Source organism: Oryctolagus cuniculus, chromosome 1 (assembly GCF_964237555.1).
Source record: "Oryctolagus cuniculus chromosome 1, mOryCun1.1, whole genome shotgun sequence".
Taxonomy (NCBI): Eukaryota; Metazoa; Chordata; class Mammalia; order Lagomorpha; family Leporidae; genus Oryctolagus; species Oryctolagus cuniculus.
The window spans coordinates 205,448,428-205,692,634 of NC_091432.1; the positions used below are offsets into that span (position 1 = coordinate 205,448,428).

At 39.8% G+C, this 244,207-nt stretch overlaps 3 protein-coding genes across 3 annotated transcripts in view; 1 reads left to right on the forward strand and 2 right to left on the reverse strand.

Moving 5' to 3' along the window:
- Nucleotides 1-12,464, forward strand: part of RNF20 (ring finger protein 20) — a 27,923-nt gene extending 15,459 nt beyond the window's left edge. Inside the window, exons 14-21 of the mRNA XM_008258916.4 lie at nt 1-360; nt 2,413-2,530; nt 3,452-3,601; nt 7,598-7,810; nt 9,034-9,159; nt 9,331-9,471; nt 11,071-11,172; nt 11,399-12,464. The exon at nt 1-360 is cut by the window's left edge and continues 11 nt beyond it. Coding sequence (XP_008257138.1) covers nt 1-360; nt 2,413-2,530; nt 3,452-3,601; nt 7,598-7,810; nt 9,034-9,159; nt 9,331-9,471; nt 11,071-11,172; nt 11,399-11,575 — 1,387 coding nt within the window. The 3' untranslated portion in view covers nt 11,576-12,464. The remainder of the gene's footprint in view (nt 361-2,412; nt 2,531-3,451; nt 3,602-7,597; nt 7,811-9,033; nt 9,160-9,330; nt 9,472-11,070; nt 11,173-11,398) is intronic.
- A 5,720-nt stretch (nt 12,465-18,184) lies between these two features.
- GRIN3A (glutamate ionotropic receptor NMDA type subunit 3A) lies at nt 18,185-241,402 on the reverse strand. Its single transcript, XM_002708146.5, has 9 exons — nt 240,557-241,402; nt 174,495-175,099; nt 151,444-152,491; nt 87,939-88,084; nt 83,686-83,801; nt 73,851-74,002; nt 29,326-29,490; nt 27,933-28,009; nt 18,185-22,346 (listed from the first exon to the last, which is right to left on the reverse strand). The coding sequence occupies exons 1-9, from the start codon at nt 241,253-241,255 to the stop codon at nt 22,007-22,009; spliced, it is 3,348 nt and encodes a 1,115-aa protein (XP_002708192.2). The 5' UTR covers nt 241,256-241,402; the 3' UTR covers nt 18,185-22,006.
- PPP3R2 (protein phosphatase 3 regulatory subunit B, beta) lies at nt 52,690-53,652 on the reverse strand. Its single transcript, XM_002708148.5, has one exon. The coding sequence runs from the start codon at nt 53,541-53,543 to the stop codon at nt 53,031-53,033; it is 513 nt and encodes a 170-aa protein (XP_002708194.1). The 5' UTR covers nt 53,544-53,652; the 3' UTR covers nt 52,690-53,030.
- Nucleotides 241,403-244,207: the final 2,805 nt, after the last annotated feature.

A 244,207-nucleotide genomic window follows, 5' to 3' on the forward strand; every position in this document is an offset into this window, starting at 1 on the left:
GAGTGGCAGTGCCCTCCTGCAGTCTCAGTCTAGTACTGAGGACTCTAAGGATGAACCTGCAGAGCTAAAACAGGACTCTGAGGACTCAGCTACCCAATCCTCAGCATCAAAATCTTCTCAGGAGGATGTCAATGAGATTAAGTCCAAACGGGATGAGGAGGAGCGAGAACGAGAAAGGAGAGAGAAAGAGAGGGAGCGAGAAAGAGAGCGGGAGAAGGAAAAGGAGAGAGAACGAGAAAAGCAGAAACTAAAAGAATCAGAAAAAGAGAGAGATTCTGCTAAGGATAAAGAGAAAGGGAAACACGATGATGTAAGGAAAAAGGAAGCGGAAATTATCAAACAGTTGAAGATTGAACTCAAGTAAGAACAATATTTAGAATAACTGTTTCTGAGTCAAAAACTAAGGTGAAGACTCCATGCATGAAATGTTTGATCGATGCCATGGCTTGTGTGCTCATTGTCACTACTTGGATGTAACTAAGTGTGCAGTTACTATGTTCTCCATCCTTAATGAAGTGTGCAGAATGACCTGGGTGGCTGTTGTGTACTCAGTGATCAGGTATCACTAAAACCCACGGTCATACCCTTATTCTTTTTTTTTTTTTTTTTTTTTTTAAGATTTATTTATTTATTCGAAAGAGTTACACAGAGAGAGAAGGAAAGGCAGAGAGAGAGAGAGAGAGAGAGGTCCTCCATCCGCTGGTTCACTCCCCAATTGGCCGCAACGGCTGGAGTTGTGCTGATATGAAGCAAGGAGCCAGGAGTTTGCTCCAGGTCTCCCATGTGGGTGCAGGGGCCCAAAGATTTGGGCTATCTTCTGCTTTCCCAGGCCGTAGCAGAGAGCTGGATTGGAAGCTGGGACTAGAACCGGCATCCATATGGGATGCTGGCACTGCAGGCAACAGCTTTACCCACTATGCCACAGTGCTGGTCCCTGCAGTCTTATTCTTTAAAAATAGGATTAAGGGAAGGAATGTCATGATTGAAGTAATACCCTTGAGAATTATTAGAAAATTAGGGGCCAGCAGTGTGGCGTGGTGGGAAAAGCCACTACCTGCAACACTGTCATCCCATATGGGTGCTGTTTTGAGTTCTAGTGGCTCCATTTCTGATCCAGCTTCCTACTAATGGCCTGGGAAAGGCAACAGAGAGTGGCCCAGGTGTTTGGGTCCCTGCTATGCTTATGGGAGACCCAGAAGAAGCTCCTGGTTCCTGGCTTCAGCCTGGAAAAGCCCTAGTCGTTGTGCCCATTTGGAGAGTGAACCAATGCATGGAAGATCTCTTTCTCTCTTCCTCTGTATGACTCTGACTTTCAAATGAATACATCTTTAAAAAAAAAAAAAAAAAAAAACAAGGGGGAAAAAAGTAACTATTAGTCTTCATTGATTTTGGGCAAATTGCTGGCATTAATTGTGATTTAAGTTATACTAAGTGGAGTATGTATCACTATACCTTCACCAAAATCTAATCTATTTGCCAACAGTTAACTGTTGGTGAATATACCAGATCATTTTAAGAGGCTTCTTGGGAAGTTTATTTCTATAGACATTGAAATAGTAAGACCCAGTGAAACATGTGTGTCATAACCTCTTGTTGTCCCTTATCCTGCATAAGCAATGACTTCTCTGATAAAACTGATTATTTCTTGATCCCAATTTTTCCTGGTTTACTCTTGGTTGATATTTGGATGTCATCCTTGGATTTATTCAAAATGCTTAAATCTCTGTGGTGTAAAATTATAGTTAAAAAGTTTAATTTTTTATTAAGAGATGAGGCTTTAATTTTCAGCTGACAGTTAAACTTTCAAAACTAGGATTAGCATATGGTACTTAATGTCTTCAGTTGTTTCCTTTTTTTCTCCTTGATCTGCTTAAGGCAAATATTCTTTTCTCAGATGTGGTGTAAGAATCATTATTCTTCTTCATTTGTGGGATTTTCATACTTCTGAAGGCTTTAGTCTGTTCATCTTAAATTTAGTGTTTAATTTTTTACTATCTTCTAACCTCTCAAAGGCTATTTTAAGATTCTTCACAATGTGGTAAGATACATCAGAATCACCAAAAATAGGAATAGATGTTTCAGACTTTTGTTTAAATGCTTTCCTAGACCCTCTCCCAGACCTACTGAATATCAGTTTCCTAAAAGTGGGGTAATGGAAATTTGCTGTTATAATAAGTGCCACAAAAGTCTGTATTTTATAACTTTTTTAGAAGACTTGGTCTGAAAGGGAATGACCCTTTTCTGTGCTGAGTGTATCCAGAAGTCTATTAATAGTCTGTGTAGAATTTTATCTTTTAAGTGTGATATAAAGTAAAATAAACTTTTTTAAATATTCTGCTCAGTTCAGAATCCCTTTGTTCCTATGCCCTTTGTTTTTTCATCATTCCCGGTCTTCTACCATGTCTGTAATAGGAAGGCACAGGAGAGCCAGAAGGAGATGAAGCTGCTGCTAGACATGTACCGCTCTGCCCCAAAGGAACAGAGAGATAAAGTTCAGCTGATGGCAGCCGAGAAGAAGTCCAAGGCAGAGGTAATCGCATCTCCCATTACCTGTGATTCTGGTTAAAATCTTCATTTGTGGAACTTTTTTTCATACTTGTCAGGAATGTGGTCCCTTTATCTACAACATTAGTGTTGAACTTAGCAACGTATTCTACTCTCTCGGAGATTCTCTAAAGTTGAGGTTTTAAGATTCTCCCTAATGTGGTAGGATATATTCGAATTACCAAGAATAGGAGTATGCTTTTCAGATTTTTTGGTTGCCCACTTTACTGATATAAATCTGTATTGCTGTAGTTACTCTTTTTTTGTTATACTCTTATACGAGTTTGGGACTTAGAAAAAAGTATGAAATGACTATTTTATTATTTTTTTAAAGATTTATTTATCTATTTGAAAGTCTGAGTTATACAGAGAAAGGAGAGAGAGAAAGAGAGAGGTCTTCCATCCGCTGGTTCACTCCCCAGTTGACTGCTGCTGCCAGAGCTGTGCCAATCCGAAGCCAGGAGCCAAGAGCTTCTTCCGGATCTCCCATGTGGGTGTAGGGGCCCAAGGACTTGGGCCATCTTCTGTTTACCCAGGCCATAGCAGAGAACTGGATCGGAAGTGGAGCAGCAGGGACTCGAACTGGCACCCATATGGGATGCCGGCACTGCAGACGGTAGCTTAACCCACTACGCCAGCCACAGCACCAGCCCCAGAAATGACTGTTTTAAAGAAAAGTACATGTGTACTCATGAAAAACATTGCTCATAGAAACATGAGATATTGAACTGGAGTGATATTAAAGCAGTATTATAATATAATGGATTAGTATATCATTTCTCATGTCCCATTAGCATGTAAAGTTCTTTTGGTGTTGTAGGCCCTCATCTGTGTTCAGTATTGATTGATTTTTATAAATGAATTATATTTTCTTTTGTCTTTGCATAATTTCTCTTCCTTCCTATAGTTGGAAGATCTAAGGCAAAGACTCAAGGATCTAGAGGATAAGGAGAAGAAAGAGAACAAGAAAATGGCCGATGAGGATGCCCTGAGGAAGATCCGGGCAGTGGAGGAGCAGATAGAATACCTGCAGAAGAAGCTGGCCATGGCCAAGCAGGTGGGTACACTTTTATTTAATTGACAGGAGACTTTAGTTGTTGACAGGTAAGTTACTGCCATTGAAATTTGCTCTTTCATTCTAGTGTTTATGATGATAGTATTGTTTCTCCTCTATTTTTTTTTTTTGCATTCAAGTTTTTCATTCTTTTGTTATTTGCAGTACAAGAAATTCACTTTTATTTTCAAATGGATAGCATCATGTTAATAAATAAGTAAACATTCTTTATTGAAAATCAGCGGAGACAGTGAATATAAAATTTTTAAAAAGGGATATGTAATTTTATATACATTATGATGAAAAATATAATAAACTAAGAAAAGTATGCTCCCCAAATAGGTTATCAATAAATAACCAATTTGTTGATTATTTCTTGGTCATTGAGCTATAGAGACTACTGCCTTTTCATAATGAACATATATTTCTTCATTTTTTGTTCCAGAGAGTTTTTAGTAACATTCAGTAATAAAGATACCAAAAATGGTGGTTGCAGCAATCATACATTCACTGTCAGGAGCAACATCACTATTTCTTTTTTTTTTTTTTTAAGTTTTTATTTATTTGAGAGGTAGAATTACAGACAGAGAAAGAAAGAGAGAGAGAGAAAGAAAGAAGGGTCTTCTATCACTGGTTCACTTCCCACATGGCTGCAATGGCCAGAACTGAGCCGATCCGAACCCAGGAGCCAGGAGCTTCTTCCAGGTATCCCACGAGGGTTTAGGGGCCCAAGCACTTAGACCATCTTCTACTGCTTTCCCAGGCCACAGCAGAGAGCTGAATCAGAAGAGGAGCAGCCGGAACTAGAACTGGCCACCATATGGTATGCCAGTGCCGCAGGCAGAGAATTAATCTATTGGCTCTGACCTCTTCACTGTTTCTTAAGAAATGACAGAACAAAAATGAGTTGAAGTAATTTTAATTGATCATTAAGTGCCTCAGAAATAAATTTTGTTGGATCTTATACACATTCGTTTTATAAAATGTAGGCCTTTGGCTTTTCTTAAATTTGGTAATTGCCGCCTTTCTTTCTCTTTCTAAAATAATTATTAGGAAATTGTACTGCTGTAGGTTCTAGAATAAGTGGAAGGAAGGCACACTATGTTCTTGTGTAGGTTAATTCATTTTATCTTAAAACTGTTAATCTTTCCTAAATTAATATAAGTTTAATGTGATCCCAATAAAAGTACTCTTTTTCTGTTTTGGTTTTCATTTTGGTATTAGACAAACTGATTTTAAGGTACTTATGGAAAAGTAAACAAGAATTATAAGAAGAACTGAAAAACTAGCAATGGGGTCTCCTCCAGGTATTAAAGTGTCAGTAGGTAAATAGCAGTTACTACAAATGCATAGAAAATCTGGAATTAGATGAAAGTACACATGAAAATTATAAATAAAGTACACTAGAAAATTATAAATAATAGAAAGAAACTATTAAATGTGATGGGACTAAAGAAAATAATGTTGGAAAATTGTTGAATATATACTTGGACATTCTACATTAGAGTGATTTCCAAATGAATCATAGAAAGGGAGACTGGGAAGTATCATTATGTGCTTAAAATTGTATATAGGAAGTATATGAAATCTGTTTTATTTATATACATAAAAATTAAGAATTTAAAAGAATTCTATGACCTATTTAGAAGTCATCCTAGAGTAGAATGTTCAAGTATGTATTCAACATTTTTCCAACTTTTTAAAAATATTTATCCCACTTTTAATAGTCTTCCTTTTCTTGACTGATTTAAAACTGTATTTTTAACATACAATAAGTATGATATAGTATTTTGAAAAATGAATGCTTTATGGAAAGCCAAGACACACTGGCAAAAAAAAAAAAAAAAAAAAAAAAAAAACAAACCCTAAATGAAAGATCTCTGTGAGTGAGATCCCAGTGGAAAGAACAGGTCTTCAAAGAAGGAGGTACCTTTCTCTGAAGGGAGGAGAGAACCTCCACTTTGACTATGACCTTGTCTAAACAAGATAACAATCGGAGAACTCAGAGGGCTTCCATAGCCTTGGAAACTCATGACTGGAGCATAGGGAGATTACTGATGCCATAAACAGGAGTGTCAATTTGTAAAGTCAACAAGAGGAGTCACTGTGCACTTACTCCTCATGTAGGATCTCTGTCCTTAATGTGCTGTACATTGAGACTTAATGCTATAACTAGTACTCAAACAGTATATTTCACTTTGTGTTTCTATGGGGGTGCAAACTGTTGAAATCTTTACTTAATGTATACTAAACTGATCTTCTGTAAAAAAAAAAAAAAAGAAGAAATTATCAATTCCCAACTTGACTCTCACTGGGATTAAACATGACAATAGGTCTGATCTGATTTCATCATCATTTAAAAAATCATCTATTATTTTTCACTTTATGTTTGTGTGGGAGCAAACTGTTGAAATCTTTACTTAATGTATGCTAAACTGATCTTCTGTATATAAAGAGAATCGAAAATGAATCCTCATGTGAATGGAAGGGGAGAGGGAGTGGGAAAGGGGAGGGATGCGGGTGGGAGAGACGATATGGGGGGGAAGCCATTGTAATCCATAAGCCGTACTTTGGAAATTTATATTCATTAAATAAAAGTTAAAAAAAAAATTAAGCATTTGATAAAATAAAAAAAAAATGAATGCTTTAAAGAGCTAGAAAAAAAAACATTGAACTCTTTGATCCATTTGGAGTAGAGAAGACTTTCTAACTATTAAAAGGCCCACCAAAAATGAATAAAAGGTTGGTTATATGAATTATGAAAAGATAAATTTCTATATGACAGAAAAACTATTAGGCAAGCTAAATGATTAAATGATAAAAAGAAAAAAATATTTTTAAGTTTTATCACAAAAGGACTTTTTTCACCTGATTTATAAAATAACTCTAAAAAATATAAAGCCATTTTAAGATTCATTTGTTACCTAGCTGATTGTTATGAAACTGCATGTTTGCAACTGCTGTGGAAATTCTATAGATAAAATTCAACACTTGTTCCTCAGTATGCAAAAGGAATTGTGTTGAGGATTTCCCATGGATACAAAAATCCAAGAACTCATATTCCTTATATAAATAGTGCAATATTTCTACATAACTTACATACCTCCTTCTGTGTACTTTAAATCATCTCTAGGTTACTTACAATACCTAATATAATGCAAGTACTATGTTAATCGTTTTACTGTATTGTTTAGAGGATAATGATAAGGAAAATGTTCATACATGTTCAGTGCAGATATAAATTTTGTGTTTTTTTTTTATTTTTTTAAAGGAATTATTTATGTAATTGAAAGAATATCAGCGAAAGAGGATGAGATAGAAACAAAGAGAAAGAGAGCAAATCTTCTATCCACTGGTTCACTCCTCAAATGGCCTCAACAGCTAGAGCTGGGCCAGGCCAAACCCAGGAGCCAAGAATTCTATTCTGGTCTCCACATGGGTGTCAGGGGCTCAAGTACTTGGGCCATATTCTGCTGCTTTCCTAGGAGCATCAGCAGGAAGCTATCTTGGTAGCAGAGCAGCCAGACTCTTAATAGCCACTGTGATATGGGTTGCTCACATTCACAGCTTTACTTGCTGTGCCACAATGCCGGCCCCTTTTTGTAAATTTTTGACCCATGGTTGGTTGAATCCCCTAATGCATTCCCTGTGGAAACAAAGGACTGACTATTATAATTAATGGAAATGTCTGAGATAATGTGGTACTTTATAATAGAATATTCTTAACTGCTGTGCTAGATTAATGTGTATATAAATATTACACGTTTAACTGAATACAAATCACTTAATAAGTATCATATGAAAAATCGATGCCAGTGACTCCAGATAATAGGTCTTCTGTTTTTCTGGGGCTCATGTAGCTACAAAACTAAGCTTTGTGTGTCTCTATTTTATGTCTAAATGAACAGTAGGACAGTTTGTAGCTTCCTAAAGTTTATAGCTTGCCTGTATGGAGTTAGAAAATTCTACTGAAATGGAAGTTCTTCTTCCTCATTTTAGGAGGAAGAAGCTCTCCTCTCTGAGATGGATGTTACAGGTCAGGCCTTTGAAGATATGCAGGAGCAAAACATCCGTTTGATGCAGCAGTTACGGGAGAAGGATGATGCCAATTTCAAGCTCATGTCAGAGCGTATCAAGTCCAATCAGATCCATAAGTTGCTTAAAGAAGAGAAAGAGGAGCTGGCAGACCAGGTTTTGACTCTGAAGACTCAGGTAATTAGAATAAATATAGCTTTCCATTGTGTTAAAGTAGGATGGGGAAAAAAAACTAAAAACGAAATGTCCACTGTTAGTGTACTGGCAAATAAATTATAAATCCCTACAAAGGAATACAGTGTAGCTGTTAAAGCAAATTTGGATCTGCTACTGTGGAAAAAATATCTAAAAATGTGTGTGCACTTACGTGCATGTGCTGTGTGTTTTTAAAATTTCTGGGAGACTGTATGAAAGATTGTAGTGAGAATGGTTGGTTGCCTATGGTTGTTGGGGTGAGAGTTTGTGAGTGAGGTGTTAGGAAGTGGGTGTGTGATTTTATATTCTACCTTTTAGTATTGTTTGATTCTTCTTTGTTAATTTCTAGAAAATGACTTTAGAACCTCTATGGCCATTCCGAAACAGATGTATTTGAATTTTTTAAGATTTTTAATTTATTTGAAAGGCAGAATTATAGAGGGAGAAACAGAGAGTGATCTTCTGTCCATTGGTTCATTCCCCAAATGACTGCTATGGCCAGGGCTGGGCCAGGCTGAAACCAGGAGCCTAGAGCTTCTTGTAGGTCTCCCACTTGCATGCAGAGCCTAAACACTTGGGCTGTCTTCTGCTGCTTTTCTAGGCACAGTAGCAGGGAGCTGGATTGAAAGTGGAGCAGCTGGGACTTGAACTGACACCCATATGGGATGCCAGCACCGTAGGCAGCAGTTTAACCTGCTGTGCCATAGCCCTTGGCCCCTATAGTTGGATTTTTGTTTGAACCATCATTTATATGTTCTGATATGAATTGCCAAGTTTTCAGAATTAGTATGGCTGGAGAAGAGGTATATATCTGTAATTACAGTTTCCTGTATTTTTGTCAATTTGGAAGAGTCTGAAATCCCAGATTCTTATTTGAATCTTGACGAATATTTTATATGAAAAATGAAGCTTTTAATTATCTCAGACCTGCTGCATGTACAAGGGGTTTTCAAAAAGGTCATGGAAAATGCGTATTATGAAAAAACTGGATTTCAAAATGTTTTTACACAAAAATAAACTTATCTTTTAATTCTATTTTCCACAAATTTTTTTGAAATGCTCTTGTATTTTGAAGAGTTCATGGGGAAAATCAGTGATAGTTGAGATTTCTAACATTTTCTATTTTGTGGGCCTGTTGACTAAGAGATCATAGTCAGTTTTATTTTATTTTCTTCCTGTTGTGTTGAAATCTGTCTTCTTCAAAGGTTGATGCCCAATTACAAGTAGTAAGGAAACTAGAAGAGAAGGAGCATCTGTTACAGAGCAACATTGGCACAGGGGAGAAGGAGCTGGGTCTTAGAACTCAAGCCTTAGAGATGAACAAACGCAAGGTATGATTGATGCCTGATCTAAAGTGATAGTCTCAGAGTAACGAGTAAGAAGAGCATTGATGAAATTATGTATTTTAGTAAAATGTTGTTCACTTTGTTCCTTGAACTTGGTTAACACTTTGCCTCATTGGAAATAAGAGGTAGTACGATGATGTTGTTTCTCCTGTGTAGGCAATGGAGGCAGCCCAGCTTGCAGATGACCTCAAAGCACAGTTGGAGTTGGCTCAGAAGAAGCTACATGATTTTCAGGATGAGATTGTGGAGAACAGTGTCACCAAAGAAAAGGACATGTTCAATTTCAAACGAGCTCAGGTAAGAGCAGTTGCCTTTTTTATATATATATATATATATATATATATATATATATATATATATATAAATTCATTTATTTTATTGGAAAGGCAGAGTTAGAAGGAGAGACAGAGACATCTTCAGTCCTCTGGTTCACCCCCTGAATGGCTGCAACAGACCAAAGCCGGGAGCCAAGACTTTCTTCCAGGTCTCCCACATGGGTGCAAGGGCCCAAGTACTTGGACCATTTTCTGCTTCTTTCCCACGTGCATTAGCAGAGAACTGGATCAGAAGTGGAGCAGCTGGGACTTGAACCAGCATCCATGTGGGATGCCGGTGTCCCAGGGGTGGCTTAACCTGCCAAGCCACAACGCTGGCCCCAAGTTGTCTTTTCTTTACATTTTGCATTTTAGATGTTTTCTGAGGTCTGAAGTAATCCGTGTGATGGAAAAGTCATTAGTCTAATGTGTGTCGTTTCCTATTAGACTGTAAGTTCCCTGTGAGAAGAGACCGAATCTGTTTGCTTTACTGCCATATCTCCCAAGCCTATTATGGTGCCTACCACCTAATTGGCATGAAATAAATATTTATTAAATGAATGAATTAATGAATTGTTAAAGCAGTAGCAGCCCAGTAATTTTAGAGGATTTAAAGTTCCTTTAGGGGACTGGTTTTGTGACACTGGCATACTATATATCAGAACACTGGTTTGAATCCCAGCTGCTCTGCTTCAGTCCAGCTCCCTGCTAATGCACCAAGTACTTGTACCCCTGCCATCCATGTGGGAGACCTAGATGGAGTTCCAGGCTTCTGGCTTTGGCCTGGCCTGACTCTGGATATTATAGCCAGTTGGGGAGTGAACCAACAGATGGGAGATCTCTGTCACTCTGCCTTTCAAATAAATAAAATAAATCTTAAAAGTTTCTCCTTGGCAGGCATGGGGGCATAGCAGATAAGCTGCCATTTAGGATGCCCACATCCATGTCAGAGTGCCCATTTGAGTCCTGGCTATTCCAGGTTTCTGATCCAGCTTTCTGCTAACACACCAGGGAAGCAGCAGATTATGGCTTATGGTCCAAGTGTTTGGGTTATTGCTACCCAGTTGGGACTCCTAGCTGACTCCTAGCTTCATCTTGGCCAAGCCCTGGCTGTTGTGGCCATTTCAGGAGTGAACCAGCAGGTGGACGATAACTCTCTCGGCTGTTTCTCCCTCTCTGTCACTCTGCCTTTCAAATAAATAAAAAGTTCTCAATTTTTGTCATGTCATCTATTTCTATACCTTTCTAAACTTTCCTAACATACATCTGTAACTTTCCAGTCTGCCTTTAGCTTAAAACTGATTACCACAAAATGAAGTGGCCTTTCCTATATATCTTATATTTCCAGAAGATGGAATTGGCAGTAGTTATGTGCAACTTTAATTTAGGGATATGATTGTGGTTGCCTGTTCTGAATCAAAATACCTTGCCATTTACAATTCCCTACATTCCTAAATATAATTGGACATAAAAAGACAGAACATACTTTCCACAATGGAAAATTCAAGTTGCAGCAATTATTTTTCTCCAAAAATGGCAGGTCTGGGGACTTGTGTCTAATGGGTATTCTGTCCTACCACAGGAGGACATCTCTAGACTTCGAAGGAAACTTGAGACCACAAAGAAACCAGACAATGTACCCAAATGTGATGAGATTCTGATGGAGGAGATTAAGGATTACAAGGTTAGCAAAACTGCCTCAGTGATTTCTTTGTGTTTTCTTGTCGGAGCCTGAAATGGTCTGTTAATGTGTTGGGAGGATAAATACTGAACTTTAAATCAAAGTAGCCTCAGAATAGTTTGCATTTTGGGTGAGAAAATAATTTGTCTCACTGCTTATGGTTTTGCTGTAGTTGTTTGCTTATATATAAGAACCGTTTGTACAATCTGATTTATTTCCTTTTTTTTAGGCACGTCTGACCTGTCCATGCTGCAACATGCGTAAAAAGGATGCTGTACTTACCAAGTGTTTTCATGTGTTCTGCTTTGAGTGTGTGAAGACACGCTATGACACCCGCCAGCGCAAATGTCCCAAGTGTAATGCTGCTTTTGGTGCCAATGATTTCCATCGCATCTACATTGGTTGAACCAAGTTATGAGAAGAGAAGCTGACTAGACAGGCACTTATTCATTAACCACCAGACCTCTACCTCTTCTCTCCTTGACAGTTTGTCAACTACGTTTCCTCTATAGACTTTATGTCAAGCTCTCCTCTCCAATAGCTAGATGACTTCAGGGGACAGGACTGGTAAATGCAAGTCTTGGGTTTTAGAATGAATTAGAAACAAACAATTCTTATTTTTCGTCGCTACCAGCTTTGTTTATTTCCGGCTTTTAGACTTTTCAACATTTTCTTCTTCAGGCCCATCATTCCTCCTGAAGAAGTTACGTTGGTATTTTTTTGACATGGAAAGGGAACAAAGTGGAAACAACACTATTTTGGGGGAGTGATCTTTTAGAAGTAAGCTATCTATGGGCACAAACTTTTCTTGATTTGGGTAGTATACTTTTTGTAAACTTAGATTATAAAATAGTATAGTTGTACTACTCTTTCCTGGATGGTTTGAAGCCTTAATGAAATTATGTCCAGGATAATTCAATCCATTTCCCCTTTACTAGCAAAGTAACTTTTAAGGTCAGCTGGCTTCCTTGTTGAAGTTATTTAAGTTTTGAATTCAGCTACTTGACGTCTTTGAATTTCTTGAGGCCAGAATAATGTCAAATGATATAACACCCTTTGTCTTCTGATGAAATCAAGATTGGAGAGGATTGGGGGGAGGGTGCAAAACTAAGAAGGTGAAGAGATTTTTCTGGGTGCTCTTGGAACCCAACACAGAGGCCTCGGGGAGCCATGAATTACTCTCATCCTCTTCTCCACAGGGGTTCTTGCAATCCCTGTTTTCCAGAAGATCCTCTGTAATGTTTTGTGGGACTTTATACTGCACAAGCTTCAATTAAAGCAGGACTCAGTTTGCATTTTGTGTTTGTGGTTTTTCTCTGATTTTTTTTTTTAATTACTCACTGATTTTTACACCTGATATTCTAGGAATGCTCTTGAATGAAATAATCAGCTTAGATTAAGAGACTGGCTGCATTTAAAATATTTAGTTCTTTGATTAATTGAAGCACTTTTCTCCTAGTTGTTTTATTGCATTTGTTCTGAGGAGAGATTATGCCTAAACTACTCAGTTCTCTTCCATAGTTCACTGTTGAGGGTAACAGGTTGTGATTTGTTGTTCTGTGGGTCTAAAGTTGCCTGGCTCTTTGAGAGTTCTTGAATTTTTTTTTAAAGGTTTCCTAGTGTCATTTTTTGTTGGTGGTGTTTTTTTAAAGATTTATTTATATATTTGAGAGGCAGAGTTACAAGAGAGGCAGAGAGAGAGGGAGGGAAGTCGTTCACTTGCTGGTTCAACTCCACAAATGGCCGCAGTGGTTAGAGCTGGGTCAATGTAAAGCCAGAAGCTTCCTCCAGGTCTCCCACATGGGTGCAAGGGGCCCAAGGAGTTAGGCCATCTTGTACTGCTTTTCCAGGCCATAGCAGAGAGCTGGATCGGAAGTGGAGCAGCTGGGACTTGAACTGATGCCCATATGGGATGCAGGCACTGCAGGCGGCAGCTCTACCCACTATGCCATAGCACCAGCCCTATGAATTGTTAAGTTTTGTAATAACTAGCATGTCAGAGAATTTTTATGCCTCTGATAAGGGCAATATTAAGTGGATCCCTGTGGATCATCACTTGCCCTAGAAGCTGGTTAATGGCAAAGTTCTTGTTTTGTGTTTACTAGCAGGGCTAGTAATATATTCCACAAAGTCATCTGATATGACTTAAGAAATAAGTCTGCTTGCAAGGATCGTACAAGGTCTCTGGAGGCCATGGATCCCTTGATTTCCATTCGCCCTGCCAAGCGCACACATGCACACACAATGATAGGATAAGATCCTGCTGAACACACTGTTTGCATTCAGTGAAAAGATGCTTTGGTGCCTGCTCTTAGAAGAAAGGCTTGAGAATAACTTTGTTGGCTGGGGGACAAGTAGACTTCTTGGGCAGCAGGTGCTTTGGGTTTGAATATTATTTTGTGACAGTTGGCTGAGAATGCCAGCTGCCTAGTACCAGGATACCACGGGGTGTGTGCAATATTGTGGAGGAAAATACTAATGCCATGGTATGCTGAATTTAGGGGAAGTTCCTGTAGTTGAGAAGAGCAGAGAGCCCCTGATCCCAACTAGCTTAAGATCTATAAGGTGCTTTCAATGCCCTTTTCAGGTAACGACCCAAAACTGGTGATTTTTATGGCAGTTCAGCCTCTCTCTACAGAAGAGGTGAGTGGGCTTCAGGAATACTTCAAATTGCACAGCAGATTCCATCTGGATTGCATGTGCATTGTTTGTAGGTCTTTTCAGATGCTTAAAGGCATTTTGAAGCTTCATGACCCCCTAGAAATTAGAAATCACAGCTTTAGGAACTTTAAAGGGTGATTTCTTTGAATTGATGCTTTCCATAAATATGCATTGGAGGTGTCTCACCTTGCAGATCTTGTAGGAATGATCTCACTCTTCTTTCTTTCTTTATTTTTGGTCTCTTTTGTTGTTATTTAGCAATGTCATTGTGATTTTCACCAAAATCACATGGCTTGTCAGGCAGGTATATTAACCATGTGACGTGCCTCTTAGTGTCCTACTTACTCCAGGGATTTTTTTTTTTTAGAAGATATTGAGCTGTTTCTGCTACTGTTGTAGTCTTACATGAATTTCCAGTGGATTCTTGTTTTTTCTTAGTCTCTGTGCAAATTTATCACTGTTCTTTAAGAGCATGAGTTCTGTGCCTATGGTATAATGTGCAAACCACTAGAGTGATTTTATGCTGTGAAGACAAACAAATTAGTGTCCATCTGCTTAGACCTTCTGGGATGATAATGCTGGTTTTCATAGGAGCTTGTATACTGGTCTTTATTCCCATGTGTTGTATGGAAAGCCTTTAAATTTTGTTCCTTAACTTTTTTTTTTTTTTTCTGAGAACTGTCAGTTGGCTGATATATCCAAGTCCCAGTGGGTCTGCAGAAAAATTTTGAGTAGTTGCTGCCATAAAAGTCTACCTGACTGTTGGGATAATACAGCTACACTGAGAGCAAATAGAAAATTAATGTGTGGGGTGATCGCTGTGGTGTAGCAAGTAAAGCCGCTGCGTGCAGTGCTGGCATCCTGTACGGGCGCTGGTTCAAGTTCCGGTAGTTCGACTTCTGATCCAGCTCTCTGCTGTGGCATGGGAAAGCAGTGGAAGATGGCCTAAATGCTTGGGGCCCTTTACCCGCGTGGGAACCCAGAACAAGCTCCAGGTTCCTGGCTTCGGATAGGTGTAGCTCTGGCTGTTGAAGCCATTTGGGGAGTGAACCAGAGGATGGAAGACCTCTCTCTCTCTCTGCCTCTCCTTTCTCTGTATAACTCTGCCTTTCAAATAAATAAATAAATAAATCTTAAGAAAAATTAATATGTTGTATGTATGTTAAATTGGATTTACACAGTAGGAAACTCCTGGCATACAGATACTTAAACATTGTCTCAAAGGAAAATTGAACTATACTTTCTGAGAATTTCTGCCCAAATTAAGCTCTTCCTAACATTAACTGTTAAGGTCTTATTAATAGCATACTTCACAGTTATTAAAATTAAGACTTGGAAAGGACAGTGTCTCAACAGCGTAATTCCCAAGATTTAGCAGAGGTGCAGGAAAGGTTTCCATGATGAAGTTACTTCAACTCCATACTTCACTGCCAGATCTCACAAGTCTGCTTTACTAGCTCACTATGTGAATTCAAATCTTATTACATGAAAAACCTCTCCTGACTGCATTTTAAATTTTTTGTGATAATAAAAGGAGGTATTGTGAATTCTGAACATCAGCTCTGTAGATAGCCCATGATAGCTGAGGCTTCTGTTAATGTAGGTAGGTTAACCTTTTTTTTTTTTTTTGAGAGAAGTAGTGGACAAAGTAGGAACCATAGTGTATTCACATTGGTATAATAATGATATATTCTGAAGATCTCAAGTTACTGGAATCTGGAATGGAATAATTTGAAAGTTAGTTTGAGATCTGAAAGGGATCTCAGACCATGTCCTTACTTTGGAGATAAGGAAATAGGTTCTAGGGTCACTTAATTGATCCATAGACTTGAAATGTGACTATCGTTAGAGGAAACCTATATCAAACTATATCATCAGGGATAAATGAAGTAAAAATGGTTTCTGAGTTATTTTAAGTTTTCTGAAGATTATAAACCTAGTATATTTATCCTTGATAGTTCTAATCTATGTAGGCTCTCTGCCAGAGCCTGGATTAGGACTGCATTTTGCTTCTGTATTTCTTGAGTTCTTGTAGTACCTTGTTTTAGAGTAGAATTGAGCCAAAACTTTCTCCCTGCTCTCCCAGGATCTGTTGAGTGCTTATTGTGATTCCAAGCACTATGTTAAGGATATTTCTTTGAAAGTCAGTCTTGCCTGGTATATGGCATTGCCACTTACTAGTATATTATACTAGTATATTATTTTACCTCTCTGCATGAGTTTCTTCTATAAAGTAATAACTGTGTCATAGGTTTGTAATGAGGTTGAAATAAGTCAATATATAGGAGACTTTCAACATAGTGCCTGGCATCTTGTAAATATTCAATAAATTCTAGTTGTTACAAATCAATAGGTAAATTTTTCTTTCCAACTATCTTTCCTTACTGTTTCTAGAAAAGAATAAGAAATCCAGGCCATTTGTATTTAATCTGTGTCTGTCTATCTTTAGTCTGCCTGCTCTGGTTAAGTGTCATCATCCAAGTTATTCCAGAACATCAACAACCACCTAGTGGTAAGAATCCTGATCTTTTCATACAGGCCTCTTCAGCTTAAAATCCTTTTCTTTAATGGTTCTTGTAGTCTTCAGAGAACAAATCAGGCTTAGCACGCTGATCTTGCCTGTAGTTTTGTCTTTCCAGTCCTTATGGCTTGTCAGCTACTTTGTGCTTTATAGTTATATTGACTGTCTGTAATGCCCAGTTCTTCATTTTCATGTTTTCCCAGCTCTGGAGCTCTGCACATGTATATTTTATTTGAGATGCCTGTTTATCCTCAACCTAATCTCTCCACCCCACTTCAGACCAGTAGTCACACACACAAACACCTAGTGTCCTTTTTGCTTGTACAACACCCAGTGTGCATTTCTTTATCAGAGTACAGCTCCATGGGATCAGAATCTTTTCCTAAAAAAGATTTCTTTATTTGAAATGCAGAGTTACACACAGACACACACACACACACACACAAGAGTGAGCGAGCTCTTCATCCGCTGGTTTACTCCCCAAATGGCCACAAAGGCCGGAGCCGGACTGATTTGAAGCCAGGAGCCAGGGGCTTCTTCCGCCTCTCCCATGTTGGTGGCGGGGGCTCAAGGACTTGGGCTATCTTCCACTGCTTTCTTAGGCCATAGCAGAGAGCTGGATTGGAAGTGGAGCAGGTGGGACTGGAACTGGTGCCCATATGGCCAGTACTACAGGTAGCAGCTTTTACCCACTATGCCACAGTGCTGGCCCTCAGGATCTTTATCTCCAGAAACTAACTCAGTGCCTGGCTTACTATAAACATGCAAAAAGTGAGTGACTGAATGATGTCAAACATTCCTGGCAGTTGAATTTGGTTATAATAGATTTATATTTTTATGAGATTTGACTTCAGTATATTCCAAAACAATATGCATCACAAGTGCATTGGGCTAGAGGATTCACAAATGCAAATTTGTAAACAGTTAAAACTGCCTGGATTGTTAGAAATTGCCAACATGTCTGATTCTGGTGGTCTGCCATGTGATTTACACCTATGCTTGTACCAGTTTTTGACTGGACAGCAAGAAATACTGTTGAAACGCTATTTTGGTAAGGTTTAAGAGGCTATAGTTGTGACTTAAATGGACAAATGTAGGTGTGCTTGTATCAGTTTCTGTGTCTTCTGTGGAACTGGGGACCAGGCTGAGGCATGAGCGGGAGGCAGTAACACAAGGGATTAGAGGAGGAAGAGAAAGGCAATGATCAGAATCCTGACAATATTAAGTCATTGCAATGTGTATTTACATCTCTGCTACTACTGTTACTGGCTGTGTGACCTGGGTAAAATTTCTCTGATGTTCAGTTTCTTTATCTATAAACTAGTATGTCTTGTTTACCAACTCTGGAGTATATCTGAAGTATTAGTTTCCTGGGGTTAAGAAGATTGAATGAGGTCATGATTTATAGTAAGTGCCCAGTAAACATTAGCTCTTAGTGTATTGTCTTCAGGTTGTGAAGATACCAGATTGGGAAGAGGTCTCTGAGGTTAGAGACCATACCCATCTTGTCCACTGTGTCTTTAGCGCTTGACACTTAAGTGGAAACTGTTTAGCAAATGTTTGTGGGACTGCTTAATGAGGGCTATTAGGGCAAGGTTGTTAGAGATCTGTGAATACTGTGGTTTTTTCCTGTAGTGCCTCTTCAGATAAAGCTGTTTCAAGTCTACTTCATGATGCCTGGGTCTGAGTTTTCTCAGCATCTCATGTGCTACTTCTTTGAACTATGTCAAGGAAACAAAGCATAAAGCATAGCAGTATTGGGTCTTCTATTAGAAATGAGCTGTTACCATGAGATCTGAGTCCCCAAAGACAATGCAGCAATACATCCGAAAGTGAAGTTTCTATCTGAACATTTATTCCACAGTCATAGAAACTGAAGATGGAAAAGACCTGAGGACATCTAGTCCATCCACATGGTTGTACAAGAAAAGTGGCTGGAGCAAAACAGCCCATTCACTTCATGCTCACAAGACAGCATTTCAGTTCTTGGAGCGGAGCATTTGCAAACACATTAAAATGAAGACACAATGCAAATACTCTTCACAGACCTTAAGAAAATACTTAGAAGTACATTATTTTCATAAAATGATTAGTAACTAAAAATAAGGAGTGAAGGAATTCTGGATTAGATGTGTGGCTTAGGTGGGTAGAGAAAGGAATAATAGTGTGGGTTGAACAGTGGTTTTAATGACTACAAAGTAATTTATTTGAGGACCGGTTGGATTTCCTGACTGACTCATCAAAATATGGTTTGGGAGTAAGAGAGGCTCTAGCATGGTTTCTTCCCCTTTGTTCTTTATTCACACCAAGGAAGTGCTTCTCTTGCTCCAAGGGTAGACACCCAGCACCAGCACTGAGAACTCTCATCAGTTGATAGAACTCCATTCTGCTAGGCACATTATGACTTTGCTTACGACTTCTCTGACTGGAAGGGAAGAAGCAACTCCTGTATAGGGTTTGTGCAACAGGAAGATTCATAAATAATGGAGCATCACCCTTGGCCCACTAAAAACCTCAGCTGATTAGGGCCCTGTGACTTCTTCATTTGGCTGTCCAGTAATTCTTCCAATTTGCTTTTAATTGTTGGAGGAACATTCTTTCTCATCTATCTACATGTACTCTGGGCCCTTACTCTTATCGACACAAACCAAATAACCATATCTGTTCCATCTCATCCAGTCATGCTTTCCTGTGTGCCTCCCATTCCAGGAATTCCGCCTTGGAACATGAGCTTAGGGCATGGGACACTGTCCTCTTCTAGGCTTCCCAGCACCAGAGTTTGTTTATGAGGAGAGAGCACACAAAAGGAGGCAAGGTGGCATCCCTTAGCTCCAATTCACTAAAGTCTCACATTCCACCTGAAGGCTTCTGATTTTTCTTTTTGTTTTTTGAGCCTGAAGAGAGTTGAGAGAACAGAAGTGGAGAACAGAAAGAAGGTTTTCAAGGTCCCACCACTTCATGAAATCTTTTTACAAAGTACAACACTGTTTCACAAGTTGCAAAACACAGTTCAATTACTACCATAAAAATAATCATTGCTACTTAACATGAAGACTGCTTCATTTCACCACAAGCAATTACGGTTTTTCTTTACCCAGAACATTTAAGCGTTTCAAGCAGTATTGACAGCAGTAGGCCTAAACCCTGCTGCTTCTGGCTGCATCCTGGCCACAGTTTTGGCCAGGAAGTTCCTCAGAAGATGCTTGAGGAGCGTGCACTGTTCATCTGCTTTGTGGAAAGGTAGGGTGGTCTGGCATGTGATCACCACTGCCCAGAATGCCTCATAGAGAAGCGTAAGGTAAACCTGATATACAAAAATCCAAACTTACAAAACAGATACATTAAGGGATAATTAATTGCATTACAAAAGGGTTATTTACTTTACAAAAGAATTTACCTCTGGGTTCCCTTAAATAGCCAGCTTCTCAAGTACAGTCAGAATCGGTTGCATTATAAAAAAGTCCATGTACAACATTAGGAGCATGGCTGTTGTGTGAATTGAGGTACAGCTGTACATCAGCCTGTGGGCTGCGCAGAGGTTCAGGGGTGTGCAGAGCATGATGGCAGAGTCTGTAGAGTATCTTTAGCTGTTGCACATGTGTAGGGAGGGCTAAGGGGCGCAACCTTCCAAAGGCAGCTGCAAACCTTACAGGTCTGGGATGAGAATGTGGGGGTAAGGTGTTTCAAAACAAATTGTCCTTGTTCTGCTTTCAGGGCTCACTGTTTTCTCATTGTTGAGCTGTTTGATATGAGGTCAGTGAAGTCCTCCCACCTCCCTTGTTGGTATTTCTGACCTAACCTCCACTCCAGGGGTTTCTCAACTAATTGCTAAGGTGTTACCTATTTAGAACTTAGGGTGTTATCTTTCCCTGCGGGACTGGGTAGCTCATGGTGGAAATGCAGACATGGACCCAAAAGTAGGGGGAGAAATTTTATGATTGAGACACCTTTCCAATTGTCTGCAGTTACTACAGAGCATAGTGCTCGACCCAGCACTGTGAACTCATTGTAGACATTCAAATTAATTGGTTAAGCAAAAAAGATATAGCAAAAAATTGATAAACAGGGAGGTCTAGTCCTAAATGATGCTCTGGGGTAGAGATGGAGTATGGAAGGTGCATCAGATGTGTCCTGATGATAACCACCACCCCACCTTGCATCCCTCCCCCCATCTTTTCACTTGCCCCCATTCCTCGGGGCAGTCAAACTTCCAGAACAGAGTAATTTTTTGACCACCTGTGTCAGCCACCTAAGGGTATTGGTTAAAGTAGGATTTCTGAGCCCACCTCCAGAGCCCCTCCCTTACCCTGTCTGGGGAAGGATCCTGGCAACTGGCATTCTGTGGATGACTCTTCACTACCACTTGGGAACTGTATTCTAAAGTTCCCATATTTCTTTCCCCTTCTGCATGCTAAAGCAGTTGTACAATGGAAAAGGGGTCTCCAGGGCAGAGGGGAAGCTGGACTACTCACCTCTCTTTTCTGGGCATTAGATGCAGCGTGGAGGATGATCAGGATCCAAGATCTGTTCCTGGCTCCTCAGAGATGAATGGGGATGAGGTTGGGAGGGCTGACTTGGTGATTTTACCAGTCTACAAAGCATAGACAGGGCAGATTTCTGAATGTTGAAGTTTGCGATGTGCATAGGCTCATGGTTGAATTTTGGGATTCCTGTGACTAAGGGATAGGTGGCTGCTTTTCTGACAATGGCCTAGTGTGTGGTGTGGAGAACATTTCACTTAATCCACAGTGCCAGCTCCTATACTCTGTTATAGGCAATAAGCAGAGATATTCCCAGGTTCATTCTAAGGCCACAACCTTGCTTTGCTTTTCTCTTTCTTTTCCCTTATAAAAGGCACACACTGTGGTGGAGATGCTTGGATTAGAATTCAAGTCCTATTCGTTTCTCGCCAAATTGCCTGATGTCCCAGAGCTTTTGTTCTAAAAGCAGGATGTGCATTTTAATGCCTCTTCTGCCTGTCCTCTGCTCCCACTCATATCTCTGTCTACTTTCATAGTGTTCTGTAAACATGTTCCTACTAAATGATAACCATGATCAGAGATCTAGAACCTTCTCAATAAATGGCTCTTGCCTGACCCCATCCGTCCTTGCCAACTGTGATGCTGAGCTCAGCTAATTTTTAAGTATGCCTCTCCCCCAAGTTTCTTTCACTCTTAACTTTGCTCCCCATTCAGAATCTGGAAAAAAATTTAGTTTGGGGAGCTGGATCAAAAACTGCAACCCTGGATAATCCTGTGCTAGATTAAGATTAAAACCAACAACCCAATAAAACATAGGTATGTGTAACAATTTTATCTCTTGTGGAAAGTGCAGAGAGGGCTAAAAACCAGAAATTACTGTGGCACCTAGTGAAAAGCTGCTGGGGTTGTCTGGTTACTCACAGATCCCTTACATGGAGTTTCCTCCTGATTTCAAACTCCTGCTATGAAAAAGGCTCTTACCCTGGAGACCTAGGGAGGGAGCGTGGGAAGAGCTGCTGCCATACTGTAGGCGAGGGAGAGCAGACTTGACCTCTAAGAAGACCTCGATCTCAGCTTCCCCACACCTTTGTCAGTAGTTACAAAAGAGCATTACAAAGTGTCTCAGGGGCTCAGAGGAATGCCAGGAACTGAGAGAAGGGAACAGCATGGCCACCTAGGACTCACAAGTCCGATTTGTCCTTTGATACTCTTCCAGCTCCGTTTTCCTGCTCACAGCCAGCTGCAGCTCCTGGCGGATCACCCGAATCTGCTTCTCGAGCTCTGAGAGTTCCTGCATCACTGAGTTCCGGGCTACGTTTACGGAGTCTGCTTTCCCATTGGTGGTCAGAGAGGCAGGGAGCTCTCTTCTCCTTGGAGGGAGAGGGATGTCCTGGGGCGTCCGGATGCCCAGCTGATTTTGTCCTCCCTCATCACTAAAGATGTATTTTCGTTGGTTGTCGTGACTCAGACTGGAAGTATTCCACACCATGAGCTGCCTGGGTGCCACATTGGATCTAAGAAACAGAGACATTTTATTTTAGGTTTACCTCGCATTCTGCAGCACTCAAAGTGCTGTTCCCCATCTGGTAGCCATTTCCTGTGTGAATAATATGGAGCTGAGTATGCAGTTAGCGATGAAGTCAGAAAGCCAGGGAAAAATTGCCTGCTGAATGTCATGGAGACGATAGGAACCATGAACTCCCAAACGACGTTCAGGCTCTTATGAGGTCTTTTGCTGCTCAGAAACTGGAATGAGGTATCATGTGCAGGGCTGATGAAAGAGGGTCTGGCATGTTGTTTTGTGAAGAATCTTACGTGTCTTTTTATTCTGTTCCTGCAGGTGAAGCTCAGGAAACAGGATGGCCTTGAAACATTATGTGGCTATAAAGATGATACTTTTATTAAAGTGAAAATCTGTTTTTCTCAGGTGTTGAACTCTAAGCATCAGCCTGCTGAAAGATATGACAGCATGGCTTCGCCTTGGTCTCACAGGATCACCTGATGTTTACCACTTGATTTGGGGGAGAATCAAAGCATGCAAGCTATAGGTTTGAGCAAAGTATTTTCTACCATAGGAATGGCTTTATGTGGGTTGAGATTGACAGGTCAGTTTTGATGCTTTAAAAAAAATCCCAAGAAAGTACTCAGGTTCTCATTAGGATAATGAAAGCCAAACAGAAACCAATTTGCAATTGCCTTTCAAGCTTCCATTGTGCCACCTACCACCCATCAAGAAAGTTATTTCTAGCTAGGCACAGGAGCAGAGGGATCTCATTTCTGAAATGCACTTCAACAGTTTAGGTGCAATGACAAGTTTTTCAGTACAAGAACAGATTTGAGCCCTTAGCAGCATAGCTGCTGATTTCTTCTACCCTAGGAGAAGAAGGAGAAAGAGGAGGGTTATGGCCAATTTTGCAGTCTATCACAGGGCAAAGCAAAACACCCCCCTAGGTTCTTGTGTTTTTGTTCCCATTATCCATATAACTGAATCCACTTCATTCCTGGAGTCTTGCCAGGAGAAGAGTAAGGACAGTGAAATGAAGTCATGCTGCAGATGTACGGTTGAGAATAGAAACAGTGACTTGTTAGGATGGTTCCACGTTGCTTTGTCCTGTGGCAGGTTGCAAAGCTGGTCACATTCCTTGTTCCTCCTTTCATCTATGTCCCTCTAGAATGTGAGGGATGCTGAATATGCTTCTCGTGAATTAGGACTGGTCTCCTAAATTGTTTTGACCAATCCTAATTGGCAGATGGCAGTTCCAAGCCTAAGCTTTAGAGAAGCCTTGCACGCTTCCACTCTCAGAACCCTGCAGCTGCAATGTGAACTATCCCTGACTAGCCAGCTGGGTGATGACAGGCCACGTGGAGAGAGTCCCCAGTATTTCCAGGTGCCCCAGCTGAGGCCATCATAAACCAGACAGCCCTCAGCTTCCTCCTCTGTTCTTCCCAGGTTGGCTGAAGACAAATGAGCAAACCCAGGTGAAATCAACCAATCTGGCTCAGATCAGCAAACTGTAGAGTTGACTCACAGATTAGTAAGAAACTCACTGTTGTGTGTTTTTTTTTGTTTTTTGTTTGTTTTTTGTTTTGTTTTGTTTTGTTTTTTTTTTTTTTTTTTTTTTGACAGGCAGAGTGGATAGTGAGAGAGAGACAGAGAGAAAGGTCTTCTTTTGCCGTTGGTTCACCCTCCAATGGCCACCACGGCTGGTGCGCTGTGGCCGGCGCATCGCGCTGATCCGAAGCCAGGAGCCAGGTGCTTTTCCTGGTCTCCCATGTAGGTGCAGGGCCCAAGCACTTGGGCCATCCTCCACTGCACTCCTGGGCCATAGCAGAGAGCTGGCCTGGAAGAGGGGCAACCGGGACAGAATCCGGCGCCCCGACTGGGACTAGAACCCGGTGTGCCGGCGCCGCTAGGTGGAGGATTAGCCTATTGAGCCGAAGCACCGGCAGAAACTCACTGTTTTTCAAAACATTAACTATTGGGATAATTTCTCACACAGCAAAACCCAACTGATACATGCCCCATGCTATTAAAACACATAAACAGGGGCTGGTGCTGTGGCTGTGGTGTAGCAGGTTAAATCCACAGCCTGCAGCACTGACATCCCTATGGGCACCCATTTAAGTCCCGGCTGCTCAACTTCCGATCCAGCTCCCTGCTAAAGTGTCTGGGAAAGCAGTGGAAGATGACCCAAGTACTTGGTCTCTGCACCCATGTAGGAGACCCAGAAGAAGCTCCTAGTTCCTGGCTTCGGCCTGACCCAGCCCCATGCATTGCATCTGTTTGGAGAGTAAACCAGCAGATGGAAGATCTCTATCTGTCCTTTCTCTAATTCTACCTTTCAAATAAATAAGTCTTTCAAAACAAAACACACAAACACACTCCAAACCCTGTCCTCCCCCCCCCTTTTTTTTAATAATTTCTCATAAGTGAAATAACTTAGAAATGAGCAGAGGGCACCAGAGCTCAGTTTTCTGGTGTCCTGGCTAGGACATACGAACTCAGACATAGCTCCACTGGCTTTAGACCACAATCAGAAGATACAGTTGTAATTTTCCTTCCAATAAAACAGTCCTTTTACTTTTCTCCTCAAATTTTTCCATATTGATTTTGAATAATTTTGAGGTAATATTGTTTGTGGTGCTGGCTATATTGTTTGCAATTTCTGTGTGTCTTAGAGTAAGAGAAAAGGGAAAAATTGGGGGTGTATATCAGGAACCTACTGAGCTGTAGGATAGACCAAAACCTAAATGAAATCATGTGCTGAATGATTCAAGGACATTGAATCAATGTCTCTTTCAATATCCACAGTTCCCGCTTCTACATTAAGTACAAAAGAAGCTACATCTGCTTCCATACCATGGCCCTAAATCTTTCTAAGCCTTTCTTAAAACTTGTGTGTCAGCAGTTTATTCATTCTTTTACTCTTTAAATAGATAGAGATCACAGAGACAGGGTGTCAAGTTACAGCGGTTATGAGCATTTGAGTAGATAGTTTTCCAAGGGAAGATGGAGAGAACTTTCCAAGCCAGCTGACCTAAGTCTAGCACAATAGACTGATTCATTGCAGGGAAGACTTGGGAGTAGAGTGTCAACACATTTTCTTGGACTGACCAAGCACCCACAATGATCAGGTAAGTTGATATAGTTGAAAAGGCCTTGGAAGTTTGCATATCTATCTGGGAATATAATGTAGAAAAAGAAGCAAAAACGATTCCTAAGCAAGCTCTCATTGCTAGCATCATCAGTGCTCTGATAATTGGTGTAGCTCTGGAGTACCTATGAATACTCAGTGACAGATGCTGAATGTAAGATTTGGTGTATGTTTAGAAGGAATACGTTTTATATTCTTGGCTTCAGTAATTTTTAGGTTGTGTTGGTATCAAGTCTCAGAGTATAATATGAATAGTGAGAGAGCTTTGTTTAACATTAAACATGATAAAAATAGGCTTCCACAGATCATTCACATCATGTTGAGGCTCACTACTCGTTGGACTATTCAAAAGAGACATGAGAGCTATGAGACCCCAAACATTCATTGTGTTTTGAAGGTTGCAGGTGTTGGGTTGTAGGGATTTAGGACATAGGAAATATGGGCCCAAGACACTTACCCTCTTATCTATAACAAAAAAAAATGTGGACAACATGATTCTTTTTTCATTGTTCGTCTCTCTTCTGGGCATTCTCCCCAGTTTTTACTTAGTTTGTTAGTCATTTCCATAATCCCTGACAGCCTCTCTCTGCAGTCACTGTGCACTCCCTCACCCCCCCCACTCTCAAGCTGTTTGTGGTATCCTTGTATCATATTGCTGGTCCACTAGTGACAAGCTGTAGATAAATCAGGTCACATCCATGAAGGCATATTCTGCTGTAGCTCCTCAAAATAATGGGTTCAGGAAGGGAATCTATCCAGAAAAGTGGGTAAGTTGAGTGAAAGACACATCTGATACTCAGTTTAGGTGAAGAAGATGTGAATACGAATCAGATCACAATTGAAGATGGGATCACTAGGCTCCCTGTTTCTATCAGCATTGGAAAGGCAGTGTTTTGCTGTTGCAATATGGTATCTTTGCTGTTATGTCTTCTTGTGTTAAAAATCTATGCTAAAAAGCCAGCACCGCGGCTCACTAGGCTAATCCTCCACCTTGCGGCGCCGGCACACCGGGTTCTAGTCCCGGTTGGGGCACCGGATTCTGTCCTGGTTGCCCCTCTTCCAGGCCAGCTCTCTGCTGTGGCCAGGGAGGGCAGTGGAGGATGGCCCAAGTCCTTGGGCCCTGCACCCCATGGGAGACCAGGATAAGCACCTGGCTCCTGCCATCAGATCAGCGCAGCGCGCCAGCCGCGGCAGCCATTGGAGGGTGAACCAACGGCAAAGGAAGACCTTTCTCTCTGTCTCTCTCTCTCTCTCTCTGTCCACTCTGCCTGTCAAAAAAAATATCTATGCTAAAAGTAATTATATAAAAATATGTGTAACATGACATGGTATAGCTGTAACCTAATTTAGTTTACAGCTTGGTCACTAGTCAAGTTGCAATACGATACAGGAATATCGCAGACTAGGGATAGTGCTCAGTGACTGGAAACAGAATCTTTAAGGGAAAATGGAAATGATTCTGACAAGCTAAATGAAAACTGGGGAGAAGGGGACGTCAGCAATCCCAGAGGAGATACAAACAGTGAAAAAGAATCATGTTTTCCACCTCTTTCTTTTGCTATGCAGGGGAGTGGTGAATGTTAGATTTCAAAACTACCTAGAGAGCCAAGATTTGAGGTGAGGATACACTACAGATGGCAATTTTGCTTGGAGCTGATGCCAACATCTGAGACCTTGGGGCATATGAAGGAACCACTTGGACTACCTTAGGCAGATGACAAAGGCCACCAGGAGCCAGACCCAAGTGCTTTTGACATTGTTAGTCACGGGTGTGGAGTTTCACTTTTCAAGTGTTTTTAATGTTTGCTGCTTCCTATTATTGAGATGTTCTTTTATTTAGAGTGTGTAGAAGAGAACCAGAACTAGGCAGAATATGTCTGCTGCATGGAGAAGGGTGGGGAGTGGAGACATGGTGAAAAGTATCTCATGCACTTAACTGCCTGCAGTTCTCATGATAAGCTTTACATGAATTTTGCACATAACCATAGCTAGTATTTATTATACATTTGCTTTGTTTTTAGGGCTTTACATGTATTATCTCATTTAGGTATTATTTTTATCTCCCACTTCACAGATGAGGAACCTGAGGCTCAGGGAGGTTGAGTAAGTGATCTGCCCAAGTTCATGCATATTTTAAATGACAGAGACAGGATTTGGATGCAGAGGCTTGACTGTAGAAACCACATCTGCACATCTAACCATGATAGTATATTGCCTGTACTGTATTTCACTGTCCTTATAGGTATATATAAGTATTTATTTATATTTGCTTCTTTATTTGTATCTGAAACCACATGCATTTATATTGATTTTGTTTTTTAACAAATTGTCCTGATTTCACCTGAATAGATAGTTATAACTTCGCTTTTGAGTATGGAGTCTCAGTTACATGTCCAAATATTTATTTTAGCAAAAGAAAGTTGGCTAGCTTTGGCCTTTTATTACCTCTTTTCCACACGTTTGGTCTTGAAACGCTGTTGCTTTTCCTCTCCAAATGATGTGTTTAATGCTCTATGCAATCTCTGTTGGAAAGAACAAATTCACAGGTAGACATTAGAAACACATGGGTCAAGGGACAAAGTACTGCTTGAAATTTAATGGTGTATCTATTAATTGCAAACCTTGGCCTCTTTAAATTTCCAGGGATGCCTGAAAATAGATCAATATTCAGCCTCAAGTCGCAAGAGGACAAGAAATCTAATTATAAGTCATTACTCTATCTGGAAAAAAAAAAAAAGATCTGCAAGCTTAGAAATACTCTGTATTGTAGAATGGTATGTGATATATAAGATACAATTATATAATGTGTAGCAAAGGACCTTGTACAATTACTAAAGATGAGCCAAAAAGTTAAGTCTGAATTTCTTGGAGGCCAAAACAAAGAGGGAGAGTACTTTTGAGATTAAACCAGTTATATTCATTACAACAGAAATCAATTGTCTTCTCAAGATAAAAGGAAGAAGAATTGTGTTCAACTATAACCAAACCAATAATCATAACCTATACATGGAAAAAAAACAGTCCTGTATTAACAACAACAAATGTGGAGTTAAGCATGAGAATAGATAAATGAGGCAAAAATGACAGAACTGGAAGCCTCCCTGTTGAGAGCTGAGCCAAAGCCGTGGTGCAGTAGGAGACAGGAGGGATCCCAGCACTGAGGAAGCCAGGATAGCTCATCCAGCTTCATGGGGGTCAGGTGAAACTGCTCCTTTTGCTAGAGCACCTCCATCATTATAAAGACTTCTGACTACTTTTTACCTCTCCATGCCAATTTCCTTCAGGGAGAGATGTGCAAATGAGTGTGTTGAAATGGTTGGTCTGCTCAACAGTTCCACTTCTCCATGAAGATCAATTTGTTGGTGTCTGTATTACATTGAAAAGTACTGCAGTATTATGAGGCTTGGTATTGGCACCAGCAGGCCACAAACCTCTGGACTAGGGGAAAAGCAGAACAGGGAAAGTGGAGTGACCTAAAAGGGGAACTAATAGGTTTCAATTTTGATAAGAAAATAATCTGTAGGAAAAAAATCTTTCAAATCATCTCATCATGTTGTCATTCTTAAGTAAAATCTGGTTAAAGACAGTTCTATTGTGTTTATTTTGAACAACAGTGGAGGGTTATAGGAAAGGAAGGTGTACTGTGGGACACCTTAATATATGGGGAAAGTGAAATATGGGATAGAGGGAACTCCATCTTCTCCACTGAGAGCACCTACACCACCTTCATTCTCATGGTAATGTGTCATTTGTTAGTGTGGCACAGGCCTATGGATTCCCCCATCATTGGGAATTCTAAAGCCTAAGAATTTTAGAGTCAGGCACCTGCAGCACTCACCTGGCTGGTGTGGAGCCAGTACTGTAGCTTGGATTTGTTTTTGATTCGTGGTAGCAGCAGCCTGTACACTATGTGTTCACCAATGGTTGTCAAGATGGACAAACCAAATCCAATGCACAGCAGCACAAAGAGTCCCGAGAAGTGTTTGATGCCCATTTGCAAAGTCTGTGACAGAACAGGAAAGGAAAGGCCATGAATGCATAATCTACCTGCCCAAATGCCTGTTCATCCTTTTCCTTTTTTAGTCTCAGATTTTTTTTCTAGACCCAAGAAAACATGGAGACTATTCCTCCCTGCGTGCTGGGCAACCTTTTACTGTGAAAAAGGTTGACCTGCAGTGGGCTGAGAGCTGCCATGGAGCAATCATATGTTAAACCCATTGTCTGAAGGGTCCTGGGATTGCACCAAGGCCTTGGGTCTGGACCACCCAATAGTCACTTAGGGAGAGATTGACAAAGAGACAGAACGGAAACAATTTAATATATCAAAACATCAAATAGTTGTCGGGGAGGAATGGGGGCTTACAGCATTTACCAGTGCTAGGAGACTGAGACCCAAGGCAGGAAAATTGGGCAGACTACCCTGGGATGCAGGCAGAAGCCCAGCTGTAGGAAACAAGGACTGCTGGTCCAGGAAGGGGTCTGGTGGAGAGGTGCAGTGGGCCTGTAGCCACACAGGTACTTAGGCTATCTCTACAGTTGTATAACCTTGACCTCCAAAGCTACAAAAAATGTTTGAAAGTTATCCTTGAATCCTTGGCCTGGGTCTACTAGAATGTGTGCAGGATATGGATATTAGAAAGACTCAAGAAGTTATTACTATGGATGAAGAAAAGACTGGGAGAATTCACTTTGGACATTAACATTAACAGAAACATTCAGCAAAGCTCTAAACATAAGGACATTACTTTATTTCCTTTTTAAAAATATTTATTTACTTATTTGAAAGAGTGACACACACACACACACACACACAGAAGGAGAGATGAGAGACAGAGAGAGAGAGAAAGAGAGAGAGAGAGAGAAGGAGAGAAAATTTTCTTTCTTCTTGTTCATTCTCCAGATGGTTACGATGGCCAAGGCTGGGCCAGGTCAGAACAAGGAGCTTCGTTCAGGTCTCCCACATGGGTGGCAGGGACCCAGATACCTGGACCATCTTCAACTACTTTTCCCAGGCCATTAGCGGGGAGCTGGATCAGAAGTGGACAAACCTGGACACAAACTGGTGCCTATATGGGATGCTGGCATTGCAGGCAGCAGCTTTACCTGCTATACCACAATGCCAGCCCCTAGGGCGCTGCTTTCTTATAAGACACTGCCACAATGAGGAAGAAAAATGTAAATTACAGTGAGTCATCTTGCCTTTAAGCACATGGCTTCTCCCTCTGTTTTCTTGTTCAAAACAATAATTAGCTTCATTTTTCTCTGATTGTCTCACTAGCAAACAGTCTACATTCATACTATTTTCTATATTTTTCCTTAAACTTCTGTGGTTTACATTTACATAACCAATAGTTATTCTTTTTTTTTTTATTTTTTTGACAGGCAGAGTGGACAGTGAGAGAGAGAAACAGAGAGAAAGGTCTTCCTTTGCCGTTGGTTCACCCTCCAATGGCCGCCGTGGCTGGCGCGCTGTGGCCGGCGCTTCGCGCTGATCCGAAGCCAGGAGCCAGGTGCTTATCCTGGTCTCCCATGCGGGTGCAGGGCCCAAGCACTTGGGCCATCCTCCACTGCACTCCCAGGCCATAGCAGAGGGCTGGCCTGGAAGAGGGGCAACCGGGACAGAATCCAGCACCCCGACCGGGACTAGAACCTGGTGTGCTGGCGCCGCAAGGCGGAGGATTAGCCTATTGAGCCACGGCCGGCCACCAATAGTTATTCTGAAAATTTTAATATAGTTATCTAAAAAATTAAGCATGTAATGTTTCTGTCAGACACTAAGTGTATATATCATTATCTTAAAATAAACCCTTCAAGTATTATTATCTCCATTTTATATTTGAGGGAACGGAGGCTAATTGAAATTAGTTACATCACCCTTGATTGGACAAGTGAACAGGTCGGGGAGCCAGGCTCTGAGCCTAGGGTCATCTGATACCACAGGCTATACTACCTCCCAAACAAATGGCTTTTATAGGTATCCTATGCTGCCTGAATTCTGTCTATTCACTGTAACAACTTGGCAAAAATTTTCTCTCAAAACTCACCATCTGACTTGAAAACCCGCCATAATCTGCCTATGTGCACCAACTGAGAGGTTTAGTTTGTGTCTGAGCCTGAGTGATAAGATGTGCACCTGCAGCTGTAATTCAACTGTTCTTCCCATAGGACCACACTGTTCAAATGTGCTGTTTCTTAGATATGTGTATCTACCCCCACATTATCAAGTAAAAAATTCTTTTTCTAATGAAGTGGAGCTTGTTCAACTTGACACTCATCATTGGTCAGAGGAAGCAGAAGAGGAGCAATGAATATTCAATGTCAAATCTTTAACATAAATGCAGGCGATGCAGACAAAATGATAATTGCGGTTTCAAGTGATGTGTGTGGAAGCAAGTTTGCAAGTGCAATCACAAGCTCTGCTTCATGTTATCAAGAGCTGAATAAATGAAAGCAAAAAGAATGGAAAAAAGTTTTGAAGGTTTGTTTTTTTCATCTCATTGCTTCGATGGCAGCTTCATTCAACAGCTCATGGCCACACATTTCCGTAGACTCATATGTCTAGGAGAGAGGACTGTTCCAGTGTGTAGCGATACATGAATCTCAGGTTATTTGTGGCTCCACTTAGCCCTTTACAAGTTTACTTCAGCTCACTCCTGCTCACTTAAGCAGTTCTCCAATTAGTGAGTAGCTATTCATAATATTGCCTTGCTTTTTTTTTTTTTGCTGTTGCTTAACTTGTTATGTTTCTTTAATATTTACTTTATTGTTAATTTACATTAGTGTAGATTCATTGCACTGTGGAGGGTAAACATAGTTTGTGTCTGATACTACACTCTGCACAATGCATCCAGGAATCTTCACTAATTCAGCATTTAAAAATTGAGGTTTTAAATGTTTTATGGTTTGCAGTAATCCTAGGTGGACTGTCATATTTAACAATCCATGCATTGTGCACTAAATATTAAACACCTATAGATAGATGCCCATGAGTCTTTGATTTACATTTAGGGAGATTGGTTGGGGTTTTTGGAGGAAGAGGGAATGCTTTATTATTTTTCCCATTTGAAGCAATGGAAATGTCTCCTACTCCCTAGCTAACATATTTCAAGCAGCAGACAAGACTTCAATAAAGAGAGATTTCTGTACTATCACATGAGTGGTTTCTGCCCAGAACATCAGTGCTTCGAGTAAAGCCTGGAGGCCAAGACTACTGATTTTGTTGCCACTCAAACCCGGCTGTGCATCTTGCTCAGATGTGTACAAGTGGATTATCTGACAGCTAGCTAGATGAATGACTTGTTCTCAAGCCTTCAGCAAGAAACACAGTTAAAGTGTTTCACTCATCCTTTGCCTTAGATGTTACCAACCAAGCTCCATGCAACTATTTCTCCTTTGCTTCAGATTCATATCTCAACACACAGCAGAGTTGAGATTTCTCTGGTTCTCTGTAAAGTTACTGACACTCACTGTTTCTAACTCCTCTCCTCTCATTCTCTCTTGGACCCACTCCAGTGAGACTTTTGTCACCCCCATCACCTGTTAATTAGCTCCTGTTGAAGTCAAGAATGACCTCCACATGGTCACATCTGATGGTTACCTTTTACTAATTCATTTGCTGACACTGTTGATTATTTGATCCTCTCTGAGTATTTTCTTCAATCTGTTTTCGGGCTACCCTGTGGTGCAATGAGAAGGCTGTGCCAAGATGGCCACCGGCAAGCGAGTGTCAGTTACTCAGGAAATGGCTTTGGAACCCACCTGGCAAAGGAGCCTGCCAGGCAACAGGCAGTGATTGGTTAGGGCATAAACTGCCCCTTGACTGGATTGACTGCCTCGGCTATATGAGCTGCTGTACTAACTGAAATAAATGAGTCTGTGGGTTGCTCGCCTCTGGCCCGCTTTCACCCGGGATCTGTGGTGACTCTGCGCCTCTTGCCCCCACTGTGCTCCTCCTCTCAGAACAAATCAACCTCAACACTACCCCCTTACTCTTTGATGCATTTCAGTATCCTTTGCTGATCCTCCTCATTTTTCTGACTATAAACACTGGCATTTATTCCATTCTTTAGCTACACTCACTTTCTTATCCAATATCACCAATATATCAATGACTCCCAAGAATTGCGGATTTTTCCTCTACACCTCCCTGACCAGCCTCTCTATTTCAGTATCTAATAACTATTTCAAACAACACATCAAAGCAGACTCCTAATTTGCCCCCGAAACCTGCACCTTGTATCATACTTCTCATTTCCACGAGCCTGAGTCTGTTTCACTGCACTTGTCCAGCTCAAAAAACCTTAGAGTCATCTTTGACATCTTTCTCCTTCTAGCATCTTACACTTCATGAGTCTGCAAATGTGGAGGACCCGACCTTTGGAGTAGATTCAGAATCTGACGTCTTGTTACCACCTCCACCAACTATCCTGGTCTGAACTGCCATTATCTTTCACCAAGTTGTTCAGATAGCCTCCTAATTGCTTTCCTGGCTCCCCTTCACTCTGTCTTCTGTTCAGCAGCCTGAATGACCTCTCAGAATGTTATGTCGGTTTATGCTCAAGGCCCAGCGTTGACATTCTGTCTAATGCAGAGTAAATGTCACAGTCCCTCCAGTGGGCTATGAGGCCTTATATGATCCAGTCCCTTATGCCTCTCCCACTTGTTCACTCTGCTTAGCCTTCTGCACTTTTCTCTGCTTCCTTAAGTCTATGGAGCAAGTTGGGTCTTTTCACTGTTCTTTGCCTATAAACTCTTCTGCCAGAAATCAGTATTATTCCTTCCCTCTGCTCAAGCCTCACTTATTAGTGAAGTCTACCCGGACTACCATGTTAAAAAGGCAAATCCTACCTTTTTCTCCCTCCTCTCTCCATCTATCTCCTTTACTCTGCTTTATTTTTCTTCTGACATAATATATATTTGTTGTTTTCTTCCCAAGTAGAATGTAAGTTCAGTGAGGCCAAGGGTTGTCTAGAACAAGGCCTAATACATACTAGGCATTCAATGAATATTATTTAAGTGAATAGATAAAATCATATGAAACCTAGAATTTCTTTTTATATAATGTAAATTTGTATTACACTCCCCCCAACCATCAAATAATTTCATATATCCCTGATCTGATAGTCAACCTGAGGGTCTGATGTAGGAGCTGGGATAAAAAATATGTTTAGGATTAACAAAGTGAAGCATTGGAGATTGAATGAAATAATTTCAGCTGGTTTGTAGTAGATCACATTGCTTTTATGTGTGTAGGATTCTTCCCTTGGGGAATTATCTTTCTCCTCTTCACATGGTTTTGGTGTGTCTAGCTACCAATCTCAGACTCCCTGGCCATGGTGCCAAGAGTGTGATCCATGGCAGGACGGTTTGAATCCGAAGCAGAGGTATTTTGGCATCAAAAATGGCTGAAGCTGACTAATTTCCAGGTCTATATTCCAAAGACATGAGCCTCTGGTTCCTGCCACTAACACCCCTGGAGTCCAGTGTTTTCTGAGGTCTCATCTGTTACTCTCCTTCGTCCTTCAAAACACTGAGCTTGGTTCAGAGACTGGTTAAGAAGACACTGGTTAAGATGTCACACCCATATGGGAGTGCCTGCATTCACTACCCAGCTCCAGTTTCTGATTTCCATTTTCTGCTAAAGCATGATACGGGAGGCAGCAAACAGTTGGGTTCTTGCCACCCACGTGGGAGATCTGGATTGAGCTCCTATTATTAACCTGGCCTAGTCCAGATTGGATGTCATAGGTGTTTGGGGTGTGATCCAGTGGGTGGGAAATCTCTCTGCCTCTGTCTTTTTGTCTGTATGCCTCTCAAATTTAAAAAAAAAATTTTTTTTGGGACTGGCACGGTGGCATAGTAGGCCAAGCCTCTGCCTGCGGTGCCAGCATCCCATATGGGTGCCAGTTTGTGTCCTGGCTGTTCCTCTTCCGATCTAGCTCTCTGTGGCCTGGAAAAGCAGTGGAAGATGGCCCAAGTGCTTGGGCCCCTGCACTTACACGAGAAGAAGCTCCTGACTCCTGGCTGTGGATTGGCCCAATTCTAGATGCTGCGGCCAGTTGTGGGGTGAACCAGTGCGTGTAGTACATATCTCTCTGTCTCTCTCTCTTCCTCTCTGTAACTTTCCCTCTCAAATAAATAAATGAAATCTTTTAAAAAAATTCTCATTATTACAATTTTCTTGGTTAAAATAATGTATTGTTTACAACCAAGGAGTCTGATCTCATGTATTCCTTAAATGATTAAGCTCCTCTATCTCTGAGATGTGAATATAGTCTTTTTTGATATGAATAGGTGGAGCCTATTCTAGGAAGATTTTTCTTACAGGGTGAGGCTGTGTCTTTGTGTGCCTTGGAAGCCTGGTGTGCAGTAGGCACTCAGTGAATGCTAGTTGAATTTATTACATACCTAAAAAGGAACTTAATTACAATTATTCTCAAGATTTCCCATTAAATCCTTTTTTTCCCAGAGCAAAATTGACTATAATTTCCTGGGGAAGTAATTTATTTTTTCAGTAATTGAGTGCATTAAATATTGCATAATCTCTCTTCAGTTTGTAAAGTCAAATCCTGATGTTCAAGAAAGAGTTTTGTCTTTAATAAGAGAGTTGGGAGTGGAGGACAAATAATGATTTTAGCGAGAGGTAAAGAAAAGAAAGGCTATTGTGCTTCTGAAACAATAATGACTGGCAGACACTAGAATCATAAAAAAGAGAAAACGAGTTTCCAATTCTGAAGATGTAATTTCTTTTTTTTTTTTTTTCTTTTTCTTTTTTTTTTTTTTGACAGGCAGAGTGGACAGTGAGAGAGAGAGACAGACAGAAAGGTCTTCCTTTGCCGTTGGTTCACCCTCCAATGGCCGCCGCGGCCGGCGCGCTGCGGCCGGTGCACCGCGCTGATCCGATGGCAGGAGCCAGGAGCCAGGTGCTTTTCCTGGTCTCCCATGGGGTGCAGGGCCCAAGCACCTGGGCCATCCTCCACTGCACTCCCTGGCCACAGCAGAGAGCTGGCCTGGAAGAGGGGCAACCGGGACAGAACCCTGCGCCCCAACCGGGACTAGAATCTGGTGTGCCGGCGCCGCTAGGCGGAGGATTAGCCTAGTGAGCCGCGGCGCCGGCCTGAAGATGTAATTTCTTTTATTTTTTTCTTCCTCCTTACTTTTTTGGCCAGAAGAACTGTAGCTCAAATAAATTTGACAGTCATCATTGTATTCCTACAGGTGGCCCTTCGTGGGGGAGGGGTGGGAGGTGTGTGTCTGTAGGAAGTGTGGGCTCCATAGGTACAAGGACAGAGTTTCCCATGGGGTGGGGTGGAAAAGAAATTTTGCCTGGCTGGAGAGGATGAGATAGGATTGTGGAATGCCATCCCTTGGAATTTCTAAATAGCTTAATTTGATAACAATCATGAAGAGAGAGAAAGAAGAGACACATTCGGAAAGTCTGGAATTTGCCCATGAAGAAGACAGTGAAAATTCACACTACAAAAGAAACAGAAGGGGAGATGACTTTCAAAATCCAGGGTGACACTGCATGAACCCATTAGCAGTGCTCACCCATTTGGATAAGCTAAAGATTTTGAGAGCAACCAGGTTTATCAGAGTTTGCCATCACTTCCAGGGCCCTGGGAATGGGGCATCTCTGCCTTCTCTAACCCAGGAGCTGCTAAGTGGCTCCTCAAGAGCCCGCCCTTGTTTCTGAAGCATTGTTCCTTGGGCTCCTCCATCCCAGATCCCTTGTAGGCTTCATCTCAAAATTTCACACTTGGTACTAGTATTTAATTTGCTACCTGAGATACATTGTGCATTTTGATTTATTATTAAAACTTAGAAAAATATTTTTAAAAGCTAAAGTTGAGATTACTCATAATCGCTTTACTATAAAAAGTTTCATATCTCCATTTTATCCTCTGAAGTATGATCATATGCATATATGTTTTCCAGGATTGTAAACACTAGATATAACAATTATGTTTTTATTTTTTAAAAGATTTATTATTTATTTATTTATTATTTTTATTTATTATTTATTTATTTATTTTTAAAGATCTGTTTTATTTATTTGAAAGTCAGAGTGCAGAAAGAGGTAGAACTCTTGGGGTTCACTCCCCAAATGGCTGCAATGAGCAGAGCTGAGCTGATCCAAAGCCAGGAGCCAGGAGCTTCCTCTGGGTCTCCCATGCGCATGCAGGGGCCCAAGCACTTGGGCCATCTTCTACTGATTTCCCAGGCCATAGCAGAGAGCTGGATAGGAAGTGGAGCATCTGGGACTAGAACTGGCATCCATATGGGATGCTGGCGCTGCAGACCAGGGCTTTAACCTGCTGTGCCACAGCGCCGGCCCCCACAATTATGTTTTTAAAAAACTCTAATATAGGGGGTTGACATAGTGGTGCCATGGGTAAAACTGCTACCTGTGATGCCAGCATCCAATGTGACAGTGGCAGTTTGAGTCCAGTTTCACTTCTGATACTGCTAATGCACCTGGGAAAGCAGAAGAAGATGGCCAAGTACTTGGGTCCCTGTTACCCCTGTGGGATACTCAGATGCAGTTCCAGCCTCCTGGCTTCAGCCTGGTTCAGCCTATTTGTTGTGGCCATTTGGGAAGTGAACCAGTAGATCTCTCTCTGTTTTTGACAAAGGAGCTAAAATCAATCCTTGGAACAAGGACAGTCTCTTCAGCAACTGGTGCTGGGAAAACTTGATCTGTACGCAGAAGTTGGAAAGAAGACCCCTACTTTACACTTTACACAAAAATCCACTCAAAATGAACCAAAGACCTAAATCTACAATCCGATACCATCAAATTACTAGAGAACATTGGGGAAACTCTGCAAGACATTGGCATAGGCAAAGACTTCGTGGAAAAGACCCCAGAAGCACAGGCAATCAAAGCCAAAATAGACAAATGGGATTATATCAAATTTCTGCACTACGAAAGAAACACTCAGCAAAGTGAATGGGAGAAATTATTTGCAAACTATGCAACTGATAAAGGGTTAACATCTAAAATCTATAAAGAGCTCAGGAAATTCAACAATAAAACAATCCAGTTAAGAAATGAACAAAGGACTGGAACAGGCATTTTTCAAGAGAGAAAATTCAAATGGCCAACAAACACTTGAAAAAATGCTCAGGATAACTAGCCATGAGGGAAATGCAAATCAAAGCCAAAATGAAGTTTCACCTCACTCCAGTGAGAATGGTTCTCATACAGAAATCAACAAACAACAAATACTGGTGAAAATATGGGGAAAAAAGTACCCTAATTCATTGTTTGTGGGAATGTAAACTGGTATAGCCATTGTGGAAACAGTATGGAGATACTTCAGAAATCTGAATATGGACCTACCATATGATCTACTCCTACCATATGATCCAGCCATCCCAGTCCTGAGAATTTACCCAAACCAAAAGAAATCAGCATGTGAAAGAGTTATCTGTATCTCCATGTTCATTGCAGCACAATTCACAATAACTATGTTATGGAATCAACCCAGATGTCCATCAACTGTTGACTGGATGAAGAAATCATGGTGTGTATATATATATATACACACATAGTATATATATTATGGTATATATTATATATTATAGTATATGTACTCTCTCTCTCTCTCTCTCTCTATATATATATACACACATACATACATACATACATACTATGGGGAACTACTCAGCTGTAAAAAAAAATGAAATCCAAGTCCTTTGCAACAAGATAGACACAACTGGAAACCATTATACTTAGTGAAATAAACCGGTCCCAAAAAGACAGATACTATATGTTTTCCCTGATCCAAGGTAACTAATAGAGTACCTAAAATGGAGTGAAGTGGACATTTTGAGATTTGATAATTGTTTACAGTCTCTTCTGTTGAGGAACAATGGTTTTTTTTTCTTTCTTTCTTCATACTGTTTGTTGAACTCTTTTATTTAATGTAGGGTTAACTTTATGATCATTAAGTCAACTGAAAGTAAATGTTTGTAAAAATTAAGAGTGGGAATGAGAGAGGGAGGAGGAAGAAAGGTGGGAGCATGGGTGGGAGGGAGGGTAGGATATGAAGTATACTATGTTCCTAAATCTGTACATATGAAATATATGCAACGTGTATAACTTAATTAAAATTTATAAAATTTTTTAAAAAGTGTTAAAAAACAAAAAGCTGTTAATTTCTTCCTTAACATGTTATCAAATTTTTTCCATTTTTTCCTGTTTTTTTCTTCTGTTAGATTTTAGTATATAGAAGTTTCAAGTTTTACACTGCTATATTTATTTCAGTTATATTCTCTTCCATTGTTCTAGTTGTTAGAAAATGTTGGCTGTTGGGATACATGTTTTGTGTCCAGTGCTGAGCTTTTATGCTAAAGACTGACACTGTTAACTTTCCTTCATTGAGACTTTTGATTTTGCCCCCACACTTCTGAAGCTCTTTAGGTCTTCTTCAACCTATGGCAGCCATCATTGCTTTATGCTAATTTTAATTTTTACTTAAAATCTGTAGATTTTAAGCCGGCGCCGTGGCTCAATAGGCTAATCCTCCACCTTGCGGCGCCGGCAAACCGGGTTCTAGTCCCGGTTGGGGCGCCGGATTCTGTCCCGGTTGCCCCTCTTCCAGGCCAGCTCTCTGCTATGGCCAGGGAGTGCAGTGGAGGATGGCCCAGGTGCTTGGGCCCTGCACCCCATGGGAGACCAGGAAAAGCACCTGGCTCCTGGCTCCTGCCAGGATCAGCGCGGTGCGCCGGCTGCAGCGGCGGCCATTGGAGGGTGAACCAGCGGCAAAGGAAGACCTTTCTCTCTCTGTCTCTCTCTCTCACTGTCCACTCTGCCTGTCAAAAAAAAAAAAAAAAATCTGTAGATTTTTAAAGTGTTGATAATTTTTTTTAAAAGTATATAAGAACAAACTATGCAAAACCAAATAACGAAGAATAACATTTGGGGGTCAGATTGAGTCTATGAACTTTGAAATTGTACATGGCTTTATTGCCGCTAGTATGTCTATTCAATGTTATGCTTATCCATTTAAAGATCAGTGAATTCTTTCAAAGGAAGTGTGATATATGATTTATAATTCACAAATACCAGCCTCTGGGATAGGTATGTAAGCCAATAGAATTGATGAGTTCAGTCTGATTCTGTCTTGTGACCTTATTCTTGTACCATGAGCTGACACATATCTTAAAAAAAACTATCCCGGGGATGAGTGTTTGGCATAGCACTTAAAGTTGCTGCTTGGGACACTTTCATCCCATATCAGAGTGCCTCATTTGTGTCCTGGCTGCACTACTTCCCATCCAGCTTCCTGCTAATGCACATATCCTGGTGGGCAGCATAAAATGGTTCAAGTATTTGGGTCCCTACTATCCACGTGGGACCCAGATGTTGTTCTGGGCTACTGATTTTGGCTTGGTCCCACCCAACTGTTGTAGGCATTTGGGGAGTAAACCACCAAATGGAAGATCTCTCCCTCTCTCCCCCTTTCTCTCTCTTTCTCTCCCTGTCTCTCCATCTCTCCCTTTTCAAAGCATGCAAGACAGATAAAACAGGATAGCCAGACTAACTGTCTACTCTATATCCTGAGAGAATTAATAGCATAAGTGAAGAATGGAATTTCTGATTTTTATTCTTTAATTGCTGGAAAATTTTTCCTTGAGAATGTCTCTAAAGAATAGTAGACTCAGAATATAAACCAATTGTGCTGAGGCCATATTTTCACCTCTGTTTCTAAGAGTGTCTAGGGCTTTGGGGATTGCAACATATGGTGGAAAGCAGACACAACCCATTAATACAAGATTCATAACATTGTATTGTTAAAAATTTCTATAGCCTTGCAGCATATTGGTTGCTGTTATCAGTTTAATATAAACACTGATACCTTTTTCTCAAGATGAACTGAAGGTTAAAGATGGCTTAAAACTATCTTGCTTGATATATGTAATATATTGCCTTGCGTAATAACCAAAGAAGTGGCCACTGCTTACTCCTTGACAAACAATTCACCTTTTTTGGGTCTCAGTTTCCTTATTTTTTGCAAATCGAGGTTTTGTTGGATTACATCAGTAAGACAATCAGAAATAATTTGAGGGGTTGGCATTGCGGCATAGCAGGTTAAGCCTCTGCCCATGATGCTGGCATCCCCTGTGGGTGCCAGTTCAAGACCCAGCTGCTCCACTTCTGACCCAGCTCCCTGCTCATGCACTTGGGAAAGCAGCAGAGATGGCCCAAGTGCTTGGGCCCCTGGATTCTCATGTGTGACCCAGAAGAAGCTCCTGGTTCTTGGCTTCGGCCTGGCCCAGTTCTGGCTATTGCGGCCATTTGGGTAGTGAACCAGTGGATGGAAGCACGTGCTCTCTCTCTCTCTCTTTCTCTCCCTCTGTGTGTGTGTCTCCTCTTCTCTCTGTAACTCTGTTTTAGAATAAATAAAAAATAAATCTTAAAAAAATAAAAAATGGTAGAAATGGGGCTGGCATTGTAGCATGAGTTAAAGCACCACTTGAGACACCGGCATCTCATATCCAAGTGCCAGTTTGAGTACTGGCTACTCTGATTCTGATCCAACTACTCTGATCCAGCTTGCTAATGTTCTCGGGAATGTGGCAGATGATGGCCCAAGTACCTGGGCCCCTGTTGCCCATTTGGGAGACCTAGATGGAGTTCCTGGCCCTAGCTTTGGCTTGGCCCAGCCTTGGCTATTCAAGACATTTGAGGAGCAGAAGGAAAATAATAAATAAATCTTTAAAAAATTGGACAAATGCAGTGAGGCAGTAATAAAACTCAGGGTTTGGGATGAGAAAGGCTGGTCTAAATCCTTGGCTTGCTACTTACCAGCTGTGTGACCCTAGAGAAGGTTCTAGATTTCTCTGTGGTATTATTTGTAAAGCTGAGATGAACCAGCTCACAGTATTGTTTTGATGAAATGATATAACAGAAATATCAAAAGTTATGAGACAATTACTCAGTAAACGTTAACTATTGATATTACCTCAAGGAATTGTGTAGAACTACTTTTCTTGGCTAGTGGCAATGAACTCTGACAAAAACCAAAGTATTCTAGCAAGAATTTTTGCTCAAAATAGTTGCAGTTGATATTTCTAGTGCTGAGGCCAGAAATGAGCTCTCAGTTCAAGGTCATTGTCACAAAGCCATAGTAGCTGTATTAGGGAGGTTATTGAATAAGCTTGTTGTTTTTCAGCCACTCCAAAGCTCCAATATTTTTGTTTTGTTAAATTTGAACATGTAATCCAATATATTTCAATCCTTTGGTCATAATTTTAAAATTCCCGTATTTTAATGTGTACATTGAAAAGTATGTCTCCTTTAGAGCGTAGCTCTTGGCTAACATGACACGTGCTCACTTTGCTCATGTAAAGCTTCCTCCACAAAGTCAAATAGGTTGGTCTAGAATGAGAGAATTTCTTTTAAACTTTCTGTAGTTTTAAAGTGTATTGTTCCTTATGCAAATGAGGTTGTGCAGAGAAACTTGTCATTGTTCCCATTGTATCCTTTCTGAGCTAGGATCACATGAGAGTCCAGTTATTTTTTGAGAGAGTGTGGCTAAATACTAAGAAAGGAGTCAAAAATTACCTGTGGTTTTTTTTTTTTTTTTGGGTCCCTTTACATATTGATCTTGTAGAAGGGGAGGAAGGGGAAAGGGAAAGGAATTGGAGTGAACATATTGTATTCCAGGTACTTTGCATATTTTATCTTTTTAAATATTTAAGACAGTCCTGGAATTGATCCTTGCTTTAGTTAGGAGGAAAATCACAGAGAAGCAAAGTAGCTCATGCTTTGACAGCTAACAGGAAATGATCATGTAATTATATGTTCAGATTTAACAAAAGTTGTAACTGAATCTAAACCAGGTGTGTCTGAGTCTTTGAAGTATATTACCCTGCAATGGGTTTATATCATTACAGGGTTGGGGGTGTTTACTGATTTTTAGTAAATTTTTTTGAGACTGCACAGGAGTAAAAGGGACAGGTATACTCTTTATGGTTCCTAAATAATCTATTATATAAAAAGTATGGTAGGGTGCCCTGGTAAATGGGTGTTCTGCTGGTGATCAAATTTATGGATGGTTTTTTTCATTTTCCTTCCTTGAGCCAACACTAGTTGCCAAATTCTCCAAAATATAATAATAATAAATCTCCTTGAATTGAGTCATCCTTGTCCAGAGAAAAATAATGAGGGGATCCCTTGGCTAGGAAAATGTAGGGAGAGCACACTTCAGTATTACAGTTTTTAAAAGCCTTAAGCCTCTCATATGGTAAGTAGTCCCCTGTTAGAAAGAGGATTGGCATGAAGTGGTAGACACTGGGACCAGTCCTGGCCTGCTCTTTAAAGTATAGCTTGTACTCTAAAAACTGACAGCTGTATGTCTGACCTCAGAGATTTGGTAATATTTGGGATGCAGAATAATCACTACTGGAGGAGGCAAGATGGCGGAATAGGAAGGGAGCACACTGATAGTCTGGGGAGAGATAGTTTAATAAAAGTGGAGATACAGATTCAAGGAAGAGTAGGGGAGGAAACAGCAGAAGAAACTCTTCCGGAACGCGTGATTCACAGTGGACCTGCGTGGAGAGCGCGGGAGCCCACAGTTTGGGACACCAGCGGCAGACTCAACACACCAGCGCTGGAACGCGAGGTGAGCCGAACCTCAATAGCCCGAGACACCGGCAGGCAAGCAGAGAGAGGAGACTAGAGGGAACGACCCGCAGGGGGGTGGGGGGGAGTTCACCAGGCTAACTGGAAGAGAGAGAGAGAGAAAAAAAAAAGGTGACTGATACAGACACGGGTTTCTCTCTCTCCGCTTACCTCTCAAGGGTGAGCAAGACAAAGAGCAGGCGCCATCTTGGACATACGTCATAAGCAGAGCGACCTCAGGTCTGCACCGGCCCTGAGCCTAGCAGAAAAACCTGACTCTGGGCGGGGCGAATTAACAGGAGATTAGGACCTAGTAAATTTGTGGTGCTACTGAACTGAGACTGTGAAAAAAGAGACGGTGGGGGAGAGAACTCACGGAATTCACGTGAGTACTCTCCAGAGACGCTACAATTCCATAACTTTGGCAACACAGTGGGAGACTGAAGGAGAATCTGAGCCCACTCTGAGGGCAGAACAGATTCCCTGTGTGGTCCTTGGGAAAGAGCTTCCGATCTCTGGCTCCTGTGGGTATATCATTTGCCTGCTAACTACCTCCAACTTCGTTCAGCTGTGTGGAATTACTTCCCTTTTGAATCAAAAAAAGAGAGAGAGAGAGATCTACCACGCCTAACCTGGGAGTGTCACTTTTGGCACACCAAACAGAGCTCTCAGGCCACACCCATCTCAAGCCTCTAAGGCTCCATCAAAAACAGACAGTCCACTTAAACTAGAGTCATAGTATAACTAGAAAAAGCACCACAGTGAAGAAACCAAATATCTCCAATATGCCAAATAACAAACGCAAAAACCAAGGTAATAAAAACCAAGGTAATAAAAACAAGGAAGTCACCATGACGCCCCCAAATGAAAAAGACACCCCAATTCAAGATTATGAAGATGATGAGTTAGAAGAAATGCAAGAAGCATTTCAAAAAATTGATAAGAACATTAAGAAGTTCTCAAAAACAAATTCTTGAACTACAGAAATCCTTAATGGACAAGATAGAAAATCTCTCTCGTGAAAATGAAATATTAAGGAGGAATCAAAATGAAACAAAACAACTAGTACAACAGGAAACTGTGATAGTGACGAGAAATCATAATGAAGTGAAGAATTCAATAGATCAAATGAAAAACACAATAGAGAGCCTAACAAACAGAATGGGTGAAGCAGAAGAGAGAATATCGGACTTAGAAGACAGAGAACAGGAAAGGATACAGTCAGACCAAAGAAAAGAAGAGGAAATTTGAAATCTAAAACATATTGTCGGGAATCTTCAGGATACTATTAAAAAATCCAACATTCGGGTTGTAGGAGTTCCTGAAGACATGGAGAGGGAGAAAGGATTAGAAGGCCTTTTTAGTGAGGTATTAGCAGAAAATTTCCCAGGTTTGGAGAAGGACAGAGAAATCCTAGTACAGGAAGCTCACAGAACCCCTAATAAACACGACCAAAAGAGATCCTCACCACGACACGTTGTAATTAAACTCTCCACAGTGAAACATAAAGAAAAGATCCTAAAATGTGCAAGAGAGAAACGTCAGATTACTCTCAGAGGATCTCCAATCAGACTCACAGCTGACTTCTCATCAGAAACTCTACAAGCTAGGAGGGAATGGCGAGATATAGCCCAGGTACTAAGAGAGAACAACTGCCAGCCCAGAATATTATATCCTGCAAAACTATCATTTGTGAATGAAGGTGAAATAAAGACTTTTCATAGCAAACAGAAATTGAAAGAATTTGTCGCCACTCGTCCAGCCCTGCAAAAGATGCTTAAAGATGTGTTACACACAGAAACACAGAAACATGGTCATCAATATGAAAGAAGGTAAAGGAAGAAAACCTCACAGCAAAAGATCACAGGGAATTCAAAGCATATATTAGAACTTATCTTTGGCAAATGGCAGGGCAAAGTTACCACTTATCATTAGTCACATTGAACGTTAATGGCCTGAACTGTCCAGTTAAAAGACACCGATTGGCTGATTGGGTTAAGGAACAAAACCCATCTATTTGCTGCTTACAAGAAACACATCTTTCCAACAAAGATCCATACATACTGAAAGTGAAAGGCTGGAAAAAGATATACCATGCCAACAGAAATGAAAAAAGAGCGGGCATAGCCATCTTAATATCAGACAACATAAACTTTACCACAAAAACTGTTAAGAGAGACAAAGAGGGACACTATATAACGATTAAGGGATCAATACAACAAGAAGATATAACAATTATCAATGTATATGCACCTAACTACAGGGCACCAGTTTATCTAAAAGATTTGTTAAGGGACTTAAAGGGAGACTTAGACCCCAATACAATAGTACTGGGGGACTTCAATACTCCACTCTCAGAAATAGACAGATCAATAGGACAGAAGATCAACAAGGATACAGTAGATTTAAACGACACTATAGCCCAAATGGATCTAACAGATATATACAGAACTTTCAATCCTACAGCTAAAGATTTTACATTCTTCTCAGCAGTACATGGAACCTTCTCTAGGATTGACCACATACTAGGCCATAAAGCAAGTCTCAGCAAATTCGAAAGAATTAGAATCATACCATGCAGCTTCTCAGACCATAAAGGAATGAAGTTGGAAATTAGCAACTCAGGAATCCCTAGAGCATACGCAAACACATGGAGATTGAACAACATGCTCCTGAATGAACAATGGGTCATAGAAGAAATTAAAAGAGAAATCAAACATTTTCTGGAAGTAAATGAGGATAACAGCACAACATACCAAAACTTATGGGACGCAGCAAAAGCAGTGTTAAGAGGAAAGTTTATATCAATAGGTGCCTACATCAAGAAATTGGAAAGGCACCAAATAGATGAGCTTTCAATTCACCTCAAGGATCTAGAAAACCTACAGCAAACCAGACCCAAATCTAGTAGGAGAAGAGAAATAATTAAAATCAGAGAAGAAATCAACAGGATTGAATCAAGAAAAACATTACAAAAAATCAGCCAAACGGGGAGCTGGTTTTTTGAAAAAATAAACAAAATTGACACCCCATTGGCCCAACTAACTAAAAAAAGAAAAGACCGAAATCAATAAAATCAGAGATGAAAAAGGAAACATAACAACAGACACCACAGAAATAAAAAGAATCATCAGAAATTACTACAAGGACTTGTATGCCAGCAAACAGGGAAACCTATCAGAAATGGATAGATTCCTGGACACATGCAACCTACCTAAATTGAACCAGGAAGACATCGAAAACCTAAACAGACCCATAACTGAGACAGAAATTGAAACAGTAATAAAGGCCCTCCCAACAAAGAAAAGCCCAGGACCAGATGGATTCACTGCTGAATTCTACCAGACATTTAAAGAAGAACTAACTCCAATTCTTCTCAAACTATTCAGAACAATCGAAGAAGAGGGAATCCTCCCAAATTCTTTCTATGAAGCCAGCATCACCTTAATTCCTAAGCCGGAAAAAGATGCAGCACTGAAAGAGAATTACAGACCAATATCCTTGATGAACCTAGATGTAAAAATCCTCAATAAAATTCTGACCAATAGAATGCAACAACACATCAGAAAGATCATCCACCCAGACCAAGTGGGATTTATCCCTGGTATGCAGGGATGGTTAAATGTGTGCAAGACAATCAACGTGATACACCACATTAACAGACTGCAGAAGAAAAACCATATGATTATCTCAATAGATGCCGAGAAAGCATTTGATAAAATACAACACCCTTTCATGATGAAAACTCTAAGCAAACTGGGTTTGGAAGGAACATTCCTCAATACAATGAAAGCAATCTATGAAAAACCCACAGCCAACATCCTATTGAATGGGGAAAAGTTGGAAGCATTTCCACTGAGATCTGGTACCAGACAGGGATGCCCACTCTCACCACTGCTATTCAATGTAGTTCTGGAGGTTCTAGCCAGAGCTATTAGGCAAGAAAAAGAAATTAAAGGGATACAAATTGGGAAGGAAGAACTCAAACTATCCCTCTTTGTAGATGATATGATTCTTTATTTAGGGGATCCAAAGAACTCTACTAAGAGACTACTGGAACTCATAGAAGAGTTTGGCAAAGTAGCAGGATATAAAATAAATGCACAAAAATCAACAGCCTTTGTATACACAGACAATGCCATGGGTGAGAAAGAACTTCTAAGATCAATCCCATTCACAATAGCTACAAAAACAATCAAATACCTCGGAATAAACTTAACCAAGGACGTTAAAGATCTCTACAATGAAAATTACAAAACCTTAAAGAAAGAAATAGAAGAGGATACCAAGAAATGGAAAAATCTTCCATGCTCATGGATTGGAAGAATCAATATCATCAAAATGTCCATTCTACCAAAAGCAATTTATAGATTTAATGCAATAGCAATCAAGATACCGAAGACCTTCTTCTCAGATCTAGAAAAAATGATGCTGAAATTTATATGGAGACACAGGAGACCTCGAATAGCTAAAGCAATCTTGTACAACAAAAACGAAGCTGGAAGCATCACAATACCAGATTTCAGGACATACTACAGGGCAGTTGTAATCAAAACAGCATGGTACTGGTACAGAAACAGATGGATAGACCAATGGAACAGAATTGAAACACCAGAAATAAATCCAAACATCTACAGCCAACTCATATTTGATCAAGGGTCCAAAAAGAATCCCTGGAGTAAGGACAGTCTATTCAATAAATGGTGCTGGGAAAACTGGATTTCCACGTGCAGAATCATGAAGCAAGACCCCTACCTTTCACCTTACACAAAAATCCACTCAACATGGATTAAAGACTTAAATCTATGACCTGACACCATCAAATTATTAGACAGCATTGGAAAAACCCTGCAAGATATAGGTACCGGCAATGACTTCTTGGAAAACACCCCAGAAGCACAGGCAGTCAAAGCCAAAATCAACTATTGGGATTGCATCAAATTAAGAAGTTTCTGTACTGCAAAAGAAACAGTCAGGAGAGTGAAGAGACAACCGACAGAATGGGAAAAAATATTTGCAAACTATGCAACAGATAAAGGGTTGATAACCAGAATCTACAAGAAATCAAGATACTCCACAACATCAAAACAAACAACCCACTTAACAGATGGGCCAAGGACCTCAATAGACATTTTTCAAAAGAGGAAATCCAAATGGCCAACAGACACATGAAAAAATGTTCAAGATCACTAGCAATCAGGGAAATGCAAATCAAAACCACAATGAGGTTCCACCTCACCCCAGTTAGAATGGCTCACATTCAGAAATCTACCAACAATAGATTCTGGAGAGGATGTGGGGAAAAAGGGACACTAACCCACTGTTGGTGGGAATGCAAACTGGTGAAGCCACTATGGAAGTCAGTCTGGAGATGCCTCAGAAATCTGAAGATAACCCTACCACATGACCCAGCCATCCCACTCCTTGGAATTTACCCAAAGGAAATTAAATTGGCAAACAAACAAGCTGTCTGCACATTAATGTTTATTGCAGCTCAATTCACAATAGCTAAGACCTGGAACCAACCCAAATGCCCATCAACAGTAGACTGGATAAAGAAATTATGGGACATGTACTCTATAGAATACTAGACAGCAGTCAAAAACAATGAAACCCAGTCATTTGCAATAAGATGGAGGAATCTGGAAAACATCATGCTGAGTGAATTAAGCCAGTCCCAAAGGGACAAATACCATCTGTTCTCCCTGATTGGCGACAACTAACTGAGACCAAAGGGGAAACTTGTTGAAGTGAAATGGACACTATGAGAAACAGTGACTTGATCAGTTCTTGTCCTGACGGTTGATGTACATTGTAATACTTTATCCATTTTAGTATTTTTTCTTTGTTTTGTTCTAGTACTATTGATTGAACTCTGTAATTAACACACAATTATTGTTAGGTGTTTAAATTTTAACTGAAAAGTGATCCCTGTTAGGAATGTGGAAAACATTATGTTGAGTGAAATAAGCCAATCCCAAAGGGACAAATACCACTTGTTCTCCCTTATCAGTGACAACTAACTGAGCACCAAAAAGGAAACCTGTTAAAGTGAAATGAACACTATGAGAAACAGTGACTTGATCAGCCCTCACCCTGACTGTTGATGAGCAGCTTAATATGTTATCCCTTTTAGTATTTTTTTGTTTGTTCTACTTAATACTTTTGGTTGAATACTGTAATCAATACACAATTCTTCTTAAGTGCGGAAACTTAACTGAAAAGTGATTGCTGTTAAATATAAGAGTGGGAATAAGAGAGGGAAGAGATGTGCAATTCGGAACATGCTCAAGCTGACTTACCTCAAACAGTAGAGTTAGAATCATACCAGGGGATTCGAATTCAATCCCATCGAGGTGGCATGTACCAATGCCATCCCACTAGTCCCAGTGATCAATTTCTGTTCACAATTGATCGTAATGATAGGACTAAGAACCAAAGGGATTACATAAACAAGAATAGTGTCTGCAAATACTAGCTGATAGAATCAAAAAGGGAAAAAATGATCCAACATGGGAAGTGAGATACACAGCAGACCCATAGAATGGCAAATGTCCTAACAGCACTGTGGCCTCATAATCAGCCCTTAAGGCATGAGGATCCGGCTGAAAAGCCCATGAGAGTATTTCAGGCATGGAAAGCCAAGACACTCTGGGGGAAAAAAAAACCTAAATGAAAGATCTCCACGAGTGAGATCCCAGTGGAAAGAATGGGTCATCAAAGAAGGAGGTACCTTTCTCTGAAGGGAGGAGAGAACTTCCACTTTGACCATGGCCTTGTCTAAAAATGATCATAGTCAGTGAACTCAGGGGGCTTCCATAGCCTTGGTAGCTCATGACAAGAGCCTAGGGTGATTACTGATGCCATAAACAAGAGTGTCAATTTGTTAAGTCAACAACAGGAGTCACTGTGCACTTACTCCTCATGTAGGATCTCTGTCCTTAGTGTGCTGTACATTGAGATTTAATGCTATAACTAGTACTCAAACAGTATTTTTCACTTTATGTTTCTGTGTGGGAGCAAACTGTTGAAACCTTTACTTAATGTATGCTAAACTGATCTTCTGTATATAAAGAGAATCGAAAATGAATCTTGATGTGAATGGAAGGGGAGAGGGAGTGGATAAGGGGAGGGTTGCGGGTTGGAGGGACGTAATGGGGGGTAAGCCATTGTAATCCATATTCTGTACTTTGGAAATTTATATTCATTAAATAAAAGTTAAAAGAAAAAAATATTTGGGATGCAGGCCTTGGCATTCATGCCACTAAACTGATTCCCCCCCAAAAAACTGAAATGTTTTGTTCTTTTTTTATGATGTATTACTCTTATCATGCATCATCTTAAGCTACCAACATGACACAACTTAATTGAGCAGACTTGTACATGTTGCATCTCATCTAGAACCAACAGGATCCAGTGCACAGTGAGTGCAAGTCTGTTAGGGTGTGAGGGATTATTGCTGAATGGTACATTACGGAAAGAATTTGTTGAGAGAGCACTCAGATTCTCTGCCAGGCCTTAGATATGATTTTCAAAACCAATCTTAGCGAGTGCAGCCAACATTCACCCCTCTTGTAGAGACACTTGCCAATAGCTCCATCTTCGAGGAGTAGCACCACAGCCTGGGGATAGTCTATAGAGACCTGGATATTTTCTGTTTTGGTGCTGTCAGAAGACTGAATCTATATCTGTCCCACTCCCTGCAACTGTGGTGGGCTAATTGCTGGAGGTGAGAGTGTTTTCTAGAAAAGTCCTTGCCCCATTTGACTAGAAGGCCCTTTACTGAACTTAATCATGGAGTGGGCAGCAAACCCTGAATACCCACTGCCACTGAGACTGGTAGTTGAGCTGGGTCCTTAGTGCAGGATCATGATTTCTTACCAGAGATCTGAGGCTAATTCCTATTCAGAATGAGGCAGGAGGAACTAGATGGGACTTGCAACCACCAAACATGCTCAGGGATATATGGATGCATTAAGAAGACCGTGTCTGAAAAGGGGGAAGATGGTCTTTTGATGCCCAGAGAGAGGTGATTAAAGATGATCAGCAAGGAAAAATGTATTTGTCTCAGTGGCTATAATAGTTTTTGTTGTTGTTGTTGTTGTTGTTGTTGTTTTTGACAGGCAGAGTTAGACAGTGAGAGAGACAGAGAGAAAGGTCTTCCTTCCGTTGGTTCACCCCCCAAATGGCTGCCAAGGCCGGCGCACTGCGCTGATCCGAAGCCAGGAGCCAGGTGCTTCCTCCCAGTCTCCCATGTGGGTGCATGGCCCAAGCACCTAGGCCATCCTCCACTGCCTTCCCGGGCCACAGCAGAGAGCTGGACTGGAAGAGGGGCAACCAGGACAGAATCCGGCGCCCCAACCGGGACTAGAACCCGGAGTGCCGGAGCCGCAGGCGGAGGATTAGCCTAGTGAACCGAATGCTGGCCGTATAATAGTAAGTTAATCTGTCAAACAGCACTTGAACAACACAAGTAAATGGAAGTGGTTCGCCTAACACCCAAATACCAGTTGTATATTTTCTTCCTATATACAACCTCATGAGAAATAAAGGCAAAGATACATATTTTCTTATTTCTGAACCTTTAAAGTTCTTCTTTACTCTTTATAGTTTGGTCTCTGAATACAAATAACAACAAAAAAGGGTGTTTATCAAAGCCAGTTCCTTCTCTTTCCTCACTACAGTCTTTCATTTTGCTCTTCCCTGACTGACTCAGCGAAGAGTTAACATTGGATTGGTGGTGAAGCTTGTGTGAGACAATGTGGCTTCCCAAAGACAAATACTTCCTGGTAAGTCCGAGGGAGAGAGAGCTCTGGATATCTTGGGCAGATCTTGGAAGAGATAGAGAAGAAAACAAAAGTTGGTAGGTGGTGCTTGTTAAAAAAAAACAAACAAAAAACCAGGACTCATACAATGACGACCAACTTCTTGTGGAACTCCAGGCCTCTAACCACAGTGCTGAATTCCTCAAAGGATATTTTCCCATCGCCATCCTTGTCCAGGATGATGATGGTTTTGTCAACCAGCTCCTGCAACTGCCAGTCCCTGAGGTTGTTACCCACCATCATCTTCAGCACCTGGAAGAGCTCGCCGTTGGAAATGTAGCCGTCCTTGTCCATGTCGTAGATGCTGAAAGCAAACCTCAGCTTCTGCTCCTCGTTTCCTTTGACGCTGAACTGAGAGGTCCCCAAGATGAATTCCTTGAAGTCCACTTCTCCATTGCCGTCCATGTCGAAGATGTCGATCACTCGCTTCACCAACGGGTTCTGCTGAAGCTCGGGCAGGGACATGAACTCCTCCACGCTCAGAGTGCCCGACTTGTCCAGGTCCAGCTTCCTAAACCTTTTGCCCAGTCTTCTAATTTCATCATGGTCAAAGTGGGAGCACATCTCTGCCGGGTAGCTGGCCTCGTTTCCCATTGTGTTTGTGGACAACGGCTCGCAGGGCTGGAGGACCCAGTGGGATGCGGGCTGTGTTGAGACGGTTGAGCCACGTTGGGGTGGGGGCCGGGATAGGAATGGGAGCTCGTGAGGCACCCCGCGGTGGTTGGAATCCAAGTGGTGACCAGAATGGGAGGGGCGGGGTCAGCGAGGAAGGGGCACAAGGAAGGGAAGATGGAAGGAGGAGGGCAAACCCCTCACAGGTTTCCATTGTAAACCGTATTGCCCTCCCAACTGTTTCATCTTCTCATTTCCTCCCCCATCCCTCGCTTTTCCCCTGGGAAAGTAAATCCCAAGGGGGAAGGAGCTGCTTCTGTATAAGTCACCGCAGTATCGCAGCACAGTACCTGACAGTGTTGTTTCATAAACGCACATTGAGTAACCGAGGCGGAGTGAACTGCAACACTGGCCGCCTGATACTATTTACTTCTTTCCCCTACTTCTCTGGGAAGGGAAGCCAGGATGGGTGTCCCGCTGGAAATGCATAAGGCACCACCCAGATGTCACAGAGAATTCCTTACATGGATCACCTGCAAGCAACCAATATATTCCACTAACGTAATGCTGAATTTAGATCCTTTTCCAAGAAGACACAGGTACCATGAGTAGGCTCTTTTACCCGCTGACTCTGAATCCATCATCTCTTGCCCCACGTGTATCTTTGCTGTTTGGTGCCTGCAGAGCACTTTGGGGAACACAGAAGGCTTTTGCATGGTTGAGAGACAGTGCTTCTATGCGATCTCACTCCTCATCCCACTTTTGCTTCAACTAGATGTGTCCTTTTTGCTAACGATTAACCTTAAAAACTTCTTCATATTTCTTCTTCCCTTAGGGACACATCAATTCTCTAAATGCAGAAGGAATAAATGTAATTCAAAAGCAATCTGGTTCAAAGGGTCTTGGAGGAACCTTAGGATATTAAATCAGATAGAATGGGACAAACACACCCTACCTTTAAAATGGGTGTTGCTGGCATGTTCTGTGTTCTTTAGTTCAGCCAAAAGCTCAACCGAAGATCACCATGCTGAAACTGGCACAGCTGAGCCACTGGATGGATACCTTATCACTTGGGATGGCCATTTTTATTTTCCTCTATAATCAGATGATAATCCACTTTTTAACAAGCTGTTCATGGGTATTAAATAAAACCCGAAGTCTCAGCTAAGCCAGGATATTATACTGGGAACGTTTTGTCTTACTTGTTTGTTTTATTTCCAGTTACTCAGAGAGATAAATGCAGTACAAATCTATTGAATTTGCAGTGTTAAAATGATCACCTTAAATGCTATTATGAGATACCTGAAATCAGGACTAGTGTCTGAATGTTATCAATCATTCTAATCTAGGCCATTTCTAGAGCACATAGCCCTTTCTAGACCCAGGATGGGAGATACAGTTCTGAAAAGTCAGAAGTCTCAGGGGCAAGGAAAGGATTCCATTGCTGGGGCACAGAGGTGGTTTGGAGCTTCTGGAGTTACATTGTTGGCCAAATATTTTGTCTTTGAGCACAGACTAGTCCAGATTCTTGGCTGCAATTAAGAGAACTCATGCCTAAGAAGATTAGCATAAAAAAGAATTTGTTGGAAGAATCTCACATAATTGAAAGGAGAGCTGCACCATTGAGTCTTAGAAAGGGTGAGGATCCTTGGGTTTAAAGAACAATTGAAACCAAGACCTCAGGACCAGTTATATAATTTACAAGACCTGTGCAGAATAAAAATACAGGGCCCTTTGAAAATTATTGAGAATTTTAAGATAGCCATAGCAGAGCATTAAGCCAAGTATGGGACCCTGTGTAAATTCTTGGGCCACATGCCCACAAAACTGGCCTGGCTAGGACTTGAACATTGACCCCTCTGCATCTCTTACCTTTTTTTGTTTGTTTGTTTCACTTTCTCCTTTTCAGAGAACATCGCCACTGGCAGAGTACAAACTGAGATCTTGAGGGTTTTATCATTTTTTTTCCCTCCAAAGGTTGGCTGAAATTTTCCTGTTCTAGTTAGAAGTCCATTAATCCCAGGAACAGTCTCCAACTGCATCTTATTTTGGTCTGTTTTCTACACTGAGACATCAGATATGGTCTGCAACATAAGGAAGGTTCTCCTTGGACCTCACAATTGGAGCTGGCATGGAGAGTTGGCTGGGTAGGAACAGGTACCAAAAGAAACACTTGGTCTTCCTTATAAGAAGGAGTGATGCTGGACAGAACAATAGAAGGGCATTAAACTACCTCCATGAGAGGTAGGGAATATTTAGTCTGAAGACCTCCTCTCAATGTGGCCAACTAAACAGCACACAAAATGTGCTGTAGCCACTATCCCATTCATTTCTCCCAGGTTCATCTTATTTACCAAAATATCCTTTTTGTATACAGCATCAGTATCTCATTTGAAGGTATTATCCCAAGTTTTCTGAAGGTATTACCCCAAATTTGTTCATTGCCATACACTGGTGGATTTTGAAATTAGTTTAGCATAAAAAAATGGAGATAATTAGCTGGAAAATATCAATGATAAGGGGAAGTACTGTTACTGTATGAAATTATGTTAGTTATATTGTTATGCAAGCACATAAAACTAAATAGAGTATATATGATAAAAGAATACCAAGTTCTGGGTTTGCAGTATGACATATTTTCTCATTATGAAATATAGTATTAGGCACAAGTGTAATGTCCAATTTTCTAGCCACATTAATAAGCAAAAAAGATACAATTAATTTTAATAAGTATTATTTTATATATTTAACCCAGCATATTCCAAGTGTTATCGTTTCAACATATAATAAATACCTGAACTTATTTATGAGTTATTTTGCATTTTTGTACTAGGTATATAGTTCATATTTACAGTACATCTAGGTTAGGGCTCATAGAATTTCAGGTGCTCAATAGCCAATGTGTATATTTTACTGTAAAAAAATATCTAGGCAGTTTAAAGGAAAAGAAAGATTTGAATGCTAAAATGTCTGACAGTGGATGAGTTTCCTGACTGGCTGAATTAATTAGATTCAAAATATGCATGATGGAGTGGAAATAATTTAGAATAGGACAATCCAGGATCAGATCTTAAATACAAATTTAGTAGCAGTAAGATCTTGGATTAGTTGCTTGATGTTAGCTTTCCCATCTGGAAGGTGGAGTGAATGATACATATTTGGTACAGTTTTGTAAGGATTAAAGCTAACAGTAGCCAATATGATAAATCGTTATCCTTACTGCTGTTAGTACTAATTTTGCAATTGTTTTCCCTGCTTTCAGAGATGAAGTCCTAAGGCAAGCATGCCTGGCAGCTCAAGTATATGTAGGTCCATGGAACAAATTCACCCTGTGTGCCAGCCACCGTGGGCCACACTGCTGTAAGTACTGCACCAGCACTGAACTCCGAAAACTGTTTTCAGACTTTCTCTCACAGGCTTGAAGAATGCAGTCACGGACATCACTGGCCCATCAGGCACTCTAGGGGTTTCTCACTGGTTTTCTCCCGAGTGACTCCTTGATGGTTGCTATTGAGAAAAGAGTCACCAGTGTGGAAACTCTTAGAGGATTCTTCTATATCAGGGTGATATTAGGAGGCCTCAAGGAATAGCGGAGAGCATGAAGGAATTAAGTAGGCCTGGTTCCAATCCCAGCTCTGCCCTTATTAGCTCTGAGTCCTTAAAGATGGCATGATTTTGCCAGCCTCAGTGTCCTTGTCTATAGACTGGTGGTCCTAATTATACCTGCTTTATCTACTGCACATTGTTACCACGAGCCAGATGAGGTGGTATATACAGAAACATTATGTAAGAGGAGAGATCTTGCACAGGAGCTAATCAATTTAATGGCTGAACATATCATACCGGGAAGATGGTACCTCTTCAATGAAATAATTCAGTGTGCAAGCAGAATTTCCTTACTCCTGTGTTGTAGAGCATGTACCCTTATGCTGAATCTGGTTTTAGCCAATATGAGTTCTCCATCGTTCTATATTTCATAAACTTCATATTTCAGCATTATTGTAGGAATCAACACCATAGTTTCGATTTTCTCTGGCTATTATCCTTGGTCATTTCCATGGAAAACACTGTTTATCACTCTTCCTATTTATCACTGTGGACTGATGTGGAATGTAAGACATTCACACAGTAAGTCAATTAGGAGATCGTTTTGGAAGAAGTAGGAACCTGATGGCACTTTCATTTTAGCAAAAACATTTTTCCCCCCACCAAGAGTTTTCAGGTAAAGAACTCCAGATGGTCATATGCAAAAATAACTGACACTGGAAAACAAAACTGACAGGAATGCAGCTGATAAGACCTGAGGCTCATGTGATTGCATCTTCCAAGTCAGGTAGGAGAAGGAATTTCTGAGCAAGGTCACACGGCTACTTTGGAAGGTTAACAGCTGGGAGCTGTCACCCTTCCATGGGGTTGCCACTCACCATAGTAAACCTGTGTGTTGACTTTAGCCCCATAACCCTGAGTTGAATTGTTTCTGAGCATCAAATTTTTCATCTGCAAAGCGAGAATAATATAATGGTGCAATATAATTGTAGTTATATGTGAGATAACATCTAAAACATAAAAAACTAAAACAATGCCAACTTACAGTAGGCACTCAATATATTTAACACGCTGTCTCCTTTTCTTTTCCCTTTTCAACTTCCATATTTGCTCCCTATGAAGTATAAAGTTGATACTGGATATATGTGTTTTCTCTTCTTCCAACATGACAAATGTTGTTTTGAGTTTACATCCATTTAGAAAATATATATTGAGCACCTTTATGTACCATGCCCCATGCCAGGTGTAGTGTGGTAAGTCACAGTCCCTAGAGGAATACAATTTTGCCATGGAGAAATCTATAGTTCACTAAATAGTAAGGGTTTAAGTATGTAACATTCTTTGGTCAGTCCTTTATGTTCGTCATATATATTCAACAGAATTAAGGATAATATGCTTGGCTTTCTTTTGTAATTCTGAGGTAGTGTTTAATATGAGTTTTGGAATGTGTGGTTTTAAACCAAAGTTTCGCTATTTAGAAGCTCTGTAACCTCAAGCAGAGTTATTAACCTGAGTCACTATTTGCTCATCTGAAAAACAAGGACAATGATTGCTAACTCATAGCATAATTTTCAGGATTAAATGAATGTGAGACAGGATACACAGAGGGGTAAGTTCAATACCAAGCACAGAATCGGTACATATATATTAGAAGTTATAATTGTGAGGGATCTTCAAAAAATTAATGGAAATGTGTATTACAAATGTGAAAAACAAAAGTATTATGCATGTACTTTAAAATTGTTTGCATACAAGTAAACTTATCTTTTAATGCAATTTCCATTAACTGTTGGAAGTGCCCTCCAAATTTCTGCTTTAGGCTTGCGTTAAAAATTCTAGCAGGCTATTTGCATACATAGACACTCAGCTATACTTAATCATTTATTTTTTCCAAGTATTTATTGAATATCTACTGTGTGAGAGGGATATAACAGTGACCTAAGGAGATACTTTCTCTCTTCTCTGCATTCTTGTAGAAGTTACAGTTTATGGGGAAGATGGCTCTTGACAAAATTATCATGTTTATAGGTGGAAAGGAGCACAAGTGCACTGAGTGTTACAGATGAGAAATACATGGGGACTTCATGCTGCAGAAAAACCTTTATGGGGAAGTCATGATTGATCTGAAACCTCAAGGAGTAGAAGTTAACTAGATGTTCTGAGGAGGAGTGAATGTTCCAGGCAAAGAGAACTCTATGTGCAGAGGCACTGGGGCAGGAGGAGCAAGACAAGTAAGTGAAATGTAGTGCCAGTGTCGCTGGAGCAGAGGTCAAGGGAAAAAACCATGGCATTAGACTGAACGGAGTGACACTTTGACCATTCTTCAGTCACTGGAGAGGAGTGTCAATTTTATCTGTCAGAGCATATTTAATCAATCATGTTTCAACATATAAAATGTTGAGTGCATTCAGAAACGGTTCCTACAAAGCTTATTGGCTTAGTGAATCGAGGCATTAGAGAATTCTGAGTTATAACGCACAAAAGGAAAATGAGAGATGTTGTCAGAGAGGTAAGGCCAAAGAGCTTTAAGGACTCAGAATTACACAGGTACTTCTTGCTGGGAATAACTAGAGGAAGACTTTTATTATTATTTTATAAGCAGTCTTTGATCCTGATGGAGACCAAGTGGACAAGTACCATAGTCACTGAAGTAAGAGGGGGCAGGTATGGATAACTACAAGTCATTTAATGTAGCTGAAGTACCTGAGCAAAGCATCAGGAGGTGAACCAGGATGAATCAGGTCAAGAAGGGTCCGCAGTGTCTGGCTAGCACATGTGGTTTCCATTTTGTAGGGAAAGCACAGGTTTTAATCAGAAGAATGTCCTACTCAGACTTATATTCTGGAAAGATTAGTCTGGCATTGTCAGGGGTGAGCTGAGTAGGACAAGAGACTAGCAGCTAAGCGAGAAGCTGGGAAAAAAATTGCAACCCACACACCTGTCTGGGAAATGAGTCTGAGCTAGGATGAAAGAGGACTCAAGTGGAAGGCCAGGTGTTTTAATTTGCCAGCGTTGTCATCACAGAACCCAGTGAGCAGGGTGGCTTAAACAACGGAAATCTTATTGTCTCCCAGTTCTGGAGGCTGGAAGTCTGAAATCAAGCATTGGCAGGGTAATGCTCCTTCTGAAACCTGTGAGGCGAACTTTGTGTCCTCCTAGCTCCTGGTGGTTTGCTGGTGATCTTTGGCATCCCTTGGCTTGTAACTGCATAGACCCAATCTCTGCTTTTGTCATCACATCACATAGCATGTCCTTGTGTCTTTCCTGTATCTTCCGTCCATGTGTGGGGCACCAATCATAGTTGCTTTGGCCCCACTTTACTACAGTATGATACATCTCAACTAATCACATCTGCATTGACTCTGCTTCTAAACCAGACCACCTTCCAAGACAGTGAGTATTAGGATATCAGGACCTCAGCATATTTTGGGGGTACAAAATTCAACCCATACCAGAAGGCCCAAAGTCTTGCTGGCTGGCTGAATAGATGATGGAGAAAGGCGAGATTCTAAATGTGGTTGCATTGTTTTTCCTGGCTGGCCATCCTTGTGCTTAGCTGTTGCATGCAGCCACCTCACTGTGTGATGAAAGGGGCACCCCTGTAAGGGCTCCAGGGCTCCCCCATGATGCTGCCTTCTCATCCAACACATCCTGAAGTTGAACAAACTCACAGATGCATGCGGGTGAGGGCCATGTTCTCAGAAGTCTTAGAGAAAAGGTCAGGGTGATTTCTCATACCTAAGACTTGGTTAATGGGTTTTGTGAGGAACAAAAAAGGTGGGTTTTATGCTATTTTGTGACACTTCACAAGATAGCCACTAGATGGCAATCTTCACACGTTTCCATGATTTTTATTTATTTATTTATTTTTCCAAGCTGGGATTTTCAGAGCCAGGAGGCAACTAACTGTGCATGGGGAACAGAGATCAGGGAGGAGTCCCATTTCACATAATCCCCCACCGATTTCAGTGCATGGGAGTCTAAAAAAATGGAAGGAAGACTGTCTCTCACAATAGTTCTAATCAGTTTGAACACTGTTCCTACCTTTTAAGTGCAGAGTGAAAATAGCATTCCATAAATATTCATGAGTTTGTTGAATTTAACTAGGGGAAAAGGAAGAACTACTAACAGTATGTGGTCTTGGGTGTAATTTATGCCCAAGCATCTTTAGTATGTGAAACAGGAGACCCTTATTCCATGAGAGCTGCTTACTTATTATTGACAAGGGCAAAGGGAACACTTGCTGGAATCAGCACTCCCTATATCAGAATTCAGATGACCATCACTTATAGAAACTGGTGGGGAACAGAGAAGGAGCTCTAACTTTGTGACATGAGGTGAGGGTAAAACAAGACAAGAACTGTAGGTCCGCTTTTGCCTATATAGCAGCATGACTTTAAAATGCCATTGACTGCATTTAAAGACGGCAGTTGCTGTTGTTTTTATGAAGACCTGTTTTAAGTGCAGCCTAATGGTTTGTATAAACCATCTTCATGTTTTCTGTTTTCCCACTCAAGCCTAGATGCTGGGTTGGAAGGAAAAGACAATACAATAAATGCTAGTTAACCCAGCATTTTGCAAGGTAGCAAATTCTAGAATCAAGCATTTCTCAAGTCCTCCAATCAAAAAGTTTTAAGTTCTGTAACATGTAAGTAGTAAGCAAAAGAATGTTTATACTAGAATTACAAGATGCTTGTAATGAGAAGATTCTTTTTTTTTTTTTTGAGATGGGTCCAAGATATGTCTAAGAGGAAGGTGCACCAACTGTAATTTCTTTTGTGTCCTTATTATTCACCAAATATTTTTTCTTCTGCATGCATTGTTCTACAGTCATGGAAGGGGACTGGACATTTACTAAGCCAAGTTTGTTCTCTAAAACTACCTCATTAAATATATTTCAAACTTTCAGGCAGTCCCTATTATTATGCCCAGGTTTTGGGGACAGGGAGAGCTGAAGTTTTAGAAGTTACAAGGCTTGGGTTGGCGCACAGTGGAGGAGCTGGGAATCAAACTGCAATATTTGCTTCCAAGACTGAAATTCTTTGTTATTCCAGACTACCTTACATGTGAAGATCAGAAAAAAATGTTCCTGCCCCTTTTGTTAAAGGCATGCAGTTTACTTGGGGAAGGTGGTCACCTTTAACTTTAGAATCCTTGAGGGAGTGGGCATCACTAACAGGGCATGGAGTCCTGTCCGTTTTTAGCATGATTGTGTGTAGTGTTTTTGGAGGGCAGGGCCAAATTGCATTGCTAATAATTTCTTGTCTCAGTGTCTTGTTCATGTCTTTGCCAGGAGGGTTCTTCCTCCTCCAGAAAGCCTACTGTGATTCCTTCTTACTCTTCCATGAATGAATCCTGACCTTGTTGGTGCCACTACTCTACTTTGTATCTTCTCCTTTTGCCCCTGTGGAATCCAGTTTATTCATGAGTTTGTTATCTCCCTGCTGGGGGCTATGTATTCATCTGTGCATCAGTTGCACCTGGGACATGACCTGGTACCCAAGAACTCAATACATATTTGCTTATGATGGAGGATGAACTAATGAATTTGTCTGGAGTAAAGGAACATGAAATCTTGCTGAGATTAACTTTCCTTTCTTCATGTCCAATTCTTCCACGTGTCATTACAGGATACACAAATAGCTTTGAGCTTTTTCAGATTTCCAGAAATTGATGCCTGGATAGGGTCCACCTGACCTTATGCTTGGCTTATATATTACACTTACTTAGGCTATTCTGAGGGAAGCACTCAGCTGTCAAGGTGGCTCCCGACATACATGAGTTTTCAATTTAAAGCAAGCTACAGTCATTAACTCTCCTTGCCTTGCCATAACTTTCATCAGGTTGAAGAGCAGACAGTGACATCTTAAATTGAAAGGGGAAGGGGTGGAGATGGGAGAGGGGTGTTGAGAAGTGACCTAGTTGTCAAGAGCACAAAAGACTTCATTAAAATTCACCCCTTCCCCACACTGCTCTTTGGATTTTTAATGCAAATTAAAGCAAAACTGGACAGAAAACTGATGGGATATGGAAGCTTCTTGATGTGACTTGTGTGATCCCACTTGGCCTTCAATGTATAGTTGAGTAACTCTTTCCTTTGTTCCTCCCAACAGTTAACAGGGGGAAGAATGGATCTGCTATTAGAGAACTCGTTTTCTCAGTAAACAAATATTAATGTAACAGGTGCACATATGGGTGGCCCTTGGGAACTAAGTCTAGGGCAGTGGTCAGGGATGAAGAAGGCAGATGGCAGGCCAGACAGCTTATTGACCTCTGTGTCCCAGGAATCATATTTCCAACTTGCTGCATCAGGACGTCTCCAAACAACCTGCTTGAGAACCACAGCATTTCTACCTTTAAACTTCCACTTTTAAGATTGCCTTGAATGGGTGGGCATTTGGCCTAGTGGCGAAGATGCCCAGTTCCCCTAATGGAATGCCCACATTTGACACTGAGCTATGGCTCCTGACTCCTGCTTCATGCCAATGCAGACTCTGGGGAGCAGGGGTGATGCTCAACCATTTGGGGTCCTGCCACTCGTGTGGGAGACCTGGGTTGAGTTTCTGGATCCCAGCCTCAGTTTGGCCTAGCCTCAGCAATTGCAGGCATTTGGGGAGTGAACCAGTGGATAGGAACTATATGCCTCTACCTCATAAATAAATAAACATTTAAAAGGATTATTTTGTAGTGAGAGTAAAAGATGTCTTTACTCCATTCTTCTTCAGTGGCTCATTCCTTAGGGGGTGAAGCTGAAGGCTGGAAGAGTCCATGGACAGAAGGGTTAAGAATGGATTAAAAGGCAGGTTGGGGCTGGTGGTCAGGAATGGAGTGTGGAGTAAATTCAGGAATGGGACAAAGCTTGTGGTGCACTTTCATTGGTAAGAAAATTACTGAAAATTTTAATTATTTACTTTTAGACTGTTTCAAAATATACGTTTCCTTTCCCCACCCTTTGTACCCAAGGCCTCTGGGTTTCTGAGCCAGAACTTCTTTCATCCCAATGTCTGTTTTAGTGTTTCTTTGTTCCCTCAACTCTCAATAACAACACAAGGAAATCATAGATTCAGTCAGAAAACCTTGTTACAACACACAAAGAATTAAACTGAAGTTCAGAAAGGTTAAGGAATTTTTCCATGGACAGGGAGCTGCAGTATTAGTGCTAGAGCCAGGGCAGTCAGACACCCAGGACCTGGGTCATTCCAGAGGGCTTAGTTGTGCTGCTGTTTGCTTCCTGACCAGGGCAAGGCACCATTTCTTTCCCCGCAGTCTGGACCCCTGTCTGGAGGTGCAGAGGCTGCATATTCTCTGAGTGCCAGGCTGCAACACTGTCCTATGGCTAGCCCCTGTCCCCCTTCATCTGTTCTTCCAGGTCCAACCTCCACCTTTCTTCGTCCTGCTTTGTACCCTGGGAAATGACTTCTATGGGCCACATCAACAGTCTCCCTTGACTTAAAGCAGTGGTAAAAGATGGCAAGGTAAGAGGAGACTGAATCCCTGACTCTTTTCCAATCAGGTCGTGGGGGGATGACTGTGCTCCTACCCAAATGGCCATGGCTCTTAGAAAGCCCTCTCCTGCACCTCCTGGAATCTAGGAATGGCTCTCCATTTTTCCCCTCTAGCCCAGATATGGTTATGGCTCTTTCCCTTCACCTACCCTGCGGGACTGTACTGTCTTTGTTGGTTTATTTAAGCTATTCTTTTCCAAATAGTTTCCATTTTAAAATTTATTTATTTTATTCATTTTTACTTGAAAGAAAGAAAGAGAGAGATCTTTGAGTTGCTTTTTCTTTCAACAGATGGTGAGCAGTCATGACTGCTAAAGCCAAAGTCAGGATCCTTGAACTTAACCCGTGTAGATGGTAGGACCCAAGTACTGGAGTCATTGTTACCTCCCAGGGTATCCATTAGCAGGAAGCTAGATCTGAAGTGTAGTAGCCTGGGTTTGAACTAGGCACTCTGGTATGGGATGTGGGTGTCCCAAATGGTAGCCTAACTGCTGCATCAAACAATGGCCCTAAATATATATATATATATATATATATATATATATATACATATGGCTATTAACACCTCCCCTGTTTCAGTATGCTGGCTGACCCTGCTGAGGCCACTGCTTCCTTTTCCTTCTGGCGTGCTCCCTCTTTGTGAAAAAGTGTGTTGTCCAACCCATTATTTAAAGGAGACTTGCAAAAGAGGTGTCGTCCTATATCTTAATAATCCCTTGAAGAATTTTGAGAAGTTGCTGAACTGTGATCTGCTGCCTTCTTTTCCTGGTTTGCAAATAAAAGATTTCATAAAATTGTTGCCCTGGAGCTCTTAAATACATTCAAGGACTTGAAAAAAAATTATGTCTTTTTGCTGAGTCAAAGGAAAGAAAGGGAAATGTATACCCTTCCATATGTTTTCCACAGTGGACTCAATTGACAATGAGCCCTCTGTGGTGGAAACACAGTTGTGCTAGGAGGATTGTGGGGAAACATGTGAGGTCAATTTCAAATTCCTCTCTGAAAATTGCCAGAGTCTGTCTGCAGAATTGGACCTGCAATTTCCTAGGTGACTCTGGGGACCAGATAAAGCCCTGGAATGAAAAAAGAATGAGTTTATCCTCCATAGAAACTGCAGCTAGACAGCTCTGGTGTTGCAAGGGGATGAGAGGAAAATAGATCAGGATCTCACAGGGGGCTCAATATTAATGCCCAGCTCATAGAAATGGGGCAAAAAGCATCATTCCTGTTTTAGTAATAAGTGACCATATGATTCATTATCCAAACTAGGATTTCATTGTCCAGAGTGAAAGAGGGTGTGAGTTGCTCTGTGGCAAAATACACAGATGGGGACTGTACCTAGCAGAATGGGTCAGAAATAACTGAGTAACGTCTTCCTCAAGGGTCAAGAGCAGCTGTTGAGAGAGGTGCTGTCCAGGTGAACCTGCTCCTTCTGAATTGTACTCTGCTCCTCTCCTCCTGTAAGGGGTAGGAGTAGGGGAAGGAAGAGGGCCATGTTCATTAAACTGTCATCTTTCTTGTTCTTCGTAAGAACCACTAGGGAGGTGAAGAAGCTGAGGCTGAGCTGGATTAAGTGACTTTCCTAAGGTAAGTTGGTGGGAGAGTTAGGCTTCCAATATGGCTTGTCTGATTTCAAAGCCTGTCCTTGTTTCTCTAGACCAACACAGCGCAGAAAAACATGACATTTGCGGCAAAAAGGATGGTGAGCTCAGCAGAAATGCATGCTTTCTTTTTCTCACTTTTCCTAGAAGAAAGCTAAAAACATAGGTGGAGACAGGGTGTCAAGCAAAGGGGAACAGGGGAACCCAGTAGGCAGAGGCCTTTGCAGAGGGGACCAAGCTCAGCAGATAAGCTCAGAATTGGTTTAACTTAATTACATTCTATCTTTAGTTCTGTGAGGTTGATCCTGCAATTCTGTCTTAGACAAATATGCCAGTCAGTACACAAAGTTATGTAGTACAGTTTAAATGCAGACAGGTGAGCATTATACTGGGTATGCCACGGGGCAGTCTGCCATCCTTGAGAGAACATAGCTTGATGTGTGTTCACAACATTCCTTGAGTCTGGAGACAAATCTCCTATTTTCTCTACACGCACTGATGTTACCAGGCCTCTATTTTAGAACTCTAAATTCTGGAGTTCTAATAAAAGATGATCTCTTCCCTATTCTCCTTATTCCTACCTTTCTCCTTCTCAAATTCAGCCAATCCGGGAAATGACCCAGGCTTGTTTCTTATTTATTTTATTTTATTGAAGGGCAGCTATAGAGAAGAGACAGGGAGAGATCTTCTATCGGCTGGTTCACTCCCCATATGGCCGCAACAGCCAAGGCTGGGCCAGACCAAGGCCAGGAGCTTCATCTATGTCTCCCATATGGGTGCAGGGGCCCAAGCACTTGGATTGTTCTCTGCTGCTTTCCCAGCTGCATTAGCGGGGAGCTGGATCAGAAGTACAGCAGCTGGGACTCAAAGGAGGTGACAACACACTATACCACAGCAATGGCTTCCCAGGCTTGTCTTACAACCACAACTTGATCCTGATACCAGCCACTCATCCCATGGTTCCATCTGACTACATCCAGAATTTCCCTTCTGTCTCTCTCCCAAATTTGGCCTATTAAAACTCATGGTTGAAAAACTATGGATATATGTTGTATGCATCATCTGAACAGTTTATGACTTTTGCTATTTGTTTTTCAAAATCCATCTTCTTTGTCTGGACTTAATTTGGTTTTGTTTGAAAATGCTGTTAAACCTGCACAGCACTGGAACATTTATGGTGAAATCTCGTAATTGTTACCAATATATGTAAGTTTGTGGTTATCATATTTGGATTTATATGCTCAATATTTTAAAAGCATTATCTGATTAGCTTTAATCATGATGCTACAAAGTACATATACTACCATAGCCCCAGTTTGTCAGGGCTCAGAAGAGTCGAATAACATGTTCTATAACACATAGTTGGGATTCAACATGAGAATACAAGAAGAGTTAAATAGAAGAACTAAATTACACATTCTGTAACATAGAGCTGGGATGCAAATTTATAATTGTCTCCAAAGACCATGTTTATTTTTTGTTTAATTTTTTAATTTACTTTTTGTATTCCAAAGGAAGGGAGAGAGAGAGAGAGAGAGAGAGAGAGAGAGAGAACGAATCACTCATATGTCAGTTCATGCCAAAACCAGTGCCAAGAACTCAATCTGGATTTCCCATGTAGGTGGTAGGGACCTAAGTACTTAAACGATTACCTGCTATCCAGTCACTCTGATATGGGATGCATCCATTCCAAGTAGTGGCTTAATCACTGCCCTACCCCAAAGACAACTCTTTTAACCAGTATGTTCTACTGTAAAGACAACTATTATTATTTGAGGATAATAAGGGAATCTAGAATTGCTATATGAAAGTTCATGTGATTCAATTCAAATGCTTCATTGTACAGATGGTAGAGGTTGGTGAAATGAAAGAGGAAGCAACTTTCCCAGGTCTACAGAGTGGGTAGAGAAAGGCATGGCTGGTTTTCTATACAACGTCAAGTCCTCTGTCTCCTTTCTAAAAGAAATATGCCTTTTTTAGATCTTCACATTTCTGTATGTGATGACAGGTTTCAGAGGAGACTGCCATATCACTAGTCCAGGAGGAGAGTAGTGATTGATGTAATCCACCTTGGTGATCCCATCTCCTCCCCAGTAACTGGCTTCCACATATAAGGATGACGCAATTTTAGCCAAGAAACTATGAGAAAATTTAATGAAGGGTTTCTAGAAATATTGTCTCTTATGAAGTCACAAGAAGCTATCTGAAGATATTAATGAATTGTAGGAGATTCCCTCCTGACAGAGGGAGTGTAAGAATCGCTACTTTTGTAACTTACTATATTCCCCTCTGTGTGCCCAGGTGGAGTTAGGTTCTGAATCTGCAGAGCTCACATCCTGGTCTGATGATTCTCTGAAATGGCAATGGCCTAGAGGCGTGCAAGTGGTCAGTGAAAATTGTTTAGCATTGTTGGCTTTGGGGACCTGATTAGTAAGCTCTGTTTGTTTTGTCTTAATCTCAATTTTGAATTACTGAGAGCTTTCAGATTGAGTCAGATATGGTCACAACAAATGGTAAGAACTATCAAGAGACTTTTATTTTGCACAATTTAAGCAACTAGTTTGTTTGCTCCCTTGGCTGAATTAAACTGGCTGACCAGTGTAAGCTCAAGTTTATTTCTTTTAGGAAAAGCCATGAAATTTTCTTCAAATAAAGGTAAAAATGGCTGTCTTACATGATTGTAGTGAGAACCCGTGAGTTAATGTCCCTAGCACAGTTTCTATCACATTGTGGGCATTTGGAGAGTCAGCTGATGGAAGATCTCTGTCTCTGTTTCCCCATCACTCTGCCTTTCAAATAAATAAGTATCTAAAAAAGTATAGTAAGAAACTGAATATGCTTGTTCTGTAAGTCCCTATTTTCTCTTTGCTTCCTTTGAATCTTTTGGTCAGTAATCTTCTTAAAGAGGCCTTCCATGATTCTGTCACATAATCCCTCCTGCTTCTCACCTTGTAACATGCTACCTAATTTACTCATGTGTTATGTCTATCACGTATTGTCTTCTACTAGAATGTAAACTCTTTCAAGGTAGGAATCTTTGTGTCTTTTGTTCAGTGACAAATTCAAAATATCTAGAACAACGTCTGGCACACTCTGATTGCTTCATGAATGTTGTTGGGTGAAGAAGCCTATTCTTCCCTGTGGCCTAAGTTTTCTGATGCAGGCTGCATGGGTCTTGAAGAAGCAGAAGATATGAATTGCATGGTTAATTCCTCCCCAAAGGCTTTTATTGACTCATATCTAACACGATGCCCTTGATGTCTACAAAGTATCAACATAAGAATTAGCCATGAATATTTTTCCACCTTGCAAACATTGCTAACTCTGTTATTCAGTGTCATTTTTCAAAAAAAAAAAGACAAAGAGTTATTTTGGAATTTAGAGCTAAAGACAAAATTCTATTTCTTTTTTTTCTGATTAAAGACCATTCTAGGCTGCCAAGGCAGATCAGAGGTAAATTTAATTTCCAAGGGCATTGACTAGGTTGCCTTAGCTTCTGGTTGGAGTTATTTACTCTTCTTTTTACCTACCCACCTATCTACCTACCTTCTATCTGTGTTAATTTCTAGGGCCTACTGTAATAAATCACTACAAACTGGATGGCTTAAACCAACATAAATTTATTCTCACACAGTTTAGATGGATAGAAGCACGAACTAAAGGTTTCAACAGGATCAAGTGTTTGCTGCTTCAGCTGAGACATAGGCATTTGCTCTAAATGTTAAGATGCCGCTTGGGATATACATCCAATATCAGTGCTTGAGTTCAAGTCCTGGCTCTGCTCCTCCAGCTTCCTCTTAGTGCCCAGCTTTGGAGGCATCAGGTGGTGGCTCCCATGGTTGGGTCCCTCGGAGGAAGCAGGTGCTGGCTCCAGTGGTGGGAGACCAGAATTGAGTTCCTGGCTCCTGACTTGAACCTGACTCAGTCTTGAATGTTGTGGGCATTTGAGAAGTGAACCAGTGGATGGGAGAATCTCTCTCTCTCTCACTGTCTCTCTGCCTTTCATATAAATAAAATAAAATCAGTAACAAATTTTAAAAAGAGATCAGTAGGATTGGTTCCTTTTGGAGGCTTTGCAGGAGAATCTGACTCATGCTTTTCTTCTAGCTTCTTGTGGTTTCTGGCAATCCTTAGCATTCCATGGCTTATAGCTGCATTCTCCAATCTCTCCAATCTCTCTCTCTCTCTCTCTCTCTCTCTCTCTCTCTCTCTGTGTGTGTGTGTGTGTGTGTGTCCCCAAATGATCTGATTATGGCCCCAGTCATTGGATTTAGGGCTCACCCATATACAGTATGGACTCACCTTAGTTGATTAACTTTTCAAAGACTCTAATTTCAGATAAGACCACACTTTGAAATTTTCATTGACTTGAATTTTGAGGGGACACCACTCAATTCAGTATACTGCCAATACCACTCTTGCTTTACATTCTTTCCTTCTACTCCCCATCTTTTTCTCAGGTACATTTTCCAGTATCTATGGTTCATTTATTAAACAATTGCTTATACAATTCCTAGTATATAAGGCACTGAGAAGATAATTGTAAGCCAAGTCTTGCTCCTCCCAAGCTATTATAGTCTAACAAAGATATAACATTAAAATAATAATCAGATTATAAATTTTAAAGTAGTGAATTTTATAAATTATAACAAGTGCTATGAAATAATGGGAGTTATAATATGAGACTATAAAGGGAAATACCATTAGATTGGTGAGGGATTATAGGAGGGTCTGAAGAAGGGAGATAATATGGAATTTATAACATGAAGGCATTCACTTTGCAAACATCAGAAAGAAGAGTATTTGAGCAGAAGGAGACATCTGAATATGCTGGAACTCCAAGACAGAGAAGCCCTGGTGTATATCCATTTGAAATGCCCATTGTGGTAGGACTGCTTGGAGCCAGGAGGAAACTGGCATGGGATGAGGCTGAAGAATGGGCAAGAGCAGGTCTCACAGGTCCTGCCAGAGCTTCAGATTTTGTCCCACTTAACCTGGGAGATTTAGCAGGTTCTAAGCAGAAGATTGATCTGCCATTTGGAAAACAAATTGGAGGAAGGTAAGAGTAATAACAGTTAAGAGACTTTTGTGGTGGTTCAGGCGAGGGATGACAGCTTGGAGTAGAATGATGACAGTTCAGATGACAAGAAATGGGCATATTTGAGTTGTACTTTATGGAAGGAGAAAGTATGCTTTGTTTCTGGGTGCAGAAGGTACAATGTGAGAGGCATTAAAGATCTACACTTTCTGGAATGCATAACCAGATGTACAGAGGTGCCATTACCTGGATATGAAGCATAGGGAAAAAAAAGCAGTTTTAAGAGGGAAGATTGATGGCTCAGCTTTTGACAAGTTGAGTTTGAGATGCCTGTGAGATATTTCAGTGGAAATGTAAAATGGGAAGTTGGATAAATGGTTTTGGAGTGCAGAACAATCTGTGCTGGAACACAAAGTTGGGAGTGCTTGGCAAATGAAGATGATTATTGTTGGCTTCAGATTCTTATTTAATGTCAGGGTGACCCTGTGCTAGTTGGCTTGGCTTCTCTTTTTAAATGTCTGGGCCTGTACCTCTGGTTACCCCTTTCAGTCTCCTGTTTTAGTCATTCAATTTCTTTTGGAAATTTCTTTCTGATCTCATTATAAAGACATTGTCCAGCAGCAGAAAGGAATAGACTGTATTTATGCACCTTGGGAAAAATCACTTACTAACTCCAGTTATTTGTTTCCCAGTGTAAATATAAGGAATTGGCAGTTTTCAGTTTTAAGAAGCTATGATTCTGTAATCTAAGAATTATTGCTTAAGATTTGTTTACTGATCTAAACCAACAAAGGATTTATCACTACAGTCCCCACTGAAAAGTTAATAAAACTTTGATTATATTTTTAAGAATATTATTTATTTGAGAGGCAGACACACACACACACACACACACACACACACACATACATACATACAAATATACTCTGAGAATCAGCCCTTAAGGCATGCGGATCTGGCTGAAAAGCCCATGAGAGTATTTCAGGCATGGAAAGCCAAGACACTCTGGGGAAAAAAAAAATGACCTAAAGAAAGATCTCTGTGAGTGAGATCCCAGTGGAAAGAACAGGTCATCAAAGAAGGAGGTACCTTTCTCTGAAGGGAGGAGAGAACTTCCACTCTGACTATGACCTTGTCTAAATATGATCAGAGTTGGTGAACTCAAAAGGCTTCCATAGCCTTGGCAGCTCATGACAAGAGCCTAGGGAGATTACTGATGCCATAAACAAGAGTGTCAATTTGTTAAGTCAACAACAGGAGTCACTGTGCACTTACTCCTCATGTAGGATCTCTGTCCTTAATGTGCTGTACATTGTGATTTAATGCTATAACTAGTACTCAAACAGTATTGTTCACTTTGTGTTTTTATGTGGGTGCAAACTGTTGAAATCTTTACTTAATATATACTAAACTGATCTCCTGTATATAAAGAGAATTGAAATTGAATCTTGATGTGAATGGAAGGGGAGAGGGAGTGGGAAAGGGGAGGGTTGCAGGTGGGAGGGAAGTTATGGAGGGGGGAAGCCATTGAAATCCATAAGCTGTACTTTGGAAATTTATATTCATTAAATAAAAGTTAAAAAAAAAAACAAATATACTCTGAGATAAAGTGAGAGGGAGATCCTATCTGCTTGTTCACTTCCCAAATTCTTGCAATCTCTGGGGGTGGGCCAAAGCTGGGAGCAGGGAACTCAATCCAAGTCTCTCACATGGGTGGCAGGATCCCAATAACTTGAGCCATCACTAATGCCTCCCAGTATCTTTTTTTTTTTTTTTTTTTGACAGGCAGAGTGGACAGTGAGAGAGAGAGAGAGACAGGTCTTCCTTTGCCGTTGGTTCACCCTCCAATGGCTGCCGCAGCCGGCGTGCTGTGGCCAGCGCACCGCGCTGATCCGAAGCCAGGAGCCAGGTGCTTCTCCTGGTCTCCCATGGGGTGCAGGGCCCAAGCACTTGGGCCATCCTCCACTGCCTTCCTGGGCCACAGCAGAGAGCTGGCCTGGAATAGGGGCATCCGGGACAGAATCCGGTGCCCCGACCGGGACTAGAACCCAGTGTGCCGGCGCCGCAAGGCGGAGGATTAGCCTAGTAAGCCACGGCGCCGGCCCTCCCAGTAGCTTCATTAGCAGGAAGCTGGTATCAGGAACCAGAGCCAGGTCTCAAATACAAGTATTCTGACTCAGGTGTTCCAGATCCTAGGCTAAACACCCACTCTCTGATTAGATGTTGAAAGACATTTCGAAGTATTCCTTGAATTGAAAACAGTGAGTAAGTACTATTAATATCAATTTTGGATATATTATGTAATTAAGAACAACATTTCTTCTGCTCTTGTGAATATGGGATATAGAGAAAAGTAGAAATTAAGACCTTTACTGTCAAAATAGTGTCACATTCAAGTCAAAGACAAACACGGGTCACGCTATATTCCTTTAGGAATGGACAAGCTTCAACAAAGTTAAGAATAATCCAAATAAGATGGGAAGTCTTAGTAAATGCATTAACCTGAATTACTGACCATGAGGCACAGGGAACAGCATTCTTTAGATTCTTCTAGGTAAAGTTATAGAAAGTGTCAACAGTACCAGCAATCTTTCCTTACCTCAGTTACAGCGAAACTTCTCTTGCCACATGGAACCATCTTGTACCATTTGTCATGCAGCACGTCCATAAACCCATGTGACTTGTACTGACTGATCAGCTCAGATATATTGGAAGTCAATGGAGAGTTGGGTGGAAGACCAATGCCATATCCTAGGAGAAAATACAGTCTCAGATGAGCTTCTCACACTGTTCTTGAAAGATTCCACTGTACTATGTGATATTTTATCAGATATGATAGCAAAGGCATAGTGAGTTTTCAACTTCTTTCCTCAAAGGACTCAGACATTCTTGGATATGATTATCCTTAGACTGGCTGTATCTCTAAGCAGATGAGTCTGAAGAGGAGAGGAATAGGTGGTACAAAGTGTACCAGTGGAGCATTTTATTCTAAAATCTTTTGCCCTTCACTTCAAAATACTTCTTAGAAGCATTGTTTAGCATTTTTATCAGGACTAAGATTTACTGTCTTCCTCTTCCAGACCCATCCTCTGGGTATTAAATATACAAAATTATATTCATTATAATCTTTGTCTTATGACATTCTCACATTGTTAATGCATGACTCTTACTTTTCTGATGCATTTTATTTTTGAATGGTGTAATAAGACATACACACAGCATGAGAAGTGAAATAACAATAGGAACTTGTAGCAAATGACTTCATTGGTCAAAAAAATTCAATTGTCTCTCTTACCAAATATTGGGGAAGTTGTGAATCAATAAAATCATTTCTATGTTGTTTGGAATGTAAATAAACACAACCACTTTAGAAAGCAATTTGATATTATTTTGTATGGTTGAACATTTCCATGCTTAAGGATGAGCAATTATGCTTCTAAATATACTCCCGAAGACAGAACCATGAGCACACCAGGCGATATGCATGGGAGTGATACCAGTTCACAGCTCACAACAGCAAAGTTTGGTAACCTATCTTAATGTTCTTTGACAAGAGAATAGGTAAATAAACTGGATATTTATATAATTAGAATATGATATAATGTAAAATATGCAAGCTAGAACTAGATGCAATGATGTGAATGACTCAGCAATATGCTACTGAGTGAAAAAGATCAGTTTTCTGTTTTACAGAATTCATTCTGTAAATATAGACACTCAAATCAAGATAAAATATTTTTAGGGCTACATTTATGGTAAAACTGATTTATCATATATATGTATATATATGTTTGTTTCTAAATATAAAGATCCAAGATTATAGATATACAGTGTAAGGCAGGAAGGGGAGGGGAAGACGCAATAGCATGAAAATAGATGTTATTTGTTGTCAGAGTTTTATTAGACAGCGTAGACTCTCTGTGGCTTCACTTGCTTTTGAAAGTGTTACTACATTGCTAATCTCCTTGATGAGCCATGTGAAAGAGGCTAATTAACTACATCTTGTTTTAGCTATTGGATAGCATAGTAAAAAAGATTTTTTTTGCTCTCAAGATGATTGAGGAAGATAAATTAAAAATGTGGTTAGTTCCCTTTTCACAGATAAAAACTAAAAGGCTTTCAAGAATTCAAAGATATTTAATAGAAACAAACACTTGCTATCATTATTCTATCCTACAATTCAATTCCAAGGACATTTTTGTTTCTATTTAAATGAAGATACACAAATCCTTTTCTAAAAATATGAAGTTTTAGATGCACATATAACCAAAAAGAAATAAATAATGGAGAAAATATTCTGATACTTAAATAATTGCATGCTTTTTCTTGATAATTCTGTTTGTTCCTTAAAAATAGGAAGTCAAAGAAATGATGACAATGTCAAAAGCATTATTTGAATTTTCCATTCAAAGAGCTATTTTAAGTGTCTGTATTGTGTCTAGTATTTTTGGTTTGAAAGGCAATAAAAGACTTTTTTTGGATGGGCAACTTTTTCTTATCCTGATGTTATCATTAAATAACAGTTCTTAAAAAATTTTTAAGGCCGGCACTGCGGCTCACTAGGCTAATCCTCCGCCTGCGGCACAGGCACTCCGGGTTCTAGTTCTGGTTGTGGTGCCAGATTCTGTCCTGGTTGCTCTTCTTCCAGTCCAGCTCTCTGCTGTGGCCCAGGAAGGCAGTGGAGGATGGCCCAAGTCCTTGGGCCCTGCACCCGCATGGGAGACCAGGAGGAGGCACTTGGCTCCAGGCTTCGGATTGGCACAGTGTGCCAGCCACAGCGCGCCAGCTGTAGCGGCCATTTGGGGGGGTGAACCAACAGAAAGGAACACCTTTCTCTCTGTCTCTCTCTCTCACTGTCTAACTCTGCCTGTCAAAAAAAAAAAAATTTACAATGAGTAACACTATAAAGAAGTAGCCAGTTTTCTTTGGAAATTCATAATGAACGATATTGGCAATTCAGTTACACGAACATTATTCAACACTTACTAATATGTCAGGCACATTACCAGGCATGTGTATAACATTCACTTACTAATTCATTCACTCATTCATTTATTCATTCAATAAATATTTACTGAGTGAACAGGCACTGTGACTGTCTTAATAGTCAGGATTTGGTAGTGACCAATGCAGATATAGGTTCTGCTGGCATGAAGTATGTGCTTTATTGGGGAGACAGATATTAAACAATGAACTCTGTAATTATTTCATTTCCATTGATATAGGTGTCATGAGGGAGACATACTGAGACATGTAAGAAAGTAGTATAGAATGGCTTGGAATTATCTGGTGGTAGTGGCTTGATGGTCTGGATAATTAGTCCAGGTTTTCTGTATATTAATATGTTTTCCTCCCAATGCAATTGCTTTCAAAAGAACAACAATTTCTAATATTTGTTGGGGGCTTAATACAGTTTTTTAATGCCTTATCCCATCTGATAGATCATGCATTAGATCAAGATTGTATACTAAACTGTGGTACACAGTTCAGTTAAACTGCTCTAGTGTTCTAGTAATAGGAGGTGGGCCATACTGAGCCCTATTATGTGCCAGACACTATTTCTCATACATCCTTATATAAGCCCATGTCAGAGCATATACAGTCAGGTTCCTCATCTGTATATTAAACACAACTTTAATAAAAAATTTTATCTGTACTGAACATGCACAGAATTTATTTCTTGTCATTATTCCCTAAACAATACAGCTATTTGCAATGCATTTACATTACATTAGGTATTATAATTTATCTAGAAATGATTTAAAGTATATGGGAGGATGTGCATAGGTTATATGCAAATACCACACCATTGTATATCGGGACTTGGAACAACCATCCCATGTATACCAAGGGACAACTGTATTACTTTGAGATTTAAAGAATGAATAAGTAAGCTGCCAATGCCACATAGCTAGAAGTTGGCAAAGTCAGCATTCGAAAATAAGTCCATTTGATTCTAAATCCAGTGCTCTTTCTACCATATTCATCACAACATGTGACCAAGTCAAGGGAATACTTGACCTATTTTTTCCTTTCAAATATGAGCCGTATCACTATAGCCATGTTGATGAAACCCTCCAACGCCAGGTCATTCATTTCAAAAACTGAATCATCTAAAGGGTAGTTTGTTTTCAGCAGCCTCAAATATGCTACTTATGGGCAGATGTTGCCTATGAACTTTTCAGTAAGTTGTATAGCTGTAATGTAAGAACAGCCTTCATTTGTATGTGGTTATATATGTGAGGAAAATTGCTAGCAAGGACTCTCACTAATTATATTTTTTCTTCTAAAAATCTTCTTATAGGTAAAAAATCCAACCCACATTAGTGTCATAATGGCATAATTATTTTTTTACATTTGTATGCATTTATTGCACACTTATTCACCTGTTCATTAATTGCACAAATATGTTCAATGCTCATTTAGTGTCAGGCACTCTGCCTAGGGCTATGGAGGTTATCAAGTTAAATTAGACACAGAGTTTATCTATAGGAAGCCTGTGGTGGCATGAGAGAGATCCAGCATGCATAAATAACCACACAGCACAGTAGAAAGTTACATGACTTTTCTTGGAAAAAAAGATAAATGAGGCATAAGTTTCATAAAGGTAAAACATAATGACTTGGATTCTGAAAGCAAGAAGAATAAAATTCTGTACAAGTTCAGAGGAATGAAAGATTGCTACCAGGTAAAAGGAGGAGAAAAATCATCTTAGACTGATCATTTGTAGTGATTTTTTTTGGTATGTGAGACAAAAATACATGATAAGAATGTTTAAAAATTTGAAATTAATACTTATGATAAATTGACATTTTAAGAATAGAACTTCAACACAACAGAAGTATTAAATTTTCCTTAAGGAAAAATTGGAGTTTCAGAGGACATTTATAAAAGATTGCTAGGCAGGAAATAATAAATATTAAATTACTCCATTCCATCATGTCTGGGTTAATTTGCAATTGACTGCTAAAAATAGATTACTATTAATTTAATTTTGTTTTAATATTTATGTTGGATATTGACATTTTAATGATTCCTAGCATTAATAATAATTAGTAGGTAATTAAAACAAACTGCCCATGGAACAAGGGGAGAAACAGAAAAAAATCATTTGGAAATGAGAAGTGTTTGTTAAAAGGAAAATCCACTTTATTCAGAAGCATAAAATAGCAAAACCTTGCAGATCTCCTTTCTGTCCTCTTTTATTAGTTACTTTTCAAAATTTGATTGTGTTCATTGGTCAAATAATTCTTATTTTTAAATTGCTGACTCAACTTAACAGCCTGAGTTGCTTTAATTATCATTAGAAATGTGGCTTTGCAATAAAGATGGGGTTGACTGTTTTGTGGTTGATGGATGGAGCAAAATGGAATCCTTCAACCCTAAAGATGAAGGCATCGAGCATCCTGGAAATTGGATACAGCTTAATAGCCCAAGAGAACAATTTTCAGAATAGAATCCTGATCTTTTCCTCATGGATAAATCAGCTTTACTCAGCTAATAGTGGAAATACGTTTTGGCTAGCAAATGTATAGTTAGAAACTCATAGACTAAAGGAATCTCCTTGAAATGTGGTTTGAAAATAAATAAATATATGTTTTGTAATAATATCTCAGAAAGGTTTAAAAAGGCTCAGAAAAATGACTGATTCAGTTTCGCCATCTGTCCTTAGGACACCATGTTTAGTTCTTCTGGGACAATGGTTGTAAACACTGTAAAAGTTCCAATTTTAAAAAGACTTTATTCATTTATTTCAAAGATGTATTTGAAAGTCAGATTTACAGAGAAAGAGAGACTGACAGAGAAAGAGAGAGCTAGAGAAAGAAAGAAGGAAGGAAGGAAGGAAGAGAGAAGACAGAAAGACAGAAAAGAAGGAAGGAAGGAAGGAAGGAAGGAAGGAAGGAAGGAAGGAAGGAAGGAAGGAAGAGAGAAGAAAGACAGAAAGACAGAAAAGAAGGAAGGAAGGAAGGAAGGAAGGAAGGAAGGAAGGAAGAGAGAGAGAGAGAGAGAGAAAGAAAGAAAGAAAGAAAGAAAGAAAGAAAGAAAGAAAGAAAGAAAGAGAAAGAAAGAAAGAAAAAAGAAAGTCAGTTTTCCATCCACTGATTCACTCCTCAAGTGACTGCAATGGCCAGGGCTGAGCCAGGCTGAAGGCAGGAGATTCATTTCATCTGGGTCTCCCACATGGGTGGCAGAGGCCCAAGAATCTGGACTATCTTCTGCTGCTTTTCCCAGGCCATTAGCAGGGAACTGGATTGGAAGTGGAACAGCTGGGACATGAACTGGCATCCTTATGGAATGCTGATGTCACAGATGGTGACCTTACCCACTACGCCATAACTCCAGCCCATTTAAAAAGGACTTGAAAGATGGGATTTCCTTATACCAAGCACATCAAAGTGGAATAGAATGATGTGTGAAAAGCAGATCAATGAAGGCCATCTTAGGAGAATTTATAGTGAATATGCCTCAATTTATTAATTCAATAACCTGAATAATGATAATTTATCAAGCACTTCCTATATGCCAGGTGTGCTTCTACATACTTTACCTGGATTTTACTTAATCCTCACAACTCTTTCATAGATATACTAATTCATATCTCCTTTATGCAAATGAGGAACATGAAAAGATTAAGTAAATTGCTAGTTATTGACAACACTTCTATCCTAATCCAGGCACTCAGTCTACAGCTAGTGTTCTTAACATTGTGTTAAATAATTGTTGGAAAACAAGCTTAAAACCAGGCAAAGGTCTTTGGGATAAAGGTCACAAATCATTATTTTCCAGTTATATTACTCTTTATCCTTATTTGACCTTTACTGTCAGCCAACCCCAACACATAAATTTGGGACACATATTCATTTATCTCAACACTTTCTTTTCTCTTGACCACACAATATGTCTTTATGCCCCTAGTATGTGGTATTTAATTTGACCACGGACTTTCTCCATGCTCTTGAATTCTAATAGTTTTGGTTTGCTGGGCTGTGTGCACTTTAGCAGCAAAGAGTACTCATGAAAGAGCTTAAAACTCTCCATAGAGCCACTGTCTCTCATCAGCTTGACTGTTATCTTTTAAATCTAAATGAATGCAGGATGGTGAAATTGGAAGGAGTATGTAGTAGTTATCGAAGTCTGTGATATTATAATAAAATACCATAGACTGGGTAGCTTATAAACAAAAGATTTTTTCTATTTTTTTAAATTACTGAGAGAGAGAGAGAAAAACTGACAGTGGGTGAGTAAGTGAGCTCCTCATTTACTGGTTCACTCTACAAATGCCTGCAGTATCAGAAGCTGGGATCTCAATCCAGGCCTCCTACAAGGATGGCAGGGACCTAACTCCTTGAGCCATTTCCTGTGCCTCCCAAGGTATGCATCAGCAGAAAGATGAGTCAAGACCTGGAGCTGGGGATCAAACCCAGTTTCTCTAATGTGGGATGCAGAAATTCTAACTGTTAGGCTAAATGTCCACTCCCAACAACAGTAATTTATTTCTCACAATTCTGCAGACTGGGAAGTCCAAGGTCAAAACACTGGCAGATTCAGTGTCTGGTCAGAATACGCTTTCTGTTTCACAGACGATACCTCCTAACATGTCCTTACATGCTGAAAGCATGAATGGGTTCCCCTGGGCTCATTTCATAAGGGCACTAATCCTCTTTCATGAGGGTGGAGCCTGTATGACCATATCACTTCCCCAAAAGCCCAAACTGATACCATTTTATTGGGGATTAGGTTTTTTTTTAAAGATTTATTTTTATTTATTTGAAAGTCAGAGTTACAGAGAGAGAAAAGAGGCAGAGAGAGAGAAAGAGAGAGGTCTTCCATCCAATGGTTCACTCCCCAATTGGCCGCAATGGCTGGAGCTGCGCCGATCTGAAGACAGGAGCCAGGAGCCAGGAGCCAGGAGCCAGGAGCCTCCCCTGGGTCTCCCATGCGGGTGCAGGGGCCCAAGGACTTGGGCCATCTTCTGCTTTCTCAGGCCATAGCAGAGAGCTGGATTGGAAGAGGATTAGCTGGGACTCAAACTGGCACCACATGGGATGCCTGCACTGCAGGCCAGGGCATTAACCCACTGTGCCACAGTGCTGGCCCCGGGGGATTAGGTTTTAACTTAGGAAGTTTTGGGGGACACACTCAGTCTAAGCAGTAATCACACTGACTGGCTATGATACCAATCCTACATGGAGTGAATATGCATTCAGCATGAAAGAATCAGTAGATTCTGTTTTCTGCTAAATTCCTGGAATAATTTAAACACTTAGAAAAGCATATGCAAATATTCAGGATGCTTTGGATTAATTCCATTAGTGAGCCAAATATCTATTTATTTCAAATCTAACCTAATGAGTTATATAAAAGGTAATATATAATAATTGTTATATGCCTGGCATTTCATTAGATCCTACAAAAGGACATAGATAGTCCTATGAAACATTTCTGTAAATTAAATGGACAGAAATTGTTCATAAACTGCTTTGATGATTTTTTATGCCTATATGGTCTAGCTTACTAATAACAAACCTCACACTTAATAAGTTCAAAAACACCTAAGTATTGTTAAGGAGACAGCACACAATATTTTTATGCATTTCATTGAGAAACATTTCCCTCAAAATCTAATATTGATGTTTTTTAAAAAAAGCAGCAATCAAGGCTTTTACTAGTATCTCTATCACATAGGTATCACCAGTTTGTGTTTTTCCAAATTCCATTTTTAGGCTGTGAATTTCTGCAAGGGGCAATACTGAATGAAATTTTCTGATTTGGATCCCATCAATTTTGAGAATAGACCAACAATGGTAACAATGTTCTCTGTATTCAAGTCTGCAGTTTTTCTGTTCTCTTGCAGAAAAAGCTCTTCCTTGTGCCATTTTGTATTTCCCTTTGAAAGTAATGTGGTATCTAGAGATGACAGGAACTGCAAGGCACTTGGTCTCATGGAGCACAGATGGGAATGTAAACAGAGAACCAGTGGGGAGTTAATTGTGTGGCATCTGGCACTGGTTCTAGCAGAGGCAAACAAGCCATCTTAACACTGCCTTTTGACAAGTTAGCATTGCCTCCTGAAGATAAAGGTGGAAAATGGAGCTCCTCAAACTTGTGCCCTCTACAAATGATTCATTGTTAGTAATTACTAATAGCAGAAGGAACCTCAATTACTCAGTGCATCTAGGACAGAAATAAAATGGGACTTTTTCCATTGTTACATTAAAAAATGGTGTTATATACAGAATATTCTTTTGGTTTTCTAGCCCTTTCTTTTCTTTTTTTCCCCTTTCTAGACTGTATTAATAGAAGGCTCCTGCCACCAACTATCTCTTCCTGAGTTCCATCCCTGCATCAGATAGGTTCATTTTGCCTCAAATGGAGACTGATTTCTCCAAGGAGAAGGCTCAAAGAAACAACATCAGCTGTTATATTCCCATTCATCTCACAAAAAAAAGATTGAAGTGGAAAAATCTGCTGATGTATTTAAGGAAGAAAGAGCCCAACTATGGTTGGGAAATTGCAATCAGAATAGTCTTGATACCCTAGTTAACATACAGCAAAGCATATATTTCTAGAAATGGGATGTGGGCACTCCCATGGGACTGTTTGAAGCCAAAGTGTTTTCTGACAAGTGAGTATGGCTGTCTTGAGAGCTGGCATGTACTGTCAAAGAGGGGAAGCTGGGAATTGGGAGATGTGAAACTATCAGCTCCATATATCAGCTGTCATTCAGAATGAAAGAAGCTACTGACAAAGCAATCCTTCTTTGTTCCTGAAGTTTGATTGATTGGTTGACCAAATTGGAAGGAAAAATTTGCTGCCAGTAGGGAAAAAGTCAAAACTGAGGTCCCAAACAAGCTTTGTTTAGAACTCTACAGGATATTAAATTATAGAGTGAGTTTTTTTCTATTTATTTTATAATCAGTGGGAAAGCACTTACTTAATAACCATGGAATTTGGATTTTAATTCCAATATTATCATCTAATTGTATGATTATAAAAATGTGATGTAATGTCCCTGAACTTTCTTGTGTATAAAATGAGTACATTGGATTAGATCAACATTGGGATCCTTCCAGTCATAAAATATAATCATTCCAGTTTTTGAATCAGATTTGTGACAGCATTTGGCCATTAGAAAATGGAAATTGAATAAAAATGGGCTCCCCATTTATTACATTTTGCCACTATTTCCAGATATCTGAAGCAACATCATCTGGGTAACAGCGATTTTTCTCCCAACAATTGAGTAAATAAATATGTGCTGCATAGATGAAAGCTAAATTCCAAACTCTTAGTAGCTAAGTGCTAATGAGTTGAAAATGAAAATAAGGGACAATGAATAGGGCTTTGCCTCTGACTCTAACATTTGTGACTTGCTAGGTTGGCAAACTAAGCACCTCCTGTGTAAACATGAATCAACAGTGACTGATTAATACCTTCTATGGCAAATGGCTTCCCCACAGTTAGAAGTTTGCAGTCAGCATCTATTGACACTTCATAATCCAGAAGGGCTTTGTCCATGATGAAGGCGTCTAGTTTCTCTGGATCATTCCTATATTTAGGACCAAGAGAAGAAAAGTGAAAATGATTCATTAGTGGGTATGAAGCACTAGTGTTGACAGCTGGCTTTTGTTTAGGGGACAGAAACCTGGACACTTAGGGCAGCACAAGCTACCTGGCTGCTGACTCAGCTTTGTTGACATACTGCTGACCTGTAGCACACAGATCAGGTGAAAGAGGCAGTCTAAAAAGACAGCATGTGTTTTTCCAGTGAGTTTATCTGCTACCTCTTTTTAATACTTCTAAATCCAACAACAAAGGAAAAACAGCTTTTAATTGAACAGTAGGTGCATAAGAAGGTTTGTGTTCGTTACATTATCACAGAAACTTCGTTTCAGGCATAGTATTCATTGTTCTCCATACATTTTATCACTCATAATGATTTTTAACTTGAAAGATGAGAAAACTGGCTCTCCCACAGTTGAAAGGACTTGCTATATATGTATTAAGTACTGGAGTTAGGGGGTCTCATTAATCAGTGTGTTGCAATTTTATTTCTTTATGTCATAGTCATACCTTTTAAAAATCAGATATTATTTCATATTTAGAAGTAGGCATTAAGGAAATACATATAAAAGTCTTTGAACTATAGAAGAAAAGCAAGTTATAGACTCTTTAAAGGCCATATCTCAGCATCAATAAGTAGAAGGGGATACTTATGTAATAAGTCTTAGTGACCTGATTTATTAATATATTTCCACCTAAAGATGCATATTTCACTCCTATCCCAGTGTACAGTTCAGGCAAAAATAATCCAAGGCATATGTTCCTGGGATATATTAGTAGGTCAGCAATAGAAAGAACTCAATTGAACATCAGACACTTTGGAAATCCTTGATGGAAATCTTTCCATTTTTTGAATGTAGGTACAGATAACTCAGAGGAAAGCTGTGTCTTAGCACAGGCAGAGCTTCCACAAAGAGAGAAGAATTTCAAAGGCTGTTGTTAAGATGCATACCATGACTGCTTTGTTTTCACCTTAAATCCTTTTTGGAAAAGTGGAGGACATACATCAACTTAGGAAAGGCTTTTCTCTGTTCCATCTGGGCTTATCAAGAATGGGGCTCTTTGAATTCACCACAGAAGAGTGTACTCTAAACTCAGAGGAGAATATGGCTAGAGCTCATCAAAAATTTAAAAGAGAAAGACACTCCCTCAACACCTGCAATATTTATCACTGGGCAGGAAATATCCTTACATGGATGGCTTTCTCTGGGTGCTAATTGATTATTGTTTCTTTTTCCTTTTCCTGCCATTCTAGGGAGTATAATTACTATCCAAAGTACTCCCACTTTTTCCAATGAGCCCATGTTTAGCTTTAACCAAAATGAAAGCACTTTGTAGCTCCATAGCAGTTTGAAACTTCAAAAAGGATGTGAACTGTCTTCTAGAAGCTGATAATGAGAAACCTTAATGGAATTCTGGTAATCAAATAGAAGTCAAGCTTAAAGATATTTCTTTACAGTTTGCCTGCTGCAAGGAAGGCATTTGGCATAGTAGTTAAAGCTGCTGCTTGGGACAGCTGCATCCAATACTCGAATGTCTGGGTTCGAGTCCTGGCTCTGCTCCCAGTTCCAGCTTCTTGCTAATGCAGGACCTGGGAAGTGGTGGTGATAGCTCAGGTAGTTATGTCTCCCATTTGGGAGATTTAGGTTGAGTTCCTTTCTCCTGTGTATTTTGAGGGTCATGGTGATCAAGTGGATGAGAGCTGTTATCTGTTTCTTTCTCTCTCTCTCCCTTTAAAAATGTTTGGCTGCCACAGGAGAAGAATTTATCTTGGTAGCTACATAGCAAAAAGTTGCTATTTACTAATATTCCATAAGTATATGTGGCAGCAATATCACCAGAGAAAAAAATTGAGATTCAATTCAGTATTTTGAACCAGTAATTCCTGAGATCCAGTGTTACTGGTATCCTTAAATAGCTACTCCTGATAAGTTATTGCAAAAATTGAGTTAGCTATGATAGATTTCTTTTGCATAAGAAGGCAAGAAACAATCAGCCCAGGAGTTTGACGGGATCCTAAGTCACACTGAGGAAGTGGCCAGGTATAATTCAGGTATAAGTAGCTCACTGCCACAGTTGGCAGGGCCTTCAATTGTTTCTCCCTCTATAGAATCATGCTGTCTTTTTAAGCATTCATTATATATATATATATAATATATATATTATATATATATATATCACATACCACAAAACAGTTACATTTCAATGGGGATAATTTATTAGAAAACTATCACTTCAGAAAGCAGGGCCTTTAGGGAGTAGGACTGAGCCCAGGGGAATTTTAATGGAAGAGGGAAGGACAAGTTCAACACATTGGGACCTGTCTTGCATAGGAAACTTCAGGGGTTGTGCCCTTCATGTAAAACTCTGAGATACCAGGCGATAACATGGTAACTGGGTTCCTTGGCATGGTGGTAAGAGCATAGGGAGTGGCTAGGTCGAAAGTGAAAAGAATGTCCTGAGAGGAAGAGTGAGAGGATGTTCATGATCGGCTCTGCCTCTATTCCAATCAATGAGTCACATGGGAACTTGTTTAAATGCAGATTCTAAGGCAGCAGATTTGGGCTGGGACCCAATATTTGAATCTCTAACCATCTCCCAGATACTAACAGGATACCAACTAGGTACTAACCTGAAGCTTCTAGAACTTGGACTATTTTTTATTTTTCAACACCAAAGACCTACTCTCCCACTGTGGTTCTAGACCAGTCTGAAGCAGTGGTTAAGTTCCAGAGACCTCTTCCTCACCCTGACTCTGGCACTTGTTAGTTGTATTACTATGGAAAATTTATTTCTTTCAGGCCTTCTAATCTGGGCCTGCTCTTCTAGTGATTGCTTCCTCCAAGCTAAGGTGGGGCCAGTGCTAAGCACAGGACCCTCTGAGTTAAAGGATTGTCTAAGTGGAATGGAACTGCTGGAGACTGTAGCAGTGACATGCCTCATCCTTTTCATGCTGTGAGCAGAGCCCAGTTTGTCAGCCACTACTATCTAGCTGGGAGCCATTGCCATTTCCCTGGCATCTTGTATTCTCTCTCAGCCGTAAACTTCCCTGAAGGAGAGAATACACAAGAGGATGTAGGAAGCAACAGAGCTGTGAACTATGTGTCAAATAGGGACCCTAATATTTTGATGTTGTTTCAAAATTTAAAATGTAGTTTCATACCATGTAAACATCACATACAACTTTGGAAATCTGGGAGCACAAGTCTTCCTTTCCAAGCTCTGGTTAAAAGTCCCTAAAATCCTTTAAGAGGCCTGGAGCTCTGGGAGTCATGAAATTGTTTATTTCCCTTTTTTCCTAAAAAAGTATTTGATGTGGTAGGCCCTACTGTACATTGGGAATATTACAGCAGCCAACCATGAAAAAATCAGTTTCCTCAGGCTACAGGATTCTAGAGATTGGAGGTTTGGATATCTGTCATTGTCTTGATGCCAACAGACAGGAAGGAGAGGATGTTCATCCTCAAGCAGTGATGCTTATCAGGAGCCAAACATTCCTGTATCCCAGGAAGGCTGGATGGGCAGAACCACAACTGCAGTGTCCTCCTTTGCATCAGCTGCACTGAATTACAGTCGCTGATAATCTGCCATAGCAATGTGATTGCTCTTGATTGCTTCTCATAAATTCTGATGATGATACAGGCATGGGAATCATTACCTTATATCTTATTTCATCTCTACAGGAAAGCTTTTAAGATAAATTCCATATTTTTTGTGGCAAGATGAGGCATTCCATGAGCTTGGAGAGTCACTGTGAAGAAAGAAGCTGCTTTGGGACACTTTATCCTTTGGCTACATTCCCTGTGTGTTTGATCATTTTAGCACTGTGGCTTTCTCAAGTGATGTCAAGCCAACATTTGTTTCTCCCACCATCTGCTACACTAATGACCCCACTGGTTCTTTGAGCAAAGCTACTGCCAACTTGAGACCATGCAGGTAACTAGAAATCTAGGCCACACAATTAAGTGCACACAATTCTATACTGCATCCTGGATCTCACACGGTGTGAGGTAATACTGAACATACAGTGGGTGTACTCGTTATTAAAAATTACAAATGTGCCACTAGCTACATTACTTCTACTTCAGTGAGAACACTTTAGACCCAAGAGGTATACACTCACTTCAAAAACTCCACTCCATCAGGGGTAGCTGGTACATTGTACCTTCTCATATACTCATGCATCTCTGGGAAGCTTTGTCTTACGTAATCTTCAGCACTGCTTTCCCGGACAGTTCCAAAGCGGAAGCCTTGGGAGGGATGATGCAGCTGTGAGAGAGAAAAAGAAATCGCTTTAATATAAATTATTCTTCAGGGGTTGGCATTGTGGCACAGAGGGTAAAGCTGCTGCCTGCAGTGCTGGCATCCCATATGGGTGCCGGTTTGTGTCCTGGCTGTTCCACTTCCCATACTGCTCGCTGCTGGTGACCTGGGAAATCAGCATAGGATGGCCCAAGAGGTTGAATCCTGCCACTCATATCAAAGACCCAGATGAAGCTCTTGGCCCAGCCCAGCCCTGGTTGTTGGGCCCTTTGGAGAGTGAACCAGCAGATGGAAGATCCCTCTCTCTCTGTAGCTCTGAGTTTCAAATAAATAAATAAATCATTAAAATATATAAATTATTTTTAGAATTGTCTTAAAAATTTTCCTTTCACCATTCTTTGGAAGCTAGTGATATTTTAGAGCTCTTCAAATATGCACAGGCATAAATATGCACATAGAGCTATCCAGACACAGGTCTATGCTCTTTCAGATCCAAGCTTTCTCATTGGTAATGCTTGTATGTCCAGAAAAAAAAAAACAGATGGCAATAATTAAAAAAAATACAAAGTAATTTTTTAGCTTTATCTTAAGAAGCTATTAGAATTCTTTAGAAGCTATATAAATTGGCCTGTAGAAAGAGCCTCATTGGTGTAAATTGCATATATGACAAGGTATACTCATGTTATTAAGATAATGAATGAAAGATTATGATACACTTTGGTTAAAACTACACAAAAGGCAAGTTAAAACTATACATCCTGATAGCATAAAAATATCTTAACAAATACTGTAAGTATGTCCCTTTTATGTTTATCAGTCCTTATGTTATATTTTCTTTCAAGTTTCTTGAATTTATTTTAGGAATTATCATGAGAGGATCTCTTTTCTTTAAGTAGCTATGTTTTCCAATGCTGAGTCATGCTGTATATTTGTTCAAATGCAGTGTATGTAAGACTTTTAGAAGCAACAAAGAGGAGTGGACCCAGTAATGTCATAGGTCTCTAAGGACCTCACAGTGATAAGAGGCAGCATTGGGAGTCCTGCTGAGATTTTCATCACTGGTAATGAAGATAAACCATATGGCACATTATTCATTGAGTGGTATAGAATCTAACTCTTGGACTACCACTACTGTAATAATGGGTCATATTATGAAAATAGTCAAATATCCTGTGGTCAGTTACATTTTAGAGACTATATTTTCCCACAATTGTTATAGTAAAATCCTTTTTTTCCATGTTGGCATAGCTTATAATTTTGACCAGAAGTTCAGGAGATAGAAATCCATGGATAGGCTTCATGGAATTTATAAATCTCTTGAAATTATAAGCAATATGTTGTGTAAATATGTGTTTGTAATTTTTTTCTTTTTAAAAATAATTAAGTCTTCAAGATTACAGCCCAAAGGTTAAGAATTTACTGAATATGGTAACAAATATCTTGTATTTCAAGATGAACTAGTTTTGAAATGTACTAAATGTCTAAAAATATGGCTACAGTTAAATAAACTATTTGGTACATCCCAGAATATCTTGAAAATTGTATAAATATAAATCATGTTTGTGAAGTATATTTAATAAAATAAGGCAAATGTTCATGTGGAAAATAGAAAAAGCTTTTAAATGGCTTGACCAAAAATTAAATATATATATTTATTTAAATACTGTAATCCTATTTATATGTTATATATGTATACACATCTTGGAAGGAAATATATCAAGATATTAGCAATGGCTGTTGCATTGATGGTGAAATTGCAAGTGCATTTATTTTTTACTTATCTATTATCTACAGAAACATGCATCACATTTATGAATTAAAATTTTTTTAAATCAGCAAAATGTCTTACTCATTCATTTACTCAACATTTATTGAAGGCCTACTATGTATATCACTCAGTTACTTGGGCCACAAAATTAAACACCTGTAATTCCTGTCATATAAGAACTCTCAGCACTTGGTTGCTCATAATACTGTTATTGGATACACAACTGTTGGTAGGTGATATGGCACACCTTTGTGTTTAAAGTAATTGCTCCATGAATGAAACAAATTCTAATGTTTTATGCCAGTATAACGTTAATGAGGCATAAATAATAATAGCTAACATTTATTGAATACTTCGTACGTGCTAAATGTGGTTCTTAGCACTTACATTCATTATCTTGTTTAATCCTCATAATAGCTTCATAAGAAATGTGCTATTATTACTCCCTTTTAAAGATTAGTATACTGAAGCTCAGGGAAGTGAAGTAACTGGCATAGGATCACACAGCTAGCAGTAGTAGGGACTAGATTATAATCCAAGTCTTTTTGATTTAAAACCCATTTGGTTGTCCAACACATCATTCTGCCTTCCAGCTCATAGCAGCAACAAGAGTAAAGATGTTTTATTACAAAGAACTCACTAGCCTTTTATAATTATTCTACTAGGGCCTTCGACCTCCTGGTAGTTCTTACAATATTAAAATTATCTCTCTGGCTTGAGCAATGCAAAATTTTTAGCATTTTATTTGTCCAAATATTGATTCTTTTCTTAATAACTAGATCAAGAATTTATTTAGAAAACTTTTATTTAATAAATATAAATTTCAAAAGTACAACTTTTGGATTATAGCAGTTCCCCCACCCCTCATAACCACCCTTCCACCCACAAACTATCCCATCTCCTACTCCCTCTCCCATTCATTCTTCATTAAGATTCATTTTTAATTATCTTTATACAGAAGATCAACTTAGTATATACTAAGGAAAGATTTCAACAGACTGCACCCACACAGACACACAAAGTATAAAGTACTGTTTGAGTACTAGTTATACCTCATATATCTTATATATCATATATATAAATTATATATATGATGTATATCATATATATACCTCATATATCTCATAGTACAACACATTAAGGACAGAGATCCTACATGGGGAGTAAGTGCACAGTGACTCCTGTTGTTGATTTAACAATTGACAATCTTATTTATGATATCAGTAATCACCCAAAGCTCTTGTCATGAGCTGCCAAGGCTATGGAAGCCTCTTGAGTTCACAAACTCCGACCTTATTTAGACAAGGCCATAGTCAAAGTGAGTTCTCTCGTCCCTTTGGAGAAAGGTACCTCCTTCTTTGATGGCCCATTCTTTCTGCTGGGATCTCACTCACAGAGATCTTTCATTTTTTGCCAGAGTGTCTTGGATTTCCATGCCTAGAATACTCTCATGGGCTTTTTAGCAGCATCCGAATAACTTAAGCGCTGATTCTGAGGCCAGAGTGCTGTTTAGGACATCTGCCATTCTATGAGTCTGCTGTGTATCCTGCTTCCCATGTTGGATTGTTCTCTCCTTTTTAAATCTATCAATTATTATTAGCAGACACTGGTCTTATTTATGTGATTCCTTTGACACTTAATCCTATCATTATGATCAATTATGAACTTTAACTGATCAGTTTAACTAATAAGATGGCATTGGTACCTGCCAACTTAATGGGATTTGGAGTCCCATGGCACGTTTCTAGCTTTACCCTGAGGGGTAAGTCCAAGTGAGCATGTGCCAAACTGTACATCTCCTCCCTCTATTATTCCTACTCTTATTTTTAACAGGGGTCAATTTTCAGTTGGATTTAAACTCCTAAGAATAACTGTGTGTTAATTAAAGAGTTCAACCAATGGTATTAAGTAGAAAAGGAAAATATTAAAAGGTATAAAATAGTAAGCTGATCCTCGTCAGTCAGGACAAGGGCTGATCAAGTCATTGTTTCTCAGTGTCCATTTCACTTCAACAGGTTTCCTTTTAGGTGCTCAGTTAGTTGTCACCAATCAGGGAGAACATACAATATTTGTCCCTTTGGGACTGGCTTATTTCACTCAGCATGATGTTTTCCAGATTCTTCCATTTTATTGCAAATGACCAGATTTCATTGTGTGTGTATGTGCTTTTTTTTTTTTTTTTACCACTGTGTAGTATTCTATAGAGTACATATCCTATAATTTTTTTATCCAGTCTTCTGTTGATGGGCATTCAGGTTGATTCCATGTCTTAGCTATTGTGAATTGAGCTGCAATAAACATTGAGGTGCAGACAGCTCTTTTATTTGCCAATTTAATTTCCTTTGGGTAAATTCCAAGGAGTGGGGTGGCTGGGTCATGTGGTAGGGATATAGTCAGGTTTCTGAGGAATCTCCAGACTGACTTCCACAGTGGTTTTACTAGTTTGCATTCCAACCAAAGTGGATTAGTGTGCCTTTTTCCCCACATCCTTGCCAGCATCTGTTGTTGGTAGATTTCTGAATGTGAGCCATTCTAACTGGGGTGAGATGAAACCTCATTGTGGTTTTGATTTGCATTTCCCTGATGGCTAGTGATCCTGAACATTTTTTCATGTGTCTGTTGGCCATTTGGATTTCCTCCTTTGAAAAATGTCTATTTAGGTTCTTGGCCCATCTCTTAAGTGGGTTGTTTGTTTTGTTGTTGTGGAGTTTCTTGATTTCTTTGTAGATTCTGGTTATTAATCCTTTAACTGTTGCATAGTTTGCAAATATTTTCTCCCATTCTGTTGGTTGCCTCTTCACTCCTGAGTGTTTCGTTAGCAGGACAGAAACTTCTCAATTTGATGTAATCCCAATTGTTAATTTTGGCTTTGACTGCCTATGCCTCTGAGGTCTTTTCCAAGAAGTCTTTGCCTGTGCCTATATCTTGCAGTGTTTCTCCATGTTCTCTAATAATTTTTTGGCGTCGGGTCATAGATTTAGATCTTTAATCCATGTTGAGTGGATTTTTGTGTAAGGTGTAAGGTAGGAGTCTTATTTCATACTTCTGCATGTGGAAATCCAGTTTTCCCAGCACCATTTGTTGAAGAGACTGTTCACCATCACCATCATCATCATTATCATCATACCATATATGTTAGGCATATAGGAGATGAATAACAAATATAGGCATATAGGAATAATAAATGATTCATCATTATTAAAAATAGAATTCCCTTACAGTCAACACATTACAAATTGTATACTTTCATCACATTTCATGTTACCTGTCTTCCCTCTTAAAAATAATTTCTATTCCTTTAATGCTTACATTAATACTTTCAAAACAAGATATTATCTTTTATTTCTCCGTGAGATTCTAATGGAAAAAGAAAACCAACAACAGCAGGCTACTCAGCAATCAAAGAAAAATAGAACCAGAAAAGGGATCTAAGAAGCAATTGATGTAACCCAGTGGGCCAACATAGTCCATTCTCTGTATAAATCGAATAGCCAGGAATGTCAAAAAGTCTGCATCAAGGATGGAGGATAAAAGTATACAAACAACTAAAGCAACTGAACTGCATTACAACCATCACCAGGAAGTCCTCGAGAGAGAAGCGTTTCTTAAAGTCTCAGCTGAATACTTCACTGGCTCTTCCAATTCTGTTTATATTTATGTCAACTGCTTTGGGTTTTGGGGAAATATCTAAGGTTAAACTATCTATTTGTATGTGAATTGTTCAGTATTAATGGAATACTGATCTCTACCTGGAGCATGTGGAGAACAATGAGATAGACATTTCCCAGAAAGCCAAGATGTGACTCAAAACAAATAGAAGCAAACTCAGGAAGCAAGCTTCTATATCCAAGGTTGATATCCTATTTTAGAGTCAAAACAATCCCAATACTGAGTATGTTCACTAAAGGTCTACATTTATATCTAACCAAGATTGATATTTAAATCATAAGTGGAACATAGTCACTTGACCTGGTACAATGTTCTTTGGAACTGGGTGGAAAGGATCATTCTTAACTTGTGCAATGGAATGGGACATACTAGATCTTGAACCATAGCTCCTCCCATTGCCATTATTTTATCTGCTTAAAACATATGGATTCTGTAATATCAGAAGATATCAGGGCCGAGGGGCTTAAAAGTCATCAATGTACTGTAATTATCTGCTAATTGCGGAATACTTTAGAGCAAAGCAAAATATACTAGCTGGGATTTCTTCAAACTGTATATTTTGATGAATTAAATCTAAGTTGAAGCCTAAGATTTTGGATCAACAAGCACCCAATTGATGCCAACCATAGTTCACAGATCAGACTTTGGTAGCAAGATTTTGTTTATAAGCCGGCGCCGTGGCTCAATAGGCTAATCCTCCGCCTTGCGGCGCTGGCACACCAGGTTCTAGTCCCAGTTGGGGCGCCAGATTCTGTCCCGGTTGCCCCTCTTCCAGGCCAGCTCTCTGCTGTGGCCCGGGAGTGCAGTGGAGGATGGCCCAAGTTCTTGGGCCCTGCACCCGCATGGGAGACCAGGAGAAGCACCTGGCTCTTGCCTTCGGATCAGTGTGGTGCGCCAGCCACAGTGCGCCAGCTGTGGCGGCCATTGGAGGGTGAACCAAGTCTCTGTCTCCCTCTCTCACTGTCCACTCTGCCTGTACAAAAAAAGAAAAAAAGAAAAAAAAAGATTTTGTTTATGACATCACTGTTTAGTACCTTTTAAGCTGTCTCCTATGACAAGGAAATCATTCCTCTCAAGGCATATCTTTGGAATGTGAAAGATGTCTGTGACACCACTCAACCAATGCATTCTATCTGAATATAATAATAATAATTAAAATAATAATGAAACAACAGCCAACACTTTGAATATTTCCTATATGCTAATATATTTAAATATATATTGCTATTTTTATTATTTATTTTTCCATATGAGGATCTGAAATTTGGGAAATTTAGCACATTATCTATGTCTAACAGAAAGTGATAAGGTTGGCTTTGAATATGACTGACTTGAAGCCTTCACTTACCCTAATCTAGCACCATATTCTGTACTTTATAGACTGATATTATTGTCAAAGTTTTGGTGAAATGTTAAATAATATATACATATTTTTGCCACAATTGAAGAAGTATTATAGTTGTGGTCAAATAATGCATAATGCAAACTAGATACTTGTTTGAAAGAGAGTACTACTGACAATTATACAGAGATAATACTAGAACCGTCCAAGAAAAACAAGGATGTTTAACTTAGTTATCATTCACACTCTGAACATTAGAATACAGGAAAGAAAGACTCCAAATAATTTTACTGAGCCCTACCAAATAATATTTTCAATGTGAATTACTGAGTACAACTTATGCTGCAATTATTTTTTTCTACATCATTCCTATTTTAATCTACAGAGGCTGCTCTCCCTATTTGAAGGTAGGCAATTTACTGCCTCACCATTCATTTCCAGTTTGAAGATCTCTATGTTAGGCCAGCTAATATCAAGACAACAACATTCTTTGATATCATGTTTGATTTATATAAGCTTTAGCCCAGGTCCTTCCAACAACTTGAATCATTGCATCAAGTCTCTTATACAGACTAGGGGTCAGCAAACTATGGTCCAAGGGCCAAATCCAGCCTGCTACCTGTTTTTGTAAATCAAGTTCTATGGAAGACAGACACATCCATTCAAATTTACATATTGTCTATTGCTGCTTTTGTATAATAGCAGAGCTGAGCAGGTATAAAAGAGAGCGTATGTCCCATAAACCCTAAAATATTCACTATCTGGCCCATACAGAAAATGTTGGCCAGCTTCTGTTATGGTCAATATGACACTGACTAGCTTCTTGACTCTCATATTTAAAATTTCCTCTCTATTCTATAATCCTAGTGGTCACTTAGGAAGAGTCACCTTTTCAGGTGAATGAACAGAAGCAGGTATGATAAACCTCAGCAGACTTCCTGGAACTGCCTGTGTGAGGCTTTAGTTTGAGGACACTTCTCATTTCCAGCTAAGACTGGGGATCAGTCTTACAACTGGAGGTCCCAACAACTAAAGTTCTTTGTTTCTTTCTAGAACTAGTAATGGGAAGGATCCAGTCACAAAACTTCAAATTTTAGCATTACTATGACACTAGGATTAATTTTAAATCACGTCCCAGGGGTAGATCTATTGGATCAGCCTTTATGGGCCTGCAGTTATGAGAACTACATGAGTAGCATGCCTACTCATGTCAGCTGAGTTCTTTGTGCATTCTGTCTCCTTTGTGTTTTCCTCCATTCCTCATCCTGTGATACAGGCTTTGTATATCTGCCTTCTCACCAAAGCTAGAGTTATTTATTTTCTATATTATGTCTTCCATTATTTTAATAATGATAATAGCTAACCTTTATTGAGTACCTCCTTCATTCCAGGAACTGTGCCAAGATCTTAAATTCATCACCTCATTTACTCTTTACAGAATAACTTTGTGTATGTACAGTCATTATCCCTGCTTTAAAGATGCAGTAACTGAAACTTGAAGTGATCAAGCAACTTGTTCAAGGCCAGACCACCACAGAGTGGCAGATCAAGGAAATGAATCCAGAAATCTGAGAACAAGTATTATTAGTCTCCAGTTTACTTCTTCTTACTATATTATTTATTATTGTTCTCTAGTAAAATATAACTGCCTTCAGGAAAAATTTTTCTTCTTTGAGAAGCTATTGATAAGATAGGCATTCCTCAAACCTAATGAGCAATTTAATTCAAAGGACTAATGCCAATTTACAGAAATAAGACAAACAGCCCATACCATACTTGTTGGGATTTTAAACCAGATATTTGTCACAGTTATAGAAACAAGAGCAAGAAGAGCAACATTTGAACTGTACTATTTACAAAGTACACCCATGCCTTATTATTCTATTCATAATACATAGTCTGATGACTTCTGTGTTCTATTCATAAAAGGAAAAATAGATGGATTGGCTATATTCCTTAAAATAAGACATTCATCCTGTGTGCTATGGTGTTCAAATTCTTGATTTCAACATCTAGCAATTTTGATGAAGCCTGTAGTGGGCCTGAGCCCTGCTTTTTCTCTCGACTGCACACATATTTCATCTTCCTCCCCTACACATGCACATTTCTGAAGCCACATTGTCCATCTTAATGCTTCTTTTTCCTACTCTACTTGGTTTACAGGTGGAGGTTAGGGAACGAGTCAAGACAGGAGACTATAATAATATAGAGCCCAGGTTAAGGGAAAGATGAATAGCAAGAGGAGATGTTAGAGATAATTTTACTGCATTTATTTTTATAAATAACAACACAGCTAATTTCCTTTTATTAAGCATTTTCCATGTGCCAAGCATTATGAAAATACCTTAATTTGTATTATATACTTTAAATCTCATAATGATGATGATAACTGAACAATATTTGTCATCTCCAAATTTTACAAGAGAAAATAGGGTTAGTTTACATAATTTTTCCCAGGTAACTCAGCTTGTAAGCATAATAGGGTTTTTTTTTTTTAATTTATTTGAAAGACAGAGTTACAGAGAGAGAGGTAGGGACAGAGAGAGGTCTTCCATCCGCTGGTTCACTCCCCAGATGGCTGCAATGGAGCTGTGCCGATCCGAAGCCAGGAGCCAGGAGCTTCTTCCAGGTCTCCCACGTGGGTGCAAGGGGCCCAAGGACTTGGGCCATCTTCCACTGCTATCCCAGGCCACAGCAGAGAGCTTGATCAGAAGAGGAGCAGCCGGGACCTGAACCAGCACCCATAAGGGATACTGTTGCTTCAGGCCAGGGTGTTAACCTGCTGAGCCACAGTTCTGGCCCCCAATAGGGAGTTTTGAACTTGGACTGACTCCAGCCTGATCCCAGAGCCTTTTTATCTGAATATTATATATACTACTATTATGCCCAGTTCAGTTGTCCCCAAAGACCACCAAGGAGCCGATACCGCTGTAAAGCACACGAGAGTTTTATTGCAGGTCGGGGCCTGGACTCTCAATCAAAACCAACGCAGCGGGTCTGAGTTGAGAGCCCCGACCCTCCAGTTAACAGGGTTTTTATAGGGTTTTCAGAGACATTCTATACATCATGGTACCATTTAGCAAATCATCTCATCCCGCGAGAAATTCAAAGGACATCTCTTAGAATTGATTAGTGCATCCAGTGGCGGGAACGGACCTACTAAAGGTGGTTGGATGGCTTTGGGGTTGATGCCTTTTGAATTGATTGGCCGAGCATAGGGTCCGAGCTGCTGGGGTGTACGTGCCTAACTGCAGGGTCTCAGGTAGCTATCAATCACCTTATCTGCCCTGAGAAGACAAGGAACTCTAGGTATTTCTCTGTTATCAGTTAATCGGCTGTTGCTAGGAGAGTTTATCACAAGGGGAGTTCATTTATTTACTTTTAGGAGCTTCTGGCTTAGGGTTCTGGGCCTGGTCAGGCCCAATTTACAAGATGGAGGCCTAATTTAAAATAGTTACACCTTGATCCAGGCTCAGGTCTCACACTACTTCCTGATCAATACAAAGAAATTTAGGTCCATCATGAAAATAATGAAGAAATGACTTTTCTGTGGTCACCCAAATAATGCAAAAGTGAGCTTGAAAAATCCTAACTCAGGTCAAACATTATCTATCAATTCCTCTCATGAATATGACTGATAAAATAAAATAATGGCTCTTTATTTCTTCATTAGAGTATCCCATGTTCTACCACAGTTTCAAATCTACTATGAAATGCTTTCAGTCTTATTTCCTTTTCTAAGGAATAATTTTATGAATTAAATTTCCTCAGCAATATCCATAAAATAGCATCAAAATTTTCATTCACTGAGTCCTTGGATAACCTTGCCATCTTCTCTCACTTATATATATATTACAAGAGAAGAGCCTACTGACATGAAGTCAGGTGGTTTCTGCCTTTAGACACAAACTTCTATCTACCTTTTTCTTTCTATCTACCTTTTTCTATCTCCTCTTTCTTTCAAGCAAGTCATTTTGTTGTACTTCTTCTCTGACCCTGGTTTCAATGTCTTCTTATTCTTTTCATCTGCAACAGCCTTTCTTTTTCAGTTCACTGAGCCCCTTCCAATTGTCTTGTTGAGAAATCTCCCTTAAGTCTCATTTTAAACAGACACATAGACCAGTGGGAGAGAATAGAGAGTCCAGAAATAAATTCATTCATTTACAGCCAACCAGTTTTAACAAAAGTGCCAAGATCACACAGCAGGGAAAGGACAGTTTCTTCAGTAAATGGTGCTAGGAAAACTGGATAGCCATATCCAGAAGAGTGAAATTCAATTCTTTTTTCATACTGTATGTGAAAATAACCTAAAAGTTAATTTAATATTTAAAGGTAAGACCCAAAACTATGTCAGTGTTAGAAGAACACAGGAAAAATCTCTGAAATTAATCTGGAAAATGATTTACTTTGGATGTAACCTGGAAAGCACTAGCAACAAATGTAAAAATAGACAAATAGAATATCAAACTAAAACATTTCTTCACAGCAAATGAAACAATGGAGTGAAGAGATAACCTTCAAATTGAGAGAAATATTTGCACAATATACATTTGATAAAGGGTTATTATCCTAAATATATAAGGAACTCAACTCAATAGCAAGATAATAAATGACATAATTTAAAAATGGACAAAAAGCCTGAGTAGGTCTTAAGAAAAGAATGGGCCATCAAAGAAGGAGGTACCTTTCTCTGAAGGGAGGAGAGAACTTTCACTTTGACTATGACCTTGACTGAATAAGATCAAAGTCGGCGAACTCAAAAGGCTTCCATAGCTTTGGCAACTCATGACTAGAGCCTAGGGTGATTACTGACACCATAAACAAGAGTGTCAAATTGTTAAGTCAACAACAGGAGTCACTGTGTACTTACTCCTCATGTGGGATCTCTGTCCTTAATGTATTGTCCAATGTGAATTAATGCTATAACTAGTACTGAAACAGTATTTTACACTTTATTTTCAGTGTGGGTATAAACTGATGAAATCATTACTTAATAAATACTAAATCGATCTTCTGTATATAAAGATAATTGAAAATGAATCCTGATGTGAATGGGATGGGAGAGGGGGCAGGAGATGGGAGAGGTGCGAGTGGGAGGGGAGTTATGGGGGGGGGAACCAATGTAATCCATAAACTGTACTTTGGAAATTTATATTTATTAATAAAAGTAAAAAAATAATAAAAAAGAAATGACCTACTCAATGACCAATAGAAACATGAAAAAAAGTCCTCAATATCACTAGTCAACAGGGAAATGCAAGTGAAAACCACAATAAGATAGTCCTACTCATGTTAGGATGGCTATTATCATAAACACCAAAGATATCAACTGTTGGTGAGGATGTGAAGAAAAGGGAATACTTGCACACTACTGGCGGGAATGTAATTTAATCTTACTCAAGTGGAAAACTGTATAGTTCCTGAAAAAATTAACAATTTAGCTACATATGATGCAATAATCTCCTTACTGAGTAAATATCCTTTGAATGAAGGATATCCTTTGGATAAAGTAAAGGAAATAGTACATGAAAGAGACATCTGCACTCTCATGTTTACTGCAGCACTATTAACAATAGCCCAGACACTGACTCAACCTAAGTGCTCATCAACTGATGAACAGATAGAGTATATATTAAATACATATATTATGAAAAAATATATATAACATACATGAGAATACAGACACACACAATGGAATACTATCCAGCCTTACTTAAAAAGCATGAAATCCTGTCATTTATGACATCATGGATGAATCTGGAAGACATTATATTAAATGAAAAAAGCCAGTAAAAGAAAGACAAATACTATGTGATTTTACTCATACATAAAATCTAAAAAAGCTTATCTTGTGGAAGTAGAAAGAATGGTGGTTACAAGAGGTTGGGGAAGTTGGCATGTGGGTTGGCAAATTTTTCAATAAAAGAATACGAAACTACAGTTAGGTACGTTTCAAAAAAGTTCAAGGGAATGCAAACTGGTAAAGCCACTATGGAAGTCAGTTTGGAGATTCCTCAGAAACCTGAATGTAAACCTACAAGACAACCCAGCCATCCCACTCCTTGGAATTTACCCAAAGGAAATTAAATTGGCAAATAAAAGAGCTGTCTGCACCTCAATGTTTATTGCAGCTCAATTCACGATAGCTAAGACATGGAATCAACCTAAATGCCCATCAACAGAAGACTGGATAAAGACATTATGGGACATGTACTCTATAGAATACTATACAGCAGCAGTAAAGAAAAATGAAATCCGGTCATTTGCAACAAAATGGAGGAATCTGGAAACCATCATGCTGAGTGAAATAAGCCAGTCCCAAAGGGACAAATATATGTTCTCCCAGATCTGTGACAACTAACTGAGCACCTAAAAGGAAACCTGTTGAAATGAAACTGACACTATGAGAAACAATGACTTGATCAGCCCTTGTCCTGACTGTCGAGGGACAACTTACTACTTGATTCCTTTTAGTATTTTTTTTTTTGTTCTACTTAATACCATTGGTTGAACTCTTTAATTAATAAAAAATTATTCTTAGTCATTTAAATTTAACTGAAAAGTGATCCCCATTAAATATGAGCGGGAATAATAGAGGGAGGAGATGCGCAGTTTGGCACGTGCTCAATCGTACTTACCCCAATGATAGAGTTAGAAACCTGTCAGGGAATTCCAATTCAATCCCATCAAGGTGGCATGTACCAATGGAATCTTACTAGTCAAAGTGATCAGTTTTAGTTCATAATTGATCATAATGATAGGGTTAAGAGTCAAAGGGATCGCATAAGCAAGACTAGTGTCTGCTAATACTAACTGATAGAATTAAAAAGGAGAGAATAATCCACATGGGAAGCAGGATACACAGCAGACTCATAGAATGGCAGATGTCCTAAACAGCACTCTGGCCTCAGAATCAGTTATTCTGATGCTGCTAAAAAGCCCATGAGAGTATTTTAGGCATGGAAAGCCAAGACACTCTGGCAAAAACAACAACAACAACAACAACAAAACCTAAATGAAAGATCTCTGTGAGTGAGAGATCCCAGCAGAAAGAATGGTCCATCAAAGAAGGAGGTACCTTTCTCTGAAGGGAGGAGAGAACTTCCACTTGGACAATGGGCTTGGCTAAATAATATTGGAGTTGGTGAACTCAAGAGGCTTCCATAGCCTTGGCAGCTCATGACAAAAGCTTCAGGTGATTACTGACGTCAGAAGAGTGTCAACTGTTGGCTGGCGCCGCGGCTCACTTGGCTAATCCTCCACCTGCGGCGCCAGCACCCCAGGTTCTAGTCCCGGTTGGGGTGCCAGATTCTGTCCTGGTTGCTCCTCTTCCAGTCCAGAGACCAGGAGTAAGCACCTGGCTCCTGGCTTCGGATTGGTGCAGTGTGCTGGCTGTAGCATGCCAGCCATGGTGGCCATTTGCGGGGTGAACCAATGGAAAAGCAAGACCTTTCTCTCTTTCTCTCTCTTACTGTCTAACTCTGCCTGTCAAAAAACAAAGAAAAAAGAGTGTCAATTGTTAAATCAACAACAGGAGTTACTGTGCACTTACTCCCCAATTAGGATCTCTGTCCTTAATGTGTTATACTATGAGAATTAATGGTATAACTAGTACTCAAACAGTACTTTATACTTTGTGTTTCTGTGTGGGTGCAAACTGTTGAAATCTTTACTTAGTATGTACTAAATTGATCTTCTGTATATAAAGATAATTAAAAATGAATCTTGATGTGAATGGGACGGGAGAGGGAGCGGGAAATGGGATGGCTGCAGGTTGGAGGGAGGTTATGGGGGGAAAAAGCCGCTATAATCCAAAGTTGTACTTTGGAAATTTATATTTATTAAATAAAAATTTAAAAAAAAGTTCAAGGGACTTATTATACAAAGTATGATGGCTATAGCTAATGGTGATGTATTCTGGAAAAATGCTGAGTAGATGTTAAATGTTCTCACCATAACATAAGAACTGTGTATATAACTAAATAACTAAATGACAGCTTTTGCTTGGCTAGATTTTACCATCCTATGATATATATGAAATACTTTAAAGCAGCAGGTTATATGTGAGGAACATATACATTTTTATTTGTCAATTTGAAAAAAAAAAGCCTGAAAAAATAAGGAAGAAAATTCCATTTTATGTTGAGTAATCTTCTGAAACCAAGCCCATTTCTTCCTAACATGTCAGGCTAATTATTTCATGATTTGTGTTACCAGCACTACTGGTGTTTCTAAACAAAGAAGCATAGGAGAATTACAGTCATAATCATCATAATCATAAAATTGATGATGAGGATGATATGTAGCTTACCACATCTCAGGAAATATTTAAATGCTTTGGACACACTTATATAAACTTTCAAAATTCTTGCAACAATCCCATGACATTTACTCTATTATTATATACCTATTTTATAGACTGCATTTTTGAGGCACAGAGCAGCAAATTAACTTATCTAAATTTATGGAGTCAGTAAATGATTGGGCTAGGTCCTATGTGGCCCTACTATTTACATTCTAGACCACTCTAGTACACAGTACAAAAGTTTTGGTTTTATCAGCTATTTCCTTACCTACTGTAAGGCTCTGTTCCTTCATCTGCAAAACAGCTATTGTACACATAGCCAACAGCCCATTGTGGGAGCTTAAGTAGCCACTAGCAATCTTAGTGCTAGTAGATCTATCATTTATTGTCCTGATATGGGCTAGGCCTCCATATTTATGATCTCATTTCAACCCTGCTGTGCCCCTAAAGGTAAATTCTTTAATGAACCCAGTTCATGAATGTGGGAAATGAAACTCAGAGACATGAAATAACTTTACTCAGGCTCATTAGTCCATGCTGTTGGAATCACTTGTTATACATACTTTAGAGGTAATCGTAGGTCCCCAACAATCATATAAGATATTATCTCACAGGAGCTGGCATCCCATATGGGTGCCAGTTAATGTCCCGGCTGCTCCACTTCCAATCCAATCCCCTGCTAATGGTCTGGGAAAAGCAGCAAAAGATGGCTGAAGAGCTTGGGCCCCTGCTATCAATGTGGGATACAGGAAGTAAGCTCCTGGCTCCTGGCTTCTGGCTCCTGGCTCAGGCCTGGCCCAGCGCTGGCCACTGTAACCATCTGGTGAATGACACAGCTGATAAAAGATCTCTCTCTCTCTCTCTAACTCTTTCAAACAAATAAATCTTTAAAAAATAAGTAAAAAAAAGATATTGTCTCACAAAGATTTTTAAAGGCAATTATGACCATATGTTTTACTTTAGGTCATAATTACTTGTAAGATATGATTCCCCTGTAAGTGGGAGAATTTGGGCTCGAACCAGGTCAGCTGAGGTCAGGACTGAAGCCTCTTACTAAAGGGAGGATTCCTTTAAGCCAGTGGTGTTAGAATAACCCTGGATTTTGTTAACGTAATTGACTTGCATTTAGCCAAACTTCAAGGTTAAAAATGATCTATGGTATGTGGAACTCAAACTTCTTACTTGAGTCATTCCCATCACCAGCAGTGTACTGTAGCCTGTAGACTAAGCAGGCAATAAGGTTCTTGCTGAACCTAGAGTCAGCAATTCTGGGCTGATTAAATGCAAATGAATGAAAACAGTTATAAATTTACCTTCAGTTTAGTGATGTAAGTCTTTTGGCACAACTCTATTCAAACCTTCATGGCAATGGAATAATTTCAATGCCAGTTTTTATTTAATTATATAACTCAGGAGAATTAGATATTAGAGCATGTCCAATTTGGCCTTCATTCAAGGTGGATTGGGTGCAAAACTAGCAGTAGGAGGTTCAGCCTAAAGGTCAGCATTTTCACAGCCCAGATCTCAGGAAACCATCCTCTTAGGGAGCGTGCTCAAGCGAAACATGAGACAAACAGAAAGTTTAAATACTTAATGATAGTAAGAAGGGCATTTCTTTATTTCTGGCTTTATTTTTCTTTTCGGTTAGCCAATGGGAGTGAGTTAGCTGTTTCTCATAATTTCATTTGCAATGGCTGAAGAAGCAATCTGGCTTTGCTCTGGAGTGTGAAGGGAATCTGCGATAGAGCTATTATGATGGAAGGTCCCCCCAAAATTCAGGCCTCTACACTGAGTAAGTGCATTCAGGAGGAGAGGATGTCTGTCCTTTCCCTCACCTCCCCCTAGGGCTGCCTGTCTGTTGCATTCCTCCCAACTTTTCCACCTGAGACCATCTCCCAGTTTATGACTGAACTGCTGTTTGCTTATCTTTATTTTTTCATTCAGCACATTTGCTCCTATTAAATGCATCACAAGAGCAGCACAACTAAAGGAGCATTTTGCTCTGTGAGCCAAGCCAGAGGGCAGCAGTCAGCTGAGTTTAAAAGGCATTTTCGTTTTCTTCCTGCTCCTTCTGCAAATCTGAGAAAAATTTCATGCAGCAACAAAAAATGCAATGTTTTATAAAATTTTCAGCTGAGAAAAATGAGGATCAGTGAAATTTAGCAATTTGGTTAAGATTAGACAGTTAAATGGTGCTATGTCACATACATATTGAACATACTGCAACTGGAACTTAACCTGAATGTCAGTTCTGTTTCTCTGTCTTGAGGAATCCTCACAACAAATGAACTAGAAACATGAATTGAACGGTTTCTGTTTTAGGTGTAGAAACTGGCTAGGTAAAAACTGGAGGAGCCAGTTAGCTCCTGAACTGTCTCTCTGGTGACCAGATAGAAGCAGGCGAATGATGAATGTCATGCTCATAGTGTAGAAAAAGAAAGGATAAAATTTGACTCAGACCCTAAAAATTTATTATGTTAATTACACCATTACACAAGTTATATGTATTTCATTGGTTTAAAAAATAATTGTGAGTAGTGGCTATTTGATTGTTGTAAGATAATCTGTTATATCAGTAGTCATTTAAAAATAACACCATATTTTTTAGCTAGGAAAGTTGATTATTCAGGAAACACAGAAGACCTCAAATAGCCAAAAATATTTTGAGAAAGAAAAACAAAGCTAAAGGCTCCACACTACCTCATTCCAAAATAGACTACAACTGAAAAACAGGTACTAGATCAATGGAACAGAATTGAGAACTCAGAAATAAATTTATGCATATATGGCAAACTAATCTTTGACAAAGGTGCCAAAAATTATAATGAGGAAAGGACAGTATCTTTAACAAATAGTGCTGGGAAAACTGGATATTCACATGCAAAAGAATGAAACTGGACACTTGTCTTACACCATTCACAGAAATCAACTTAAAGTGAACCAAAGGCTTAAGTATAAAAACTAAAATCCTTAAAATCTTAGAAGACAACATAGGAGGAAGTTTCCTTGACACTGGTGTTAGCAATAACTTTCTGAATATGACTTTAAAAGCACAACCAACAAAAGCAAACATAAACAAATAGGGGTACATCAAACTAAGAAGCTTTTACACAGCAAATTAAACAATCATTAAAATTAAAGGGGAACCTACAGAATGGGAGAAAATATTCAGATACCATATATGTAGTAGGGGGTTAATATTCAAGATTTATAAGGAACTCGTGCAACTCAATAGTGAAAAGTTCAATAATCCGTTAAAAATAAGCAAATGACTCAAACATTTTTCTATGAGACCAAATTCTCAACACCTATTTTTAATATGTGACCAAATCCTCTCGTCACTAATGAACAGGAAAATGCAATAAAACCAAAATACTCTCACACCCATTATGATAGATAAAATAAAGACAAATGGTAAGTATTGCTGAGGATGTAAAGAAATAGCAACTCTTGTACATAGTTGATAGGGTTATAAATTAATGTAGTCATCATGGAAACCAGTATGAAGTTTCCCAAACAACTAAAAATAGAATTACTACATGATCCCGCAATCCTACTTCGGGTAAATATCCAAAGGGATTAAAATCAGTAACTTGAGGAAATATCTCCATTCTCATTTAACTGCAGTTTTATTCATAATAATCAAGACAAGGAAGCAACTTAAATGTCTGTTGAGGTGTGAATGCATAATGTGGTATACACATACACACACACACATACACACACACAAATTATTCTGTCCTAAAAAAAGGAAATTCTGACATTTGTGATATAAATCAACCTAGAGGACATTATGCTAAGCCAAACACACAAAGACAAATACTGAATGATTCCACTTTCATGTGGAATCTAGAGACATCAAACTCGTAGAAGCAATAAATAGAATGGTTGTTTTCTGGGGCTATGTAAGGAGAGAATGGAGAGATGTTGGACAAAGAATACAAACTTTCAGTTATAAGATGAGTAAGTTCTAGGAATTTAATATACTGATGGTAACTGTGGTTAATAATACTTTAGTCCCCTTGTGAAATTTGCTAACAGAGTAGATGTTAAATGTTCTCACAACACCAAAATAATAAAAAAAGAGCTATATGAGGTTAGTTAGGGATAAATTCAGTGTAATCACTTCACAAAATCTATAAATATCAAAACATCATGTTGTGTACCATAAAGAGACCCAATATTTATCAAAATAAACAAAAATTGATTTTCACAATTTGCTCACTTATTGAATTCTGAATAAGCTTTTTCTTTTTCTTTTTCTTGTGTTCATTTCTGATAAGTTTCAGCTAGCTAGCTCATTTGTAAATGGACTATTTCTTCCTAGAATTTAGAATGTTAGACCCAAGGTGATGTTAAGACTTAATTAAAAATTCTTAATTATTAACAGATGGGGAAGTACAAATTGACCAAGGTTAAGACACTTGTCTAAGAACAATGACTTGATTATGACAATGTTGGGACCAGAATTTTATTTCCAAGCCCTTGAAATGATATGAGTCATGTAAGTAAAAACAAAGTATGAATATATTGATACTTAAGGGGTAAGAATTGAATAGAAGAAACCATGGATACCTTCTACATCATTGTTTGAATTGTTGAAATAGATATCATAAAAAATCTTAACTGCTTTCATTTTATGAAAATCTTATTCATTTATTTAATTCCATAAGTAATAAATAAATCTATTTGCACTGTAAAACCCAAACAGAAGTTTTTATGGCATAAAAATTTATATTATCTCTTTTTCCTGTATGATTCTATCCACTGCTTCCTTTGGAAGTAGCCACTGAGCTCATTTTGAGTATTCTGGGCTCACTTCCTCATTATATGTCCTTGGTTTTCTGGGACAGAGTTTGATACTGAGATGTCTCTTTTTGATTACACCCTGGAAAATATTACAGCCTTATTTAGACTATTATTTTGTCCAAGGAACATTACATAGGAGTTTTACTGTATGTGTCTGACTATCTATGCAAACAACAATCTGTGTGACTCTAGTCTCTTAGATTCCCATGGTAAATTCTTTAACTATTTGTTAATTTTCAGTTAAAGGACTTCAAAAACATCGTCCGTACATCCCTCCCCCCCCCCCAAGAAACCTGGGAAACTGTATTTCAATCAGACATTTTCTTAGAGCAAAGATTGTCTGTATTATTCGTTGTATCCCCTATGGGCTCTACACAGAGAGTAGCCTGCTGGTTGATTTAATTAATCTGATAAAGAGAAGTGCGATAAGTTCAGTGTGTGTGTGTGTGTGTGTGTGTGTGTGGTATTTTCCTTTAAGATTTTAAAATTTATAATACTTTCTTGGAGGGTTATTATAAGTCTGTAAATTCTATCAATAAATTCATATTCTGTGGTAATATTTCTGAGTTTCTACTGAGATTTCCCATTTTAAAATGATCACAGGCTTTATTTTAAAGATGTATGTCAATGCATAAATCCTGAATGCGGCAAATGTTGGCTGTAATTCTTCCTGGAGAAGTCAATGATTTATTTAGTCCTGGCATAAAGTTAGAGGTATAACAAAAAATAATCAGAGTGGGTCCCCAGGCCTTATGTTTGATATAATCTGTCCTCTTCCTATCATCTGGCCACCTGAATTTTGATATTAGAGCAAATGATAACCTTAGCGTTTAATAACCATTCATACTGGGAATTTTTTATGATCAACAATACTTGAAGGAAAATTACATTTAACTATTTGTTAGAGCATGGTTACAAGTCAGTCACCAGCCATTGTGCTGAGGATTTTCATATAATTTCTCTCACACTTCCCTTAAGGGCAGTGTTCTATATTTTTTTCATTTCTGTATCTTAAGTGAGAAATCTGAAGCTTAGAGTTTTAAGCACCATGGCACAAAGCCTAGTGATACAGCAGAAACAAAGTCAAAACCCAAGACTTCTGATTTCTTTTCTTTAGTCCCAAAAAAACCTATTATTTAATGAGTACAAATTTTATAAGTACAACTTTAGGAATAGTGATTCGGCTGGCACCGCGGCTCACTTGGCTAATCCTCTGCCTGCGGCGCCGGCACCTGGGGTTCTAGTCCCAGTTGGGGCGCCGGATTCTGTCCTGGTTGCTCCTCTTCCAGTCCAGCTCTCTGCTGTGGCCCAGGAAGGTAATGGAGGATGGCCCAAGTGCTTGGGTCCTGTACCCGCATGGGAGACCAGGAGGAAGCACCTGGCTCCTGGCTTCGGATCGGCGCAACGCGCCGGCCGTAGCAGCTATTTGGGGGTGAACCAACGGAAAACGAAGACCTTTCTCTCTCTCTCTCTGTCTATAACTCTGTCAAAAAACAAAAACAAACAAAAAAAGGAATATAGTGATTCTTTCCACCATACCTGCCCTTCAACCCCTACTCTACCCTACCTCCTCCTCTTTCTCCTATTCCCTGTCTCATTCTCCATTAAGATTCATTTTCAATTAACTTCATACACAGAAGACAAACTCTATACTAAGTAAAGATTTCAACAATTTGCACACACATACACACACACACACAGAACAAGTTTTACAGTTAACTCAGAATACAACTCATTGAGGACAGAGGTCCTGCATGGGAAGCAAGTGCACAGTGACTACTGATGTTAATTTAACAATTTACACTCTTATGTATGACATCAGTGATCATCCAAAGCTCTTGACATGAGCTGCCATGGCTACTAAAGCCTTTTGAATCCATAATCTCCACTAGTATTTAGACAAGGCCATAAGCAAAGTGGAAGTTCTCTCCTCCCTTCAGAGAAAAGCACATCCTTCTTTGATGGACACTTCTTTCTGCTGGGGTCTCACTCACAGAGATCCTTCATGTAGGACATTATTTTGCCACAGTGTCTTGGCTTTCCATGCCTGAAATGCTCTCATGGGCTTTTCAGCCAGACCAGAATGCCTTAAGGGCTGATTCTGAGGTCTGAGTGCTGTTAAGAGAGATTGTCATTCTATGAGTCTGCTGTGTGGACTGCTTCCCATGTTGGACCATTCTCTCCTTTTTAATTCTATCTATTATTATTACCAGATCCTTGATCTTATTTATATGATCTCTTTAATGCTTAACCTTATTTGTATTAAACTTTACACTTAATATGATCATTTTAACACTTAAGATGCCATTTTTACCACCCACCTTAATGGGATTTGGGGTCCCATGGCAAGTTTTTAAACTGTACCTTAAGATGTAAGTCCATAGGAATGTATGTAGAACTATACAGCTTTACAGTTACAAACTTCTTCTTCCCTCTCTTATTCCCACTCTTTTTTTTCTAAGACATATCTTCAGTTGACTTTATACACATATGATTAACTCTATGTTGAGTTCAACAAATAGTATGAAGAAGAGAAAGGAAATAACATGTTCCTCGACAGTCAAGACAAGAGCTGTTCAAGTCATTGCTTCTCAAAGTATCAATTTCACTTCTACAGGTTTCCTTTTATGTGCTCTATTAGTTATCACAGATCACGGAGAACATATGATATTGTCCCTTTGGGACTTGCTTATTTCACTAAGTAGGATGCTTTACAGATTCCTCAAGTTTGTTTCAAACAACAGATTTCATTAATTTTTTGCTACTGTATAGTATTCCATGGTGTATATATACTGTAATTTCATTACCCAGTTTTCAGTTGACAGGAATTTAGATTGATTCCATGTCTTAGGTATTGTGAATTGAGCTGCAATAGCCATGGGAGTGCAGATAATTCTTTTATTTGCTATCTTAATTTCCCTTGGGTAAATTCCCAGGAGTGGGATGGCTGGGTCATATGGTAGATCTATATTCAGATTTCTGAGCTATCTCAAATTGTCTCCCATAGTGGTTTTTCCAGTTTACATTCCCATCAACAGTGGATTAGGGTACATTTTTCCTCACATCCTCACCAGCATTTGTTATTTGTTGATTTCTGTATGAAAACCATTCTAACTGGGGTGAGGTGAAACCTCACTGTAGTTTTCATTTGCATTTCCCTGACGGCTAGTGATCCTGAACATTTTTTCATGTATCTGTTGGCCATTTGGATATCCTCTATTGAAAAATATAAGTTTAAGTCCTGTGCCCATTCCTTCACTGGGTTGTTTTTGTTGTTGTTGTGGAGTTTCTTGATATCTTTATATATTCTGATTCTTAACCCTTGTCAGCTGCATAGTTTGCAAATAATTTCTCCCATTCTGTTGGTTGCCTCTTCACTTTCGTGAGTGTTTCTTTTTCAGTACAGAAGCTTCTCAATTTGATGTAATCTTATTTATAGATTTTGGCTTTGATTGCCTGTGCCTCTAGGGTCTTTTCCAAGCACTCTATGCATAAGCCAATGTCTTCCAGGGTTTCCCAAATGTTCTCTTATAGTTTGATGGTATCAGGTTGTAGATTTAGGTCTTTGATCCATTTTGAATTGAATTTTGTGTAAGGTGTAGGTAGGTAATGTATTTCTACATTCTTCTGCATGTAGAAATACAGTTTTCCCAGCACCATATTTTGAAGAGACTGTCTTTGCTCCAGGGATTGGTGTCAGCTCCATTAAATATAAGTTGGTTGTAGATGCTTGGCTATGGCAATTCTATTCTATTCCATTGGTCTAGCCATCTATTTTTGTATCAGTAGCAGGCTATTTTAATTATATCTGCCTTGTACTATGTCTCAAAATCTAATTTGGTATTGTGATACCTCCAGATTTGTTTTTGTTGTACTTGAGGTCTCCTTTGTTTCCATATGAATTTCAGCATCATTTTTTCTAGATCTGAATATGTCTTAAGTGTTTTGATTGCTATTGCACTGAATTTATAAATTGCTTTTGGGCATTTTGATGATATTGATTGTTTCAATCCATGTACGTGGAAGATTTTTCCATTTTTTGTATCTTCTTCTATTTCTTTCTTTAATGTATTTAGTTCTCATTATAAAGAACTTTGACATCTTAGAAGTTGATTGATCTTAGAAGTTCTTTCTCAGCCATGGGATTGTCTGTGTATATAAAATCTGTTGTTTTTTGTGCAATGATTTTATATCCTGCTACTTTACCAAACTTTTCTATGAGTTCCAATAGTCTCTTGGTGGAGTCTTTTGGATCTCCTATATAATGAATCATGTCATCTACAAAGAGGGATAGTTTGGCTTACTCACTGCCAATTTAAATCCTTTTGATTTCTTTTTCTTGCCTAATGACTCTGGAGAACACTTCCGGGACTAAACTGAATAGCAATGGTGACAGTGGGCATCCTTGACTGGTTCCATATCTCAGTGGGAATGCTTCCAACTTTACCCATTCAGTAGGATGCTGGTTGTGGGTTTGTCATAAATTGCCTTGATTGTGTTGAGGAATGTTCCTTCTATACCCAATTTGCTTAGAGTTTTTATCATGAAAGGGTACTCTATTTTATTAAATGCTTTCTATGCATCTATTGAGATAATTATATGGTTTTTTTTCTTCAGTTTGTTAATGTGATGCATCTCATTGATTGGTTTGCAAATGTTGAACCATCCCTGCATACCATGGATAAATCCCACTTGGTCCAGGCAAATGATCTTTCTGATGTGTCGTTGGATTCAATTGGCCAGAATTTTGTTGAGGATTTTTGTGTCTATGTTCATCAGGAAAATTGGTCTGTAGTTCTCTTTCTCTGTTGTGTCTTTTCTGGGTTTAGAAATTAAAGTGATGCTAGCTTCATAGAAAGAATTTGGGAGGATTCCCTCCCTTTCAACTGTTCTGAATAACTTGATAAAAATTGGAGTTAGTTCTTTAGATGAGTGGTAGAATTTAGCAGTGAAGCTGTCAAGTCCTGGGCTTTTATTTGCTGGGAGGGTCTTTATTACAGATTCAATTTCCATCTTGGTAATGGGTCTGTTTAGGTTTTTTTTTTTTTTTGTCTGCATGGCCCAATTTTGGTAGGTTTTATGTTTCAAGGAATCTATCCACTTCTTCTAGGTTTCCCAGTTTGTTGGCATACAGCTCTTTGTAGTAATTTCTGATGATTCTTTTCATTTCTGTGGTGTCTGTTGTTACAATTCCTCTTTCATCTCTAATTTAATTGATTTGGATCTTCTCTCTCCGTTTTTGGTTAATTGGACCAGTGGTGTGTCTATTTTGTTTTTTAAAAAAATTTTTTAAAATAAACTAGCTCTTCGTTTTGCTGATTTTTTATTGTTTTTTTTTTGTTTCAATTTTGTTGATTTCTTCTCTAATTATTTACTTTTTCCTACTAGTTGTGGGTTTGGTTTGCTGTTGTTTTTCTTGATCCTTGAGATGCATTGATAGCTCATTTATGTGATGCCTTTCCAATTTCTTGATGTAGTCACTAACTGCTATAAACTTTCCTCTTAATACTGCATTCCATTAGTTTTGATAGGTTGCATTGTCATCTTCATTTGTTTCCTGAAATTTTTTGATTTCTCTTTTGATTTCTTTTATGACACACTGTTCATTCAGAGCATGTTGTTCAGTCTCCATGTGCTTGCACATGTTCTAGAGGTTCTTGAGTTGCTTATTTCCACTTTCATTGCATTGTGGTCCAAGAATTTTCATGGTATGATTTTTTTTTTAATTTGCTGACTTGCCTTATGGCCTAGCATGTGATCAATCCTAGAGAAAGTTCCATGCACTGGTGAGAAAAATGTGTATTCTGTGGCTGCAGGATGTAAGGCTCTGTAGATATTTGTTAGGTCCCTGTGGTGTTTTGGTTGGAGGAGGTGGTTCACTTCTGTTGGTGTGACTGGCCCTTTACTTCATAGTTGTGGGAAGTTGGTTTTAGTCTCTGGTGTGTTCAGGGTTATATAACCCTGCTTAATGATCTGCACCTCTAATCTGTGGAGATTTTCTTGCAGTGAGGTTTCCCTCTGTTATGAGCTGCTATATGTCTGTGCATTGCAAGTGGAAGCACGCAGCCCTGCCTACTGGAGCCCAGCTCACTTCTCAATCATAGTGAGCTCTGGTGTACAGAGCCTTGCCTACTGTAGCCCTGCTCACTTTTCAATGGTGGATGGAATGGGCTCTAGCTTTTGATATTCAGGACTTCTCTTTGTTGTACAGCTTGTGTGGTGAAGAAATTCTTCTGAAATGTTGTGGTCCTCCTTCCTGGGTGTGGGGGGTGTGATGACGTGGTCCCCATAATTGATGGGCGTGTGTGCAGGAGGAAAAGATGGTAGTTTCCTGCTTATGTTCAAAAATGGCTTTTCCCAGCTGGCTAATGTTCTCGGAGGGAAGGGGGGTAAGATAGGTGGGTGGAGGGTGCCCAACCTCTTTGCTTGTTCCTCTATAGCTTTTCTTTTCTTTTTTGAAGTTCCGCATGGAACTTCAAAAGCAGTTTGCCAAGATCTTCATCCTACTGCTATTTGCAGCTCTGTGGACCTGTGAATTCCCATCTCACCTGGTCCACTGGGGGCTGGCATCAACCTCTTCAGCCCAACCTTCTGCTGCTTCTCTTTCTTATTTGCTCTTTTGGGATGGACCTGCCCAGTCTGTTGTTCTCCTGGGCTTCTCATCAAGAATTTCCCATCGCTCATTCTCCACTGTGTATTGTCTCTCCTTTTTAACTATCTATTTTGCCCTACATGACCTGGATCGGCCTGTTGCTATATGGCCATCTTGGGACCTTCCCAAGACTTCTGATTTATAACAGTATTGAGAGATATCCCCCTTTTTTCAGCAATTATCTGTCAGGTACCAGGCTATATATCAGATTCTGAAAATAGAAAGATGAACAGAATAGCATAGGGCCATTCTCATGAGGTGCTTTCCATAGCACTCCCTGAACTTCAAAAGAGAAAATGAAAGAGTGAGCATGAGGTACTCTGTAGACTAGTTTCTCTATTTATTCTTATTTTTATAAGCAACTTTTTTTTTAAGAGACTAAAATTTATTTATTTTTTCAGTGGCAACCATTTGATTTTCTTTTTTTAACTTTCATTTAATAAATGTAAATTTACAAAGTACAGTTTATGGATTACAATGGCTTTTTCCCCTCCATAACTTCCCTCCCACCCGCAACCCTCCCATCTCCCAACCCTCTCCCATTCCATTCACATCAAGATTCATTTTCAATTATCTTTATATACAGAAGATCAATTTAGTATAAATTAAGTAAAGATTTCAACAGTTTGCACCCACACTGAAACACAAAGTGTAAAATACTGTTTGAGTACTAGTTATTGCATTAATTCACATTGAATAACACATTAAAGACAGAGATCCTACATGAGGAGTAAGTGCACAGTGACACCTGTTGTTGACTTAGCAAATTGACACTCTTGTTGATGGCGTCAGTAATCACCCTAGGCTCTTGTTACAAGTTGCCAAGGCTATGGAAGCATTTTTTTTTTAATCTTTTATTTAATGAATATAAATTTCCAAAGTACGACTCATGTGTTACAATGGCTTCCCCCCCATACCGTCCCTCCTACCCACAACCCTCCCCTTTCCCACTCCCTCTCCCCTTCCATTCACATCAAGATTCATTTTCGATTATCTTAATATACAGAAGATCAGCTTAGTATACCTTAAGTAAGTATTTCAACAGTTTGCTCCCACACAGAAACATAAAGTGAAAAATAATAGATGATTTTTTTTAAATGATGATGAAATCAGATCAGACCTATTGTCATGTTTAATCCCAGTGAGAGTCAAGTTGGGAATTGATAATTTCTTTCTTTCTTTCTTTTTTTTTTTTTTTACAGAAGATCAGTTTAGTGTACATTAAGTAAAGATTTCAGTCGTTTGCACCCCCATAGAAACACAAAGTGAAATATACTGTTTGAGTACTCGTTATAGCATTAAGCCTCAGTGTACAGCACGTTAAGGACAGAGATCCTACATGAGGAGTAAGTGCACAGTGACTCCTGTTGTTGACTTTACCAATTGACACTCCTGTTTATGGCATCAGTAATCTCCCTATGCACCCGTTATGAGTTTCCAAGGCTATGGAAGCCCCTTGAGTTCTCCGACTCTTATCTTGTTTAGACACGGTCATAGTCAAAGTGGAGGTTCTCTCCTCCCTTCAGAGAAAGGCACCTCCCTCTTTGAAGACCTGTTCTTTCCACTGGGATCTCACTCACAGAGATCTTTTTGCCAGAGTGTCTTGGCTTTCCATGCCTGAAATACTCTCATGGGCTTTTCAGCCAGATCCGAGTGCCTTTAGGGCTGATTCTGAGGCCAGAGTGCTATTTAGGACATCCGCCATTCTATGAGTCTGCTGAGTATCTCACTTCCCATGTTGGATCACTCTCCCCTTTATTTATTCTATCGGTTGGTGTTAGCAGATACTAGACTTGTTTATGTGCTCCCTTTGACTCTTAGTCCTTTCATTATGATCAATTAAGGCTATGGAAGCATTTTGAGTTTGCCAACTCTGATCTTATTTAAATGAGGTCATAGTCAAAGTGGAAGTTCTCTCCTTCCTTCAGAGAAAGGTACCTCCTTCTTTGATGGCCTGTTCTTTCCAATGGGATCTCACTTGCAGAGAGCTTTCATTTAGTTTAGTTTTACTAAACTAAGCAACTTTTAATTATATTTCTCCACAATTTTTAGAGGTTCTATTATTTATTGCTATCAATTTGAAAGTTAGAGTGATAAAGACAGAAATAGATTGAGAAAGAGAGAGAGAGTGTGTGTCAGAGAGAGAGAGATCAATCTTCCATCTGTTGGTGTGCTCCCTAAATGCCCACAAAAACCAGGGCTGCTGAGCCAGGCAGAAGTTTGGAGTCTGGAACTCCATCAGGATTTCCCATGTGAGTGGCAGGGACCCAAGTACTTGAGCCATCACCTGCTGCCTCTCAGGTGTGCATTAGCAGAAAGCTGGATCAGAAGTGGAGCTAGGACCGGAAGTTAGGCACTCCCATTTGAGTTGTGGGTATCCCAAGCAGCGTCTTAACTGCCGTATCAAACACCCATCTCGGTTTTTTATTTCAGAAGAGCAAGTTGCAAATTCCAGGAGTGCCAATAGGTCCCACAAAGGTGCTGTTTTCCAGTGATGGAGTCCCTCACCAATAGGCTGACCAGGGATCCCTGAGAGTAAGCTCTATGTGAGTGATGCCCTGCAGTAGTAGTTCATGCTTTTCCCAACTTCCCTGGACCAGCAACTCATTGGACTAAGCAGCCTAGTTACCTTTAACATTTTCCTTTAGGGAAAACTAGTCAAGTAAACTTGTCTTTTATGATGCTCAATTTTCTATCAGCATTCAGTTTTTATGTATTCAAACTTTCATCTAATATGCATAATTGCTAAAATAAAAAGGCTGTAGAACAGCCATGAATTATGGCTTTTAAGGGAATGAACATTGCAGTTAATGTTGCAAGACAGCTTCCATTATAATCCTCTGTTTTCACAACCTTGTGATTTTTTTTAGGAGGGGATGTGGGAGTAAGAAATTTCCTTTGAGCTAAAATTTTCCATGCTTTGACTCAGCCCAAGGTGATGTTAAAAATGAAACATTTGCACAAATGCCTCCATTTATTTTTGAGTTATTGTATTTGGGAAATGCCGTTCAATTTTACTCCAGGTATTATTAATGCTCAAGAAATTTCAAGTATGAATAGCTATTAAAATTTCAGTCATGTGTTTCACTTTTCTCAGGAAAATAGTAAGATTTTAAAAGAATTATAATTTCCAAAAGCTGAAGTTCTTTCTTTTTATAACTAAGATATTTATTGCAAAAGTGTATAATATATTTGTTTATTTTCATAGTTTATTGTAATGCTTGCTTGGCAAAGCTTTTCAATGAGGAAATAGATAGCTTTTACTATATTTGCATTTATTATAAACTCTAAAGTTACAAAATGCATTGAAAATAATATGAATACTTTTGAAATATATTGATCAAGCTTTTAATCTTTTAGCTTTAATCTGTTTTAAGTGTGTCTCTTGTAAATGGCATATTGTTGAGATGATATCTAAAAATGTTGCCTTAGTAAAATCAATTTTGGGGTAGCAGGATTGTTATTAATTATTATAAAATCCAAACCAATTCCTCCTATATTTAAAAAATCTCTATTTAAAAATTTTTTTAAAAAGATTTTATTTATTTATTTGAAATGTAGAGTTACAGATAGAGAGAAAAGCCTTCCATCTGCTTTTTCACCCCCAAATGACCACAACAGCCAGAGCTGAGTTGATTAGAAGACAGTAGCCAGGAGAGCTTCCTCCAGGTTTCCCAAGCACTTGGGCCATCTTCTACTGCTTTCCCAGGCTACAGGCAGCGAGCTGGATCCAAAGAGGAATAGCTGCGACATAAACCCGGGCCCATATGGGATGCTAGTGCCACAGGTGGAGGCTTAGCCTATTATGCCACAATGCTGGCCATATATTTAAAATTTGTGGCTTGTATTTAAGAGTTTTGCTCTACTGGTTTAATATTTCTAATTTTTTCCTTCTCATAATTGATGTAGTTTGATATTCAGAGAGAAAATCTTTCTTGTGTCTATTTTTCATTCTATATGTATGATCTTGGATGATTTATTTATATTTATCCATGCTAAATTCTACTGTCATTGTTTCTAGTCACTATCTGAGAAAATGCATGATGTTAAATGTGACACAAATGAGAAATGTGTTATCACTGAAATAATATAATTGTTTACAATGACATTGAAATATTATTGAAAGATGATTGGTAGTTAATAATTCTTTCTGAGCCTTTCCATTTGGTGGCAATCTTTGTATTCTCCAAAACGAATTAAATCTTCAGTAGGTAATTAGTTTTCATTGAATAACCTTCTGATCTTTGTTAGAATTATGTAACTATCTTATGTGACTTTTTGCCATCCTAAATATTCTTTGCAACTTATCTCTATAATCTTTAAATATTCAATTATGGGCCGGCACCGTGGCTCACTAGGCTAATCCTCCGCCTGCAGCGCCAGTACCCCAGGTTCTAGTCCCGGTCGGGACGCTGGATTCTGTCCCGGTTGCTCCTCTTCCAGTCCAGCTCTCTGCTGTGGCCTGGGAGTGCAGTGGAGGATGGCCCAGGTCCTTGGGCCCTGTATCTGCATGGGAGACCAGGAGGAAGCACCTGGCTCCTGGCTCTGGATCGGCGCAGTGCGCCGGCCGTGGCAGCCACTTAGGGGGTGAATCAACAGAAAAAGGAAGACCTTTCTCTCTCTCTCTCACTGTCTAACTCTACCTGTCAAAAAAAAATACTCAATTATGCTTTTTCTTGTGAGTGCAAATGATGTATTTCATAGAAAATGGCTAGGTGGTTTTTCATCACAAATTCACACATTCACATATATGAAATGTCTTCAAAAAGCTCATACAATGTGTATTATGAAAAAGCTATGCATGGATTTAAAAATATTTTATTTGTATGCATGGATTTAAAAATATTTTATTTGTGCTGGCGCCGCGGCTCACTAGGCTAATCCTCCGCCTTGCGGCACCGGCACACCGGGTTCTAGTCCCGGTCGGGGCACCGGATTCTGTCCCGGTTGCCCCTCGTCCAGGCCAGCTCTCTGCTGTGGCCAGGGAGTGCAGTGGAGGATGGCCCAAGTACTTGGGCTCTGCATCCCATGGGAGACCAGGATAAACACCTGGCTCCTGCTGTCGGATCAGCGTGGTGCACCAGCCTCAGCGCACCGGCTGCGGCGGCCATTGGAGGGTGAACCAACAGCAAAGGAAGACCTTTCTCTGTCTCTCTCTTTGTCCACTCTGCCTGTCAAAAAAATTATTTGTATTTATTTACTTTATTGTTTGAATTAGAGTCACACACACATACACATAGATCTGCCAACAGATAGTTCACTTCCCAAATGCCCTTAACAGACAGGGTTTGGCCAGGCTGAAACCAGAAGTTAAGAACTCAATTTGGGTCTTCTATATGGATAACAGTGACCCAAGTACTTGAGCCATTACTGCTGCCCTCCAGGGTGTGCATTATCATGGAGCTGGAATTGGAAGCAGAGCCAGGATTCAAATCCAGGCACTCCAACAAGGGTAGGAGGCACCCTAAGTAGCATCTTAACCATTATGCTCAATGCACACCCCTAAATAATCTTTTTACTCCATTTTCTGAAATTTTTGAAGTATCATATATAAAATGTTATATGCTATATTAAATATAATTCATATTTTATATATACAAAGCATATTGATATGATATGCACATGCTCTATATATAATAGTTCATGATATATACAATATAATATATACATATAATATATGGGAATATTATGTGTATATATAAATGAGAGATTTATATACATATTTCTTATTAATTTTAGGCTGCCTTATTTATTTATTTATTTTTTGACAGGCAGAGTGGACAGTGAGAGAGTGAGAGAGACAGAGAGAAAGGTCTTCCTTTTTCTGTTGGTTCACCCCCCAGTGGCCGCTGTGGCCGGCGCACTGCGGCCGGCGCACTGCACTGATCTGAAGCCAGGAGCCAGGTGCTTCTCCTGGTTTCCCATGCGGGTGCAGGGCCCAAGGACCAGGGCCATCCTCCACCACCTGGGCCATAGCAGAGAGCTAGACTGGAAGAGGAGCAACTGGGACAGAATCCGGCACCCTGACTGGGACTAGAACCTGGGGTGCTGGCGCCGCAGGTGGAGGATCAGCCTATTGAGCCCTGGCACTGGCCTAGGTTGCCTTGTTTTACAGATTCTTTTATATAATTGCCATTTTTTCCTTTAATATACCTACATTGTTCTTTTATGATTTGAAGGGAGTTTGGATCTCTGTGCTCTCCTTTCAGTCTTTTTCCTACTCTCATTTTCTTTACATGCTTGTAGGAATTAGCTTTTTTTTTTTTTTTTTTTTTTTTTTTTTGACAGGCAGAGTGGACAGTGATAGAGAGAGACAGACAGAAAGGTCTTCCTTTTGCCGTTGGTTCACCCTCCAATGGCCTCCGTGGCCGGTGCATCACGCTGATCCAAAGCCAAGAGCCAGGTGTTTCTCCTGGTCTCCCATGGGGTGCAGGGCCCAAGCACTTGGGCCATCCTTCTCTGCACTCCCGGGCCATAGCAGAGAGCAGGCCTGGATGAGGGGCAACCGGGACAGAATCCGGCACCCCGACCGGGACTAGAACCCAGTGTGCCGGCGCCATAGGCGGAGGATTAGCCTAGTGAGCCATGGCGCCTGCCATGAATTAGCTTTTCTTTCCTCTTTTCCTTCTTAATTCTCATTCACCAGTCAGAGTTCATTTCTATGTTTATTTCCTCAAGGAAGGCTTCTCTGTAGTCTGCCCCCAACCCAACCCCAGTTGGTCAGGTTTCTGGTAATACATTTGGCATAGTATTCAGTTCATCACCACAACACTCATCTCATCCTTAAGCTCATTTCATGTCTAATTCACTGCTGAAATGAAAATTCTTTGAGTGCAGGGCTAGGGATCTAACTTGTCCATGACTGTATTCTTGGTTATCTTAGTGGCAGACATATGGTGACTTTTACATATTTATGGAATGGATGGATGAATGAATTGCCTGTCTGCCATTCTCACTAAAAATTTTTTCTATATTTAAAGTCATTAGTCAATATGACTAGGCATTTAATATCGTTTTTCCTATAATTACTATAGAAGACAGGCTAGTTACGGTACTCAAAAGCTGAAAGCATTTCAACAATTTTTGCCTGTGGGGAGCTATAATTTCACCTCATGATATCATAAACCACTCAAGGATTTCATGTAGTTACCAGAACCTTGGGCAGAAATTATAACCCTGAAAGTCCTTGCTGCCTATTAGTCATTTGGTACATGACACAGAGCAAAATATATCCTGCATTCTTGGAATTCAGTTTGGCTCTTACTGTATTGACTGCTTGACTTCATATTTGACTTGGAAAATATTCAGTTCCCTGAAACTTAAGTCACCTGAAAACCTACGATAATTCACAAGTACTAGATGTGCAGTTAGCAGTAATTAAATGAACATACTACAAATGTCTTTCATGTTCAGGTAATTGTTTCTCTCAAATTACACTCTTGAAAATGCTGAGCAAATCTTAGGAGCTGTAGGCATTCCTATAGTTGTACACTTACTGTATTTTTGAATATGGTTTAATATGAGGCTCTATGCTATGTTGAAAATTCTGAAGGATCTGAAATTAGGAAACTTGGATTTAAATAGCAACTTGATCCTTAGGAAAATCACTTAACTCCTGACTGTTAGTCTCCTTCACTACTAATGCCACTTCTATCTCACCAAGATCTGGATCATCAACCGAGGCACTGCAATGAAAGTGTTTGGGAAGCAATGGAGGCCTTTACAAATGACGTGTGTCATTGTTAATTATTTTTCATATTAGTGAAGCCAAATTACCATTTTATAAAGCACTTGAAACTGAAAAGAAAAATCACTGGGTCAGAATAAAAGCCTGTATTTCCAATATGTAACACTTTCCTTTTTCAGAACTCAATTACAGACAGAAAATTATAGATGAAAACCTATGTAAAAGTGTGCCAATTGTAACATCAGGTAAATACAGGGGGTAGTAACTTTTATTTCTCCAGAGGAGCTGGAAACAGTGATTTATCAACTGATTTATAAGACATGAAGAGCATGATGAGAAATGGGTTGATAATGGTTCAAAGAAGCAGATAAACTGGTTAATGTCTCCACAGAGAAAAAAAATGAGAGTAATATAGCTTGCTTGCAAAGGGAATCTTTCCTGAAATTCTTTTTTTAAAAAAAATATTTATTTATTGAAGAGGAATGCCGTGGACCTGTGTGCAGGGAGCAGATGCACAACATGAACACAAACACAGGCACAACTGAAACAGCCGAGGGTCAGAGCTGGCAGCAGCTTGGAGATGGAGGTGAGACCTGACGGGCAATCTGTGGTGCTACAGCCAGAGAGTGAGCGTGGTCTAAGTCTGGACTGGAGCTCTGGGGGCTACCAGTTGATAGCAGTTGCTTGCGGACCCAATGAAAGCAGAGGGGGCATGTTTATCTTGCCTGAATGTCCCCCAAAACAGTGCCTGCTACTCGGCTGAGAAAGGGTGGGACCCATTTTGGGTTTGGGTAGGAGCTGAGGGAAACTGTGCACACACAGAGCAACTGTCTGAGACAGTACACATTCTCAACAGTACTGGCGGCAGTGGCAGGGAAAGAGCAACATTTAGCCAGTGACTCTTGTGTATGCGTGTGATCCAGAGATTTCTAGCAGAGGGAACAATCGGCAGTTCCCACTGACTTGAGCCTGGCTGGGAGGTGGCAGGGCAATCATGTAGGATGGTGTGGTGCCTGCAGCCTCCCAGGATCAAGATGCCTAGGTGTAGCTGTCTCAGGGAACATTTGCCTCTGTTGACTGGACATGCTGGCAGGGCAGACAGAAACCTGTACAGCCAGTGACTGTGGGAGCCTTGTGTGCAGAGACCGTGGGGACCCAGTGTTACATGAGAAGGTGTAGGTTGTAGCTGGGTCTCTGGGCAATCACTGGGTGTGGCTCCTCATGCTTGGAGCCCTTGGTTGACTAGAGCAGGTCATTGCAGAGGGAACTGTGCTGATAGTGCGGATGCACAGATCATTTGTGCAGTTCATACACTGGCGCAGAACACAATGGGGGCCAACATGTGCAACTTGGGTGTGACCCTGGATACTCATCCCACACTGGAGCACTGACCAGAGCTCCCCGGCCATACCCACCACACAACTCTTGGTATTCATTGAAAGTGCAGACATTCTACTAAGCCAGAGAGGAATAGCTCAAAGATAAAAAGCCATCAGAGGAAAACAAAACAAAACAAAACAAAAAACAGAAATCAACTCCACAAATAAATGCAGCTAAAAATAAATGCAGAAATTCAAGAAACAAGAATAAGGAAGACACCATGACCCTCACCTTCCCCCGCCCCCCAAAAAAGGAACACAACATTTCAATATTAGAATGTGAAGATAAAGAGACTAGGGAAATGACAGAAATGGAATTCAAAAAATAAAACACAGGATTATGCAAAAGCAATCAGAAGCAAATCCATGAATTAAAGAAAACAATCCATGACATGAATGAAAATTTCCCCCGATCTTGAGGTTTTAAAGAGAAATCAAAAAGAAATATTAGAAATTAATAATTCAGTAGATCAAATAAAAAATGCACTGGAATGCCTTAACAGCAGATTTGGCAAAGCACAAGAAGGAATATCTAAATTAGAAGACAAATCTTTGGAAATCTTACCATCAGACTCCACTCCCCACCCCCCCAACCTCCCCCCACAAAAGGGGAGAATAGAAAACTTAAAAACAGTGTTAGAGATTTATGGGATACTATCGAATGACCCAACATACTGTGCAGAGAATGGACTAGAAGGCCTATTTAGTGAACTAATTATGGAAAACTTCCCTAACTTGAAGAAAGAAAGGGATGTCCAAGTACAGGAAGAACAAAGAACTCCTAACAGACATGACCAAAACAGATCTTCACCAAAACACATTGTAGTCAAATTTTCCACAGTAAAATATAAAGAAAGGTTTCTAAAATGTACATGAGAGAAATGCCAGATTACATTCAGAGTATCTCCAATTAGACTCACAGCTGACTTCTTATTAGAAACCCTACAGGCTAGAAGGGAATGGTGAGATATAATACAAGTCTTAAAAGAAAAAAAACTGTCAACCCAGAATACTGTACCCTGTAAAGCCTTCAATTATGAATGAAGGTGAAATAAAGACCTTCCATAAAAAAGAGAAATTGAAAGAATATGTTGCCATTCTTCTGTCCTTACAAAAGAAGCTTAAGGCTGTGCTACACACAGAGAGAGAGAAAGATAGCCATCATTCTGCAAGAATGTGCGGGCAAAAAACTCCCTAGGGAAAGTATAAAAGAAATCCAAAGTAAACAATAGGAATATTTATGGAAAAATGGCAGGGCCAAGTCATTGCTTATCAATTGTCACCTTGAATGGAAATGGCCTCAACTCTCCAGTTAAAGATACAGACTGGCTGATTAGATTCAAAAACAAGACCAGTGTATTTGCTGCCTACAAGAAATACATCTCACCAACAAAGATGCATGCAGACTGAAAGTGAAAGGATGGAAAACGATATCCTATGCTAACAAAAACCAAAAAAGAGCTGGTGTAGCATCCTAATATCAGACAAAATAGAGTTTAACATAAAAACTATTAGAAGAGATGAAGAAGGCCACTATATAATGATTAAGGGATCAATCCAACAGGAAGAGGTAACTATAATAAATGTATGCACACCCAATCAGAATATCTGGCTATTGAAAAGAAAAGTTAATGAATCTAAAGGGAGACATAGACTCCAATATGTTAGTAACAGGGGACTTTAACACCCCACTTTCATCAATGAACAGATCAATTAGACAGAAAATCTACAAAGAATCAAAAAGGTAATTGACACTATGGACCAAATGGACCTAACTGATATCTGCAGAACTTTTCACCCCACAGTTGCAGAATATATATTCCTCTCATTAGAGTATGGAACTTTCTCTAGGATAGACAAAATGCTAGGCCATAAAGCAAGTCACAGCAAATTAAAAAAAACTGAAATCATACTATGCATCTCCTCTGACCACAATGGAATGAAGCTGGAAATCAACAACTCAAGAATCTGTAGATCATATGCAAACACGTGGAGACTGTACAAATGTTCCTGAATGAACAGTGGGAATAGAAGAAATCAGTATAGAAATCAAAAAAATTTCTGGAAATAAGTGAAAATGACAATACATCATATCAAAACTTACAGGATACAGCAAAAAACAATGTTAAGAGGGAAGTTTATAGCAATCAGTACCCACATGAAAGAATTAGAAAGGTACCAAATAAATGAACTTTCAATGAATCTCAAGGATCTAGAAAAACAACATACTAAACTCCAAATTAGTAGGAGGAAAGAAATAATTAACATTACAGAAGAAATATACATATACAGAAGAAATTGAAACAAAAAATATAAAAAAATCAGTGAAATGAAGAGCTGGTTTTTTGAAAAAATACTTAAAATTGATACACTATTGTCCCAACTAACCAAAAAAGAGGAAGAAGGCTCAAATCAATAAAATCAGAGATGAAAAAGGAAATGTAACAACAGATACCACAGACATAAAAAGAATCATCAGGAATTACTACAAAGAGATGTATGCCAACAAATTGGGAAACCAATAATAAATGGATAGATTCCTGGACACATATAATCTAACAAAATTGAGCCATGAAGACATAGAAAACCTAAACAGACCAATAACCAAGACAGAAACTGAATCAGCAATATCATTGCTGAATTCTATCAGACATTAAAAGAACTAATTCCAATCCTTCTCAAGCTATTCAAAAACAATTGAAAGGGAGGGAATCCCCTAAACTCCTTCTATGAGGCCTGTGTCACCTAAGTTCCTAAGCCAGAAAAAGATACATCAGAGAAAGAGAACTATAGACCAATAACCCTGATGAACATAGATTCAAAATTCTCAACAAAATATTACCCAACTGATTCCAACAAAGATCATTCACCTGGACCAGGTGGGATTTATCCCTGGTATGCAGGGATGATTCAACATTCACAATCAGTCTGCATCACATTAACAAACTAAGGAATAAAAACCATATGATTATCTTAATAGATGCAGAGAAAGCATTTGGTAAAACACATCGTTTCATGATGAAAATCTTAAGAAAACTGGGTATAGGAGGAACACTCCTGGGATTGGTGCTGTGGCACAGTAGGTTAATCCTCCACCCATGGTGCCGGCATCGCATATGGGCCCAGGTTCTAGTTCTGGCTCCTCTTCTTCCAATCCAGTTCTCTTCTATGGTCTAGGAAATCAGTGGAAGATGGTCCAAATCCTTGGGCCCCTGCACCTGTGTGGGAGACCTGGAAGAAGGTCTTGGCTCCTGACTTTGAATTGACTCAGCTCTGGCTGTTGTGGCCATTTAAAGAGTGAATCTGTGGATGGAAGACCTTTCTCCCAGTCTCTCCATCTCACAGTCTGTAACTCTATCTCTTAAATAAATGAAATCTTTGAAAAAAAATGAAGGAACATTCCTCAAGACATTCAAGGCAATTTATGAGAAACCCATGGCCAACATCCTATTGAGTGTGGAAAAGTTGGAAGCAATCCCACTAACATCTGGAACCAGACAAGGATACCCACTGTCACCATTGGTACTTAATTCAGTCTTGGAAGTTTTAGCTGAGCTATTAGGCAAGAAAAAGAAATCAAAGGGAAACAAGTTGGGAAGCAGGAAATAAAACTATCCCTATTTGCAGATGACATGATTCTATATATAGGGGATCCAAGGCTCCACAGAGTCTACTGGAATTCATAAGAGTTTGATAAGGTGGCAGGATATAAAGTCAACATGGAAATATCAAAAGCCTTTGTATAAACAATGTCATGGTTGAGAAAGAATTTTTAAGATCAGTCCCATTTGTAATAGCTTCAAAAAGAATTAAATATATTGGAATAAATTTAATCAAGGATGTCAAACATCTCTATGATGAAAATTATAAAGGAATAAAGAAAGAAATAGAAGACATTAAAAAATGGACACACCAAAGGTCCACTAAGGGAAGGTTCAAAGAGGGGTGAGAATTTGTAGTTTTTAAGGACTGAGAAGCCCTTCCTGAAACTGGGGAGATAGGGTGGACACGCAAGGAGGACGTGGACACCTGAGACTCAGGACACCAGCAGGAGTGTGTACGCACCAGCGCTGGAAGCTGAGGTGAGATGGGGCGCTCGCCTAGCACTGCGGCACAGCTGCCACCACCCCTCCCCCAACCCACCCTGGGACGGACACTGAGACACACACGACTGAGTGGGGGAGGAAATAGAAAATGGAACAGAGTGGGTGGCGCCTGCGGAAAGAGTGTGCGATTCAGGGGTACTAATTGAGAGACTGAGTAAGCCAGTATCTCTTGGCGCCTCCTCGGAGCTATAGCGGGCGGGAAGCAGCCATTTTGTCTGTTTACATAAGGGCTTAAAGGAGAACTGTCTTTGCCTCCACACTAACCTTCGGAGGCGGAGCCCAAAGGTGGAGCGGAGCAACAGGACACTTCTTGCTCGAGGGAGGCCAGCTCAAAGCCCTGACACCCGTCTACTCAAGTTACAAGAAAAAAAACACAACTGAATAGTGCCTGCCGGTGGGGAAAAAGGGCAGGATCCAGAGCTGCAGTGGGCAGAGAGCAGCCATCCTGTCTGTTCATGTTCGGGCTGTGTAGAGCAGCCTGCTTACACTGGATATTGGTAGAGACTCACAGTAGCTTATAGCAGAGGGAAATCAACCTGAAAGATCACCCAGACAGTATGCCAAAAAACAAAACAAAAACCCACAATAAGAATCTAGAAGAACATATAAACTTGCCAATGGAGCAGGCTAAACCAACCATAACAGAGGCAGAAGAAGAAGAAGTTGAAAACATGCCAGAAAAAGAATTCAGAAAATTAATAATCAGAATACTTAGAAATAATGAGAAACAGTGTCAAGAGCTGAATGAAAAACAAGCCCAAGGATTAGAGATCCTAAAGAGAAGCCAGAATGAGATACTAGAACTGAAAAACTCAATTGACCATAAAAAAAACACCATGGAATCCCTCGGAAATCGAACAGATGAAATAGAAGACTGAATATCAGAATTCGAAGACAAACTTCCAGAAATAATACAGTCAGTTAAAACGCAGGAAGAAGAAATTAAAAAATTAAAAAATACAGTCGGAGACCTACAAGATTCAATCAAACGGTGTAATGTTCAGATGATAGGAGTCCCTGAGGGGGTGGAAAGAGAGAATGGATTGGAAGGTGTCTTCAACGAAATAATATCAGAAAACTTCAAACAAAGGCAGCTGGATAATAACACACAAACACAACAGATAGCCAGGACTCCGAACAGAGTAGACCAGAAGAGAAATTCACCACGACACATTGTGGCAACACTCAGTTCAGTGACACACAAAGAACAAATCCTAAAATGTGCCAGAGAAAAGCGACAAATCACATTCAGTGGTAAGTCAATCAGACTCACCCCAGACTTCTCATCGCAAACACTACAGGCAAGGAGACAATGACATATTTCAAGTTTTAAAAGACAAACAATGCCAACCTAGAATATTATACCCTTTAAAGCTATCATTTATGAATGAAGGGGAAATAAAGATCTTCCACGACAAACAGAAACTGAAAGAATTTGTATCCACACGTCCAACCCGACAACACTTGCTCAAAGACGTGCTGTACACAGAAATACAAAAACAAGAACTTCACTGCAAAAAAAAGCAAATGTAGAGTAACCCACAAAGTTCAAAAACATAAACAGCTCGTTTCAGGAAACATGAAGGGGACAATACAGTAGTTAACAGTAATCACAATGAATGTGAATGGTCTTAATTCCACGACAAAGAGACATAGACTAGCTGGTTGGATCAAAAAAGAGAATCCATCTATATGCTGCCTTCAGGAGACACACCTCATCAGCAAAGATGCACACAGACTGAAAGTGAAAAGATGGAAAAAGATACTCCAAGCTAACGGAAATCAAAAAAGAGCTGGTGTGGCCATCCTAATATCAGATAAAATAGACTTTAACATAAAAACTATTAAAAGAGACATAGAAGGGCACTATATAATGATTAAAGGATCTATCCAACAGGAAGACATTACTATTATAAATGTATATGCACCTAAATACAGGGCGCCTGGCTACCTGAAAGAATTACTAAAGGATTTAAAGGGAGATACAGACTCAAATACAATAGTAACAGGGGACTTCAACACCCTACTCTCACCAATGGACAAATCAACCAGACAGAAATTCAACAAGGAAACAACTGAGCTAATTGACGCCATAGACCAAATAGACCTAATAGATATCTTCAGAACCTTCCACCCCACAGACACAGAGTTCACGTATTTCTCCCCAGTACATGGAACATTCTCTAGGATTGACCATATACTAGGCCATAAAGGGAGCCTCAACAAATTCAAAAAAATTGAAACTATACCATGCAGCTTCTCAGACCATCGCGCAGTGAAACTTGAAATCAACAACCCAAGAATCTCTACACCATATGCAAATATATGGAGAATGGACAACATGATCCTAAATGAACAGTGGGTCATCGAAGAAATTAAAAGAGAAATCAAAAGATTTCTAGAAACAAATGAAAATGATAACACAACCTATCAAAACCTGTGGGACACAGCAAAAGCAGTGCTAAGAGGAAAGTTTATAGCAATTAGTGCCTTCATTAAGAAGCTGGAAAGGAACCAAACAAATGAACTCTCCATGCACCTCAAGGATCTAGAAAAACAGCAGCAAATCAAGCCCAAATCCAAAAGAAGGAAAGAAATACTAAAGATCAGAGAAGAAATAAACAGAATTGAACCAAAAAAAAAAAAAAAAAAGAACAATGCTTAAAGATCAACACAACCAGGAGCTGGTTCTTTGAAAAAATAAACAAAATCGACACACCATTGGCCCAACTAACCAAAAAAAGGAGAGAAGACCCAAATCTGTAAAATCAAAGATAGTAATGGAAATGTAACAACAGACACAACAGAAATAAGAAGAATCATCAGAAACTACTACAAAGAGATGTATGCTAACAAATTGGGGAACCTGGAAGAAATGGATAGATTCCTGGACAAATACAACCTTCCTAAACTGAGCCATGAAGATATAGAAAATCTAAACAGATCCATAACCATAGAAGAAATTGAATCAGTAATAAACACACTACCGAAAAAGAAGATCCCAGGACCAGAAGGCTTCACTGCCGAATTTTACCAGACATTTAGAGAACAACTAACCCCAGTTCTTCTCAAATTATTCAAACCGATTGAAAGAGAGGGAATCCTTCCAAATTCCTTCTACGAAGCCAATATCACCTTAATTCCTAAGCCCAGAAAAGACACAACAGAGAAAGAGAACTACAGACCTATCTCCGTGATGAACGTAGATGCAAAAATACTCAACAAAATTCTGGCAAACCGAATTCAACTGCACATCAGAAAGATCATTCACCCGGACCAAGTGGGATTTATCCCTGGTATGCAGGGATGGTTCAATATTCGAAAGTCAATCAATGTAATACATCACATTAATAAATTGAGAAACAAAAATCACATGGTTATCTCAATAGATGCAGAGAAAGCATTTGACAAAATACAACACCCTTTCATGATGAAAACCCTAAGCAAACTGGGGTTAGAAGGAACATTCCTCAATACAATCAAAGCAATCTATGATAAACCAATGGCCAGCATCATATTGAATGGGGGAAAGTTGGAGGCATTTCCATTGAGAACTGGCACCAGACAGGGATGCCCACTCTCACCACTGCTATTCAATATAGTCCTAGAAGTGTTAGCCAGAGCCATCAGGCAAGAAAAAGAAATTAAAGGGATACAAATGGGAAAGGGGGAAGTTAAACTATCCCTATTTGCAGATGACATGACCCTATATATAGGGGACCTGATAAACTCCTATAAGAGACTACTGGAACTCATAGAAGAGTTTGGTAAAGTAGCAGGATACAAAGTCAATGCTCAGAAATCAACAGCCTTTGTATACACAGACAATGCCAGGGCCAAGGAAGAACTACTAAGATCAATCCCATTCACGATAGCCACAAAAACAATAAAGTACCTTGGAATAAATTTAACCAAGGAGGTCAAAGACCTCTATGATGAAAATTACAAAACACTAAAGAAAGAAATAGAAGACGACACAAAAAAATGGAAAAACCTGCCATGCTCATGGATTGGAAGAATCAATATCATCAAAATGTCCATTCTCCCAAAAGCAATTTACAAGTTCAGTGCAATACCAATCAAAATACCAAAGTCATTGTTCAAAGACCTAGAAAAAACGATGCTGAAATTCATATGGAGAAACAGGAGACCCAGAATAGCTAAAGCAATCCTTTACAATAAAAACAAGGCCGGAGGCATCACAATTCCAGACTTCAAGGCATACTACAGGGCAGTTATAATCAAAACAGCCTGGTACTGGTACAAAAACAGATGGATAGACCAATGGAACAGAATAGAAACACCGGAGATCGATCCAAAATCTATAACCAACTCATATTCGACAAAGGACCTAAAACCAACCCCTGGAACAAGGACAGCCTCTTCAACAAATGGTGCTGGGAAAACTGGATGTCCAGATGTCGCAGTATGAAGCAAGACTCCTACCTTACACCTTATACAAAAATCCACTCAACATGGATCAAAGAACTACAGATGCGCCACGACACCATGAAACTAATTGAGAGCATAGGGGAAACCCTTCAAGATATCGGTGAAGAATTCCTGGAGAAGACCCCACAGGCACGGGTAATCAAAGATAAAATAAACAAATGGGATTACCTCAAATTGAAGAGTTTCTTAACAGCAAAGGAAACAGTCAGGAAAGCGAAGAGGCAACCAACAGAATGGGAGACGTTATTCGCAAACCACATAACAGATAAAGGATTAACAACTAGAATCTACACAATGATCAAAAAACACCACAGAATCAAAACAAACAACCCAATAAAAAAATGGGTCAAGGACCTTAACAGACATTTTTCAAAAGAGGAAATCCAAATGGCCAACAGACACATGAAAAAATGCTCAGGATCCCTAGCCATCCGGGAAATGCAGATCAAAACCACAATGAGATACCACCTCACTCCGGTTAGATTGGCTTACATACAGAAATCAACCAACAACAGATGCTGGTGAGGATGTGGAGAAAAGGGGACACTAATCCACTGTTGGTGGGAATGCAAACTGGTAAAGCCACTATGAAAGACAGTCTGGAGAGTCCTCAGAAACCTGAATATAGCACTACCACAGGACCCAGCCATCCCAATCCTTGGAATTTACCCAAATGGAATTAAAGGGGTGAAAAAAGCCATTTACACCTCAATATTTGTTGCAGCTCAATTCACAATAGCTAAGACATGGAATCAACCTAAATGTCCATCAACTGATGACTGGATAAAGAAACTATGGGATATGTACTCTATGGAACACTATACAGCAGTAAAAAAACAATGAAATCTGGGCATTTACAACAAAATGGAGGAAGCTGGAAAACATCATGCTGAGTGAAATAAGCCAGTCCAAAAGGGACAAATATCACATGTTCTCCCTGATCGATGGCAACTAAATGAGCACCTAAAATGATACCCATTGAAGTGAAATAGACACTATGAGAAACAATGACATGAGCAGCCCTTGTCTAGACTGTTGAGGAACAACTTACTATTTTGTTCCTTTAGTATTTTTGTTGTTGTTGTTGCTCAGTTTGCTCTACACAAGACCACTGGTTGAACTCTGCAATCAATGCACAACCATTCTTAAGCGTTTAAAAATTAACAGAAAATTGATCTCTGTGAAACATAGGAGTGGGAATAAGAGAGGGAGGAGATATATAGGACGGCACACACTCACTCAGACCTACCTCCAATGGTGGAACTAGAAATGTGCCAGGGGATCTCAACTCAACCTTACCAAGGAGGCAGGTACCAATGCCAGCATACTAGGTAAAGTGATAAATATAAATACACAAATGATCAAAAATATAGGGTAAGTATCGAGGAGATTACACAAAAAAAGACCAGTGTAAGCAAGTAATGAAAGATAGAATCAAAAGGGAGAGAATGATCCTGCGGGGGAAGCAGGACACACAGCAGACTCATAGAATGGCAAATGCCCAAAACAGCACTCCTGCCTCAGAATCAACCCTTGGGACATTTGGATCTGACTAAAAGGTCCATGAGAGTCTCGCAGGCATGGAACGCCATGACACGGTGGCAAAAAACAATCTAAATGAAGGATCCTGGTGAACAACACCCCAGCAGAAGGATCAGGCCATCAAGGAGAGAGGCGCCTTTCTCTGAAGGCAGGAAGGAACCTCCACTGTGATATGGCCTTGACTAAACAAATTCAGAGTTGGTGAACTCAAGGGGCTTCCATAGCCTAGACAGCTCATAGCAAGAGTCTCGGGTGATTGCTGATGTCATAAATAAGAGTGCCAATTGTTAAATCAATAACGGGAGTCACTGGGTTCATGCTCCCCACGCAGGATCTCTGTCCTTAATATGTTTAACTATGAAACTCAAAAACAACACTACTAGTCGAACAATACCCTATACCTGGTTCGGTTGTGTGAGTGCAACCTGTTGAAATCCCTGCTTAGTATATACTAAGTTGATCTTCAGTATATGAAAGTAATTGAAAATGAAACGTGATGAAGGGCAGGATGGGAGAGGGAGTGGGTGAGGGCAGGGCCACGGGAGGGAGGAAGGTAGGGGGGGAAGCCACAACAATACAAAAGATGCATTTTATAGTCTACTTAAAACTATTGGTTGAACTCTGTAATTAATACACAATTACTCTTAGGTGTTTAATTAATGCTATAACTAGTACTCAAATAGTATTTTACACTTTGTGTTTCTGTGTGGGAGCAAAATGTGGAAATCTTTTTACTTAACATACACTAAATTGATCTTTGTATATAAAGATAATTGAAAATTAATCGCGATGTGAAGGGGAAGGGGAGAGGGAGTAGGAGAGGGGAGCGTTGTGTGTGGGAGGGAAGTTACGGGGGGGGAGGAGGCTATTGTGGTCCATAAGCTGTACTTTGGAAATTTATGCTCATTAAATAAAAAAAAAAAGAAATTAACCCCCCCCCCCAAAAAAAAAGAAGACATTAAAAAATGGAAGCATATTCCAAATTTATGGATTGGAAGAATCAACATCATGGAAATGTTCATATTACCAAAATCAACTTACAGATCCACTGTGATCCTAATCAAAATACCGAAGACATTCTTCTCAAATCTATAAAAAATGATGCCTAAATTCATATGGAAACACAAGAGACTCTGAATAGCTAAAGCAATTTTTTACAACAAAAACAAAGCTGGAGGCATCACAATATCTGATTTCAAGACACACTACATGGGGCCGGCGCTGTGGCTCACTTGGTTAATCCTCTGCCTGCGGTGTCTGCATCCCATGTAGGCACTGGGTTCTAGTCCCGGTTGCCCCTCTTCCAGTCCAGCTCTCTGCTGTGGCCCGGGAAGGCAGTGGAGGATGGCCCAAGTGCTTGGGCCCTGAACCCGCATGGGAGACCAGGAGGAAGAACCTGGCTCCTGGCTTCGGATCGGTGCAGTGCACCGGCCATAGCAGCCATTTGGGGGGTGAACCAATGGAAGGAAGACCTTTCTCTCTGTCTCTCTCTCTCTCTCACTGTCTAACTCTATCTGTCAAATAAATAAATAAATAGACACATTACAGGGCAGTTATAATCAAAACAGCTTAGTGTTGGCACAAAAAATAGACTTGTAGACCAATGGAACAGAGTAAAAACTCCAGAAATCAATCCATCATCTACAACCAGCTCTCTTTGACAAAGGATCTAAAATCAATCCCTGGAGCAAGGACAGTCTCTTTAACAAATGGTGATGAGAAAAAAAAAAAATGGTGATGAGAAAAGTGAATCTCCATGTGCAGAAGCATGAAACTAGATCCCCACCTTATACTTTATACAAAAATCCAATCAAATGGATCAAAGATCTAAATCTATGACCCAGTACCTTCAAATTACTATAGAATATTGAGGAAACTCTGCAAGACATTGGCATAGGCAAAGACTTCTTGGAAATGACAGCACAAGGACAGGCAATCAAAGCCAAAATTGACAAATGGGATTACATCAAGCTGAGAAGCTTCTGCCTGCAAAAGTGAAGAGGCAAAGTGAAGAGGCAACCGATAGGAAGGGAGAAGATATTTGCAAACTACACAAGTGATAAAAGGTTAACATCCAGAATCTATTAAGAGCTCAAGAAATTCAACAACAAAATAATTGAGTTAACAAATCGACAAACTACTTGAACATTTTTCGAAAGTTGGAATTCAAATGACCAACAGACACTTGTAAAAATGTTCTGGGACACTAGCCATCAGGGAAATGCAAATTAAAACCATGGTGAGGTTTTGCCTGACTCCAGTTAGAATGGAGACAACAAAAGCTGGTGAGGATGTGGGGAAAAAGCTACCTGTATCCACTGTTGGTGGGAATGTAAACTGGTGGAAGCAGTATGGAGATACTTCAGAAATCTCAATATAGACCTATCATATCATCCAGCCATCCCACTCCTGGAAATTACCCAAACCAATAGAAATCAGTATATGAAATAATTATCTGTACCCCCATGTTCATTGCAGCACAATTCACAATAGCTAGGATCTGGAATCAAACAAATGTCCATCAACTATTGACTAGATAAAAAAACTATGGTATTTATACACTATGGAGTACTACTCAGCTGTAAAAAAAATGAAATCCTTTCTTTTGCAACAAGGCAGATGCAACTGGAAAATCTTATACTTAGTGAGATAAGCCATTCCCCAAAAAACAGATATCATATGCTTTCTCTGATCTGAGGTAAATAATAGAATACCTGAAATGTAATCTATTGGAATGAAGTAGATATTTTGAGATTTAATGATTTTGAATAGTCCTTGTTTTGACTTTGAGGAACAGTGTTTTTTTTTTTTCTTTCTTTCTTTCTCTCTCTTCATACTATTTGTTGAACTTTTTACTTAGTGTAGGGTAAAATATACGATCATTAAATAAACTAAAAATAGATATTTGTAAAAATTAAGAGTGGGGATATGAGAGGGAGGAAGAGGAAGGGTTGCAGTGTGGGCAGGAGGGAGTGCTGCAGGGGGAAGTGTCACTATATTTTTAAAACTGTAATCTGAAACTTATATAACAAAATTTAAAAAGATTTATTTTTTAATTTGAAATGCAGAGAGAGAGAGAGAAAGGGTCTTCATCTGCTGATTCACTTCCCAAATGGTTGCAAGGCCAAGGCCAGAGCTGGGCCGATCCGAAGCCAGGAGCCAGGAGTTTCCTCTGGTTTCCCATGCTGGTGCAGGGACCCAACGACTTGGGCCAACCTCTGGTGCTTTCCTGGGAACATTAACAGGGAGGTGGATTGGAAATGGAGCAGCTGGGACTCAAACTGGTGCCCATATGGGACACTGGTGCAGCAGGCTGCGGCTTTGGCTGCTATGTCACAGTGCCAGCTCCTTTCCTGAAATTCTTTAGAGGGTGGGCTAGTGTGTTATTGGTTGGGCTAGAAGGCGCAAAAGTAGTATAGTTCAATTTGGCAGTGGAGTAAGAGATTCTGGTAGATAATGAAAAATAGAATTGTATTAGTCTATTATCCAAGGTGCCAACAATCTGGGCTGGATTTATATTTCACAAGGGAGGACTGCTAGAAGACAGACAGGGATAGGCAGGATCATAGGATGGAAGTCACTGGAACAGTAAGTTAATGGGTCACAGAGCTAACCCTAAGATGTAAAGTACAGGCCTAGATTCATTAGTAATATATCACCATTGAGGGGCAGGCATTTGGCCTAGCTGTAAGACGTTCACATCCCACATAAGAGTACCTGGATTTAATTCCTGGCTGCAGCTCTTAAGTCCAGTTTTCTACTAAGAATGTGCACCTTGCAAAATAAGAGTGAAAGCCCAAGTAGTTTGGTCTCTGCTACCCATATGGGAGACCTGAATTGAATTCCTGGCCCCTGGCTCATAACTCTGGCCCTGGCTCAGTCCTAGCTGTTGTGGCCATTTAAGGAGTGAATTGGAGAATGGGAGACTTTTCTCTTTATGTCTCTATCTTTTTATCTTTTTGACACTCAAATAAATAGATGGTAGACTGACAGATAGAAAAAGAAAGGGGCTAGAAGCAAGAGGGACCTGATGCTGGGTTATGAGGGAACTGACTTAGTGCACTGTATGAGACTACTTCAAAAATTTCTTGGAAAAATGGAATTAAAATTTGTTTTTTGTGCAAAAAATTTGGCAATTAATGCATAATTTTTCATAATAAACATTTTATATGAACCTTTTGAAAGACTCCTTGTATGCATGGATTTAAAATTTGTCCAATGTGAATTAATGCTATAACTAGTACTGAAGCAGTATTTTACACTTCATGTTCTGTTAGGGTGCAAACTGATGAAATCTTTACTTAATATATACTAAATCAATCTTCTGTATATAAAGATAATTGAAAATGAATCCTGATATGAATGGAATGGGAGAGGGAGCAGGAGATGGGAGCGTTGCAGGTGGGAGGGAAGTTATGGGGGGGGGAAGCCATTGGAATCTATAAACTGTACTTTGGAAAATTATATTTACTAAATAAAAGTTTAAAAAAAAGAAAGCAAAAAAATTGTACACCAAAAGAAATATTTAAAAAATCAATTTTTCCAAGCACTTTTTGAAATTCTCCCACACAAGTACAGCACTCAAGGATGTTAACATACAGATTTGACTACCATTATTGTGGGATATGGCTTGAGTCTGAATTTCTAATAAGCTCTAGGAGATGCCAGAACTGTTGGCCCTTGGATCACACTTCTGAGAAGAATAGACTTAGAGAGACCATTTAAAATTATCTCTGGAGTGGGAAGCAGGTTAGTTCCTGAGGCTGGTTAGGGGAAAGGTTAGGAAGAGGCCAGTATTTGATGGCCTCAGCTATGAGAAGTAGAGAGTGATAGGGAGCCAAGTCTTGGCAGGAAGCTGTGCTGGCTGCTTTTTTTTTTTTTTTTTGGTCTTTTCTTCCATAAATCTGATGGTTGATGTCTTCTTCCTAAAGTTCATGAAACTGTCCATTAGTTCATATTCTCCCAACTTTCTATGTACATTAATTACCCACTTAGAAAATGAAGTCTCACTATATTGCAATGAAGGAGTGTCCTCCAAGTAACTTATGACTATAGATTGTTTCCAGTCCTTCAATATCATAAATAGTATCTTGATGATCAGTGATGAGTTCATGCTTTTACCAACATTTATGAGAATTGAGTATAAGCAGTCCTGGGATCAGAGTAGAATAAAGTTGGAGGGAATAATGGGGAGATTAATTGGCACCCATGTTCACCCTCAGACAGTACATCTTTATGTGAAGAGGTCTAATTAGAGGGGGAAGAGACGGGACGCTGCCATCTCCTGGAAGGGGACATGGTAGGGGAGATGGGTAGTGTCTGTCTGAGACTGTGAGAGTACACCTCACTGGGGGTAGGTGGAAGACACCATCTAAGTAAATAACTCCTGCTTGGTTTATGAAATAGTCAGAAGACATTTTTGCTGCAAGGTTTCTCTGATCAGGATAGTGGGAATGGTGATGGTGCTGTGTTGGGAATTAACCCTTCTTGGGTCTGTGTCTCTGTTGTGTTCTCATCCCATTGCTGAATCATATACTGAGCACAAATTCGTATGTCACAGCCTCAGCGTCACTCTCTGCCCTTGAATCATCTTTCTAGGGAGAGGAAGGCAGCTTTCCCAGATTAAATCTGAGAGTGGAGAAGGCATAGAAAGAACACTTCAGGTTGGAGATGAAATTCTTGCTGTATGTGTAAATTAAATGCTGAGTAGGAATTGTTCTCAGAGATTAATGGATATGAATTTTATCCCCATCATTTATAAAGTCTTGGACAAGTTGCCAGATTTTGTTTTAAACCTAGTTTTTTCTTGCTTGCTTTTTAAAGATTTATTTATTTAATTAAAAGAGTTACACAGAGAAGGAGAGGCAGAGAGAAAAAGAGGACTTCCATCATTGCTTTACTCCCCAATTGGCTTCAACAGCTGGAGCTGTGCTGATCCAAAGCCAAGAGCCAGGAGATTCTTCCAGGTCTCCCACATGGGTGCAGGGGCCCAAGGACTTAAGCCACCTTCTACTGCTTTCCCAGGCCATAGCAGAGAGATGGATCGGAAGCGGAGCAACCAATACTCGAACCAGTGCCCATATGGGATGCCGGCTCTGCAGGTGGCAGCTTTACCCTTTACTCAGAGTTTGAATTTTGACTCTGCTTTCTATTCAAGCTTTCTGCAATTATACACTCTGGGAGGCAGCAGGTAATGCCTCAAATAGTTGGGTCCCTACCACCCATATGGGAGACCCACATTGAGTTCCAGTTTCTTGACTTCAGCTTGACCTTTCCTTAGCTGTTAAGAGCATTTGGGGATAAACCCGCTAATGGAAGATCTTCTTCTGTCTGCATTTGTCTTTGTCTCTTTGCCTTTCAAATCAATATGAAGCTGAATAAATAAAATTGAATAAAAAGATACCATAGTCTCTGGAACATAGCAGGTATCCAATAAATGTTGTTACCACTATTTGTTGATCTTCATTTTAGACATAGAAACCACAGGAGACACACATATTTAGATACCTATAGTCACTTACTTACTTATTTGCCAATAGATACACTTCCATTAATTCTTTCTTCACACCATGTATGGAAAAAAATCTAGCTGAAATATAATTTAAGGAAACATTGATAGGTTCTGTTTTCTTGACATTGTTAAAATTTTCTGACATTTGACATTTTTAAGGCAGCAGCTTCCTTATAAAATGCCATACTAATATACTTCCTGAGTTTGAAAAAATGTGAATGGATTCTGACAAAATGTCTTTCTGAACTTGAGCAATGAATAGCACCATATATATAATTTATATATGTATACAATTGGCTGGAGCAGACTTGCATCTATTTGCAATTGGGAAAATTGAGCGTTAGCTGGCCAACCAAACTAAGTTCACAATGGGGCTGAACTCAGTTAAGATTCCTACTGAATACATCGGTGGCTGGATGTATCTCCTGATACATCTCCTGATCTGATTAAGGACCACAATATCCAAGTGAAGTAAAATAATAAAAATCCAATATTCATTTTAATTCAAACTGTCTTTGTGGAACTAAAATTCATATTTTAGACACAAAGGAGCCCCTTTGTAGGAACTTCTTATAGCTTTTCCATACACATATAAGTATTTATTGGACATCAAGATGAAATTCTTCACTGAGCAAGCCATCATTAACTTAGTACTCCTTAATTCAAACTAGCATGTTCATTTAACCTACATTGAAATTATAAGTAATATAAAAGGATCTATATAAATAGTCAATAGACATGAATTGGATAATTGTTTATAATATTATATATGCATATGTTTATTTATAGATATTTTATGTCATATTCATTGATATAGGAAGTATCTATGTATAGATAGTACTTACTAGTAAAAGTAATAATGTAAAACAGGCTGTAAGCCAATTCTCCCCTAATTTAAGGGAAAAGTTGGCAAAACATTGGCACATTCCCTGTTTGTATTCAAATGAAGAAAAAAAATTAGACATTCATTAAAACAAACTCAGCAGGGTGTCTAATTGAAAACATTTTGCTGCAGTTAGTATGACTTATTGCATCCATTTGAAAGTAATAAACTGTAGTTATTTAAAAAATTCTGTAAGGATGTCATCTCAAAATTATTGTAGAAGTAGGTGAGGATAGATAATGTGCTCATTTATTCAGTTTTCTATTTATCAGCTTGAATTAGCAGATTCTTGATGGCTTTCCTGAAGTTTTTTGAATTGGATAACATTCAGAAGGGAAGGGAAATAGCAATTTTTTCAACTCCTATTCATTGTCATATGGACCACTAAATCGTTATGACCCAGGTCCATAATCTACAAGGATGGGGCAGCATCATCTGTCTCATATTCATTAGACAGCCTTCCCACTCACTACATATGCAATGGTTGGCTCCACTAGAGGCATCTTGATCTTAGGTTTCCTTCGTTTTGGTGGTCTGTTCATATATAATCTAGCTCAAACACTCTGGGTCACTCTTGGACATAATTTGAGACTCACATGGCTACACCTTCACGTGCCTCTACCCTACTGATCTCATGTTGGTCACCTCTGCTTGGCCTCATACATCCATTTGTTTACCCAACACTTATCTAAATGATAGATATTTAGGTCTTAGTGATACTGGTAGGCAAGACATACTCAATTTTTTTTCTTACGGAGTTTATAATCTTGTGGGGATGCAGCCAGAACTTCAGCTGAATATTTCACATCCACTATCTCCTTTAACCCACTCAAGTGAAGACACAGAGGCCATAAAAGGTACAATAACTCACTGAGCTGCATACAACTAAAGTGTAATTGAATCAGATATCAAGCATATGTAATGAACACCAAAAATTTGTCCTTTTCTTCATGCTAAATTGTTCCCCACTGGAGTATCTTTTATAATTTTTCCACGGCATCTAGTGTGAGGGAGATTTCCAAAGGTCAGATTAAAAGCACTGATATCAAAGTAATCATTGTAGAATGCTGCGCCCTTATTCCAATGATGCTGTCGTTTTCATTCATTTGTTCATTGAACAACGTTTGAATATTTACTATTCCCCAAACACTATCGTGGGTTCTAAGGATACAATGGTAAATAAGACAAAGTGCAACAATGAACAAGCAAATAGAGAAAATGACAGTTAAAACTTTGTTAAGTGCTGTGAAGGGAAGAAACATGAAGGGGGGGAATGAAACTTTCCTTCTGGAAGTCCCTGTGGAGAGAGAGAGAGAGAGAGAGAGAGAGAGAGAGAGAGGCTGACAGAAACAGAGAGAGAGAGAGAGAGACAGGTATTCATTCTGCTATTTCACTCCCGATATAGCCACAACAGCCACAGCTGGGTTGATCTGAAGCTAGGAGCTTCTGGGTCTCCTATGCGGTTGCAGGGGTCCAAGGACTTGGGCCATCTTCTACTGCTTTCCCAGGCCATTACAGAGAGCTAGATTAGAAGTAGAACAGCTGGGACTTGAACAAGAACCCACAGAGGGTGCCGGCAATGCAGGCAGTAGTTTTACCTGCTGTGCCACAGTGCTGACCCCTGTTGTTTGTATTGTGCAAACCTTATTTCCATTTTTCTCCAGAGGCTGGAGGAGTTGGTTAAGACCACTCAGTGGCTGTTTCTAGACATTCAATGGCTCGAGCAGTGGGAGCTGCAGGTCAGTTTTCAGTGGTGGGCTGGGCACTCCAGTCTTCAATAGGGAATTGCCAAATAGGTTGCTAGACCAGTCTTCAACCTCAGGTTAAGAAGCAGTAACCTCAGGAGCTGCAGCAGTCCATTCACCCTGAAATGCCTCCTTCATGGCTTTTTCAGTAGCAGCCTGCTCTTCCTTTTCAATCCCTTCAGGATCTCTGTAGAAACAAAGATCAGGCTGACCTTTGATGGATGTTTCCAGGAGATGGTACCACACATACAAGACTTCTTTGGCTAGCATCTACCGCATGAGTCCCACTGGATGAGCTCCTTGGTGTTGCATGGGATGGTATTGCCCCACGGAGCAACAGAAAGCCTGTGTCACACAGGGCAACGGCAGGCATCTTCACCTAAGATACTTCTATGAGAGGCTGGTGGTCGAGCCTGGGAGCAGGAACCACTGGAAGATGTGGCTCTTTGAAGGAATGAAGTAACAGAAATGGCTCCAGGGGCAGCAGAAAACTTCAACACAGTCCTCTGGCCAGTGTTCCTGGAAGATGCGGCACTGACATCAACAGGCTTTTCAATGGCATGAGCTGCTAGGGAAAGCTTTTCCCAGGTCTTCAGATATATGATGTAGATGCCATCACTTTCCCTTTGATAGATGTGCTTCTCCCCGTGAAGTCAAGGTTGGTGCCACCTAAGTGGGTTCTTGCTGCAAGGAACTGGAGCACATCCCCTCCTCTTCATTTGCGGCACATCCAGGGCTCTGGACATTGTAACAGCAGCCCTTTCAGTTACTCCAGGAATCAAGAACAATGCCGTATAGACCCCTCACAAGATAGCACAGAAAAGCCAAGGCTTTTATTTTTATTTTTCAAAGATTTATTTATTTATTTGAAAGGCAGAGTGGTATACATACCTACCTACACACACACACACACACACACACACACACAGATTTTCTATCCACTGCTTCATTCCCAAAATGCCTGTGATAGCGTTGGGACAGGCTGAAGCCAGGAGCCAAAAACTCCATCTGGGTTTTACACCTGGGTGGCAGGGGCCCAAGCACTTGAGCCATTATCTCCCATGAATATACCTGCAGGAAGCTGGACTGGAAACAGTAGCAGACTTAACTGGGGTTTAAAAGATTTGCTAACACAATGTCTTTGTTTCCCACTATATTCCTTGTTTTAAGAATAGTGTCTATTTTGTTATGAAGCCAGACAGAGCCTAGCATGGTGCCTGGAACAGAAGTTGCCAATATTGGAAGAATTAAGGAAAGAACAAATATTTTGGAGTAATTTGGTATTCTTTATCCTCCTTTCCAACTCTAGTTCCAGCGTCTTGTTTGCCTTGGAGTTATTGCCGCCCTCCCTTCTGCATGGCCAGCCTTTATTATATGAATGCATATGTTTTATCAGGCAGCCACATGCTGTTATATGAAGATCAATAAAGGTGGTTTTTATTATTTTGGGAAATGTTTCTCATTTCCTAGCGAGGCAATGCTGGTGTCCACTGCTTTATTATTTCTGGTTAAAGTTTGCTCTTGCCCTCACAGCAGGTCTATTTAATTTTTAATATGCACTTGAACGTTCAGCAGGATTGTTTTTCCTCAGCTGTGCTGTCATTTGCCTCTACCCCAAATGACACAAGGCTCCTGTTCCCTCAATAGGGCTTCTTTTTCCTCCCTCACTCCCATCCCGCCCATCCCTCCCTCCCTCCCTCCCTTTCTCCCTACTTTCTTTCCTCTTTTTTAATATTGGAGACAGTATTAAAAGGGGCATTTTATATGAGAATTTGGAAAAGTAGTGCTAGAAAGTCCATTAAAATCAGCCAACAGCTCATTTGAGCATGCATGTGACTTTTCAACCAGGCCAGTTGGCTCTATGAGGGGAGGTGGTGCTTTACTTTCCAGTGTGGTTTACATTGTGAAGACTTTCTCATCAAGTTTTATATCCCTGCAAAACAGATGCCAATGACTAGAAGGTTCTAAGAATGCCCAAATCTGCTCCTCAGACCATGGACCCAGAAGGAGACCTTGATGGATACAAATAATACTGCAGTTTCTATCCACCTTTCAATCATCCTCAAATGCCAAAAGGAAATGACTGTGGATCATGAGGCAATGGGTGCTTACTTCTGTCTGTCTACTTTAATATCTGCATCACCTCTGCTGAATAGTGCTAGTTGTGTCACGGAAATACCCAAATAAGGTCTATTAAATATATCACTCATAAATTTTTGCTTTCATGTCCCTTTGCATCAAGAACCACCCACTTTGAAGTGGGAGCTGGCTTCCCAGATGAATTGGTGGGAGGCTTTGAGAAGTTAGATATATTACTTTTAGCAAAAATAAATTATTCTGGCAAAAATAGTTAAGTGAGGATAGAACCATCCTCTTGAATCTCATTTGCACAGCAGGCCAGTCCCTTTCCCTTGGGGTTATCTGTAGAGCAGCCAGCAACAAGATTATTTCTTTCCTCCGAGCCCCTATCAGGAAAAAATTCCAACCTTTCTTGGCTGCTGCAACATGCAGTGAATCATAAATCGTCTGTCTTGAGCAGGCTTTTGCTTTTAATTTTATTTCTGATGCAAAGTAGTTGGTTGAATCCAGTGAATCTCAACCATGAAATGGTGATAAAATACTCACCCTCTTAATTCTGAACAGTTTTATTAATTGTGTTAAATATGTAGTCTGAATGCTAAATAATTACAATCAAGAAGAAAAATGGAGCTATTACATTCATTGTAAGTTATCTGACATCAGGGTTACAGACACTAACACAGCCAGGGCTCAATTTGCAGAGGAACCTTGTGTGAGTACATCACAAATCATCACAAATGTTTCCTGTTTTTAAAATTTTTTGTTTTATTATTTGAAGAGGGCAGAGAGAAAAAGAGAGAGGGAGAGAGGGAGAGAGAGAGGGAGAAAGAATCTCCTGTGCTGGTTCCCTGGGCCAGGTCAAAGCCGAGAGCTCAGGACTCACTCCAGGTCTCCCATATGAGTGGCAGGGATCCAAGTACTTGAGCCATCACTGCTGCCTCCCAGGATGCATACTAGCAAGAAGTGATGTGAAGCCAGGGCTCGAAACCAGACACTCTGATATGGGATACAGGCATCCCAAGTAGCGTCTTAACTGTCTCATAAACCTTACTTTTTAATTCAGAAGGTTTTATTTAAACACATTTTCTCATAAAAGTATTGTACAGAGGCTGGCACTGTGGTGTAGTGGGTAAAGCCGCCGCCTACAGTGCCAGCATCCCATATGGGTGCCAGTTCTAGTCCTGGCTGCTCCACTTCCAATCCAGCTCTCTGCTGGGAAAGCGGTAGAAGATGGCCTAAGTCCTTGGGCCCCTGCACCCATGTTGGAGATCCAGAAGAAGTTCCGGCCATTTCAGCCAATTGGGGAGTGAACCAGTGGATGGAAGACCTCTGTCTCTCTCTGCCTCTCCTTTTCTCTCTGAGTAACTCTAACTTTCAAATAAGTGCATAAATCTTTTTTTTTTTTTTTGACAGGCAGAGTTAGACAGTGAGAGAGAGAGAGACAGAGAGAAAGGTCTTCCTTCCGTTGGTTCACCCCCCAAATGGCCAAGAGCCAGGTGCTTCCTCCTGGTTTCCCATGCGGGTGCAGGGCCTAAGCACTTGGGCCATCCTCCACTGCCTTCCTGGGCCACAGCAGAGAGCTGGACTGGAAGAGGAGCAACCGGGACAGAACCGGTGCCCCAACTGGGAATAGAAACCGGGGTGCCAGCGCCACAGGCGGAGGATTAGCCTAGTGAGCTGTGGTGCCGGCCAAATATATAAATCTTTAAAAAAGTATAATTCTAAGATTGATATAAAAGTGACAACAATTTTGGTCCAGATATACAAACTTTTTATTCAAAAATAAAGACACTATTGTTATAATTTAAAATATTAATGCTACCAGCACCAGAAAAGTAGTTTTGAGGGAAAATAATATGGAACAATTGGCAACCCTTCATTCAGACTTGGTGTGCTTATATGGCTTCTAGGAGCTAATGACATCAATTCCTTGGAGCACATTAGTTAATAAAATACTTCTGAGGAAGTCTGCAAGTTGTTATTCTCAATGTTTTGGGGCACATCATTACAACAGAGACTTGAGGAAATTATTCAATGATAGCTAAAGAAGCATTAAAGGAGAAGGAAAGGAGGCAGGTGTTGAAAAACATTAACGTGAAGGCATGATAAGATTTTGCTGAGGAGTGTTAACCCAGTTGTGAATGGCAACACTGTGTAAGCGGAACCATCCTAATATGTAGTAGATGAGAGGGAAGACACAACATGAAGAGAAATGAGGCAGAGCCAATAAGGGGCAGAAGAATCTTCCGAGTGTGACCAACACTCCATATCACCTCTCATTCAGATTTTTTTGGGGGCAGAAAAACAAATGTCCCCAAAGAATCCCAGGGGATAACTATGACTTGTAATGTCAACGATAGACACTCTCATCAGAACTAGGATGAATGAATTTGAAAAATGAAAAGAAGATTTTGAAAAACAGCTGAAAACATCAAATCACAAAAACCTATTTCATTAGACATTAAACACATACTTTAATTCTCATGGTGTGGACAGGACACTGATCTGACTCTGCATGCATTCTTGGTATCTGCTGGCAAGAAGTTAGGCATGAAAAGTGGGGGAAATTACTATCTTCATGTTAGAAAGTAAAAATTCTGTTAACAGAGTGACATTCAAGAGCCTACATAACTGTGGGTTGCAGAGCACTTCCCCCCTATCTTCCAACTCATCATTCCACTAATCCAATGCTCCAGCATCCTGAGCTCAACAGACGTGATTTTTCCTTTAAAGAGTAATTTTTCTCCCTACCACCTTCTCCCTTGGGGATCTCATATTCTTCCAGTGCTTTATTACTTGGTATCACTTCCCCATCCAAGATTCCCACTAGCTTCAGTCTCACTCCTGAACTCTCACTTCCTGTTCCCCAAATAGGTTTTAAAATGTCATGTATGAAATGAAGTGGAATGGATCACCCTGTTTTCTAGTCCATACATTGCCTTTTCCGCCTCCTTGAATGGTACCATCATCTTTACACTAAGACCTGCGAGTTTACAAGTGTGGCTTTGTTGTTTGAAACCCAATCACTTTGCAAGTCCTGCTGACTGGATCACCACAGTATTTCTTGCATCCTTTCTTCTATTAGTGATGGTACCTGTAACTTCATCTCTCCATTTTCTGCCCTTCCAATCTTGTTTGCTGGCTGTTGCAGAAGCAGGCATCCCAAATGGATCCTGTTCCACTGTGCTGTTCCAATCTTCAGGGAGGGCAATGCTGTCTTTTATCAGAAATCAGTTCACATGGCTTGTCCTCACAGATCCTATGTTACCTCAAATAGGCTTGCTTTCTCAGGCTCGGGTCTCGCCTCCTGTGATGTTATGCTCTGGCTGAATCCAGTTCCTCAGACAGCCTGCCTGAGTTTCATCCTTCCACCTGCAAGTGCTCTATTGTGCTCCTTTGCTTGGAACATCCATGTCCAATTTCTTAGCATTCTTCAAGAACAAGCACAAATTTGTTACAGGTACTGATTTGCTGAGTTGAAGGTGATATCTTTTTCCTGAACTACAGTACTTCACCTGTTTCTAAATTTTGGTGCATTTAGAAATGACTTTATAAGTTGTTTCTCCTCTTGTTAATATCTTTTCTCTCCTACTTGACTAAAGCCAAATTATTTGACTTATTTACCCATAAGTTTCTCTACATAACTAATGCAGGAAACAGGTACAGCCTTCCTGAAGGAATTAGCAGTGGTGGAGGAGAAAAGCACTCATGTGAATTACTACGGTTTACTTGGGAATCTCTCTTGGGGATCTCAAACTCTCTTAGGGGCTTTACTACTCAGTATTGCCTCGTCACCCAGAATCCCCATTAGGAGTGACCAAAGGAGAATGGAGATCATTTTTATATTATCTCTCTGAAGAAGGGTGAGGAATTAAGTTGTCCATATAATATCATATATCTGAATGAAGGTGAAAAATTCTGTCACCAATACTATTGCTTCCAAAATCCAGGTATCAAGAATTGCTTAGTCAACTAATTAGGGTATCTCCATCTGAAAACCATAAATGAGAAATTTAAATATGGAAACAGCACTAGTACAGATATTTGTAAATTTTTGTGAAACAGTAGAAATTAATTTTTTATTTCAAACTGAAAATTTTTAGATTTAGTATTATCTCCTGCATTAAGAACTGACCACCTGTAACACAAAGTTGATTTTGTCTAGTTCTGCTGACTGTCTGGTAGGCTGCATTATACTTCTAAAAACTTCACCTCTTATTCTGGTGAAGTTGGGGATGGAATGATTACCCATTTTTTCTTAAAAAATGGGCTTTCTGATGTGGATGGTTTGTCTTTCTTATTTTCTTTTTAATTCCCTAAAATAATCATCACAGGTTTTTCAGGCATAATATTCATGACTTACTTTTGGCAATCCTTTGTTCTGATTAATGAAATTCTAGTCAGTATTGCAGTAGTCTGGAATCTGCACAATAGGTATACATTAGATTTTTCAGTATTAGATTTGACTAAATGTTTTTCATTTTGAGTTTACAGATTAGTAGTCACATTGGCAAGGTTCTTGCAAAAAAAGTCTAAATAAGTCTCTAGCATTCCTGTGAGCCTTTGAGTGATATGCGGGACTATGGGGGGAACAATAAGCAGAGACCGATGATGCTGCTGCAATGTGAGAATGCTGAAGCAGCACCAAAATCTCTTTGTAGGGTGATGCATTTATTTATTTATCTGAAAGACAGAATTACAGACAGAGGGAGAAACAGAGAGAAAGAGAGATTTTCCATTTGTTTGTTCACTCCCAAGATGGTTGCAATGAGCAGGGCTGCACCAGGCCAAAGCCTGGAGCCTGAAACTCCCTCTGACTCTCCCACGTGGGTGGCAGAGGTCCAAGTACTTGGACCATGTTCAGCTGCTTTTCCACATGCATTAGCAAGAGGCTGGATTGTAAGCAGAGAAGCTGAACTTGAACCAGTGTCCATTTGGGATGTCTGTCCTGCAGGTGTAAGCTTAAGCTGCCATGCAACAATGCTGGCCTCATCATGAATTTATTTATTCTAAAGAACTTATTTGTGTTCAAGCTGGACTCTAGCTTGTAACATAAAGCCCTGAGTGTTCATTAAGAAGAAACACAATTTCTTGCCTAAACAGTGAAGCATTGTTAGCTGAATCAATTCATGAGGTTCATGTCACTTATCAAAAATTTTGTGAAATAGATCAATTTTCTCACATTCTTTTGGTTGTAAAACAGACTTTACATCTTTAACAAAACTATAAGAATTCTCTGAAGCCACCACTAGCTATGTGGGAGACTCCAATGATTCCTAAAGACAGTTGAAAATGTTCCATTTGCTAATGTTCCATGAAGTTAATTTTACTGGTTTAATAAAAACTAATAACAAATAGTTTAAGATCTTAAGATATGTAAGAAGAGAAAATTGAGAAGGCATGGTAGATATTTTGCAATTTGAAAAACTCAGTTTAGCTTGCATTGTTTTAAGTATAATGTGTCCAGAGTGTGCCCATTGAATTGATGCTTTCTCCAATCTCTATGAGGTGTGTCCTACACATTGGAATGCATTTCTACCCATGAACTGCCTTCTACTCTCCATCATGATTGCATAATCCCTTGAACTCCATCCCAGTTGCACTGGGTTCTTGACTGTTCCCTTCTGCCTTCTACTGGATGGGCTAGATTTTCTGTATACTCTGTCACTGAGAGGGGCCCTGTTTTAATCCAGAGAGAACGCGGACATGGCTATCTTTACCTGAGTATCACCACTGTTTTATTCATTTACCTGTCCCCACCCTTTCACCTCCTATTACCCTCAGGCATGGATGTCTAGAAATCAAGGAAGTCTAGGGACACACAATTTTCTTGACTATCCTTGTACCTTGTAATGTAACTGCTGACACTCTCCCCTCAACACAACATAACCACCTTCACAACTATCTTACTCCATGAAAATACTCTGTCCTTAGTCCTGCCACCAAGTTCAGCACTCCTTCTTCCATACCCATTAAGCTCTATAGCACCTGATTTTGGGGGATTATGACAAAATGTTAGTTCTTTAACATGCTTTACTGTTTAAAATACTGTTTGTCCTATTTTCCCCCATTAATCTAAAGAGTAATAATTAACCAATTTTTGAGATTTATTTTGATTGACAATACTTTTTTTGTAAGACTCTTCCCCTACAGCCATTCTGTTAGATGGTCAAATAACAGAAGAGAATGCTGCACTAATTAATGTTTCCATGAGAAATGCTTTCTATAGAACAAATACCCCCTAAAATCTTCCACTCTTTTTGTTTCATTTAATAAAACAATGAAACATTGGTTCCACCATACAACAGACTTTTGAACTTGTCTCTGTAATTGACTGAGAGGATATTCTTTTTTAGGTTGTAGAAGATAGATCCATTATAGCATAAGATACAACATCTGGAATTATAATGAGCAATAAAGAAATCTAAAGTTTTACCTTAGGGTCATGTATTCCAGAAAGCTCTTCATAGATCTTCTCACCTACCATGACAGCAGCCAAGTTTGCCGTATATGTAGAAAGGCAAAACATACAGAAAATGGCCCAAAGGTTCATTAGAAATCTTCCAGTCCAACATTTTGGGGGTTTGATGGCTACTGTTCTTCCAAACAACAGAGCGTAACAAACATTCAAGGCTGAAGAGAAAGAGAAGACTTTACTTCTATTCCGCCCTTTGGGAGTCATACCAAAGGGGCTCTTCCATTCATACAGAGTGAGGAAGATGGCAGTGATGTGCAGAGCCACAAAAATCCCCAACCACATAGTCCAGTGGAGTGGCCACATGAAGGCTCCAATGGGAGCAGCTGTGTCTCGGGTCCTCACTAAGATACCCAAGCTGGTAGAGAAGAAAGGGCTGGTGAAATCTATCACCTGGCTCCGTGCAGTATTGATGCTGAAGGAAGTAACTGCCATGTGGGCGGTCCCACTCAAGAGATCACCCACCAGCCCAGTCCAGTGCCCATTTTTCCAGGCTCCATATTTTCCATCCCCAACAATGTAGAGGTCAAAGTCAAAGTTCATGTCTTCTGCTAGCTTTTCCAGCAGATCAATGCAATATCCATAGCAGCACTTCTTAAATTTTATGGGTACTGTATCATTACTGCTGTGGAGACTGTTAAAAAGGCTATCTAATATGGAAGAGTCATTAGTCATGGGATTGAGACAGAGTTGGCCAGCAGGGCATAAGCCTTCATCATCTACCTCCCTTGTGAAGACAAATGGATGCTCAATCAGGGTAACCACTCTCAAATGTAGCTTACTCGGGTGTTGGAAATGGGTTTTGTGCCTTTGGGCCTGCTCTGGCCATATTCCATAGTCCATGACAATCTTTCCTCCCTGCCAGCTGCCCAAGCGAGTCCACATTGGCTTTCCCATGGGGTCATGTTGTAGATTCCAGATGAAAAAGTTGTTTTCTGAGCTGATGATGGTGGAACCTTTCACTTTGATGGAACCACTGAGGCCTCTGAAGGTGGTGTTGGCTAAAAACCTGGCAAAGGGGAGCAAAGGCAAAAAGTATGAGAGATGAGGCCAAACACATAACAGATTGATCATTTTTGTTTCTTTGTCTTAATAAAAATAAGCTCTAGTATTTTTAAGAGCATTTTCTATAATTTCTTTAGGAATTAATAAACTAGTTTCTTTTTAGGAGAAGAGCCTTATTTCATTGAGCTAATGGGATCTTTTCTTACCCACAGGTTCTAACATAATGGCCAGGTGCTTGCCTCTTTTTTTTACTCCAAATCATTTAATTTCTAGTTAAGATATGTATTAATTGTATTCCATTGTAAACTCGTAATTATATATTTTCACAACCTTTCAAGCTTTAGACATTCTTGGCACCTTTAATATGCCCAATGCCTACTGTCCACATTCAAGTTCAACTAAATTTGCTCAATAAATAGTTGTTTTGGTGTGCATATACTTTGGTAAGTTCTTAAAAATGCATTCATAAAATTAGAAAACAATCATATCTTGTCACCAGTATTTTTCCTTGTCAAGTGGAAATAATTAACATATCTATCCGCAAGAGGCCAAAACTGCTTGTTGGAAATCATCCATAGAACAAAGAAAAATAAACTTGCAGTTCTCAGGATAGCCTCAGGCTACTCTCCTTCTGAGTCATTAGAGAAAAACACTTGGCTCTGGTTCTAGAGAAATCTTCTGCCAGAGGGCAGAGAAAGAGAAAATCATCAACTAAACGATACTTGGATTCCTGACCGTGTGAGCTGGGACACTTTCAGAATATGCTCTCAAATGGACTAGATGGGAAATGCTTGATCATAGCCTCTGTCTTTCCTGAGTCTGGGAAGATAAGACAGCAAGAAGTAATATAAAGCTTATGTCATCTCTGTACTCTGAATTATGGCTCTGCATCAGAACAAAAGCCCAGGATTTGGCACCAAATATACCTTATGTACCTGCATTTGAATATTGGCCTAGCTACCTGTTAACATTGACCTTGCACAATTCACTTAATTCTAAGCTTCAGTTTCATCAACAGCAAAATAGAATCATACTTCCTCCATTATGAGAGTTGGAAATAATAAATGTAAAGCATAAGCCATACTTTATCATATGGCACAAACATTCCAGATATGATAGCTATTATTTAATACCATTTATCTTTTTTCAATCGAGGCTGTTCCTGTGTCATGTTTTCTAAGTCTTTTATCATCATTTTTCTAGCTGAGATACAGAATGTCACCTTATGATAAATGTGAACAGTTAAGACACAGTTAAAATTAAAAAATATAAACTGAAATGTAGATTTTTACATAGTAGGTCTTTGAGGCATCAAGTCTAGCCTCTCAGCCAAACAGATTCCCCCACTGTCTTTCACAAACATTACTCTGAAATATATAAGTACAAACAGAAGTAGTTAGAAGTTATGTTGCCACAGTAGGAACATAGAAAAATCAGAAAGTGTGAAGATGTACTAATTTTCATTAGAGATCTAAATGTAAATCACATTTGAAGATGTTACCATCACTAAATGCAATGAAACTGCTCATTTTGGCAGATTGCATGTAATGGTAATTATTTATGTTAGCACTCCCCAGTGCCACTCTCCCACTTAAGATTAATTTTATTTTGCAACAAGTAATGAAGTCTCAGCTATCTTAGACTTTAAAACAGCTTTCTGCTTCTTTAGAGAAGCAGGGAGCCACATCATTAAAATATACAGATTGATCAATTGATAATTACTTACATATTCTAAGGGAAGGGCAGCTACAATTGTGTTTCTGATCTATTTACTCAGATTTGTTAACGTGTGTGTGCGCGCACATAGACACACACACACACACGCTTTTTTCATTTGGTTAGTTTAGTGGTAAGGAAAGTAAAGTGGAAATGTGGATAGAACTTTCATTTTTTAAGAATATCTGGAGCTTAATGATTATAGATTTTTGACTGGATGGGCCCTTGAGAGTCTGCCTTTAAATAAATACATGCTTAACCTATCTTAGAAAAAGGCACTAGAAGTCTTCAGAAATCTTCCACAGATTACACAGCTTCCTCACTACAGGAAAGCCTATTTCTCACTATTGGTGATGAATAACCTTAAAGATGACCACTACAAAAGGCAAGGCTGGGTTGTCATTGAGGCAGTCATCAATGATAATGAAAGTCGCCAATATTCCTAGCCCAGAAAACCCAGTACTTGTTGCACTACACGACTGGGTCCCAGAGAAATCCCATTTAGTACATGTTATTTCCATCTATTTTATTTTCAGTCTTACAGTGGAGATGGGTTAAAATAACCTCATTGATAGCTTTCAGTTACAATCATCTTCATTGTGCATTTGTAATGTAACGACAACACATAACACAGTTTAAAAGCTCACTGTATTAGTAAAAGATTAAAAGGTTTCAAGTCTTTCTTCTGTTTTTTTTTTTTTTTTTATATGCTCCTTGTTAATTTACCCTGACTCTGCTTGAGTAAACAGAAAAAAATCAGGAATATTTTTATAGACAATGTAAATTTAAACAATTACCTGGCACTATTTTTAGCACTAGGATTACAGAGATGAAAGAAAAAGTCACTGGTCTTGAGGCCTCCAAGTCCAGCTGAGGGAAGAGGGAACATGTGTACATACCAGGGGCATGAGCATAAGGAGTGTGGGGAGCAACCCGGACTAGACTAAGTTACTGGAATTAAGACTTATTCTATGCATCTGCTTTCCCACAATATGGCGCTGAGAAGGGAAACAGCTTCTACACAGCTGCCTCCAGTTCAACTAATAAACAGCAGGACCTGCTCCTGATTGGAGGAGGGCAGCGTACTCGGCGTGTGGGTAGCAGAGTTGGGATTGGTGGAAGAGGACTATAAAGGAGGAGAGAGACAACATGCACCAGGAACATCTAAGAGGAACATCTACCTGAAGGAACACCTGTGCAGCCCCCGAGAGAGCCGGCCGGCGGTGTGCTGCTCCCCTGCGGAAGTGGGGAATGTGGCCAGGGGGAACTGCCCTTCCACGGAGGTGGAAGGGACGGTAGCCAACCCGGGAAGGACCAGCAGCCAACCCGGGAAGAACCAGCAGCAAACCCGGGAAGGGCCAAGCAGACGAAAGAACAACGCAGGGTCCTGTGTCGTTCCTCCACGAAGACGGGGAGCGACAAGGAGAGAGGTAAACCTGGCACCACTGGAACTGAGAGCCAATGAACAGGTACTGCATATCAACTCTATAGAGTGCCAAGGAAAGATTCTCAGTGGAGCAGGTGCCAGAGCTGAGTCTTAGAGAAGAAATTACAATTGGCTGGGAAGAAAAATTGGGAAATGATGCTGTCACCCCAGGGAGACACGTGTATGAAGGCCAGAAACAGTACAAATTGTGTGATAAATGAAAAGAGCTAAGGCTGGAGCTGAGGGTGGGAAATGAATTACAACAGACCTGCAGCCACAGTGAAGACAGTGGGGAGTCACCAAGGGGATTTTGTCTGGGAAGGGACATAATCATCTTATCTGATTTTTGAATGATTGTTTCCCTTGCTAGCTGTATGGGAAATAGTTTGGAAGGAGGAGGGTGATAAACTTAATCCCACATGTGAAGAATGAGGCTCTGTCCTCCTGTCTCTTGCTTCCTCTCTTCTTCTCTCTGATTATATAAGAAACTTGTATAATAAAGTGGCAATGGCTAAGGTAGTAGCGGGAGAAGTGGAGATGGTATAATTGGAGATATTTAGTCTTTAAAAAGAAAAGCAGTGATATTAAAAGTGTTAAATGCACAGGATTACATTTAGTCAACAAACTATTTTCAAAATATGTGAAAGAGTTCTGTTTTAGTAGTAGTTTGTCTTGCTGGAGAATGGGATGGGAGAGGGAGAGGGAAATGGGATGGTTACAGGTGGGAGGGAGGTTATGGGGGTGGGGAGCCACTATAATCCAAAAGTTGTACTTTGGAAATTTATATTTATTAAATAAAAGTTAAAAAAAATGTGAAAGAGCTTCACAAATGATGATCTAAATAAAACCTATAATATTTGAATGTAAACTATCAGACAATATTGCTACGTAGACATAAAAAAGGGGAAAAGTGGTCTTCAGTTCTCCCAATAAACTTACAACGCAGGCCAAAAGGAATAATAACATCACCATTTCTATGCTGATCAGACAACTGCTCCAGTCTCAGGACGAATTCTAAACAAATCTGCCAGACTTAGGAAAGTCATGAAGAAAGGCAACAATGTAGAAATACAAGGGGGAGGAGTTAACACAACAATCTGATAGAAGAAAAAAGCATAGGAAAAGCAGGTTGTAACTAGACTACAGAAGCCGCATACATCTATATTATGAGATTGGATTTTATTTTAATAGGAAAAGGGGAGCCATGAAGATTTCTGAGTGTAAAGACATAAGCCAAGCTCTGCATTGATCTGGAAGCAGTAAAATGTGCACAGAGGAAGGAAGAGATGGCGACCAGGAGACCACTTGGAGGAATACTACAACACCTTCATTAAGCTATGATAAGGCTCTGGATTTCATTCTGCAAGTGAAAACAGAGTTTAGCTCTGTGCTGTCCATGTAATGAATGTTTAACAAAGCTATTCAGATGTCCATAATTTTTATTAGTAAATATTCCAAGATAACACACTGCCTAAAATCATGAGGCTCATTAGTCAATTTTACTTTATTCGAAGCTCCCAGTTATATCACCAATTAAGAGTATTGTGGTTTGTATTGCAGATGAGATAAAATTTGCACTTTGTAAATTCCGTAACAACATTTTTGATAGAGTTCACAGATTTAATATGTTTATTCTATTCTAAGAGACCAGTATTTGATATATCTAAGATACATTTTGAAGCCATATTTGCATACAAAATCTTGGCATACAAGTTTAAAGGATTTTCTCATTTATTTATTGAAACAAATGAACAACATATTAACAAAACAACACATTATCCATTCAAGCATTTCTTCATTCAACATGGTCACTATGTGCCAGGCACTGATCCAGATGCTACGATCAGAGACAATAATCTTGGCAGCTTATATGCCATTTGTATCCTACTGATGGAGACAGAATGATTATAATAAATAGGTAATCCACATGGGATTTTGGGATTTTACAAAGCACTAAGTGAAAAAGGGAAAATAAATCAGGGAGGACCAGGAATGTCCTCTCTGAGGAGGCAAAATTCAAGTAAAGAACTAGATAGGGAATGAACTAGCCATGGGGCTATTTGGGTAAAGAGTAAACCATGTAGGCCGGCGCTACGGCTCAATAGGCTAATCCTCCACCTGCAGCGCCAGCACCCCGGGTTCTAGTCCCGGTCAGGGTGCCGGTCCTGACCCGGTTGCCCCTCTTCCAGGCCAGCTCTCTGCTATGGCCTGGGAGTTCAGTGGAGGATGGCTCCAGTCCTTGGGCCCTGCACCCGCATGGGAGACCAGGAGGAGGCACCTGGCTCCTGGCTTCGGATCAATGTGGTGCACCGGCCACAGGGCGCCAGCTGCAGCGGCCATTAGAGGGTGAACCAATGGCAAAAGGAAGACCTTTCTCTCTGTCTCTCTCTCTCACTGTCCACTCTGCCTGTCAAAAAAAAAAAAAAAAAAAAAGTAAACCATGTAGAGGGAACAAGTCCAGCATTCTTGAAATGGGAGTGTCTGACCTGTTTGAGGAGGGAATGAGGGGCCAGAGAGTTGAAGAGGAGGCCAAAGAAAAATATGGGGGGTGGGATTTGGGGAAAAATAGGATTTTGTCAGCCATCTTTAAGACTTTGTTTCTTCTCTATGTGGAATGGAAAGCCAGTAGTGGGTTAAGCAGATATGATATAACATGTTTTAGCATCATTGTCATAGTGTTGTTTTGAGAATGAACTAAAGTGAGACAAAGGCAAAAGCAGAGAGACCAGTTAGGAGGTCGTTTCAAACACTCATGTGGAAGATGATGATTGCTAGGACTGCAGAGGTGGTGGCAAGAATTAGTTGAACTTTCATGTGTTTAGAAGCTGAAACTAGGGGTTGGTCCTGAGGCAGAGTAGGCTAAGCCTCCGCCTGTGGCATCGGCATCCCATATGGGGGTGCTGGTTCATGTCCCTGCTGCTCCTCTTCTGATCCAGCACTCTACTATGGCCTGGGGAAGCAATAGGAGATGGCCCAAATGCTTGGGCCCCTGCACTCATGTGGGCTACCCCATGCTATTTGCTAGTAGTACATACTTGGCATTACAATTTGTGACCACTATTTTAGATGGTCATAATATTTAAATTAATTACAATAATGTATAAAAATATCTTTTTACAGTGTTTAGGCCAAATATTTATTACATGGCAGTAGAATCTTTTTTAAACAGATAATCCTTTTTTCAGACTTATTTATTTATTTGAAAGGCAGAGTTACACACAGAGAGAAGGCAAGGCAGAGAGAGAGAGAGAGAGAGAGAGAGAGAGAGAGATCTTCCATCCGCTGGTTCACTCCCCAGATGGCCGCAGCAGCTGGAGCTGCACCGATCCAAAGCTGGAGCCAAGAGCCTCTTCCAGGTCTCCCACATGGGTGCAGGGGCCCAAGCACTTGGGTCATCTTCCACTGCTTTCCCAGGCCGCAGCAGAGAGCTGGATCGGAAGTAGAGCAGCTGGGACCTGAACCAGTGCCCATATGGGATGCCAGCACTGCAGGCGGCAGCCTCACCCGACACACCACAGTGCTGGCCCCTAAACAGATAACCCTTTCAAGGAGAGTTTCATCTTATTTTGTTTATTTTTGTCTTACTTGTATGTATTTGTGGGATATTGTATAATAATTCAATATATGTATTCAATTTGCCACTTCCATCTTCCTAAATATTAAATACAATTTTTATTAATACATAATAATGCTACATATGTGTTACAGTGTGATTTGAGTTACAAAGTGATTTTGTCAATAGTTGAATGCAGTATATCCTGATAAAATCAGCGTAATCTACATTTTCTTTTTCTTATCTTTATGTTTGGAAGTTTCAAGCTCCTTTCCTACTTATTCATAAAATGTGTAACAGATTTAAATGGCTCACCTTGCATTACAGAACAAACACTCTGACATAGAACCAGGTCACTTAGAATCTTGCACAACCAAGTTACTGCAGAACTGTTCACGATAGCCAAAATATGGAATCATCATATGAAATGATAAAGAAAATGTGATATAAACACATACACATGCAACACACACCATGGAATATTATTCACCTATAAAAAGCAATGAGATTCTATCTATCATTTGGATCAAAGTGGCTACAACTAGAGAACATCATGTTCAGTGAAATATGATAGACATGGAAAAACAGGTATGTTCTCTCTGATGTGTAGGAACTAAAATGTAAAAAAATCAAGAAACGGAAACAAAAAAAAGGAAGAAATGCCTGTGTCTGTCAGTCATTTTGCTGCAAATCTTTGTCAAACAAATTGTTAAGAATGTTATACTACTAGAGTTAATGATCTGTGACTATCTTAAAAATGTACTGTGTGTGAGTGAAACTGACATCTTTTCATTTGATTATTTGTAGCCCTTGCCTACATTGGTGCTGAAATATGGTCTTTTACCTTTTTTTTTTTCACTGAGCTCTTTATTTAGTGGTGCATTAAGCCATGGATTATAATATAAATTGAAAATGTTATCTGAAAATTTTTAAAAATTAAAACATTTAACTAAATATGTGAAAGACCTCTAGAACAAAAATTACAAAATACTAATGAAAGTAACTGAAGAAGAAACACAAAAATGGGAAGACTCCTATGTTCATGGGCTGGAAGAATTAAGAAATATAGGAATTCAATGCAGTTCCCATCAAAATACCAATGACATTCTTAACAGAACTAGAAAAAAAATCCTAAAATTCAAATGTAGGCACAAGAGACCCCAAATAGCTAAAGTAATCTTAAACAAATAGAATAAAGTTGGAGGCATCAAAATGATTGCTTTGAAGACATACTATGAAACTATGTTAACCAAAATAGTATGGTACTAGCAAAAAAACAGGCACAGAGACAAATGGAAAAGAATAGAAATCACAGAAATAAACTATTCATCTACAGCCAAATAATTCCAAAAGAAATTTGTATTTCAGGAATTTGTATATCCAGAAATTTGTATATCCGGAAATATATACTGGAGAAAGAGCATTCTCTTCAATAAGTAGTGCTTGCATAGACAAGTCTAGTACCTGCTAACGCTAACTGATGGAGTAAATAAAGGGGAGAGTGATCCAACATGGGAAGTGAGATACTCAGCAGACTCATAGAATGGCAGATGTCCTAAATAGCACTCTGGCCTCAGAATCAGCCCTAAAGGCATTCGGAGCTGGCTGAAAAGCTCATGAGAGTATTTCAGGCATGGAAAGCCAAGACACTCTGGCAAAAGATCTCTGCGAGTGAGATCCCAGTGGAAAGAACAGGTCATCAAAGAAGGAGGTACCTTCCTCTGAAGGGAGGAGAGAACCTCCACTTTGACTATGACCTTGTCTAAACAAGATAAGAGTCGGAGAACTCAGAGGGCTTCCATAGCCTTGGAAACTCATGACTGGAGCATAGGGAGATTACTGATTCCATAGACAGGAGTGTCAATTGGTAAAGTCAACAACAGGAGTCACTGTGCACTTACTCCTCATGTAGGATCTCTATCCTTAATGTGCTGTACATTGAGATTTAATGCTATAACGAGTACTCAAACAATATATTTCACTTTGTGTTTCTATGGGGGTGCAAACTGTTGAAATCCTTACTTAATGCATACTAAACTGATCCTCTGTAAAAAAAAAAAAAAAAAGAAAAGAAAAGAAATTATCAATTCCCAACTTGACTCTCACTGGGATTAAACATGACAATAGGTCTGCTCTGATTTCATCATCATTTAAAAAAATCATCTATTATTTTTCACTTTATGTTTCTGTGTGGGAGCAAACTGTTGAAATCCTTACTTAAGGTATACTAAGCTGATCTTCTGTATATTAAGATAATCGAAAATGAATCTTGATGTGAATGGAAGGGGAGAGGGAGTGGGAAAGGGGAGGGTTGTGGGTGGGAGGGACGGTATGGGGGGGAAGCCACTGTAATCCATAAGTCGTACTTTGGAAATTTATATGCATTAAATAAAAGTTTAAAAAAAAATAAGTAGTGCTTGGAAAGTTGAAGAACCAGTGACTGGTGTTGTGGCATAATGTGAAAAACCACTGCCTGGCATCCCATATGGGTTGGTTTGTGTCCTGGAAGCTCCACTTCCAATCTAGCTTCCTGCTAATGGCCTGGGAAACATGGTGGATGATGGTCCAAGAATCTGCAACCCATGTGGGAGAACTGGATGAAGGTCCTGGCTCCTGGCTTTGGCCTGGCTCAACACTGGTCATTGTGGCTATCTGGGGAGTGAACGAGCAATTGGATATCTCTCTCTCTCTAACTCTGACTTTCACATAAATAAATAAATCTTTAAAAAATATTGGATATTCATGTGCAGAAAACTGAAGCTAGAGCCACCTTTTCCCAAACAAAAGTCAACTCAAAAACCTAAATATAAGACCTGAAACTGAAACTACCAGAAGAGGAAACACTGGGAGACATCACTGTAGCCAACAAGTTCTGGAATAGTACCCCAAAGGCACAGGTAACAAAGTGAGAAAATATGTGGCAACTATCCTCTTGACAAAAGATTAACATCCAGAACATATAAGGAACTTGCAAAACTCAACAACAAAGCCTTAAATAATCCATTGAAGAAATGGGTACAGGATCAGAACAGACATTCTCAAAAAAGGACTACAAATGACCAATAAATACATGAAAATACCCTGAGTTTCACTAGCTATCAGGGAAATATCAATCAAAACCACAATGAGGCTCTCTCCAGCTACAATGGCTATTCTAAAAAAGAGAAAATATAATGAATGCTGACATTAGAAACAAGGAAACATTGAAACACTGCTGGAGGGGATACAAATTACTACAGTCATTATGAAGAACAGTATGAAGGTTCCTCACAAAACTAAAAACCAAGCTATCATATGATCCAGGTATACTACTTCTGGATATATATCCAAAAGAAAGGAAATCAACATATGAAAGAGATAGCTGAACTCTTAAATTTACTGCTCCTATTCACAACAGCCAAGTTATGGAATCAATCTAGATGCCCACCAATAGCTGAATAGACAAAGTGGTATATATACACAAAGGAATACTATTTGGCATCATAAAGAATTTCATCCTGTTGTTAGCAATAAAATGGATGGATTTGCAGAAGACATAGAAAGGGCCGGCGCCGTGGCTCACTAGGCTAATCCTCAGCCTTGTGGCGCCGGCATACCGGGTTCTAGTCCCAGTCGGGGCGCCGGATTCTGCCCCGGTTGCCCCTCTTCCAGGCCAGCTCTCTGCTGTGGCCAGGGAGTGCAGTGGAGGATGGCCCAAGTGCTTGGGCCCTGCACCCCATGGGAGACCAGGATAAGTACCTGGCTCCTGCCATCCGATCAGCGCGGTACGCTGGCCGCAGCGGCCACTGGAGGGTGAACCAACAGCAAAAAGAAAGTCCTTTGTCTCTCTCTCTCTCTCATTGTCCACTCTGCCTGTCATAAAAAAAAGAAAAAGACATAGAAAGACACATATCACATATTCTCTCTTATATAAGACAGTTAAAAATAATAATAGTTACTTCAAAAATAAATGATATTTTTCTTTGTATTAGGACAGGATATACCAGTGAATCATTCAGTTCAAGTATAATATTTATGATACACTGATGTATGTGTATGTGTGGTGGTAGGCAATTTAATTATATTAATGATCTTTTTTTTTGGTCTATTCAAATTTTCTATATGACTGTAGTATTTGTGGTTTTAGTAGAATATCACTCATTTCATTGAGTTTTCTAAATTTCTTATTAAGTATGTATGTATACTATTTTACAACATTCAAAATTTATTTTCTTATGCTATGATCATATATTGGGAATTTATTTTTTAGTTTTTACAACATTTTACAAATATTTGTTTTAATTGTTTCTTTAAAAGAAACAGACCTTAGAATTATTCATTACCATTATTTTGATATCTTACCATATACCTTATAGCTTATATGTCAATTATGACATTAGTTTCTTCTTATTTCTCAAGTTTATTTTCTCTTTTTCATTGATTGGCTTATCTTCTCTTTTAGAATTCAAGCACTGAAGTTAATTTAACCATGATCACTGCTTTGGTCACCTGTAAATGACTTCAGTATTTGGACTTTAGTTTTCTAAATAGTTGATAATCATAAATATATATATATATGTAAAAAACTTGTGCAAATGTCAATATAGTGGATTGTTTTCTCTTAGAATTTTATCTGAAATTATAAAATTTCTCATAAGAGAGCTTTGGTTTGTTGTACTTTCACATATAAAAATCTGCTGCTTAACTTTAAAATGTGTTTTGGAAGTTAGAATATATTCATTTAGGGCAAATATTCTATTTACTAATTAACGTGGGTGTGCACTCTCTGTGGAATGCTAATTGCAGTGTTTAGCTTAATTTATCTGATTAATCATATTATTACTGTACCATTTGTACTTTTGGTTAACTTGTTCTAACGTTCACTATAGTTAGGTAAAAAATTTCCCACTAAAAGTAATGTTGTCTTCTTGGTTAATAACTGTAAAAACTGTTGCCCCTGATCTTTCTTCCGCCTTATTCAGCATATAAAGTTTTACTAACATCATGTTTTCATGTGTATTATCAATCTGCATTTTTTCTTGTTTTTTAAATAGTTCTATAATAATTCAGTTGAGTCTTCATTTTGGTGATATGTTAATCTACTTTAGTGTTGCTTAAATACACCCAATCCACATGTGTATTCTTCAATGCCCTGGTTGTTTATAGATCATATACTTATTTCTATTTTGACCTTTTTAAACTAACCAGCTTGCCTCTTTGTATATCTGTTTCTTTCACAAGTTTTATGTTTCTTTTAAATTGTCCTATTATCTTTGCCTTTTCCTTGTATTGCTGCCTTCCATTAATCATATCTATACAAGGGAGTATCTATTTTGCTCTCTAAAACCTGAAAGTTTATTTTTCCCCTTGGGAACTTTCTCGGTATCACTAAGAAAATACATCTTGAAAATTGAGCTGAATTTGTTTTCCCATGATCATCTCATCATATTTAATATTTCCCCATTGAGGAATAATTCCATCATCTTCCATAAAGCTCTATAAATTTTTTTTTGCACGTGAGGGTTTAATTTTGACTTTTTGCCTTCATTTGATTAGAAATATTTGACAACATTTTACTAGTGACATTCTCTCAAACTTTCCTCCACCAGCATCACCTAATTATTGCTAGATTTACTTGGTTTGGCTGTCAGGTTTATTTGCTCCTATTACTGAATGTAAATATTTGTGGGTTTTCTTTGGTCCATTTTAATTTGGCTCTAGATCTTCCAAATGTCAATATGCACTAGAAAATCCATCTCAGTAAAGTCTATTTGATATACAGAAAAATGATATTCTCAAAGTTTTCCTTTCTTCTTTTTCTGAGAGAAAGAGAATAGGAAAGAGAGCCATAGATGTCCATAAATCTCATCTTTTTCTCATGTGATTCTTCTCCACAATGAATCTTCCAATCAAAAGCTCACATATTACAAAATTCTACACTTATGCATTTTTCATGAATTCACACTTAGTTTTTTATCCTCCTCTTTTTCATTGAATAGTTCCAAGTGATTCTTACTTTGGGTAATCTCTTAGAAATCTTGCAAACCATTCTGATATTTCACAACCTCCACAGAACACCAGCTATTTAATTTACTAGCTATTAGTATTTTCTGTTCATATTTTAATCCATATTGTAATATTTTCCCTATACCTTCTTATTCTTTAAATTATTCTTATTTTGCATCTTTTCTTTAGGTTCAGGACTAGTTACCTTTCCTCAAATATCCAGTCTTTTTAAAAATTTATTTACATATTTTATTTATTTGAAAAGCAAGAGAAAGGAGGAAGGGGGTGGAGGAAGGGGAGAGAGAGAGAATGAGAGAAAGAGGAGAGAGTCTACTATCTATTGGTTTACTCCCCAAAACTCTGCAAATAGCCAGGACTGGGCCAAGCTGAATTTGGGGGCCTGCAACTCATTCCAGTTCTGCTACATGATTGGAAGGAGCACAACTACTTGAGCCATCACTGCTACATTCTAGGATGTACATGAACAGGAAGCTAGAATCTGGAACGGAGCTAGGACTTGAACCCAGACACTGCAATATGGAATGTGGGCACCCTAAGTGGCTTTTAAACTGTTGGGCCAAATGCCCACTGCTCCCTCCAGCATTCTTAATGGTTTCTGCCATGTGTGTCAATGTATAGTCATTCCATTATTCTTTTAATATTCTTTCTCTTCCACCCACTCCCCTGCATTTTTCTCTTTCTTTCTTGTCTCTTTATCTTGTCCTTTTGGTGGACTTCAAACACAAGAAATGCCAGTATTCTGTCCTGTTAGTAAGAAATACAATAAATCAGCATTTGACCATCCTCACATAATTATCTTTGAAGTTCTTAATTTAAATTCTGATTTTTTTTTTTAAATTTGAGAGGGTGGGGGAAAGACAGAGACTAAAACAAAGACAAAGACAGGATTTCTGTCTGCTGGTTCACTTTCTAAATGCCTGAACACTCAGGTCTGTTCCAGGCTGATGCTAGGAGCCAGGAACTCAATCCAGGTGTTTCTCATGGTGGGCAGGGAGCTACCTACTTGAGCCATCACCTGCTGCCTCCCTGGGTCTGCATTAGCAGGCTGGAATCAGAGGCTGACCTTGGACCCTAATCCAACCATGGTAATCTGCGTATTCACTACTAGGCCAAATGCCAGCCCCTCATTTTTAGTTGTTACTCCATCTTTCTTTGACTACCTACAGAAGCTCAACTATTTATCACCCCTGCCCCATTTTCAATGTCTCTTTTACCATTTCTGCCTTTTCTTACAGCCCTGAAAGACCATTCTCTGTTTGTATGACCAGTTATTACCAGTGCAGTTTTCACTCGGTGGCATGTTTCACAGGAACAGATCCCTGTGGGATCTTCCTTCCTTTTCTTTCTTTTTTTTTAAGATTTATTTATTTATTTGAAAGTCAGAGTTATATGGACAGAGAAGGAGAGGCAGAGAGACAGAGAGAGAGACGTCTTCCATCCACTGGTTCAGTCCCCAGTTGGCCACAATGGCCAAAGCTGTGCTGATCTGAAACCAGAAGCCAGGAGCTTCTGGGTCTCCCACGCAGGTGCAGGGTCCCAAGGACTTGAACCATCTTCTACTGCTTTCCTACACCACAGCAGAGAGCTGGATTGGAAGACGAGCAGCTGAGATATGAACTGGTGCCCAAATGGGATGCCAGCACTGCAGGTGGTGGCTTTACCCACTATGCCACAGTGCTGGCCCTTATCTTTCTTTTATAACATGAGTTTCTGCATCTTAGCTACAGCGCTTACCCATGGTCAAATTCTGTCTGAAGATGTTGCTTTGGTTTTGTTCTGTGTACATGGGACAGATTTCTCAATTAAGCCTCTAATTTAAATGATCTCTTGAGCTATCTGCAAAGTGACTCCTTGACTGTCCTCCCTACTCCTCCTTAGTGCCCTGAAGTGTAAGTGCTTGGCAGTTGATGAGGCCTATGTTTGACATTTCAGACTCTAAGATCCTCGAAGGCATGGATTTTGACATCCCCCGCACTCTGACAGCAGAGTCTTCCGCAGAGATGCTGCTAGGAATGAACAAATCTTTCTTTCCCACTCCTCTGCTTCATGGCCCTGCAGCCTGTCAAGCTGAAAAAGACTTCAGTGTGCATCTAAGCATCTGTCACACTGAGTCATCTTTGCATCTCAGGCACAACACAGTGCCTGGCCAGAGCAACTGCTCAGTAATACTTGTGGGGTAAACGCAATTAAGCGCACGTCTTCTGCTCAGATCCGACATATCTTTAAAGGGCTCTTCATCACTTTGCCAGAAGAGTGAGTCTCAATCAGCCAGGAAGCATTTACATTTGCAATTTACAGATTTTTTTGAAGCATTCAAATTCTATCACATTTTCCTCTCCAATAATGGATACTATCAAAAATAGCTATCAGTTCAATGGAAAATCTCTCTGAAGACAAGGAACATAATAAGGATTGGGAATTATTCAATTTCATCCCTGAGTGTAGATAGCCCCACATACTGTCAATAATTAATTTTATTCCTTAAAAAACATCATACAAGCTTAATATTTTAAAAATAGATTCTATCAGTTAATGTAACATAGATTTAATAAATTTATATATACATATATATGAAGCATTTTGGTCTATGTTTTGCTAATATCCATAAAATACAGTTGTAAGTAAAATTGTAGAGTAGAAGAACTTCTGTTCATCTTGACTTTTCCCCCAAAGGAGAAAATACTAACCTATATGACTGGATCATAATTTAATGTAGTTTGGCCTGTGTTACTATTAGTGTCTGTGGGGAATCATTACATCAAAAAATCAGACCTATGCCTACAGCACTCTCTTTTTCATGTTTCCTTGTATGTTAACTGGAAAGCTGGCACTTTTTTCTTTGTGTTTTCTTCTTTCATAGGTTACATAACACTTAGGTCTGTTTTCTATCCCTACATCATTGTCCTTACTCCTTACTTTTTGGGCATGAACTTGACCCTTGCTCTCTTCGTGAGCCTGACTCTTCTTCACAATGCTGGTGTGGGCTGTCCCCTTGAACCGCTCCTGTCACTTTGTGTCATACTGCAACTTAATTAATGGCAGCTCATTGGATCTGGCTTCAGTGATGGCCCAGGTGCTGATACCTTTTCCAGTATTGCCTTGGCATAGCCCTGGCAATGGGACAGTATACAGAATTTACCAAACATCAACTTGAAGGGATACAGTGTGTAGAGACTGAAGTGTCTCTGAGAGATAAATCTGGAATTCAGATTGCAGCTACAGAATTTCCTTCCATAGACTCGCATCTTCCTGGCATATGTCCAAAGTTTACAGTAGTGCATTCATGAAAAATTCAACAGGAAATACAGTTTCTTCTCAAATCAAAGCTTGCAGCCTTCCCTAAAATTCAGAAAAAAGCCCCACAGTTTAAAATCTGTTGATCCCAGATTAAGTATATTTAGGAGATGTTCATCAAGATAGTGTCCTAAAGAAATATACCTTTTCCAGTGTTCTTTACTTGAAACTCCTATGACTTAGGAAAAATCTCAGACTCAACTCTTGGCAGGACTTAAGTGACCTGCAGGGTGAACTTAAGGTGAAGTTCAAAGAATTTCTGCCAAATTATTCCAGTGATGACAGGGGTTCCTTTTGGAGACATCTGGAAACACAGAGCTTAAGTGTTGGTTCCCAGCATTGAAGACACTAAGGCCTGTGTTTTCTAGGAGGACCAACTCCTCGGAAGCTTTGGCAGAGAAAGTTAACCTAAGAATAAAGGCAGACATATTAGGTCACTCGCAAATCACATGTTGCCCTTGGGACTCCAGGAAACCAGTGTTAAGCATCATCCAATCCCAGGCTTCCATATTCAATGCAACTACATTTCTTTTAAGCACTTGTTAAAATATTTAGGCTCACCAGTTTGGTTTGGTAGAGGTCTTTAGGACAAGAATTCTTTTACAACTTTTGGCTGAAAGAATATAAATTACAAAGCAACAGGATTCTGATAAGGAAAGTCTGTATTAATTCTGAAAGAGCCTGAAATGTGGATTTAGGTGAACTGTTTAAATTTTCCCCTGCAAGTAACTGGTGGAATGATTTTAGACATACTACTTAAATTCTTGAGAAAGGAATGCTTATTTTAATTAAAGTTTATAGAGTATAAGTAACTTTACCAGGGTCACAAGGCTGCTAAATTATAGTGATGGTGGAAAGTGATATAAAAATTATTGTTATATCATGCAGCTTCAAATTCTTATGAACTCTTCCAATGTCCAGGAATAATTCAAGGTCCAAAATCAATTTATACTTCAGGCTTCTTGAATGAACATTTCATTCTTATTTTCCCGTTATATACCTTACAGTATCTGGTATTTAATAGATTCTTAATAATGTATGGAGAATCAATAATTGAACACTTACTATTAATGAAAGAACAGTGAAACTGTGTATTGTTTGACCATGTGAGTGTGATGATGAACACAGCATGGAGGAGAAACAATCTCTAGCATGTTGAACCACGCCTCAGGGTCAGTTTAGGAGAGGCCTAGAAATGCTAGCTAGAGTCAAAGGCATGGTGTCCCAATGAAGAATGACAACCAAACACCTAGAGTAAAGATAATGGAAAAAAAGTATATATAATTTCATAAAAATATTCTTTCGTGGTGGGAGAATAGAAGAAAGGAGTTGTGAGCTCTCTGAAATCAGGGCCTCCTGTTCTGTTCTTTGTGTCTTTAGCCAACAATTTGACCTACTATTAGTAAACTTCAACACATATTTGAATAAATGAATCAGCCATTGCTTACTTGATATAATTTTCATGAGATATAGAACTGAATCACAGGAACTGTTCAAAGAAGAAAGACAGGATTCCACAGCACACATAGAAGGTAGAATAACTATTAGGACTACGATTAATTAGTTAGAGGAACAAGGTATCTATGAGTGTCAAGAATCTCGGAATTCTTAAAAAAGGATAGCTTCTCTTGGCCATACTATTATCAACCTATGAAGCCCTTTCTCCAGCATCAGTGGATTTATTAGCACTGAGTGCTTTCAAAGAAGCCTGGGAAAATTCTAATCTTAGAGCCACAGATAAATTTTCAACCAACTATCTATCCACTTTGTACTAGAGTCTGGTGTTCAGAATGCAGCAAGGCAGTAAGTATGGTCAAACCTAAAACCAATTCTGAGAAATGAAAATAATTTTTGTATCCTAATGGTTTATAAAAATTACTTGCAGGGCTTTTATACCGTATTACTTTATTTGAATAATTTAATGCAGGATTATCATTTTATAAATATGTCATAGCTAATGATCTGTCATTCAGTTGAAATCCACTACATACATAAAATGTAAACTGGCTAAAATCCCTGTGCAGTATGCTATCAAATTACTTTTCTAGAATCATCTCAAATGTTCTTCGTATGTAGTTAATGCTCCAATAGTAGTATATTTCTTGTTTAAAACTTGGTGAGTTTGAATATGCCATTTGCTCTATGAATTTGTTCCAAAACTGAGACTTCCTATTCATTTATCCCACCCAATTCCAGTGACTTTTTTTAATCCCTCACCAACAAACATCTAAGAAGAGATGGCTATTCACTTCTCTGTGTATCTGAATATATATATGACCTAAAATTTTTTAAAAAAATTTATTTAAGAGGATAGTTGTGTGATATATCTACATCTATATCTATATACACACACATACACATACATACATACAGAGAGAGCAAGGGAGAGTGAGAGAGAAAGACTGCGCATGCCCGAGCCCCTGTGTGCAGGCTAGTGAATGAAGGAGCAAGAGTGCTGCCATCTGTTGGCTCACTCTCCATTGCTGCAACAGCTGTAGCTGGGTCAGGCTGTAACTAGGGGCTGGAAACACAATCTAGGACTACTACATGGGTGGCAGGGGTCTAACTACATGAGCTGTCACCTGTTGTCTACCACTGTGTATCAGTAGAGCCTGGACTCAAATATGGACACTCTGAAATGGGATTTAGGTGTCCCAACTTGGGTCTTCAGCAGTAGGCCAAATACCCTTCCCATATATTCCATTATTTTATAACCATTTACTTACTTTTTTACTTCATACACTAGACCCTCAGATCCAAAATGGCAGAATTCAAGTTTTAATTTCATCCTCCTTATCCTAGTTCAACAATAGGTCACTAACTATACAAAATACCCATATTTTTGTATTTATGGTGCTATTTTTAGAATAAAATTCCAGATCTGATTGCACTAAATAATTAACATTTAATAGAACAACTTGTAAATAAACTGTTGAACAGCACACAATGAACTTGGTGCCCAAGTGGTTCTGTCTATATTTAGTTTTGATGGACATTTGCTCCGGCATGTGGGGACCTCAAAAGAGTAAAATCTTTTATACCTGTAATTATGTCTATGTAGTATGCCACGAGAAATGGTTTTTCTAGTTTAAAAGTCTATGCTGAAAATGCCATGTTTTGGGTGATTTCATTAACATTTAAAAATGCTAACAATTTTGTCAGCTCAAACTGAAAATGACTGTGAGAAATGAAAGCTTGCAAAAGTCTTCCACCGGCTATTCATGGCTCATTATCCTCCTGTCTTTCATTATGCAGTGAGGAAGTGGGGTCAGCTTCACAAAATTTAGGAATAATTAAAAAATTACTATATGCAGATGTGACTTATGGACTGAGAATAACTAACTTTCTAAATTACTGTGTTGAACAAAGTAAATATGGATAATAAAAATCCACAGATGTTTTAGGGCTGAAGGCAGCTTTTAAGTTATTCATTATAAAGACTCCTTCCAGGGTTTTGCCCACTTGCCTTGACCCTTTCCTGAACACTTTGAAACTTTTTCTTTGACTGTATTCCTCAGGGAGTTTAAGAAGTCCTAGGCATATTTTGTGAAGTTCTTTTGAGTTCAGTTCTCAAACACATCTATGGGGATGAAAATATTGTCACTGACCCTTATACATTGTGAATTGCCGCTGGGCTCCAAACCTCACATTCTTCTTTTAGAACTTTCAAAGTTTGTGGAATAAAGATGTGGAAGCAGCCATGAAGGCAGAGGTTATCCACTAACCTAACATCCAAAAAAAAAAAAAAAAAAAAAAAAAAAAGAAAGAAAATTAAAGGAAAGGAAAAGAACAAAATCAGGTGATGAGTATTAATGTAAGTAAAAATAAAAAAGGTAAATTTTAATTTAGGTACTACTAACATTCCAACCACCCATTTTCTTCCACAGCAACAGACGGTGGAGGATGTCAATAAAATGGTAAGTTTCCTTTCTTTCTATGTTAATTTCAGTAAATATCGGTTACTTGCCTTCTATATGCTATGCTTTGAACCAGGCTGAATAATAGTGTCTCCACTGAATATAATTTATATTCTAGCTCAGAAGTCACACAGACATAGACAAATAAGGATGATGGAATGGGCTAAGTACTATCATATAACTTCATGTACAGGGTGTCATGAGATCTTGATGGAAAGAGACACACAGTTTTAATAAAACTTAAGTCAGAGGAGCCAAGAAGACCAGTTTCACCTTTATAAAGTAAAACCCTATGGTATATCCAATCTAAGTCAATAAATTTTCCTCCCTGTAGTTTCTAAACATTTTTAGGATCCAAACAGGATCATTTTTCTTGTGCTCTCTATTTTACCAGAGAGAGAAAGATGCTAAATAACTTAATGCACTTTTCACAAGTGGCTTTTCCTGTCTACTGTTTACAATGGCTCTTCCAGAATGATGACTATGCAAAATTATAAATCAAAGCTTTGCTTGTATATTTGTTGTGAAGGAGAACATTTCTCATCTGAGATAAAATCCTGAGCCTCAATTATGAGCTACTACACAAACAGTGGATAAAATCTGGACTGCAGCTGTACATATAGAATAGATGTAAACTTTAATCTTACAGAAAATCAAACATAAGAAAAACGGAAAGGTCAGATGATGATATAGTATATAATTTTATAATTAATAGACTTCTAACAATGAATTTGAGTTATCTTACTTTATTAACATTTTAAGGAGTTTATAGGTCGGGCTTAGTATTTAACCCTGCCATTTATGAAAGTACTTTTTGTCATGGAAAATGAATTAAAAGATAAGTTTATTTTGGTACAGCAGAGTTTTGAAATCCTTTTATGTGAGAGGTCTTCTAAAAGTTTGTGAAAAATGTATATAATAAAAAACTACACAATGATTTCAATTTTTATGTTGATAATATTTTAAATTACATTTCCCATGAACTTTCTGAAGTGTCCTCACAAATGCCTTTTAGCATGTTTCCTTGCACAGAGTAGGCGGTCATTTTATACATGTAAAATTAAATATAAAATTCTTAGGGTCATCTGACTTTTTTCCAAATACTCATTTCTTTTTAGAAGTTAAGACACTATGTGTTTGCCTTGTATTTCTTAATGTAATCCGATGTCACTCTCCCAAGGAGACTGCTTAAAAAGTGGGCCTTGTATACAGGTGGGCCTTCATCTCTGAAATAATTCTTTGATGTGGCCTTTCTAGCCATAGGTAGACATTTGCACATGAAAATCTGTTTTTCTATAAAATATCTATTTATTTATCTATTTATTTCTCCATCCTGTCTATTCATCTATTTATTTACTATCTATCTCTCAAGCCTCCAACAATTCTATGAGTAATAGATCTACCGTTGTATTTATTTTACACAAATAGGTATAGAAAACAAGAAATTAAGTTTTAGAGAAATTAAGTAACTTGACAAAGTCATGAACGTGGTAAGTGGCAAAACTGTATTCAACCTCAGACAGTCTATACCTGTGTGTGACCACTATTCTATACTTCCTTCAGCACCAAGTCCTGGGGAGCAGAAAGCCCATTCCTGCCTAACTGATTTTTTTTTGGTATAGATTTAGAGCTTTTTTCCAAATCTATTGATGTGGGAAAGAATGATCAGAGAAAGAAACATTTGTTGTGCACCTACTATGAACCAAGCATTGTGTTAGATACTTTCCACATATAATTTCATAATGTATCTATTATATAACATCAAGCTATTCAATATCATTCTAATTTACCAATTAGAAAACTAGGGCTTATAGCTTTCAAATATCTTGTCAAGAACACAGGGGGCTAAACCAAGGTTTAAAAGCAAGACCAAAGACTCCCCAAACCCCCACCCAATGCACTTACGAGTCTTTAGATAAAATTATAAGTGACAGAAAATGACAGGCTATCCTTTAGTAACCAGAAATTCTCTCAGAAGTAGTATTAGGCTGAAAGCTATTCAGAACAAAGATTTCTGCAAAGGCAATAGACAAGGAAATTTTACTTCTTGTCATAGCCCTATTGATGGAGACATAATTCAGGCCTTGCATCCTACCTTGATAAGTATTGTCCTGAAGTGAGATTGGTAGTTTTCACATCCATGCAGTTCATCGTGCTGGGAATGAGAGCAAGTTCTGGCTGGATCATGGTGGCTGTGGCGACAGCTCGCGCGACCAGTTCCATGGCGTCTTGTACGTAGTACTCGAAAACAGACTGTGTTGTTTTTCCATGAGCAATGAGCCCTAACGGCAGACCTTCTGTCCTCAGTTCCTCCACATTCTGGGAATCTCCCAGTACCCAGTGAAGCTCAGAGGGTGTCACCACAAACTGGGTGGTAATTTCAAAAATCTGCCGGATACTTTCCATGTCACAGCCAAACATCACAATTGTGGGTGTGCTATTCTTCACGCTCTCCAGCTGAACCTGCAGGAAGCTCACGAGGTCCTTGGTGGAGGAGAGGTTAGCAGTAATGTTGATGATAGACCCGAGGTGGAACTTGGAATTATTCTGGGTGAGAAGAAGGAAGTCGGTGATGTTCCAGTCTTCCTGGCACAGCAACAAGCTAAAATTGTACCAGTTGTTCATGGTCAGGATTGAGACAGTGACATCAGCATCAGAACTTAATGAATTTTCTAAACTCAGTTGTAGGTGAAGGGGATTCTGTATTTAAAGATATGAAAAAAAAGAATTAGAAAGCATTGGCCAAAGATTGTAACATACTTCTTGCTTTGTTATGAGGCTTAATCCTTTATTTTTTTCTGGGATATTCAAAAACCTCTGAGATCAAATTCCCCTACTATGGAAAACTATACTCCCTGTCCAATGGAACCATTGATTCCTTACAACTGTTTTCCTGCCATTTTTGCTAAGAGTGATGGAGGGCAGATGGTTTTTGGTATGAATGTCAAGGGTGACAGAACCATATATTTGACCTTAACATTTTAACCAAACTTGTCTATTGTCTTTCACACAGTCCCTTTTTGTGGATCCCAATTCTTAGTACTGCTGTTTATAATTCATTTGTTAAACTTTCTTCCCTGAAAAAATAATTGAAAGACATTTCTTTTGGTTTATCTTCCAATTATAGCAGAAAATTTTTATACAGTGTAGCTACTTATATAAGGATGGTGTGGAAGACAGATGCACCATAGTTTCCTTAACTTCTAGCCCCCTGGGTAAGGTACTTCTAATACATTTGGAATAATTAGCAATATGAATGCCAGGATTAAGTGTATAGTCAGGTAGTAGTACAGTTGGTTAAGATGCCAGAATCGCATATGGGCACTGGTTTGTGTCCCAGCTGCCCCACTTCCAATCCAGCTTCTTGCTAATGGTATGGAAAAAGCAGCAGAAGAATGCCCAAGTGTTTGGGACCCTACCACTCATGTGGGTGACCCAGTTGAAGGCCTGACTCCTGGCTTCACCTGTCCCAGTGCTGGCAATTGCAACCATCTGGGGGAGTGAATCAGCAGATAGAAGATCTTTCTCTTTGTTACAGTGAGAGAGAGAGACAGAGAGAAAGGTCTCCCATCAGTTGGTTCACTCCCCAACTGGCCACAACAGCCAGAGCTACGCCAATCTGAAGCCAGAAGCAGGACCTTCTTCCAGGTCTCCTACATGGGTGCAGGAGTCCAAGCACTTGGGCCATCTTCTGCTTTCCCAGGCCACAGCAGAAAGCTGGATGGGAAGAGGAGCAGTGGGGTCTAGAACCAGGGCTCATACGGGGTGCCAGTGCCGCAGGCAGAGGATTAACCCACTGTGCCACAACGCTGGCCCTTGACTACATTTCTGTATCTAAAAAGTCTTAAATTATTGCTGTGGAATATTAAATGTGTGCCCTTAAACACATTTATGCAACTTCCAACTGTATTTCCTCTGTTCATGGAACTCATCAACTCAAAAAAGGAAGAGTATCTAATTTGGAAAGTCATAAATTATTAACCATAGGTGAAATGGAAACATTCTCTCAATGAGTGGACTTGTTAATTGCTCTTCCCAGGAGTAGGTATTTAACTTATTTATCCTTTAACACTGATATTCTGAGAATGTTTAGCACAACAATGTTCCCATTGGGAATTAATGGATTGTTTTTGAGAGCCTGCCAAACACTCAGGTCAATAATATGTGTCTAGAAGAGAAGATGGCCTTCTCAGTCAAATTTCAAGCTGTTATATAATAGAAGTGTGAATTCTTCCTACCCACTGACACATGTGAAAAAGAAAGAAGATTGGAACTGAATTTTGAAGTCTTTTACAGATTGAAAGGATTTTGATATGTGCGGAATAAGGAATGAGGAGTCCAAGAGAGTTCATAGGAAGAAAACCATGACCATAGGCAAGAAATGAGAACACTTACGGTGGTAGGGAGAATGGACTCTTAAAATGTATTCTGATAATTTGACTTTTGTCCTAAATTAAGCCCTAGAGAAAGACCTCTAGTGATAACAGCAGAATTTCTGGAGGGTGATCTATAGGCCACATCCAGAGGGAAAATGATCTTAATTAGGTTCTAAGTGTTTGAACTGGAGGTTAGTGTTGGTGATGGCAGTGAGAGTGATAACAGCTCTTTAAAATTAAAAACTGTTGAATGACAAGATCAATGTGATAGGTGAAAAAGAGTGGGAAAATGTCAAAAAACCAGGAGACAGGATGGTTAGCTCAGGTGGGTAGCTCCTGTTTTCCAGACTTGAGATGTCAGACAATATGGGTAGGTGAGAGGAATTGAGGCTTCACTTCTTTACCAATTTATATTCATGTAAATTGCTACAAACAGTTCTTCCTGTCCTCTTTTAGCTTCTTTCCTTTGTATTTTCTTCTCTGCCTTAATCCTCTTCCAGAAGCAAAGAACAATGGAAGGCACATTCTACATTTAGCTAGCAGGAACAAATTATTCTCAACTGTTTCTTTGGCATCAGTTCCCTGTTTTGTTGCCAGTTTTCTTTCTAAAACACAAATATGACGATATCACTCTCCTGCACCATAACCTCTGAGTCACTCACAGGACAAATTTCAAAATTAATAAAATGGCTTGCAGGCCATCCCTACCTCATTTCTAGCTTCATTTCCAATACTTCAAACATGCTGTAGAAGACCAGGATATGCCACCCCCAACACATAACTGTAGGAGATCAGAATATATGTCCTTTTGGGCATATTTTGAGCTGATTATTTTGAAAAGAGAGAGTGAGAGTGAGAGAGTAAGAGTGTGTGTGTGTGTGTGTGAGAGAGAGAGAGAGAGAGAGACAGAGAGAGAGACAGAGACAGAGACAGAGAGAGGTAGGAGAAGCTCTGAACACATTCAAAGTTACTGTTGTGGGAAAATTTACACCTATAAAGAAAATCTCCATTTGTAAGGGTGTGTTTCTCTCTGTATGGGAAGAGAAGGTTGGCTAAATCACTAGGGATACTTCCAATGGGGAAGGCACTAACTTCAATCTGACTCTTGTTTACTGTGCTTTTCTTGGATACCTCCCCATTATGATCTTCACAACACCCTTTTGTCTTTGCTTACTGAAGATGGTATTTAAACATGAATGAAAGCCACCTCTTACTCATTGTAAATGGGTGTTTCCCATGTATTCAGGAGGTACCTGTGTTACTAAACTCCTGTTTTTCTCTTGTCAATCCCTCTTTTGTTACAAGGGTCCATCCTAACTGAGAACAATGAAGAAAAGAGAGAAAATCACTTTTCCTTCCCTATAATGCACAGCAAGATAAGTCATACTAGACAATTTGCTTTTTTTTATATCAGAGTAAAAATTATCATGCCCACTCAAATTTGACTATGCTGATCTTTTCACTGGAAATAGATTTGCCTGAATTCATATTCATCCTTTAAGACTCAACTATTCTGGGGCAGGCTTTTGGTATAGCAGTGAAGATGCCACTTGGGACAACTGCATCCCCTATCAGTTGGAGTCTGGGCTCTGTTCCTGAGGCAACATTCTTGCTAATGTGAACCCTAGGAGTCAGTAGGCAATGACTCAGTAGTGGGTCCCTGCCACCCCATGTGGGAGACGTGGGTTACATTCTCTATTCCCTAGCATTTGGAGAGTGAATCAGCAAATGGGAGGTTTAGCTTACTCTCCCCACAACCCCATAAAAAGAGCTGGATTGACAATTTGGCCCAGCAGTTAAGATACCATTTGGAATGCCTGTATCCTATAACAGGGTCTAGGGTTAAGTTCCTGTTTTACTTCTGCTTCCAGCTTCTTGCTAATTTGCACCCTGGGAGGCAGTAGGTAACAACTCAAGTACCTGGGTCCCTGCCACCCTAATGCAGACCCGGACTAAATCCCAGGTTTGTGGGTTTGTGGCAGGGGCCCTCCCCTTGGGGAAGAAAAAAAACTGGCTAAAGGCAAAAAATGGTAGAGGCTTTCATGAAGGGGCTTTCTGGGGGAACAAGGGGGTGGAAGGGCTTTCTGAGAAATACTGCAATGCATCTAGGTCAACTAAAGCAATACAGCTAAGTCAACTGCAGTGGTTTGGATGCATGCCAGTGTGACTTTGTGTGATGGTCGTGTAAGTGGTGCTGTATCTCTAAGATACCCAAAGGTTGTATAACTGAATATGTACCAGAAAACTTAAAGTTGTTTGTGCCAGGGTATATAAGACAATGACTTTCTTTGTTCAGGGCCCAGAATTTGGAGACAAAACTTCTCTGGGTCTGCTAGCAAGAATAAAAGCTGTTTTCCTGTTAAGAGTCTTGGTGTCCCATGTCTTTGTACAATATTCCCTCTGCAGGTTCAGCCTGGGTGGCACTGGGGAAGAGAATCAGCAGATAGATCTCTCTCTCTCTGTCTCTTCTTATTTCTATGCTTTTCAAATACATTTTAAAAAGTTAAAATCCAAAACTCATCTCTGCTATACAGATTTCCACTATTTTATGCTGTGTTTACCTCTGTTTCTGCTGCTGAGTTATTTTCTTCACTTGTAGTATTTTGTCCAATTTTCTTCATGCAACAGTGGATGTAATTTGTTTGACTGTTCCTCTGACTATTGACCAAGCAGAATTCATTTCTCCTATTGTCATGTTGTTTATCCCTCTACTACATAACTCTTTTTATTTCTAGATGTATTTTATTTATTTGAAAGACAGAGAGAGGTAAAGACAGAGAGAGAGGTCTTCCATCCACTGGTTCACTCCCCAGGTGGCTTTAATGGCCGGAGCTGAGTAGATCTGAAGCCAGGAGCCAGGAGCTTCTTCTGAGTACAGGGGCCCAAGAACTTCAGCCATCTTCCACTGCTTTCCCAGGCCATAGCAGAGAGCTGGACTGGAAGTGGAATAGCCGGGACTAGAACCGGCGCCCATATGGGATGCCAGCGCTTCAGGTCAGGGCTTTAACCCGCTACGCCACAGTGCTGGTGACCACATAACTTTTTTTTAAAAAAAATTTATTTATTTATTTATTTGAAAGATGGAGCTACAGAGAGGCAGAGGCAGAGAGAGAGAGATCTTCCATCACCTCGTTCACTCCCCAAATGGTAGCAATGGCTGGAGCTGGGCTGATCCAAAGCCAGGAGCCAAGAACCTCTTCTGGGTCTCCCACATGGGTGCAGGGACCCAAGGGCATGGGCCATCTTACACTGCTTTCCAAGGCCATAGCAGAGAGCTGGACGGGAGTGGAGCAGCCATGACTCAAACCGGTGCCCATATGAGGTGCTAGCACTGCAGGCAGTGGTCTTACCCATTACGCCACGACCCCAGCCCCTACATAACTCTTCACACTGTATTGTAGCTACTTACTTAAGTATCATCTTCCATATTAGATTGAAAGATTCTTTAGGTTAAGAATCATATTTCAAACATCTCTTCTTACACTATAACTAGAGAAAGAATTTGTCATCTCAAGCCCAGACTGCAATCATTACCTAAAACTTGGAAGAAAATTGTGTCTAGCAAAGTTTCGAGATTCAATATTTTGCCAAATACTTCCTTAAAAAAGACCCATTAAATTGGTGTGTGGGGAACAAACTCTAATACAGACAGGGATAGAATTGTTCTTTTCTTGCTAAATAGGATATTAAATTAAGTAATCAATCATGTTGAGCATTTAGCACTAGACAGTGAAACAAATGCATTTGACATGAGAGAGCAACATGAGAGTGAACTGAAGACCTCCTATCCTACCCCAATGGATAGTGATTAATCCATATAAGCACACTCATCCCTACAAACAATTCCACAGAGAAATTCCAGATGTGAAGATAATCCTTTCATAGACTTGAGGGACATGATTCTTCAAACTGGTATTTATTAAATAAGAGTTTAGAAGCATACAGTGATATATTATTTATCTAGCAATCTCAGATGCAGTGTCTTCCAATTTCTTCCCATAGAACTAAAAAGATGTATATGCATGCACACACATAGACACAGACACATATACAAAGATAGCAAAACTTGTAACACTGATATTTAAGCCTGACAGTAAGACTTTTGTCAAAATCTGCAACAAAAATTAAATAATACTTATCATAACAAGATAAAAATCTCTGGAAAAAGAAAAATGATGGAGGGGTGATGCCATACAGGATGTAAGAATACACTAGAAAATGCATTATTTGTAAATCAATAATAATTCAAGGAGGGAAGTACTAACAAAAGGATTAACAGATAAATAAATAGGACAAATGGTAATGTATTTAAATGAGTACATCAATTTAAAATATTAAATCAATATATGTTCAGAATCATGAAGACATATGGAAGAAAATATGAGTTTAGAGGTTAAGAAAATAGATTATTTGGGCAGGCTTCAAAATGGCGAAATAGGGAGGGAGCTCACTGATAGTCCAGGAAAAGATAGCTTACTAAAAGAAGAGATAGTGTAGTCTCAGGGAAGAGTTAGGAAAAAAAACTGCAGAAGAAACTCTTCCGGAATTAGAGGGACACAGTGGATCTACGTGGAGGACACGGGTGTCCACGGCTCGGGACCCCAGCTGCCGAGAGTCTTCTCCTCCACACCAGCGCTGGAAAGAGAGGTGAGGCGAAACCGCAGTAGCCGGAGACACCGGCGGAAAAGCAGCGGGAAGAGCCTAGAGGGAACAAGGCTTGAAGCCCCTAGGGGAAAATATACCAGCCTAATTACAGGAGAGAAAATAAAAAGGACAGTACGGACATGATTCTCTCCACACCTTACAAAGGTGTGAGAGACAACAGAGCAGGCGCCATTTTGGACATATGTAAAAGCTGCATCAGCTTGGGGCTGCACCTGCCCTCAGCCAAACAGAAAAACCTGACTCTGGTGGAGAGTAATAACAGGAAACTAAGACCTAGTGAATGTGCGGAGCTTATGAACTGGGACTATGAAAAAAAAAAGACAAAAAACTGAGGGTGTGTGAAAGAACTCATGGTGTAGCTGAGACGTGAGTAGTCTCGGTGGGAGACGCCACAAACTCAGGTGGCCTTGGCTACTTGGTGAGAGACATTGTAGGGGAATCAGAACTTACACTGAGGACTGAACAGATCCTTTGTGTGGCCCTTGGGACATAGCAGACAAATATTACACCCACTGGGGCTAGCACTCAGGCACTGATTGCCATCAAGGAGAAGAGCTCAGCTGAGCGGAATTACTTCACTTCTGAGTAAAAAAAAAAAAAAAAAAAAAAGAGAGAGAGAGAGAGAGAGAGAGAGAAGATTTATCATGCCAAACCTGGGTGTGTCACCTTTGGCACACCCTTAACCCTAAAGAACTGAATAGAGCTCTCTGGCCACACCCACCACAAGACTTTAGAGATTCACCAAAAGCAGACAGTCCACTTAATCTAGAGTCATAGTATAATGAAAAAAGCCACCACAGTGTAAAAAAAAGAGGAAATCAAAGAATATCTCCACAATGTCAAACAACAAAAGCAAAAACTGAGGAAATAAGAACAAGGAAGACATCATGAGGCTCCCAAATGAACATGACACTCCAGTACAAGATTATGAAGATGATGAGATAGAAGAAATCTAAGATATGGAATTCAAAAAATTTATGATAAGAACATTTAGAAGTTATCAAAAACAAATGCATGATCTACAGAAATCCATATAGGACAGGACAGAAAATCTCATGAAAATGAAATCTTAAGAAGAATCAAAATGAAATGAGGACTTTAGTAGAACATGAAATTGAGATATTGAAGAGAAATCAAAATGAAATGAAGAATTCAATAGAACAAATAAAAAGCACATTTGAGAGCCTTAAAAATAGAATCAGTGAGGCAGAAGAGAGAATATTGGACATAGAAGACAAAGCACAGGAAAGTATACAGTCAAACCAAAGAAAAGAAGAGGAAATTAGAAATCTAAAAATTATTGTTGAGAATCTACAGGATACTATTAAAAAAACAATATTTGGGTTCTAGGAGTTCCTGAAGGCATGGAGAGAGAGAAAGGACTAGAAGGCCTTTTTAGTGAGATACTAGAAGAAAGCTTCCTGGGGTTGGAGAAGGACAGAGACATCCTAGTACAGGAAGCACATAGAACCCCCAATAAACATAACCAAAAGAGATCCTCACTATGACTCATTGTAATCAAACTCACCACAGTGAAACATAAAGAAAAGTTTCTAAAATGTGCAAGAGAGAAACATCAGATTACTCTCAGAGGATCTCCAATTAGACTCACAGCAGACTTCTCATCAGAAACCCTACAGGCCAGGAGGGAATGGCGAGATATAGCCCAGGTACTAAGAGAGAAAAACTGCTATCCCAGAATATTATATCCTGCAAAGCTCTCATTTGTGAATGAAGGTGAAATAAAGACCGTTCATAGCAAAGAGAAATTGAAAGAATTTGTCACCACTCGTCCAGCCCTGCAAAGGATGCTTAAAGATGTGTTACACACAGAAACATAGAAACACGGCCATCAATATGAAAGAAGGTAAAGGAAGAAAATCTCTCAGTAAAAGATCACAGGGAATTCAAAGCATATATTAGAAATATCTTTGAAAATGGCGGGCAAAATCACTGCTTATCAATAGCCACACTGAAAGTAAATGGTCCCGGGGCTGGCAACATGGCTTACTAGGTTAGTCCTCCACCCGTGGCACAGGCATCCCATATGGGCACCGGGTTTTAGTCCTGGTTGCTCCTCTTCCAGTACAGCTCTCTGCTGTGGCCTGGGAGGGCAGTGGAAGATGGCCCAAGTCCTTGGGTGCCTGCACCCACATGGGAGACCAGGAAGAAGCACCTGGCTCCTGGCTTTGGACTGGCATAGTTCCGGCCATAGTGGCCAGTTGGGGGGTGAACCAACGGAAGGAAGACCTTTCTCTCTCTCTCTCTCACTGTCTAACTCTGTCAAAAAAAAAAAAAAAAAAAAGAAAGAAAGAAAGAAAGAAAGAAAGAAAATGGCCTCAACTCTCCAATTAACACAGACTGGCTGAATGGATTGAAAAACAAAACCCATCTATTTGCTGCTTACAAGAAACATATCTTTTCAACAAAGATGCATGCAGACTGAAAGTGAAAATCTGGAAAAAGATATTCCATGCCAACAGAAACCAAAAAAGAGCTGGTGTAGCCATCTTAATATCAGACAAAATAAATTTTAACACAAAAATTGTTAAGAGAGACAAGGAAAGAAAAGGCACTATATAATGATTAAGGGATCAATTCAACAGGAAGATGTAACTATCATAAACTTATGTTCATCTAATTACAGGGCACTGGTTTATTTAAAAGATAAATTAAGGAACTTAAATGGAAACTTAGACTCCAATACAATAGTATTGGGGGACTTCAGTACTCCCCTTTCAGCAATAGACAGATCAACTGGACAGAAGATCAACAAGTAAACAGCAGATTTAATTGACACTATAGACAAAATGGAAGCATTTCTACTGAGATCTGGTACCAGACAGGGATGCCCACTCTCACCACTGCTATTCAATATAGTACTGGAAGTTTTAGCCAGAGCCATTAGACAAGAAAAAGAAATTAAAGGGATACAAATTGGGAAGGAAGAACTCAAACTATCCCTCTTTGTAGATGATATGATTCTTTATTTAGGGGGATCCAAAGAACTCTACTAAGAGACTACTGGAACTCATAGAAGAGTTTGGCAAAGTAGCAGGATATAAAATAAATGCACAAAAATCAACAGCCTTTGTATACACAGACAATGCCATGGGTGAGAAAGAACTTCTAAGATCAATCCCATTCACAATAGCTACAAAAACAATCAAATACCTCGGAATAAACTTATCCAAGGACATTAAAGATCTCTACAATGAAAATTACAAAACCTTAAAGAAACAAATAGAAGAGGATACCAAAAAATGGAAAAATCTTCCATGCTCATGGATTGGAAGAATCAATATCATCAAAATGTCCATTCTCCCAAAAGCAATTTATAGATTCAATGCGATACTAATCAAGATACCGAAGACATTCTTCTCAGATCTGGAAAAAATGATGCTGAAATTCATATGGAGACACAGGAGACCTCGAATAGCTAAAGCAATCTTGTACAACAAAAACAAAGCTGGAGGCATCACAATACCAGATTTCAGGACATACTACAGGGCAGTTGTAATCAAAACAGCATGGTACTGGTACAGAAACAGATGGACAGACCAATGGAACAGAAAAGAAACACCAGAAATCAACCCAAACATCTATAGCCAACTTATATTTGAGCAAGGATCTAAAACTAATTCCTGGAACAAGGACAGTCTCTTCAATAAATGGTGCTGGGAAAACTGGATTTCCACATGCAGAAGCATGAAGCAAGACCCCTACCTTTCACCTTACACAAAAATTCACTCAACATGGATTAAGGATCTAAATCTATGACCCGACACTATTGGAGAAACCCTGCAAGATAAAGGCATAGGCAAAGACATCTTGGAAAAGACCCCAGAGGCACAGAGTAATGTTCTCTCTGTAGAGACCCAGCCATTCAGTTAGAAAGAAGAGAGCTTCCCAGGCTGTTCACTCTTTAGATTTCTGTACTACAAAAGAAACAGTCAGGAAATTGAAGAGGCAACCAAAAGAATGGGAAAAAATATTTGCAAACTATGCAACAGATAAAGGATTAATAACCAGAATCTAAAAAGAGATCAAGAAACTCCACAACAACAAAACAAACAACCCACTTAAGAGATGGGCCAAGAACCTAAATAGACATTTTTCAAAAGAGGAAATCCCAATGGCCAACAGACACTTGAAAAAATGTTCAAGGTCATTAGCCATCAGGGAAATGCAAATCAAAACCACAATGAGGTTTCACCTCATCCCAGTTAAAATGGCTCACATACACAAATCTACCAACAACAGATGCTGGCAAGGATGTGGGGAAAAAGAGACACCAATCCACTTTGATGGGAATGCAAACTAGTAAAGCCACTATGGAAGTCAGTCTGGAGATTCCTCAGAAACATGAATATAAATCTAGCATACAACCCAGCCATCCCACTCCTTGGAATTTACCCAAAGGAAATTAAATTAGCAAATAAAAGAGCTGTCTACACCTCAATGTTTACTGCAGCTCAATACACCATAGCTAAGACATGGAATCAACCTAAATGCCCATCAACAGAAGACTGGATAAAAACATTATGGGACATGTACTCTATAGAATGCTATACAGCAGCAGTAAAGAAAAATGAAATCCGGTCATTTGCAACAAAATGGAGGAATCTGGAAACCATCATGCTGAATGAAATAAGCCAGTCCCAAAGGGACAAATATCATATGTTCTCCCTGATCTGTGACAACTAACTGAGCACCTAAAAGGAAACCTGTTGAAGTGAAATGGACACTATGAGAAACAATGACTTGATCAGCCCTTGTCGAGGAACAACTTACTATTTTATTCCTTTCAGTGTTTTTTTGTTCTACTTAATACCATTGGTTGAACTCTTTAATTAACACACAATTATTCTTAGTCATTTAAATTTAACTGAAAAGTGATCCCTGTTAAATATAAGAGTGGGAATAGGAGAGGAAGGAGATGCACAGTTTGGCACATGCTCTATCAGACTTACCCCTATTGGTAGAGTTAGAAATGTGCCAGGGGATTCCAATTCAATCCCATCAAGATGGCAGGTACCAATGGCATCTTACTAGTCAAAGTGATCAGTTTCAGTTCATAATTGATCACCATGATAGGATCAAGAGTCAAAGGGATCACATAAACAAGACTAGTATCTGAAAATACTGATAGAAATAAAAAGGAGAGAATAAACCAACATGGGAAGCGGGATACACGGCAGACTCATAGAGTGGCAGATTTCCTAAACAGCGCTTTGTTCTCAGAATCAGCCCTTAAGGCATTAGAATCTGGCTAAAAAGCCCATGAGAGTATTTCAGGCATGCAAAGGCAAGAAACTCTGGCAAAAAAAAAAATGACCTAAATGAAAGATCTGTGTGAGTGAGATCGCAGTGGAAAGAACAGGCCATCAAAGAAGGAGGTACCTTTCTCTGAAGGGAGGAGAGAACCTCCACTTTGACTATGGCCTTGTCTAAATAAGGTCGGAGTTTGTGAACTCAAGAGGCTTCCATAGCCTTGGCAGCTCATGACAAGAGACTCAGGTGATTACTGACGTCATAAAAAAGAGTGTCAATTGTTAAATTAACAACAGGAGTCACTGTGCACTTACTCCCCATGCAGGATCTCTGTCCTTAATGTGTTGTACTATGTGAATTAACGGTAAAACTTCTACTAAAACAGTACTTTATACTTTGTGTATCTGTATGGGTGTAAACTGTGAAATCTTTACTTAGTAAATACTACATTGATCTTCTGTATATAAAAATAATTGAAAATGAATCTTGATGAAGAATGAGATGGGAGAGGGAGTGGGAGATGGGATGCTTGTAGGTGGGTGGGAGGTTATGGGGGGAAAAAGCCACTATAATCCAAAAGTTGTACTTTGGAAATTTATATTTATTAAATAAAATTTTAAAAAAGGAATAAATGATAAAGAAAAGAATAAGAAAATTTAAGGCTGGCTGCCTGGCTTGATAGGTTTATGATTTGTATATTTGTGGAATTACAAGTATTGCATGTTAGTCCAAAATTTAAATAATTAAAACATTTTTAAAGAAAAAAAAGGAAAATAGATTTTTTGGAAAAATAATATGATTTATATTCCTAATTCCCATTAAAGAGTTAATAGTACAATATCAAGTAATTAAAAATAGACCAGCAGTGTGTCATGTGCTCTGTAAGGCATTTCCTATTGCCTATATGGTAGATGGGAGATTGACAATATTTAAGTAACTAAACAAACATTTTGAATAATTATAAATTATGGATATTATTGTAAATTATACTAATAGGTTGTGGAAAGACTTGGGGATGCAAAAGAGTATCCCAGGAAAAGCTCAGTAATTATTATTAGTAGCAATAAGCAGGTGCAATTAATTGGTACTGTGCAAGCATTCTCTGATTGGACTTTAGAAAACAACTGATCACTGTATAGTTAACATGTGCAATGATTTAATATAAAAGCATACACAGTTAATTAAAAATTTCATTTAGCTAAAGCTCTCATTTTGACCACCCATTCTTCTGTGATATTTACTGTGTTTCTTACTTCAGATAAACAACTGGGTCCTCCACCTGCTTCTATATTCCCTCTCTCTGATTCTGCAGGGTCCTCTTCAGTAGTGTCTACAACATTCTTACTGAGGTTTCAAGCTGTCCTTGCTAGTGGGGCCACTGTCTTCTTCAGTAAGTGAACTTTTCTTGCTTTTTCTGAGAAGTAGTATAGTGGTCAGGACTTAGTGGTCAGGGTGATCTCTGTTTAAATTCTGGCTCCATCATTTGTGAGGCACATGGCCTTCTAGTATTTAGCAGCTCTGAGTCATGCATTCTTCATAACTATAATGAGAACAATACTACTTCCTACACTATAGTTATAGGTTCATTCTGAGAGCTGAATATTGAATGTGATAATGTATGGAAAGTGCCTGGCTCACAATAAGGGCTGAGTAAGTGATAGCAGTTACTATTTGCTGGTAGAGTTTAATCATTGTGTTGCAAGTGCTTGCTCAAATAACTGCAACATAGTATTTTTTGTTTTTTGGTCTTTCTTCTTTCATCTATTTTTTTTACAGGCAGAGTTAGACTGTGTGAGAGAGAGAAAGACAGAGAAAAATGTCTTCCTTCCATTGGTTCACCCCCCAAACGGCCACTACGGCTGGCGAGCTGCGCCAATCTAAAGCCAGGAGCCAGGTGCTTCTCCTGGTCTCCCATGGGGTGCAGGGCACAAGCACTTGGACCATCCTCCACTGCACTCCTGGGCCACAGCAGAGAGCTGGACTGGAAGAGGAGCAACCGGGACAGAACCGGCGCCCCAACTGGGACTAGAACCCGGGGTGCTGGTGCCGTAGGTGGAGGATTAGCCTAGTGAGCAGCAGTGAAAATAGATTATTCAGCAATAAATATCTTTCACAAATATTAATTATATCAACTCCTTAGCAGAAAATAGAAGCTCTAATTCATGCTTGAAGAGACTCTTTATTTGGGAGGCATTATGTTAGCAGGAGAGTCCCCCCAACTTCCTCCTTTCCACTCCCTTCCCAAATTCTGCTTTCTTTGGTTACAAGTTCCAGCGTCACTTCATGAGTTAAGAAATTTTTGAAACCAACTGCTGAAGATCCTCTGTCAGTCTTTGTTCTCTTAGATAGTACAGATTCAGCTGTTTTCTGGATTAGTAAAAATTTCAAAAATAAGATTGACTGCAGTAAAGAGCTTGTCAGATAGCTTTGAGATATTCTATGGCAGAATAAAAGAAGTAATGAAGCTGGGTTTACTTTAGGAATGGAGATTAGATGAAATTCTTTCATTAGACGAAATGCATGTGCGTTCCTGGGCAAGCAGACTTTGATGAGCTAGGCCAAAGCTCAGAAAGCTCAAGTCAGCATAATATTTCCACTGCTTTCCAGAACTTTCCTTCCTTTGAGAGTCCACTGATCATTAAACATGTTCCAGTGGCTCATCATAGACTTTTGACACTGTTCTCGCTGCTGCTCAGCCAAAGAGGACATGGGAGATTTTCTGTTACTCATTATCTCACACCTCATTTACCCTATACTACATAGTTGTCTTCTGGAAATGAGAAGCAGGCTTTTATATAAATTAACAGTTTTTATGGTTGCATTAAGGATTTAGGCAAACACAAGACATTGTCTCTGCCCAGAAATTATAATCTCATAATAATTATACAAATGACAAGCTAGCACTTGCTGATATCCCCAGTGAATTATGCATATTGTCTTATTTCAGCCACACAACGGTCTCCTGAGGTGACTACACTTATTCGCCTCCTTTAACAGACAACAAACTTCAAGTTCAGATGACTGAGTAATTTTCCAAGGTGATACAGCCACTAACAAATAGAACCTAGATTCACCACTCCAGTTTGGTGGATTTGAAAGCCTGTTCTTTTAACCAATACACTGTATTGTTCTCTCCACATGATAAGAACAATATGTGAAGTTGACACTTGACATTTGTACATATAATTTTTTTAAGATTTTATTTATTTATTTCGGAAGTAGAGCCACAGAGAGAGAGAGAGACAGAGAGAAAGGTCTTCCATCTGCTGGTTCACTCCTCAAATAGCCACAACAGTAAGAACTGCGCTGATCTGAAGCCAGGAGCCAGGAGCTTCTTCTGGGTCTCCCACACAGGTACAGGGGTCCAAGAGGTTGGGTCATCTTCTACTGCTTTCCCAGGCCACAGCAGAGAGCTGTATCAGAAGAGCAGCCTCACCCAGATCTTCCACATGGGGGCAGGGGCCCAAGCACTTGGGCCATCCTTTACTGTTTTCTCAGGACATAAGTAGAGAGCTGGTTTAGAAGAGGAGCAGCCTGGACACAAACCAGCTCCCGTATGGAATGCTGGTGCCTCAGGTGGACAATTAGCCTACTGTGCCACGTCACGGTCCCTAAATTTAATGTTTAAAGTTCTATTTGCAAGTAATCCCAAAGGCCCACAAATACACTTTATTTTATTTTTCAATTCTATTTGAAAATCAGAGAGTGAGATCTTTCATTTGCTTGTTCATTCCTCAACTGTATGCAACAGCCAGGGCTGGGCCAGACTGAATCCAGGAGCTGGGAAGTCAACTCAGATTTCCCATGTGGGTGACAGAGATCTGACTGTTTGAGTCATCGCCTTCTGCCTCCTGGCATGCACATCAGAAGGAAATAGGAGTTGGAAGCAGAGCTTGACTTGAATCCAGGCATTTCAAGAGACATGTTAACTGCTGTACCCAATGGCTGCTCCATGGACACATTTCAGGATGTGTCATGGCATGTGTCAGACTGATGTACCTTGTGTGACTGGACAAGGGAACCAGTAAGGGGCCCTGCTGGCTGGCTGTGTGCACTTGACTTCCCATTTTCTTTTTTTCTAAAAATTTTTATTTTTATTTATTTGAAAGACAGAGCTACAGAGAGAGGTAGAGACAGAGAGAGAGGTCTTCCATCCGCTGGTTCACTCCCTAGATGGCCGCAACAGCGGGAGCTGTGCCGATCCGAAGCCAGAAGCCAGGAGCTTCCTCCCGGTCTTCCAGGTGGGGGCAGGGGCCCAAGGACTTGGGCCATCTTCCACTGCTCTCCCAGGCCATAGCAGAGAGCTGGATCAGAAGAGGAGCAGCCGGGACTAGAACCAGCGCCCATATGGGATGCCAGTGCTTCAGGCCAGGGCGTAACCTGCTGTGCCACAGTGCCAGCCCCTTCCCAAACATTTCCTACACTCAATCTCTGATGTGTAGCAACTCTTGTGAAAGGGTGACCTGTATTTCTTAATAATTTTAAAATAAAGATAATTTCATAGTTAATGACACTGTTTTTTTTTATACGGTAAAATTTAAAGTTTGGAAAAGCTCACTTAAATTTTTCATTTTGATTCTACTAAATTTCATGATAAAAACTAATCCATCATAATGTTCAACCATTATGTTTGGGGCTATTAATAAATATAATAGAATATATCTCTCTGGATTTTTGAGTGTATGATATATGAAACAATATGGCACAATAGAATAATACAGTAAATGGCTTCAGAGGCAGGATTGTGGATGTGCAGTGCAGTTGCCATACTAGTGTTGGTAGTGCTGGGTGTGATCTATTGCACTGCAACCATGTGGGAGAGGTTGAAGGGGCAGGGATTTTGTGCAGGGCCCAGATTTTGGAATAGAGCAGACACTGGAAGACCAACTCAGCTGCAGTTAGGAGGAAATGTTATCATGTACGTCACTGTCTTCAAAGATAGCCAGCTGATTTATTCATCCAACAAAACATGTATTGAACATTCTTACATGACAGGCTGTGGATACAAAGGTGCATATTTTCAGACCAAAGAAACAGCAGAAGCATGCATACTATACTCTTTCAAGCCAACTCAACCCTTCTGAACTCCAGGCAAATTTCTAGGAAGGAATGTTGGTTTGTGATAACCCCTCAAACTTCCTGCACTGGGCTTTTGATCATAGATTATTTCTCATTCTAATTCCACCTAATTATTGATCCCCAATTAATTAATCTATATTCTATACTATTTCTGCCTTTTTCTCTGGATGGCTGTACTTTTCATTTCTCTCACATGATCCTTGGTAATCTTAAATGCCTTTGGTTGTCATTCCTCCTTTGGTCCTGTTTTCCCAGCCTACTCATATAGGAAATGCCCTACCCAGAAGCAATCTCTGGGGCCTAAAAGCTTCCCTAGTCATTTCTGAGGATGGAAGAGATTTATTGAAAGGGATGTGACTGGGGCTGGTGTTGTGGTATAGAGGGTAAAGCCTCTGCCTCCAAACCAGCATCTCATGTGGGCACCGCTATATGTCCTGGCTGCTCACTTCCGATCCAGCTCCCTGCTAAAGGCTTCTGAAAAGAGGTGGAAGAAGGCCCAAGTACTTGTGCCCCTGTCACTCATGTGGGAGATACAGATGAAGCTCCTGATTCCTGGCTTCAGCCTGGCCCAGCGCATCCTGTTGCAGCCATCTTGGGAGTGAACCAGTGAATGGAAGATCTCTCTCTTCCTCTCTGTAACTCTGACTTTCAAATAAATAAATCTTTTTTAAAAAATGATAGAAGCATGTGACTACAGAATTTGTTTAGTCATATGGTGACTGGGGAGAGCATTAGCTTAGCTAAGATATTCCAACACAGAGAAGTGTAATCTAAGGACAGAAAGTCATTGGAAATGTGGACATGCAACATCAAGAAAGCTACCAGTAGGCAACAAGGTCGAAAACACTGGCCTGGAGTTCAAAGGATCACTGTAATTACCAGGAGAGTCTGCAATAGGGAACCTGGTGTCTTCATTATTTTGAATTGTGCTTCTATCATTTATTATCAGCTGTATATGTGAGACTGTATGAATATAATTTAGCCTCTCAGAACTTCATGTTCCTCTTCTGTGCAATGAAAATGATACTACCTAGTTTACAGGGTTTCTGAGGATGAAACAGCATCACATATACAAAGCATCAGCACATGGTAAATGCCTAGCACGTGTTGGGTTATAATGATGGTGATGGTACTAATGAGATTAGGAATGCTACACTAAGACAATTGTAATTGTAGGGCTAGAGTGGTGGCAATTTAGTTTATTTAACAAGCACTTGAGCACCTACTTGATGCCAGGTATTGAGGGCTGATTGCTGAGACTACTGCAGTGAATATGGCCTTTTCCTTCAGTGTTTTAGAGAGCAGTATTACTAGCAGCAGGATACAAATAGAGCAGCTAACTTAGAAATAAGGTAGCAGAAAATGAAATGAACCCAAAGGTTGAGCCAGAGTGGTGACTGGGCTTTTGAATCTTAGATTATGAGGAAATTATCTTTACAGCTTTTCTGCACATAATTTGAACTAGTGTTGGTCACTGAAGAAGACCAAATTTGCAGTTAGAGGTCAAGGGACCACAGATGATTGGAGAGACAGGAGAAGGCTGGAAGAAGGCAGACTCTGACAATTAGGGAAGCTTCATCACATACAGGGCATGTTTCAAGTTGTAAATATTAGCTTTATTATTACTATTGTTAATAACTAATTAACACACTTCCTTGCGCTGGCATAAATGATTCTTTCTCAAGTAGTCTTTCTCACAGTATTCTGAGGACAGTATCGAGGCACTGTGCCTGGCTGCAGGACCATGATGTGCTGGGAGCCTACAGAGACAGCTGGTTTTCATGTCAACTCAAGCAGGTGGAGCTGGACTTTCAGCAACGCTGCAGCTCACAAGCTTTGTTAGAAAATGTATTTTCTTTCTTTTTGCCACTGAGAGGTACCTACTATCCGTTTTGCTATGCTAGTGTGCTTACTTTTATTTGCTGAGGTCCCTTTTAATATGCTGTGAGCTTAACAAAGGAGCATAACTAGTCTGTTAAAAATTCATATCAAAGAATAAAATATATCAAGGATGATCCTATAAGCAAAATGGATCATCTTTTCCATCACTGAAAATTATGAAGACTGGATTTGAGATCAGGAATCTTTTGGTTAATTTTATTTATTTTTTAAAGATTTATTTATTTATTTGAGAGAGTTACACAGAGAGAAGGAGAGAGAGAGAGAGAGAGAGAGAGAGAGAGGTCTTCCATCCACTGGTTCAATCCCCAGTTGGCCACAACGGCCGGAGCTATGCCAGGCCGAAGTCAGGAGCCAGGAGCTTCTTCTGGGTCTCCCACGCGGATGCAGGGGCCCAAGGACTTGGGCCATCTTCCACTGCTTTCCCAGGCTGTAGCAAAGAGCTGGATCAGAAATGGAGCAGCCGGGACTTGAACTGGTGCCCGTATGGGATGCCGGCACTACAGGCAGCAGCTTTACCTGCTACACCACAGTGCCAGCCCCTTTGGGTAACTTTAGGATTTCATTTTTTTCTACTGTGACAGGAGAATAATATTTATTGCCTGCCAACTACTTCAGGACAATCTGGGGATCTGATATTATACATGTGAAAATGCTTTATGAAGTAAAGAGCATCATAAAAATAAAGGACATAATGCAGTTGTATGTGTGTTTCCTGGACAGTGGCAACATTGGAACCAACTACCTAGGTGGGGGTAAAGGAGGAGTTTCTTCATCAAGATATCCAACTTAGATATAATTTTCAAATTCTATACCTTTTTGTATCTTCACACAACAAAGGGCAAGAATATTTTTGAAATTATGGGGCAGCACTGTGGCATAATGCGCTAAGCTACTGCCTGCAAAGCTGGCATCCATATGGGCACCAGTTCATGTCCTGGCTGCTCCTCTTCCGATCCAGCTTTGTGCTATGGCCTGGAAAAGCACCAGCAGATGGCCCAAGTACTTGGACCCCTGCACTCACGTGGGAGACCTGGAAGAAGTTCCTGGCTTCTGGCTTTGCATCGGCCCAGCTTCAGCCATTGCAGCCATTTGGGGGAGTAAGTGGATGGTCTCTCCCTGTCTGTCTCTCCCTCTGTCTATAACTCTGCCTCTCAAATAAATAAATAGGATATTTTTAAAAAAGTTTTTAAAAAAGAATATTTGTTAAATTTTAAGAACTGAACCATAGATGTTCCTACTTTACTACAAAGCTTTTGTTCAAATTAAATAATTTTTGAAGGAACATACACATGAGTGAACAGATGATTTACATGATTAAAATTTATTGAATTTTTAAACTATTGCTATAGACATTCTTGGTGACAAACTCAGGCATATATTCATGTAATAGGAACTACTGAAATATGTGCCAGATAATTAAACTGTCTAGCATGCAAGTTAAATTTCCTATAGAAATTTGATTATTTTATGTCAATTCAGCCTGAAACCATTATTAAGAGATAGCTTATGTCACATACTAATTTACTTTACTGCCCTAATAATGAACACTCAGCTAAATGCTAATTACTTCTATTTTTCGAAAACCCTCTAGACCTGATACTACAGTTTAAGTAAACTTTCTCTCTCAATTCTATAAAATGTTTTTTGCTGCTATAAAAACAAGTTTCATACATTTAAAATATAGTTCAAGTAATCTGATCTAATATGCCTTTTGTATACATGGTTCGTCATTCCGGATTAGTTTAATATTTATTTAATCGATTGAATCATATAGTGACTTCTTATTTATTTGTAAATTAAAAATTTTTTCCCAACTTACATGCATTGCTTGCTACCTGAAGTGGACTAGCTTAACAATGGAAAGAGAATTAGCATGGTATTAAACAAAATTTCAGTGCATTTCCATTTCAACACTTTATTTCAAAACTTGTGATCTACTAATTATGATCAAGCTTTGCTATTATGACATTTTATTCCACTTGAATTGGTAGGAGTGTATTAATATAATTAATTCTTTGTACCTTTCAAATCCTGGTTCAAAGTAAGATGGCATTGGAAATGTTGGATTGGTTCTTAAAGTCTTTAGTCACAGGGGCAGTATTTCCCATAAATTTGTGCTCAGTCTCAAAGGCTGTTTAAGCAGTTCTGGTGACCTCAGGTCCAGGACAATGAGTCCTGAAGGAGCAGGTCTGCGTTCTTTCAGGAAGGTCTACGTGAGCTTTGCAACAGGATATGCAATAAAAAAAATGCCCAGAGGGCTAGTTTTCAAATTTAAGATTTGGGTTACATCTGGCCCTAATGTGAATCCACTTGTCAAATCACTGCACATATTTATTCAAGTCCAGTATAATCATAGAAGAAATATTAAGTTGGAACAGTCCAGCAGAAGTCAATTAATGTACTAATGATTTTACCATTTGGTTTGTGAGAGAACTTAAACCTCAGCTATTCCAAACTCCTGCACAGGCTACAGAATACCACAGATCAAAGGGCAGGAATGAAGTAGCGGCATTTTTATTCTATTACAGAGGTTTGTAGTTTGTTTAATTAGGATGGTCTGTCTTCATTATTATTTTTTTTTTTTTTTGACAGGTAGAGTTATAACAGTGAGAGAGAAAGAAACAGAAAGGTCCTCCTTCCATTGGTTCACTCCCCAAATGGCCGTCATGGCCGGCACTGTGCTGATCCGAAGCCAGGAGCCAGGTGCTTCTTTCTGGTCTCCCATGTGGGTGCAGGCACCCAAGGGCTTGGGCCACCCTCCATTGCCCTCCTGGGCCACAGCAGAGAGTTGGACTGGAAGAGGAGCAGCCGGGACTAGAACCAGGCGCCCATATGGGATGCTGGCGCCTCAGGCGGAGGATTAACCAAGTGAGCCATGGCGCCAGCCCCTGTCTTCATTATGTTTTAAAATCTGCATTGTGTTGGCTGGCACTGAGGCTCAATAGGCTAATCCTCTGCCTGCGGTGCCGGCATCCCAGGTTCTAGTCCAGGGCTGGGCGCGGGATTCTGTCCCGGTTGCCCCTCTTCTAGGCCAGCTCTCTGCTGTGACCCGGGAGTGCAGTGGAGGATGGCCCAGGTCCTTGGGCCCTGCACCCGCATAGGAGACCAGGAGAAGCACCTGGCTCCTGGCTTCGGATCAGCGCAGCGCGCCGGCTGCAGCTGCCACTGGGGGGTGAACCAACGGGAAAAGGAAGACCTTTCTCTCTGTCTCTCTCTCTCTCATTGTCCACTCTGCCTGCAAAAAAAAAAAAAAAAAAAAAAAAAAAAAAAAAAAAAAAAAATCTTCATGTGTGTCAGAGAGAGTGAGAGATCTTCCATTTTATGGTTCATACTCCCAAATGCTTGCCACAACCAGGTCTGGGCCAGGCCAGGCCAAAGCCAGAAGCCTGGAATCCTATCCAGGTCTCCCACCCAGGTGGCAGGGTGGCCACTACTTGAGCCATCATCTCTGCTTTCCAGGATGTGCATTAGCAGAAAGCCGGATTGGAAGCTGAGTAGCTGAAACTCTAATGAGGCACTTTGATACGGGATGTGGGTGTCCCAAGTGGAGGCTTAAGCTGATGCTTTGTCAAGATGACCAAATAATTATTTAAAGATTTTTGTTTTTTAAAGATTTTAGATTGACGTGAAATACCAATATGTTATATGGTATATAGTATAATATTTCAACAGATACAAAGGGCATAAAATAATCATGCTAACCTATTAGCTCTTCTATTTCCTTTATTGAAGATTGTAGTTACCCTGTTACTACTCTGGTGCACACTGCAAGCCATTACCTTCACCGGTCTGTGTTTTTGTGCCCATTATCAGGTCCCCCTAACCTCCCACCTTTCCCAGACTCTACTCGTCACTGCTTTAGATTAATATCAGATAGGAATCTTTCAGATATGAGAGAAAATATGGTTTGTTTTTCTGTATCTGGCTTATTTTGCTTAGCATGATGATCTATTCCATTCATTTTTTTGCAAATGTCAAGATGATTAATTTCTAAAAATATATATTTGGCCTAATTTTACCTCCTTTAAAAATGTTTTTTCTTTCAGAAGAGTTTTAAGTTTACAAAACAAAAATTCTGAAGTAGAACAAAGAGCTCCCATATGCCTCACACCCAGCTTCCCCCACTGTTAACATCTTCTATTAATATGACACATCTGTCAACAATCTATAAACCATAGCCGGCTTCCTCTGCTTTTTGGATCCAAACTCCTAACCCTCCCACTCTCACGAGCCTCTAGTAAACAACATTCTATTGTTTGCTTTTTAGCTCCCACATATGAGGGAGAACATGTGGTCTTTGTCTTTCTGTGTCTGGCTTATTTCATTAAATATGATGTCCTTCAGTTCCCTCCAGTTTGCTTCAAATTACAGGATTTCACCTTTTTTTGGCCTGAATTTTAAAGGAAAGAGTCAGGCTCAGCTAAAGACTGTACACTCCCACACCTCTCTGTAGTGCTTTAGCCACAAATAATTGCTCTTCATAACATAGAGATTGCACTGATCTAAGAATTTACTGATTTTTTCTTCTCCACTGTGACAAAAACATACAATCACAAGTGAGACTGAAATATTCACCCTTACTATATGTATTGCAAAAAAGCATCAAATGAAATAAAATCAATCTCTAAGTTGGCTTATATATGATTTGCTATATGTAACTGGGAATCACCTTTTGTGGAATTATTATCCATCTATATTCATTTTGTTAATATGATTATGATTTAGCTTCTATTGACACCATTTTCTCTGAAGTTCTTGTGTATTACACCAAATGGTGTTAAGACTTTAAAATGGGAAGAATCTCTAAGACCAATATTACGTTTTCTAAGTCATTTCAGGGAACTTGACTCCCAAAGACAGCACAACACTTGAGAAGTCCTTATTAATTCTAGATAAAAGGAGAATTGCTAACCAGCCTTTCTAGGATAGTCCCACATTTCAAAATGCAAAATGCTAAATTCACAATGTCAATGGTTTTTAAAATCTTTTTTTGTGTATGTGAGTTATAGATCATCCTGGAGACTCAGAATCTCTTGTTTCCCTTCCCCGGTTAAGCAAGGTCCATCAGACCCAGTTATTATATCTGCATGGTCTAGCCTTCCACGCTTATCTCCTCTGAAGACAGCACAATAGTGGTGTCATCTTTCCCTATTTATTCAATAGTCCAATTACAAGGGCACTTCAAAAAGTTCATAGAAAATGGAGTTGAAAATGTTTTTGTGTAAAATATTTTGAAATCTATGCATAGTTTTTTCATAATATGCATTTTCATGTATTTTTAAAAACCCTTTGTATGTATGGATTTCAAAGATCGTTAGCACCAAAATAAACTTATCTTTTAATTCCATGTTACATGAACTTTTTGAAATACCTCTGTATGACTTACCTTCTGATTACCTTGGAAGACATTCCAAAAGGCATGGAATTATTCACATGCTTCAAGCTCTCTCTTCTCTACATCTGTGGGTGAGTCAGTTGCTCCATGCAAGATGCTCTCCCTCTTTCATTGTATCACTAACTCCCAGCTGTTATTCAAAGTGTGTATCTGATTCTTAACTCCAATTAAACATCCCTGACCTGCCTCTCCTCCAAGTTGTATTACTTGCCTCTTTTTTTTCATCTGTTGCCCCACCACATTCTGTGCATCACACAATAACTTATTACATGGTATAGTCATTACGTTTACTCATTTTTCTACTTCCTGTTTAAGGGTCAGGGATGTTAGTTTTTTTTAACAGTAAAATTCAAAGTAACAACACCAGAAAAGACTTGTTGGTTGGATGAATAAATGAGTCAGAGGTGATGTGTAGTTTACACAGAGAGGCTGACCTTTGGCAGAGGTGTGTTTCTATTTTATGTGAGTCATTTTTCTTCCCATTTGACTAGTATGGTTTATCTATAGAGCAACAGTAGTTCCTATCTGCTTTCCCATAAAATCCTATCCTTTCAGATGACACAAATCTCTAATGTCAATCAGAAAAATGACACTTGAAGCTGAGAGGAGTGACAGAACTGCTCAAGTGCACATACTTGAGGCAATGATTAGAAACACAAGTGAATCACGATATGTGTAAACCCAGTGTATGTTGGTCATTTTCTTTACACTACAGATGGTTGTGGGGAAAATATTTCTTGTGCGTTGTCAGTTATTCAAAATTTCATTTATTCAAATGCTCAATGTGGATACATTTAAAACTTGGTTCAATATATGAAGATAACAATAGTGTGTCAATCTTTCAGTTATTTATTTATTTCTTCTTTTAAAGATTTATTTATTTGAAACCCAGCTACAGAGAGAGAGAGAGAGAGAGAGAGAATCTTCCTGCTGCTGGTTCACTTCTCAGATGTCACAACAGCCAGTGCTGAGCCAGGCAGAAGTCAGGGGCCAGCAGCTTCATCCAGGTCTCCCATGTGGTTGGCAGTGCCCAAACACTTGGGTCATCTCCCACTACTTTTCCCAGGCCATTAGCTAGGAGCTGTATGGGGACACTAGCCAGCACCCATATGTGATACTGGAGTCACAGGCTGTGGCTTTACTTTTGCAATGCCAAAATGCCAGACCTTTAGTTATCTATAAAAGAAGGTACCCTTAAAGAACTGGAGACACAACTTTGAAACCTAAGTGACCAACATGGATGAAGTAGAAATAAAAATGACAGTAAATAAAGACAGTGCTAAGGGAAAGAAAAGGAAAGATAAAAAAAAGATGTTAGATGTTTTATCCAGATTTTTTTTTTTTTTTTTGACAGGCAGAGTGGACAGTGAGAGAGAGAGACAGAGAGAAAGGTCTTCCTTTGCCGTTGGTTCACCCTCCAATGGCCGCCGCGGCCGGCGCGCTGCGGCTGGCGCACCGCGCTGATCCGATGGCAGGAGCCAGGAGCCAGGTGCTTTTCCTGGTCTCCCATGGGGTGCAGGGCCCAAGCACCTGGGCCATCCTCCACTGCACTCCCTGGCCACAGCAGAGGGCTGGCCTGGAAGAGGGGCAACCGGGACAGAATCCGGCGCCCCAACCGGGACTAGAACCCGGTGTGCCAGCGCCGCTAGGCGGAGGATTAGCCTAGTGAGCCGCGGCGCCGGCCTTATCCAGATTTAAAAGCTAAAAATCACACACCTACTATCATTAGACATAACGGAAAGTATCTTACTATTTTCCATAAAAAAGCCATTGGCTTATGTTTCCTTGAATTTGGAGATACAACTATACATGCTATGGGGATGGATATCACTCTCCTTAGTTTGTCACTGGGTACCCCTGGTGAGCATGTGTAGAAGCTAATTCTTTGACAAAGAAAAGAAGTTAGATTGCTATGACTTGAAGTTATTTTCTGAATTTCTTGGTGGCTTCCTATGATAGCAATTAATGGGATTTTTTTCATTCCTGTCTTTTACTTCCCCAACGATCTTGTTCTATAATCTTCACCAGTAATTTCTTTCCACAACCTGAGACCTTCCATTAACTTGTAAATATACTCACCACCATCCAATTCTTCTTCCAACTATTACTCATATTTTCCTCCTTTTTCTCTGCACAAGTCTGAGATTTATCTGTGTGTCCACAATTTCTGCTTCAACACCTTGTATTTTATTTAATCAGACTTTGAAATTCAGCACAAGACAACTTTTATGAAAGCAATCAATGACCAGCAAGGTTGATCTTCAGTGTACATGTGACTCATCTCTATCTACCTTTTGGCACAGGTGCTTACTGCCTCTTGAAATACTTCATCCTCTAGGTGAAGTCTCAGTCTCACTGGCCTTGCCTTCTTATTTCAACGGTTAATTCTTCTCAGTCTGTCATTTCTCTAACTTCCATGTGCCTCCTAGCTTCCTAGCTCTGTCCCTCTGTCTTTTTTTCTCATCTATACTCTTACCTACCAAATTTAGGAATCACCTATTCCCTTTATTCTCCATCCAGCCTACCCCTGGTATATTGAACCACCTTCTAGACAGTCTTTTTGGATTCCTGTTAGGCATCTGAAACAGGAGACATAGAGCTTTCTTCTTATCTCCACACCAGGCACCCCTGCCCAATCTACTTCCCTCAACACTGTCCTCACGTCACCAGGCTTGGAGTATCACCCACTCCAGTTGTTCAGGCCCCAAACTAGGGAATCAATTTTCAATTCCTTTTTTTTTCTACACTGCTCCTTAATTTATTAGCACGTCCCATGGACTCAAAAATACATCCTGGATTCAAATTATAGCCTCAAGGCATAGAATAATGTTCCACAGTATTTGGTAGTTGATTGACTTGCTGACTCAAGATATTTCTGTATTATTCATTAAAATTTATTTTTCTGGGGCTGGCATTATGACATAGAAGGTTAAGCCAATGCTTGCAGTGCTGGCACCCAATATCAGGGTGCCAGTTTGAGTCCTGGCTACTCTGCTTCTGATCCAGCTGCTTGCTAATGTGCCTGGGAAAGCAGTAGAGGATGGTCCAAGTACTTGTGCACCTGACTCCAAATTCCAGGTTAAGTTCTTGAAGCTCAGCCTGTCCCAGCCAGGGTCATTGCAGCCATTTGAAGAGCGAACCAGGGGATATAGATCTCTTTCTCTTTCTGTCTCTCCTCTGTTTGTCACTCTGCCTTTCAAATAAATAAATCTTTCATAAAAATTTTGTCTACTGAAAATTTCAAAGGCTCATGTTTTAATGGATAACATGCTTTCCCAGAATTTTCCCAATCGAGTTATTTTGGGGTACATTGTTAATTGTTATTAATACTTTGGAGTTTATTATTAATTACTTTCAGCTGACCTTCATACCTTTGTATCCATCTATCCCATCTGCCGTGCCTTCTACTTCCACCTCTGCTTCTTCCTCCACCTCCATTTCTATTTCCTTGTATAACTTGATGTTTATCTCAGTCTCAAAATCTCTTTTTAAACAAATATTTTTGACTCCATGGGTTTCTGATTTGTTTAAAAACAAGGCAAAGGCTATCCTGTAAAATGAGCATAATAATGGCAAGTGACTGTATTTACTGAGCATTAGAAATCATCATCATATTCAGACAGCATGCTGCTTTGGCTAATGTCTGAAAAAGATGAGACATTTTAGCTATTATACAAAAACTCATTATGGAACAGCACTCTACTGCAAAACTGGATCAAGTCATGTTTCTTAAAATATTCTTATGTAGGATTTCCTGACAGAACAGAGCTAGTCCATTCTGCACCTTAATGTAATGTTACACAGAAGCCCAACTTAATAATTTGATATTTGGGATCATACTCACCTCTAGAGTAAATTACATTTCTAAGCAATATATTTTAGATATAATGATTTTCCTGAAAATATTTGTTGAATCCCTACCATGTGCCAGACACTGTGACATAAAGTGGGAACACAACAAGAAGAGCAAAACAGATGTGTTCTCTGTCTTCATGGAGCCTTAAGGAGGAAGCTGATTTAAAAAAAAACAATACATTCATAATTTTTTGAAGCCCACATGTATTGGGTGAATGTTTACTGTGTGTCAGGTGCTGTTCTAAGGGCTTTACAATTACTCATTTAACCCTCACAACTCTAATGTGTAGGAAATACTAGTAGCTCAATTTTATAGGGCAAGAAATGAAGGCCACACAACTGGTAAGAAGCCAAAATAGAATTCAAAATTAGGCTGCAGAGGCCATATTATGGGAAAAAGAGGTCAGGGTTATTTCAACTAAATTCACATTTATAACAATAAGCTCTATGAACCTAACATAAGGAGGATGAAGAGAGCACCTTTCAGTGTGTCCTTGTCTGGGGAGTCAGGGAAAGTTTTCTTAGGAATTAGAATTGGGATGGGAATGATTTGATCAATTTATATTTCATTCCCTCTAGGCCTGTTCTGCCCTACCTAGTACCACCTGAACCTTCTTTTCAATGCAATGTGGACTGAGGTTCTTCACTGACAATTTGGTTGTTAATTCAATCTTTTGACATTTCCATGTCTTGAAATATAACGAGTTTCTGCTGTTGCTCAACACAGTGCAAAATCAGAAGAAATGAGTAGGTTCAGTTGCACTTAGCTCCCGTGGGTGCCTGTAGTTGGTCTTCAAGATGAATGTGAATTTCTGAAATCTTTAATAGTAGCCCTAGTCAGTGAACAATATTAACTGTGATTCCTTTGTGACCCATCCTGACCACTTGTAAATAAAGCCATGGTCTGGAGAGGGATTAGGGTTTTTAAGATTGTCATCATCAGACTACGTAATCAGAGCATGGAAGGACTGACATTGCATTTAATTTATGGCACTTAAATAGTAAACCATTTCAGGGAAATTGTACCTCTCCTTTTAAAGCTGGTCATTAGGAAAAACCTCCTCATGTCCATGTGACAGAGCACTAGAATGTGCTGCCAGAGGAGGTCATTGTAGGTTCTTTTTAAGCAACAGCTCATTTAATTCCCAGATGGGCCAGGAAGCTTCAATTTGTTCCTTGGACATGGATTTCATTCTTCACCTCAGCACTTATCTAAAAATGTGGAACACTGCACACAAGGAGACCAACAGAAAGAATGAGAATGAATGTGTTGCCAAATGACCAAGTTTTATAGTCTCTCAAGTACAAGTCAATTGATCTCCTTTTTTTTCTTCCTACTTGCTGATAAAACTCACAGATTTCAGAAAAGAAACCACAGACTTGTAATGAGGTCTTGAGACAAAATCAGCAAGTGAGAAGCAGGAAACATCCCAACAGCTATTATTCAACAGTGGTTAAAATTTGCAAAAAATACCAGTATCTCCCAAGACAGTAAACAATCATGATATTGAAATGATCATTGTGGAAATAGCAGGTTAAAAATGGAGTGCAAAAATTTCCCAGCAGTATATTTTGTCTTATGGAGTATAGCTTTATACACAATAGTCTGTAAGTAGCCCCAGGGTTGTAGCTACATCAGCAGAAATGCCTTTACATTCCTGTCCATGGTAGTTGTGTAATGAATTGAACTGATGACATACTGGCTAGCTTAGTTTATTATCTCCAATTATTGTTTATGTCTAATGAGGTAAAACAATGGGATTCAAACCCAAAACCTACACATCCACTTGTCTGCTCGTCTGTGTAGCTAGTTTATTTTCCATTCTTGAATATCTTTGGTACAGCCACAAAAGACCTCCCTTTTGGTTGCTGTCTCCTTTGTATGTTTTTAAAAATGTTCTAGTTTGAAGCTCCTCAGAAATAGGAAATGCATAGGAGTCATGTTATTTAAAAGTAAACTAATTTTTAATACTGAAATCTAAGTAAATTCCTTTGTTTTATTTTGCTTTAGCTTTCTCCAATTGCTACCAGCAATGAATAAAAATATTTCTGACATTACAAGGATGGCTATAGTTTTAAGATGGTTGTTTGGTGGCAAACAACTCTTTCTAGAATCTAGGTTAGGTGGGTTATGAACTTTTACTTTCTTCTTGAAATAGTCATCTCTCAATATCCTTGGGTCCTTAGTTTTAGGACCCCTGACAGATGCAAAAATCTACAGATAGGCAAGGCTGTTCTATAGAATAGTATAGAATTTGTTTATAACCCATGCATATCCTCCTGTGTACATTAAATCATTTCTAGATTACTTATAATACCTAATACAATGTGAAGGTTTTGTAAATGGTTATTATTACTGTATTATTTAGGAATGACAAGAAAACAATCTGTATATGTTCAATATAGACAGCTTTTTTTCAAAAAATTTAAATCTATTTATTTATTCAAAAGGCAGACTAAGAGAGAGAGGGGCTGGTGCTGTGGCATGGTAGGTAAAGCCCTGGTTTGAGTTCCGGCTGCTCCACTTCTGATCCAGCTCTCTCCTATGGCCTGGGAAAGCAGCAGAAGATGGCCCAAGTCCTTGAGCCCCTGTACCTGCATGGGAAGACATAGAGGAAGCTCCTGGCTCCTGGCTCCAGGTCAGCTGAGCTCTGGCCACCATGGCCAACTGGGGAGTAAATCAGTGGATGGAAGACCTCTCTCTCTCTGCCTCCCCTTCTTTCTCTATGTAACTCTTTCAAATAGATAAATAAATCTTTAAAAAAAAAAAAAACAGAGAGACGGAGACAGAGAATCCATCCACTGGTTCACTCCTCCAGTGGCTAAAACAGCTGGGCTGGGCTGAACCCAGCACCTGGAACTCTATTAGGCTCTCATGTGGGTGGCTGTGGCCCAAGTACTCAGCCATCTCTGCTGTTTTCCTAGGTGCTTTAGCAGGAAGTTGGATTGGAAGCAGAGCAGCCAGGACTTGAACTAGCACTTGAATATGAGATACTGGCATCACAAGCAGTGGCTTAACCTGCTAAAGCACAACACAGGCCCCTTTTTTCAAATATTTTTGATTTGTAGTTGACTGAATTCACAGATGTGGAATCCATGGATAGTGAGTTCTGACAGTACTTTGTCTTTGGAACCTCTGGAAAAAAGCCATTTTCCACAATCCTTTATGTTGGTATCCTAAGTTATAATTAGATAGAAGTAAGAAGTTCTGGTGTTCTATTGCAAAAAAGGGTGACTACAGATAATGATAATGTATTACATATTTATGTAAAAAAGTAGAAGAAAAGATTTGAATGTTTTCACCATAAAGTAATGTTAAATGTTTGAAGAGACAGATATGTTGACCCCAACTGGACATTATGCAGTGTATATATGAATAGAAATATCACATGACATCCTATCAATGTGAAATTTTTTGTGTCAGTTAAAATAAAATAAATGTTTCAGTTGGAGAGGGAAGTCGAAAGGAGTATGAAGTCAGAAGCTGCTCACTTATCTTTTGATAATTCTTTGGCAATATTTTCCTCTTAATGTTGACCAATCACTGGATATTTATTAGGTGATGAAAAAGGGAGTTCTTCAATGGAAAAGGTCTGAGATGCAGTCCATGAGATACTAAATATGCAATCGACTGATAAAAGGAGAATAAGGATACAAGCTGGATGAAATGTATTAAAATGAGTAAGTTGATAGGGGTAAAATATTGTTCATTTTAAAGGGTTCTGAGGCCATGACAATGAATGAACACTAATAGTAGTCATCAATGGATCATTAAGTAACTAATGTGATCTGATTTTAAGACTTGAATAGCAAATTGAATTTTATGATTTTCAGGGGTTTAACATTATTTATTCCAGGCAATGTGTCATCTACTGTTGGGGAAACTGTCATCATATGGCTTTTAAATATCTTTTCAGACAAGATAATGTGGCTTTTGTGATGCCTTTATAGATAAAGTCCATTAAAACATTCTTTCTTCTACTGAAACTAGAGGGCTTTTGGTACTACTGCTAAACCACAGCTGAAGTAGAAAATTCTGAGAGAGATGATATCTATGGCTTAATCCCCCAGTGAGTGCAGGGTCAAGATATTAACATGGCCTAAGAAATATCCCTACGAAAACAACGTGATTAGACTGCTTATATTATAGTTAATAATGGACCATTTTGGCTTAGAGATCCAGAATTAAATTTATCATCAATGTTCAAGGTTATAAATCTTTAGAAATAATGAAAGATTGATTTATCTTATGCATTGCTATGGGTAATCTGACATTTTTATACCAAATGAGTGAGCATCTAGCTGTCACATTATAACATTATTAACATTACTAACATTTCTCAGATGTTGATTAAAAATCCTTAAAGTAACTTTGCAGACTCTCACATAAAATTTTGCAGTAAATCTGCAACATATGAATATGTCATAGGACCTATTTTATGAATCCCATACAGATGTAGAAAGCTCAAGATTAAATTTTCACATTTTTGAGAGCCTTTGAAAAGTATTTGAAGTGATCATAACACACAGGCAATTTTCAAAATGCTCCTATAACCCCTGGCAATGGACTCTGTTCTGACAGTATGTTCACAGTTTCCCAGTCATAACCCGTGTTACAATTCTTTAGGATTTTTTTTCCTCTTTTTAAGCTGACTTTTCCAAAAAAGATGAGTTTTTTACCATTTCTAGAGGCTGGAAAACAAAGGAAGATAATGAAAAGTGTGTTGATATATCCTCAAGGTCAAATGGGTCTCTTGAAAATTCAAATAATTCTTTGCAGGAAGAAACAAGCTTCATTATTTATCCACTTCACAGCTTCAGATGATAATAAATAGCATTTTAAGATGCTGAGAGATAATCGAAAGGCAGTTTTAAGAATGCACCATTGATTGAAACTGGGTTCAACTTTCTACTTATGAGCTCTTTGGTTGAATATTCTTGGTTTGCTGAGGCAGCAAGGCTGGTGATAAAAAATCCAGGAGAGGAGTCAAGACCTTTGAATTCAGAAGTTGGTGGTACAACAGCTCACACATTTGCCATATCAGTGCTCAGAGAAAGTCTCTGAATTTGTAGTGACTTATGGGAAAGATGACTAGACTTAAAATCAGAAAATGCCATTTGAATACATTTTGGTAAAATAAACTACTTGAGGCTCAGTTTTTTCACCTATAATTTGAGGCAGTAATGTCTTCCCTAGAGTTGTAGGTTGTTATGTATTAATGAGGTTGTGTGACTGAAAGTACTTTGTTAATTGTATGTATGAGTGAGAGTTTTCATTATAAAGACTAGGAAAAGGGGTCTTGTGCTCTGTCTTAAGACTCTAAGGAAATGAGACATCCTACTTGAATTCCACAATGTATTTAATCACCTTTCAGTTATTGATAAGGGTTTTTCAGAAAGTGTTGTTTGGAGGGCTCAAACTTAAACCTAGTCTATATACATTGGCTATCTATTACTATTATTCTTTAATATTTTTCTTTTTATGGAAATCCTTTATCTCAGAGAACTCTGGGGAAATTCCAATGGTTGAGGGACCTAGAGAAGGAAATTTAAAGAGATTACATGTGAAGTATTGGTATTACTAGCTGAATCTTTAACAACTAGAGAGGCATTTATACATAAATGATAATTGGACATCCAGGCAGAGTGGAGGTGGGGATGGAAACTAAGGAGCTGAGATAAGTAAACTCCTAAGGCTCAACTCTCAAAAAATCTTGAATGACAGACAATAAGTATTTTGTGTTCCAACAAATTTCTCTTTCTCAGAGACATATTTTTTGAGTCCCAAGTATAAGCACAAATTGAGTAAAAAAAATCATTTCCTGTTGTATGCAGAGTTCTGAGTATATGCAAATATTACTAATCTCTTACAGACAGACATCAGTGGTATCATTGGATATGTTCAGGTTTGACAGATGATTGATGCTTCAAGTCTACACTCAAGAGAAATAATTTATATTCCAGACAGAATTCTCTGCTGGTTTAGGGATCTACAACAGGTTGATAGGTGTTTTTGCACAAGTGACTTTCCTACAGGGACTACTGTGGAGTCAACTTCTGGTGATGAAGTACCTGAGCAAGGAATTTTGTCCTGGAACAAAACCAGTTGACAACCATAGATTGTTCCATGCAGTTGGGAAGACAAAGTAGATGGCCAAAACCCACTATTCATAGGAAACAATTCCAACACCCCCAAAAGTTGCCTGAAACTGCAGAGAGTATCAAACTCTCTCTCTCTCACTTTCTCTCTCTCCATATATATGAATATATATACATATATTCATAAATTAAATTTATATTTATAAATTAAACTTTATTATAGCTTTGGATATGTAGGAAAAATATAGTATACATGTATACATAAAGTTTAATTTATAAATTAGGTAAATAAGATACTAACAATAATAGCTAATAATAAAATAGAGTAATACATAACAAAATACTGTAATAAAATTAATAGCATCACTATTCTTATGCTTTGGGACCATTTTTTAAAAATAAGGGTTACACAAGCACTATGATACTGTGATCATGACATGATAAACTGAAGTGGCTAATGGGTGGGCAGTGTATACAGCATTTAAAAGCTGAATATCACGATGATTCATATCCTAGGAGGATGGGGACAGATTTCATTATGCTACTCAGAACAGTGTGAAATTTATAACATGGGTTATTTCTGGAAATTTCCACTTACTATTTTTCAGACTATGAATGACTACAGGTTACTGAAATTGTGGAAAAATGAAACTGCAGATAAGGGCAACTACTGTAATTCACATTAACACATTTCTTCTAAAGTTTGAATTGCCTTTGTTTCTTCAGCTTACTTTCTTTATTTTGAAAGGTTTCATCTGTTGGTTCACTCTCTAAATGCCTGCAACAACCAGGGCTGGGCCAGGCTAAAGCCGGGAGCTCAGAACTCCATCCCTGCACTCCACATAAGTGGCAGAGACGAGGTGCTTAAACCATCATTTGCTGCTTCCCAGGAGGTACATTAGCAGGAAGGTAGATCAGAAGAGGAGGAGCTGCGACTTGAACAAAGTACTCTGATAGGGGATGTACACCTCAAGTCCCATCTTTTTTTTTGGTGTGTGTGACAGGCAGAGTTAGTGAGAAAGAGAGACAGAAAGAAAGGTCCCCAAATAGCTGCTACGGCTGGTGCGCTGCGCCCATCCGAAGCCAGGAGCCAGGTGCTTTCTCCTAGTCTCCCATGCGGGTGCAGGGCTCAAGCACTTGGGCCATCCTCCACTGCACTCCCGGGCCATAGCAGAGAGCTGGCCTGGAAGAGGAGCAACCGGGACAGAATCCGGCGCCCCGACTGGGACTAGAACCCGGGGTGCCCGCGCCACAGGCAGAGGATTAGCCAAGTGAGCTGCGGCGCCGGCCTCAAGTTGCATCTTAAACATTGTGGGAAATGCTTGTCCCTCAAGTTTGAATTTTCTGATTTGACTGTTGCATTCATAAGAATTGGAAAATTGTCCCACCTCTGCAACATACTAAGTTCAATGTTGCAAACTAGTGATTTTATTGAAAATAAAAATCAAACACTTTTGAGCAAAGATAAAGTGATTACTCACAAACATATCCCAGTGTTAGAAGAAATCATAACATCAATATCATCCACTGTGTGGATGCAGAACTGTGAAAGGACTTTGGAATTCCAAAAACCAAACCTGATTCCAGGTTGTACCTCTTACTAGTTGTTTAGCCTAGGGCAAGTAAGTTCCCTGTCCCCCCATCTCTTCACCAATACAATGGGGATTAAAATAGTAGCTACTTGGCCGGCGCCTCGGCTCACTAGGCTAATCCTCTGTCTGCGGCACTGGCACACCGGGTTCTAGTCCCGGTCGGGGCGCTGGATTCTGTCCCGGTTGCCCCTCTTCCAGGCCAGCTCTCTGCTGTGGTCCGGGAGTGCAGTGGAGGATGGCCCAAGTGCTTGGCCCTGCACCCCATGGGAGACCAGGAGAAGCACCTGGCTCCTGCCATCAGATCAGCGCAGTGTGCTGGCCGCAGCGCACTGGCTGCGGCGGCCATTGGAGGGTGAACCAACGGCAAAGGAAGACCTTTGTCTCTCTCTCTCTCTCACTGTCCACTCTGCCTGTCAAAAAAAAAAAAAAAAATAGTAGCTACTTGACAAGATTTAGTAAGAATTAAATATGATAATACATGGTATCTAATACATTGTAAGGTGCAAAGAATAAAAAACAATCATCACTATTCTATTTTGGTACCATAGGTGACTCCTTATGCCAGATCTGGCTGTCATCTCCCAGCTTCAAACACATCTTCCTTTTCTCTGCTTTGAGATGCTGGTGCTGGCACTCTACAAACCACATTTCTGTTTTGCCATGTGGACCCTGGTTGGCTCTGCCTGGTTGGCTACTGGAAAAGCAGGAGTTTGCTTCTCTGTTTTGTCTGCTGCTTGTAGGTTTTCTGTCTGCTTGAGCTTCCTGTGGTCATCTCCTTAGCAATTCTTCCTCATCCCCTTTAGTGTTAATTTTCCAGGACAGCTGAATCCTGTACACTTTTTCCTGTTTTTATTTTATTTTAAAGATGTATTTTATTTGTTTCCAAGGCAGAGTGACAGAAAGAGAGGGAGAGACAGAAAAGATCTTCCATCTGCTGATTCACTCTCCAAATGGCCTCAACAGCTGGGGCTTGGCCAGGCTGAAGCCAGCCACCTGGCACTCCATCTGGGTCTCCCACATGGGTGGCAGAGTCTCAAGCACTTGGGCCATCTTCCACAGCTTTCCCAGGCATATTACCTGGGAACTGGATCAGAAGTGGAACAGCCAGGACTCCAATTAGTGCTTCAATATGTGATGACAGCCTGGCAGGCTGTGGCTTAACCCACAGAATTACAAAACCAGCCCCCAGTGCAGGTTTTCCATCACTTGCAGAACCATTTCATCCTGTGCCCTTAGTGACAGCAACACTAACAAGCTGGTTAGTGGTCTAGAGCCAAACCCCTTGTAGGTCCTTCTTAGGAGCCTGGAGATGCCATCACCAGCTGAGCAACAGTCTGATTTCTCAGTTGTCTGAGTTTCTAGGATGTTTGAGTTTCCAGGGCTCCTCCTGCAAGCTTCTAAGTATTTTGTGATTTCCTGTCTCTTATTGTTTCCTCAGCTCCATGGAAGATAGCTGTTTTTAGAATTTGCTATCTTCATGATACCACAGAGTTCTCTTATAAATTTATTTATTTGAAAGACAGAGTTACAGAGCGAGACACAGAAACAGAGACAGAGAGAGGGAGGTCTTTTAGCTGCTGGTTCACTCCCCAATTGGCCACAATGGCCAGAACTGAGCCCATCCAAAGCCAGGAGCCAGGAGATTCATCCGGGTCTCCCACACGGGTGCAGGGGCTGAAGCACTTGGGCCACATTCCACTGCTTTCCCAGGCCATAGCAGAGAGCTGGATCAGAAGCAGAGCAGCCAGGACATGAACCAGCGCCCATACAGGATGCAGGAGCTGCAGGCCAGTGCTTTAACACTCTGTGCCACAGCGCTGGTCCCAGAGTTTGCTTATAATTATTCCAATTACCTAATTAACAACTTTGTACCTAGTTGACAATTTTTGACTAAATTTTTTCTTTTAACAGATGCCTAAAATTATACATATTTGGGGATTACCATGTGAGGTTTTGATGCATGTATGCATTGCATACTGTCTAGTCAGGATAAAGATATCTATCAGCTCAAACATTTAATATTCCTTTATGATGAAAACACTCAAAATCCTACCTTCTAGCTTTTTTAAATAAAAAAATATACAGTGTATTAACTAATTAATTCTCTACATTAAAATTTCTCTCTTCATATAACTGACTGTCACCAACATACTCACTATCAGATAATGAGTATATTTAATTACCTAGAGCTAAGTTTCTGTCTCAGTGACTATCATCCACAGGGGCCTTTCAACTCACACAGAAAAATTTCTTTCCTGGGCTTCACTTCCTTATCCAGTATTGGCATATTTCAAACTAGGTTAAATATTTCCTTCAGAGCTGCTCAAAAGTCACAGAATTAGGTAGAAGGAGAAATGTGTTAGAAAAGGAGCCAGTAGGAAATGGCATAGAGGCATGGATAGAAATAAAATGATTGACTTCCTGCTCAACCTAAAACTACAGTGATGGATCACCACCCTAGAGTTTGCCCATAGAATTCCAATAAAATGCAGGAACTGATCTGTTACAGCATCCCTCAAATTCCCACTAAAATATCAAATAAGACATAGAAATACAAAGCTCACCATAAAAACTTATACTTGCAATCCATTTATTACTGGTATGGAAAAATATTGTACCAACTACATGCCAGTGGAACCAGAAGCAGGAAAACATGAAACTGACATTGATCCCCAAAGTTACAATAGTTAATATTTTTTGAACACTTAATACGAACCATTCAATTAAGTCAATGAGATAAGTTCTATTATTTCTGTCTCATAGATAAAGAAACTGAGGCATAGAGAGGTTTAGTGATATCCTCTTTTGATTTTAGCTAGTAATTGGCAAAGATGGGATTCAAACACAGGAAGGTTGGGTCTTCTGGCTCTTAATCCCTCTACTGGCTGTCATCCATTTTTTGTCTATCACTTGGTTCAACTTGAAAAGTCACCATGGCCCATCTACTGCATGAGTTCTACTTTTTTGAGGCAGCCAGAATGACATTCAATTCCTTTCCTCTGATTAGCAGTATGTCTCCTAAATTCAGATAGAAACTGTATTTCTGCAAGAAGACTTTGTATGGGCAAAGCTTAATTCCCACAGGAAAGGCACCATAGGAGGTAGCAGAATCCGAAGTCATCCGAGTAAACATGCAAATTGACAATCCCTCCCCCTCCCCACATCATATACTTAATTCATTCAAATCATTGATTTTTCCAATCAAATGGGCACATCAGAAATATGTGGGAAATTTTTTACATACATAAGCCTATACTGCCAAGTTTTTGAGCCAGGAGCTTTAGAATAGAGCTGAAGTATGCATTTGAAAAAGTTGACTATAGGCCATGCTGTGGCTCTCTTGGCTAATCCTCTGCCTGCGGCGGCTGGCACCCCAGGTTCTAGTCCTGATTGGGGTGCCAGGTACTAGTCCTGGTTGCTCCTCTTCCAGTCCAGCTCTCTGCTGTGGCCTGGGAGGGCAGTGGAGGGTGGCCCAAGTGCTTGGGTCCCTGCACCCGCATGGGAGACCCGGAGGAAATACCTGGCTCCTGGCTTTGGATCGGCACAGCACCAGCCGTAGCGGCCATTAGGGGAGTAAACCAACGGAAGGAAGACCTTTCTCTCTGTCTCTCTCTCACTGTCTAACTCTGCCTGGCAGAATAAATAAATAAATAAATAAATAAAAATAAAAAGTTGACTATATTAAGGACTTTTTGTTCAGATGATTAGAAAACAACAAAGCAGGGGAGAAGTGAATTCCAGCCTTCTTTGGCAGTTGGGCACAACATGTCTGTGTCTCATGACTTCTAAAGACTGGAATTTGGTTTAGGCAATATGAATAGCAACCTGGTCTCCTTGTGTATTTATTAGATGGAGATTCAGCCAGCATGTAAGTAAACTCAAAGTGAGAATTAGCAATCTAAGCTGTCTGTTGGCAAACAGATGGTATGGAGAGATTTCTTATTGTCCTGGTATAAAAACTTGGCCCTTCACCCCATTAAAAAAAAAAGAAAACAAAAACATAAATGAAACATTCACAAATGTTGCAGAACAAGGAAAAGAAATACATAGTTTGAAAATGACTTACTTTAGAAGCCAAAAGAAATCTGAAAATAAAAACCCTATCATTTGAATAATTAGCAGAATAATTCGATTTTGATGAAACATGAAATATTCACAAGAGAACATGTTGACATTGACAATAATAGGATGGAATGAAAAGAAATGGTACCTTATGGGGAAAAATAGGGAAAGTACAAATATCCAAATTATCCTTTGGAAGCCCAAAAAACATGATAAATATTGCAAACCATTTAATTGGTGAAAATGAAAATGAATTCAAGAAAATCTTTCAGGATACAGAACAAAAGAACCAAGAACTACAAGTAATAAGAGAAAGAATGGGCAAGGCGGCTGTGTATCTCAGCTAGTACTGAGAAAGTGGGTTGTGTGCCTGTTGTCCTATGTAATAATTAACACTGTACCTTTTTTTTTTTTTTGACAGGCAGAGTGGACAGTGAGAGAGAGAGACAGAGAGACAGAGAGAAAGGTCTTCCTTTTGCTGTTGGTTCACCCTCCAATGGCCGCCACGGCTGGTGCGCTGCAGCCGGCGCACCGCACTGATCCGAAGGCAGGAGCCAGGTGCTTCTCCTGGTCTCCCATGGGGTTCAGGGCCCTAGCACTTGGGCCATCCTCCACTGCCTTCCTGGGCCATAGCAGAGAGCTAGCCTGGAAGAAGGGCAACCGGGACGGAATCCGGCGCCCTGACCGGAACTAGAACCCTGTGTGCCAGCGCCGCTAGGTGGAGGATTAGCCTATTGAGCCGCGGTGCCGGCTAACATTGTACCTTTTCACTTTCAATGTTTTCCTGATTTGGCTAGAAATTATTTGGTCATCTAGATATGGGGGATTAGGGAATAAGCACCAGCCTAAGAATTATCATGTCCCTATGAAAGAAACTATAGCAATAAAACAAGAAGTACCAACCTAAGATGTATCTGAAGTAAAATTCTCTAGGATTAAAAATATCTTAATCTGATATACTCACATCGTTCTTGCAAAAAATCAGCAGAAATGATATCTCTGGCAAAATGTTTTAGTAAGAAAATTATAAAACATTCAGGAAGAAAGACTATTAAAAATGTAACCTTCAAAGGGATAAATAAATATATATATATTACAGTTTCTCATTTCTGCTACATTAAATGCTCAATGACAATAAAGTGATATCTAACTGTATTTGGGAAATAATTTTATGCTTTATCAATCTGTCTCTTACTTTGAAGAAAAATAACAGAAAAACACTGTGATTAAAAAAATGTAGAAAATATGCTATTTATTTACCCCATAAGAAAAGGAGCTTTGGAAATACATCAGTTAGCTAGTTTTTATTTTACTATTTGAGAAATCTATGCTAAGGAAATAGTCTACAAATTGGACAAAGAGTCTCTGAAAAAAGACCTTTATGGTGAAATATTTTTCTGATGAAAATTGTAAAATGCTTAAGCATCAACATTCTAGGCATACCCAATAGCATGGAATAATGTGTAGTTCATAAAATAATGGTTACAAGAGACTTCCTGTTACATGGGAAAATAGTTAGAATGCTATATTAAATAAGAGATTCTGAGAGATTCTGAATAGCAATTCTCTATGTTTAAAGAAAAAATTTCAGATATCTTGTGATATAATTGTCATTTTTAGCCCTTGTTCATACTCCTGTGGAACACTGGTTTTCCTACTTTTCATTTGTCAAATATTATAGTTAGTGGTAAATTAAGCCTGTGATTATAGAGTAGATTAAAATGATGTCTTTGCAAAAATTAATGAAAAGGAAAAGAGGGAAGGAGGGAATGGGAGAGGGAAAGTGGAAGGGTTATCTTCTTAGAACTGTACCTATGGGCTGGCGCCACGGCTCACTAGGCTAATCCTCTGCCTACAGTGCCGGCACCCCGGGGTTCTAGTCCCAGTTGGGACGCTGGATTCTGTCCCAGTTGCTCCTCTTCCAGTCCAGCTCTCTGCTGTGGCCCAGGAGTGCAGTGGAGGATGGCCCAGGTCCTTGGGCCCTGCACCCACATGGGAGACCAGGAAGAAGCACCTGGCTCTTGGCTTTGGATCGGTGCAGTGCGCCAGCCGCAATGCACCAGCCATACCGGCCACTTGTGGGGTGAACCAACGGAAAAAGGAAGACCTTTCTCTCTGTCTCTCTCTCTCACTGTCCACTCTGCCTGTCAAAAAAAAAAAAAACAAAAAAAAAAAACTGTACCTATGAAGTACATAAAATCTATTCATGTATTCATTTGAAAAAAGGGAGAAAGAAAAGATAAGGACATAGAAAGTATAGCTGCTTGGTTTGTTGGTTTATGCTCTGTACATATGTTGGAATATTTCACTGTACTCCATAAAAGGTATAAATATTCCGTGTTTAATTAAAATTTTAAAAATTTTAATAAAAAAGAAAAAAATTATATAGCAAATGCTAGGAGGCAATATCCAACAAGTTAATGATGGTCTCTGGTTGATGGCATTAAGAATTTTTTTCTAAGCTTTTACATTTTTATTAAAATCAGGAAAACAGATCAGCGAAATGGTAGAGAAATGTGATTCATTTGAAAGTCTATGAAGTTCCGTGACATTATAGAAGTGAGAAAACATAAGATAAAGTTGATTTTATGTTATAATTTCATTCATTTCTTAAATAAATATTTACTACTATGTGTAAGGGGTTGTAATCAAACCTTTGGACTATAATGATAAATAAAACAGAAAATCATGACTTCATGGAGATAAACACAAGATGACAAAAGTTGGGAGAAATATATGATAAACTGATGAAATCCTTAGTTTTTCAAATTGCAATTACATTTTAAAATTCTATTTACTAGAGAGAGAGAGAGAGAGGGAGACAGAACACTACTATCTCCTGGTTCACTCCCTAAATGCCCTCAACAACCAGAGTTGGCCAGACTGAAGCCAGAAGCAGGGACCCAAGTACTTGAGCTACCACTGCTGCCTCCAAGGGTCTGCATCAGCAGGAAGCTGGAGTCAGGATCTGGGGTTGGGAATTGAACCCAGACACTCCAGTGTGGGACACAAGTATGTTAATCAGCATCTTAACTGCTATGTAAATGCTTGCCCTGTAAATACATTCTTAACATTACCATTACATTGTTTTCATATCAAAATTATTATTTAAAAGAAGTCTTTATGTAACTGAGTACAGTACAGTAAACACACCCTTTCCAGACCACTCTGGTCCACAGTATTGTCAGCTTCTTCAGAATTATCCACAAGAACTCTCAAGATCGCTTGCTCAGCAGCTGGCATAGGATTTGGAGTCAGTACAGGGAAGAAACCCTGTGATGAGGAGTAAGAACACTTTTTGTATTCTGAAATGACACTTCTTAGGAGGGGGCTGAATCATTGTCATCACCACCTTGTTAATTATATCATCACAGCAATGTAAAACACACGTGAAAATCAAGGAAGTTTGTTAGCCATGACTTTGCTTTTCTTTAGAGCCTGCTGAATCTTAGTGTGGGGGAACAGAGGTTTAGGCAAAGTGAAAACAACAGAACTAGCATTATTTTTAAGCTGAATTCATACTACAGGTCAGATGCTGTCACCAATCCACTTAATACAAACCATTCGTGCATAGTTATCACATTATCTCTATTTCATGAGTAAGGCTTCTAAGATTCATTTATGGGCACACCTGGAATAGAATCCATCCATCGTCTTTTAGTGTCTTTTCCCCCTTTTATTCTATTGCTTCCAGATGAGAGTGTCCGCCTTCCTTTTACAATATATCCTCATTCCAGCTCCTTCTAGCTGCACTTTAAAGTACTGTACTTATTATGGTTACTGGCCTCTGTCACCTCCTATTACTTAGCCAGGCATTGAGGCATTTCTGGTTAATACCTCTGCTACAAATGCCTTGACATTTCCCAGTCCAGAAATGTCGAATTGGTGACCCTACAGAGCTAGTAGGCCTAAAGGTTTTTTTTTTTTTTTTTTGAGTTGTCAACATTCAAAGAGATTTTTTACATTAAAAAAAACCCTCCAGTCTGGGTTCTTGTGAAAAGTGAGAGTATCTGGCAACATTGCCTGTGAATAACAGCTGGTTCCAGCTCAGAGGTGGCCAGCTGCTGGCCCAGAAAGGTCACTCACTCATCAGTTACTATAATTTTGCTACTGCCTCCTCTATTCCTGGAGACTGTTTTCATGTTTCCATTACCTTCCTGGCTCCTAAATGCCATCTGTCATTGAGACCACTGCCCACCTCATTGGCTGTCAACTGTACTATGCATCTATGAATCTTTTGGGGGAATTTCTTTCTTTTTTTTTTTAAAGATTTATTTATTTATTTGAGAGGCCGAGTTGCAGACAGAGCAAGGGAGAGACACAGAGAGAGGTCTTCCATCCACTGGTCCACTCTTCAAATGGCTACAGTGGAAGCCAGAAGCCAGGAATCTGGAGCTTCTTCTGGGTCTCCCATGTGGGTGCACGGGCCCAGGCACTTGGGCCATCTGCTTTCCCAGGCTATTAGCAGAGTGCTGGATTGGAAGTGGAACAGCCAGGACATGAACTGGTGCCCATGTGGGATGCTAGTACTGCAGGTGGAGGCTTAACCTTCCACACCAAAGTGCCAGCTCCTGGGGGAGATTCTTTTAAAAAATACAGATATGAAGCCATGGCACATCATTTAGTTGAACTCAGTGAGGCCAAGATTCTACACAATAAAGAAACATCAAATGTGCTCCTGTTTCAGGTAATTCTGAGTCACATTTTGAAAAATCACATTAGATAAAAGACTCTTAGGATAATGTGTGCCCTAAAAATGATACTCAGATGTCGCTCCTCCTCTTCATGGAGGAACGACACTAAACCCTGCCTAGGCTTCATATCCGAGTCACGGCACCATTATGTTGCTCCCCCTCTTCATGGAGGAACGACACAGGACCCTGCGCTGTTCTTTTGTCTGCTCGGCCCTTCCCGGGTTTGCTGCTGGTTCTTCCCGGGTTGGCTACCGCCCCTTCCACCTCCGTGGAAGGGCGGTTCCCCCTGCCACTTTCCCCACTTCCACGGGGGAGCGGCACACCGCTGGCCGGCTCTCTCGGGGGCTGCACAGGTGTTCCTTCAGATAGATGTTCCTGGTGCATGTTGTCTCTCTCCTCCTTTATAGTCCTCTTCCACCAATCCCAACTCTGCTACCCACATGCCGAGTACGCTGCTCTCCTCCAATCAGGAGCAGGTCCTACAGTTTATTGGTTGAACTGGAGGCAGCTGTGTAGAAGCTGTTTCCTCCTCTCCCAGTGCCATATTGTGGGAAAGCAGATGCATAGAATAAGTCTTAATTCCAGTAACTTAGTCTAGTCCGAGTTGCTCCCAGTTGCTCCCCACACTCAGAATTACCTGTGAAGTCGTTTGTTAGCTTCTTGGATGTATTTCTATATTCCAGTCCCAGGAGTTCTACTGTAACAAGCCTGGGGATCGTACTTTGAAAAGTTATCTGGGTGTTGCTAATATGAAGATGACCATCATTCCCATGTACTGAAAACTAAAAAAAATTATTCTTAATGACAATTAGTGAGTACCATGGAGACACTGGAGGAGAGTTGGCTGATCTTAGCCATATGTGAACTCTTGTCTGATTTCCTGATATTTTATTTGAAAGAAGGTGATAAAATAAAACATAATTTTAGGCTTTTGGTTTCCCATGATGATTATTTCCAGTAACTTTACTTTTCATCAACTAGGACTTTCTCTAATTTGAAATGCCCCAAATGTTTGGCTACACAATATAGAGAAACTGGCTGTGGGGGTAAGGAGGGTTTGGGGAAGCAGCAGCAACCATCCAAGAGTGAAGGAAGTATGAAAAGTTTAAAAGGACAGTAGAAATAGACTTTCTATTCCTGTGAAGTCAATTTCCCCAGGATCTTACTCATCCTGCCTTGTTCTAAATTGTATACTAAATTCTGGTGGTCATGAACTCTATCACAATGAGTGAGGACTGTCTTTCATATGACAGTACATTCTCTTAGGATCACATGATCCCTCATAGGCAGATGGTGGATTTTCCACAGGTGTTACTTAGCTATTTTACACTTGAAGAGTTTAAAATGGATCATTAATTCAGTTTAATCAACAGTCACTGAACATCTATTATGAGCCAGATGCTGTGCAAGAAGCTAAGAGTTCATTCTAGTGGAGGATAGACATGCTTACAAATGTTGAACAATGGGGCTGGTGCTGTGGCACAGTAGGTTAAGCCTCTGCCTGGGCCTCCAGCATCCAATATGGGTACCAGTTCATGTCCCAGCTGCTCTTCTTCCTATCCAAGTCTCTGCTTAGGGCCTGGGAAAGCAGTAGAGGATAGCCCAAGTGCTTGGTCCCCTGTATCCATATGGGAGACCCAGAGGAAGCTCCTGGTTCCTGGCTTCAGATAGGTCCAGCTCTGGCTATTGCAGGGGTTTGGAGAGTGAACCAGAGGATGGAAGACTGGGGTCAGTGCTGTGGCACAGTAGGCTAAGCCTCTGCCTGCAGCACGAGCATCCCATACGGGTGCTATTTCATGTCCCAGCTGCTCCTCTTCTGATTCAGCTCCCTGCTAATGGCCTGGGAAAGCAGTGGAAGATGGCCCAAGTGTTTGGGCCCCTGCACCCGGGTAGGAGACCAGGAAGAAGCACCTGGCTCTGGGCTTCCGATAGTCCCAGCTCTGGCTGTTGCAGCCATTTGGGGAAGTGAACCAGTGGACAGAAGACCTTTCTCTCTGTCTCTTCCTCTCTTTGTCTGTAACTCTACCTCTTAAATAAATAAATAAATAATCTTTTTTTAAAAAAGAGGATGTAAGTCCTTTCTCCCTGTTTCTAACTTTATCTCTCAAATAAATAAAAAAAAACTTAAAAAAATTTTGTCGCTCCCCCTCTTCATGGAGGAACGACACTAAACCCTGCCTAGGCTTCATATCCGAGTCACGGCACCATTATGTCACTCCCCCTCTTCATGGAGGAACGACACAGGACCCTGCGCTGTTCTTTTGTCTGCTCGGCCCTCCCCGGGTTTGCTGCTGGTTCTTCCTGGGTTGGCTACCGACCCTTCCACCTCCGTGGAAGGGCGGTTCCCCCTGCCGCTTTCCCCACTTCCACAGGGGAGCGGCACACCGCTGGCCGGCTCTCTCGGGGGCTGCACAGGTGTTCCTTCAGATAGATGTTCCTGGTGCATGTTGTCTCTCTCCTCCTTTATAGTCCTCTTCCACCAATCCCAACTCTGCTACCCACACACCGAGTATGCTGCTCTCCTCCAATCAGGAGCAGGTCCTGCTGCTTATTGGTTGAACTGGAGGCAGCTGTGTAGAAGCTGTTTCCTCCTCTCCCAGCGCCATATTGTGGGAAAGCAGATGCATAGAATAAGTCTTAATTCCAGTAACTTAGTCTAGTCCGAGTTGCTCCCCACAAATTTGACAAATAATTACACTACTGTGCATGGAATCTAGACAGGAATGTACAACATAGCGCAGTCACATAGAAGTGAAAGGAATTAATTTTAGTGGGGAGATATGGGCAGTGCACCATCCATAGAAAAGGTGATGTCTGAGCCAAGATGTGAAGGTTGAATGGGGCTGCAGGAAGACACAAGGGGAAAGTCCATGGGAAAGTGCATGACACGAGTTGAGAAGAGCAGGTGCCAAGACTCAGAACAGAAGTACACTTGCAGGCATTGCTGGAGAACAAAGCGCAAAGGGTGAGCACTACTATCAAGAAGAAATGAGATGAGTTAAGTAAGAATCAGATAATCAAGGGTCCTGAATGCCACACTAAGCTGCTTAGAATTCATCTTATAGGCTAGTGTTTGTAGGTGGTTCATGAGATGATTTTAGGTTGTTCAGGGACTTGACATTAAATAGCACTGACTCACAGAGTGAGAAACTTAATCCCTTTTCAATTAGCGTTTAATCCATCTGTTTAGCCAAGGAGAAAGCCTCAGTTTGGTGTCTATGCCTTGAACACTTCTCTGACACTTGAAAGTTTTCTCTTTTAAAAAAGGGCTCAGTTGCAGACTTGTGATATGCAAAGGTACCTAGCTAGCTAGAATTTTGTTTTCATTATGTGCTTATTCTTAAAAATATCTATTTATTTATTCTTATCTGCTTGAAAGGGAGAGAGACAGAGAGAGAGAGAGAGAGAGAGAGAGAATGAGAGAGAGAGAATATCTTTGATCTGCTGGTTTGTTCCCCAAATGCCCACAATAGCCAGGGCTAGGCCAGTCTGAGGCTAGCAGCTAGGAACTCCATCCAGGTCTTCCAAGTGGGTGGTAGGGACCCAAGCACTCCAGTTAACTGTCAGGATGTATTAGCAGGATTCTGGATGGGAAGCTGGGGTGCCAGGACTTGAACCGGCACTGCAATATGGGATACACAGGTCCCAAGTTGTGGCTTAATCCACTGCACTACAACACAAATCCCTGTGTGCTTATTTTTATAGTAAACTTATATTTATGTCTAGCAGTACTAGACATCTAGCAGATGAAAATATTTTAAATGGAATTTAAGTCAAACATTAAGTTGATTTAAAAAAAATTGAAAGCAATAAGTGATAGGGAGATATTGCAAGAGTTCTGAAGGCAATACATGAACACCTGCAGTTTGGGAAACTGTGCTGTCATTCTGAGGGATTAGCAAAAAGATTACAGTAGGCTAGTGAACGAGTTCTCTTTTTGACAGAAGTTTGGAAAACAGAATTGAGAAGGCCAAGGACAGAGGCAGAGAATTCATTCAAGAGGCCACTGAAATATTGTAGAGATGGTGTGGCCTGGTTAAGCTTGTTAAATTATTCCTGAACTTTCCTAGTGTTACTGTACTCTCTAATTCTGCCAAGAAGATTCTGGGTTTGATTCTCCAATTCAGGTTCCTCACTCCTGCTTCCTGCTTTTACAGACTCTGGGAGGCAGCAGGTAATGGTGCAAGTAATTGGGTTCCTGCCACTCACGTGGGTGATCTGGACTGAATTCCTGGGTCTTGGTTTCAGCTTGGCCTGAACCCAGCATGGTGAATATCTGGGGAGTGAGCCACTGTATGGGAGCTCTCTCTCTGTCCCCCTGTCTTTCAAGTAATTAATTTTAGAAATAATAGAGAAATCAGAAATGGATATATTAAAAGCAAACAAACAGAAAGTCCTAATGGCCCTCTCGGCTTGGGCTTAAATCCTAAAGTGGTTCAGAAAGCTGGAAATGCAAAGGTCTTTCAGTTAGTACTGTTCTGCAAATGATTAAGGCACATGTGGAAGGACAGTTAGAATGGGACTTGAGCATTTTCGGTATTTAAACACATTCTGGAATATTACGTAATGCAGTAATACTTAACTCACATGCTTTTATGAATACCAACTGGCAATCCTGGCCTTAATATTGGACGTCCCAAGTATCTTTCAAATCCCAACGTTCAAAACAAAAGGAGAAGTCAAAGATTTTATAGGAAATCTTTTCATAGATGAGAAGGAACACCTTCTTAGGACATCTATAAATATTTTGAGTTTAAAATGAGAATTTGATATATAACTAGAAACTCCAGTTATAATTTCCTAGTGTTGCCATATCAGAGAGGCAGGAGTTGGAATTTTGGGAAATGCCCATATGGAGGAAAGTACTAGATCATGTTACTACCTTGCCATTTACACTTCCTTTTTTGGAAATATGCCTACTAACAAATTACGTTATGGAAAGCACTAAGGAAACTTCATTTATCGTTCACTCGACAAATGTGCATTGCTATTATCTTTCCTGCCCCAGCCTTTTCTTCCTGTGGCTAGTAATGTTCTTTCCCAGAATTTTATGTAGTTCACTTCTTACTACCTTTTCTACTCAAATGTCTCCTCTTCAGACAGGGACTTCTTGTCCAACCATAGGCATCCGCTAATCCTTTACTTTATTTATCTCCATTGCACTTGTCTCTACCTAATATCACCATATTGTGTATCCATTTTTATTGTCTGTCCCACCTGCTAAAATGTAATTTCTTCAAGATCAGAGCCCTTGCCATTGTATTTACTGCCATATTCTAAAGCTTATATTAAACACTTAACATAGCAATCCAGCCATCACCTAATGGATTAAGGGAAGAGACAGAAATTGGGCTAGAAAAGGACCAATGTATGTAGATTCATCCAATTGGATATTTGGAGAATCTGAAGTAAGAGATACAAGAAGTGTAGCCAGATGGCTTGTTTAGAGTCATGAAGTCACATCAAGTTCAGGCAAAGTCCTGTCATAAGAGCTGCATCTATGGAGAAGTCTGGCAAGGCAGAGAAGTGTGTACCCAGAGAGGAAGATGGGGCAGTGGAAGTGAGATGAGAAGCTGGAAGAAGTGTCAGAGGTACCCAGAAGAAGATAAAAAGAGAGTGTCTGTCAAAACATGTTCTAGTGGTGCTGTCAGCTGTACCTCATGCATTTTCCTGTGGCATTTCAGGTCAACTCCCTGTTTATGAGCTTCATGTAGTTTGTCTGCTTTATAACTTCGTATACTTTGATGACAGCACTTTTGATGAAAATGGGAATGCTCTATTTCTATGCTGTATAATATAGTAGCCAGTACCAATATACGCTCATAAAACACTTGAAATGTGGTTTGTGTGCTTGAGAAAGTGACTTTTGTAGTTGTTTATTTGAAAAGGAGAGAGAGAGAGAGAGAGAGAGAGAGAGATCGTTTGTTAGTTCACCAAATGCTTATAAAAACCAGGATTGGACCAGGCCAAAACCAAGAGCCTGGAACTCCTTCCAGCTCTCCCATATGGGTGACAGGGACTCAAACACTTAACCCATCCCCTGCTGCCTCCCAGGGCCATTAGCAGGAAGCTGGATCAGAAGCAGACTAGCTGGGACTCGAACCAGGCACTCTGATATGGGATGCGGTTAATCCAGGCAGTGGCTTAGCCCACTGCACCACAATGCCTGCTCTTGACTTTTATTTTATAATCTGTAAATTGGTTTAAATTTAAGTATCTTGAGTAGAGACTATTGTATCGGACAATGCAGCACTAAAGTTATTAGTATAGGGGGTCAAAGACAAAACTAAAAAGTAAAAAACAACAAAACAATAGAGGAAAAAAGGAAGGAAAGTTATGTCAGTGTCATGGAATCCAAGTAGAGTATTTTTTTTTTTTTTTGACAGGCAGAGTCAGACAGTGAGAGAGACAGAGAGAAAGGTCTTCCTTCCATTGGTTCACCACCCAAATGGCTGCTACAGCTGGCGTGTTGCACTGATCCGAAGCCAGGAGCCAGGTGCTTCCTCCTGGTCTCCCATGCGGGTGCAGGGCCCAAGCACTTGGGCCATCCTCCACTGCCTTCCCGGGCCACAGCAGAGAGCTGGCCTGGAAGAGGAGCAACTGGGACAAAACTGGCACCCCAACTGGGACTAGAACCCGGAGTGCTGGTGCCGCAGGTGGAGGATTAGCCTAGTGAGCCATGGCGCCAGCCTAAAGTAGAGTATTCAACAGTAGAAGCAACTACAATAATGTTAAGAAAGAAAAGGAGTGGCTATTTGGCCCAGTAGTTAAAACACTGGTTGGTATGCCTGCATCCCATATTGGAGTGTCTGGGTTTGAGCCCCAGCTCCATCCCTGATGATTTTACCTTCCTGCTAATACACACTCTGGGAGATGGTGATGGCTCAAGTCATTGGATACCTGTTAACCACGTAAGCAACCTGAATTGAGTTCCTGGCTTATCTGGTTCAGTCTCTGCCACTACAGGCATTTGAAGGTTGAACCAGTAGATAGAAGCACTCTTTCTGTCTGCATTTCCCTCTCTTTTCTGTTATCTGTCTTTCAAATAAAATAAATAAATACAATTTAAAAATAATGTTAAAGAAGATGAGGTCCCTTTAGTAGCAGTGTTATTTTTTTTAATGAGAAAAACCTGATTTTAAACGCTGGGATTTATGTTATAAATAATGAAATAATTCATTCAAAGGCAAACTATATATCCATTAAAAATAATCACAAAAATATTGATGACATAGAAAGTTATTTACAATATGTGGATAAGCTAAAAAGAAAATTCATAGAAGAGCATTACTGTGCTTATAACACACATTTCTAGATCTTTGGGTTGTGGATATCTGTGTGATTTTAATTTTATTATATGATATTTTATAACTTTTAGGATTATCTACATGGAACATATTTTTAAATCAAGAATAAAAGAATTAAATTACATGCTGAACTTATTAAAATAAGATAGCTGCATCTTATCATGTTGCTCTGTGAATGGAAGCGGCAGGAAATACAGCTACTGAAAACTTTCACCAGTCTACATTTTTAAAGTTAGTAAGACTGCTTCATATTTTTCTCCCAACTTCTCTAGACATATTTTTGAGATATCTTACTTTATGGTTTATAACTGCTATTATAGATATGCTGGTGGAACAGCAGGAATTTTTGAATATTATTCTTACTAGAAGACAGAAGAAGGTTTTCTCTTTGATGAATTAACCTAGAAATTCCACAGTCAAAAGACCAGGAAAGAAATTAATGGCTGCTTGGAATCCTTTGCTGTTTTATGAGGTTGTATTCCTCCCAGGCTTCAATTTAAGGCTATATTTTCAAGATCACTAGATGGTGCTCTGTGCCTGCAACCAGGAAGAAGCTCACTGGATTCATTCAGGTATGAAGGTATCACTCATTTTCAGATACACATTAAAACATTTCTTAATGTGAATAACCCACTGTGTGATGAGACTCAGATAAACTGCTCTTATAGCACCAACACAATAATATCTCTGTGTGGTTCTGTATATATACCTGCTCCTATTAAATTCACAATATATGGAAGCAAATTATTTGTTTAATGGAATTAACTTTTAAGATTCTAGTCCTGGCTGCTCCTTTTCCACTCCAGCTCTCTGCTATAGCCTGGGAAAGCAGTGGAAGATGGCTCAAGTGTTTGGGCCCCTGCACTCTGGTTGAGACAGAACAAATAGCTTCACACTACTGAACCAGATTATGATTTGATTAGATAAGAATGTGATTTGATACAGTGAGCATGTAACTTTGTTTATGGATATAAGTACTTTTTATTTTGAATCTGGAGAATATTAACCTGACTTTTGTTTGGCTTCTATTTGAGGGTGTTTTTTTTAAAGGATTTGTTTTATTTATTTGTAAGAGTTACAGAAAGAGGTAGAGACAGAGAAATCTTCCATGCTCTGATTCACTCCCCAAGATGGCTGCAACAGCCAGAGCTGAGCCTATCTGAAGCCAGGAGCCAAGAGCTTCTTCCAGATCTCCACAAGGATGCAGGGTCCAAGGACTTGAGCCATTCTCCTCTGTTTTCCCAGGTGCATTAGTAGGGAGCTGGACCTGAAGTGGAGCAGCTGGGACTCAATCCAGCACCTATATGGGATGCCAGCGCTGCAGGATGGGGCTTTAACCCCCTGTGCCACATCACCGGCCCCTATTCGAGGGCTTTAACATACACACACAAAAATAACCCCAAAAGACTGTGTGTGGATTGCACCACTTTCAGAGAGCTTGTTACTGCACTAATGTTCAGTGAGTTCAGCTAATGACACCCCAAACTGAGAAGGGAGGAAGGGTAATCGAGTTCTAAGTCTCTGCTAAGAATGGTACGGAAAGATACAGGTTCAACTACTGTATGGAATGATATAGACTCAGTCACTTGCAGAGTAATGAGAAACTAGATGACAAACACACAGGAAAAAACTTTTGTATTAGAAATACCATCAACTCAGCCGGCACCGCGGCTCACTAAGCTAATCCTCCACCTTGCGGCGCCAGCACACTGGGTTCTAGTCCCGGTCGGGGCGCCGGATTCTGTCCCGGTTGCCCCTCTTCCAGGCCAGCTCTCTGCTGTGGCCCGGGAGTGCAGTGGAGGATGGCCCAAGTACTTGGGCCCTGCACCCCATGGGAGAAGCACCTGGCTCTTGCCATCAGATCAGCGTGGTGCACCGGCCGCGGTGGCCATTGGAGGGTGAACCAACGGCAAAAAGGAAGACCTTTCTCTCTCTCTCTCTCACTGTCCACTCTGCCTGTCAAAAAAAAAAAAAAAAAAAAAAAAAAAGAAAGGAAAAAAAAAAGAAATACCATCAACTCAGAATGCCAAAGCTTCAAAAGCCATGTCAATTTCTTTTCACAACTTTTATTAAAATTGACATTTTTCTTTCTACTGTTTTTTGATGCCATTGTCTACCTAGAGTGACAATCGAGGTTTACTCTATTGTATCTCACTGTTTCTAAAATTTTAAACAATTAACCTTGAGAAAGTAAAATATATTAAAATGTTACTTAGGGTTATCTATAGACATGCATGGGTGTTAATGCATGTGCATAACTTTTATAATGAGATACAGAAAGATAAATACTACATGTTATCCCTTATACATAGGAGCTAAAATTAAAAACAAAATCAAAAAACAAAAAGGAGAAATGCCTGTATATATCAGTTTTGCTGCAAATACAGTATTTTGTCAAACTTTGCTTTGAGTCTTCTCCAATTTGTTAAGAATGATATACTACTATGCTTTTAATGGTCTGTGACTATCTTAAAATTTACTGTATGAGAGAAATTGACATCTTTTCATTTGATTATTGTTTATAGCCCTTACCTATATTCTTGCTGAATTACAGTCACTTTACTTTTTATTTGTTGAACTCTCTTTAGTGCAACATTAAGCCTTTTACTATAATGTAAGTTGAAAATAAGCTATATAAAAAATGGGCAGACACTGTGGCCTCGTGGCTTAAGCCTCCACCTGCGGCTCTGGTATCCCATATGTGTGCCAATTCTAGTTCTGGCTGCTCCTCTTCTGATCCAACTCTCTGCTAATGGCCTGGGAAAGCAGTGGAAGATAGCCCAAGTGTTTGGGCCCTTGCACCCATGTGTGAGACCCAGAGGAAGCTCCTGGCTCCTGCTTTCAGTTCGGCCCTACTCTGGTCGTTGAGGCCATTTGGGAAGTGAACCAGTGTATGGAAGACCTTTGTCTCCGTCTCTCCCTCTCTCTGTCTGTGGCTCTGCCTCTCAAATTAATAATTAAAATCTTTAAAAAATAAAAAAAGAAAAAGAAAAAAGTAATATGTATTTTAGAGTTCCTTAAAGTTGTGCACATCAAACAATTTTGAAACAGCATCCAATAAAACAAAACAGTTTGCTTCAAGGGTGTCCCTTTTTTATAAATATAACAGTGCTGCTATCTCTCAAATTTTGGATTAATGCAAGCCCCAATTAGTTATATTAATTCAGATAATGACTGTATAAACAGGGATAAATGGCTAAACTTTTGATCCATATTGAGGTAGACTCTGTCTTAACAAAGTGCCCAAAACATCAATTGGGGGGCTAATGCTGTGGCACAGCAGGTTAATCCTCCGCCTACAGCACTGGCATCCCATTTGGGCACTGGTTCTATTCCTGGCTGCTCCTCTTCTGATCCAGCTCTATGTAATGGCCTGGGAAAGTGGTAGAAGATGGCCCAAGTGCTTGGGCCCCTGCACCTGCATGGGAGACCCAAAGGAAGCTCCTGGCTTCTGGCTTTTGATCAGTACAGCCCAAGGCATTGTGGCCATTTGGGGAATGAATCAGTGGATAGAAGACTTCTCTCTCTGTCTCTCCCACTCACTGTCTATAACTCTACCTCTTAAATACATTTTAAAAATCTTTAATAATAAAAAGAAAATTCAATTGGCCAATGTTAGTAGTAGTTGAAATATAACATTCTTTCTCAGGATCAAGTAGGTTGGCTCATCTTCCATTTCCTTTTCATTTCTTCCCAAGTCTGGATAGACAAGTGTATTAGTTTCCTATTGCTATTGTAACAAATAAATGAAATTGATTATTTTGAATCAATATAAATTCATTTTGTTATTACTTAAGACTGTAAGTCATGGTCTAGAGGTAGTTTCTATGGTCGAAAATCAAGACATTGGCAGATCTGCTTTTTCTGGGGCCTCTAAGGGGAGAATGTGTTTTCCTGATTTTTCAATTTCTAGTGGATGCTTCTATTCCTTGGTTAATTGCCCCCTTCTCCTTCTTCAAAGTGCATCCCTCCATTCTCTGCCTCCTGTCGCAAATCAACCTTTTTGACTCCACTCCTGTATTGTTCTGTTAATGACCCTGTGAGTCCACTTGCATAATCCAGAACAATTTTAACATCTTAAAATACTTAATATAACCATATCTTCTAAGTCCATAAGAGGTAACATATTCAGAGATTCTGAGCATTCAGACACAGAGATATTTTGAGGACCATTATTCACTCTACTACAGCAAAATGACCAAATTCTTAATCCACAGACCCATGTGTCTTGTCTTCTCTGTCTTCGTTTATTTACCCAGATGTAAATCAGTAGAGGCCAAGATTTTGAATTAGGAAATGTCGCACACAAATCCACGCCATATGTTCCAACCCATCTTTTTTTAAGAAGCCATTTATAAGTATGTTGGGTATTAATGCATTTATTGATAAGATGGTACCATCTATTCTATTGTTCCTTTTGTTTAGTTCTTTAGTACTTCTAGGAGATATTAGGGTAGAATATTGGAAATACTTGTGAGGTCTTACTAATACCATTCAATAGACTGCAACATCATTCTTATCATTCTTAACTTCTTATATAACTGCTCCATAGATCCTATCATCCTGAACTTCTGAGAGAAGCAACTAGCTAAAATTGAACTTCAGATTGGATTAAGATGATGAAGTAGGGAGGGAACTTGCTGCTCCAGTCTAGGAGAAGATAGTTTTAAAAAAGTGGAAAGAGTGCGGTCTCAGGGAAGAGTTAGGAAGAAAACAGCATAGGAAGCTATATAAATTGGAGGAACACCATGGACCTACATGGAGGGCAAAATGAGCACAATTTAGGACCCCAACAGCAAGAGCCTCTGCTTCAGCATTGAAGAGCAAGGTGAGACCAGACTGCAGTAGCCCAAGCCACTGGCAAAAAAGCTACAGGAAAGAGCCTAGAGGGAATCCAGCTTGCAGCCCTGTGGAGGATAGTGTACCTGCCAAACTACAGGAGAAAAAAACAAAGTGGGGGCACATTTTCTCTCACCCTGATCATCCTGCAAAGGCATCCTATGACAAGCTGACACACAGAGAACAGGCAACATTTTGGACACATGAAACAGCAGCGCCAGCTCATGTCCACACCCAGCAACCAGCCAAGCAGAGACTCCTGAGTCTGGTGGGGAGAACAGACAGTGGGCTGGATGCTCGTGAGTGTGGGAGGCTTGTGTGCCAGGACTATGAAAACACTGAGACTGCAGGATAGGAGAGAATGGTGAGATATATTCCAAGTCTTAAGATTAAAAAACTGTCAAATGAGAATACTATACCTACAAAGTTCTCATTTATGAACAAAGGTGAAATAAAGACCTTCCATGACAAACAAAACTGAAAGATTCTACCACCAACTCACCCAGCCACGAAGAAGATACTTAAGGATGTGTTGCACACAGAAACATAGAAATATGGCCATCACTTTAGAAGAAGGTAAAGGAAGGAAAACTCCCAGTGAAAGTACAAAGGAAATCCAAAGTAAAAAATAGAATATTTATGAGAAAATGGCAAAGTCATTACTTATCAACAGACACCTTGAATATAAATGGCCTTAACTCTCCAGTTAAAAGACACAGACTGGATGAATGGATTAAAAAATAAAACTCATCTTTTCGCTGCCTCCAAGAAACACATCTCACCAACAAAGATTCACACAGACTATTTGAGTCTATGTCTCCTTTTAGATTCCTTAACATTTCTTTTAAATAATCAGGTGCCTGTTATTAACTGCATATACATTTGTAATAGTCACATCTTCCTGTTGAATTGATCCCTTAATCACTATAGTGTCCTTCTTTGTCTCTTTTAATAGTTTTTGTGTTAAAGTCTATTTTGTCTAATATTATGGTGCTACACCAGCTTTTTTGGTTTCTGTTAGCATGAATATCTTTTTCCATCCTTTCCCTTTCAGTCTGTGTGAATCTTTGTTGGTGAGAACATACTCGAATACTTGAGTTTATATCCTGATTAGTTTTATATTACTCTTGCCATATGAACATTTTGTACTAAACACTCATTTTTTGATCATCATGAGACTATTCTATGGTTTACTGCACTCAATGTTGAATACATGACATAGTGCTTACTATAAACTTGTGAAATACTCATGTTATAATTGAAGAATTTGAAATATGGAGACATCAAGAATGTTTCTCAAGTAAGATGTCTTGGAATTTGCAGGGAAACTACCTCTGTGCTTATCAAAACAGTCTTTTTGTTTCCTTCATCCATATGTTATTATTGTCTCATTTTTCTCATTCACATTATAAAGATAATAACATTCTTTCTGCTCAACTCATAATAAGAATAAAATAGATGAGAAAGAACTTTGATAAATTTAAACATACACATCTTTCTGAAATTTCTCTTTGTTGCCAGGAGTATTGCAGGCAATACAATGCATTTATAAGGACATACATCTTGAGGCTAAAATTCCTTGATTCTTTGTACCTTTTTTACAAGTCCTTACATTTAATTTATAAGTTTTTATATTTACTAATTGATAAGTAGCAGCTTCCTACATAAAACAGGACACTGTCCTATTTTTGCTATCATGATTGGCTGAGCCTGATTATGTCCTAGTATGATAGAGTTAATTTATTTCTCCTGTAAGTTATATTTTCATATTTAAATACTAAAAACATGTATGAAGAAATAATGAAGATAAAAATCCTTCTTTTAATTCTGTAGATAATATATACTGAAGCTATTCTTAGAAAAATAGAAACATGAATGGAGAAAATATAGACTTCTACCATGGATAGTGTGTGCGTGAGAGAGCAAGAGAGAGCACTTCCATCCTCTGACTCACTCTCCAAGTGCCAAAACAACTGGGGATGGGCAATGGCTGAAGCATGGGGCTGTGAAAGAAATCCAGTTCTCCCATGTAGGTGGCAGGAACTCAATTACTTGAGCCATCATCATTGCCTTTAAGCTGGAGTCAGGAGCTAGCACTGAGAATCAGTCACTCCTATATATGACGTGGCATTTTAGCCATTAGGTTAAATGCCTGCTGCTTAGTCTTTTTTATTCCTGATGACCTCTCACTTCTTACAACGCACAGGTCTTTCTACTTTTCTATCTTTTAGGGTGGTTACGAGAATTATATAGACACATATGTGAGGAACCCCTGGAAAGCACAAATCCTACAAAAGTACATATGGTTTTTTTTTTAAATCTGTGCTTCAAATGAATAATGATGGGACATAATTAAACCTGACTGGAAAAGGAATTATCCTGGTTAATTATTTACTACTTGAATATTTGAAGCCTCATTGCCATTACCAGTCCATCATTGGCCACTAAGATACCAGCCTTTAAGTGACCAACTACAAACTCAAGTTGGAGCAACCTGCTCCTTTAATGCAGAAGGTCAAACAAGTTGATAGTTGCCCTGAAAGTGCATTGCTATGCTTTGAATATTAGTTGGGTGTCCCATAAAGGCCCAAAGTTATTGGTACTGAGAAGATAGAAATATAATCCAATTACTGAAGTACCGATTGGAACTCTAAATGAATCTAGCTGTTAGGATGGAGCCTCACCCCTTGATGTAATCATGGCGGCTTTATGAGAAGGCACATAGACAGGAGCACCCTTCCTCATAACAAGGGATGCTCTGCATTGCCTTGGGATTCTACCAACAAGAATGGAATCAACAGATGCCAACCCAATGGGACTGCCTCATCTTGGGCTTGAACCTGCAAAACTATCAGCTGAAATAAAAATCCTTTCTTCATAAGTGGCTTGTAATAACAAAAGCTGAATAATACATGCATGACTCTTATCCATTTAAAAATGAACCTGAGAATCTAGCTGAGGTGTTGGGTTGAGGGAACAGGAGGGAAAGGGGCAAAATTAACTTACTCTTGTCTCACCTTTTCCCATTGCTCTTTTATCCCACTATTCCATAAAAGAAAGACCGGCTGGCACCGCTGCTCAATAAGCTAATCCTCCACCTAGCGGCGCCAGCACACCAGGTTGTAGTCCCGGTCGGGGTGCCGGATTCTGTCCCGGTTGCCCCTCTTTCAGGCCAGCTCTCTGCTGTGGCCAGGGAGTGCAGTGGAGGATGGCCCAAGTGCTTGGGCCCTGCACCCCATGGAAGACCAGGAGAAGCACCTTGCTCCTGCCTTTGGATCAGCGCGATGCGCCGGCCGCAGCGCGCCAGCCGTGGCGGCCATTGGAGGGTGAACCAACAGCAAAAGGAAGACCTTTCTCTCTGTCTCTCTCTCTCACTATCCACCCTGCCTGTCAAAAAAAAAAAAAAAAAGACAATTGAATGATTTACAGATTTCCATTAGTTTGTTATTGATGCATTCATTCAAAAAAGCAATGTGACAGATACTTAGGGATGTTCTTTGTTCTTGGCCCAGTTTTATGGATTAAGCATCAATTTTCTGGTTTCTTATTCCTTCATGTATGTGGCAGTCGGTAGAGTAGGCAGAAGAAAAGACAGTGAAGATTCTCACTTTACATTCAGTGATTACACCAAAATGAGGAACTGCATGCTACTGGAGCCCCACATGTTCTTGGGCAATGATACTCAATATAGCTGGTTTGTAAGTTGTTATCTGTTCATAATAAAATAAGGAGCTGGTGCCAGTATGAGTCAACACACTGTTTCCTTCATCTAGAAAGTCTTTTTGTGAACAGAAGTTTCAGATGAGTCAAACAATGTACTTGGTGGTATAGGAAGTGGAATGGAGGTGTGCATGTAGGATGGACTCTGTCACCATACTCTTATGAATTATAAGTTGTTCCTAGGATAAATTTATGACCAATGTGAAGGACTGTCGCTCCCCCTCTTCGTGGGGGAACGACACAGGAACCTGCGCTGTTCTTTCGTCTGCTCGGCCCTCCCCGGGTTTGCTGCTGGTTCTTCCCGGGTTGGCTACTATCCCTTCCACCTCCGTGGAAGGGCAGTTCCCCCTGGCCGCATTCCCCACTTCCGCAGGGGAGCGGCACACCGCCGGCCGGCTCTCTGGGGGCTGCACGGGTTCCCTTAGATGTTCCCCATAGATGTTCCTGGTGCATGCCGTCTCTCTCCTCCTTTATAGTCCTCCTCCGCCAATCCCAACTCGGCTGCCCACACGCCGAGTACGCTGCTCTCCAATCAGGAGCAAGTCCTACAGTTTATTGGTTGAACTGGAGGCAGCTGGGTAGAAGCTGTTTTCTCCTCTCCCAGCGCCATATTGTAGGAGAGCAGATGCATAGAATAAGTCTTAATTCCAGTAACTTAGTCTAGTCCGAGCTGCTCCCCACAGAGGAGAGCAGATGCATAGAATAAGTCCTAATTCGAGTAACTTAGTCTAGTCCGGATTGCTCCCCACAAAGGACCAACATTTTCCCAAAAGCCTGGGCATCTTATGGAAGTTTTTATGGTGGCATCTAATGTTTTAGAGCTGTGTTAGGTGTATCCTGAGTTAAAAGAGTGCCATTGGTCCAGAAGCAGTGCAATGGAATGTCTTGCTTTCTCAGGCAAATGTGAAATCTTCTTGAGAATCTACTTTCTTAAAAAAAAATCACTTTTTCTCAAGAGAAAACTGAAGCATAGTGGTAGGTGGAGGGGAAGGTGAAACAGAGACATGGTTTATTATGGGTCACATCTGATTTAGATTAGTAATCACTAACGGAGGCTTAGTGAAGGAAGTACTTTCACTTTCTCCCTTGATTCACAATTAGGACATCGTGAAGATACCTTCTTTTAACTGATAAGCATAGAAATTCAGAGATAGAGTCCCTTGCCCAGTAACATGGCCAGTAAGAAAAAGGCGGATGTAGATTTGGAATCTTTTATATATATTTCATATATTTATATATTTTATATATTTTCCTATCTTACATTTTTGTTAAATGTGGTTGAAACCCGATTGGTTATTTTTGAAATAAAATCTAATAGCACAAAATTCATGGTGACTTCTGCAACAACAGAAGACAAAACACTGAGGAATTAGATATCAAAATTGGTCTTTGGATAGTGCAGTTGATTGGATCATAAATTAACTCCAAGACATAATGATCAAGTAAGATTAAGAGGAAATATGTTCTTTATGGATTAAATGATACTCCTGTGGTAAGCACAAGTGAGTAAGACAGACTAATTGCCCAATAAATGGTGTCTGTTAGTATCTTCTGCTCAGCTCATCTAGAAAAATAAGTACATATTATAAATAAACCATGGAATTAAAAAAAACTTCCAAATTCATCCCAAGTCTCTGTTCTTCATGAAGAATCTGAAAAAGATCACTACTAGGAAAAGTTTTGCATCACTTGACATTTAATTTGAGATCATTTATCTTTAAGTCAGCAACAATTAGGTGCTACTATCAGCCATTCATCATGAGTTGCAGAAGAATACATTTCCCCCCAGAGGAGAGAAAGCTGTGCTTTGCATAGAGCAAGTCAAGGAAAACCAACACAGTTGAGAGCAGATGTTTTAAAAATAAGCGTCCTTTATTGGTTCCCTCATGAGACACCTAAGTCATGTAGTGGTATCATTGTTCTGTCACCTGTACCATGCATAAGTAGTGCTGTGCAAGCCAAATTCTAACAAATAGTACTTAGCCCTGTATTGTCAAAGAAAATGGCCCATTTAAACATTTATATTTCCATGATAATAAACACATTAATTAGCACACATGACTCATGAAACAGGCACAATTATGATTAGTTCATTCAAAAAGAGTTGAAAGTGCACTCACTTTTGAATTGTATTGGTTTGGATCTAAGCCAGTTGTATTACTTCATTAACTCTAGGTCATGGAACCAATATGAAATTAACATGAGCTATATATTCTAGAAACAAAGTATTATCTACCAGTACCTCAGCAGGTAAATATTAAGGAACTAAATTTGAAGAAGCTACACGAAATACCTAGAAGAAAAAAAGTAGTATGAGAAGGGAAGAGAAAAAGATAATTGTAGAAACTTACTATAACATCAATGAAAGTGACTCTAGATTCATATGCATAATACTTATTGGAATGTCCTAGGAAAAGGATTTAGAATTATGAATTTTATATTTATATAATTATACATAAAATATGCTTATATATTTATGTATATATATTTATGAGAAGATGTTTAGATCTAATCCTATGGATAAGCCTATACAAAGTTTTGATAATATTCATTTACTTTTCCAAAAGTAGGTGGTCAACTTACTTTAATGAATTTCTCTGACACATGCAAACACTGTGTTTATGTTTTGAATAAATAGAACATTAATTAAATCTATTAAGCTTTTCTCAGGGATTTGATCATCTCAGTGTATCTCCTTTAAAAAAATCATGATTGTTACCAACACTACTACCAATTTATTTAAATCCTCATATGAAAGAAATTAGCAGCTCAAAAGAAAGTGAGAGAAAACAGCTTTTGCTGCTCCTGCTCTAAATACAATTTTGATTTGTTTGAAAAGAGGCAAAAGTTTATTTTAGTTGGTTGTGTGGGTAACTCTACTTCTTCCAGAATATTTTACTAAGGTATTGGCCCAATCAATAAATTAGGTCACTGGAGGAGTAGACTGGGCAGACAGTGGCTAAATTGACAGTTTTACTTAATGGGTAAAATGACTTTGACATCCTTTTAAATGTAGAAAGTTTTTAAAAAAATGCATGGGTGTATTAGAGAAAGGTTCATTTTTCAGGAGAAGCAAGAGAAAGATCAGTTATTAATTTTGCTGAAAGCAGATTATGATCATAGCCTAAAAGGACATATTCCAGTGACTTGACATTGAACAGGACATTTTTAATATAGAATATGATAGAATGGAACTTATAAGACATAAGTAAGAAAGACAAGTCAGATATGTCTGAATTTAAAATATAAAAGGAAGTGTAATAAATTATGTTCAGTTCAACAAATTAGCTCTGTGTTTATACAATACTTGCTCCCTTTCAAGGTGTATACCATTAAAATAACAGGGACAACAGTGATTTACAAGTAAATGTGCTTAGCAGAATATTTATTCTATTGTTAGCTTGTAAGAGTTGTCCCTGTAGGACTCTATTCCCTCAGTGGTCTTAAAGCTCTGACTTTACTGATTCTAGAAGCTGCTTCATGGTTTCTTTGGTCTTCTTTTTGTAGTGTGCTATGTACTACACACATCCATTATGGAACACAGACAATTTCTCTTCTAAATAAGGAACACTCATTTTGGGAGGAAATTGTTGCAATTGATTGCCAAATAATCTACAAATGGAAAGGTCTCTGGAGACTGTGACCACTACTGGTAATTTATGAAGTATTAGGTAATAAAGAAGCAATGATAAGAACCAAGTGATGCTGATTTTTGCATTTCAGTAGATCTGATTCTGCATATTTGTTAATAGTGATGCACCCCGTGCGTGCAATTTTATGGCTGTCACACTTTGATCATTGGCAGCGTTGTGCACCTATGTTTTCCATGCCTTCCTCTTCACTGTCTACAGTCATTCAGAGTCAGGTGACAGAAATATTTTAGGTAAAGTTAATTAGCCTGCACCCTGCAGATCAAATCTCTACAGCTCATCATTAAATAAGAATTTTATGGGCAACTACTGAATGTAGTTTGTACTTGTCCTTCTTGGGATTAAAAATCTAAGATTCATTTTTCTAGAAAAAGAAATCTTTAGTACTCCCTTGAAATTTCATGCATAGATCTATCAAACTTCTCACTTGTTATAATGCCCTTATTCATTTTACTTTTTATCTTTTCATACATATCAAAAGTGGAAGAAGAGAGATTTGAAATTTTTTTCCCCAGCTAACAGAGTAGAGTGAAAATGATCTAGAAATCAGAAATCCTTCAGGTTCTGGACTGTTACTGGCACAGTGACCAATGTTAATCAAACCTCAGAGGTTTCCTGAGTTTCTGAATCTTTAAAAGGGGGCTAATATCAATTACCTCATATTTACTTCATAAACACTTCGTGCAAGGCTTAATTCAATTTCATAAAATAAACGTAGTCTATAAAACGCAGACAGCTGCTTTTGCTAAAATCTCATTAAATATGCATTTCATTATTATTTGTCAACAGTAAAGTTCACAGATAGCTTCTTTTGAAAATATATCTAATTTTCTTAATTAAAAACTCTACAGGAAACTAAATCATTGGAATCCTACTCCTTTACTCTTGGATAATGGGAGCTGAAATATCAACTGCAAGCCAGCCTCTGCAACCACATCACATGGAAGGAGGGTGGGGACAAAGAGACAACCCCCAAACGAGTCTTCCAATCAATTTTATGATATCTGATCATATTTCTAATGCTTTCCAGTATCCAAGACTAATTAGCCATTCTTCACCTATTGATTCTGAGCTAGCTGCAGATTTTCTATTTACAAAAAAAGGCATTCAGGGAGGCGCTGTCTTCCTCCTTACATCGGCGGGGAAGGCTGAGACACACCTTCTTAAGAAGTCAAACACAGCAGATGCTCTTTTTTTGCCACGTGCTCTCAGAGTTTCTCCCGGGAGGGTGAGACTAGCAAAGCCAAGAATCCCCCACCCCCAGCCCCGTCTACAGAATCTAGGTCGCTCTCCAGGATCCTGAACCCCGACATCGCCCTCTGACTGGTATCCAATATATTGGATGCTGGTCAAACCACGGAGACTTTTTTTTTTCTTTCGCGTATTCTCTCCACTTCCTTCCTTCCATCAGCGACCCCCCACTAGCATTGTATTTCCGTCCGCGCTTCAAATGTTTTACGACACTTCTATTTCCACCTACCACCCTTGGGCACTGCCCAGTCCGCGAACAATACCAAAGTTTTATAAAGCCCCAAGTCCTCCTGACTTCACCTACTCCTTTCCGCCCCCTAGCCTCACCCCCGCCCCCACTCCCTGGGCCCTGCCCCAGGAGCGCCCGTCTCCGCTGCACCTGCCAGACTCCACTCACCTGACTCTCCCGCGGAAACTCGTGGCGCACGATGCTGATCACTGGAATGTGCAGCACCGAGCTAACCAAGTCAAGCTCCATCATCTCGCCTTGGCTCTGGGGGAAGGCCAGGAGCGCTGATACCCCTTGCACCACCACGGTGTGGCACACACTCTGCAGAAAGGAGAAGGGGTCACTGCTCCACGGCGAGCTGAGGGAGGAGAAGGGCAGGAGCGGCAGGTCGCCCAGGCCCGCCTCGATGGCCATCACTACTTCCAGAGACAGGTTGTAGGGCAGCAACCCTTCCACGCGGTTCAGGTTGTCCACGGCGAATAGAAGGGCGTCCCGTGGCCAGAGGGTCTCAGCCCCTGCGCCCTCCCCCGGCTTCCGAGCGCCCAGCCGCCCCCGGCCATGGAGGGCACTTCCCAGCCAGCGTGCGCCCGGAGAGGGCGCCGGGGGCCGCCAAGTCCCTGGCTCCGGCTCATCCCTCTGGGCACCTGCCCGGCTGCCGTCCGGAGCGCGGCTGGTTGCGCTGGGGGCTGTTGTCCAGGGCTGCAAGTGCACCGCGCCCACCCTCACCGCGTGCCCGATGCGCTTGAGGATCTGGCAGGGCTGTGGGTGCGAGGAGGAGCCGGGCACCCCGGCCAGCACCAATGCGCAGGGCAGCGGCAGCAGCAGACAGACCCTGCTCAGCAGCCACCACAAACTCAGTCTCCTCATTACTGAGACCCGCAGGGAGAAAGCGCGCCCCCTCCTGCGCCTGGCTCGCCCCTCAGCAGCCGCCGCCTAAGGTCTGCGCCTCCAGGTCCCGCGCGCAGCTTCACTCGACGCGGTGGAGCGGTCTCAGGAGCTGGAGCAGTCCCCGGGCCATCCAAGTTGGAGTCTAGCGCGCCCTCAGCAGTCGCAGACCCAGCTCTCGGGTCCCGCCGCGTCGCATCCTCTGCCCGCCCGGTCCCTGCGCCGAGCGGGCTGACGGGCGGGCCGGCGCCTGTCAGCCGCGGCTGGGGAGCCAGTTCCCGGCCCGCCCCATCTGCAGGGCGCCTCGGGCACTGCGTGCGGCCCCGCGAGGCGGCTGCGCTGGGAAACAGCGGAGTTCCGAGGGGGCAGCGGTGCCAGAGGAACCACGCTCCCACTTGGCTTCTTTCCCTTTTCTGCCCAGCGGAGACCCGCTTGCTTCCTGGGGTCGCGCGGGAGAGGGCGTTCACGCCCGGGGTGCGGAAAAGACGCCCAAGCCGCGGGGCTGCGCTGCCGGCCCCCGTCTCGCGGGCTCCCCCAGCGCTGGCCTCATTTTCCTCTCGCCCTCGCTTACTTCCTCCTTTGGTTTCTTAAGCGTTCTACGTGCGCCCAGCTGCCACCGCCGCTTGCTTCCTCTCGGGGGCGAGACGACTGGCCAGCAAAGGGTGGTTCTGCATCGAGCGCCAAAGTTCTCTCCGCCTCAGCCGGCGCCTCCCTGTTGCTGAGCCCTGGCGCCAGCCTGTCGCTTGGCTGCGCTAAATGCCCGCTGATGATGCGGCTCCCGGTGGCAAGTTCCGCGCCCTCGAAAGTCCTCGCCCCCGAATGCGGGGAGTCGTACTTTGCGAAATTCCCGGAGACCCGAGAGGGCAAGGGCTGTGAGTCGCTGAGAATTCTGAATTCGGAGTCACGCCTGAGGGACCTGTTCTCTGGGATAGGTTCAAAGAGGCAACGATTTTAAGTAGTTCTTTTCCGTGTGTCGCCTTAAAAAAGGTTTTCTTAGCTAAGGGTGTTAAAGCAAGAATTATTTACACATGTAACCTCAGCTTCCTTCTCTCTGGCTTGTGGCCTTGGCCGCCTTTTTTTTTTTTTTTTAAAGGATCCCAATGTTTTTAGGTTCTCAGAATTAAAGTAATTTCAGAGCAGTTGTTTGTTCACGCAGTTAAAGATAGTCAACATACATTTGGAGTTTCAAAGACAGTCAACAGCAGTTCCTATTTCAGATCAGTCATGAGATCAGTTTCTAGAACATTTCACATGGATGGTCATATACTGAGGTCACTGGGTCACAACGGTCTTATCTTTTCCCCCATGATCTGACCAAACTGGAATTGGAAAGAAAGAGTTAAGGGCAGACTAGTGGTTTCCACTCCTACAGTAGATTGGTTTATTTTATGCTACAGTATCATTTAGGGGAGTGGGAGGGATCTGATGGGGTCAGCAAGCCCCGGGAATCAGCAGTTCTTAATCCATGCCCCCTTAAGAGAACACAATGACCTTGGCAATTTATTTCACCTGACCCAGCCTTGCTGTTTGGATCTGCTAAACTGTTACGCAAATACAGGTAGCTTTTAGCTTTGGAGATTTGTTTTTGATTCGTGAATGAAAGTTTCCATCGTGCCTTAAATCCTTGGGAGGAGGAGGCTGTGGATAAACAAAGATCCCAAGAAGGTTGCACAGTGAATGCTGTTTTATTCAGCATATTCATAATCTTTAAAGACAACTCACAGCAAAAGTTACATGACGTTGAAAATAGTTTTGGAAAGAGGATGAGAGAAGATGAGTCCCAGGAGGCAAGAGTGATAATCATAGCAGGGGCTGAACCTAGAGGGAAAGGGGGCCCCCCTGAGGCCTAAGGGAGTATTCTGTGCACTGGAGTAAACTCACTACTAGCTTGCTGGAAACTTCCTCTTGTTCCAGAGGTTTCCACGGTGATCTGAAAAGGTGAAGTGTAAAATTCCTTGGCCTTGAATTGCAGGAAGGGGGTATTTATTGTTTGTGTAGTGGTTAGGGGCATTTGTTTGTGTTTGAGAGTGTGTGTGTGTGTGTGTGTGCATTGAAAGATATAATGTTCCAGGCTCTGACCAAACCACACAGTAGTAATCTTAGTACTCAGCATTGTAATATGTTCAGATCAGATTCACAAGAAAATAGAGGGGTTGGAGAAGAGTTTGATCTGATTGTTAATGGCATCCTAGAATCATTCGCTATGCTTTAAATCTCTTACAATTTCAAGACCATCTTGAGGGAATGGCTGAACTGGTCTTTCATAGAAGAGAAGATGATTCCCAAATTCCAAGCATGGTATTGTTCAGTTCATGGGAAAACTATACTTAAATTTTTTTTAATACAGAGTGAACAGTGAATGGCCCTTCCTTCCTGGGCTTCCTTTTGTTTCTTTCCTGGGCTTTTCAGTTAGAAGGATTCCTGATTGATCTCACTTTTGCTGCTTGGTTCTCTGTTTCCATATCACTGGGATATAAGCATCTGTGACGCTATTCTTCTCTCTCCTTCCCCCACATTGGGCCTTTCCTTTTCTTCTTTGTTTCTTGCTTCACAGGTTTTAATTTTCAAAGTTCTTTGAGATTCAGCATTCAATTCAATAACCGATTATTAAGCCCTCCTATAGGCCATGTTTTGCCATAGAAGTGCCCTGGAGGAGATGAACAAACTATTGTTCAGAGAAGTTGAACTCCCCACCTCTACAAAATCACATAATGAGAGAACAAAATACTAACATTGTGCTTATATTCCAGAGGGAGCAAGAGACAGTAGAACATACAAATAAGTAAATGCAGGATATCTTAGTTTGTGCTAAGGAGAAAGAATAAAACTGAAGAGGAGGAAGGTGAGTTGTAATTTTAGTTACGTCAGGGAAAATGTCTTTGAGAAGATAACTATTTAAAAATTTTGTTTTTCATTTTTATTGCAAAGATAAGA

Bases quoted from the DNA above. Each gene is read 5' to 3' on its own strand.
- GRIN3A (XM_002708146.5), bottom strand. From the start codon at position 241,255: ATGAGGAGACTGAGTTTGTGGTGGCTGCTGAGCAGGGTCTGTCTGCTG. The intron at 83,802-87,938 runs GTGAGTGTATAC...TCCTAAATATAG, and splicing joins GATGGAGTGGAGTTTTTGAA to GAATGATCCAGAGAAACTAG. The intron at 29,491-73,850 runs GTAAGGAAAGAT...GTTCTGTCACAG, and splicing joins GAAGTTTCGCTGTAACTGAG to ACTTTGCAAATGGGCATCAA.
- PPP3R2 (XM_002708148.5), bottom strand. From the start codon at position 53,543: ATGGGAAACGAGGCCAGCTACCCGGCAGAGATGTGCTCCCACTTTGAC.